The following is a 257,628-nucleotide window of genomic DNA, read 5'->3' as shown; positions in this document are numbered from 1 at the left end:
TTGGGCAGGGAGAACGAACCCGCAGAGCTCCGAGCAGCAGCGGGGCTCCCGGCCACAGCCAAAACGCTGCCCAAGCCCCTGCGGGCCGGCTCGGCGGCCGCCGCCACCCAGGGTCCCTGCCAGGGGCCCCACTCTGCCCAGGCACGGGGACATGGCCCGGGCTGGCATGGAGCCCCAGCTCTTCAGCGAGAGACGCGGAGCCAGGCAGGGATCTCGGCTTGGTCCCTGGTAGGCTCATGTCCCCTTATCAAGTGTTTTCATCGTGAAACGAGATGCCTCAGAAGATCCCAGAGGAGCAAAGGAGTGTCCCGGTCCTGGTCCTGGTGAGGCCCCTGCAGATGGGAGAGGAAATTAGGGGTGAGGTTGGCTCAGGCTGCTGCCCTGCCACATACCCCTAGTAAACGGGCTCAGAAGTTCCCTGACTGCCCCCCCAGACGCCTCCCCACCCCACAAGCTTGGCAGGGGGAGGCAGCTCGGGCAGGGGTATGTGTCCCTTCCCGACCTGGGCTGGGGCACCAAGCTGGAGCCAGCTTGGCCCAAAATCAGACGTTCCTACTCCACAATCAGCCACCCATGGCAGCGCTCCGATGGTGCCCGCAGCTCCCCGACCGTTATCAGGGTGACATTTCTGGGCTGCGAGTGCCAGCGCCAGCCCTCTGCTTTGAGGAACCGCTGCAATCAGGCAACGTAACCCATTTCTCACTTGCATTTGGCTGCCAGGAAGAGAACAGGGGACTGTGTAATCACTCTCCTCAGGATTAGATCATTAATCAAAGCCCTGCTCGGCTCCTTGCTCCAGCAAGCCCTGCCAGGAATTGTCTGTTCTGATCCTGGAGCTTGGGGCAGGATCATGGAGGGGCCGGGGCCAGGTCCAAATGCAGGCGCCCCCCGCAGATGGGGGCTGCACAGCTTGGGCTGTGAGGCACGGGGAGCCCGTCCCGGGAAGGGTCAGAGTGGAGGAGGGCTCCGCAGCGACCCAGGGCTTGTTTCATGGTTGGCTTCAGCACCCTGTGCCCGCAGGAGCTCCCAGCCTCCTCCTGCCCTAACACACAAGAGTTCAGGTCAGAGGAGATGTCACCCAAACCTCAGTCGTGGCTTTAACCCCAGACAGATAACTTTGGAGGATTTCCTTAGCCCAGAGTTCCAGATGTAACCCACCTGCAAGTTTATCCCAGCATATAAATTTATCAAACTGAAACAACTCTTGTTCCTAACTAGCCACGTTAAATAAAAACCCTCTTGGTGTTTTTCCTTCCCTGACGAGCGGGACCTGAGTGTGCACAGCCTGATAGCACCTTATCTCAGCACCAAGCCCCCAAGCTCTGCCTCGCCCCGGCCAGCGAGCCCTAATCACCGTGGCCAGATGTGGCAACGGCCTCAGAGTGGCCACGGGCCCAAGGCAGGGGGCCTGTGCCAGCCCTCCCCCCCCAAAACACCACTTTCCCCAGCGAGACCCTCCACAGGGACAGGCCTGAACGCGCCTCTGGGTGCTGGAGCCCCAACCCTGCCCATCCTGGTGCGTCTGGGAGTGCAGAGAGGTTTGGGTTTGGTTTTTAAACACTCTGATGCCAACCCCCCCGTGAGGAGGGGTCGGCCGTGGTGCAGTGCCGGGCAATACAGCGCGGGCAGAGAAGCAGCAGGCGAGGGAGCTGCCCGGCCGGGTCTCACCATGCTCCTGCACAAACACGGGCTGCCCCTGCCCTCCGCTCTGCCCCGGGAGTGCCGGGACCAGACACCACTGCTCCTGTGCACGGGAATGGCACAGTTGGTGGCTGCCGTGCTCTCTCCCCACGAGCAGTCTAATTACGTCTCCTCCAACTCTACCCAGCGCCCGAGGGCTTCCACACCAGAGCAGCCTCACAGCATCTCTGCCCTGGCTCTGGTGTCCCAATCCCACGATTACATCATCAAACGCTATGAAGGGCTGAATAAAGAGAAGGAAGCCAGTTTCAGAGGACAATTAAAAGGTTCTGGTTTACCTGCCCACAGGAGCTTTCATCATCACGAGCTACAAACTGCCACCGTCCCTCACAGAGAGAACAGCCAGGGAGCATCTGCCCCCTCCAGGGCGGCAGCACCAGCCGGCAGCGGCTCTTCCAGCCCCGTCCCGTGGCCCGGGCAATCGCCGGCAGACAGCAGCGGCCGTGAGCACCTCGCTGCTGCGGCACTGCCGTGGTGCCTGGCACAGGGAGTCAGTCCCACAAGGACCTCACAGGCACGGCTGGATGCGACCTTTTGTAACCGGCCGAGAGGGTGCGGAAAAAGAATTTTACACCATGTCCATTCTGAAGGGGGAACATACTCTTCCTCCTCCTCTCACTAAGTAAGCAACTAAATAGGAAGCTGAAAAAGAGCAGTGAATCACTGCCAGGAGCGCCTTGGAAAGAAGACTGGTTTTAGGCTTATCTAATGTCACATCAGCCATTTCCTAAGAAGGGAGAAAATTTAATTAAGAACACAGACTCACTCAAGGACAGTCAGGTTACATACAGCACATGCAGCTTGGAACACAATGCTGAGAGGTCAGCATCACGCATACAGAGAGCAAGAAATACAAACATCCCGGGCCTGGCTGCTAAAGGCTCGTTATTCGGGATCAAATGCAGATGCCATCAGGCACAGAACAGCCGGCACGGACACACAGCTCGCTGCAGGGGTATGGGAACAGCAAGAGGGGAGGACACAGCAACCGGAGAGGGAAGGAGTCGACGTGGGTGGCGTGAAGAGGGAGGAAGAGGCAGATCTCAGACACTGAAACAATCCCAGGGCAGACACTGGTAGCGGACGATGGCTACACTGAGGCTTTCCTGACTGCAAACACAGGGGGAGGATCCCCGTCCAGGCAGCGAGCCCCGGTTTGAGCAGAGCCTGCGCCAGCCACGGGACACAGGTGCTGGCTGTGCCAGGACACGCCGCGGGGCTCCCGGCACGGCACAGGCTTTGCTTCTGCAAAGGTGGCTGCAGGGAGCTGGGCTGGAGCAGTCCCATGCCCCGGAGAGACAGTGCCCGGTGGCACCAAGAGAGCTCGTTGTGTCCCCGGCACTTCCATCCCCAAGGGCTGCCGCGTCCACCCGCTGCCCCCAAACCTCCCAGCTCGGGTGGGGACTCGGCCCGGGCTGCCACGGCAGGCGCAGGGCACGCGCGGCCAGCCCAGGCCGCTGCGGAACCGGCGGGAGGGCAGCAGGCATGCTCCCCGCGGGCTGCGCCATCCTGCGCTGCGTCACCTCGGCACCCGCGGGGACGTGAGGGTCCCCAGAAAGGAGCAGAGACACTAGCCCAGCGCGAGAGCTGCCGGGGCCTTCCTCCGGCGGAGGAGTGCCGGCGCGCGGGAACTGCTCCGCAGCACTTGTCACCGGCACAGAGAGGAACCCCGGGCACCAGCCTCCGGCCGCGGCTCTGGAGCGGCGTGCCCACACCAAGCCAGCACTCCCGCCAAGTTCAGATCAACGGGCTCCTGCTACAAAAGGGAAACTTTCACATTTCACAGCCCCACAAACTCAGCCTGGACTCCAGCATCTTCTCTACGCTGAAAATCACCGACCGTCGACGACAGCTGTCAGCAGCGCTGCAGCTGAACCAGCGCTGAGCTGTTCTCCAAGGGCAGGGCAGGCAGGACAAGCTGTTCAGCACTGGCTGGGGACAGACGGCTGAAGCGCCGTCTGCTCTGCTGGATCCCAGGAACCACCACTCTGGGTCTGACCGAAGGTGGTCCCCACGCAGCACCCCACCCCCGCCGGCAACAAGCACCCAGGGCTCGGGCAAAGAACGGGAAAGGCGAGCGTGATCCTTCCCTGGCACCGCTGTCCAGCTTCCCCTGGTCATCGAGGAAGGATTTATTGGGTCACTGTACCTGCATCGTGGCTTCTGACATGCCGAGTACTTCGTTATCAGCACTGAGAATCTAAAATCTTAAGTCATGCCCTCTACCAACCACTGCTGTACAGAGCAACACCTCTGCCACCAGCCCATTAGCTTTCGGTAGATTGCACGTGGAAAATTAAAGTAAATGTTGCCCTGAAGACAGGCAGCAAGGGCCCATGCAGTCCGTGACTCTGGTGTGTGGAAAAAAGCACTTGCGCAGCCCACTTCCCACTGGGGTGGGGTGGCTCAGCAGGGCCACCCTCTCCCCAGCGCGCTGCTGTGCTCATCTGGTGCTGTAAGGAAACGGCTGAAGGGCAGGAATCCGGTACACTGCTGTTTTGTTTCTAATAGAAAAGTAGAGATAGACGAAAACACCCAGGCTGCTCTATAAATACATGTCATTTTAATTACTTCAAATTAGTTCCTTGGCATCCACCCCCCACCCCGCTGTACAGCCTGCTTTGCAGCAAGCACACATCATTCTGCCACGGAGGTCTTCTACACCACAGCAGCGACAGCGAGTTCCCTGGGCTTGCTTTCTCCCTGCTTGGCAACACGGCAGGGACTGCAGAGCCCAGGCGCACGGCTGGCAGGAGGGAAGGAGGTGCCCTTCGAGGCCAAGCTCGGCCAGCCAGCTGGAGAGAATGCCCCGTGGCCTTCACAGGAACGTGGATCAGCAACAGGAGCAGTCCCATGATTTCACTTCTGGGTGGTCCCTCTCAGAACTGCCTAGAGCAGCATTAGCCTCTTAAACACAATCAACAGGGAGAAAAGACAGACAGAGGATCTCTGAATATTTCTAAGAAGTCATGTCTTTGTAAAGCTTTGCAGATTCTCCTTGCCCCAAGAAATCCCGAGTATGCAGCTGCTTGCAGTCACGGCTTGAATCCAGGCCAGGAGAGCAAACCTTCACAGCAAGAACCGCTTCAGCAGCCAGGGAAGAGGGGAGGGGGCTCCCATCAGAAGAACTTGACGCCTCGGCCATCGTCCAGCGTGATAATTTCAGCCTTGTGCTCTTGCTGCAAGGCTTGCAGGGCACGGAGCAGCATAGTCTCATCTAGGCCATGGAACTCTAGGGAGGGAAACAAACAGGCTTACAAAACCCAGGGACTGGCGGCAGGGAAGCAGAGGGCTCTGAAGAGCACCCTTCAGACTCCAGCATCATAACACTACTGCAAATCCAGAGTCACGGCTACGCTAACAGACTCATCACTACACTGCTCCATCAGGAACAAAGCCTGAAGGTCAACAGACAGAAGGGAATGAGTCACAGCAGTCTCAAAGGCAGCGCAGAAGCTAGCTGTAAAATCGAAACACCCCGGATAAAGAGCCGGGCACTAGGGAGGCTGGCGTGGTGGCGGGAGGCTTAAAATGCAAACAGCGATAACCAAGGGAGGTGCTTGTGCAAAGTGGTCAAAAAGCCTCCAGAGCAGCATTTGCCAGGGGCGATCAGTGTGAGCTTGCATAAAGCAATTTTAAAATATTTAATCTGCAAAACTATAATCTGACAATCAACCGTTTACATGCTCAAATCAAAGTGTGCTCTGGGAACCTGCTCCAGAACAGAACACGTGACATTACCCTCATTCTCTGTATCATCTCCACTGGCTAATTCATACAGCGTGAATACAGAGTTGGTCAAGCCGTTCTTCGACACCTGGAAACATAAAAGCAATATAGCAAATCTTGCCCCTGTGATTTAATGTCCTTGGCACGATCTCTCGTACATCTCAGTGCACATGAAATGGAACGCGGACAGCACTCGATGAGCAAAAATACCCTGGAAACACTCCAGGGCACTGAAGAGTCAAGAAATGATGGCTAAGGAAAGTAAGACGGTTCCTTTCCCTGCCCCTCTGCTCTTTCTGCCCGTGTGTTTCGTAACAGGGACTCATGCCCAACGCAGGCAACGCAGCAACACTGCTCTGTCCTCGCTACAGAACAGCCAGCTGCAGTGGGAGTGGACGACCGCATCCGCTGCTCAAACTGCATCCCACAGCCAGCAAAAAGCTGTTAACATCTCTACGTTTCTCTGCAACAGAGAGAAATGGAAGAAAGGTAAAAGCAGGGAGGAAGCATGAGAAAAATATTACAGCGGTCTTTTTCGCAAATCACAGCCAATACCAGCTGTCCTCCCGGACACAGAAAGCCTGGTCTGTGGGACGAGACAGCTTCTGCCTTCTCACCCACTGATAGATGAGCTTTCCCCATTCTTCTGGTCTCTTCCACATGATCAGAAAACTGGTTTTGTTCTTATCTAACCACTCCAGGTTCCCTAAAATCAACAGGGAAAGGTGTTTCATCAGAGCACAAGCCTACAGTACCGATCCATCCTGCAGACTTCACGACGCGCTCGACCTCGTGCCCCCAGGTACCCACCTCTCCCCTCCGTGCGACCGTGCTCCCCAACTCCCGAAATCCCTCTCCATGCACAGAACCCCCCTCTCCTTGGAGCCCCCCCGTCCTCCCGCAGCTCGGCCTGCGCCGGGCCAGCAGAGCCGTGGGCAGGGACGGCCCGTGGGGTCCGGCCCGGGCCGAGCCGCAGCCCCCGGCTCCCGGCAGCAGCACGGACACCGCCCGGCGTCTCCCGCCCCCCGGTGGCTACAGCCGCGGGACGGACGGACGGACGGACGGACGGACGGCACCCACCGTTCTTGCGCAGCTCCTCCAGCACCACCTGGATGGACTCCAGCGGGAGCTTCCCTGGGCGAGGGTTAAGGAGGCTCTCGCCGAGGGGCGGGGCGGGGGCTCGGGGGCTCGGGGGCTCGGGGGCACCGGGCCCAAAGGATACGCTGCAGGCGGCGGTTGGCGAAGAGCGGGCTGTCCTGCGCCTCCCGCACCGTCATGGCGGGCAGCCGGTGCCGCTGGCTGTAGGCGAGCGCCAGCGCGCACCAGGCCGAGAGCTGCTTCTGCCGCGTCTCGCCGTTGGGCTGCAGCCTGCGGGGCTCCGCTCAGCGACGGCCCGGGGCCGGCCGGCTGCGCGGGGTCCCGGTACACCGGTACCCGCGGCCCCGCTCCCCCCCGCCCCGGCCCCGGCCCCGGCCCCGGCCCCGGCCCCGCCCCCCCGGCGCCGGTGCCGGCCCCGCCCCCGCCCCGCGCTCACGTGAAGAACGGCGGGAAGCTGTACTGCCAGGGCCACGCGAAGCTCATCGCCGCCACCGGAACCGCCGCCGACGCCTTCCGGCCCGCCCCGCCCCGCTTCCGGCCCGCCCCGCGGAGCCCCGCCCCCTGCGCTGCACCGCCCCCCTTCTTAGCCCCGCCCCGCGAGTGCCCGCCCGCTCCCGGTAGCCACGCCCCACGGCTCCCCGCCCACTCATGCTAAACCACACCCCCATTGGCTCCGCCCACACACACGATTTCCCCGCCCACACATGGGAAGCCCCGCCCCCGCGGAGCCCGGTGCCGCTCCCGCCCGGTGTCCGGTACCCGGCGCCCCGCGGCGCGAAGCTGCCGCCGACACCGTGCCAGGGTGGAGCGGACGGCGGGAGCGACCGGTGGAAGAACCAGCTCCACGCGTGGGGAAAGAAGCGTTTAATCCTGTGGGGAGGGGAGGAGGCGGGGGGAGTTGCACGGCGGGAACCGGCTGCCCCAGCACCGTGTGCCGGTGACCCCAGGAGCCCCCCCCCCGGGGCGGCCCAAGAGGCCGGTGGCCCCGCAGCCCGGGGCGGGGGGGGCGCGGGGGGCTGTGCCCGGGCGCAGGACCCGCGGGGCCGCCGCTGCCCGCTCTCCGTCGGCCGCGGGCGCCCGGGCAGCGGTGCTAGGGCTGGGCCTTGCCGTCCTTGCTGCGCCAGATGACCAGCGTGACCAGGAAGGGGATGAGGCAGATGGGGGCGATGATCATGGCCAGCAGCACGTCCTCGGGCGGGTCGAAGTAGACCTGGTGCTCCAGGGTGCAGTTGTGGAAGTAGCGGTGGTGGCTCTGGAAGATGTACTGCTCCGCCAGCGCGTTGGGGTAGCCGTACTGCAGGTGGTCAGCCCAGGTCTCCAGGCAGAACTGCAGCCAGCTGTAGGGCCTGGGGAGAGGGCCATGGGGTGCTAGGAGGGGACGGGGATGCGCAGGGGCAGGGGGTGGCTGCGGGATGCCAGAGGCACAGACCCCCCCAGGCGGCCCCAAGCCCCCCCCCAGCCCAGCAGCACCCCTCCAGACTGCCCCGGGCTCGCCCTGCGCCCCGCTGCTGGCACCAGCCAGCCCTGTGCGGGTGGGAGCTGCTGGGGGGAAGGTGGCCCTGGCACGGCCCGGGGGCTCTGTCCCCATCAAACCCTTTCTGCTGTTTCGGGAGCTGCTCCACTCCTGTGGCCCTGGGGATGGAGGGGCCACCGGCAATGCCCCCGGCAGAGTCCCCATGTGCATCTTCCCCAGCCGGGGACATCCCCGGAGGCAGTCTGAGCCCCCCTGCCCGCCCAGACCCCCACGGCGCTGCCCAGGAGGCCCCTATGGCCATCCCGCTGCTCCCTACCTGCTGATGACTTTCCACTCGCACAGTTCCGACGCTGTCATGTTCCTCATCAGGTCAACAAAGTGCTCCCAGCACTTCTGCGTGATGTTGGTGTACATCTCCTCTGCAGGGGAAAGGCGCTGAGCACGGGCAGCGCACCCCCGCCACAGCCCGACCCTGCCCAGGCTGGCGGGGAAGGCACAGGCACGGGGGGGGGGGCCAGACCCCGCAGCAGCCCCGGGGCGATGCCAGGGAGCGTGGCTGGAGGGCAGGCTGCTGTGGCTGCCCCCACTTTGGCCAGCGCCGGGGAGGGCTCCATGGCACAGCCCTGCTATTTTGGGGATGGACAGAGAGCACGCAGCCAGGGGAAGGGGGGGTCGCTCTGCGGTGCAGAGCCGCCCCCAGCCAGGGCACTGTCAGCCCCGTGGTGCTGCCTGACACCCACCGAGCCCCGGCACTCACCCACGGGCTGGGCTGTCCAGCTGAACACGGCCATGGGTGAGCTCGTCCTGGCATCCTGGCTGAAGCCCTCCACCTCAGTGTCCGCATGGCAGAGCCCAGTCCCCAGGAGTGCTGTGGAGCAGAGGGGACAGGCTCAGCGGGGACGGTCGCTGGCAGGGCTCCACGCACGGGAGCTGCCCCAGCAGAGGCTGGGTCTGCCGGAGGGAGCTGGTTTTGGGGGTCCCTCGGGGGCCGCTGGAGCCAGCGGTCGGGGTGCAGGGGCCAGGGCGCCCAGGCCCCACACGGGCAGGGGCTGTGGGGAGGGGGCCAACTGGGCTGCAGGCAGCTGCCCAAGGGCTGGGCAGGGGCTGTCTGGAGGCTGCAGGCTCTGGGCTGTGGGTCAGGGTGCAGGGGGCGAGCCGTGCCCCCCACCCATGGGGAGCCAGCCTGGGGGCTGGCCCATTGCCCCGGGCAGCTGCACTGCAGCTGGACGCGGCTGGGGCAGGAAGAGGAAGAGCTGGCCACAGCGCGGCACTGCCAGAGAGCCCCTCCGCCCACCGTCTGCCCCACACCCAGCACGGCCTGCCGTGGGGCACGTCCTGCCCACCCCACCAGAGCCCCACGGCCCGAGCAAACCGCCCCTTCCATCTCTCGGCCGAGGGCCCATGGTGTGGGGCAGCGGCGATGGGTGCAGGGTGCATTGCCCCCGTGGGTCCTGCTTGGGCTGCTTGTGGGGAGCTCTGGCACGGCCGGGCACTGGCCACGGGGAGCTCCAGGGCTGGCACAGTGGCGGCAGCAAGGGCCGCGTGCCCTGCCCCGGTCCCTGTCCCTGGCGGCCCCATCCAGCCCCTCTCTGCCTGAGCATGTGTGGTGCTGTGGCTCCCGTCCCAGCAGGGGCTCCCCCGCTACCCTCGTGAGCCATTCGCAAAAAGACGGGCGATGAGCATGGCGGGGGCCTCCCCGCAGTGCCCGCTGGCCCCTGCCCACGCAGGGGACGGCCACCCCAGCCACCCTCGGCGCTGCCAGGCTGGCCCCGTGCCGTGCCGCGGCAGGCGGTGGGCCAGGCTGAGCCGAGACCCCGGCCCCGGGCCCCACGCGCGGGAAGGCGGCCGCATGCGGGGTGCTGCGGGGCGCAGAGCTCCCGCCACCAGCAGCCACGGCCCCGGGGCCGCCCCGCACACTTACCCCAGAGCAGCAGGAGCCCTCGGGAGAGCCGGCTGGGGCCCGTCTGCGAGCGCGGTGCCATCCTGCAAAAGCCTGCCGGCTAACGACCGGGACAAGTATTTCAATGGAAATAACAGGAAGCAACTCCTTTCCTCTGACAGGGGCAGTTTGACTACAGGAGACGTGTGAAAAATGAGATAGCTCAGCGCTGCTTTAAAGCGGCTCTCCCGGCGGGACCCCGCTGCCGTGCAGCACACTGCTGGCCCCCACGGGCATCGCTCCCGCACCCCGGCACCCCGCGCCTCACCCGCCGGCCCAGAGGCTCCGCTCCCCGCTCGGCACGTCCAGTTTTACGAGGCCGCTATTTGTTTACTTGTGTATTTCTCTTTAATCCTGTCTGGGCTGGGTTGTGAAATCCCTTGTCTCCTGCGTGGAGGGCAGGCAGCCCGGCAGCCGGGGGGAGTGGACGGGGAAGCGTAATGTCCCCGGACAGGCACTGCCGCCCGGGCGCAGAGGCGGCAAGGGGACCCACGGCCCTGGCACTGTGGGTTCTGACTCACCCGGGCACCTGCCCCACGGCCAGCATCACCGGGGCAGCCCCGGCCCCCGCCGGGGAGGGGAGGGTGGTGGCATGACTGTGGGTGCGAGGCCGATGCAGGCAGAGAGGCGGGGAGAGGGCAGAGACTCGGCCAACTGTGCCAGTCCTCAGGCCCAAAACCTTCTTGCCACACTGCCCAGCCCGGCTCTGCCGCAGCACCCTGCTCCTGGCGCAGCTCCCGCCCGCGGGGCCCACGTCCCCCCAAAGAGCAGCGCTGCCGAGGGCGACCCCAGCCCCGCGGGTCTGCGGTTTTCCTGCCCGAGGACCGGGCTGAGGCCAGGTGAGCTCATTGCACCTCTGGCCCAGGGCAGGGTGGGAGCCCAGAGCTTCTCGTTTAGCCGCCCACCCGCGGGACGCACGGAGCGTGAATCAGAGCGGGACAGAGCGCGGCTCAGAGGGACCCTCCCTGCTGCGGAAAGATGATCTTGCCAGGCTTTGCGCTCCCGGCAAACATCCCAGCAGAGCCGCCCGGCCCTCCCCGTGCGGCAGCGGCTGCCGCCCCGGGGCACGGCAGGACCTTTGGCGGGCGAGCAGCCACATCTGGAAGCCATCAGGCACTGGCGCTCGGGGGGACACAGGTTGGAGCCCCCTGGTCCCACTCATTGTTGGAGCCGCCGGAGCCTCCGGCCGGCAGCGGGAGCCTCTGCCAGGGAGACACCCAATGATCTCAGCGTGGCCCTGGGGCTGGGCCGGCCACCCCCCCCGGGGCATCCAGAGGGGACTGACGGGGACAGGATGGTGGCTGCCAGCTGGGGCCAGGGGCTCCCCCCCGCCAGCCTGGCATCCCCAGTGCCCCGCTGCCAGCCCCCGCCCCGGGGTGCCAAGGGTGGGGGTTCAGCCCATGCAGGGTCAGGACCCTTCTCTCCCCCCGGGGCAGATGCAGGCATCGGGAGCCCCAGGCCCAGCCTTCTCCCCATGCCACGGGACCTTCTCCATCCCCAGGGATGCCCAGACTCCCGTCCCCACTCTGGCCTGTCTCCCTCACCCCCAGCCGACTCGTCCCACTCATTAGCTCCTGGGGCTGGGAGGGGAGGGGGCTGTCGCCGGCCCCTCACGGGCGTGGGGGCAGCCAGGGGCTGAGCAGCTGCCTGCCGGGGTTTGAGCCCCTTTTCGGGCTCTGCTGAGCGTGAGGGCGGCTGCAAGGGGCACGAGGCAGCTGAGCCCCACAGCCACAGGCATCACGGGGGGCAGCTCCCCCAGCCAGGGGGGCTCAGCCCCTGTGCAGTTGGTGAAGTATTCAGCGTGGACCTGCAGGAAGAAGGCGTCGAGGATGGTGCCGGGCCAGGGGCAGGAGAGCAGCTGGGCCAGCAGCTGGGTGCAGCTGGAGAGCTCGCTGTAGGTGCTGCAGAGGGGACAGCATGAGGCCAGCTTGCTGACACATCCGCCGCGGCAGCCCCGCAGAGACCCCGCTCCCGGCGCGCATTCGGCACGGCCAGCGCTGACGCTGACCCACCTGCTGATCTGGTCCCAGCGGCAGCGGCCGCCCTCGGGGGTGGCCATGAGGGCGGCGTGGAAGGGGGCCCAGCAGAAGAGGGAGATCCAGTCCCGGTATGTGTCCTGGCAGCGGGCTGGCCCCCCCAGCACCTCCAGTGGTCCTGCAGAGCGTCAGCCAGACCCTGGGATGCTCCCCCAGTCCCAGCTCTCCACCCCAAGCCCAGTGTTGGGGGGCTGTTTGGGTCACCCCCGGGGAGCACTCCTCGCTCTGCCCAGTGTGGGCCAGGCACCCCGTTTCTCACGTGGAGTTCAACGTGCAGCCCTGGGGGTCCCACACTGGGGCTGCCGGTGGCCGCGGGGGGCCCTGTCCTGGGCTCAGCCAAGCCAGGACCTGAGCTCTTGTGAGCCCCAGCACAGATCGCACGGGGCCCACCAAGGTCTGTGGGTGGATGGATCAGGGTCTGGGGAGGGCAGGTCTACTCACCATCCTCGTCCAGGTACAGGTAGTGACCTGGAAGGACAGGAGGTGCCGTTGGCGCTGGCAGGACCTGCGGGACTGCGCGAGGGCACGGCCCCATTCCTCAGGGGTGCAGACACTGCCTTTGCCGGCAGTAAAGCCTGCAGCCACGGCGATGGTGCCCCAGCCAGGACCAGAGCTGTGCTGGGATGATGGCATCAGGGTCTTACCTTCATCCTCCAGGTCCCCATACTCAGCATCCCCACGTCCTGCAGCAAGGAGACATGGAGTGCCAGGGCTGCACAGCCGGGGACAACCCCAGTGCCCAGCCAGCTTTGGGGCACAAGCCGGGGTGGTCTCCGCACACTGGAGACCCCTCCTCCTCCCAGGCTGAGCTGAGCACAGCAGAGGTGACCGGCTGAGGGGAGGGAAGGGGAATAGGAGGCTCCTGGTGCTGCCTTGGCCTTTGCAATGGGCAGAGCAGTTTCTGAGCAAACACCCTCCCTGCGGGCAGGGAACCCTGCCCAGAGCATCCTCCAAGGGAGGGGGCGGGGGGAGGCATGTCAGGGGAGCTGCCGCCCAGCACAGATGCATTGGGATGGAGAGGAGAAATGGGCCAGGGTCCCTGTGGGGACTCGCTGCCCGGCCAGACCCTGTGCAGACCCCCCGGCTGCCACCCCCGCGATGCACCATGCAGCAGCAGCCCCAGCGGCTGCGGGTCCAGGCTGCTTTTACCCGGCTGGAGCAGAGGAAAGAGCAGGCAGCTCAGCTGAGCAGCCACAGCCTGGGGAGCACCCTCCCACCGCCGGGACCTGTGTGCTCAGGCTGGGGCTGCGACCGTGGGATTTATCCCGGTCCCTGGCCCGGCCCAGTGCTGCCCGCCTGCTCCCGGGCTGATGCCTGGGAAGGTCGGAGGGACGCCGGGCTCCCGCTCCACCTGACTCAGCAAAGCTCCAACAGCACGGGATGTGGGCCCGGGCGGGATGCAGGATGCAGGGTGTGGGATGCAGGGGTGCGGGATGCGGGGGTGCGGGATGCGGGATGCAGGGTGTGGGATGCGGGATGCGGGGGTGCGGGATGCAGGGTGCGGGATGCGGGGGTGCGGGATGCGGGATGTGGGGGTGCGGGATGCAGGGTGTGGGATGCGGGGGTGTGGGATGCGGGATGCGGGGGTGCGGGATGCAGGGTGTGGGATGCAGGGTGCGGGATGCGGGGGTGCGGGATGCGGGGGTGCGGGATGCGGGGTGCAGGGTGCGGGGGTGCGGGATGCGGGGTGCGGGATGCGGGATGCAGGGTGCGGGGTGTGGGATGCAGGGGTGCGGGATGCGGGGTGCGGGATGCAGGGCTGCGGGATGCAGGGTGCGGGATGCGGGGTGCGGGGTGCGGGGTGCGGGGTGCGGGGTGCGGGGTGCGGGCCCGGGCGGGATAAGGGCCGGCCCTGCTTGTCCCCCGTGGCCACCCCGGCGGGGCCGACCGCCCGCCACTCCCCCACGCCGGGAAGCCGTGCCGCCGGCCCGGCAGGACGGGAAGGCCGGGGACCCCTCCGGGGCCGGGGCCTCGCAGCAGGAAGAGCCGCCGCCACCGGCCGCTTCCTGCCCGGCGCCGCTCAGGAAACCCGGGGCCCGCCCGGCCGGCGGTCCCGGCCCCGCCACCGCCCCGCGGCCCCCGGGGCGCCAGGCCCGGCTCTGCCCACCCGGCCCTCGGCGGGGAGCGCGGCCCCGCCGGCCCGAGCTGCCCCCGGGCCCGAAGGGCGGCAGAGCCGGGGCAGGGACGGGCGCTGCCCCGCCGAGCCCTTCCCGCGGGACCGGGCCGAGTAGCTCCCGCGGCGAGACGGGGCCGGGCGCGCCCCAGCGTGGGCGGACAGCGGAGCGGGGCGGGCAGCGGAGAGGGGCTGGCACCGGGCTCGGAGCCACCGGGCGAAGCCCGTTCCCGCCAGCCGGTGTGGGGGGGGTCTCTGGGCTGAAGCGCGCCCGCCCCGCGGGGCTCCGGCCGGGCCCTGCGGCTCCGGGTCCGGGCACCCCGCCGGGAGAGACCGGCACCGGCACCGGCACCGGCGGGGGGGGCGGGGCTAAAGTACGGGGCGGGGGCACCGTGCGGGGGCGGAGCTGGGATATGGGGCGGGGCTGAGAGCGGAGGCGGGGCCGCACCGCGGGGGGCGGGGTTTGAGGCGGGGCCGCGTCGCAGGGGGCGGGGTTTGGGGCGGGGGCCACAGCGCGGGGGCGGTGCCTCGGCGCAGGGGGGCGGGGTCGTCACGGGGCGGGGCTGGGTGCGGCGCAGGCGCGGTTGCGGAGGGGCGCGCGGCCTCCCCCCGGCGCGATGGCCGAGGAGTGAGTGTGGGGCGAGGGGAGCCCCGGGGGGCGGGGGGGGTCCCGGGGGGGGTCCCGGGGCGGGCTGCGGGGACGGGACACGATCCCCCGGTCCAGCGGCGCCGGCCGGCCTTGGCCCGCTCCGGTGCGTGTCCTCGGCGCAGCCGGGCTGCGGGCCGGCGCTCGGGCCCGGCCGGGGGCGGGGGGCCGGCCGGGAGCCCCGGGCCGGGCCGGGCGGGCAGTGCTTGGCGCGGGGGCCGGGCTCCCAGCACGGCTGGGGGGCCCGGGAGCCGCCGCTGCCCCCGCCCGGCCCGCGGGTCTGTGTCCGGGGGGGGCCGGGGCACCCGGCGAGCCCCCCGGCGCCTCTCGGGGGTGCAGCGGGGCGGCCGAGCCGCCGCCCGGGCAGGCGCTGTGCGCGGGGGCCCGGGGCCCACTCCCCACCCTTCCTTCCCCGCTGCGGCCCACGCCCGCGAGCCCCCCAGGCTTTTCGGGGCACTTTGTGCCGAGGTTGTTCCCTAAATAGCACTAGTGCAGATTTACGCAGTTATTTCTGCCTACTTAAAGGCTATGATGCGTTTAAAAACCACAGGTTTGGGTTTGGTTTTTTTTTTTCTAATGGCACTTGTTTACAGGATTAAGCTCTCTGTTATTTGATACTTATTCTTTCTGTACTTCTATAGAAAAATGGAAATCGCCACTCCTCCAACATCAAAGTGTATTATATACTGGAAAAGAAAAGTCAAGTCTGAATATATGCGTCTCCGGCAGCTCAAGAGGTTTCAGGCGAACATGGGAGCTAAGGTGAGGACATAGGGGTGGTAGATCAAGCTGAACGGGTGTCTCCTAAACACTTTGCTTTAGCTCATAGTGTTTAAGCCTCTATCAGGGTGCTTCATCCTGTGAATTGATAAGCTGTATTTTAGCTGCAAGCTGGGTAAGCTGAGAGAGATCCTGTTTCTCCTCATGCTCCATTATTAGCCTCGAGCTGTGCAGTGGGTTCTGTTGTATGTGGAAGTCAGTTGGCTGAGTACTTGTGTAACTGCAGCAAGAGGACTCCTTTCCACTTGTTCTTTAAAGTTTGAACACCCTCAGTGCTGGTGGGTTTTGGATGGCTTGCTCTGGTGCTCCTCTCCTTGGCAAGCAGGATTTTAGAAGAGATTGGCTGGGATCAGGACTCACCAAGAGCTACTGGCTGTTGGGTGGATTTTCATCACAGTTTTGTACTGATGCTGAGTTTAATTAGAATTCCTTCTGAGTATCATCAATTTGAAGCGCTCTGCCTTGCATACATTTTGGTACTTGAAAGAAAATCTCAGGAGGGGTTTTGGTGTTTTCAACATGATTACTTAAGTTTTGAGTGCTGCTTTCTCTCATTTCAGGCTCTGTTTGTGGCCAACTTTGCAAAAGTTCATGAAAAGACTCAAATTCTGAACGAAGACTGGAAGAAGCTTCGAGTCCAGCCGGTGCAGTTGATGAAGCCAGTCAGTGGGCATCCGTTCCTAAAACAGGTATGGAGAGGGGAAGGGGCTCAGCAGCAGCAAGTGGGGACCAGAGCCGGGGCTTGGCGGGGAGCTGAGAGGATCCGGGATCGGTTTTCCTCTGTGCTGTCCTATGTCAGAGTCGGGCCGTGCCTCGCACGCTTCTGGGATGCAGAAACGGGCAAAATCAGACTGAAGGCTCTTCCTGTGAAGGAGTCCCGAAGAGTGAACGTGGGGCTTCAGTGTGTCTGTCCCGAGGTGCAATTTCCCTCTGGCTGTGACCGCCTCCCGGGGCGGTTTCCTCACTGCCCTTCTCTGTTCTCTATTCTAGTGCACTGTCGAGAGCATTTTCCCAGGGTTCCCGAGCCAGACGCTGTACATGAGGACCCTGAACACGGTGGCACTGGTGCCCATCATGTACTCCTGGTCCCCTCTTCAGCAGAATTTCATGGTATGTAGGAAGGCTCTGGGGCACAAGGTCTTGGTGCAATTAGTGTGTAATTGTTACATGGTTATGGAGTGATTATGCTGCCTTCAACCCACTTGTTTCAAGCAATGCCTGCTCCAGAGATGAGAGGAAGTATTGTTTAAGTTGCTTTGTCGAATCCCATAAACCAGCATTGTATCCAGGTAGTCTCTCCTTTACACCTGACTTCTTGATAGGGTCACAGTTATTTCACAGGATTCAAGGAGTAAATATATTTTTGTGGGGTTTTTTTGTTTGTTTTGTTTTTTGTTTTTTTTTTGTTTTTTTTTTCCTTAAGATTTTTTCTTCTCTTTGAGATGAAGAGTTTTCTTTCTTAGGGAGGTCCTTTCCTTTGTGACTGGATTACCCTGCTGGTTTTGTTGTAAGGCTGCCGCTGAGCATTGCTTCCTCTATCGTAGCAGTGAGGGGAGTGATTTAAATGCAGATTTTGGTGTGGCGTAGTTAAGACTATTTGTTAAACAGACAGGTGGTCTGTGGCTAGCCTGGCTCTTTGCCCGGGGTGGGGATGTGTTCCTGCAGCCTGCCAACCTCTGAAGCCTCCCGTAGCAGACGGGAGTAGTGTGACACCAGCGACTGTAACGCTGTCGGTCGGCGGTGCCATGGCAATGAAGGTCCAGTGTCCTTGCTCCTGTGGTTAACGCGAGAATGCTCCTCAGCTTTGGCAGTGTTCCTCCGGGGAGTGAGTTACCTGTTTGCCTTCCGCTGTTCCAGTTCTACTCTGCCTTGAACACAATCCGTCTGACATTTTTTGATTGTTTATTATTCTTGGCAATGAGTGTGTTTCTGAGTTTCTGTAAGCCTTGGAGGCACTGCTCTTCTTTTTAAAGGCAAATTGCACGTTTGGGGGTCAGAGTTACACTGCTGGCGTGGGATAACAACGAAATGTCGGTGATGAGACATCTGAAACTGCAGCTGGGGAGGTTGAACCTTTGGTTTGCACTGTGGTGTCTGTGGGTCTGAATGGACGGGAGCAGCCCCAGACACACAGCCTGGCTGGGGGTCAGCAGGCGCTGGTTTTCTGAATTGTATCTGATCTCTTGTCAGGTGGAGGATGAAACTGTTCTGTGCAATATCCCATACATGGGTGATGAGGTGAAGGAAGAAGATGAAACTTTTATTGAAGAACTTATTAATAACTATGATGGGAAAGTTCATGGAGAAGAAGGTAACCTGGGAGCAGTTAGCACTGCCCATTCAGTTTCTTGATAATAACATCTCAAAGGAGTTAGGAAGCCAAGAGGTGGCAGCAGTAACCAGCTTTTCTGTAGGAGCTGTTGAAGCAGAAAACGAGGAATATGCCTGCTGTTCTAGTTTGCAAGGACACAGCCCTGCCTTGTGCTGTCTCACTCCCTTCTAGGCCTGGGGTGCTCTGGAGCCAATGCTTTTGCTCACAGGGGTTCACAGGCGTGCTCTGGGATGCTGAAAAGTGTGCTAGAGGTTAGGAGGAGCTCAGCAACCTCATTTCACTTGTGACCTTAGCGAAGACTTTAATCAGTCTTTCCAGAAATGAAAAGCCAGTGTGTTTCCCTACAGTGCTGCCTCCCCCATTGTAAAATGCTGCTTGGAGGGGGGAAGGCAGTGGAAAACTCTCTGGTTTGGCCTGTCCTCAGATTGCTAAAAATGATGCACCACTCTATGACTCTCTAGCATTAAAATCCCACCAATACCTACAAAATTGAGAGAAATGTTCTGGTTGCTAACAATGTCGTGTGGTTGGCTTGTGATTTACCACTGTGAGCAGCGTGAAAGATGATGGCACTCCCACAAACTGGCTGGCATTTCTGTGTTTTAGAAATGATTTCAGGGTCAGTCCTCATCAGCGATGCTGTGTTCCTGGAGCTAGTGAATGCCCTGAATCAGTACTCGGACGAGGAAGAGGAAGGACACAATGATTCTGAGGTTAAGCAGGAGGATGGGAAGGAGGAGCTGCCAGTCACAAGGAAAAGAAAGCGAATTGCAGTGGAAGGTGGGTTTGGCCACAGAAATTGGGGTTATCTTGGTCATGTTTCCATCCTGCCCTGCCTGGGTAGCCATCGCTCTTGGTTATTAATGTGTCACCAAGGGTGGTGGTGAGCTTGGCAAGTTCTGGTGCAGCAGGTGAAAGCAGAAGGGAAATTGGCTGTTCTCACTGGCCCCTGTGGACAGGGTAAGTAGTCACCAGCTTACAGTGTGGTGAAGAACAATTTAGATGAGTCAGCTGGAAAGACATTTCATGGTAAGGTTAGCAAAGCAGTGGGGTATTGTCTGAGGAGGCTGTTGGATCTCTGCTCTTGGAGGCTTTAAAGTCCTGCTCTGGCAAGCACCCCTCAGTAAGCTTGTGGGTAGATCTGATGCCGCTGTAGGCCAGGGAGGTGGGCCTTTCCAAATCCCTCCCAGACCTGTTTTCCATGTGTTTGTGTTCCTCTGTCCTCTCCTGTGCCACCTGGAGTTGTTGTTGCATAGAAGAAGCTCTGATTTATGGGATTTTCATGTGTCCTGCATGACCTTAGGAATGCTGACTGGTAGTTTTGTCTTTGTCTTTGCTTTATAGTGATACGGGTAGCACAAATACCAGGACCTTTCGTAGATGTAGAAAAGCATTGTCTGCAAATCCTGTCTTGGTAAAAATAAGCAGTAATAGTGCTTAAGAAATGGTTAGTACTTTCATCAATACATTTTGCTACTCTGAAACTGTCAGACTGTACTGTATCTGGAAATGCCTTAGCCTAGTTACAGGACAGAAGGTTTACGCATTTTATATGGGATCACATTTCTGTCTCTTAAAGTACAATCTGAACACCTACTGGAATCACTCTCTGTGAACGAAGGGAAGACATGTTCGCATCCACCTTAACTGAGGAATTGTTTCTTCTTTTTCTCAGGTAACAAGAAGTGTTCAAAGAAGCGGTTTCCAAATGACATGATATTCACTGCTATTTCTTCTATGTTTCCTGAGTATGGCTTCCCAGATGATATGAAAGAGAGGTAGAAGATCTCTACTTACATTGTCTGTTACCTTTCTTAGCAACAATTGAAATCTGTATTTCAGAAAACAGCGCTGTGCTCTGACCAGAAAGCAGAGCTTAGCTGGCTGCAGGCACCGTGAGCAGCGCGGTTTTTGAGCTTTAGGAACCTCAGTTTAGCCTCAGGGTATGGGCCAGAGTCCTGCTGGCCCAGATAGCAGTATAGTGGTATAAAATGCCCCAGATTAGGAAACCATGCACTTCTGTGGGTGTTGCTGTTTGTCGAATAGGTACCGGGAGCTCACGGAAGTGTCGGACCCGAACGCGCTGCCGCCGCAGTGCACCCCCAACATAGACGGGCCGTGCGCGAAGTCGGTCCAACGGGAGCAGTCCCTGCACTCCTTCCACACCCTCTTCTGCCGCCGCTGCTTCAAATACGACTGTTTTCTGCATCGTAAGTGCAGTCTCGGCCGGACGCTTCCCTAGAGCCCTTTTCTCCTCATTTTTCCTCGGTGCTTCATACCTCTGTGCAGCTCGCTTAGTGTCTGTGCTGCAGGCTTTAGAGGGTGGTGCCTCCCCGGCGTTTGCAGTGGAGCCTTAGGAGCTGACAGGTGCCCAGACGCCTGTTATAAAGACGGCTCCACTCATTTCCTCAAACGGATGGTAAACCGACCTGCGTGGCCGTCCCCTCTTTCTCACCATTGTTCAGCACGCTGTGTTCGAGCCTCCTGGCAGTTTGTGCCAGAAATACTGCCACGACTAGACTTTACTCTTGCTTTGCAGAAGCTCATCAGGGAAAGGCATGAATGTTTCACTTCCAAAGTCTGGACATGCCTGTGTGTTTTGTTGCCTCACTGGAACTTACAGCTTCATCTTAGTCATGTTCCTGCAGTTTGTCCTGCCAAAGTCTTTTGGATACTGGTTAGCTGTTGGACCTGCTGTTTCCCAGGTCTAAGAGCTTCTTTGGAAAGTCACAGGACTCCTTCCAGTGAATTATTAAAAGATATAATATTAAGATCATGTGGTCCTTTTGTTTCAGTCTGAAAGCAGATCTTTTTCCTATGGCCTCTCCTTCCCACGCATTCCCTCGCTGCTGCCGAGTCCCCGTCCTGGGTTGGAGCAGGGCTGGCCAGGGGTCCTGCTGCCTCGTCCCCGCTGCCCGGCGCTCTCGGGCACTCTTGCTGGACACGTCAGGCTCCCACTTACCTTCGTTGAGCTTGTGCTGCCCCTGTCCCTTGCAGTGTGTGGAGAGACTCTTGGAGGATGCTAATAGTAAAGATAACTATTATTTTTTCAGCTTTTCATGCTACTCCTAATGTGTACAAACGAAAGAATAGAGAGACCAAGATCGAGCCAGATCCTTGCGGAGCAGACTGTTTCCTCTGGCTGGTATGTTTCTGCATTGCTGCTTTTGAAACCACGAGAGAAGTGGCCTGGGCAGCCCTGCTCTTCAGAACTCTGCGGGGTCTTTTCACAGCTTCAGTGATTTTTCAGAATTAGTTCTAATCCTCACTGGATTCAGGGAGGTGAATTCAAATGCAGACTTTACCAGATACATCTTTCAGCAAATCTCCAACGAAGACTAATTTCATAGCTAGCAGATGGGAAATTGTGGTGACAAATGATTTCTCTGGCCTCAGTGCAGCGTTTAAAAAATGAAGCCCAGGTTAAAAATGCTGGGGAAGGAATCTAGTGTATGTGGGGAAGGCTCGGACTATTTTTAAAATGTTCTTTCAGAAATGCAGCCTAGCTGTGTTACTGGGGATGAGCGCTGCAGATCGGCAGAGCTGGCTGCGGGGCGCGCTCCGTGGTGCTGCAGCTGGTCTGGCTGGCTGGTTCGCGGGGTGTCCCGGGGGGCTGCAGGGCTGGAGCGGGGGGAGAGGCCAGAGCTTCGCTGCCAGGGCAAGAGGCAGGGGAGCAGACCGGAGGGCGGGGGCCGAGGCTGAGCGGGCAGCGCTGCCGGAGGGAGCAGAGGCGGGGTGTGCAGTGCAGGCGGCTGGCAGGGCCCGGGCAGTCGCTGGAGCGACCATGTGTGGCGAGTCTTCCACCCGCTCTTGGTGGCGGCGGGGCAGGGCTTGTCCCAGGGCCTCTGGGAAAGCCTGTCCGCGTTCCCGGGTCATCTGCCACCCGCCTTGTCTTCTGCTCTGCTTGCAGGAAGGAGCCAAGGAGTTTGCTGCGCTGCACAACCCCAGGTCCAAGTGCTCGGGCCGGCGCCGCCGGCGGCACCACGTGGTGGGTGCGTCCTGCTCAAACACCCCGGCGTCTGCCGTCGCCGAGACGAGGGAGGGCGACAGCGACCGAGACACGGGCAACGAGTGGGCCTCGAGCTCCTCGGGTATGATGCCGGCCCAGAGACACCCCGCAAGGACCGGCGGCACCTCGCAGCCGGGGCTCTCCCCTCACGCCCCGCACAGGGCTGTGGATTTGGAGTTGGCCGAGCCGGTGTTTCCAGTGGGGCTTAAAGGAACACGAGGGACACCAGGCCCTGCCCTTGCTGCTCTGGGGTTCACTGTCCTCCCCCAGCGGGGAGGAATGTTGCCAGGCAAAGCGAGAGCTTTGCTGGGACCTGCAAAGCCAAGAGCCCTCGGCTCAGCACCTCGCCTGGCTGTGCCCCGGCAGCACCAGTCCTGTGCTTGTCCCTCGGCGGCGCAGCTGTGGCCGGGGAGCTGTCGAGGCGGGGGCTGTCCGTGGACCTGCCAGGAGTGAGCGCTTCCTCGGTGCCGCAGACGAGCACTGAGCTGCTCCTCCCATGCCAGGGGAACGGGTGACCGGGGCAGAACGAGCTCCCGAGGGGCGAAGGGCTCCCGTATGTCTGTGTCCCATCTCGGGCGGGAGAGGAGAGAGCTCATCCTCGGGCCTCTCTGGTGCTGCTGCCCTACTCGGGGGGGCTCCGTCCTGGGCCAGCTCTGGAAGGGGAAGGTGACGTGGTGGCTCTGGTGCTGCCTTGCTGCCGGGGGCCAGTGCCACCCTCCCAGCCAGCGCCGGGCTGCCTGACGAGAGGCAGGAGCGTGCGGCAGGGCCCGCGGTGCCGGGCTGCTAGGCGGTGTGGAGCCGGGGGGGCCGCTGCCCCCGGGAGCTGTGATGGTGCGGGTGCGTTCTCCCGTGCTGTGTTTGGTCTAAGGTCTGCCTTTCCTGCCAGAGGCAAACTCCCGCTGCCAGACCCCCACCAAGCAGAAGCTGAGCCCGGCCTCCTCGCAGCTGTTTGCGGTGGAGACGCCGCAGGAGCCCGTCGAGTGGACGGGAGCTGAGGAGTCGCTCTTCCGCGTCTTCCACGGGACCTACTTCAACAACTTCTGCTCCATTGCCAGGCTGCTGGGAACAAAGACGTGCAAGCAGGTGGGTGCCTGGAGAGGCCGGTGCTGCAGCGCCTGGCCCGGCAGCAGCAGAGAGGCCTTGCCCGCCGCTTGCCTGTTTTTTCTTCGCTGCCACAAATCGCCCCGAGGAATGTGTTGCATCAACACTCTGTGGAGTTCGATGTGGTTATTTTGCAGTAGTGCTGCAGTTTGCAGAACGAGCCCCACGCATGCCCGGTGCCTCCGGAGTGCCTTGCCTGAGGCCGGGCGCGCTGGCGGGGCGGGCGCTCTCGCTCCCCAGGCAAGAGAAGTGATGGCACCCATGGTCAGCAAAATGGGGCAGAACTGCCCGCGTACTGGCCCCCGGACTGGGAGCACCCCTGTGCGTGCTTGCTTGCGCTCGCTCTGTTTATACTTCAGATAAAAACAACTTGAGTACACTGAACTTTATTCTTTTTGCTTCTATTTTTTGTAGGTCTTTCAGTTTGCAGTGAAAGAATCGCTTATAACCAAACTGCCAACAAACGAATTAATGAATCCATCCCAGAAGAAGAAAAGGAAGCACAGGCAAGCGTTGGACAAGCTTGTTTTGTTCTTAAAATGCAACCAGATCCACTGCTTTTTGTGCCAAAGCATTCCTGGTAATCCCCATCTGGCTCCCATCTGCGCACACATCCCGCTGTCGCATGGGGCTGCTGGTGCTGCTGGCTGGGTGCTGCCCCCCGGCCTGTCTCCCTGGTGCTGCTGCCCTGGCTGAGGGGCTCTGCAGCCCCGGGCTCAGCCCCAGAGGAGAGAGCAGCATGGGGCCCGGCCGCAGGGCCGCACCACCGCGGGAGGGCCCGTACGCTGATCTGACGGTGGCCTTAGCCTCAGCTCCCTGGCTTGTAACCTACTTCGTGTGCTGATCCCAGTCTGTCCGGTATTATTCTGGGTCTAGCATTTGCCATAAATAACTTCTGCTGTAGCTGCATCATTCTGATCTTTCTCTGCGTTACGGCGGGCTGGTGGTTATTAATGCATGAGGCTGCCAGGCACCCACTGCCGAGCAGCCGGGGCTGGCGCGTCCCCTCAGACCCTCTCTGCTTCCCTTCCAGGCTGTGGGCCGCGCACTGCAGGAAGATTCAGCTGAAGAAAGGTAGCGTTTGCTGCGGCGGCTGCGGCGCGCGGGGTTGGCGTGGCCGCTCGCCTGCGGGATCGCGTTCTCGCAGCGGGACGGCCGCATCCTGCTCTGCAGCGGCGTGGGGCGGGAGCGCCCCGCGGCTGGGCTCCTTGGGGTGCTGCGGGAATTGCCGCCGGGCCGGTGCTGTCTCTGGGGCTTGCTCCAGCCCGGGGGGAGGCTGGGGCTTGGTGAGCAGCCCCGCTGCCGGACGGGCTGTTCGGGGCAGAGCCGACGTGCGCGGTGGGTCTGTGGGTCTGTGGGAGCGGCGCTGGGTGCTGCTGGGATCCCTGCCCTCTGCAGGCAAACGGGGAGCTCGCACCTTCCCTGTTCCAGAGCCCTGGGCGTGCTGCTTCCAAACGTTTCTGCAATGTGCAGCTTTTAATCCGGGCATTTCTCCTCTTGGTCTAGATAATTCGCCTACCCAGGTGTACAACTACCAGCCCTGTGACCACCCCGAGCATCCCTGTGACAGCTCCTGCCCTTGCATCATGACTCAGAATTTCTGTGAGAAGTTCTGCCAGTGCAACCCTGACTGTAAGGAGGAACCCAGGACTATTGGGCAGCTCTCCTGACCCAGACCAGAGGGAGGGTGCAGGGCTGGGACTTGGAGGCCTGCTTTATTCCTGCATTCACTGCTCTGTCCCTCTGCAGCAGTTTGATTAGCAGTCTGCTAAAGTCCAAGGGAAAACTGTTCCATGCTGCCCTGTGACTCTCGGCAGCTGAGATACGTGCTCTGGTTAGAGAATGCTCATCTGCATGTCTGTATCCAGCATCAGTGACCCACGGTGATGCTCTGGGTCCCTGAGAGCAGCATGTGTGGCCAGCAGTTAGGGAGGGAGTTGGGTCACTGCTCTGCCATGGTTATTTTCCCCCCTGGGCCTCCATTCCCGTCTCTGCAATGGAGATAACCGCGCTTGCCAACGTTGGCGGGGCTTCTGAGGGTGGATTTGTTAACGGTTATGACATAGCTTGGAGCTGGAAGGACTACAGGGTGACAGGGAGCGAACTTGGGCTCTGAGGTTCTCTGTACTGGTCTCTTATGTTTATATTATCCGAGTAGTTTATATTCAAACTGCCCATAATTAGTCCCAAGAAGCAGATGAGCATCTCCAGCCACGCAGGCGGGAAGGGCCCTGTGCATGGTCCGTGCTCTGCTAGGCGTGAGCGGCGCTCAAAGCTCCCGTGCACGCCGAGTGTTGCTGGGATTTACTGCCAGCTCCTGGTGCGCAGGCTGCCTCGCCTTCCCCTTGTCACCTTGTTCTCAGTGAGCGTGGTCCTTACGACTCCGGGGGGTGGGAAGGCGGGCTGGGGGCTCCTCTCTCTGCTGCCCGGAGCAGAGGGGGTGTAGAGCTCTTTATTAGCACAAAGGCACCTTCCTTATGTTAGCAGAGTGGCCCTTGGTCACAGACAGGCTTAGTTCTGGGCCTGCCAGGGTGAGACCTGGCTCGGGAGGGGCTTCAGTGGGGCAGGGACACTGCGTGGCCCCTCTGTTCTCTGAAAAACCTCACGGTGCAAAACCACGGGCTGTGTTGCTGCAGGTCAGAACCGCTTCCCAGGCTGCCGCTGTAAAACCCAGTGCAACACCAAGCAGTGCCCGTGCTACCTGGCCGTGCGGGAGTGCGACCCGGACCTCTGCCTGACCTGCGGGGCTTCGGAGCACTGGGACTGCAAGGTGGTCTCCTGCAAGAACTGCAGCATCCAGCGAGGTCTCAAAAAGGTATCGACAGCAGCAGGGCGCTGGGCTGCTGGCCGGGGGCTGCCTCGGGGAAGAGCTGGTAAACGGGAGCTCCTGCTGCGTGGGAGGGGGCGTGCGAGCCACCCGCCGCTGCCCCAGTGAGGAGGTCTGGGGGAGAAGTTGCTCTGCCCCAGGCTTTGTAGCACTTAATCTGGAGTGTGGATTATGGATGTGAAAATCGGGAGACGGGAGTTACCTGAGGAAGGGTGAGAGCAAGGGGCTGTAAAAAGTGACTCCAGACAAGGGTTTAGTTTTGAATTCTGATAGTCAGGGCAAGGGACTCTGCATAAAAACCCCCAAAATTCAGAGGAAGATGCAAATTGGTGGGTGACACATGATGTGCAGCTCCAGCCTGGTGGTGCGGTGACATGTAAGTCTGTAGGGAGCTGTGTGTCACCTTAAACCGGGGGATGCTGGATCGACACTGGCTCCTTGGCCCTGTGATGTTGGCACTTGGAGCATGGCAGCTGGCACAACGCGGCTGCCCCCGGGCTCTGCCCTAACCCCGGCGTGTGTGACTGTGCCGGGAGGTGGAGAGCTCCTCCCTGTTGCTTTCCAGTCCGCCTGATGCACGGGGTGTGATCTGTGCCGGGAGGCGGTGGCTCTGCTGACCGTAACTGTTTCCTTTTTGCCTTGGCTCCAGCATTTGCTGCTGGCACCGTCGGATGTCGCCGGCTGGGGGACTTTCATCAAGGAATCCGTGCAGAAGAATGAGTTCATCTCCGAGTACTGTGGTGAGGTCAGTGCTGCTGCTCGTGCTGGGGCTGCTGCTCTGTGTGCTCGGGACGCTGCCTTCGGTGGCAGTGCTTCCTCTGGCCCCTGGCCCGAGGGGGGACAGCGTGCCTTCCCCAGCTCGGCCATGGCCACGGGCTCCCTCTGACCAGCTTTAGAGATTGAATCCCGTACAATTTTGGGACCTGCCTCAGTACCTGCAGGCCCTCCACCGTGGAGGAGCGTGTTGTGTACGTGCTGCTCCCTGGGAGCCCAGCTCTTGCCTCTGCTCCCTCCTGGGGAACCCTGGCGAGCTCCTGCCCGTGGGGTGGTATTTTCAGGAGGTGGGCGAGTGCCGCCCCTCACAGCGACCCTGGCTGTGCCCTCAGGCGCTGGGTCTCTCACGGTGTTCTCCTTCTCCAGCTCATCTCACAGGACGAGGCTGACCGGCGAGGGAAGGTCTATGACAAGTACATGTCCAGCTTCCTCTTCAACCTCAACAATGGTAACTCGCCCGGGGCTTTGAGGGGTGGAGGAGACTTGGGCTTCCTGGCAGAGGGGGGTGGTGGCCAGGCGGGCAGTCTCAGCCCCTCTGTCACCTGAGTGGCAGGCCTGTCTTTACACTACAGTTTTCTTTTTTTGTTTTCTTTTTTCTTTTCTAATTCTTTTTAATAGATTTTGTCGTTGATGCCACCCGCAAAGGAAACAAAATCCGCTTTGCCAATCACTCGGTGAACCCCAATTGCTATGCCAAAGGTGAGGTACCGCTGCCCAGGCAGACCTCGCTGGGGGGTGGCTCTCTGGGCTCCTTCTCAGCTCCGGGACTGCAGCACGTTCTCCGGGGTGCTGAGTCGCCCTGAGCCTGTGGGAGCAGCAGAACTTCAAAGGCCTGGGCAGAGTCTCTTCCTCCCTGCAGCAAATCACGGTCCTGCTGGCGAGGGCCCCGCTCAGCTCTGCGCCGGCCCTGGCCTCGCAAGGGGGTCGCTGCCAGAGAGCGGCCGGGAGCCCCCCGGGCAGCGCCGCCCCGTTCCTGCCTGGCGGGAGCTCGGGCGCCGCGGCCCCGGGGGCCGGCAGTGGCCAGGCGGGGCGAAAGTGCTGCGAGACCCCCTGGCCCGAGCTGCAGCTGCACCTCCCTGACGCCGTCTCTCCGGTTGCAGTTGTGATGGTGAACGGAGACCACCGGATAGGGATCTTTGCCAAGAGGGCCATCCAGGCGGGAGAGGAGCTCTTCTTCGATTACAGGTGCCTCGGGGAGCGGCCGGCTGGGGACTGGGGTGCAGGGTTGGCCCCGCTTTTCTGTGCACACGTTTGTGGGGAGCGTGGGAGGTCATTACAGCAGCCGTGACTTTCCTGTCTTGTAGGTACAGCCAGGCAGACGCCCTGAAGTACGTCGGCATAGAGAGGGAGACTGATATCATCTAGGCTGTGTGCGGGGCGGCCCCCAGCACACCTTGCTGCTGCACCTTGTAAGCAATGCCATGTTTGCTTCACGCTGACATGACTGCTGCTGTTCCCGTCGCTGTGTGTGTCACAAGTGCTACTTTCCATCCAGACGCCCAGAGAGAGACTCGGGGCAGGAGTGTGAGCGGCTGCTGCCGGGGTGGCAGCTTTGCCGGCCCTGGGCTGGGGCAGGCTCTGGAGCCTGGCTCTGCGGGCGGTCTCCGGGGCTGGAGGGAGCCCGTGGACCAAGGCAGCTGAGGCTTGAAGAAAAGCTGTGGTGCAGGAGGAGGGACAGCCGCGACTTCTCAGTCTCTTTCCATTTTCTGGTGACTGCTGAAAGAACAAGAGCGAGGGAGGTACCACCTGCGCCGAGACCCAGGGCACGGTGGGGTGGACAGAGGGGCTGGTTGCTCCCCTTCAGCCCTGTCCCTTGGGATCGCCTCTGTTCTCGGGTGCTACCTCTTGCTGCCTGTTTTGTCCTGTTGACGGGGACAGTGACGGGGTTGGAAGCCATAGGGACGTGGCCACAGCGGTCCCTGCACCCAGGCTGCTGTTGCTGGGGCTGTTTCCCTTCTGCCCCAGCTGGCTGGGGGACAGAGACTGCCTGGCCGTGGTTGGTGTGGCGCGATGCCTGGGGATGGGGAGGGCAGCACTATGCAAAAAGTCACTTTGGGTAGGGATGCCACTGAGCTGGTTAGAGACAGTGTTAGGGGGGTGCTGCTGCAAGCACAGGAGGAGTCCAGAGGCAGCAGCAACCCCTGGGCCCTTCCAGCCCGCGGCGCTTTCTTGTGGCTGTGGGGTGAGTGGTTGGCTCGTGCCCGTCCCCAGCTGCGCTGGCCCTTCTGGGGCTGGGGGGGGGATGCTTTGGGGCTGGGGGGGGGGGGTCCCACTGAGCGGCTGGGGCTGCGCCCTGGGCAGGGGACGGGCCTCAGCCCCCCTCAGCCCTTCCCGACCAGGCGCTACTGGAGCTGGTGCCTCCACCTCCTCTGTCAGGACGGTCCCTTTTGGAATGGCCCGGGCTCTGGGGGGGGTGTTGGGGCACTTCAGGAGCCAGCAGAGCGGGTCCCCTTGGGGCAAGCGCCTTTCCTTGCACAGGACTTGCTGAATGTTGCTGTGCTGAGGTTTGAACGGGGTGCAGCAGACCTGCCCCTGCCTGTGGGGACCTGGGGAAGGCTGCTCAGACACCCGACACGGGTCCTGGCCCTGGGGACGGAGGGGAAATGTTCTCTGGCAGGGTGAGGTTTGGCCTTAGCACTCCATGCAAAAAGAAAAAGAAAAAAGCACTTTAATCCTTCTCAGCCGGCAGCTGGGGGCGGAGGGACCACAGAGATCCCAGAAGGTTGTTGTCCCTCAGCAGCATCTTTGCAGGGACTTTGCTCTGGGTCTGGGATGGGGCAGTCTGGGTGGGGGGATCCTCCCTGAGCGGGGCCTGGGGAGACCTGAGGGACGGGGCTGTGCCCTAGGAGCCACAGGCGCTGCTGCCGCCTGCCCGGCCTGATGCTGGGTGCCAGAGGGTGCTGGGCCGGGCGCCCAGCACTGGGCTCCTGGGATGGCAGGAGGACCCCGGCTGAGCCCTGACATGGCACCGAGGGGCCTGGGGCCCCTCAGCCCCCCAAAGAGGGGCAGGGGTTGTCGGGGGGCACTGCACAGAGGGGAACAGCGCTGGGGCCCTTGCCCTGCTCTTTGGGGACCCGTGGGGCTCCCAAGCGCAGCCCCGTCCCAGCCCTGTGGTCTCCAAAGGCAGAATGATGCTGGGTCTGCCCCGGGAGCTGAGCCCTCCCTGGCACAGCCCTGCGCCGTGCCTTTCCCCGCCTCCCGCCGTGGCAGGGGAGGCTGTCGGTCCGTCCTTCCTGCTGTCCGTGATGCCCTCCTGAGGCACGGAGGGGTTGGGGTCTGTCTGGAGCAGCGCTTGTACCCTGGCACCTGCCTGAGCCCCGCTCCCTGCTGCCTCCACCTGCCCAGCTCACCCCGACCCTGCTCTCAGCTCAGCATTCTCTGCCCCTTTGGCCATATCTGCACTACGCCAGGCTTGTGTCTGTGGTTTGTTAATGGTGAATAATAATGCACTTTAAAAATAACGTGGCTTGTAGCCTTTGTCATAATAAAGTGGTAGCCAACACCCTCCCACAGCTTGCTGGTCTCTGTGACCCGAGGGAGCCGCTGGCAGTGGCCCGGTCCCTGCCTGGGCTCAGCCCAGTGCCCCCGGCTGCCCCAACCGGCACCGTCCTGGGGCTGGGAGGTGGGTGGTGGGGAGAGCAGGAGCTGCTTGGGTGGGTGCGAGTGCAGCAGGGGCCTGAGCTGCATCGTCCTCCCCCCTCTCTCCATCCTGCATCCCGCTCCGGGAGGGGGAATGGCCGTTGTCTGCGCCGGTGCGGAGGGGAGAGCTGCCCCCGCGCAGCCGCAGTGAGTCTGGGGAGTGTCAAACGCCGTCGTTCTGCCTTTATTTGAGTATCTTCACATCTCATTCAACGAAACAGGTTTTTTAAAAATAAAGTGCCCAGTGGAGCTAGGCCTTTGGATAGATAAATGCATTTCTGTAACATTGTCTTACCACAGTACAGCGAGTGAACAGGAGCTTTCCCTGGGCTGGAGGTAATCGGCAGGACCGGCACTTCGTACAGAGAAGTAGCAAACTACAGACCACGTACCACGACACGCGGAACGTAACACCTGACAGGAGCTTCCGTTTGGTTTTTTATACAAACCGATAGAATAAAAAAACCAGAGTGTGGTAGAATATCCAGCAACAAAAATGGTAGAAAGGATCCGTACCTGATTGTATGAAAGCAGCATCTCAGCAAAGTGCGGTGGCCTCATGCGCGGCGGCCGGTGCCGCACGGGCAGGGTATTGCTCGGCGCGCCCCGGGCCGTGCCCCGGGGCTGGCTAGTGCGTGGCTTCCTTCGTGGCTCTGGCGAAGTGAGCGAAGCAGCGGGAGGTCTACGCGTGGGCATCGCTAACGGGGCGGCACGGCCGGGCGCAGCCGGCGCGCTCCCCTGGGGCAGGGAGGGGGGGCTGCCCGGCCCGGGGGGGCCGCCCGCCGGGGCCAGGGCAGGATTTGGCAGCTGGTGGGAGGCAGCGCGGGGGGCTGCCGGCGTGCCCGGGGCTCGGTGGGTCGCGGCCGCACTCCGGGGCCGAGTCGGTGGTGGCCGCGGGGACGAGCCGGCGGTCGGTGCGGTGCGGTCGGGTCCGGAGGCGGGTGTTGGCAGTTCAGGTGTGCTCGGCCCTTTGGTCCCGCAAGGCTTGCTCATCTCCCCGCGGCTCCCAGGGCTGCGGGGGCTGCGAGCCCGTCCCACCCCCCCGGCCCCACTAGTCCCCTTTCGCCTCCTCCAGGATCTGGGGCAGGTTCTGGTCCTTGCGCGCCGACGGCGGTTTGGCGGCGCTGCCGTAGTCCTGGATGGCCTTGGGCTCGTTGGTGTGGTAGGAGCCCTTGTAGCGGTGGTAGTAGAAGTACAGCAGCACCAGCAGCCCCCCGAGCAGCAGGAGCAGGAAGGTCACGACTGGTGGGGGAGAGGTGGTGGTGAGGGGCTGGGATGGGGCTGGGGGGGCACAGGGCCAGGGCAGAGGTTTTGGGGACACCGGCCGGGCGCTTCACTTACACCCGATGATGAACCCGATCCAGCCGTCGTCGTGCACGTGGGGGAACTCTGTGGAGACAGTGGGCAGCTGAGGCCAGGCTGCATCAGGGTCTTGAGCTGGAGCATCCCCCCTGCAGCTGATGCTTGCCGGGGGGCTCCCTCCCCGCCCCTGGGGTCCCCCGACGGCACCTACCTGTGCCCATGTACCAGGGGTCCATCTCAGGAGGGATGAGGATGGTGGTGAGGGGGAGCATGGAGGCACAGCTCGACTCCACCAGCTCCCCCCGGATGCTGTAGGGCCGCACGACGCTGGTGGGGCGGAAGATGGCTTTGAGGGGGACGAGGCTGTTAAACTTCACCCCCGAGAGGCAGCCTGAGAAGCCGGGCGTGTTGTAGCGCTGGATCTCGGGGTCGATCACACCGGTCTCTGTGGGGGCACAGAAGGAGAAGGCTCATCCCCCGCGGAGGGCGAGGAGCGTGCTGGGCAGAGGAGACCCCGGAGATCCCAGCATGAGAGGGGGTGGCCGAGGGCAGGACCCAGCTCACCCATCACACGCCCCAGGTACAGGTTTTTGGGCGAGTCCAGCTTGCTGTCCACAAACAGGGAGAACTGTTGCTCCAGGACGGGGAGATAGTCCACCTGGGGGGCGGGCGCACAGTGTCAGCACCCGCTGAGCCTCCTCCGCTTCCTGCCACCCTGCCTGTGCCCCCCCGCGGCCCCCCAGGCCCCGCACCTGGGTGTAGAGCGTGCGATGCAGGCGGGTGATGTTGACGCGGTGGGGCCTCCCGTCCGTCACCGGTTTGGTGGTGAGGGCGAAGACGTAGGGGCTGGTGCCCAGCTGGTAGCGCAGCTGCAGGCTCCCTGCGGGCAGAGCAGGGCTGTCAGCGGGGTCCGGGGCTCTCGGTGGGCGAGTCCAGCCCCCTCCCCATAGGGCTGGTGACTGGCAGCGGTGGGAGAAGGGTCCCGTGTGACCCCGCAGGCTCTGGGCCAGCCCCAGCGCAGGAAGCCCTGCCCTCACCGTCATCCTTGATGAGCACGGCCATGTAGTCCTTGACGAAGGAGCTGACGTAGAGCAGCACGGCGGGCGCCGAGGTGGTGCTGAAGCTGAAGCTGACCTCCTCGCTGGTGAGGTTGTAGCCAGGCAGGGGCTGCCAGGGGCTGCTGACGATGCTGGCGAACTCGCGGGCGGCATACAGTGACACCGGCAGGATGTTGTACCGCACCCAGGTGCCCTCCTCGAAGTACCCGCCGATGTCTGTGCAGGGGGGACCCACGGGGTGACAGGGGCACCGGCTCCTCTCCCCCATCCCAGTCACCGGGAGGGCCCCCACCCTCAGCGCGGCGGGCGCAGCCCCTCACCGTGGTTGCAGAAGGGCCCGTCGAAGGCGGAGACGCTGCAGTTGCAGCTGTAGTGGCTGTAGCGCTCGACGCAGAGCCCGCTGTTCTGGCAGGGCACGGGGGGGTCCTGGCAGTGGCCGGTGCAGTTGACCCGCACGCCCTCGGTCTCGTTGGCCTTGCCCTCCAAGTTGAGCGTCACCCCGTTCATCCGCAGCGCCCGCAGGCACCCCAGGAACGGGCGCATCTTGTGCTCCGCGGCTCCTGCAGCGGGGCCGAGACTCAGCGCCCTGCGGCGCGCTGGACCCGGGGGCGCGGGGCCGCGGCCGGGGGCTCTCACCGACATAGAGGGGCCTGTCGAAGTCCAGGCGGACGAAGCTCTGCGGGGGGGCCGGCCGCACCACCCAGGGCAGCTTGTCCACCCGCAGCCGCGCCAGCTTGACGTTGAGCTCGGCCTTGACCTGGTGCCACTCGTCGTCGTTCCAGGGCACCACCGACCGCACCGTCAGGTTCTCGTCCCCGTTCCCGATGTCGTAGGCAAACACCACGTCCCTGGTGGCTGCAGGGACAGGGTGTCGGGAGAAGCCCCTGGCCCCACCGCCCCCCACGCCCCCGCATCCCCCGCCCGCCCATACTGTTGAGCTCAATGCGGATGTAGTTTCGGGAGCCAGGGTTCTCCAGGAAGACCCCAGATAAGGCGGTGGTCTTGAAGTAGAAGGAGATGTCGAGGCTGTGGTTGGCCTGGAAGGTGGGGAAGAGCAGGGCTGCGCCCCTGTTGAAGGAGACCGTGTTCCAGGTGTTGCCTGTGGGGAGCAGGAGGGGCGGTGAGGGATGGGCGCGGACCCTCCGCAGGGGCGATACCCCATGGGCAGGGGCCCCCTGCACGCAGGGGACCCTCCGCAGATCCGATCACTCACGGTCTCCGTAGCACCGCAGGGGCCCCAGCAGGAACTGGGCTTCAGAGCCGGAGCGGTTGGTGTCTCCGACCACAACCTGGGTGACGGGCAGGTGGTCCACGAAGGTCAGCAGACCCTTGTCTGTCCTCCTGCAAACGGAGGGGCCGTGAGCGTCTTCTGCCCCTTTGCCAGCCCGCGCCCCTGCTGAGCCCCCCCGCATCCGTGCCCGCAGCTGCGGCTCACCACAGCGCGTGGTCGGCGTCGCAGTTGCAGAAGTACTTGGGGTCGGCGCAGTTCTTGTCCAGCCCGCAGGCGCAGCGCTGGATGCCCGGCCGCGAGCCCCCCCAGTAGTAGTGCCGCTCGTTGTGCCGGCCCATCCAGAAGCTGAAGGGCAGCCCGGCTGCGGGCACAGGGCAGGGTAAGGACATGGTCCCACAGTACAGCCCCACGGCACGGCCCCACGGCACGGCCCCACTCCCCCCCAGCGCTCACAGGGGGTGTTGAGCAGGCGGGAGCTGTAGCAGTGGAGCTCGATGCGCTGCTCACAGTACTCGGAGGCGTTTGCCAGCGCCGAGACCTCAGCCCAGGAGGCGTTCCAGTACTCCACAGCCCCCAGGTAGGGCTGGTCCACGCTGGAGCCCGTCACCCGCGTGGCGTAGTGGCGGTTGTGCCGGATGATGGTCCAAGCTCGGTCCTCTGTGGAGGTGGGGGCGGCTGTTAGGACTGGTCCCCTGGGACAGCCCTGCTCCCTCCATCCTGCGCCGGCCCCGATACACAGACAGGTCTGGTCCCTGGGGGCACGGGGCAGAGGGACCCCCAGGCCCTCCCGCTGCCCCCACCTCGGATATCGCAATACACCGTGAAGGGCTTGAGTGGCCCGCTGCCATCCGGGTCGATGGTGTAGTTCCCCGAGGTTTTCCCGCTGACTCGGTAAGCATCGCATGATTCCTTGTAAAGGGCTGCAAGAGGGAAAGGGGGCTGGGGTCAGTGCGAGGAGCTGCAGGTGCCCATCCTGCCCCCCCATTCCACTGGGCCCCAGGCTCACATTTGTGGCAGGTCTCCCCCTTGTACCCCGTCAGGTCGCAGATGCACATGAAGTCGTCCCAGGACTGGACGCAGCGGCTGTCGTGCTCGCACAGGTTGGGGGTGCACCTGAGGGCGCAGAGGGCTCCTGTCCCGGCACCGGCAGAGCCCCCCGGCCCCCATCCACTCCCGGGCGGTGCCCCTGTCCCGAGCGATACCTGTCCGTGATGCCGCAGACATTGAAGAGCACGTTGAAGTACTGTCCCAGCCGGTGCTGCACCAGCAGCTCCACGTCCACGGGCTGCATGTCCACGTTCAGCATCTGCAGGCAGCCGTGGAAGGCCGTCTGGTTCGACCGGCAGCCGGTGACTGAGGCCGGCTTGGGGCAGCCTGCAAGGCACAGCGGGGTGAGCGACCCCCCCGGGGCACCCACCACCCCGCCCCACCCCGCCGCCGCCCACCTCCGAAGAAGTACTGGCTGCCAGTGCGGAGCTGGAAGGGGTGCGCCACCCGAAACTCGGCGCCGTCGTCATCGTCGATGGTCACCACGGCCGAGCCGTCCCGCGCCACCAGCTGCACCGAGTGCCAGAAGCCGTCGTTGAGGCGATGCCCTGCGTGGGGAGAGGAGGGTGCATGGGGGGGGGGCACCGCCGCCAGACCGGCCCCCAGCCCCACACCGGCTCCCCAGCCCACCTGCAGCAAACTCCAGCTTCTTCTTGCCGGGCTGGGCGATGGAGACGTTGACCTGCCCCTCGCTCAGCACCACCTCGAGGGAGCCCAGGCGGTCGGCAAAGCTGGTGTAGAACAGGAGCCCGGCCGTGTCCCAGGAGCGAAAGCGGAAGCTGACGGCCAGGCGGTTCCTCCGCGGGATCCCCGGCACCTGCACGTAGTTGTTGATGCCGGCGAAGGTGATGGGGGTGTTCAGCTGGTCCTGGCAGTATCGGCCCACGCTGCCCTGGGGGCGACCGCGGGAGGCGGTGAGGGAGGGGATGCTCCCGTGGCAGGGCGGCCCCCCCATCCCCGATCACCCCTGCTCAAGCCCATCGCCTGGCAGTGCCGGGCAGGGGCCCCAGGCCAGGGACGACCTTGCGCGGTCGATGCGGCGCCGCTCGGCTGAGCACAGCCACTGCCCGGCCTCGTGTCACCCCACACCGGGGGGGCACCCTCGCCCAGGGGAAGGGGTCACCCCACAGCAGGGATGAGGACCCGGCCCTCCTTGAGGAAGGGGGGTCCCCCCACGGCAGGAACGGGACCCCCCGGGAAGGGGCCACCCCCCCGGTCTCAACCTCAAAGCGGATGTTGGGTTTCCGGTGCCGGGCCAGGTCAGCAATGTTGACCCCGTTGAAGATGATGTTCTCCACGCAGCCCCGGAAGTTTTGCCGGTAGGTGAGGTGCTGCTTGTCCTGGTCGATCACCCCCCCGAAGAAGAGCTAGGAGGCAGGCGGAAGGGGTCAGCCCCTTGCCGGGGGGTGCCGCAGGTCAGCATCCCGGCAGCCCCCCGCCCGCCGCACCCACCTCGGTGTCGAGGTCGAGCTGGTCGAAGGTGCCGTGGCAGCGGAAGCGTTTGACCTCCCCGTCCAGCGTCAGGTTGACATGGTGGCCGTAGCGCTCGATGTGCACCGAGTGCCAGTGCTGGTCATCCAGGAGGCTGCCCACCACCGCTGTCGTGTGGCCCTCGCTGGCGTGCAGCGGGCTACTGCCTGGGGAGGGGCAGCCTCAGCCAGCAGCCCCCGGCCCCGCGCCCCCCCGGCCCCCCGGCCCCGGCTCACCTAAGCTGATGTGCAGGAAGAGCTGGGCCTGTTTGAGCTCCACCGTGATGTAGTCACCCTGCGAGCCCTCCCCGTGCATCAGCACCCCGTCCTGCTCCAGCGTCTTGAAGTTGAAGGAGATGTCATCCTCGAGGGTGCTGATCTTCTTGGCCCGGAAGCGGTAGGAGATGGCGTCATCCCCATCGAAGTAGAGCACGTGGGACCCTGGGGACAGCGGAGCGGCCCCGGCCGTGTCACTGCTCGCAGCAGCAGGCGCCCTGGCGCGGGGAACACTCCTTTCCACTACAGTTTATGCCAGAGATAATGACCACAGACTGCTTGAACACAATCCCCTCTGGGAAAGGGTTTTCTGGGTGTGCTGGAGCCAGGGGCTGGTCCCCTGTCACACGGGTGGCTGGGCCAGGGTCCCACCCCACACAGGGCTGCCGGAGCCCCCGGGCTGGGTACTCACGGTAGGGGCAGCCGTAGAGGCCCAGGCGCAGCCCGATCTTCCCACGCGGGTTCCAGGCCACCGGGATGATGCGGATGTAGCGTGCGAGGATGGGGTAGTGCAGGTCGTGCCGTACCACCCCGCTCTCGTTCACATTCCCAAAGAACGTCTGGGGACAAAGGGCCACCATCAGCACCTCACCCCGGGCTGGGGGGGATTGTCTCTGCTCCCCCAGGGGACCTCCTCCCCCAGGGACCCCGGGCACCCCCCTACCCAGTTGCTGCCCTGCTGGAAGAAGGGTTTCCAGCTGGTGGGGTGGTCTCCGTAGAGCACGATGTAGCGGGTCAGCCAGTCGTAGGTGTTGAAGGTTCCCTGCGTGGCCACTGCGTTGATCCGGTGCTTTTGCATCAGGTCGATCTGGAGCCAGGGCTGCTTGTCCCGGGGGTCGGGGGACCAGCCGCTGGTGCCTGCGGGGGGAGCAGCTCAGCCGGCCCCACAGCCCAGCACCCAGTGGCTCCTGGCTCAGCAGGGGCTGCTTGCTCAGCCTCACCCCAGCACCCGACTGTGGGGGGGAGCTGGAGGGCTGCGGGGCTCTGCCCCACCCCTGGGGGATGCTGAGGGCTCTGCCATGGGTACCCGAGGACCCCTCAGCCCCACTTGAGGCAAGATCTCGCTGGGGACACCCCCTGCCCGCAGTCCCCTGCCCCTTGTGCACCCCAGTCCCGCGGGGGCACTCACTGTGCAGCCGCGCAAAGCTGGCCGAGTAGAAGATGTTGTATCTGGAGGAGGCACCGATGGACGAGGAGTAGAGGGGGGCGACGAGCTCATCGTAGCAGGGTCCTGCGGGGAGAGCGGGGCTGGGGCCGGGCTCGGGGAGCTGAACCGGGCAGTGTCCCTGCAGCAGCGCCCCCCGGCTCGGCCCTGCGGACCCTGCAGGACCCTGCAGGCTCCGGGGACCCCGGGGACCCTGTGGGACCTTGCGGGACCTCGCGGGCTCTGGGGACCCTGGGGACCCTGGGGACCCTGCGGGCTCCGCGGGCCGGCGGCGCGGCGGGTCCAGCTCCCGCTCTCCCCTCCCACTGCAGCGGAGCTGACACACCTCTGCAGGCCCCGACGCCCGCACCGGCCGCCTCCGCACTGACGTGGGCACCGGGACCCCCCCGCCCCGCCCCGCCCCGTCGGGACAGGGTCCTGCGAGGGAGGCCGGGGGGGGCCCCGCGCAAACCCTCGCGGCTTCTGCAGAGGCGGCTCCCGGCGGGGCCGAGGTCCCTGCGCAGGGCCCCCCCCGGCCGGGTCAGACGGAGCCGGGGGAGCCCCAGGAGGGTTTGCTGCACCCCCAGCCCCCACTGCAGGGCCAAGGGCAGCCGCGCTGCGCCCATGGTGCATCCCCTGCTGCCTGCATCCCCCCCGCCTGCATCCCCCCCCTGCCTACATCCCCCCCCCGCCTGCATCCCCCCCCTGCCTACATCCCCCCCCTGCCTGCAACCCCCCCCTGCCTGCAACCCCCCCCGCCTGCATCCTCCCTTGCCTCCATCCCCCCTGCCTGTATCCCCCCCGCCTGCGCCGTCCCCCGCCTCCATCCCCCGCAGCCAGCGGATCTCGGGGCCACCCCGGCGCTGGGGGAAGGGGCCAAGGGCCCCGGCGCAGCGGGGCCGCAGAGAGCAGCTCGGTGAGGCCAGGGCCGTGCCGGGCCCGGGCAGCCGCCCCGCGGCCCCTCCCGCCCGGTGCAGCCCCGGTGCAGCCCCGCGGCGCTGGCCGAGGTGCTGGCGGGGCCCGGCCGGGTCCCGCGGGGCTGCCCCCGCCCGTTGGGGTGCCCGGACACGGGGCCGGGCCGGGGGGGCCGGGCCCCAAGCCCCCCTCCCCGGTACGGACACGGGGCCGCGCCGGGCGCGGGGATGCGGCGCAGCTAGGCGGGCGCCCGGGGCACCCCCGGGCATCCCCGGGCACGCCGGAACCCCCGGGCCCCCGGAGGCTCCGAGCGGGTGCGGTGCAGCCGGCGGGGGGGCTGCGGTGGGGCGTCCCCGGGCAGGGCGCGGGGCGGGGGGGGGGGGGGGACGGCGGCGCCCGGGCGCCCGTGTCCGGCGGTGACCTTGGGTACGACGCGGACCGAGGCGCCGGGGGATGCCCGGGAGAAGCGGGGGCGGCTCGGGGGGCGCGGGGCCGGGGCGGCGGGCCGCGGTCCCGCAGTGCGGAGCGGCCGCTCCCGGGGCTGCGGCCCCACTTACGTGCGAGGCAGCCGGGGCCGGGGCCGGGGCGCAGGAGGCCGGCGCAGGCGGCGAGCAGGAGCCCGAGCAGGCGGCGAGCGCCCATCCTGGAGCGCCCCGAGCGCCCTCGGCGCCGCCGCTCCCGGTGCTGCAGCCGCGCGGGGCCGGCGGCTCCGCCCACGGGGGGGGCGGCGGCGGCGGCGGCGGGGGGGTGGGGGGGCGGCCCCGGGACCGGGGAGGGGCCGCGGGGGCCGGGCTGGGCGCAGCGCAGAGCCCCAGCCCCCCCCAAGGGATGCTCCCCGGTTCCCCCGGTGCTCGTCCCCGGGCCGGAGCGGCGTGGGGTGCGGGCCGCCCCGGGCTGCAGCCGGGACACGGCTCGGTGGGCTCGGGGTGAGGGGTGCGTGGGCGGAGCGGCGCACGGGCAGCGCCGGGCGTGGGGTGGGATGCTCCCCCGGGCATCCCCGGTCCCCGCGCAGCCCCCCCGCAGCCCTGGACCCTCACAGAGCCGGCCCAGGCGCCCCTCGGCCGCGGCGTGGCGGGGGGGGGGGATTGGAGCGGTGCCCACCAGCCCTCCCGCAGCAGATGTGGTGGCAGTTTGTAATCAAGCTGCAGATTAAGGCCCACGGGTTTCGGGATCGCCTGTCTCTCCTGTGCTGCAGAAGACGGGATTTAGCCTCTGTCTGTTCCCAGACATCTCCAGACACTCACGCGGGGGACGGAGGGGGCTGGCAGCCGCGTGGCCTACATATGGTGCCTGCCCCATGGGCCCCACGATGCCCCGTGTCCCCCCAGCTCTGGGGGAGCCCCCCTCTCCCAAGAGCCCCATGCAGGACCCCAAGCCCAGCCCTGAGGGGTGGGGATGCACTGGGTGCCACTGGGTCTGAGCAGGCTCCAGGTGCTGGGCAGGAGCCCGGCCTGGCCGTGCCGGCTCACACCGTTGGCACGAGGTCGCTGCCCCCCAGGCCCAGCACCGGTCAGCGTGGCTGTCACCTGCGGGCAGCGGTGCCGGGGCCGCTTCCTGCACCGGCAGGCGAAAGAGGGAACAGAAAACCCCAGGTGTGACGGGGCTGTGGGGCAGCCAGCGGCACACCGGGTGTGCTGGTACCGACTGGGAGCTGGAGCCCTGTGCCAGGGCTGCACGCACTGGCCCTCCTGTCCCCCAGACCTTTGCAGCGCCTGCGGGTCCACCCCCAGGAGAGGCACAGCCCCACCTGGCCTTATCCTGACACCCCAGGGGTGCTGCCAGCACCAGCCACAGCCCTGCGTCCCGTCCCTGTGCTGGATTGAGTCTGTGATGGCCCCAGCGGGGGCACGCAGGGTCCCTGCTCTGCCCCCACAGCTGGTCGTAGGGACATTTGCCCCAGGACTCTCCTCCCTCCCCTTCTCCCAGGGTGCAGAATGGCACCCCCAGAACCAGCACAGGGCGGACGTCTGCAGCCAGTGTTCTTGCACTGCAGAAAGAGCAGAGGAGGGGGAGAGACCCCCCATCAAAGAGCCCTGGGGACACCCTGGGGGCTGCGCTGCCTCTGCCCAGCCGCTCTCTAGCCAGGGCACAGCACCCCCGGCCCCGCTGCACCGCGGGCACCAGCGGTGAGTTCCTGGGGCCAGCACGGACCCTGCCTGCATCCCATGCATGGCTGGAGGCAGCAGGAGGGCTGAGGACAGAGCCAGGATAAACCACAGCAAAGACGGCTGTGGCGGGGAGAAAGGGGGATTGAGGGATTACCGCAGCAAACAGCAGAAAGTCCGTTAAAGCTGGGGATCAATATGCTCCCCCCTGGGGAGAGGAAAGTGGGGCCTCTGCCCCACAGGAACTAACCTGCCCCTTAATGAGGAGTTGTGGAATTTGTTGTCAACAACCAGCAACACGCCTGCCCAGTGCTGCGAGGGTGTGGGGGCAGGGGGGCACAGAGCCATGGGGGTTCAGGGGTCCAGGGAAGGGCTGGAACCCTGGGGCAAGAGGGATGCCCTGCACCAGCGGCTGCCCCAGTTCCTAGAAATGCCATATTTCCCATCAGAATGAGCCATTCCTGGGCCAGACACGGCTCTGCTGGTCCTGCTGGACCAGTGTTGTGCCTGCGCCCAGCTCAGCGCCAGCACACAGCAGCCCACGCTCCGCTCCTTGGCCCCGCTCCCTCCAGCCTCGCCTCCGGCCCCGCAGAGGCAGCCCTGCAGGGAAGGAGCCCCAAACAGCCTTGGGGTGGGCTGGGGTCTGCAGCACGCACGGGGTGCCCTCAGACCCTGCTCCCCCAGGCTGGGCACTCCCAGGCTTGTCCCCCAGCCTTGCGTGACAGGGACTGAGCTGCTATTTCTGTCCCTGGCATGCAGATGCTAGCCACAAAGTAAAAGGTAGAGAACGAGCTCCAGAGCCGGGTCACATCTGCCTCCTCACCTTCCTCCCCAGGGCTGGGCTTGTGCTCTGCACCGCTCTCAGTATCGGGAGCAGCACGTGGTCAAACCACAGGGTGCAGAGCGCTGAGACGCCGACGGCTCCAGACCTTCTGGCCAGGGGGAAAGGTCCTGCCGCGCGATGCAGGAGCAGGTGAGGGGCTGTGGAGCAAGGGCTTCACGGGGGGCCAGGTGGGGACCCCCCTCTCTGTCTCTTCTTGTTGCTTTCAAATGCTTTTTTTGTGAGCTGTGTGGGTTTGGGCTGAAAGGCAAAGCCCCAGGGAACGCAGGGCAGCACCATGTGCTCCAGGTCCAGGTCCCCAGGTCCCAGAGCAGGGAATGGGCTGGGGGGAGCTGCTGGGGAGTCAGCCTGCCCTGACACGGGGTTCAGATCCCACCTGCGCCCTTGGAGCAGATGGGGGGGATCAGACCCGGCCACCTGGGCTTGCTGATGGGAGCCGGAGCCAAACTGCTGTTGTAAGGAGTCAGAGCTGTGCTGGATCCTGACGCCCATGGCAATGGGGTCCCGGCCGTCTGGTCCCAGGCTGCAGCTCTGTCCCTCCGCCCCAGAGCAGCACTGAGAGGCCGGGAGCTGGGAGCACTGTGCGCAGCTGCCTGCAGCCTGTGTGAGGTGGTGGGATGCCCCGGGACCTGCCTGTCTGGGAGCAGGGCCAGGCGGTGTGGGGCTGTGCTGGCACTGGGGTCCCCAAAGCCATGCATGGGCGGGTGGGATCTTTGGACAGATCCCCATGAGCACCTTTGGGTGTTGTGGGGACCTGCCCAAAGCAGTCACCCGGGAATGTCGGCATGGAGCCCCGAGGCGCTGCTGCATGGGGCGACCAGGGCCGTGGGCTGGGTGCTGAGCCCCAGGGGACATCAGGAGCAGCTCCTCCACGGCAGGCGCATGGTTAGTTCGTGGGACACGGTGCTGTGTCGGGGACACCGTGGCTGGGGTCACGTCTCCCCACCAGCTCTGCGCTGCAGGCAGCTGCTCGGGAAGCGCGTGGTTGCTCTCACAATGACTGAGCACGGCGAACCTCCTGCTGCCTCGGGGTGGGTGTGAGACAGAAACGGCTCCGAGCGTGGGGCCGAGGGCCGCGGCACGCCCGGGCTCCCAGCAGCAGGGCTGGGCGGAGGAGGGCTGCGCTGGGCGGGCTGCGCTGGGTGGGCTGCGCTGCACCTCCGAGCACCCCTCGCTCAGCCTCCCTCTGCACAGGTGACCCCCAGCCCCACCCCGATGGAACCCACCACCACCACCGACTTCTACCCCTGGGAGGACGGGTACGTGTGGGAGAACGGCATGCTGCCTGAGCTCTGCGAGAAGCAGGCGGTGCAGGGCTTTGCCCGCAGCTACCAGCCCGCTGTCTACCTGCTGCTCTCGCTGCTGGGCACGGTGGGGAACGGGCTGGTGCTGCTCACGCACACCCGCTACCGCCGGGCACGCAGCATCACCGACGTCTGCCTCCTGCACCTCGCCCTGTCCGACCTCCTGCTGCTCCTGACGCTGCCCTTCGCCGTCACTGACACGCTGCAGGGCTGGTCCCCGGGCACAGCCGCCTGCAAGGCGCTGCAGGGCCTCTACGCCCTCAACTTCTACAGCGGCTTCCTCTTCCTCACCTGCATCAGCGTGGACCGCTACGTGGCCATCGTGCGGGTGCCGGCTGCCTGCCGCCTGCGCCCGCGGGCTCGCCGCCGGGGCTGGCTGACGGCGGGGCTGGCCTGGCTGCTGGCCATGCTGCTGGCACTGCCCCAGTTCATCTACGGCCAAGCGGAGCAGCACCAGGACCTCCAGCTCTGCCGCGTCGTCTTCCCCCGGGAGGTCTCGCGGGTTGCCCGGGGGGCCACCAACCTGGTGCAGGTCGTGCTGGGCTTCGCGGTGCCCTTCCTGGTGATGGCAAGCTGTTACGCGGCCGTGGCCCGGACGCTGCTGGCGGCCCGTGGTGCCCAGCCCCACCGGGCGCTGCGGGTGCTGGTGGCCCTCGTGCTGGTGTTCGTGGCCCTGCAGCTGCCCCACAGCCTGATGGTGCTGCTGGACGCGGCCGAGCTGCTGGCCAGCTGGGAGATGAGCTGTGCTCAGAGCCGCCGCAAGGACCTGGCGCTGCTGGTCACCGGCGGGCTGGCGTACCTGCGCTGCTGCCTCAACCCCCTGCTCTACGCCTTCCTGGGCCAGCGCTTCCGCCGGGAGCTGTGGCTGCTGGCCAGTGACGCCGGCTGCGTGGGGCCCCTTGAGCCGCGCTGCCCCAGTTGCCCCAGTCCCCGCCGGCGGACATCGCTCTCCACCTGCCAGGACGTGGTGTAGGGACACGGTGCCCATGGCTGGGGCAGGGCCAGGTCCCCAGGGGCTCGGCCCCTCCGTGGCTCCCCGGGAAGAGCCCTGTTCATGCACGCACACACCCCGGGCCTGGCAGGGCCGGCACTGGGCAACACACACGGTGCCCGCACATGTGTGGGCAGCGGGAAGAACAGCCCCGCAGTGCCCACGCGTCCTGCAAGCGTCTCTGCTGCCCAGGCGGGACCCCGCAACGTCACACGAGCTCTGGGGGCTGTGCAATGTCACGCGTGCTGCCGGGAATCGTGCAATGTCATGCGTACTCTGGGGGGGACCGTGCGATGTCATGCATGCTCTGGGGGAACAGTGTGATGTCACGTGTGCTCTGGGAGGACTGTGTGATGTTATGCGTGCTGCAGAGGGCCGTGCAATGTCACGCGTGGTGCGGGGCTGTGTGGTGCCGGTGCTGCGGGGGGGGGGGGGGTTGCTGGGCTGGGCTGGGGAGCAGGGGTTTGGGGGGCAGCCCCGCTCTCACCCGTGCCCAGCGGCGCTGCCCGGGGGATGCCTGCAGGCGGCAGCAGCACCTCGTGCTTCCTGCCTGCACCCTGCCTGTCCCCTGCCCGCGCCCTGCCTGTCCCCTGCCCGCGCCCTGCCTGTCCCTGCCCGCACCCTGCCTGTCCCTGCCCGCACCCTGCCTGTCCCCTGCCCGCACCCTGCCTGTCCCTGCCCGCACCCTGCCTGTCCCCTGCCCGCACCCTGCCTGCACCCTGCCTGTCCCTGCCCGCACCCTGCCAGTCCCTGGTCTGGCAACAGCAGAGGTGCCCCAGAAAAACCTGCCCTGGGTCTGGCTGGAAACCCCCTCTCGGGGCAGGGACCAGTGCGGCCGGAGGGACTTTCCTCTCCCCTCCTCACTTCCTCCACGAGCTCCTCTGCCCCAGCAGGTCCCAGTCCAGCAGCTCCCACCTCCCACGGGGCCAGGGTGCCATGGCAGGGGCTGGTACGACCCGGACGCCCTTGCCCCCGTGGGGCTGGCACCATGGTGAGTGGCACAGGGCCACGGGCCGGCAGCCCCCCGCGCTGGGCCCGGCTGAAGGAGCGCTCCAGGGTGCCGGGAGCAGGACGGGGCCTGGCGCTGGTGCAGCCGCTTGAGGGGTCGCGGCAGCGGAGCTGGGAGTGCAGGGAAGCACCTTCTGGTCCTGCTAGGGCTGGTGGCCGCTTCCTGCTCGCCCCCAGGCTCCCACGCAGGATTAGCCCAACACTCTGACCGGGAGAAGCCTTCCCAGACCCTTCACCCACTGCTGGGCCGGAAACGTGATTACTGCTGACTCAGCAGCTGCAGAGCCGGGGTGACAGGCCGGCATCCCCCGCCGCTGGCCCTGCCGAGGGGACCGGGGGGCGGGATTCGGGCCCCTGCTCCCTGCAGCCTCGGGCGGCCCCGCTCCCTCCCACCGCCGGCCGCACGACAGCCCCGGGCTCGGCCCCGCAGCCGTGCCACCGTCTCCCCGCAGCGCCCAGCCCCACGCCGGCTCCGTCCCGTTCCGTGGCCGGCGGGCTCTGCCCCGGCGGCCCCAGAGCGCGGCGGAGCCCCCGGTGCAGCCCCCCGGTGCAGCTCCCGGTGCAGCCCGGCGCCGGCTGCGTGGGAGGAGAGCTGGCGGCCGGCGCGTCCTGCGCACCGCTGGCTCCCGGGGACGGTGTTGGCCCAGCAGCTGCAGCGGAGCCAGAGCCGCGGCGATGCGCTTAACCCCTCCCGCGGCTGCGGGAGCGGCCCCGGGCTGCCACGGACCCGCCGCTGCCGGGCCGGGCCCGGGGCTGCGCCGGGAAGGGGCCACCGGGGCCGGGCCTGCCCGAGCGCGCTGCCCAGGGTGCTGCCCGCCGGCGCACGGCTCGGCACCGGGACGGCCGATCGGTGCTGCGGCGCGGAACGTGGCGCCGGTGCCGTGGGGCAGCTCGACGCCGCGGCCCGTGAACCCCCCCCGGTGCGCGGCGGCCGTGCCCGGTGCCAGTGCCCCCGACGGGTGCAGGCGGAGCCCGGCGCACTGTGCCGGCGGGGGCTCCGGGAGCACCGGCGCTGCCGCCGCCCGGCCGTGAACCGCGCCCCCCTCCCCGCCCCGCTGGGTGCGCGCCCCCGCCCGGCTGATGACGCAAGCGGCGGCCCCGCCGCCCCGGGCGCGCTGGCTCCGCCCCGGGCCGCGCGCGGCGATTGGCGGGGGCCGGTGACGCGCCCGGCCCGCCCTGGGCGGCGGCGGGGCCGGTCCCGGCGGTGGCGGCCGGTGCGCGGCGCGGGCGGGCGGCGGGCCGGTCCCGTCCCGTCCCGTCCCGGTGCCGTCCGGTGCTGGCGCGGCGATGCCGTTCCCGGGCGGGCTGTGGTGGCTGCTGTGCTGCCGACAGGGCTTCACGCTGCTGCGGCGGGACTACGGCGAGGCGGACCGGGAGGCGGACGGCGAGGCCGAGGAGGAGGAGGCGTCCTTCGAGCTCCGCGCCCAGGGAGACCAGGTGGGGCCGGCACCGGGACGGGCGCCGGAGCCGCGACTGGGCACGGCGCGGCGGCACCGGCGGAGCGCGGCTCCTCCCGGCTCGGCACGGCCCGTCGGGCACCGGCCGCCGCGCTCGGCGGGGCTGCCCCGGCCCGGCCCTGTCCCCGCTGCCACGGCGGGCGCGGCCGCCGCCCGCCCCGCCACCTCCCCGCCGGTCCCGCCGCCCGAGCTGCCCTTGGCGCGTCCTCGCCGCCGCTCGGGAGGTCCCCGCGGGGCGCAGGGGGGGCTCGGCCTGGCGGGTGGGGGGGAGCCGCTTCCTCGGGGCAGCAGCCGGGCGGGCGCTGGGGGTCCCGGAGCCCGCGGGGGACAGAGCTGAGGGGTGCGGGGGCCGCTGCCGGCTGGATCCCCGTGCGGGGCCGCCGGTGGTGCCGCGACGGCGGGACGCGGGCACCCGTCGGGTGTTGGGGTGCAGCCGAAGGCAGAGCGCTGCCCTGCCTGTGCCTGCTCCTCGGGGCAGCGGCCGTGGGGCTGGCGGTGCCGGGTCCCGTACCGGGGCTGTACCTGCCCCGTGCCGCTGCCGAAGGCACGGAGGGGCCCCGCGAGTCGCGTGCCCCGGGACCGGGCGGAGCAGGCCGGGGCTGTTCCCGGGAGCACGTGCCGGGCGCGGGGACCGGGCCTGGATCTCCCCGCTCCGGCTGCTTCCTCTGTTTGGGGAAGCGGAGCGGCGGAAACTGGCTCTTCCTCCGGCCGGGCTGCGTGGGGACTGGCTGATAGCGCGGGGTGGCCGGGGAACCCCGGCTCCCAGAGCCACGGGGCCGTGTCCCTGCCCGGAGGGGACATGGCCGGTGGTGACAGCCCTGTCCCACTTGCGGCGGCCCCTCTCCCCCCGCCCGCCGCGGGGCCTGCAGCACGGCCCTGCTGCTGCTGGGCTGCCCCGAGCACCCCGTGCCAGCCATCCCCTGGCAGCGGGCCCCCCTTCCCCGGCAGCGCCAGCCCCACGGGACAGCGGGGACAGTGGGAGGGCTGGAGCTCCACTGGCAGTGCCAAGGGCACGGCAATCGCAGGAGCTGTCTTCGGGCTTCCCGCACCCCCAGGGCTGCGCTGGCTCCGGAGGCCTGGGCTGGCGTGGGCGGCTGTGACGCCAGCTCCCCGGGGAGCCCTTGGCTGTGGCCAGGGGGTCCTCGGGAACCCGCAGCTCCGGCCGCCCCTTCCTGGGAGCGTGGGAGCAGCTACCCCGGCCTCGCTGCGGTGGCTCCTCTCCTGTTTATTTATATCCCTGAGAAGGAGCTGGCCGCCACCGCCGTCTCCTCCTCCCGTGGGTGAGGAGCTGGGCACTGTCTCTGTGCAGGGGTGCGCGGGGCCCTGCCGCGGCCCGGCAGTGGGGTGGTCGCTGGGGGATCTGGCCCTGTGCACAGTGCTGGCGCTGCACAACAGGTGCCCTTAATGCCACGGGTCAGCAGCGCCCGGCCCTGCCTCGTGGCGCAGCCGTACCTGCAGCGGCTCCCCACTCCCCAACACTATTTTTAGCGGCTGTCTCTTTTTCTTGGCGCTCTGTGGCCCGCTCTGGCCTGTCGTGCCTCGGGCTGTCCCGCCGGGCTGCAGCTGGCAGAGGTGCCGGTGCCTTTCCTGGGGCAGCATCCGCCAGCGCTGCTGCATCCCCGCAGCCCGCTCTGCCGGGGCGCCCTGCCCGACCCGGTGCCTGCCCGTGCCTGGGCTCTGCCTCATGTCCCAGCACGTGTGCCGGGGTCAGCACGTGAGCGGCACCGTCCATGTCAAGTTGTGCCGCGCGAGGAGGAACCAGCCCCTGTCCTGCTGCAGGGCCAGGGACTTCCCTGCGCCGTGTCCCACCACCACGGGCAGGAAGTCAGCGGCCCCATTACAATGGGACTTTGTGCCGTAAGCGTATTACTCAGCACTGACCTTGTGCAATTCTGCACGGTATTCAGCCTGCCGGGTCAGCCGAGGACACGCAGCCAGCGTGCCCGCAGGCTGCCCCCGCGCCCCTGGGGTGCCCCAGCTGCACCCCTGACTCTTGCCACGGCCCCGGGGGCACCGGGGCTCCCTGACCTGTGGTAGCAGGACGTGAGCACGTCCCTCTGGGCCTGGAGCTGGGCTGGCGAGGAGTCACTGGGGGGACGCTCGGGTGTACCAGGCAGGGACCGTGGGGCTGAGATGTCTCCTTCCTCCCCAGGGGTCCCTGGAGGTGAGCCTGAGCCAGCCCACTCGCAGCAGCAGCGGCTCGGAGCGGTGAGTGACCCCCTGCCTCCGGACTGCTGGGCATCCCGTCGTGTCCCTTGTGCGGTGCTGCAGGAGCTGGGGGCCTGGCACGCCATGGGACGGTGCACTGGTGCCAGTGTGTGCCGTACCATCCTGCCCATGGGGCCAGCACCGTGCTGTGCTGGTCCATCGGCTGGAGCAGAGGACGGCAGAGCCAGGACTGCTGCACTCCGTCCCCATCCTTGGTGCATCCTCGGGCATGTCTCCATCCCTCTGCCGTGCCGGATGGCTTGGCTGCCACAGGCTTGGCCGACGGGACCTGTGCGTGGCTCCTCCTTGTGCCAGGAGGCTCAGCCGGGCCGTGTCCACTGGTGGAGGCCGTGCCCTGGGACAGTATGTGCCCGGGGAGTTGGGGTGCTGGGCACAGGGGCCTGCTCGCTCCCCGTCCTCCCAGTACCGACGCCACTGCCAACATTCCTTCCTGGTTGTTCATTTTCCGAATTCCTTGGCAGGGCTGCGACTGCAAACAGCTTATTTTTAGCCAGGGTCATCTGCACCCGATGGCTCTCCTGCGTTCCCACCGCGGGCTTGCGGGGTGCCCAGAGCCCCTCAAGACCCCGGCTCACCCCAGCCCCTGGGCTGGCTCCCTGCACGGGGGCTGTGGGAGGCACTCGTGGGCACCTGGGCTCAGCCCCGTGTTGTCCCCAGGTCCCTGCTCGTCGCTGAGGAGATGCGCAGCCTCATTGTGCAGAAGGGCCCCAGGCCGGTGGAGGATGACCCTGATGCTCTTGTGAAAGGTGGGCACAGCCAGGCTGGGGCATGGGGGCTCTGGAGTAGCTGGGGCTGGCAGGATCGTGCCCCGACCGTGGCTGGATCCTGTCCCGGGGGGGCAGGGGGCTCCGGCTGGGCTGGTGCCAGGCAGACCCTGCCCTGTGCTGGAGAGCTGGTGGGGTGGATGGTGCTGGCAGCGGGGGCTGAGCCTTCCCCTTCCCAGGCTGGCTGCAGCGGGAGGTGCGGGGCGGTGTGAGGACCCCCTGGATCCGGCCGCGGAAGTACTGGTTCGTGCTGACGCCCGACTCCCTGGACTACTACAGCAGCAACGAGAAGGGGGCCCGGCGGCTGGGCTCCCTCGTGCTCACCAGCCTCTGCTCCGTGCTCTGGCCAGACAGGCAGATCTACAAGGAGACGGGTAAGGGGCCCGCGCCCCTCGGCCGGGCTCTGCCTTCGTGGCCCCTCGTGCCCTGTGTCACCCTCCCAGCCCTGGGGGGCCTCCATCACCCAGAGGAGGGGCTACGCCGAGCCCGGGGGTGTGGAGCCAGCCTGGCTGGGGCGGGGGTCCTTGGGGCGAGGGTGCTGGTGGGCAGCGGGTGAGCTGTTTGTCCCTCGCAGGCTACTGGAGCGTGACGGTGTTTGGCAGGAAGCATTGCTACCGCCTGTACACGGAGCACCTGAACGAGGCTGTGCACTGGGTGTGCGCCGTGCAGAAGGTCATCGACAGCAAAGCCCCCGTCCAGACGCCCACCCAGCTGCTCATGCGCGACGTCGAAGTGAGCCCGCGGCACGGGGCTGCAGCCCTCGGCGGGGCTGGGACGGGTGGCCGGGGGCTCGCGTGCCCTGGGGTGCCGGTGGGTGCCGGTGCCGGGCGCTCGGCCCCGCGGCCCCTCTGCAGCTGCGGCCACCGCTTCGCCCTCGCAGGAGCACTGCGGCAGCCCCGAGGTCCTGGAGCAGATCTACCGCTGCAACCCCATCCTGCGCTACACCAGCAGCCCCCTCTACGCTCCCCTGCTGCCCTTCCCCTACGGCAGCCTGGACCAAAGGGGTGAGGGGGTACGGCACAGAGCCTGGTCCCGTGCCCCGGGCTGGCGGGAGCGATGGCCAGGCTGGGTGCTGCATCGGGGCGGGGGGGGGCAGGCGCTGGGCTGGGCCCCGTTTGGCCCCGGGTGCGGGTGCGGCGCCTGGCTGCTGGCGGGGAGGGGCTGGGGAAGCCCACGGGGCTCTGAACCCCCATCCCATCCCACAGCCCCCGGCCCCCGCAGCTACACCACGCTGCGCGACGAGGCCGTGAAGCTCTTCAACTCGCTGCAGCAGCTGGAGTCTGAGCGGGACCCGGTGCCGCTGATGCAGGGCGTCCTGCAGACCTGCCTGGACCTGCCGCCGCTGGTGGACGAGATCTACTGCCAGCTGGTGAAGCAGACCACGGAGCCGCCGGCGCCGGGCGGGCAGCCCGACCTGCACTACTGGCAGCTGCTCACCTGCATGAGCTGCACCTTCCTGCCCTCCCCGCCCGTCCTGCGCTTCCTGCGCTTCCACCTGGACAGGCGAGTGCTGGCTGCGGGCAGGGCGCTCGCCGGGAGCCGGGGCCAGCCGCGGGTCTGCGCCGCCGTGACCCTCCTGGCATCTTTGGCAGGACGGAGAGCCGGTTCCCCGCCTCGGAGATGGCCAAGTACGCCTGCTTCATCCGGGAGGCGCTGGGGAAGACGAAGGGGCGGGAGTGCGTGCCCTCCCTGGAGGAGATCCTGGTGCTGATGCGGCGGCAGGAGATGATCTGCACCGTGCACTGCCCGGGGGCACCTGCCTGCAGCGTGGCCATCAGCTCCCACACCACGGCCGAGGAGGTGAGGGGCCGCGTCTGCGCCGGGCAGGGGACCCGGGACGTTTTGGCACGTGGGGCTGGGTGGGCGACGTGCCGTGGGATGCGAGGGGCTCCTGCGGGTCTCTCCCAGCTGAGCCACGGTGGAGAGAGGGGGCAGAGACCGCCTGTCTTTGCCTGCCCTGACCCATCTGTGTCCCTTTGCAGCCCTGAGCGCCGCGGCCAGGGACGTGCGGTCACCGTCGGTTGCCTTTGTCTCGCCCCAGGTGGCCCAGGAGCTGGTGTCGCGCCTGGGGCTGTCCCAGAGCCCCAACCTCTTTGCCCTCTACGAGCAGTCCCGGCGGCGGGAGCAGCCCGTGGGCAGTGCCACGCTGCTGGCCGACGTCCTCACCAGGTTTGAAAAGTAAATGTCCCGCTCTGCTGCCTCCAGGGGTGGGGGGATGGTGTGGGGGTGCCTGCCCCCGCGCTGACGGGGCTGCTCCCTTCTGCCGCAGCCTGGCCGGGGAGGAGCGGGAGCAGGACCCGCCGTGCCGGCTCTGCTTCAAGCACTACGGCTTCCTGGACACGGACAACGTCCCGCGCGACAGCCTGGAGTTCGCCCTCCTCTTCGAGCAGGTGAGCGCTGGGCCGGGGTGGCCGTGCCACTGGTCGTACTGGGGCTGTGCCATGCCGTGGTGGCCGTACCGGGGTGGCTGTGGTGGCCAGACTGGGGTAGCTGTGCCATGCCGTGCTGTGGTGGCCGTGCTGCGGTGGCCATACCGGGGTGGCCGTGCTGTGCTGTGCCATGGTGGCTGAGCTGTGGTGGCCATACCGGGGTGGCCGTGCTGTGCCGGGGTGGCCGTGTTGTGCTGTGCCGGGGTGGCCATGCTGCGGTGGCCATACCGGGGTGGCCGTGCTGTGCTCTGCCAGGGTGGCCATGCTGCAGTGGCCATACCGGGGTGGCCGTGCTGCAGTGGCCATACCGGGGTGGCCGTGCTGTGCTGTGCCATGGTGGCCAAGCTGCGGTGGCCATACCGGGGTGTCTGTGTCGTGCTGTGCCATGGTGGCCATGCTGCGGTGGCCATACCGGGGTGGCCGTGCTGTGCTGTGCCGGGGTGGCCGTGCTGCAGTGGCCATACAGGGGTGGCCGTGCTGCGGTGGCCATACCGGGGTGTCTGTGTCGTGCTGTGCCGGGGTGGCCGTGCTGTGGTGGCCATACCGGGGTGGCCGTGCTGTGCTGTGCCGGGGTGGCCGTGCTGCGGTGGCCATACCGGGGTGGCCGTGCTGCGGTGGCCATACCGGGGTGTCTGTGTCGTGCTGTGCTGGCTCACCGCCCCGCTCCTCCCGCAGGCGCACGAGATGGTGCTGCGGGGCTACGTGCCCACGTCGGAGGAGACGCTGCAGACGCTGGCAGCGCTGCGCCTGCAGAGCCTCAACAGCGACTTCTCCACCCACGCCCCCTTCCCGCGCCTGGAGGAGCTCTTCCCGCCCCACGTGCTGCACGCCCGCCTGCCCGCCCCTCGACGCCGGCCCCCCGCCAAGTGTCGGGGGGCCCGGCTGCGCGCGGGGCTGCTGGCCGGGGGGCTCTGGGGGCAGGCGCTGGCCAAGCAGCGTGCGGAGCGGGACCAGCGCCTGCGGGGCCGCCTGCGGGAGGAGGGGGCCAGCACCATGGCTGCCATCGTGGAGAAGTGGAAGCTGCTGCAGGGCATGGGCCGGCCCGAGGCCATGGCCGCCTACGTGGCGCTGGTGCGGGAGTGGCCCGGCTTCGGCTCCACGCTCTTCGACGTCGACCTGCGCGCGGTGAGGCCCCGGCGGGGCGGGGGGCGGCCGCGGCGGGGGGCAGCCCTGACACCCCTCTCCCCGCAGAGCCCCGTGGGGGCCGGGCCCCAGCGCCTGTGGCTGGGCATCGGGGCCAAGGCCGTCTCGCTCTACAAGCCGGGGGAGCCCGAGCCCTTGGACACCTTCTGCTACGGCCGCATCTCCTCCTTCGGCGCCTCCGACAGCGGCACCTTCCGCCTCTCCGTCGAGGACCGGGACCTGCTCTTCGAGACCTCCCAGGTACGGGGCAGCCAGCCCCCCATCCCTCCTCGCCCCGGGGCTGCGGGGGACCCCAGGCTGACCCAGCGTGTCCTCTCAGGTGGACGAGATCGCCCAGCTCCTCAACACGTACCTCGCCTCCACGGGCGCCCGGCAGCCACCCCGGCCCCAGGAGCCGGCCACCAGCCCCCCCGCCTCCGATGCCACTGCGCTGCCCCAGGGGCTCTGCCCCACGGCCGGGCCCTGGCAGCACTGGCCGCCCATGGGCTCCTTCCACAGCTAGCCCCGTGGCTGGCCCGGCCGTGCAGGGTGGTCCCGAGGGCTGGCACGGGGAGGGCGGCCGGCCCGGCAGCCAGCGGCAGGTCTGCGCCGGCCCCCAGCCGCTCCCCGGAGCAGGGGGACAGGGGCTCGTGCTCCCCACACCGCTGTTGCCTTTCTGGTTATTTTCCTTAATTTATTTCGAGACGCCCATGCCCCCCACGTCTCCCAGCACTTTCCCTGGAGGGCAGCGGGGCCGCCGTGCTGCGGACCCCCTGCGCTGTCCCCAGGCCTGTCCCCGTCCCTTGTATCCCGGTGCCTTGTGCTGCCTGGCAGCTCTGCCCGCACCCCGGCTCCTGCACCCCGGGGGGCTTTGCCTGGGCCAGGGGCTGCTGGGCAGTGGCGCAGTGCCATCGTCCGTCTGTCCATCCGCTGAGCCCACCCGTCCTGGAAAGCTGCAGGCGGCTTTTGGCCGAGCTGCCGTGGGGACCAGCGGGCTCGGGCCCCGCTGCGTGGCGGTGGCCCCGTGGGCACAGGGGTGGCGGCTGGTACGGCTGGGGCTCGGCCCCTCCACGTTGCCTTTGTAAAGTGTGTCGGTTCTGTCTTTGAGGGGGGTGGGGGGGTGGTTTGTTTTTCTAAATAAACGCGCAAAGGAACGGCTGGACCTCCTGTCCTGGGGCTCGGAGGGAGGCCGGGATGGTCTGATCCGTGGGACAGGCAGCGGCACAGCGTGTCCTTGGGGGCAGGGACCGCCGTCCCTCCGGCCAGCGCCGGCAGCCGGGCTGCTCGCTGCGCCCTTTGGCATTTCATCAACAGCGCGGGCAGCGCTCCGGCTCGGCTCCCCGCTCCCCGGCACCCCCTGGCACTGGCCGCCCCGCGGGGGGGGGAACTGCCCCAGCAGCGGGTGCCGCTGCCAAAGAGGGCGTGGGAGCCCGGCGCTGCCATGGCGGGCCGGTATTTTTAGCCTCCTGCTCTGCGCCGCAGGGTCAGAGGAAAAGGCTAATTCTCACCTTGGGCTGCCGGGCCTGGGCCGGTGCCAGCGCTGCCCCGTGCCCGTGTCCCGTCTGTCTGACTGGCGCAGGGCAGGACCAGAGCCACCGCGTCCGCCCGTCCCCCCTCTGCCACCGACGCCGGCTGGCCCTGGGCCCACGTCTGCCGCGGCAGTGCCACCCCCCGCCCCAGCTCCGGAGCGGCCGGGGCCTCCCTCCTGCCCGGGGCCTTGCCCCTGCCAAACCCGAACGCGGGCAGGGCGGTGCCGGCTCCTGGCCCTGGTCAGCAGCGCCGGCAGGTCCTGCCAGTATTTCTGGCTCTGCCGCTGCGGCGGCCCCGTGCCGGCTGGGGCAGGGCCGGCCCCGCACACCCCGGGGCGCGCAGGTGAGCGGCAGCCCCGGCCCCGCGCTCCCGCCGAGCCCGGCGGCCACCGGGCTGCGACTGCGCAGCGGGGCCGGCCGGCTGGGCAAGGCGAGCGCTGGCCCTGGCACCGGCTGCAGCTGCTCGCTCCAGGAGCCGTGCGGGCTGCGTCAGTGCAGGAACAGCCTTTATTAAAGCAAAATAACCTACAAAAATATAGATACAGCCTCTGTGCCCCAGGCCTGATCTGGCAAAGGAGGAGCGAGGCTCCTGCCCAGGGCGAGGACTGGCTCAGCCACACAGGACCCTTGGCTGCAGGGGCCGCACGCACCCAGCTCTTGGGGCCAGGCCTGTTCCAAGCCCCGGGGTTCGCTCTCATCCTCCCCCGAGCAAGCATTGCTCCCACGGGCAGAGGTTCCCTCCCAGCACCGCGCGCAGCTGCCCCAGTCCCGTCCTGGGCCAGGGCCCGTGGTGGAGCGGGGGCCGTCCCCCGCCAAGGCTCTTCAGGGGCAGAGCTGCTTCCGCTGAGCGTGTGCGTGCAGCCGGCGTGAGGACTCTGCCGCGGCCGGGCAGCGCGGAGGGGTGCTAAACGTGGGCACGGCAGAGACAAGCCCTGCCGGCGTGCGTGGAGGTGGCCGTGGGACCCTCCCGTCCCCTGGCAGGGCACTCACTGCTCCTGCGTGCCCCAGGAGATGTAGTCGGGGCGCGTGGCCGCGTGGTACTCGTCGATCAGCTGCTGCACGATCTCCCGGGAGTTGTCCAGCTCGTCGAAGTTGTCCTTGAAGATGTCCTCCTTGCGGAACTGCTCCAGGAAGGCCTCCCGCTTGCGCAGCTTGTCGTACTGCCGGCACGTCCGCTCAAACAGCTGGAGAGCAGCGCAGCGGTCAGACGGGCCAGCGCTCCCCGGGGACCCCGCGGGGCCCACCCTGCTCAGGCTGCTGCCTTGGGGGGGGCAGGCAGGCAGCCCCGTAGCTGCTGCCCCACACCCAGCCAGCACTTGGGGTCGGCTCGTGCTTCCGAGGCTGCCGTTGGCCGGGGAGGGGGAGGCCTGCTGCAGCCGGCTCCGGGGGGACGGCCCAGGGGCGCAGCAGGACTGACGGGACCCCGCGGACCTGTGCCCCAGCTGGGAGCGGGCCCCCCTCCCCGCATCTGCAGGGAGGTGGCTTTGCCAAAGCCCCAGAGAAGACGTGTTTGCGACCGAAAGGACGCCAGCGGCGTAGAGGGAGGGCACTCACCGAGGAGATGTTGGTGTGGTTTGCCATCATGAGGCCGCTGACGCGGTGTGCGGACGGCAGGTAGGGAGACTTGCGGGACAAAGCCACCTGGATGCTGGCAGGACCCCAGGGGATGAAGTTGGCCAGCTTCCTCTCCCGGATCCGCTGCAGACTCTTGTGAACCTGGTGGGATGAGAGCAGCAAGGGGCAGCAGGGTGGTGGTCCCAGCAGAGCCAGGAGCTGCTCCTTGCAGGACGTACGGCCTCAGGAAGGTGGATTTCAGCCAACGGCAGGCAGGGAGGCTCACTGCAGCAAGGGACCAGTGGCCTTTCCATGAGGCCAGGGCCCACACAGGAGCAACTGGGAGGCACCGCTCAGTCTGGCCCCGGGATCACAGCATAGGAAGACGGTGACCATGCCCTTCCCTGGCAGGCCACGCCATTGCCACCAGCATCTGCAGAGGCCACGGGCACTCACCTGCGTAGGATCCACCTCCCCCTGGATGATGTTGAGGATGGCAATGTAGCAGTGGTTGGTCTGCCTGTCTCGCCCTGTGGACACCATCACGTTTTTAGGCTGCAGCAACCTTCTCATCACGTCCAAGACTGTGGTCTTCCTCACGCTGGCCACCTGCAAACACCAGCCTGGGGTCACAGGGAGCCGGCGTGCTGCTCGCTTGCCCTCCCGCTGCCCCGCACACACACACAGGGGCGGAGGGCAGCTGGGCAGAGAAACCCACGCCCGGGGGATGGAGCCACATGCAAAGCCACATGCAGGACGGGGGAATCCCAGAGTCACACAACAGGCACAGCCAGGCTGAGGACTGGAGCGTTGGCAGAGGCTCCGACACAAGGGCGCCGAGCCGCTCCCCCAGCAGCACAGCAGGGGCTGGGGGCGAAGTTCAGCTGAGGGACAGGTTTCATGTTGTTGTTGCTGTCAAACTTCTGTCCTGTTCCACTGCCGAGGCAAGGAGCCAGGCTGGGGGACAGGAGGAGTGGTTCCACACTGCACCCCCTCCCCACCTCGCCCTGCACGGAGCCCCTGGGCACACCGGCCACCGCCGACCCCGAGGGCTGGCAGGGGCTTTGCCCGGCTGCTGCCTGCCCAAGGGGGCTGCAGCCAGGGCCGGCACCCGCAGGAGCGCCCGCAGCAAGGGCAGCTTGGCGACGTGGCAGCCCCGCTCCAGGCACCGGCTGAGCCCTCCCCACACTCCTCCCGGGGAGGACAGATCACACACTCGATACCCTTTTCAGAGCCAGCAGTTTTTCAGATTTGCTTCTCTGAGTAACATCCTGAGGAAATGCACACGAGAGGAGAACAGCAGCTGTTAGCTCCCAGCAGAACTGAGACACGGCCAACGCAGGTGAGCGCCTCAAAACAGAACTGTCCCGGTCTCACTGGGGGGGCTGAGGGGGCACTGGCTGGGGACAAGCTAAACGCAGTCGGAAGTGTTTGATGCAGCTGAGGGGTGGCAATCCCCTCCCAGAACACAGATCAAGCCGCGGGAAGGGGCTGATGCCCGGAGCCCACAGTCAGTCTTGGCATAATGACCAACAGTGTTGTGACCCACACAGCTGGGCCAGTGGCCCAGCGGGGTGGCAGGACGGGCAGGGCCGCTTCGCTGGGCTCGCTCCGACCGTTCCTACGGGTGGCCTTGTCAGATCAGACACTGTCGGCTCTCCCATAGCTGCTGGGCCGTCCTGGTGTGTGCAGCAGGTAGCCCAGCGCAAGCACAGTTGCCTGCTCACGTCTGATTCACATCACACGCGGCTGTCACGTGGCGCGGGCACGCGGGCCACGGATTTGGAACAGGCAATTACAGCTCACACCAAGACCATGGGGCTGGCGGATGTTACCAGGTGAGGGTGGCAGCGCCTCCTGCCCCGGGGAAGGGGAGGAGTGCCTGGCAGGCTGCCTTACCGACTGGTCGGTGGTGAGCGGCGTGTAGCCCGTCATGAGGAAGTGCAGCCGGGGGGTGGGGATCAGCGAGGCAATCAGCCCAATGAGGTCGTTGTTCATGTACCCGGGATACCTGAGCGTGGTGGTGCTGGCAGACATGATGGTGGAGACCTGGGGGAGAGGACGGGGTCAGCGTCTGCGTCACCGCACGGTTGGAGGGCGCGTTCAAAACCTGCTCCACGCAGCCGTGCTGCGGGAAGCTGGAGTGCCTGTGGAAGCCGCCCCTGGGGAGGGCAGAGGACCCTCGCCCACGGCTCCAGGCTGCCCACCACCGCGTCCAGCCCACGGAGCAGGTTCAGACCAAATGGAACACAGTGGGGAAGCCCCATGGCAGCTTCTCCAGAGGGAAGAGCCCTTCTCACCAGCTGGTTGATCTGAGAGAATGACGGGTTCTGAATGTGCAGCCGGTCGGTCGCAATCCGATTCAGGGCTGTGTTGTCCAGAACCACCTGCAAGAGAAAAATGGGCTCTGTGAGGAGCCTCGGAGGCAGCCTGAGGAAGGGCAGCCCCGGCCACGTGTCTGAGGGCACCGCCTGGCCCAGCACAGGCCCCGCGTGCCGGCGGAGCCCTCCGCGGCAGGTGGCAGACACTTGAAACCACAAGCTGACTCATCTGTGGAGCGTAACCAACACTGTCAATGGAAGCTCTTCCCTCCCATCTTGGCTGTGCTCCCCAGCGCTCTCCCAAAGAGCACTGCCTCTGGGCCAGCACCTCGCAGCAACCTTCAGCCCCAGCGGCCCTGGTGCAGCCGCTCCTGCCCTGCCGCACGCAGAGGTAAGCTGGGAGGGACCAGCAGTGTCCTGGTCAGGACCTGGCCGAAGGCCCTGGTGCGGGCTGAAGACGCTGCCTGGCTGGGGCTTGTGGGTGCTGAAAGCAATGCTGGAGTTCACGCAGAAAACTGCGGTGCAACTAGGCAGAGGAAGCACAGCCAGTCCTCGCTGCCATGGGAAGATTCTGCTGGATCCCAGGGGCAGAAATGCCAGGCCGGACAGCTCAGCAGGGGTTAGCACAGAGCCCTGGTCCCTGGAGCTGCCGCATCTGCTCAGCCCTTCTGGACAGGGCGGTGCTCGTTGCTGTGCCTGGGACTTCGCAAGCGCATCGCAGGCTGCTGCAGCACTCGCCCCAGCAAAGGTGCGGCTTTGAGCGGCTGGGGACAGGGCTTCCACGCAGGAGCTGGCTGCACTGCTGGCCTGACACGCGGCGGGACTCTTACCACGCAGTCAGCATTCTGCGTCAGCCTCTTCAGCGTCAGCAGAGAGTTGTACGGCTGGACTACAACATCGCTCATCTCATCCTGGTTTGGGAAAACCGAGTAGGTCTCCACCAACTTCTTGGGATACCTGGTGAGAAAGCCCAGCCGGCTTGAGGGTTAACACCACCAAGCCAGCACTCTCTCCTCCCCCAAGCTCCTTTTTGCAGTCTCCAGGGCTCAGGACAGCAGTGAGTCACCAGCACTGCATGCCAGAGTCAGGCTCCCAGGGAGGGAGAATTTGTCCCAGCAGTGCCTACCCCAGCAGTACGGGAGCAGGCTGCCAGACAGAGCTACAGGCGAGGCTGAGCCATCCGCAGGCTGATTAAGCAGCTGCTTACAAGCCTTTTCAAGAGGCTGCAAGCTGAAACAGGCAGGGAACGGCAGTTCAGAGCCCACAGCTAGAGCCTCCCACCCTGCCCTGCACAGTCAGGGTGTCGGAAGGCAGCTGCCTGATAAGAATGGCTGAGGGAAGGCAGAGTTTGGACAGCACAAGTCCAGTTTCAGAGCCTCTGAAGTCCCCAGGCGTATCAGGAGCCATCCCTTCCCCGGGCAGCGTGCCAGGGATTGCACAAGACAGTGTTTGAGTGGGGGCGGTGGCTCTGAGTCAGCGCTCTCCAGCTCCCCGCTTTGGCAGGGTGCCTGGGCTGGGCCAGACGCTGCGGTGAGGGAAGGGGACAAGGCTGAACACTCACCTGTCATTCAGCCTCTCCAGGAGGTAGGAGCCCAGCCCGGAGCCCGTCCCACCAGCGATGGAGTGGCAGAGCACAAACCCCTGGAAGAAAGCAGAACGCGGGCAGCTCAAGGTCCAGCTCAGCCGCAGGAGCGGGCGCGCTGTGCCACCGCCACCACCTCCAGCAGAGACTCGCCAGCCGGGGCGAGAACCCCCCTGTGACAACTGACAGCACAGAGCCAACGCCTGCGGACGGAGAGGAGTTTAGCCCTGGCTCCCCCAGACCGCAGTGACAGCCACACGCTCATCAGCCCGCTCCCGCCAGCGTGGGTGGAATCCACGTCTCTGCACACACCACAGAGTGCAACTGCTGCTCAGGAGCCTCCTGGATTCCTCCTGCCCCAGACTTCAGAATAGCTCCAACGTCACCTTCAGGGTCCAGTCGGCCATACAAAGTGGAGGTACATGTTCTCAGCCCTTTCCCCGGGCCCTCCATGCCATTCCCCTCCTTCTAGAGTGCCCAAGGCCAGCCTCCCTCTGCCCAACTTCGGGGCAGTTCCCACCTGCTGCAAGTCCCACAACGGGCTGTTGGATCTTCTGCCAGTTTATTTTACGATGACATTTTCCCTTCCCCCATTGCCATGTGACAGCCTGACACAATCACCAGGTTTACAGGGACAGTGGCCAAGCTCCTGCCAGAGGCACACGGCAAAGCAGCCGAAGAGCTTTGGTACCCCTGGTGCCCCTTTCACCTGGCTGGAGAGAAAATGAAGCTGCAGCTGCCTGCGCTCACTCTGGGGATTTCAAAGCACTCAGCAGCTCCGGGCCTAAACACCCTTGTGCAGGCAGAGGGGCAGCAGGTGCCTTGTTCCAGCAGAGCCCTCCCAACCTGCCAGGGCCTTCACTGGAGCACAGGCAGGCTGTGTCCTCCTTCAGCCGACATGGGGGAGGGCCACGGGAGGGAGGTGCCACAGGGAACGGAAAAAGCACCACAGTGCCTGCAACTCTTCCTGTGCACTGTATCCTGATTTACTTACTTCCAAACTGTCGCTCCCATCAGCCTCTCTGTCTATTATGTCAAAAATGTCTTCATGGATTTTCTCTCCCTGCAAGAGAGACCAGACCAGAATTTGTTCCTTTCCCACAGAAAATGGAGAAAAGCTCCTCAAGTCTGGTGTGAAGCCAAGTCAGACTGGCAATGTAACCCTGTGCCCAGCGTGCCACAGAGACTGAGGTGTAAGTCCCTGCCAAATGACGCGGTATGCTTCAGAAACCGCGTACTGAGCCTGACATGATAAAGCCTCAAGCCTAACGAGCTGACCTGTGTTTGCACTAAGAGCACCAGAGATGTTACCTGTGAGAAGCCACTGGCCCAGTTGTTCCCAGCTCCCCCTCCATGCTCAGACAGGTAGATGTTCTCTGGGTTGTAGAGGTTGGCGTAAGGGGAATTCAGGATAGAGTGGATAACTCGGGGCTCCAGGTCCAGCAGCACAGCTCGCGGGATGTAGTGCTCATCATCTGCCTTTAACAAGGAGCAGTAAGATCATGATGCAGTCGCAGCTCAGTGCTGCTTCTTACTGCAAGTGTGTGTGCCACCCCCTGGCCGCGGGAGAGCACGGCACAGCTGGCGAGGGACAGGGAGGAGCAGGAAGGGAAACTTGGTATGTACAGCCTGTCTGTAATGCAGCATCGTTACGCGCCTCAGAGCATATCCTGAACGCGGGGCAGGTGGATGGGGGCGGCTCTGCCCTAACGAGCTCGCGCTCATGGCGGTTACGTAAGGAGGTATCTATGGCAGCCTCAGCCTCGCGATTCTGCCTCCACAACATAGCCATCTCCAGAAACTGGGGCGCAGGCAGGAGCACTGGGCTGAGGCTGCCACTCAAACCATCCCGGGAGCAGCGTCAGCCCCCCAGTCCCTGACCAGGGGGGGCTGCTGGAGGGAGCTGAAGCGGCCACAGACGGCCCTGCCGCCTTCCCCCGGGCACCCAGCAAGGCGGTGACGAGGGCAGGCGCCTCCCGCAGCGCAGCTTGCCCAGGCGGGGGCTGCGGCAATACCTGGTAGAAGAAGACGTCCTTGCGGTCGGTGCCCTCGGTGGCGAACTCCTCCACGATGCCCTCGGGGCTGATGCCGTGCTCGGCGCAGAGCTGCTTCCAGAACTCGAACCCGACTGGGGGGGCCGCGGTCAGACGGGCCGGTCCCGGTGCCCCGGGGCAGAGCCGGGAGCGGCCCCGGGCCCCGCCCCCGCGACGGGCCCCGCCCCCGCGACGGGCCCCGCCCCCGCGACGGGCCCCGCCCCCGCGACGGGCCCCGCCCCCGCGACGGGCCCCGCCCCCGCCCGCGACGGGCCCCGCCCCCGCCCCCCACAGCATCCCGGCCCCGCCCGGGCCGCGCTCCCCCGGCCCGGCCCGGCCCGGCCCCGCCGCCGGCCCCGCCCCCCACTCACTCTGGTTGCCGCACTGCCCCAGCTGCAGGGTGATGATCTCCCGCGGCATGGCGGCCGAGGCTCCGCGCCGCTCCGCCGCTCCGCCGCTCCGCCCGGCTCCCCGCCGCCCCGCCGCGCCTCCCGCCCGGCGCCCCCCGCGCAGCGCGTGCGCGCAGCGCACTTCCGGGAGAGAGCCCGCTCGGCCCCGCCCCGCGCGGCGCCCGGGCAGAGGGCGGCGGCCGCGCCTGCGCCAAGATGGCGGCGCCCACCCGGGCCCCGTTTCCGGCGGCCGGGGGCCGCCATGTCCGGGCTGGCGGGCCGGCGGTGCCGTGAGGGAGCTATGGCGGCGGCGCGGCCCGGCGGGCCCGGCGAGCGGCAGCGGCGGGTGCAGGCGGTGAGCGCGGCGCTGCGGGGCCGCTTGGGGCCCTACGAGCCGCTGCTGAGCGCCGCGCAGGCCGCGCTAGTGTGGGAGCGGCCGGGCCGCAGCGCGCTGTGCTGGCTGGCGGCGCACGGCCTCTTCTGGTGAGCGGGCAGCGGGGCCCGGGGCCGGCGGGACGCGGGGCCCGGGAGCGGGCGGCTCCCCCGCGGCCGCGCCCGGTTCCGCGGGAGCCGCCGGGACGCGCGGGGCTGCCCCCGCCGTGGCGGGGGGGGGTGGGTCTCGGGTGGGCGCCGGCGGCCGGGAACGGCCCCTCGGCTCCGCGCAGGGCAGCCGGGTCCCCCGGCGCCGGCCGGGAGCGGGGGGGCGGCCGGAGGCGGGACCCGAGCGGCTTCAGCCCGGGGGCCGTTTGGGCGGACGGGCGGGGGCCTGGGAGCGCGGCTCTGCTGCAGCTCCGTCCCTCTCTGCCTGCGTTGCCCTGGTCTCAAAGCACGACTTGCCAGCAAGCCCCAAGCTGTTCCGCGGAGGGGGAGGAAGGGCAGCAGGTTCTGCTCGCCTCTGGCAGGTGAGCTGTGATCCAGGGCTGTCGCGATAGACACGACACGAGCAGATAAGGGTTTCTAAAGCAGCCTGATCCGCTCCCCACCGGGCAGCCTGCCTGCTGACTGATTAGCGCTGGCTCACTTTGGCCATAACTGTAACGGGGAAACTGGTTAGCTTTGAGTTAGTTTGCGTTTGGTTTTTTTTTTTGTGTGTGTGTGTGTGTTTGTGACGCAGATCTGGTCAGTACCGATTTGTTCCTTTCTTTCCCATAGGTTTTTTGCTCTGACTTCTCTTCGCTTGCTGTTCCTGGTTGCATTTACCCTTATAGTAGTAGTTTGTCTAGATCAGTGGAAGAACAAAATATGGCCTGAAATTGGAGGTAAGTTGCAATATTTGAGTTGATACCAGCAAGTCAAGCATGGGTTTTAGCCCTAGAGGCGTATTGACTGCTTCATTTAGAGATAAATAGTTAAAATCCTGGGTCTTTTGCTTTGTGAATCTAGAAGCAGGCAAGAACACTTGTAGGCGCTTTCTTCCTGGAGCTGGAAAATCCTAACCTACATAAGCATAAGAAGTCCTTTTCGTGCCTGTGATACTGGTATTTGTCTCCTAATCTTGAAACATCTGGTGTACGTGAACTAGTGCAGGTTTTGAAGCAGTGATTCACCTTTCAAGCATGCAGTACAAGAACAAGAAATTGAATTATATGTGGAATACGTCTGGATTTTTCCTCAGAATTTGTAATAAATTAGCTTCATGTTTTAGGACAAAGAGGAGTCCCAGCCTTGCTGTTGAGTAGAGATTCATTTGAAAGGAGAGGCACCTTAGTGGCTGTTAATGAAGTTAGTCTTAAGCTTTCATTAAGCAAAGCAGGTCTATCTATCGTTTGTGATATTAATATACTAATGAATACTACCATTCTTAGCAGCTCAGGATTTCATTGGCTTTGCACGGACAGGCTGGTTTTGAAGCCGTGTGGATGGTTTGCATGCTCCCAGAGGTGTTCCCTGACTAACTAGCCGAGTACAACTCCCAGCTTTCTGCATCAACTCGTGTTCTCTGTAGTTCTTGGGAAGACATTAAAGCTTTCCTCAGTGTCTAGCAGCTTGGCTCAGGTTCTATAGCTGAAGTGTTCCTACTTACGAGGAGGTGTCTGTCCAGCTCCCTCATAACCTTGATTTTGGTTTTTCAGGGTGACTGGTATGTCCCTGGGTCACTTTTCAAATCCCAGCCTGGGTGAGGAAGTAACAAAAGACTTAAATCTCTGATGCCTCTCAGCAAGCAAGCTGTTCTTCCTTCACCATCTGGTGTGTGCAGGGGAAGGGAGGTGAAAGTGGTACTTTTTGCTATTACCTGTCAGTGTAACCAGAGCAGCCTTCCAGACAGTGTCCAGCAAGCGTTGAGGAGCCACAAGGAGACTCTCTTGTAGTCTTGTACTGTAACACATACGTGTTCCAAATGTGTTATGGGGTGATGCATCTCTGGTTCTTAATTACAATTAATGTCTTCTTCAGGTGTTCCCCAGCTCATTAAAGCTTTACTTAAATCCCAAGAGCTAAGCATTCTCATGGCAAATTCCTTGCGACTAATGTAGTGTCTGTTCTTAATATTTTAGTGGCGAGACCTGACGAATTAGACAATGAGAGGTAGGAAACTAATGGAATCCTCTGCTGGTTGGTACTTTGCTGTGATAGCGTGTAATTATTACCTGCATGTGCTTGTAATGTTGGCTCCTCTGAGCGAGAAAGGAGGGGGAGAAGGGAGCTGCTTAGCAGAGGGAGGATGGAGCCCTGGACTCTGTCAAGCTATTGTCACAACTTTTTGACTGGCCCGAACCAATACGTTGTACTTAATCTTTGCCTTCATGCTGGCCTTCAGTAGTGCTTGCTTCAGTGTTGTAAAACTTCCCCTGGACCCTTAAGGTAGAGGCGCTGCCTTAAAAGCAATTCCTTTTGCACAGGCCTCCAGTAGCAGGAAAACAGCATTTCTTCTGGAAATAATGAAGTCTTCTGAGACTCGACAGGGAACGTTTAACAGGCTTGTTCCAGAAGTTGTTACTGCATAGTTATGATCTGACTGCAGCATTAATAATGGGTTGAGAAATGTTGGGGTGTTGTCTTGATAATAACACCTTCCTCTCTCTGGGCACACCTTTCTGCTCGCCTGTGCTGCTGAGCCCCACTGGGTGCTCCGCTCCTGATTAAATCACTTGAGCTGTTGCCAAATGTCAATTTAAATTTTTTTTTTTTTTTTTTTTTTTGCAAGAGGCCCAAGTACAAAAGGAATTGCTCTTCTTAACCTTCAAGTACTTGTGACTAGCAGTTAAGAAGCACTAATAGAACTTGACAAAGACAATGCCTCTGAAGTAACTGAATATACTAAGTGAGGTACAAGGCTGCCTGTAGACCTTGTGCTGAATTCTTGGGGGTCGCAGTTGACCAAATAAATGCAGAAAAAGCAAATGGATTTGCTTGATTTGCTTCTGCACTGCCCTTTCCCTCCAGTAGCATGGAAACCAGTCTAAGCCAAAAGACTGAATGGCTGAAATTACTGCTCCTTAGCTGCTGTGGGAGAACTGGGACACTTGTAGAATGGTACGTAGCAGTGCTGCTTTTGGCAAGGTGGTGTTCTGAAGGCAGGCTGACCCTTATCTCTGGAGCTCAGTGGCTGGGGGAGAAGAGAAGGTAGTATTGAGACGAGTGTTTGTAACAAGCGACTCCTGCACTGATGTCAACGCAGTAATATCTGTTCCCAAATTCTTCCCTTCACTGCAGCTGGGGATACGTTCACCCTCGGCTGCTCGGAGTGCCAGAACTCTGTCACCATTTGGCTGAAGGATGGGTGGCTGGGACCAACTTCTTAAGTAATCTCTTCATTTTCAAGAGGGAAAACCCTGGAAAGGTAAGAATGTACAGAGCTCAGCAAAAAACATATTTAGTGTGGAGCCTCTGCTGACCACTAGTATCCTCTTGTGGTTGCATCCAGCGTTGGCTGAATGCATTCAGACACAGGAGGTTACCACGGGAGGTCTCCCACAACAACGTGCCTGTTAAGTGCTGGAGAGGAATAGAAAGCACAGGCAGAATAATCAGGTTGTGGAGGAGGGAGAAGGAAATGCATGTCGGCATGTTGATTGCACTAGTGAAGTGAAAACGTAGCTGTTCCTTCCGTAGGTTTCTGGCTTTTTAAGTGTCTGTCAAACTCATCTACCTCTTTGGACTTCCACAGTTTGAGAAAGTGTGTCAAGTTTATTTTCCTTTTTCTTCTTTTTTTGAGGCTTATGCAGAGAGGAACCTGTAACATGGTGGTACTGTCCTTGTCCTTCTTACCTTGAAGAGTTCTGTCGTCTCTTGCCTCTTCCTTGCTTTTAGCATACCTGCTTTGGGAAGCTCCTCATATGCTGAGGCAGAGGATGCTGCCTGTCGCTCTGAAGCCAGATACCTCCTGTGTCTGCACTAGTCCTAGAACGGGGTAGTTGGACATTAGCAAGGCTTTGCTATTGTTAGAACTGTGTCTTGACCTAGAATCTGCAGAGAACAAGACAGTCAGGAAATGAGTGAATCCACTGCTTAACCCTGGAAACTCACTGTCTCCCATGTCTTCAGTTTTGCCTTCTAGTGTGTGGAGTCTTTACTTTCCTGGCTGTCCTGGGCCGGTATATCCCTGGACTTTTGCTCTCATACTTGCTGTGTAAGTAGATCTCTGTGCCAAGTACAGACTTACAGGAGAAGAGGGGTTAGAGATGAATGGGATCTGAATGTCCAAGGGATGGGGCTCTTCTGCTCAGAACAGAAGCTTGTGTGAATGGCTTTAAAATATAAAATAATACATTCTGCCTGGAATGTGGTGGTTCTTGTCCAGGACTCTAAGGTCTCTGGTCCATAGAGAACATGTTGGAGTGCTTAGTGACCATAGATCTGAGCACTAATAGGTTGACCTCTCAATTTTGTTAAATTGGCAGAGGTGACTGCACCAGTTCTAACAGCCTCCCATAGCGTTGCCTTCAGTACTCAGATCTCGCATACCGTGTGCGTGTTATACTGCGTCACAAAATGGGCAAGATGTTTGCCAAGTAGCATCCTGAACAAACTTCTAATCAGAGTTCCCACTTACCCCAGTGCTCTTCATCCTGCTGTGGCCCCTTGCTGTGTACCACAGACTGGGGCAGCGCATGTACATGAAGCTGGAGCCAGCTCTGCAGCGGCTGGATTTCAGTGTTCGAGGCTACATGATAGCAAAGCAGCGGGAGAAGCAATGTAAGTTTCTGTACTTTGTTTCTGACCCTTGGTACCTGAAACTGCCTGCGACTCAAGCCCCTGGTCCTGCAGTGGGATGGGGCTGCGTGTCTGGCACAGCAGTCACTCCAGCACCCTTGGCAAATACTTGCCACTGCTTTGGGAAGGAAGCAAGGCAGCTCTGCCTCCGCAGTCATCTCCCAGTGAGCAGTTGGTGTAAGCTCTTCACAGTGCTGAGCTGCTCCGTTTCTCAGCTGCCAGAACTGTGTGTTCCATACTGCACTTGCACTGAAAAAAAGAGGAAGGACTCAGTGCAAGGTATCTGCTAAACATGTTCATCTCAGCAAAAGATCTGCAGCAGCCCAAGTCAGGAATGATCACGTTGCTCTGCTGTGGAACAAAGCATGCTGTGTTGTGTCACGTCCAAGCTTGCCAGCTCAGGGTCTTTCTGCTCTGCTGAGGCTGGTCCTGTACAGACCCCTGTCCTAGCACCAATAATAAGCTTTCACTCTGGTTTCTGGCAGTGCGTCACCGATCCCTTAATCAGGAGGCTGTGGATGATGGGAGTGACAGTGAAGAGGAGCTTGCTGCATTCTGTCCCAAGGTAACAAAAAGTCTTGGAAGTAGAAAAGCTCAGCTGAATAGAACAAACTCACTGCATTGCGTGGACGTGCAGTCCATGGCCCTGTATCCAGCATGTTCTAGCCGAGTTGTGATGGAAGATCAGATGAGGATATTCTCCTTTTAGAGAGGTCTTTCCTATTCTGTCTCGGTCAGGTATGTCTAGAGCTGCTTGTACCGACTACAGTCTCCTAGGCTGGGAAGTAAAGTGTGAAATGAGCCTCAGATGCCAGCTTCCCGTGAGGACTGGGTTTAACTGGTGGCCACTGGATCACGTGTTTTGCCTTGGGGCACAGGAATGAGCTTTCCAGTATTTGATGTTTTCAATTTTATGTCCAATTTCAAAGCTGGATGACTCTGTGGTCGCCAAGGAACTAACCATCTCTGACTCGGAGCATTCGGATGCTGAGGTTTCCTACACTGAAAACGGGATGTTTAACCTGTCGAGAGGCCAGACTCCCCTGACAGAGGGATCCGAAGGTGAGAGGGGATGGGCAGCTTCTGGAAGGTGTGGAGTGCTGAGCAGGCACCGGTGTGACGGGTTGGAGGGAGGGAGCATTGCCTTCTGTCCTTGAGGTCTAGCTGTTTGATGTGTCTTGCTGACTAAGATGAGATGCAACTACCTGTTTTTTCAGAATTTGAGCTTCCTCCTTCATTCCTGTGGTGCTTTAGTAGAGCAACGACAGCTGCTCTTCAAAGGCAGATCCAGCTCGGCCAGTCTCTGGCTGTGGGGATACAGGTTGCAGCGCAAAGTCTGGGAGGGGGCACTTCCCTCTGGCAGAAGGGAAGGTGTCTGGTTGAGCACCTGCATTCCTTGTGGGTGAACTGGGAGGTCAGCAGGCATCCCAAAGAGCTGTATGGGGGGAAGATTAAAGAGCGTTTGGTCTGTGAGATGACAAGAGACGGTCTGTCTTGGGGAGGTAATGGCCCAGCTTTTGTGTGCTGTGCTGCCCTCGCCTGCGGGGTCTTTGGCGTGTACTATGTATTCAAAGCACTTTCTCCTCTTCTAGACCTGGACGGTCACAGTGACCCAGAAGAATCTTTTGCTAGAGATCTCCCTGACTTCCCTTCCATAAACCCAGAAGCAACTGGCATAGATGACGAAGATGACACCAGCATTGGGATCCCAAGTCTGGCTTACCGCCCACAAGTGACAGAAGATTTGCATCTCCCTTATGACCAGGAAGAGTCTGGTGCACTGCCATCTGTACAGAATCTTACTAACAACATAGCTGGATTTGTCACCAGAGGGATGATACAGCTTGCGCTGTCAGGAGCCCCTCAGCCAGGCTCCTCACGTGGCGACAATCCCCAGAGAGGTGCAAAGACTTACCTCAGAACGGCCAGCTCAGACTTGGACACTGATGCGGAAGGGGATGACTTTGAACTGCTGGATCAGTCCGAGCTGAACCAGCTGGATCCTGCTGGCTCGCGGGGCCAGTAAGCAATTCCACCACTTCCCTCTGGTTTTCTGTTGCGCATCGTGGAGGGAATCCTGGAAGGAAAAGCCTTGCACAGTTGTCTCGATTGTCTCCCGTGTGAGTATGAGTGACGTGATAGCCAGTCCTGGCTGGGAACACCACTGTGACTTGTGACTCTGTAGTCTCGCTTGGATTTTAAAATAAACTACACCGGTAATTCATAGGGAAAAGGCGTTGATGTGATAGCTCCACAATCACCCATGCGTTGCCCTGCCCTGTCTGCCAGGATGCTGCTTGCTCCGAACTTCTTCACATAAGACAATAAATCTGGTGTCTGCAGCTCTAGAGGCCACCGGTCAGACCAACGTAGCATGGCCAAGGACAATCTTGAAGCCGACCTTCCGGGGCTGATGCGTAACCAGGTGAACAGGATTGGTTTCCCCTCAGATTTAGTGTCTGGGACTTAATGCTATTCTGTCTTTAAGACAACTGTTCCCCGCTCCTAAAATGTGCACAGAATCCAAGTCTTCTATCCCAGCAATATCCAGTTCTGGGTAGAAACACACCCCTCGCTCCTGTTGTGGACACGACGGTGTGCAGCCACAATGTTTGTACTTGCAATGGCCACTCATCTCCAGTTCCAGCTTCCTAGTGATGCTATTTTGTAAGAGACGTACTGGCAATAAGACATCTACTGTGATGACTAGAGTCCTGCAAAGAACATCTATATGTGGCAGCTGTTCTGTGTCGCTTTCCTAAAATAGCGGACGAGCACTTTGCTAAGAGCCCCCGTGGACAGTGGCAGCGCTGCACGTCCCCCCGCGCTGCCCTCGGGGGGCTGCTGGGGCCGGGAGGCGGTGGAGCTGCTCTGCCCGGCTGGTTTTGTTCTGGCCTCGGGGACAGCCCGCTGCCTCCTGCCCTGTGTCGATGCCAGCCCGAGCCACCCGTGACTGGAGAGCTCGTGCGTGTCGCGGTCACGGAGACAAACCAGCGACCTCCGTGGGAGAGACGCTCTGCCAGCCGGGGGTCCCGGCCCCCCGCCCCTACCGCCGCTTTTTCTAAGCCATAGAACCGGGTTCCGATCGCGTTTGTGCAGCAAAGAACGTGCCTCTTCAGGGAAACCCCTTTCTCTGCCTCTTTCCGCCGGAGGGCGCTGGCCGTCGGGTGCCCGCGGGGCCGTTAGGCGGGGGGGGCGGCGGGACCGCGGGCGGGCGGCGGGACCGCGGGGCGGCCGGGCTAGCCCCGCCTTCGGGGCGGGGCTTCGCATCACCCACCAATGGGAGCCCTCCGCTCGTCCCTTTCCCCGGTGGGCGGGCGGCGCGCAGGAAGTGCGTCACGCCGCCGGACGGGAGCGGAGCGGGGCGGAGGATGAGCAAAAGCCGGGAGGGGCCCGCGGCGGGCGGTGAGGGGGAGAACGGGCGGGGGAGTAAATAAATAACGGGGGGGGGGGGCGGGGAGTAACGGGCTGGGAGTGAAGAGCGGGCGGGCGGAGAGTAGCGGGCAGGCGCCCCGCTCCCGGTGACCGGCGGGCTGTCCCGCAGGGGGCGCCGCCGCTGTCCTGCTGCGGTACCTGCGGGAGCAGAACCGGCCGTACAGCGCCCAGGACGCCTTCGGGAACCTGCAGCGGGAGCACGGGCTGGGCAAGGCGGTGAGCGGGGCCGGGGTCGGTACCGGGGGGCCGGGACAGGGGCCCGGGGCCGGCTGACGCGCTGGTCCCGCAGGCCGTGGTGAAGGCGCTGGAGCAGCTGGCGCAGCAGGGCCGCGTCCGTGAGAAAACCTACGGGAAGCAGAAGATCTACTTCGCCGCCCAGGTGAGACCCGGCCCCGGGGGGCACCCCCGCTGGCGCCCGCCCCGCCGACCCCCCGACGGTCTCGCCGCAGGAGCAGCTCCCGGCCGCCGGCGACGCGGAGCTCCGCGGCCTGGACGGGCAGATTGCCGCGCTCTCGGCCAAGGTGCAGGCGCTGCAGCAGAGCTGCCGGCACGCGGAGGCGGGTGAGTGGGTCCTGCCTGCCCGGGCAGCGGCCGTGGCTGCGCTGGCACGGGTGGCTCTGCCCCGATCGCTGCCTCCCTTCCAGAGCTGAAGGACCTGAACAGCTCCATGACGACCCCTGAGATGGCCAGAGAGGTCGAGGAGCTGAGGAGGGACTGTGCGAGTTACGCAGAGAAACTGGAGAGGATCAAGTCTGCCAGCAACCACGTGACTCCAGAAGAGAAAGAGAAGGTGAAGAACTGGCAGGGGCTGGGCTGGTTGTACCAAACCCTCCACCAGTCACCCAGTGCCCAGCCCGACTGACACTGGGAGGACAGAGGCACAGGGACGTGTGGGCCCCGGGCTGCTCTGCAGAGCCCGTGAGGAGCCTCAGCCCTGAGCACGATGGTGACACCGCTCGGGGTTTTAGGAAACGGCCTGAGCTGCCTTTTCCTTACAAACTTTTTCTTCGTGCAGTCACCCACCGGTTGGTGAACTCAGTTCTCCTTGGCTCGGGTGATCTGTTTTACAGAGAGGTTCATGTCCCTGCAGGGGCTTCACGGGCCACTTGTGCTGTTAAATAACCCTCTGGTGGTAGCTGGAACATCTGGGGGGTCCTTGGCACCAGGCACTTCCCGGCCACGGGCTCACAGCAGCTCCCTGGTCTGTTCCCACTGTGTCTTGCTGTCTGCAGGTCTGTGGCGAGCAGAGGCTGTACTGCCAGGAGTGGCGGCGGCGGAAGCGCATGGTAACGGCGGTGCCACCGGGCAGGGTGGGTGGGCAGCGCCGGGTGGGCGGTGGTGACGGCCCTGCGGGGACGCTGGGTGCCATCGGCGCGGGGCTGGGGGATCAGCTGGGCAGCGCGGGGAGCTGAGCACCCTGGCGCCGTGCGGTGCTGAGCGAGGAGAGCTCGGGCGACCGCTGGAGCTGCGGAGCAGGGAGCAGGTTTGGGGCAGGCTGGCGGGTACCGACGCTCCCTCGGGGAAGTGCCCGCGCTGCGCGGGCCGGGCCCTGAGCGCTGCCCCACGGCCCTCCCTGCACCCCTGTCTTGCCAGGCGACCGAGCTGCTGGAGGCCATCCTGGAGGGGTACCCCAAAAGCAAGAAGCAATTCTTCGTAAGTACCGAGGCCGGCTGGGCTGTGGCGGTGGCTCTGCCGTGGTGCTGAGCCGCTCCGTGCTGGCGCAGGAGGAGGTTGGGATCGAGACGGACGAGGACCACAACGTCACGCTGCCGGCAGCTGTGTGAGCCCCAGGGACCAGAAGCTGATGCAGCAACTCAGCTGTTGGGTTGATTTTTTTTTTCCCCCTTTTGCGGGGCTTGGGCTTGTCCTGCTTATTTGTTTGTTTTAAAATGCTTTGCAGCTGGAAGGGGGGGGTGGAGGGACTCAGCCTTGGGCCCTCTCAGCATCTTGCCGGCGGAGGGAACGTTATTTCTCCCTGCCCTTCAGGGTGGCCCCGGGGGGCTGCGTAGGGGAGGGTGCAAGTACACGGCTCTGCGGCCCCTGGGGTTGCCCTAAGAACAGAAGTGAGTGCCTCAGCAAGGCCAGTGAACTTGGGACTGTTATGGCTGCAGAGCTCTACCACTGTTTCACCTGCTTCCCACAGTCTGACCGAGCGGTACTCGAGAAGCTGACACATTAAACTCCAGGATTTTGGTTGAGCTGTGCTTTGCTGTGGTGTTTCTCTATTCAGAGAGTGTCGGGGCAGGGCTGGGGAGGGTGAGAGCCAGGAACAGGTAACCTGAGCCGCGAGGGCTGGCCTGGGCTTCCAGAAACGAGTCCATCTCTGACCAACTCTAGGGGTAGGCGCTAGGAACTCAGCAACAGCAACAAAAGCAGAAAAATCATTAAAACATTCAGCAAAATTTATGTAATTACTTTTCACAATAGAAAAATACATTGCTTTCACGTGTGAGGTCTGTAAAACTCCACATCTTCCCAAGGCAGGAGGCAGCTTCCAGCAGTGCAGCTCCAGGGGTTCAGCATGTGCCCCTCGTTCAGCCACGGAGCCCTGACCCCCCCCCCGCTCACCTGGGAGAGGGATTTGTGTCACCACGAAGCAGCAGCGTCCCGCTGAGGCACAGCCGCCCCTGCGTCACTGCAGGGTTTGGCTCCGGGGCCTCCGCTGCAGTGCAGCAGAAAGGGCACCCCAGTGTGGGGATTGAAGACTAATTTTGTATAAAAATCAACCATCTGAGCAAGTTCTCTGCTACTAACTGTGGGTAGAAGCACTAGCTTAAACATTCTCCTGCTGCAGCGCTCAAACTACGTAACCTGGAGCCAAGTGCTACCTCCTCAACAGTGGAAAAACTGTAAAATCAATATCGACTGCCCTGGTGTGGGAGCACAGCTGTGATTACAAAGAACAAATCCCGCTGCTGGTGTCACCGCGCCGGAGGGGCCCCGGTACAATCACTTGGGCAGCGGCTGCCCCACACGGCGATGACAGCAGCGGCCTGTGACAGGTTAACAAGTGTCCCAGAGAGCACGTCTGCGAAGCTGACACTGGTAATACCTCAGTATGATTTCAGTGATTCACAAAAACAAAAATCAAATCCAATCAAGGCTGCTTATGTCTATGTGTGCGTCTAAGTTCTAAGGAGGAGCCGCGAGAGCTTGTGGCAGCGCTGTCACAGCTGCTGAACCGCTGCCCTGTTCAGCACAGCCACGTCAGAACCTGATGACGGGTGAAGCCAGACACGTCGGGGCGCTCACCAGCGTGAGCGGGTGAAAGCTCCCTCCTGTCTCCCTGCCAGGGCAGCAGCAGAGGTCACGGCGCCGCCGGCTCCGCACCAGGGAGGTCGCGGCTGCCCGAGCATCTCCCTGGCAGCGACGGGCTCGTCCTTCAGGCAGCTCTGCCAACGCACCTACACAACCCGAACCCCTGCCCCCCCCAGACCACCCACGGTTACAGGAGCTGCCTATTCCGAGTCTGTTTTAACAGAAACCAACAGCTTTTAGCAGCCGTTCGTGTTTCATCCCCCTCCCCCGGGATCAGAAGGGCTCGTGTCAGCGCCCTGAGGTTACAGAGCGGCTCCGCTCCACAGCGCAGAGTCGGGAGCGCAGGCGACCCCCACCACGCCTGCCCGGGCTAACGACTCTCTGGCACCCTAAAAGACCTCTCCTCAACACACACCTTTTTCCCCTCCTTTGCCAAGTGCCTACAAATATTTGGTAGTATCAACTGTGACAGTACCTGTGGAGCAGAGGTGTCTGCACAGCCTCGTTTTGGTTTTGTAGTTAATACAATAAATAATTAATTCAGAGAAGCTTTAAAAACAGCCACGAGGGAGACGGCCCAGCCCTTCCTGGCGCCCGTCACCCAGGCCCCTGGGCAGGGGGTGCCCCAGAGCTGCCGGCGCTGCAGGGGAAGGCTCAGTACAGCTGACTCTTCAGTTGCTGCAGGACCCCGATCACAATGTCCCGCAGCGTCTGGGGCAGGAGGAGACACGGTCAGTCGTTCGCTGGTGGGCGACTCCCGCTAGAGCCTGGGGCCCATGCCACAGGCACCCCCCTGCACCCCCGGGCTGCCCAGCCCCCCACACCCGTAAGGGCAATGCTCCCACCCCGGCCCTGGGCCCCAGCGTCTCGGGCAGCTGCAGCAGCGCAGGGACCCGGCCCTGTGCCCTCCCTGCCCCGCCCAGGGTGTGAAGGGGACCAGGCAGGACCCTCCTGAGCTCTGTCCCACCCTGGCCAGCTTTCAGCACCAAACCAGTCCGGCAGCTGGGAGCGGCTGGGGCTCAGGCACCATCTCTGTCCCCCCCGTGCCCCCGCGCTGCCCCAGCCCAGCACCAGTCACAGCCAAACGCTGCCCTTTCGGAAGCCCCGGGAGAGGGGACGGGGATGCCCGGTCCTGCGCAGTGCGCTCTGCCCCGCTCCCTCTGCCATCGCCACAGCCCGCCCGCTGCTCCCGCGCTCACCTGGGGCTTGCAGTGCTCCTCAATCCAGCTGAAGACACACGCTGAGAGCTCCTGGAAACTGGTTACGGAGATGGAGGCATTGAAGGACTGGAACAGGGAATCCATAATGCCTTGGAAAACATTGAACTTCACCTCATCGGAGACCTGGTCCTTCCCCTCATTCGGGTTGTCCTGATGAGCTTTCACAATCTGCTCGTAGTTCCTGAAACAAACCGAGCGCCCCGTGTTCAGCAGCAGAGTGAGGCCTCCCGTGCCCGGCTCCTGCTCAGCTGTGGGGACAGAGCTCTCTGCCTGGCACTGACCATGGAGAACTGCTGCAGGATGGGGAGAACCAAGAGTTTGCAGAAAATCCTGCAAGTAAATAAACACAGGGAAGCTGCAGCTGCTCCTGACGCTGGGAGCAGGTTCATCTTCTGACTCAGATCCACCTTCATACTAAACTCCACCAACTGACCCGAGACAGACCCACACTAACGAGCCGCTGGAGGAGAAGCGAAGGCAGCGGGCAGGGACAGGTTTGGTACTGCAGGAGCCGGGCTGCCTGCGAAGCACCGAGTGCATCCGCAGAGCCTGGCAAGGACAGCGGGGAAAACAGCCGGAAGAGGAAGGCAGGACCCCGACAGCTCTTCCCTTACACTTTCATGATCTTCAACGCCATCACGTCTTTCCTGAGGGTAGAAACTTCCTCCTCTTGCTTCTTCTTTTCCTTGTGCAGAACTGGATGTAGTCAATGGCTGAGCATGAAAACACAGAGTGAGGATTTGAGAGCACACACAAGCGCCCGAGATCCCCGCAGGGGGTGCCCGAGCCCAGGCAGCATCAGCTCCCGGCTGCACCGATTCTCCCTGGGGAGGTGGGGGGGTGGAGGTGGCCAGTGCCTGGGCTTCCCCAGAGCTTCGTCACACCGGAAGGTCCAAAAGTGCTGAACTTCCATGCTTTGAGGGTTGATAGCACCCCCCTTCCCTCTCCCCACCCTCAAGACTCACTCTTCTGGAGGACGATGGCCTTGCTCAGCTTCTGGGAGCCTATGGAGAAATCCTGCTGCTCGCAGGTAGGAACGATGGCCTGCAAGTCATCGTAGCCTTTCTGCGGGGAAGCAGAGCCACAGCACGTGTATTTGGAGGTCAGCAGTGAGAGAGTGGTTGTTTCAAAAGGTGCCAGATCCCAGCTCCCACCAGGCAGGCAGCCAGAGCCAAGGTGGCTCCCAGCACGCTGCTGTCGGGGTGGATCCAGCAGCAGAAGGGAGGGGAAGGTGCTGTGAACAGCGGGGTGCTGGGCGCCCGCAGCCTCTCGGGTTACCTTGATGGCGTCTCGCCTCTTCTGCTCCGCCTGCGTGTGCGCCCGCCTGCGCCAGTCCTTGTACGACTCCTTGTAGGACTCCTGGTGATAATCGCTGTCCTCGTCGTCTGCGTGGAGGGGACTCGCCTGAGCGTGCAGCAGCCCGGCTGCCGAGCTCCCGGGGCGCAGGGGGGGCTCCGCGGGCCCCGGCCACCCCCGCACGGCCCAGGGGCTCAGCGCCGGCGGCTCGGGACAAGGCCAAGCGCTGCGAGGGGCCCCGCCAGCCCGCTCGCTGCGCAGCTGGGCAGGGGGAAGGTGCCGGCAGCTCCCTTGGGGAGGCGTCAAAACCCGACCGACTCCCAACGCCAGACACTGCTGGAAACCACAACGCCCCGGCACTGTCCCCCACCACCTTCCTGCCCAGGGTTGAATCCTGCCCAGGCAGCGAGGGGGGGCAGCCGCGCTCGGCTCAGCTCGGGGAGCAGAGCTGGAAGCCCCGCAACGTGCTGGGCACCTGCAGTGGGCAGAAAGACCCGTGGTGACAGCAGCCAAACCCCACAGACCCACCTGTGTTGGGGACAGAAGAGGCGCTGGTGGAGCCAATGCTGTTGGCTCGTGACACTATGCTCCCTTTCCTGGCGTTTTCCATGAAGAGCGCTGGAAGAAGAGGGTTCCCGCAGTGAGCGAGGGGGTGTGGAGGGATGGGGGGGTCGGCGGGACCCCGCTGCCAGCCGGGCACAGAGAGGGTGCGGGGCAGCCCGGGCACCTACCGGCGTCCAGGCCATTGTCGCCGTAGGCAGCGTCCACCTTGCGCGGTGCCGCGGCGGCGGGAGGGGAGATGTCAGCTGGGCTGGGGCAGCGAACCGCGGCCCCCCCAGAGCCCCCCAGCTCCCCCTGGCCCCCGGCCCGGCTCCCCCCGAGCCACTCCCTGGCCCATCAGCCCCAGAACCCTCCGGAACCCCCAGCCCTGCTCCCCAGCCCCGTCCCGTCCCCCTCGGCCCCATCTGGAGCCCCCCGACCCCCAGCCCGTCACCCCCCAGCTCCCGGTCCAGCTCCCCTCGGAGCCTCCCGGCCCGTTAATCCCAGAAGCCTCTGGAGACCTCCGGCTCCCCCCGTCCGCCCCGGCCCGTCCCCCCTGGGCCGCCCAAGCTGCACCCCCCGCCCGCCCAGTGACCTTCGGCCCGCGCCCCTCCCGCTCTCCCCGGCCCCGGGCCCGGTGAACGGACCCACCTTCGCCCACGAGTCCTCGGCCGCGGCGCCGGGCGGCTCCTCCATCTTCCGGCCGCCCTCGGTCATGTGACCGCCGCGGGGGCCGACGGGAAGCGCAGCCGCCCCCGCCCCCCCCCCGCGCCGCCAGGGGGCGCCCGCAGCTGGGCCGGCCCGTGCCGCCCCGACGTCACGGTGACGCACGGCGCTGGGGGGCGGGGCAGCGGGCGCGGGGCGTGTCCCCGGGGGGCAGAAAGCGGGGCGGGAAAAATGACTTGTCTCGAGCGGGATAAACGGCCACAAAGAGGGCGGGGCCCCGAGCAGGGATGACGTCAGAGTCCAGCCGGGCCCCGCCGAGGGCACCGCGGCCGTGGGGGGCTCAGCCCGGGACCCGCCGGGGCGGGAGCGGCCGCACCGGCTGCACCGGTGGGGAACGGGGGGGATGCGGAGACACAGGGAGGCGGCACGAGCACCGGCCGCGGCTCGGCCCTGCCCGCCGGCACCGGGGCGGGACCGGCTGCTCCTCCCGTCCACGGGACGGACCCGGCGGCACCGAGTGTCCCGGCGGCGGTCGGGGAGGGGGACGGGACCCAGCCCGGCCCCCCCGGAGCCGGGAGCGGGGGTGCAGGGACAGAACCAGCCCAGGGACACGCAGAGCGGGAGAAGCCTCTTTACTGTCACCGAGGGAGGCCCAGGCACCGGCGCAGGCTCAGCCCTCGGGGCCGGGGGGCCGCAGCGTGTCCCCCCTCTGCACCAGGGCGCGGCTGGATGCCCCCGGCCCCTCCGTGGGGCTGGATGGTGGGGGGGGGGGTTCTGCCTCCGCGCTGCGCTCCTCCCGGCGCGTGATGCCAGGACACGGACCCTCGCCTCCCGCCGCGCCGGCGTGGGACCCCCTCAGGGGCTGCACGTCTGGCTGAGGCGCTGCTGCAGCAGGGCCCAGGCCTTCTCCACCTGCCAGAGAACCCGCACGGGAGGCACCTCAGAGCCCGCGGCTGTGCCGGGGACGCGGCCCACGAACGAAGCCCCCGCGCTTCCCCTCCCCTCCCTGCTGCGTTTACATCCCCGAGCCCGTACAGCCCCGATGGCGAGCAGCGTGCCCGGGCACGACGCACGCAGCCCCAGGCGCAGCACTGAGCCCTCCGGTCCCTGCCGCAGCCGCCCGCCTCCCCCTTTGCCAGCCAGGACAGACCCCAGCGCCGCGGCCGGCACCTGCTTGCGGGTGACGTCCGGCTCCCAGAGCGTGCTCAGCACCACCTGCGACCGCTCCACCCTTTGGCTGTTGGTCATCTGGCTCCGCAGCCGGCCGCGAGCAGCCTCCTCACTCAGCCCGTCCCTGGCCACGACGCGTTTCACAGCCTGGCAGGACGAGGGGGGATGCTCAGGCTCGGCGGGGAAGCCGAGGACCAGCCCCAGGCAGCGAGCGATGGGCTGAGGGGCATCGCCCACCTCCTCCTCCGGGATGATGGCCGTCCACACCTCATGGACCATGTCTTGCCAGCCAGCCTCCAGCAGCACGGCAGCGTCCAGCACGCAGACGGCCTTTCCTACGGAACAAGGCCATTCCTCACCACCTGGCAATCGCCAGACAACGCGACTGCTCCTCGGGGTCCAACCCAGCCAGCCCACTTGCAGCCGTAGAGTTACGCCTTCCTGCAAACTGGCAGCACAGACACTTTACTGCTGAGCCAAAGAACCTCACGTGGTAAAACAGAGCAGCAGGCAGAGGCTGTGTTTGCTTTAAGGGCATGCCTGGGATGGCAGGTCTCTCAGGCATGGCAAGCCAATGCCTGCAGCCAAACGCCTATCGAGCTACCAACAGCATCTCCCAAGAGCTGGAAAAATTTTGCCCCCAGAAGAAATACACACCAGGCTCACTGCTGGAGCGCTACACCAAAAATGAAGTCACATGCGAAAGAGAAAGCAACGTCCACCCTCCTTCAAAGCAGGAAGCTCGAGGGAAGCCTGTCCCAGCGGAGCGAAGGAGTTTGCTGAGAGATGTGCTAGTGAAAACGCCCAGCAGAGAAAAGCGGGGTCTGATCATGGAAAATACTCACAGTGCTGCCAAAAGCAGCAGGTTCCCAGGGGCGCTGGGTCGTGGTGTGCTGCACAAGACCATGCACCCAACTCCCACCTTAGTGCTGCGACGGGAGCCACCCCAGATACCTTGAGCGTCCGCCTCCCCAATCTGCTCCTTGACCATCCGGGCCATCTCAGGCCACACAATGTCCGTGAGACTCTTCAGCCGCTCCTAGAAAGGACCACGACAGCATTCGGTTACTTGCCCTCAGAAGCCACGGGCAGCCAACAAGGGGACCACCGGTGGCCACAGCAGTCACGGAGGGCACCCAGCACGGGGGATGGACCCACCCCGTTGCCTGCTCCCTAAGCTCAAGGAAGGGAAACTTCCACGCTGGCCAGAGGCTCCCATGCCTGCTGACGGGGTCAAGGCTCTTTTCCCTAGTATTTTCCTTGCCCTGCCAGGCACGGCAGAACCTCGGGCTCTGCTGCGAGAGGCGCTTTGCAAGGACCGACCCCGCAGCAGAGCGAGCTCCCCACGCAGCAGCACCCACGCGAGACCTGTCCATCTCAGGGGAACCCCTCGAGCTGCCTTCGTGCTTGGGTGGGGCAGCCCGCAGGACCTCAGGGAAAGGCTGAGCGATGGCCTGGCCAGCAAAGCCGGGCACAGAGCCGTTCTGTCACCGAGCCCCACTGGGTACAAGCCCAAACCATGCACGGGGCAGAGCACCGGCTCCACGTACGTCAGGGCTGTTGCTCCACGCTGGGTGAAGGACAAGCGTGGGACAGAGGGGACGGGGTTGGGGAGGCAGCAGCAGCTGCTGGGACGAGAAGAGCGTGTCCAGCACGGCTGCTGACTCGGCTACAGAGGCAGGATCTGTGTGTCCTGCCCTGTCTGTACGTCACTGCCAGAAAGTACAGTCAGGAAGGCACCATCAGCTCAAAGGGCTGAAAAATAAAAAGCCTCAGCACAGATGGAGAGCTTCCCACTCACGAGATTAAATATTGACAGTGTCTGTGCTGCTCTCACCTGGTTTCCAAACACTTTGGCTCCAAGGACTTTCCTGTTAATTGTCCCGTCTTTATTCAAGATCTCTGCAAGACAGAAGCAGAACAGGCTTGGGAGGAACAAATCCAACTCACTTCCCTGCAGCAAGCCTAGCTCACCATGAAAGGATTTCAGCACGGGGCTCTCAAAGGGACTCAGAAAGGAGCTGTAGGACCTGATCTGGCAGTTCTTCACCTTACTCCAGAGATGGACAGGGAAAAGCTTTTCCTAGGCAAGCAGCAGCCCAGTTTAGCCTTCCACACCAGCCGGTTTACAGTAGCTCTGACACAGGACACGTGAGACTTTGGGGAAAGGGCTGGTTTGCCACGCTCAGGCCCAACCACCACCAAATCAGCTACAGATCTCCAGCTGGGTGTGGAGCCCAAAACCCACGGGGAGGGAGGGGAGTTTGGGCCAGGACGGCTCCCTGGGATGCCAGGACGATGGCACACCTCTCCCTCCTCTTCCTCCTCCCAGTCTCCCCCGCAGCCCCCGGTGGCTCTACCTGCCCCAAAAGCCGCCAGCACCCGCTCGTAGGCAGGGCCACCAGGGGCGTAGACGGCGTGGCCCAGCTTGTCGGCGTCGATGATGAACGCTCCCAGCTGCCCCAGGAGTTTGGCGATGGAGGTTTTCCCACTCCCAGTTCCTCCAGTCAGGCCGATCACGTATGGGCGCGAAGGCAAGGCAGGGTCTTGCTAAGGGAAGAAGGAAAGCCATGGCCAGCAGACAGAGGACACGGGCTCTGCCGGAGAAGGATCCCGACCACCCGGCCTGGAGACAGGCATGGAAGGTCCTGGCCCTGCCGAGCAGGGGCCTGCTCCCGCCAGGGGCCGGGACAGGCAGCAGGCAGGCAGTCCTCCGAAACTTGTCCCCCTGCACCCCTCGTCCCGGGCACACCGTTCCCATCGCAGCCCGCAGCTCTCCGAGCACCCCCTCACCCGCGGGGGCCGCAGCAGCGTCCCCAGCAGCCTCTGCCGGAGGCTGGAGGAGCTGATCTTCTCCTCCTCGCTCTGACTGTGGTCGGGGTCCTTCATCAACAGGATCTCATAGAGAGCCAGCTCGGGGAGCCCCTGCGAGAGAAGAGCCCCGAGGGCCGTCAGCCGCGGGAAAGGGGGGCTCAGCGGGAGGTCAAGGCCTGAATGAAGAAGCGCAAACGAGGCCACGGCCGCCGCCAGTGTCCCCATGGGGCAGCTCCGTCCCCACGAGGGGCACGTTCTCAGCTGCCGAGAGGGGAACGGAGCCCACGGAGCTGCCCGTCTGACCCCAACCCTCTGCTGCACCATCCCTGGGGCGCACGCAGCTGGGGGCAGCTCGGCACAAAGCACCCATCTGTGGGCGCTGGCAGACGGGCGCGGGGGCATCCCGCCCTCGAGGCTGGGCTACGGCACCGAACAGCCGCGGGGCCCCGATTTGCCCCCAGCCAGCGGTGGGCAGGGGAGAGGGGGCGGGAGGGGGCTCCCGTGCAGACATTACGTTTTCAAGTCTCTTCTTGTTGACGGCCTCCCCTCCCCTGCGGGTCTCCTCGCTGACCACCAAGCACTGCAGGCTGGGGTCCGTGACTGAGGGGCCGTAGGGGTCAGCCAAAGGCACGATGTCGTAACGCAGCGAGGGCTTCACGTCCTCCAGGAACTCGCGCAGCTTTGCCGCTCGCAGCTCGTACGGCTCGATCAGCTCCGCCAGGACTTTGTCTGCCAGGCACCAGGAGGGTGGAGAAGCAAGAGAGCGTCTGTTTAACGACGCGCAGCTCCCAGAGCAGCGGCAAGACCAGGAGACGCAGACAAAACCCTTCCAGGGCCTGGGGGGGGCTGCCTCCTCCAGCTCCCCTCGCCTCCACTGCGCCCTCGCTCCGCGCGCCCCGCTCGCTGGTACGGACGGGTCCCTGCCACCACCCCGCCCGGGCGCTTCGGGTGCAGGGCTGCCAGGACCCCGCACACCGCGGGGCCCACCGACCGCAGCACCGGGGCCGGCCGCCCCCGGCTCCCCCCCCCGCGCCCCCGCACGGTGCCGGCCGCCCCGGGGACTCACGGCGGAGCAGGTCGCCGTCGGCCACCCCGGCCAGGAGCCGCTGCCGGGCCAGGAGGCAGCAGGCGCTGAGCAGGAGGCGGTGGGCGCCGTGGAGGCGGTCGAAGGTGCCGCCGACCGCCACGTCGGAGAAGCCGGGCAGCGGCGCGGCGGGGTCCCCCCCGGGGTCCCCCTCGGGGTCCCCCTCGGGGTCCCCCCCGGGGTCCCCCCCGGGGTCCCCCCCGGGGTCCCCCAGCAGCAGCGCGGGCAGGCGCGGCGGGCAGCCGTAGGCGGCGGCGGCCAGGCGCTGCAGGCCGAGCCGCACCGGCCCCGGCGGCCCCGGCGCCTCGGCGGCGGCGGCGAGCAGGACGCGGGGCGGCCGGGCCAGGCGGCCGGGCCCGAGCAGGACGCGCAGGTCCAGGCCCCGCTGCGCCGCCGCCGCCCCGTAGAGCGCGGCCAGGGCGCGGAGCAGCGCGGGGCAGGCGGGCGGAGCGGCGGGGCGGGGCGCGGGGGCGGCCAGGGCCAGCCCCGGCTGCAGGTGCACGTAGAGCGGCCCCGCCACCACCCCCGCCGCCGCCGCCAGCGCCGCCGCCGCCCGCCGCGGCAACGAGCCCAGCGGGGCCGTCAGCACCAGCAGCCCCGAGCCGAAGGGCGGCATGGCCGGGCCGGGGACCGCCCCGGAACCGCTCGGGAACCGAGACCGCCCCGGAACCGGGGCCCGGGGGCGGGCGGAGCGTCGGGGCCGGGCTCCGCCCGCGGAGGGAGGAGACGGACGGAGCCGGCCTCCCGCCCGCCGCACCGGGCGCGGGGTGCCCGCGGGCACGCCGCGGCCCCCGCCAGCTCCGCGGAGCACGGCCGGATCCCGGGGACACCCCCCCACACACCCACGCGGGACCCCGGAGCGCAGACACGGGGAGCCCGCGGGGACCGGGCTGGGCTGCTCGGCGGGGGCCGCGGCGACAGGGACGGAGCCGGGGCAGTGCGGATGCAGAAAGGGCTTTATTGGCGACACGCTGGGACCGACACCCCCCCCCCCCCCCCCGCACACACACACAGACCCCGCGGCCGGGACGGGCGTTGCAGGGCTGGGGGGCTGCAGGGCACGGCCCCCCGGGGCTCACGGCAGCTCTGCTCAGGGCTGGTCCCCACCGGCCTCGCCGCAGCCGAACACGAAGTCGTGCATGGCCTGGACGTACGCGGAGCCGTCGGGGCTGGCCAGCCTCAGGCGTGAGAGCGGGGCCAAGAGCCGGGTGGTGAGGCAGCGCAGGGGCGGGCAGGGGGTGCCGATGGCCTCCAGGAACACCTGGTACCGCAGAGGGTCAGACCCGGCCCCGAAATGGCCTCGCGGCCACCCCTGGGCACGGACCCCTCCCCGAGCCCCCATCCCGCAGGGACTGACCTGCAGGACCTCCTCCACCTCCTGGGCCTCCTCGCGGAAGACGCTCTGGCAGTGCCGCAGGTACCGGCGGTAGAGGCTCCGCGTCTCGGCGTCCAGGCCCCGCAGCTCGCTGCCCTCGGGGTCCGGGCGCTGCAGGTTGGCCAGGAAGCTGGTGTTGACGGGTCCGCACTCCACCAGCGTCAGGCTGCGGGAGGGAGCGGGGCGGCAGCGCCGAGCCGAGCGCGTGAGGGATGCCGCCGTACCCCCCCGTCCCCGCGTCCCCCCGTCCCGGTGCCTGGGGGGCAGGAGGGCAGCCCCCGCGGCGCTGCCGGCACTCACTGGATGTTGAAGGGCCGCAGGACGATGGCCAGGCTCTCGCACAGCCCCTCCACCGCAAACTTGCTGGCGCAGTACACGGAGTTGAAGGGCAGCCCTGGGGCAGAGCCGCACTCTGAGCACCGGGTCCCTTCCCCATGGCTCCCCGTGCCACAGGGTGCCGGGGGTCCCGCCGCAGCAGGGCCAGGTCCTACCTTGCAGCCCCCCGATGCTGCTGGAGACGATGATCCGCCCGGCCCTGCGGCGCTTCATGGCGGGCAGGAACGCCTGGATGGTGCGGACGGCCCCAAAGAAATTCACGTCGAAGAGGGTCCTCATGGCCTGGTCGGAGCAGGTCTCCAGGGGGCCCATCAGTCCCACCCCCGCGTTGCAGACTGCTGGGCACAGCCCCGGTGAGCCAGACACCGCAGCCCCCCCCTCGCACTCCCTGGCACCGTAGTGCCCGAAGGCAGGAACGTGGGGGCCCTTCCCTTCCCTGTTGCTGGGCCAGTGACCCTCGGCACCCCCAAACCTAGCTCCCGCACCCCTGCCCTGCCGAACACATCCCATCCCAACCCCAGGATCTGGCATCTGCTCCCAGTGCCCTGGGGAGGGCCAGTGACCCCGCAGAGGTTCCCCCCGCCGCCAGCCACCCCGGGGACAGTGGGGAAGAGCCGTACCCAGCACGTCCAGCCGCTGCCCCTGCACCCGCTGCGCGGCAGCTGCCAGCGAGCGCGGGTCGGTGACGTCGAGCTGCAGGACCTCCAGCGTGTCGGGGCAGCGGCCCCCGAGGCGCTCCCGCAGCCGCTCACCCTTGGCCAGGTCACGCATGGTGGCGTACACTGGGGGGGAGAGACGTGGCCGCGGGGCACCGGTGCCGGCAAGCTGCTCGCCCAGCGCCGGCCCCAGCCCACCCCCTGCCCCGCACCACCTCGGAGAGGCACTGCCTGGCCCAGCCCAGGAGACCCCCCGGGGGTGCTGAGCCCCCGGCACAGCATCACCCCTTTTTTTTTTACCTTTGAACCTGCCGGCGGCATCGGCTGCCAGGCGCGCGGCCAGCCCCAGCCCGATGCCCGAGGAGCAGCCCGTGATCAGCACCGTGGTTTTCTCCATGGGCAGGCAGTGCCGGCTGAGGGGGCCACGCTGTTTAAGAGGGCTGGGCGGGGGGTTGCCCCCACCCCACGCCACAGGTGTTGTGTCTGACGCCTTATCTCAAGGCCCCTCCACCCGCCTCCGGGCTCCCCGCGCCTTTGATGCTGGCGCAGCTGCCCTGATAAAGACCCCTCTGAGCCAGGAACCCCCCGCGGGAGGAGGCTCTGGGGCGCAAGGAGAGTGCTGGGGGTCAGCACCACCCGGGGCCAGCACCAGCCGTGCTGTGCCGTGCCGTGCCGTGCCAGGCGCCCCGGCACGCATCTGGCAGCGCGTTTTTCCCGCTGTGCAGGCTCGGGGCCCAGCGCCGCTGCTCTGCCCCCCCCATTTTGCCCAAGTCCCGCGCTGGGGACAGAGGGGATGGACACACACGGGAGAAGAGTGCTCAGCAGGCAGGCCTTTAGTCGCTCCGCAGGCTGGCAGCACCGCAGCCGGGCTCTGCCTGAGCCCCAGCTGCTGGGGCAAGGCCCAGAAAGCCCAGCCTGGGGGAGCGCAGCCCCAGCAACACCACCAAAAACTCCACAAAGTCTCTTTTGATGAAAAAGGCACCAAATGTGGCCGGGGCTGTGGAACAGTGGGTGCCCACAGGCACCAGGGTCCAGGGGCACGGGAGTCTGGGACCACACCAGGGACGAGGCCGGTTCCCCACCTCCCCTGGGGCAGGGGCTGCTCTGACCCCCCCCCCGCCCCACCTCCCTGGCTGCTTCTCCACCACCACTGCCCCCGCCAGCCAGCCAGGGCCCCGCGGCAGGGACAGGGGTGCCAGGTCCCCCTGCACAGTCCCAGCTCCAGCCAAGCTGCCAGCTGGGAGCACTGGGGCAACAGAGCCCTCGCCGCCGGACCCACGCCTGGGGCTGCCCGGCTTTCCCGGGGACAGGCTCAGGGCAGCCCGGCGGGGCTGAGCACAGCGCAGGATGGGTCCCTGGGGCAGAACGTGCCCCCCGTCCAGCTGCCAGCCCCCCCTCGGGGCACATCCTGCACAAATTGGGGAAATGGTGGGTCCAGGCTGGGTGGGGGCTGCCGGGGTCTGCGCCTTCATTCCAGCACGGCCGGGAGCTGCGGGAGGGCGCGGGGTCTCTGCCCTCCCCCCCCGGGGAGGCTCCGGCGGCACAGCCCGAGGTCACGCCGGCCCAGCGCGGCTGCGCCGCAGGGTGCTGGGGTAGTATTTGAGGAACAGCTTTCTAGAGATCTCCAGCGTGTCCCCAGCCGGCACGGCCGGGTAGCGCTTCTTGTTGTAGACAAAACCCCTCTCCACCTGGAAGACGGCCTGGTTGAACTGGTCCTGGTGGAAGGGGCTGCCCGAGTTGAGGCTCTCCACCAAGGCGGAGACGAAGAGGCTCCAGCGCACGCTGTAGTAGTCCAGCACCAGCCCCCCCAGCTGCTTGTTGGCGTAGTCCAGGATGTTCCCGCTGGGTCCCCACAGCGTCACCTGGTTCCGGGCGTTCAGCTCGTACTGCTCGGCCTCCCGGTCGCTGGTGGCCATGGCACGGGCGCTCTCCAGCCAGCGGCCCAGCAGGAAGAGGCCGTGGCTGGAGAGGAGCCGGTCCAGCTCCGGCAGCAGGTCGTAGACCAGCACGCCGCCGGCCGTCAGCAGCTCCGGCAGCGCGTGGCTCTGGAAGGCCCGGCGGATGCTCTGGTAGTAGCCGCTCACCAGCTGCTGAGCCGCCTGCCGCGTAACGTCCACCAGGTCGTAGCGGAAGGTGGGGCTGGCGCCCAGCTCGGCGCTGGCGCTCAGCAGCAGGCGCCAGGCCTCGTACACGTCGCTGGCGTTGTACCACAGCTCGGTGTCCATGTGCAGGGAGGGCCGGCGCACCAGCGGGCTGCGGTTGTGGTTGACGCAGGCGCCGGTGCAGTTGTACACGCTGCGGAGGAGCAGCCGCCAGGCGCCGGCTGCGGCGGCATTTCGGGCACCGTAGCGGCGCTCGGCGTAGCGGGTCACCCAGCTGGGCAGGTCGAGGGGCTCCTGGCGCCAGCCCAGCTCGTTCATCAGCTCGTAGACCATGTCGTTCTGCTCGATGCCCTCGGGCGCCAACCCGGTGCCCACCATGGTGGAGTTGGGGAAGCGGCGAGCCGCAAAGGGGCCCTGGTTGATGGCCTCCACGGTGCCGAAGAGGCCGTGGTTGCCCCCAAAGTTGTGCAGCATGCACCAGATGAAGGGCTGCCCGTAGAAAGACTCTGTCCACTGGTAGACGGGCTTGGACTCAGCGAAGAGGTCGAGAACGATCATCCTGCCGAGGGGCACGCCACGCAGCAGGGCCCGCACCTGCGCCGGCTGCCAGAAGTCGGGCTGATGCTGGAAGAGCCAGCCCTGCATCAGCCACAGCGCCTCGGGGTCGGCTGGGGACAGAGGTGCGGGGGGTGAGGACCCCTCCGGGCAGCCCCCGCGGGCGACCCGTGAGGCCCCAGGCCCACCAACCGCCCCGCTCAGAGGGGGCTTGGAGGCTCTGGCACCCACGAGGTTGCCGAGCACGGGCAGCTCAGCGCTTGCGTGGGGGCCACAGCCACCTCCCCCTCCCCGGCCCTCAGCTATCCCCACCTAGAGCCCCGCGACCGGGCCGGCACCCCACGCCGGCACCCCACACTGACCCACCTCCCGCCATCGACCTGAAGACAGCGTTGCTGACCCTCGAGAGATAGGCAGGGTCAGAGGAGAGGGGGGTCATCTCGTTGAAGGTGTCAGCGCTGTAGACGTGGTCTGTGCCAAACTCCTTGATCAGCTCCTTCAGGAAGAGGGTCCCGATCACCTGGAACATGGGGTCCTCCGGGTCCAGCAGGTAGGTACAGGAGTAGGTGCAGTCGAAGTGGCTCCAGCCCCCAAGGCGAGTGGCATTCACGTGCGGGAAGACCCTGCGCCAGAAGGCAGAGGTGGGGATGGGGAGCAGGGCAGGAGCACCCGTGCCGGCGGGCCCAGGGCTGCGGCCAGGGCTGATCAGCCCTGGGGGGGTCTGTGAGCACGGGGTGGGGTGGGGGGGCTGCACCTACCGAAGAATCCCCTGGGGCACGTGGCCTGCGAAGGCCGGCAGCACCGTGACCATCCCCAGCGAGCGCATCCTCTCCACGATCCGGTACTGGGAGAGAGAGAAGGAGGGGGGGAGCGGGGGGAGAAGAGCCCCCACCTCCCTGCGAGGAGCCCCTGGGAGCTGCTGGAGCTCGGGGAAGGGAGCGGCGGCCCCCCAGCCTCTCTGAGCGTGGTCTGGGCCTGGAGGACCAGGGCAGGGGGTGGCATGCGGCAGCCCCGGTGCCCCCGGTACCTGCAGGTAAAGCTGCCCGAGGTGCCAGGCGGGTGGCAGCGGCCCTGCCCAGCCGTGGAGGTTCCCCATCCGGTTCCAGGCCAGGAACGCTGGTCCCGTGAAATAGGCGTCGATCTCGGACTGGTTCAGCCCCAGGGACCGGTACACCTGCGCGGGGCGGCGGGGGCTCAGCCGGCCCCGCGGCCACCCCCCGGCCCCGCCCGGTCGCCCCCATACTCAACCCGCTGCCAGGCCGCCTCCTGCCCCACGAAGGCCAGCGCCAGGTTGATGCCGCTGAGCGCCATCCAGTCGATCTCCCGCTCCCAGCGCTCCCAGTCCCACCAGGCGTAGGAGTAGCTCTGGGCGCAGGCGTTCTGGTAGTAGCGGTACCTGCGGGGGGAGCGGGCGGCGGGCTGCGGGCTGCGCCCCCTCCCCGTTCCCGCTCCCTCGTCCCGGGGCGACCGGGCGGGAGCGGCGCCCCGAGCCCCGGGGCGGCGCCGTTACCTGCCGGGGGCCGAGGCGCGGATCTCGGCCGGCAGCCGCGGCAGCGGGTCGGGCAGGCGGAGCTGCGCGCCGGACCACGAGAGGTGGCAGCCGCAGAAGTCGCGCAGGTAGCGGTACAGGCCGGCGGCCGCCGCCACGCCGCTGGAGCCCGTCACGGCCACGGCCACGGCGGCGCCGGGCGGCGACCGCAGCCGGTAGGTGTCGGGGCCGCCCGGGGCCGCCGCCGCCGCCCGCACCGACAGCGACACAGCGGCGGCGCGCGGGCCCAGCAGGCGCCGCGCCAGCGCGCGCACCGCCGCCTCCTGCCGCGCGTCCGCCGCGCCCGCCCGCACCGGCGGCAGCAGCAGCAGCAGCGCCAGCGCCCCCCAGCACAGCCCCACCGGCCCCCGGCACAGCCCCACCGGGCCCCGGCACCGCCCCACCGGCCCCCGGCACCGCCCCGCCGGGCCCCGGCACAGCCCCGCCGGCCCCCGGCACCGCCCCGCCGGGCCCCGGCACAGCCCCACCGGCCCCCGGCACAGCCCCACCGGCCCCCGGCACAGCCCCACCGGCCCCCGGCACCGCCCCACCGCCCCCCGGCACAGCCCCACCGGGCCCCGCCGCGCCGCCATCCCCGCTCCCCGCTCCCGCCGCGGCGCCGCCGGCCCCGGGAGACGGCGGGGGGCGGGGCGCGAGGCGGGACCGGCAGCGGCGCCGCTTCCGCGGGCGGGTCCCGGAGGCCCCGGGGCGCAGCAGGCGGGGGCACTGCGTTCCCTTCCCCGCCCGCTCCGGGGGCCCGGGCAGGGGCAGCGCCGGGCCGTTTTCCTATCGCGTTTTCCCACCCGCCACCGCTCCGCACCCGCGGGGCGAACCGGGCCGCGACGGTCCCGGAGCACCCGCCAGCGCGGGGGGGGGCGGCGCTGCCCGGCTCCGGGCTCCCGGGACCGACCGAGACGCGCGCGGGGGCCGCTCGGGCCTGAAGGGGGCGCTGCGAGACCGGGGAGGGGCACGGCCCTTCCCCCCCCGCCCCGCAGCCGCCCGGGACCGGCCCCCCCTGAGCCCCCCGAGCCTCCCCCGCACCCCCCGAGCCTCCCCCGTACCCCCCGCACCCCCCGAGCCCCGGCGCAGGCAGGCGGGTGCTCCGCGCCGCGGCGGGCGCAGCCCCCCGGGGCTGTGGGGGGGGGGGAACCCCGAGGGGCCGCCGCCCCCCGCCGCAGGTTCGCACCCTCGGGCCCAGCCGGGGAAACGGCGAACGGCGGCAGCGGGGAGAGGTCCCGCAGCGCGGCCGGGGGGCACGAAGGTGACACCCCCCCCCTCGGGCAGCGGGGGGCAGGGGCTCGCCCCAGGGTCTCCCTCGGCTCCGGGGGGGCTCCGTGGGCACGTCCCGGGACAGAGCCTGGGTGCAGGGGCAGCCACCCCACCTCTTCGGGTGCAGAAGGGAAGGACGAGCTGAGGGGTGCACTGCAGCGGGGCCGAGACCCCCCAGCCCAGCCCGCAGAGGGGGCCGGGGGCTCCTGCCCAGCCTGCCAGCAGCGGGGGCTGCCCCTGGGCCCCGGGGCGGTGACATGGGCCGAGCAGAGCCAGGGCAACGGGCAGAAATGCTGCGATTGCACCGGGGAGTGCTGCAAGAGAGCAGGGCGAGGGGCGAAAGGGGAGAGCAGCCCCTGGCCACAGCTGGCACCTGCAGCAGCGGGGGGGGGGGCCGACCCCTCAGCTGCGGGGTGCAGGGGGACAAGGGCTGGGTGCCCTCCAGCTCCCCCTCCTCCCCCAGGCAGCAGGAGGGGGAAACACACCGGGCTGCAGCAACCTCAAAAACACAATCGCCAACCAAGCGCCCAGAGAAACCTCCCTTCCGCACATGTGGAAACCCCCCCGGGCAGCTCCAGGCCCCGCAGGAAAGGCCTGAGTAAACACGGCCCTGCGGGGTGGGGAGGGGGGTCCCCACGGGGGGGGGGGGGGCCTGTTTGCTCCAGTCCCTGTCAAAGGGCACCCCCGCCACCCAGGGTTAGTCAAGCCTTCGTTTTTCCTCCCGCGTAACTGCTGGTTTCACGCGGGTGGTGGGTTTCTCGGGGCAGGCAGGAGGCTCCAGGCCAAACCAGCCCCTGCGCGGCCCCGGCCGGCAGCTGGGGCTTGATAAGCACAGAGACATTTCAGCCCCGGCTCGGCCACGCTGGTCTCGTTTTACAGAGCAGCTCTGCCCACCCCGTCCGTCGTGCCGGCCCTCAAGGTGACAGGATCCCAGGGCTGGAAGGCTGAAGGTCCCTGCTCCCCCCAGCCAGCTTTCGGGGCTCTGCCCCGTGTCGGACAGGGAAGGGGGGGCTGCCCTGGAGCGCCCTGCAGGGACCACAGGGAAACCAGACAAAAGACCACACCGCTCGTCGTGCAGTTAGTTTAATTTATACAGCGACTGTCAGCAATGCATTTCACCCGGGCAGCAGGACTGGTGTCACTGCTCCACCCGCAGACACGGTTTGATTTCATCTCTCCCTCTGCAAACACCATTGTAAACATCCAGCCACGTCCCCCTGCAAACAGCCATTGCCCAGAAGCTGCCACGTGCAGCACGAGCAGCCCCGCGCCGCTGCAGCGTGCAGTGCACACACACCTTTCTCACATGATTTTAAACAGCCCTGCACCCTGTGGCATTTCCTCCTCGGTTCCAGGCTACAATGATTCTCATTATTGTTCTAATCTGCTTATACACAAATACTTCAGATCCACTGCAGGAGTTAAAAGACGAGTTACACACAGCACTAACACATGCACACACCCCACTGCTCCCACAGCTACATCGAGTTGAGGGCAAGGAATTGCTCACATCTTACACAAGGGAAAAAGCAACAGCTACCACAAGGAAATACCACCAAGACTCCACTGCCGTGAGACTACTTTGGCAAGATTCAGCCTCTGTTCTCCCTTAAAGGGCTCCTTAGACTCCAAACATATGTGACAACATCCGTCACTAGGACCTGCACCTTTGCAAAAGCTGCCTCTGCTGATGCCAAGTCTACACAGGCATATCTGGATGTGCCTCTAGGGCTTTGCAGCCTCAGGGCTTCATTTTTAAACAAGAAATCCAGCAAGTTCCCCTGCCAGTGGTCAGTACCTGAGAGGACAGTTCACGCCACAGCTCATCCCTCGTGATCTCGCCCCAGGCCGCAGCGAGGCAGCCAGGCCCCCTGCTCCCACCACCGCCCAGGTGGAGCCGGCGTTCCCTGCTGCAGAGCTCTGCCTGGGATGGGAGTGTGCAAGTGTCCAGTTAAAGGAGTAGCTCTTCTCCAGGGAGGAAAGGAACAGCCCTTCTTGCATGCCCTGGACTGTCAACTGCCCACTGCTTAGAATTTGCTTCATTAGAGGCAGAGACACATGGGAACCACATGTAAAACTTTCTTTAAAAAAAAAAAAAAATTCTCTTCCTGAGCAGCAAGCTTTGTGCAAGCTGAAGGTGTTATGCCTTTTCTCCATGTGCTTGTGTGCCCACTCAGCCATAGCTGCGTTTCTCTCATACTGCCCTGATAAGCCTGCCAGGGAATTCACAACACGACAAGTACACTATTACACACCAAACTCAAGACACTTCATGCACTTAATATCTTCAGTGGTAAACTTAAGGAATAAAAAGTTTCTTTGATCCAGTGTCACTCATTACCCGAGAATGTCAAAGCTCTTGGCTTTGGTAAGACTCGAGGGTGCTGCAATAAGTTATTTCCACTATGGGAGGATTACATGCAACTCAGACACATGGGAGAGGACTAGCCACAAACACAGGACGTTTAACACTGCTTGAGCAGAGGGACCTTCAGTCGTCGAACCGCCCCTCACGGATGGTATCAAAGGAGAAAGGGAGAAACTTGAATCCAGTGCCAGTGTAGAACTTGTTCTGGAACTCAATCCTGCAGGAGAGGGAAGAGTGATTGTTCATTAAAAAGGCAACTCTCGGATGAGTTAGCAATTAGCAAGAACTCCCTTAAAAGAACGATTGTTGACTATAAAAAACCCCCCAACTTTAAAAAGTGGTATTATACTGTAGCGTACCTTTTGGCACAAACCCCACCTCTTGTTTGATACTTCTCTAGCAGGGCAGAGAACTGTCCAGGTACTTCGACCAGGCAATAGAAGGGCAACAAAAACAGGACAAACTCCCTAACTGCGGCAACACTTAGAAGCACCTAGGAGCACAGAGCATTTCCTATGAGATCTTATTACTAAAGTTCAAATTTTATTTAGAACAAACCTCAAATCGCATGATACTGTGCTCAGACTTCCTCCATCAGCTATTTTTGTTTATTTACTTAAACATACTTGGTTTATCCCCACATGACTACTGCTGAGCTAGAGATGTGCCTGTTGTCTCCAGCTGAACATTAACTTAGCCTTGTTTGCCTGCTTCCCCTAATAAATTCAGTTAAAAAAAAAGAATTATTCTAGAGTACTGTCCAGTGGTCAGCAACAGCCAAATAGGGAAGGAAAAAAATAATCCCATGATTCACAGTAAAAACAAGCACAGTGTTTCATGAGCCTCATGAGAAACACTTTCCATTGCGTGATCCACTAAAAAAACCCCAAAGTCTCTGAAGGAATCAAGTGACAGCAAGTTGTAGAGCAATTTAACACAATTCAAGTATTTTTATGAAGCACAAAAAGGTAGACTCGAATTATTTCTTTCCCAATCAGGAATCACAGCAAACTCCAGGGATGCTGGTATTTCAGCTGGCAAAAAGCTGATTTCCCAACAGAGCTCGGGAGGGAAGAGGTCAGAAAAACAGCTTTCTGCTCCTATCTTCTGCTGCCTGTTCACGCAGATACGCAGACTTCCCTGCAGAGGAATCCCTAGGATGAGCAGGATTTTCCGTGTGGGAGGAAGGGCTCCTTGCCAACATGCTCCAGTTTTTCAGGAACCCTGATAATCTCCGTAAGTATCCTGTGACTAAGTAACTATTCTGTAAGCAAAGGGAAATAAGAGGCAGAGGGTTGGGTATCTGAGTCACACAGAACCCACTGTAAATGAAATTTTAACCCCGATGATTAACTGTCCCAGCTGGCCCTGACATCTGAAAGCTCCTTTTGGACACACTCAGTTACAACTGGCCACAACTGGATGCCTGAAGCTCAAGGAGAGGCTGTTGTAAGGTTAGGGAACTAGTGAAGAAGCCTGTTTAACCAAATGATCAGGGCTTAAAAGTTCTGTGTGTTTTTTCTGCAACTGCCTACAGGAACACCCAGAATCCAAGGTCCTTTTTTAGCCTGAGGCACTGCTGTTTCTAGGATCACGGGCTGTCATGTGTACCAGCCCTACTGCTAAACTTTGCACTGTGTTTCTCCCACCAGCGATCAAGTTCTGCAGAAAAATTTACTAGACAGTTAGCACTGCACTCTAAATAAACGGACCAGAAAGCTTTCTGGTGGTCAGCGTTAAAGAAAATCCACTCTTCAGCTTTTTTGTACTGATGATTAGCTTCAGTGTTTGTTGGACTGTAGCTGTGCGGATCTGCCAACCCAGCAGAGACGCAGAGGACCCAGGCTGTCTGGAAAACGAGGCAGCTCGCGGTCCCGTGGGAACCAACCGCAGGGGCAGTTGCTGCACCGGAGCCCTGACCTTCACTTCACGCAAGTGCAGATTCCCACTTGGTCTCTGTGCTCTCGCCAGTGCGTGCCCGTGCCGGGGGTGGGCTGCCACGCCGGGCGCGCCTCGAGGCGGGCAGCCCACCGCGCTCCTCAGGGCCAGGGCGGGGGGGTGTTTGTGCAGAGGTGGTGGCAGCTACTCCTTCCCAAAAAGGGCAGCAGGTTGGCGTGTGGTGCCCGGGGGTCGTTCCGCCCTGCGCCTGCAGCAGCCTGCCTTCCTTTTAGAGCAGCAGCCTGCCTTTTAGAGCAGCAGCCTGCCTTTTAGAGCAGCAGCCTGCCTTTTAGAGCAGCAGCGCGCGCTTACGGTCGCACTAGAGACCAGCTCTGGCTCGTGACCTTTACAAAGAAAAATAAGGTTCTGGCAAGCGGGGGGGGAGCCGGGCTCCAGGGCTGCCGCTGCTGCTCGCTGGCTGGCGAGCGGGGTGCGAGGCCCGCGGGCCCACGCCTCTGGCAGAGCAGCACTCCCCCTCGGGCGGCCGCGGCGGGGCCGCCCGCCCCATCTCAGCTTGCAGCCCAGAGCAGCCGCCCGGCGCCGCGTAACCGCTGCTTTTTATTTATCCCGCACGGTTGCTTAAGTCGGCCAACACTTGTGTTTGCAATCTGCTCCGGCGTCCCTGTGCAGGCCCCCAGCACGCTCCAGCGTCGCCGTTCGGAACACAACGGACCCCGGCTGAGCTCCCCGCTGCCCGGCCGAGCGCGCTGCCTCGCGTCTGCTTCAGCGCCTCCAAGGGGCTGGGCTCACACCGGCGATGTTCACCGACCAGTGGCAAACCACTTAGGCAACCCACGATACAGAAAAATCACATTTACGTCTGTCTCAAGTATGGCCACGATGAAAGGGGCTGCTGCTGCTACACCTGAGGGAGAGAGCAGACAAACACAGCTCTCTGCCAAACCTGCAGTCCTGGATGGCCAGGACCCGTGCCCCCCACACCGATGGACACGGAGCAAGGGTGGGCGGCTGGCTGAGGGACACTTGGGTAACCAAAGCCAAGTCTGGACCACACGGTTTGGCTTCTCGAGCTGGGACTGAACCCCCTACGTCACGATGCTCATTTAGCACCAACCTCTCGCATACAGAGCAATACAAACCCCATTCCTCACTGCTCGGAATTAACCTGATCCGCTTTGTATTACACCTACTGCTATCCATGCTTTCTAGCTGTGGCCTGCTCTGGGGACATGTTCCAGGGAGAACAGCTTCCAGTTCCAAATCAGGCCCGAAACTGAGCCTAAAATACTGCCTTACACAGGAAAACAGCTCCACTGAAACCACACTCCTGCATCAACCCATGATGCTGGGACCTTACTTTGAATCCAGTCACAAACCTCTCCTTTTGGGCAAAGTCTATGTTTGCTCACATTAGAAGAGCTGACTAGCTTAAAAAAAGGTAAGCTACTTTATTCTAAACATTCATGTCAAATTGCACTACTGAAAAGCAAATAGAAAGGTTGAATATCTCCGAACAGCGATGTCACAGTAAAAGGAGTCAACAGCACAACGTGGGGTGCAGCTCAGACAGGGGCCGAGCCCCAGCAGAGCGCCGGTACACAGGCCGGCAATCTCGGCAGCACTCCTCCACCCCAGAAAAGCCTAGCCTGCTGAAAGAATGCATACTTTCTGGAAAAGCACGAAATAAATCTTCCTCATTTGGGACTGATAGGCACAGCACATGGAACAATCCGTGCTTTTTTCCCCACCAGAAAGACACATGCTGAATTCCTCCTCCTTTCCAGGAAGGCTGAACCACCCACACCTTCAGAATTCCTGGTAGGTGACTCTTCTCCCACAGCCAGAAAATCCAGACTGCTCCTGCCAGGACAGCTATATTTGACCCTCCCTCCCTTCTTCTAAAATGGGAACACCTACCATTGGAAACATCCTGATTTTGCGTTCAGAAGCAAAAAGGAATGTTAACAGTATGTTCTTCTGAACAACTGCAGGTGCCTTCCTCCCTACTGTGATAATGAAAATCTAACAAATGCAAAATAATTTCAGCAGATTACTTGCAGTCTGAAACAACTGCCTTAAACTTGCTTTTCAGGCTCTAAGTTTGCACAGATTTTCTCTTGGAGAATGTATTTTGAAGTTTTACAAGTTTGAAACATGTTTGGGGAGAATATTACTTCATTAAGTTGCTTCAGTTCCACAGCTCCCCCCCAAGTGCCCCGCACTGGTCTGCACGGCAGCAGGGATCCATGTGCTTACTGCTATCGCCCAGCTGGGTTTCTCTGCTTGCCATTTCAGTGACATGCGTCTTCCCCCGACACATTTCCAGACAGTTTTTTAATCACCCTTTAGAAGTAGCCTGGCAATGTGAAAAGCCACCTCTTGGCTGAACTGCAACCTTCAGCTCACGCTTGTTCCAGGTGCTGAGTGGTATCTGGAAGTGCAGTTTGTGGTTATTAATACCAGACAGGTATCTCCAGAAAAACATATGCTTTCTTATCTTAGCCCATCCCCTCGGGTAAAAAAGGAAACACAGAGCCTGCCAAGAAGAAAAGCTGTTCAGAACTGTTCATCTGCTATTGTTCAGAAATGGGCCAGGCAGTACTGCCGTCCAGAGAAGCAAGACTTTGAAAACGCACTAATTCACAAGCAACTGCAGATCAAACCCAGCACGTATAGAGTCAGAGCACTGGTCACTCTCTGCTCTCCTCGGACTGCTAGCAGTAACACCAGGCAGGGTTTGCAGAGCTCCTTCTTTCACACTGATGCAACGGCGTGGTACAGTGACAGCAGGATGAGGAAACACCAGCCAGTCAGCAAGAAGTTCTCAAGTGACTGGTATGAAGATTTCTAGGCTGGATGCCAGGAAAAACAGAAGCACCATCCAGCAGCCATTTCCAGCAGCAACCCCCCAGCTCCCTCGGCACAAGATGGCCACACTGAACGCCGCTGAAGTGAGTCGCCTGGGCTGCGGAGGCCCAGGCACGCCAGGACACGGCGGCCTGCGCCCCGCCGGCTGCCGACGGGAGGGCAAAAGGACAAAGCTCTTCTTCACAGGAGCAGGGGAAAAGTGCAAAAAGGCTCGTTTTCTTCCCCCCCACCCCCTTTTATTTTTAAAATGCCCTGGCTTCCTTTTGCACTTCCGGAACTACTTTTTAAAAGTGCTCACAACCTTTTCTTCCCATTTAAGGCAGAATATTCCTTGTGAACTTCCTGGGACTTCACTTTGCTCTCTTGACCTACCAGGAAAGAAGCTGCCTTAAGAGATGGCAGCGACCTGAACTCTGCAGAGGCACAGACATACTCTCCTACACTTCAGGCTGAAGAGAACCCTAGGTGAGCAAAACCCATTCCCACATTGCTCCTGTGATCCCACCAGTGCACTAACCTGAGAATCTGAAGTGGAACAATGAGCACTCTAAAATACAGATTAGAGAAAGCTCTTGAATACTTTCCATGCTTGGGAGCAGAGAAAGCGACGAGCACTCCAGCGAGTAATTCCTTGTTATCTGGCTGTCTGCATATGCAGGAGCTGAATAATCACGGGAAAGGGGCTACAAAAGCATCTGCCAATGAGCAAGACCAGCAAGAAACAGCTACCACTGGGCAGCACCCACAGGGCAGACGGGCAGAGCTGCCCCTGCTCAATGCAAGGTCTTACAAAAATGAACGAGACCACGTGAAGGAAACTGCAATGAGCAGCTATTGCACACTAAGGAAAACAAACATTAGAACCAGGCAAAAGACCAAAAGACAGAACCAGCAAGTCCTACTGAAAGCCACAAGCACACTCATCCATCTAGCACAACCCTCCCACACCACTCTTCATAAAGCTTTAGTCTATCTCATTTTTAAGCAGAGATCAGTTACTCTCCACAACTCTAAGCAACGTTTGCGCATACGATCAGGAGAGAGTGGTGTATCACTAGAAACAAGACTGAAGGCTCTGACCCTTTTAAAGACTTTCTGCTGTCAGAGCACATCTACTGCAGGACATTTAGATGTTTAGGTAGATTTATGGTACTCTGGTGCTTCTGAACATTGCTGATCTTGGCTCAATATTATTCACTACCCCAATTTTACAGCTTTAGCTTTCCTGTGTAAGGGTCAATACAATTTTCTAGAAGATGGCATTTCTGCGCAGCCCAGGGGACATCAATTTTTTTGCTATCAAGAGCTTTGAAGTTTCTGCACGTTCCAGTAACTCACCAGTGCAAGCGAAGAGCATGGAGAAAAGCAGACAGCCCCTCCATGACCAGGAGAATTGCTACTGTCAGGGTAGCAAAAGCAGCAAATATGAAGAAGAGGCCAAAGCCTCCCCCCAGACTCCTCACGCTGAGGCCAATGTGGATCACCATGGTCCAGAGCACCTCCGAGAGCTCTGCCGGGAGAAAGGGGAGAGGAGGGCTCATTCCAGAGCGTTCGGCAAGAATGGAGGGTTGTTACAGCTCACTTGTAAAGTAAAAACTGAAGTCGAGCAAACTCCCACCACAACGAGGTCAGAAACTTAAGAGGGACAACAGCTTTTGCAGCCAAGTATGTCAGGACATTGCCTAACTGCTGCACACGGTGCAGGGCAGAGGCCTTGCTCAGCAGCTCTTTGCTTTATTCTGTGCTGTCAGCTCCATCCCCCCCTTTTAGCACAGCGCAATACAAGTAGACACCAGCATTGAGACTGAATTACTCCCAGCTAACGCACATGCAGCCCTGTCCTCTTCCAGCAGGGCTTGGCAGCTGGGCTCCGAGAGGCTAACTGCACTCCTGCCTTTCGCCCAGCGCCCGCCCAGGGCGATCAGACACGCGGATCCAGAGCTCAGTTCCATCAGCAATACTCACGTGCGTGGGCTAAGCTGAGCGCCCAGAGCCTCAAGTAGGATGCAGTGTTTGAAATGCACCCCAGGCAGTACTCGATGGTGTGGATAGCCTGGTACACCACAGTATCGCCAAAGTCAAACTGCAAAGAGAACACAGAAAATGAGGAGAGGCGCGAGCCTTGCAAGCAGCAAGGGCTGGCTGGCCGGGGAAAGAGCACGCTACCTGGTGCTATTACCAAGGACATTGTGTTTGAAGTCAGACACTGATACCGTCTTCTCCTGGTTTAGCATGTCAGTTTTATAAATGAAAAATGAATTCTCTTGACTTGCTAGGTTTTGTAGAATGATAGTTCATTGCTGAGGCTTGAATATGATTGTGTTCACATTCTAGCATATGGAAGTAAGACATTTCAAATTCAGCCATGGACTTTGCCAGGAAAAGACTGTTCAGCAACAAGATGGTATTCGTATGAATTCACTGGTAAATTTTATGTACTGCTACAAAAAGTGAGACAGTATTCCAAACTGATACTGTGTATGTACCTTTGCTACAGGATCAACAAGAGCATTCTGCAAGGTACCAACTTGCCCTTTTTGAAAGCAAAAATAATGCATAAAGCAATCTTAAAAAAGTCACATCTGTGCACCATTCATTGGCAAAGTCTCTGTGTCTTGGTAATTTTCTGAAATAATAAAAGAAGAACTTATAAGGAAGTCTGCCATGTAGGACAGTTTCTTATTTTGCAGCTTGGGAAAGCATTCCCTACATTTTGGATTTAATCCATCCTTCAGAAACTGCTCATATTTAAGTTATGTGAACATGATGTTTTAAATACATCAAGTGACTAATGCTCTAAGCACGCAGGGAAAGCTATTTATATTCGTATTTCTCCCCTTGTATATCCAGGGCAGTAAATATTTCAAACAATTAAAATTAAATTAACTGTCAAAAGCCTAATTCTTTCTCCACAGAACATGAACTGCAAAGTTCTTTAATAAAGCCTGCCCCAGTGACCAGTGCCACCTCCCAGCACACACGGCAAGTCAGTCTGCAGTAAATGGAATGGGATAAATATTTAAACAATGACAATTTACAGCTATGTGCCACTACCGGAGAGAGTTACCACTCTGCTAGGGAGTGGGAGAATCAGAAGGATTTCTACAGCAGAGTACTCATAGTTTTACAAGTTTTTCCCATGTTTAGTGACATATAGAATTAACAGGTACACCAGCACATTGTTTCCATGCCCCCCTCAATTCTAGATGGCCCTATGCAGAGCAGATCTCTGGGCAAAACCACCTTCAGCACAATTTATAACAGCATCACTGTTGTGAAGCTACTCTAATTTCATGGCATTTATATTTTTTGCAATAAAATTGGTTACCTGATAGTGCTGAAACCTACAATCAATCCTGCATGAGTATTCCTAAAAAACCATTTCTTTAATACTCATACTTGTTACAAGTGTTTATGAATGAGCAGTTTCTCAGAACAGAGCTTCTCTTTTACAGAAAGATACTGGTTAGTTAAGGTGTTGAACTGTATGAAACTGGTCTGGTTTTGCAGTATTGGCTGACTGCCAACAACCAGTATCATCCTTAGAATTGCAGATAGTTTGGGAAAAAAAATATCTTTAGATACTTTGTTACAATGCAGAATTACCAAAGACACAACATAACACAAACAGAACTATTTCCTCAGAAGCTCAAAAGCAAAACTTGTCTGTTTCAGACTCCCAGCTTAACAGCTTTCCAGGTAAACTAAGAAAGATCTGCAGAGAGGGGATAAGACAAACAAGCTGTATAGATGAAGTAATTAAAGATCTGTTAATGGGCACGTATGTATGAAGAATTAAAAATGGCCTGTAACAGGTAAATAGCTAGATCTTTTGGAAAACAAGGTGTCGTGACATAACATGTTTCATTCAGCATGTGTTTTACACCAATGGGAAATGGTCCAGATACACATGAACGCAAAGCTGGCTGTAGTCTTACCACCTCATCCTCTGTAGGCTTGAAAACATAAGTTTACATTTAGTGCAGTGTCTGGATCACAACATTAATCATGAACACATTCAGTAATTCCCTCCTAAGCATGACACAGTACAGCAGTAACATGTCGCATGCACTACAGGGGCGAGACACCACTGCAGAATTGTTAAGAGGCGTCAGAATACTCCCAAACTACAGAGACCAACTCCTTTTTCTTCCCTACCGGAGGCAAGGCAAAGCAGTTAATATCACCCCCGACAGCCAAAACGACTACCTAAGCGCGGCAGCCGGCCCCTGGGCCGCGGCAGACTCGGGCAGCAGGCAGCCCAGGCGCACTGCGCCGCGCCGGGCAGCACCGTGCCACTCACTGGGCAGCCCTTACGGTGACGGGGCTTTTAATGGGGACCGACGGCCCCATTTCCCTTTATATGCCAATTATACTGCTTTTTGTGGAGTCCTGGGAATGACCAAGAGCTAGTCTGTGTGAAAACACTTCACTGAAAATGTTGCTGTTTAAATAGCTTAGAAATCAGTGAACACAGCCGAAACGCTAGCGTGTTCTGCGACCAAGCACGTTGCCCTGAGAGCAAGGATGGTCAGGCGCTTGCTTACCTCTTCCCCCTCCTCGGAGTGGGTGGATAACTGGTCGTGTTGAATGATCTCAGCATCCTCCTCAGTTGGTCCGTTGCCCACCCGGATCCCACCAAAGTTGTGTGTTCCCTAACATGCAGAAAAAGAAAGAGCGAAGTGTTGTTTGTGTTTTACTGCAAAAGCACATGTTTCTGACTCCACATGCAGCAGCAGCTCACAGAAGAAAACAAAACGTTAAGTATTAAGGCCCAGGTTAAGCCAGCTGTACAATTCTATTTCCCAGCTTGGATGGGAAAGATGCTGATTCCTGCTAGGGCTGGGAAAAAAAAGTCTGTCTGAATGAATAATTGACACATTTCTACAAAGTCATTGCAAGCCTAAGTAAAATAAAAGGCACATCTCTCAAGAGGACATTTGCTGGCACCGACGTGCAACAGACCAACGTTCCGCCCAGCAGCTGCTGGCCAAGCACTGAGACCCCACTGCTGGTGTAAACGAAACAGAGTGGGAACTCAAAGCAGGATGGACTGACACAAACACACACACACGCACTTGCTCCCCACCAGCATCAGCCATACTAACACATGGGAAATCAGACTTTCCCTTACTTGGAAATTCTAGGTTGTGCAAGCAGTTCCTTTTATAGACATTTGTTGTGACATTCAACATCTGACCCTCAGCCGTAACTCCACGGCAGTTCAAACAGAACATAATCGACAAACTGAGCTGAAACTTTGAAAGAGTCAGGAGCTCCTCTCACTTGACAGCTGGAATCATTGCAGTTAACATCTGATTTATGGCAGGCTTCCTTCCACTGTCCTACCACCCACACCTCCCTACGTCCTACCACCAAGAAAGGACGCACAGATCTGCTGATCACCTGACAGTGCCCTCAAGCAGAGCTTCTGTGCATCGTAAATGCACGAAGGTGTAACGTGCACATCACTGCCTTTGCATTTCTGTCCAGCAGGCAGCTCTGTGCACTGTACAGCGGGACTTCTATCTCCCTCCAGATGCTCCAAAGACACAAAATGGTCACACCTGATCTGAGGGACTGCAGAATAAGACCCGTGAGTCTGACCCACCTAGAGAGGCAAACTGAAACACCACCACTGGAGAGAAAAGCCCTGCATTCAGCCCTAGCACCGTACTGGGGCCACCGCTGACACGGAACGTGGACACGGCACCTCGACACGTGAGGACTCCAGAAGGTGACTGATGACTGTGCAAACCAAGGAGGCTTAGGATCCCGGGACCTGCCCACTGCCACAGCGCATCGCCCCAGCATGCCAGTGGAATGGCTGCTTTTAACTGGCCTTTTAACTCATTTGTTCTTAGAAGCCTACTTTTATTTTAGCCTGAACTATAAATTTGCCCAAAGTGCCAGATGTGAATTAAAAATTTCATCAGGTTTTTAAAAAATTAGGTAGATGTTTATGCTGTAAAAATAGAAATAAAATGGAAAAAAAAAATGAAGGCAAGGCTTTCATTAGGATTTTCAGCATCCTTGAAACTTTACAAGTTACTGATGATGAGTATTCCATTTATGTATTTCTAGCCTGTGTCAATTTGCACTTTTGCAGCTCTTCCCTCTCACTCAACTTGTATCCGTTCTCTGTAAACTATCCAACCTAAACACAGCTCCAAAAGCTCTAATTGTTTACTTTATACTTCTAACCACACCTTATACAAAGACCTTCCCTCACAGCTTCTTGTACTGAGATGCACTTAGCATGCTGGATGGATTATGCACAAGAGCTCCATTTTCGTTTCCGACATTTCTATGAGGCTATTTAAAATGCCACGATAGCAACACTGGCCAACAGCTAAGAAGTGCCTCAAAGTACCTTTGGCATGTGGAGTGCACAGTGTGCTTCCTGCAGTTTGAGAGATTTACGCTTTCTAGTCAGACAGGCAGCATTCACAACTAAACCCAAGCTGACATACGCACTACTGGGGAAGGGATCGAGTTCTGGGAGCTGCTGCAATCGCCACTCCGCCCAAAAGCTTTGGCAGTACAGAGCTGTCTGTAGGTTTAGACACAAATAAATAGAAACAACTGCTACTGAGAGGCTTTTTTGTGCACAACTATTTTATAATAGTTTCAAGTCAAAGTGTCTACAAGGGTACAGGTGTCAAAAACCCAGTAATTACTGATATGAAGTTGTTGGAAGACCATCACATAAACATGATGTTTGGGAACACATAATGCAAACAGAAATGTTTCACTGAAGAATCCTAATCTATCTTAAACAAATATGCAAGAAAAGGAAAAAAGGGGAACTTAACCTGGGGGATGTGGTAGCAAGGTATTCTTGTGCTGCTCTGCAGGTTTTGATTTCAGCAACACTCCTGCAAAGAAGTGTCTGCACTCTCTGCACACATAACTATTATCCTTCAGCCTGGTAGCTCTTCCAGAATGTATCAATTTTGCTGAACTTTGCTCTTTCCAAGAGAAAGTGTTTTTCACCCTAAAGGTGCAGTTGTCATTCACTTATCAAATTCAGATACATTCCATGCTCTCTTGATAGTTAGATAGAAAGCCAACTCCCATCTTTAAATCCATCAGGTGATTTTTAAATCCACTCACTGTTGCAGCCGCTGCTGCCTCTAGTGCCTGCTCGTTCGGGACTGTGCTGACTTGGGCCTCCACGGGCTGCCCTTCCTGATAGTGAATGGAAGAAAAGAAAGGGAGGAGGAAGAAAACAAAAAGAGAAAGGGAGACGAATGGAGGGGACATGGGAGGATGAAAGATGGTCAGAGAAGGGAGAGGGAGTGTCTTTAACTGAACTGATCTTTAGACTCACTTAACATCCTAAAAGCTGTCTGCCATACATGCAGGGAGAATTTTCAAGCATCCCCAGTGCACGTGTGCCAGGTTCCTGCATTTTACATAAAGATACTTTACAGTACAGTTGGGAACCTAGAGAGTACCCCAGAAGACAACCTCTCACATCATGTCTGTGTAAGTCTACTTTTTCTCCTTTTAATTGCTACTTTTTACTGTCCAAGCTGCTTTAACAAAGATAGCTGATAAGTCTGCCAGCCAATTAAGCTTCCATCTCTTTTACTTTGTCAGCCTAGTGAAGGCACAGAAGCGCATCCAGCAACCAGTAAGACTCTGTTCCTAAACCAGCTGACAAAGCCTAGGACAGAGATGTTGTTTTTATCACCACCAACATGCTGGATCCAGATCTGAGAATCAGGCAGGCAATACTTTGTCCCCAGTAAAACACACCTGCCTTTATGCCTAGGAATACGTAAAAAATGTTTTACAGGTCACAGTGTGGCGTGAACCTACGTATCAAGATGGAGAACATTGCTTTTCAACCATAATGTTTTCATATTGAAAATAAGAGGTAGTCACCCACCAAGTGCTTTCTCCTTAAATACTGATGCCGAAGGACCAGGGGTTTAGCTACCAGCATCCATGGCACGCACAGTAACGCCACCACCACAAGGAAACACTGGAGCCCTTGCTGTAAAAGAAACAAGTCTCAGATGATTTAGTAGCAGTCCACGCTCAAGCAAGCGCACAAAACCTAGCAAGAGGTCTTGTGCAACACTGAACGACTGAATTCCCGGAGCACACGGACACTTCGCCATCCCCCTCTCTTCTGGGAGCAGCAAGATGTGCTGTACTTACTGCCTGCTTGCAGCTGCCCCATCTGACTGTACACAGCATCTAATGCTGATACTGGTTTAGATTAGGGAAAAATGCAAAAGATCCTGCAGGGAACTAGAATTTGGTAGAAGTCTGACAGTGCTGGGAGGAAATGGCATTAGTGTCTTAGCTAAGCTTAGAGGCACCACATTGCAGATGCACAACAATATTCCTAATCACTTTTCACTATTAATCTGGATCCAAATGTTCTGGAGCCACAGCTGACTTATGTTCAGACTGATATAAACTCCTGGTATAGGAGTTATTCCTTCCTTCTTCAACATTACACAGTGTCAGGCTTTGGAAATGATGCCACATTTCCTCTACAACAGAGAGAAAAAAAATACGCTTCATCTCACAATCATTATTAAGATCAATGAAAGACTAATATCATGAAGCATTTCTGATCTTATTCTAGCAAGAGCACGCACCTGCCCTTTATAAAGCATCTTATTACTGGTATCACTGTAGGAGAACAGAAACATGTTGATAAAATGTATTAAAAGGCTTGGTGCATCCTTGGAAGTGTAAGCATCATAGGCTGTCCATTTGTAGAAAATGAGAATAACAAGGTATCCAAACAGTGATGACATGAAAATAATTTCTGGAATGAACCCAAGGTATATGTTCAGTGGCTTCTTAAAATAGCTACAGGAAAAAAGAAGAGAGTTTAATATTACATTTGGTTAGCATTAGGCATATGTAGGTCAAAAGGTTTTAATGAGAACATGAAGAGAGTCTTTGGAACAAAACTGCAGGGGCTCAGCATTTCAACAGCTGGGACCTAAACACAGCAACCCCTGGATGGGCACAGCTCTCCCTACGCAGACAGAAGCCGCTGTCTCGCACCCTTCAATCAGAAGGTTAAAGTCTGACAGTGTCCTGCATTTTAAACTAACACACCCCAAAGAAGCTCCCCCTCCACCATGAGAAAAACAGAGCAAAGCACTTACATATGGTTAAGAAGACTCAATGTGACACCAAAGAGCATGTGGATAATGCCAAGAATCACAGACATTTTCATTTTAAATGAATTGAGGAAGGCTAGCTTATTGCTGGCAATATTCCAAATCTGTGAAAAACAAGACTAAGTCAGCCAAACACCGAGTAAAAGAAAAACAAAGGAGAATGAAAATGTTCATTTTAAGCTAAACAGTGTTAACCGTCCAGGAAGTATTGGGCTGTTAGAGCAGGTTTTTTTAAAGATGTGTTTGTTACATGGATATCTTTTGGGGAAATGAGCAGACAACCCTTTCTGCCAGGAGCACTGTCTTATGGCAGCTGATCCCACCATAAGAGCAAGAATCAAACCTTGTTTGTTTTTATGGCAGGCTAAAGTTGCAGCAAAAAAGGGGTTGTATCCGTGACAGAAAAAAAAAAAAATTCCCATTTAAATTAACAATTACACATAGTTCTGTTTTTCTGCACTTCCTCCTTACTGTGGCACACACACAAGTTTTGTCTAAAATACTCTAGGCAGTGTGAGAAGCAGTGTTCTTGATGCAGGCAGATACAAAATGACATGATTATGTGGAAACTTACATTTCCAAGACTGACTGAAAAACAGAGATAACTAACTTTCCCCAAGGTAAAAAATAATTTCATAAAGTGATTAGCAAGTCTAACCAGATTTGATTAAAATGCTGCAGGTTAGAAACGGTGAGAAAGAAACCTTTAATGGACCTGAAAACAAGTTTCTCTATCCTGAATCTAGCGTCTCAATAGGAGCTGAACGAATTTTATCGTTCAAGAGTATTTCCACCATTGATAAAGAGTTTGCTAGGGAAATAGCTGGGCTGTGGAAATCTTTCCCAGTGAACTGGACAGACACTTTTCGTTCTGTTGACACAGGATGTTCTTAAAGGACAGCAAAGGAAGGAAGAGCTCTTACCGGGTCAATGCCAAAGGGGTAGGGTCCACCAAACACCCCCGGAATAGCAGGGTTCAGCTGAAGCAGGGGAGTACTCTCTAGCAAGGCATCTCTGAGCATAAGTAGATCACACAAACATTAACACAAGCAACGCTGTCCTCTTTCTGTAAAAACTAACAACATTCTTCCCTTGCGAACACAAGGGATATCTCAAATCGAGGGAACTTTAAGGTTCCTGTGTGGTCCTAAAGATTATCTTGAAAGAGTAACAAACCTGTTTCCTGATCAGTGTTACAAGGCAGAAAGCTGCAGGGGACAGGAATCCTGCTATGTCTATGAGGAGAAAGGTGCTAAACTGCATCTTTACAAGTCTTCTGGAAAAACCAAAAAGCTGCTTTGAAACTTGATAGATAGATATCACATTTACACCCCCCTTCCAATTCTACTTGAGACTGAGTTCAGAAGTTTTGGTTTTCCTTCGTTGGGAGGACAATGGGGAAAAACAAGTCACGTGCTTATCACTATCCCTCTTTATCTAGTTACCAACTATTTACTCACGACCAATTGCCTTTTGAGAACATCGGCCGGACACTCCATGATGAACCAAACATATTAAGAGACTTGGAGAAGCAGTCATTGTAAATAAGGCCTGTGTAAGTGGAGAACAGTCCCATCAGCAGAATGATGTATCGACCGCTAAAAACCATGTTGAACATCTAGGATAAAACAAACCAAAAGGAATAATTTCCTATAAACATCCGAAAGGAAAACCAAAGGAACTCACTACTATCATGAAATTATGCTACTCAGCCTGTGGTCTACAGGCTTCCCAGTCTGCCTGTGTGCTTCACAAATTTCAAGTGTAGGGAGTAACGGGCATTGTCAACTCAAGGGGGGAAGGATGCAAGTAAACCAAGCTGCAGCTCTTCGTTTTAAATGCAAAGCTCAGCATGACCTGCCACTTTACCTCATTGTCACTCTTCTGTGACAGAATACGACTTTCCCTAAGCACCATCCAGACAGCAATCAGAGTCATCAGGATTCCGTGGCCAAAGTCTCCAAACATCACAGCAAACAGAAACGGGAAGGTAATGATTGTATACGGTGCTGTAAGAGAAAGAGATGACACTCCTAGCGCACTGCACTCGGGTAAGCCCACATTTACTACAGTACGATTTATGAAATTTAGCAATGTAATTGCCAAGCTTTCCCTCTGCTTCGGAAAGGTGTTAAGTACTCTAACAGAAATTTTCACACAGGACAGACAATACAGAAAACCACCATGACTAAAAAATTGAGATAGATATCTTAGACTTTCGTAAATATAAATTTACCTGGATTTATTTCCCGATATGTCCCAATTCCATAAGCATCAACAATGTTTTGAAAGCCAGAAGTAAACTTGTTAGTTTTGTTGTATGTTGGTGGGGTCTGATTGGTTTGCATCCTGTTTAAAATAGATGGGACAGTAGATCCACTGTGCTCCTGTTTTTTGTTTCGTTTTTGGTTTTTGTTTTTTTTTTTTTTAAAAAAAAAAAAAAAAAAAGAAAGAAAGATTAGAAAACCCATCCTCAGAGCACTGGGTGACAGAGTAAAACTTTCTCATCAGCCTCTGGAAAACTATAAGCTTGCATTTTTGTAGTGTGTTTGCACAATGAGCAATATACTTGAGCAGCTGAGGAAGGTTGCCAAGTTTCTGCTGCTCTCCGCTTTGTATAGCGGGAGAAGCACTTGCAGTAAGGATGAACGTTGTCTGATCAGGGCAGACAAGAAAACTCATGCAAGAGTGAGTTTGTCTTTTTTTAAAACATCAAACACCAACTCTATTATCTGCCTATTTGAGCAGAGAGCAAGCTTACTAATGTCCTGGATGGCTCCTTTCAGTATATATATCCCAACAACAGGACTACAAAGCACAGCCAGGTTAACTAAATGTACCAAACAATTCAGCACAGGAAAATGCCCTACCCTTACAGCATTTTCCTAAATTTAAAGCTTTACACAATGTATTTGTTAAAAAGTTTATCTATAAGCCATGATTCCTGCACATTAAACAAACTGTCCTCTGTGAGGACCGATTCAAACAGCCCAAAGGGACGATTTTCAGAGACTCACAATTTGGAAAAATCAATTAATCCACGCTGTGCCTGCCAACAGCTGATAGTCTGCTTGAACAGCAGCAGACAGGAGCAGCACAGAGTTACTCACAGTGCCTCTCCTGAGAGCAAACTGGATAGAATCGAGGTCAGCAACGGGACACCAGACTTCAGCAATCAAGCATTTCTGTGTCACATCGATATTGCACAGATTCAGGGTATGGTAGATGGCCTTCATCTTGCGCACTTTGATGAACCAGACACGGATATTTTTAGCAGCTGCCTGCAAAACCCTTTGGCGATGATCCTCTGTTTGGTTCAGCACCTTTCACAGAGAAGGAGGATAAAGATGAGACAAGATCACTGACCAAAACTCTAGGCATACAGAAGTGCACAGTGAAGTCAGGCTGACCAATGAGACAAGCCTCTCCCACTAGAGGATGGAGGGAGGGATGGATGAGCCCTCTCCCCCATCCCATGCACAGGACTGCCACACGCCTGCAGTATATGCTTTAGTCTCCACATTAATTAGTTCTGCTACAAGGTTTTAAGAGTTCTTTCCAGGGGTACTTTTTGACTACTTTCCTCCTCCAACTCCAAGGTCAGCAGGTATTTCAAACAGTGAACTGTTCAGAGATCACAGAGAGAATTTTTTTTCCTCCACCCAGGTTAAAAGAGCAGAGAAGAGTTCTACAAGTGGGGTGTGCACTGCCTTAGGAAAACACACAAAGATTACAATGAAAGACTTTTCTACTGAAGGGAAAAGGAGAAAGTGTTTTCTACTGAGGGTGTTTTCCAACTGGAACATAACTAACACATGCCAAGTCACATTTCCAGACTGGAAAGTCTTAGACTCAAGGGAAAGTGAGGACACAGGGCACATGCAGCTGTGAACACTACTAGTTAAATCGCTTTTGAGTTCTTGTCTACTTTAAAATTGCTAAACAGCTGCACTACACAGCTCCCAGCTGTATCAAATAATCAGCCCAAATTCAACTGTACTGCCCTTTAGTTTCTGAACCTCTTCTTACTTTTTGACTCAAATTCCTTAAATTTTTCTGCATTATAACATACTGCCTTTCTTCCTTGAAGCAAGCATCAAGTATTTCAGAGCTGGCATCCAGTAGATTTGTGTGCTGATTACTTTTTACCAACACTCAGGCTGCTACACAAGAGATTAGTTGTAAAGCAGAAGCTCTTCAGGACAGCACAACGTGAAAATATGAAGACAGGCAGAAAAAAGAACAGCTAAGTTAAGGTTAGCATTGTTATCTCAACTTGGAAATAAGGTTAAATGGTTTCAAAGTTCTTGCAGATGAAACAGGCAATTAGACAAGCATGCTTTGAAAACATGGTATCCCCTTACACATGCATATTCCTCTCTGCTCCCTGCTATGCAGTTCTCTCTCAATGCTGTATTAGGTACATATAATTAACTGCTCAGCCCTCCAGAAAGCTCACACCACCCCACCATCCTAAACCCTGACAAAGAAAACAACTGAGCAGAATGTCTCCAAACATCTTTCTTGCACTGCTCAGCTGCTGGTCTCAAGCCACCTGGAGCTGAAAATATGGTCATCTAATAGGGCCAAAAATTCTCACATTTTAAAAGGATCCAAAGAAGTTTTCAACTATATTATTAAAAAAAAAAAAAAAAAAGGGCATTGACCCCTGTTATTTTACCATCTGAAGATCATCAATTCTGGTATTGACACCAGAAGCCATTTCCTTCCGCTCCTGAGGTGTTTCTGGGCATGGGTAGAGGGAGGCACGAAATCTGAAAGACATGCAAGCCACCTTAGTAACGAAGATGAAAAGAGGATAAATCAGTCAGTGAAACAGATGGCTGAGCCTGAACACAGAAATAAAGCAAGAAGCACCTTAAGAGAAGTTTCTGATCAGCAAAGACTGCCAGGCAGAGTTTCAGCCTCTAAATCAAGTGGGTACAAGTTTGCTTTAGGCCAAAACAGAAGCTGAATACTTAAGAAAATGGAAGTGGGAGAAAATCCTCTGTTCCTTGTACTGACAGTGTCTCAAAGGCAGTGTCACAAAGTTGATTAGCCATCCCAGTTCAGGGTGCTGCTACCATGCCAATGCAGCTGCTGCTAGAAGTAGACACTGCTGGTCTCCTCTGTGAGAGCACTGCCTGCTGACATCCCACTAGGTCTGTCAAAGTTCAACACTTGACCTCCCTTGGTTTTAGGCATTCTCTAACAAAGCAGTCATCTACTTTGAGCATTACAGACTTGGCCAGTGGCTAGTTTGACTGTAAAACATGTTTTAGCTACTTAAGGTATGTTTTATTTGCTGTCAAAATATGTACTCCTACCATTACTGGGAAATAAGACGTTGAAAAATACTGACAATAAGTCACGTCAATGTGTTTCAAACATTTGAGAGAGCTGCCCAGCTGTAAGACTTTCGTACCCTTCACATATCTTCTTGACCCTGTTCTTCAGCTGGTCGCCTTGGAAAAAGATGATAAACACAGACTTGTGCACATAATCCCCCTAGAATAAAAGAAACAGTGCACTGTAATAGCTCAGCTGTTTATAGAAATTAGCATTATAGCAAATTACAACAGAGTTCTACAGTTCCTTCCTCTGAATCTGTACATACAGAGGTCATATCTGCACGATGAGTCAAGAAGGTACCTTAACAACACTGAAACGGTCAGAAGGAAAGCAATTTTCTTATCCTCAGCATAGAATACCCCTACTGTACTTGTGCTTAGTGAGGCAAAATGTTCTAGATTATCTATTCTATGTCACACAATAAACAGAAAAACCTGGGAAGATCTCCAAAAGACCAAAGATGCAATGAAATATTTACCAGCAGTCTGCTCACCTACAGAATCAAGCAAAAAGCTAAAGAGTGAATGAAAATAAAATGAAGCAGACTTTGACAACTTCGATTCTCCAGGGAGGCCAACAACACATTCTTTGTACAGCTGTTTTCATGTTGGTAGCCAGGTCCCCTTTCCTGCATTTGTTGACAAGTTATTGTTCTACCTTACTTAGGAAATTTTAACATAATGTTTCAAGAATAATTACATTAGGTGTAACCTCAATTTAAGGAAGTGTTGCACAATAAGAACAAAGTCTCTCCTAGTAGACAGATAATTCAACAGGTCAACTACCAGCAGTTGGTGGGACAAGAGAACACGTCAGCCTTACATGAGAAACAGAGGCAGTTACTGAGTTTCAACTCTTTGGTCTTTGTTCTAGTGGAGCCTGCACACAGCTGCTTTTTTTACTGGTTAAGAGCAAGAGTTCCTGAAGTCTGGGCACTGTCCATTGATTTGAGCAAAGAGGACACTGAATGTAAAACCAGGCCCAATCACAACATTTACTATTTATCTCTGTAATAAATCCAGCAGTTCTCAGGTGGGTTTTTAAATTGTTGATTAGCAAGTGAAGAAAAAACAGAAGGTCCAGGTTCAGAGTAAATGAGCTACAGATGCTACACGCTGCTAATGTCCAAAAGAACCTCTTTCAAGGAGGATTACTGCTTATTCAGAACTGCACACAGGAGTTGCACTTGTAGTTTGTGCCAGAGAAATAAATATGCCCTGCTGTACTCCAAATTTTTAATTCTTTTTCCCCCTTTCCAGAGCATTCATCATCCATCTTGCTATGTCTGTTTTACTAAAACAGGAAAACATTTATCACTCAAGCCTCAGAGGCTGCAGCCAGGTACTGTGACAGGACGCAACCCAAATGTTTGCCTGCACGGAGCCCACTGAGGGATAGAGGCTTAGATCTATAGATCTTAGATCCATTTACACAGCTGAGACTTTCGCTGCCATAAACAATAGTTCCTTTTACCGTTACAGGATCCTCCAGGGGGTTTTCAATTTCTGCTTGACGCAGGAATACATTCCCTCGGCACACTCGCCACAGCATGCGCTCGAACATGGGGATTCGCTCGCGGTTGATCACACCAGCCACAAACCTGTAAAGGGGACAGCATACATGGAAGTTCTGCACCTAAAAGAATGCATAGCCTGACATCCAAAACACTGATGGCAACTGGAGTTTAGTATCAGATTGAAGGCTACAAAACTCTTAAAAATTAGTTCTTCCGGCAAAACGGAAGGTCCTCTAAATACAGAGAGAGAAAAACACAACAAAACCAACTGCACTATAGCACAAGCTATGCCTTTTAACAGAATGAAATCATCTATAAAAAAATCAATCACTGGTTAAAGGAGAAACAAATGTGTTTAGACACACAGTCTCTATGCTAGCTAGTCATCATTTCAGTAGGTTCCTGGCACATTACAGGGCAAGGATTACAGCAGTCACGGTGACCACTATGTTCTAGGCATGTGCTCCAAAAGATCTCAGAGGTTTGCACCCCTATGTCCAGATGAAGAATTACATACATACAAAGACAGCCTGGAAGTATCTAATAAAGAGATGCTTTACACAGTTTTTTCAGAGTACTATGGGCTCCCAGTAGTTACTAGTTTCAACAAAGCTATGAGAGCTCAGAACGCCTGAAAAAGCAACCAGAACAGGTTTACAAGGAGCAAACTAGCACAGTTTTTTTTTCTGCAGAGATACATGTGTGAAGCACAATTACAAACTGGGAATTTAATGTACATAGGGCAGGAACAGAGACCAACAGCTAGTTTTAGATCAGCCTTCATCTGCTTGATGCGCCAGCCTGGGAAATTCCACAACTGCGCTCAAATCGCTGCAGATTCCACAGGCTGAACATGAGCCAGCAACCCTAAAGCCAGATAAAAGAAAGCACAAACTGCCATTACCCAAGTCGTAGCGGGGCACCTCTTCCCATCTCGCTTGGTTCCAGGAGTGAAGAGGATTCCTCCAACAGGTCTGGATCCGCCATCTGCTGATGATGCAATTCAGCCTGAATTCACAAATCAATTAATATCTAATGAAACTAGTTAGTGGCATGCAGGGAACGAGGAACCAGGAGATAGTTTGGGGAGACAAAAAAAAGAAAAAAAAAAAAAAAAAGAAAAAGAAAGAACAAACATAAGACAGAAGAAAAGGGAACTAGATGATAGAAAAGACAGCAAGAATCACAAGAAAGGAGAAAAACAAGAGGAAACGTGGAATGGCTCAGCAAAGCTTCCATACAAGAAAGGTCTGAGGATTGCTGCAACAGAACAAAGGGGCTGTGGGATATATAAGTCTGAAGAAAGGCAGAATTCAGAAAAATTTATCAAGCTTTAAATACAAGTGATGTTCCCAAGAACCACTTTTTAACGGCACAAAACAGTGACACACTTTACTCTCACCTTCCCCTAGATCTTAAATGGAGAAAAACCTGCGGGTAGATGCCGATTCCCTCTTCCACTGCTTGTGCATTTCAGCATATTAATAAAGATGCAAAGGAGGTTACCAAGAGGTGCCTGGGAAATTATACTTGCATAAGTATACGTGCTTATGTCTTACTCTGCTAACAGGAAGAAGGATGCTCAGGAAAGCCTTCCAGAGGCAGGTGAGCTGGCCTTCGGGCAGCCTGCAGCTCCAGGGGGCAGGAGCCCTACAGCCAGCCGGGCAGCCCTGTGCACCCCGTGCCTGCCGGGCTCCTGCCATGCTCCAACGCCACGGCAACACCTCAGTCATTTCAGAATTATGTGACGATAGTTTGAGTCCACGGCACTCGCCACATCAGCACCGATACAGGGTCAGAATCAGTAACAAAACCTGGAAGTACTGAATGGCAGTTTTCTTTACTGGCTTTACAAAGTTTTCCCTCTAGGAAAAATATACACAATACTTCCAGCTTAAAAACATGCTTACTGATTAAATCTTTTAATTCTTCAAGATATCTATCCTTATTCACTATATGTATTATTGCCAGAAACATGAGATGCATTGCTTAGGGCAGCCTGACAATGTTGCTCATTTTTTGACTAGCCAGGCATTAAAATAGGACACTTTTTATACTCTCCTTCCCTGCAACTAATTTGCAGACTAAAATTCTTGGGAATATAGCTTGTAAGTGTCAGCAATTCAAGTCAGGAAGGATGCTCAAATCACATCCTCTTGCACATCATCTTCAAACTTCATTCAACCCCATGTCATAATTTTTTCTACCTCCGCAGCTTATATAATGAAATGACAAAAATTACAGTTCCTTAGAACAAACACAGGGCCGAATTCTACCCTCTGCAGCATGCAGCAGGTCTTCCCCACAGAGGTGTCAGGGGAACTTGCTAAAATACACCTGAAGGTAGAGTTTGGCCCTAGAACACGTATAATAGCATGCACACATACAGCGCAGCCTTGCAAAAGTATATAGCAAGTTTAATGACTCATCCGTAGTTTCTTTGTGCAACAGCTGCATCATAATTTTAGCAAGAAACTCCACAACATTTTACTTGCATGTTAAACAGAAGTATTTACTATATACAGGAAAAATTTTTGCAAGGTTGCCATCAAATGCAGCTCAGTTGCTTGTACGCACACTTGCTTTAGCTTACAGATGTTACAAAAGTAAGGGAGCCCTTAATTTAGTTTGGAAAGCCAACGAGAATTTCTGATCCTTCCAACTTTAAGGCAACTTGTTGCAACATCAAAAACTGAATGAAAATTTTGCTTCATAGAGAACACAACCAAAAAAAGAAGGTTTGGTACCTCAAAACGAAACATACAGACCAAACATACCAGTGACTGTTTGATATCTAGATTTCAGGGTGTTGAAAAACACTAAGTTACAATTGTAAGAGGCTTGTATTGTATTTATCAGTAATCAAGATGCTCTCTGTGATAACCTTTGTGAGGTACACCACATTTCAGCATATGAAACAAAAACAAGGATAGCACATGTGAAAGCTTTGGACCCGCCTCCCTCGAGAAAGTAATTCTTATAAGAGTTTATTATTACCTCTGACCCTTTTGGGCTATGTGTCCCTTATTCAGGACACTGCATAAAACAAAGGCATGTCCTGCTTAGAGGGGTTGAAATTACCAAACAAAGCAGCTTAGAATAAATTTGTATTAGACCAGGTTTACTGAACAAGAACTTTCTTACACAAGGATTATTTGCATAACAAACCCCTATGTCCTTTAAATTCACCTCTCTGATTTGATGATCACACCCTTCCTAGAAAGGAAACAGCATAGCAACACCAGCTCTGGTTCTGGAAGGATAACTGAAGGAGCATCGTAAGATTTAACAGAAATAAAAAAATGGAGAGACTATGTGGAAATGAAAGAGCTATCCAGCTACAATGCAGAAAAACAAGGAAATTTACCTTGAAGAAGAGTTTTCACCAGCACCAAGTGAAATATCACAGCTACTGTGAAGTACTTTTTTACTATATCAGGTCATTCAGGATTGGAAAAACCCAAGCATTTACATGCCAGTAATCAGAATGCAGACCCTTCATTATTAAACATTTTAAAATTGCTTATTGTTCACCCAGATCAGCACCTTTAATCCCAAGGCCTGAAAAAAAGGTTCATTTTCCCCTGCTCTTGATTATAGCTCTGCTCTGTAACAGCTCTGGATCACTTCACGCGATGCCATACAATTCAAGCCCCTTCCAGTTCACAAACAGAACAAAAATCAATTTTCACAAGAACTAAAAGGGATTCATTTCACCATCTAACTTATTAACCCAGAGCCCAGGCAGAAATGACAGATGCAAAACAAACAGAAGAAAGCAGATGGTGAGAAGAGTTAGAGGAAAGAGAGACAGGGGACTGCATGCCATTAACCATTACTTTTCCAGTCTTCTTTTACGCTCACACTCTAGGCAAAACTTTCAGAGAAATCTCTCCAGCTCATACTGTTCTTCATAAGCAAAGACAAGAAGACTGAGAAAAGGAGCATAATCATCAACATGGTATGTTGAAACAAGAGATGGCTACTTTGACTAGAATGGTCACATGAAAAACAGCTGAAAAATTGTTGCCATCCTCCCTCCCCCAGTGCCCAAACTCTGGACAGCAGAGCAAATGCCATGTATAAAGGAATTTGGATAGTAAGCCATTTCTTGTGCAACTTATTACTATGGATAACACAATCTTAATTACAAGTTATTGAAGTCTTCAAGTGTTGAAGGTACTGCGCAAATGACAGCATGAGGAAATGAAGCATTCGCTACTCCAGGATAATCAGTGGACTGCACAAGGCTCAAAAGTCCTGGACTAGTCAGGATCTCTCCTGCACAGCTGTTTGTTGTTTACTGGGTGAACTGAAAGAGTTTTAAATTTTCAACACCTATGTTTTACTGAACTTCACATATGAGCTGCTGTTCAGTTTGCTTATACATATAGCAGCACATTTTATTTGTTGTATTCAATTTTATTATTACAGAAAACAGTTATCAAACAGGAGCAGGAACATATCTAAACTTTCTGTGGCCAGTTCTTTTAAGTCTGACATGAGTTCCCTGTTGTGGGTGACCTGATGCAGACTGTTTAGGAAACCAATTTTGATCTTTAAATTAAGTATGATCATACTGTACTTGAAGAAAAGCAGTAGGCAGCTCTCACCAGAAAGGACAGTAATTAATAAAAAAAGCACACAGCACTAGCTGTACTTGGTTTTACTCAATACTCAGAACAGGCAGGTAGTGGCACCTTAATGCAGCTACGTAACAGATTATCAGGTTAATGATGTTTGTCCAAAAAGACACTTGTAAGTGGACATTCAACACTCAAAGACAAGGTTTTTTTGTACTGAAACCAACCCCATGACCCATCAACTGATCATACGAGCAGCAGTATCTATGTCAGCAATGATTAAGACTTGTGTTGGCACAGGAACAACCCTAAATGCCTGAACAGGCAGCATCCTGTGCCAAAAAAACAGAAACCAAACTGTTAGATAAATGGTCTGAAGTTTGCAGGAGCCCAGCTCTACTTTATCACAGCCTTTGTAAATACCAGAAGCCATATCCGTTAAGAACTCTTTGATCAAATCCTTGGATTAGAGGAAACAGGACATGTACTCAGCAAAAACATAATTTCCTTACTGTTCTAAAAACCATACAGGAGCTCTTTGAGAAAACTCCCTAGACCCTGAGATACTTCAGCTTTGCAATGAAGGATTACGACCTCTCCCGTGCAGGCTTTCTGTCTGTATCATGAATGACATCGGAGAAGCTCTCCTCAGGTCCAGTGAAAGAGCTGCCAGTTTCCAGCCTAGCTGGTATTTGACAAAATGTTGAAGATTCTAAACGGCAGCTTTGCTCCAGAACTTACCTCTGAAAACTTCAGGGTTTGATCAAAGGCTCAATTAAATAAATAAATAAATGATCTGTTACTTCAGTGGACTTTGCATTATGACCCTAATGAGTAATTTCCATATGACATTTCAAAGGCTGAAGAGAAGTCAAGCTTGATTGTAATTCCTCTGTGTAAGCAAGGCATGACTGTTTATCTGCATATGTACCAAAGAAAAAGTCTTACCCACTGAAGAAAGCGCTCACTGTAGTACCAAAGTTTTGGTCTGTTAACATGCTTTAGAAACTACTAGCATCTGAACTATTTTACCTCATTTTTAGACAAACCATTGCTTAACTAAGACCCAAAACAACATCATAAGAGGTAAATCACGGGTAGCTAGGCGTACTGCATGAAAAATGGAAAATAATTTAAGAAGCTTTCATAAACAAAGCACAAAAATGACCCTGCTGTCCAAAACAGCAACTCAAAACACATTTGAGAATAAAAATGGTAATCTGTGGGAGAAGAACCAGCTCCCCAAGTGTTAACCCGCCCCCGGTATTCTGACCTCATCAAAAAATTGCTGAGTTTTACGCAGTATAAATTTTAATTCCGTCAGCTCCAAGAAGTTTCTCTTCAAAGCTTCCTGGTTTGTGTTGATTTCTTTAAGCTCATTTTCAATTTTCTCAAAGTTTGCCTGCAAGATGTAAAGAGGAAAAGGCAAAAGGGCTTAAAGCAATTCCATAAATAACTGCTGTTAATTCTATTAAAACAAGAAAGTAGGCAAGATGCTTTACATCCTCATGCAATTTGCGGGCAATTACAGATGCGCCTCCAGTTTGCTATGGCACACAGATCCAGATTTGTGACATTCTTTTCAGGCAGCTTGAAACTTTTCATACTCAGCCAGTCTTTTATAGACTGGATTTCTACAGTGTTCTTCGAATCAATAAAAATCCTTATAAAGTTTAAGACTGACCCACCATAAACCATGCAGCTCCAACAGTTTTTGACTCATTTAAGTGGGTGAAATTCTTTTTCTATCATTTCTAACTATATTTAGATAAATGCACAAGCAAAACCATGCTTGTGATCAAAATCAAACTAATGTGAGCTAGTAGAGGTAGCACTTCAAGTGACACCTGGGGACTACAGTTAATGCATCTTTGCCACTAAACTCAACAGGTATCTACCCAGAGAGCGAATCCCCCTTGTTTCTACTAGAGTCAAATAGTACCGGAGTCTTAACACACATCGTTACCTCCAAGTCAATCATGTCACGTGGAAAAGGCACCTCCGGGTTTTCACCAGTGTCCATGATAGGAATATTTGCTTTTTTAATCTCCTTCTCAACAAACCCTGGAGAGAGAGCATTGTTGATGTTAACTAAAAAGACACTTCAATGTCAGACTGCCACCGTAACCTCCACCTAGCCCGATGAGCTGCTGTGAATTCTTTCACCTCCTGTCCCAGCATCCTCCGATTTGGTTAAGTTATCTCTCAAGCAAGAAGCGAGTCCCTGGAGGCAGTGCGACTGGCCAAGGCAGGGAAGGAAGGCAGCCTTCACTTCTCTGATCAGCACTTTATTTTCTAACACTGCCTCGCAGGTTTAGCCTACGTTGAGGCTTGGCTTGTTTGTTTTTTTTTTTTTTTTTTTTCCCCGCTGTAAAAGCTACAGAGTGAGAGCCGTATCAAACCCCAGACAGGGACGTACGTAGCTTTCGGTCCATCTCTTCACACCTCCTGACTTCATTAACGAATTTGCGCTGGAAGACGTTCACGTCCGGGTTCAGCTGGGGGAAGAGACGCGTTCCCTCAGCGGGGCGCGGAGCGGGGGGGCGCGGACCGGGGGGGCGCGGGGTTCCCGCGGGGGGCGGCGGGCGGGGAGGGGCGGGGGGGCTCCCCGGGGGCGCGGGGGGGCTCCCGGGGGGGCTCCCGGGGGGGCTCCCGGGGGGGTCGGCGGGCACTCACGTCGCGGAACTGGACCTTGCCCAGCTCGCCCAGCTCGCTGACACAGCAGTACGCGGCCTCGGACTGGAGGAAGAGCTGGGCCAGGGTCATCTCCTCGCTGCGGAACAGCTCCCCCATGGCGGCGCCGGACCCGCGGCGGGCTCTGCGGGGAAGGGCCGTGAGGGCGAGGGCGGTGCCGGTGCCGGTGCCCGGTGCCCGGTGCCCGGTGCCCGCTCCCCGTTCCCCGCCCCCACCCCCGCCGCCTCACCTGCCGCAGCGCCCGCGCAGCTGATCCGCGGCGGCTCCCGTCCCCTGACGTCACCGCGCACGCGGGGCGGTGTCGCGCGGGCACGTCTCCTAGCGACGGCGCGCCGCGGCCGGGCCCGCACCGGAAGTGACGGCGGCGGGGCGGGGCTGGTGACGTCACCTGTCCGCCCCTGACGCCATCGGTGGTACGGCCGTGACGTCACGGGCGGGGGGGGTGCAGGTGCAGGTGTGCGGCCCGGGGGAGCCCCGTGCCCCGCCCCCGGCACCCCTGGGCGCCGCAGCCCCGCTTTCCTCTCCCTCCCGCCGGCCAGAGGGGAGGGTGCCCTCGCTGCAGTCAGTAGCAATAGGGGAAATGAAAGAGCAAAAAATACGGGAAATGAGAGCAAAAAAGGGCTCTTCGGAGTTAAATCCATGTGTGGGGCGAGCGGACAATTCCCTCCAGCAGCCCACGGGCTAACCCAAGGGGGTAGCTCTTCACAAAAATCCAGTTAAATACAGAAACCCCCCTGCCGTCAGGGGTCTTCTGCCCCAGGCTGTTAACAGAAACGGCTTATTGGGAAGGAAGCCAAAAACCACAGGTCCTGAAGTTAAAACACGCTAAACTTCCAAGTGCTTCTGCTGACTGGCCCTGTCTTTGAGTAGATGCTTGGTTTGGGGGCGATTGGAGCCTTTGCAGCGGCAAAATGACGATCTCACCGCAGATCCCCGTCCCTGCGCCTCTCGTTGTTTGAAGGCCGCTCGCGGCGCGCAGCAGAGCGGAGCCGTGATGCCCTGCGGGGTTCGGGCAGGCGTCCGCTGCCTTTGGAGCGTCCTCGTTACTACCTTGGGCTTGTTTGTAATGCTCCAGCAGAGGGGTGCTGGTGGGGGTCGGGGTGCTGCCCAAGCTCTGAAGAACAAATCCCAAATGCTCCTGAGAGCGCCTACGAGACAAAAAAAGCCACCCGCAGATTTGTAAGGCAATAGTGACGCCGTGCGGGTCAGTGTGGCGGGCTGCGGTCGTGGCGGACGACACGCGGGCCGCGTTAGCGAGGCTGGTGGTGGTGCGTGTAGGAATGGCGGTGGCAGGGCTGCTGGCACTCTTGGGGTTCGCTTTTATTCTGATATTTGACATCCCTCAGTTATGAGAAAGTGGGCAGGTTGGAAGGTTAAATAATGTGTAACTTCATTTGTAATGAAAGTGAAACGCATTGCACTGGCAGCGGCCAATAAAGCTGAATTATTCTCGTGTGTGGGATGCATCTAACAGTACAGAAAGCTGCACATTTCCTCCCCCCGTACTTATCCCCAGGCCCTTGGAAAATAGAGGATCATTTTCTTTCTTTTTCTCTGTCCAGGCCATGTACTCTGTACTTAAGCTACAGGTGAAGGGACAAATTGTATCAACCACACTTGGAGAAATTTAAGAGAGTCTGTCCACTGCAAGCCAGGGCCACTTCTTATTTCTGACAGGCCCTAAGCAGCTGTATCTCGCTATTTAAGACCTTAGTGAGCTCAGCTGTTTTCTATAGTCACGGGAACTTTCATGGCCTGATGTGGAAGCAGATGCTGCACATTGTCATCCTGAATATGTCTGACAGTTTTTCTTTGAAGCTGAAATATGCTAGCTTTTGTTTGGGCTGTTCCATGCCCATATAGTGAATTCAGTAGTGTTGCTGTAAAATCTCTGGGATATTGGGATGGTCAGTAATATCTAAGGCATAGTGCAAGTCTGGAAGCACCAAAGATCAACCTATATCTCCTGTGCAAGAAGAGCAGCAAGAAATTGTCTGCTCTGGAAGAGATTGAGACAGATTTCGCTGTCCTGTGTTTGTCAGCATGAAGGCTCCAAAGGGGAGGCTGCAGTTTGCCACCTATTGGCTTTTCCTGGTATGTCTCCACAGCAGAAAATGGCTGAAATGGAGTTACTCCTAACATAGAAAATTACTCATCACATTTTAGCTTGGGGTGTGATCGCTGCGTGCACAGCAAGCACTGAGTGTGGTGTTACATCTCTTCTACTGAGTATCAAGAACAAATACAAATTCCTGTTCTGTCGTTGCATCTGATTCTGTCTAGATTGACCTACTCAACCTGAATTTTTTGATTATTCCCAAATGGGGAAACAAAAGCACAGAGAGTGCACTGAAGTCATGCATGGAATGGATGGCAGACCTAGAAAGAGAGCAGTGCTCTGCTTGCATCCTGTCCTGTACATGGAACTTCACAGCAGATATCTGTGGAAATATACTCTGAAGCAGATATCCCCAGTGAGAAACAACTGCAGAGCCTCAACGCTATCTGGCTGGAGTGAGGATTTTTTTTTCATGGAACTGACTCATCATCAGCAAACACTGGAAATAAACCCTCAGGAAAAAGGACCCTCCAGGAAAAAACAGGGTATAGAAAAGCAACCTATTTTTAATACATGACATAATACCTATTGTGGAAGCTGCACGGCACAATTTACTGATGCACAGTGAAACCAAATCCAGATCAATGGCGCAGTGTGGGTACAAGAGCAGTAAAAAGCGAGCTGTCACGTGGGGCACAGAAAGTGCTGACTGTCATGAGCATTCATCATTAAACAATGCTCCTGTACATCTGTTGGTGCGTCGCGGGTTTCCCAGCTTGTATGCTTGGAATTAAGCATTTTTTCCAGAACTGTCTTGAGGTAGGCTGTGAGCCTGGAGAAAGTGAGCGTGGCAGAGTGTTCGTTTTGTTTGCCAGCTTGTGGCATGCTGCAAAGGCGGGCTCGACCCTGGAAGGAGGCAGGATGTGCTGAGTATGAATTGCTTGTTGTCAAGGCTACAGGACAAGAGGGAAACTGCAGGCTTCCCAGTCTGCCCACAGCCCCTCAGCTGAGCTGGGAAGGGCTCTCAGCTGCCCCAGCCAGCACAGGCTTCACAGCAGCCCTGACCGTGGCAGCTTGATTTCCTTTGGCTGAGCCCACCCCAGTGGTAGTGGAGAAGGTCTCACCCCGGATCACTCTCAAGATCTGAATTTTCCTTCTTCACGCTTCTGTGCTTTGTCCTGCTGGCTTGTTGTAGACAGTCTTTGCCAGCACCTCCCGAGTGTCTTCTAAGGCAGTAAGCTGGTGATGGCTCCACGAGGCATAAACTTCTGCCAACACTGTACAAGGATCTATGAATTGCTTTGTGTCAATACTGAAGTTGAGAGTTAGCAAAATAAGGATTATTTCTCCCCCGTGTTTTCCAAGGCAATATGTAGTCTATTTGTCGATGGATTGAGGATTGCAGAGCTGAGATAGCTGCTTTTAGGTGGGAGTGGCTGGCTGCTTCACTTCAGGAGTGAATTACACTACTTCTTTCCGTGTCAAATCTGCGTAGAGACGTGGTACACACTTTGTATATCATGTGTACGCCCGTTGTGTACGTTCACACACATGGGAGCATGCATTTTTATAATCCAGAAGTTATGTGCCATAACCACTGAATACAAATTATAGCATTTCTTTAAAGTATTGAAAACCAGGCTCTCACAGTCCTGGAGAAAACCCCTAAATTTTGGCAAAAGATCTGAATTTTCCAGCTGAACTTTAACGTGTGCGGTTGTTTAAACCAGGCTTCCTTTAATGTATACAGTTGTGCCCAGATGGGCTTGCTTTCTTTCCAGCAGCTTCCCGAGCCATTTATTCAAGGTTTTTGTTTTTTCCTCTCATTACTTATAGTGCCTTTGGACTTATGGTAAAGAAGAGGTGGTTGTGGTTTCAGAGCTTTACATTCCTCACTGATCCGTGCCTGTGTTTGCATGCAAAGCCATCGCCTCCCCTCCAACTATTTTAATCATTTCAGAAAGGGTGGGTCATCAGGCATTTGGCAGCGGGCTGCTTTTATATAGCTGAGGTGGAGTCAGCCAATGACCTGCAAGCCTGGAAAATTTTGCAGGGCAGTTTCACTGGACGGCTTTGCAGAGCTGTGCCATTTGATTTTCAGCACAGACATCCACACACTGTGCTCTCCATTTCTGGCGTGTCTCCCAGCGCAGAGTTTAGCTGAGGCTCGGGTTTAGTTTTCCCTCCTCTCTCTCCCTGCAGTGACAGCGTCTCCCGGCTCTGCTAGCCAGGACTCCCAAGCAGTCATGGAGGATACTACTCTGCAAATTATCGAACCACCAACTGCTTCTGAGGCCTCAGAGGAGCAAGTGCCTGAAGAACCCATCAAATCAGACCAGATCAATGGTGTGATGGTGCTGACCCTTCTGGACAAGATCATTGGAGCAGTGGATCAGATCCAGCTGACCCAAACACAGCTGGAGGAGAGACAGCAAGAGATGGACAGCGCAGTGACCAGCATCCAAGGCGAATTAACCAAGCTGACAAAGGCACATACCACCACCAGCAACACCGTGAACAAGATGCTGGAAAAAGTGCGCAAGGTGAGCGTCAATGTGAAAACCGTTCGGCAGAACCTGGAAAAGCAAGCTGGGCAGATAAAGAAGCTAGAGGCCAACGAAGCGGAGCTCCTGAAACGCAGAAACTTCAAAGTCATGATCTACCAGGTAAGGAGCTATTTCTCGACTTCTTTATATGCTACTAGAGGGTGTTTTCTTCGCTAAGGGTTCTGTCATGCTGCATGGCTGGCCTGTTAATCTCCCAAACTGCCCTGACTGCCTGGCAGTCCAAACTGAGGCGGGTCCAAAGCAGGTCTCTCATTCATGATTTAACATTGTCTGCGTGTTCTGAGGCAAGGTTTGACTGAGCTGCTACATTTAACAGGATTTTTAATGAAGATAGTGAGAAGGGCCCTCAGCACTGGTTGCAATGGACCAGAAGTATCAAAATAGCCTTATTTTACTACTTAGCTAAAAAAAGAACAAGAATGCACTGAGTTCTGGAAGGGGGTATTGTAAATCCATCTCCCAATGTCCTTTCTACTGAGAGGCAACATGTGTATTGCTACGTGAGGAGCGATAATATTTCAGATTTGTGACATGCATCTGATAACAAGAGACAGCAACCCCGGCATTGGGGTTAATCTCACTGACTGGGACAGATAGTGACATTAGAGAGAATACAGAACAGCTCCTTGAGCTCATCAGTACTCGGGGCTGCCTTTGCCGTTGTGCGTGTACAGATTTCCATGTTCTTTTTTTCTGCAACCTGCAAGTCCTGAATCTTCTAGTTGTCTGGTTTCAGAAACGGCTTTGGTTTGCTTGATGTTCAATCCCTGCTCTAAGCGTTGGATTTTTCCTCTAATATTAAACAAGAAGAAAGAGAGGGACATGTTTCTGCCAGTTTTCCTGTCTGGAGTTATTCTTCCTTATCAGAGCAAACTCTTATATTGGGCCAAGGAAGAAAAGCCAGTGAAATAGTTAATGATTCAGTTATAAGCCTCTGGGTTAATAATAGACAGCATCGGGGACAAACAGAGAAGCATCTAGTGCAGATCACAGGAAGAGAGAGAAGAAAAATGGAAAAAAAGGGAAAACACTTCTTACTACAGGGTTTGAAGGGAGAGCTGATCATAATAGGCTCAGGAATCTAACAAGTACGGGGGCCTGTGTAACTCCCTGATTCAGAGCTTAAGCATTTGTAGTTTTATGCCTGAAAGGCTGAAATACTCGAGCCAATTTAGATCATGTGGGCAACCTAACCAGTTTTATATATATATATATATATATATATATATATTTGTTACAAGCTCTTTGTATCAGGCTTTTGGGGGAGGATAGATCTATCCATGGAAAAATAAAATATAACTCTAAATGTACTGCAGAAGGAATAAACATTGCAAAGTGAGAAGAGTGAAGGGAATTGTTTAAACATAACACTGCTTGTGGGTTACGGAAATAGGTAGGAAGTTGGCAAGCTTCTAGGTCCTTTGGAAGCATCCTAAACATTGGCAGATTGTCATTTTGTGAGCTGTTTGTTTTGGTTTGGTGTTGCTTATGAATATTGAGTAGAGTTTCCTTTTGAATATGAAGAAGCAATCCTGCTTCTGAAGGAAGTCAGAAGCAATATTCTTGCTGATGTAATGAGGACAGAACAGCCTCTGAGAGAATCAGTTGACAAGGGACTATGGCAGGGATTTTGTGGATCATGAAGATATTAGGGGGAAAAAAAAAAAAAATATTTGCAATTCAGCACAATTTCCCAGCATGGAATTTAGTGCGATTCGACTGGGAGGTCACAGAGCACAAGTGAGGAATTCTCCAGGTTTGCTTCATGTGAAATGGCGCCTTTTGCGCCCGCGTGGAGATCCTCACACTTCTGCAGGAAGGCCGAGCAGACCGTGGCACGGCGGGGAGGCTCCAGTCCGGGGAGACCGACCGTGCGGCAGCAGGCGTGCAGGCTTGTGACGGGCGCTGCTGCCGCAAATGGAGGTCTCTCATGGGGGAGAAACTCTTGATTATCTCTTAATTTGGTGCTTACACTGAAAAACAAAATCCATGATGGGCTTTTGATGTTTGAATACGGGAAGGAAATAGGCTATAATAATATTAACGTGACTGAATAACGAATGCTTTTATCGACAGTAGTATTGTGCTGCATTACTGTGGCAAAGACAGACCCATACAGTGAGAATTCGATGGCCAGACATGGACCACAGGGAATCCCAGGGAAGAATGGGATATATTTCTGCAGTCCTCTGCAATGCCACTCTTTCCTGCATACGATGGAAACACAGACAGTTGGTCAACAGAGAATGTTTCTAAATTATATCAATCTACAGTCTGTCTCAGAACTACATTAATTATTATTTCTCATATAGAATATAGAGTTGCTTAGTAGTTGCATTATTCTGTAGATTGCACTCCATAAAAATATCATCATGTAAAGAAACCTGAATTGTATGGCTTGGTGTAAGGAAAACCAATCCGTCGTATATAGCAATCTCATTTGCGGAGACCTTTTATTCTGAAGAAGTTAAACATTTTGGGGGACCTCAGAGGTTTTGCTTTTGGCTTTGAGGGTTTTTATTTTGCTTTGTTTTTTCCTGGGAGGGGCAGGATCTTTAGAGTTTGTGTCTTGCAATTATGGAGATGTCATTCTTCAGAAATTCCCCACCTGGTCTGGCTGTGGGAATTACACAGCAGATTTGCAAAAACATCATGTTACAATTTTGTGTCCTGATTTATTCATATGAATATTTTATCACAGCCAGTAATTCTAGGCACATCGATGACAAGAGTGGTACTGTGTCTGGGATTATGCAAAACAGATAATGCTAACACATTTAAATAATAAAACTCTATACAGAAAGAAGTGATATTTTTGTGTGTACATTGTAAATATATTTCTCAAATTGAGGATGATGTTCAGCTGCTTTACTGACACTGACAAATGCTATTTTATTTGTTGCAAGAAGCCTTGTTGATTCCCACTGGATTACCAGTTTGCTAATATCTTTCTGTGTTTCAGTATTAATAATCATTAAATTTAAAAAATGGTATCAAGAATCTATAAACCTCCACCCTGGAAGTTTAAATAAGGAAAATTCACTGTGTTTTCCTAATGGTGTCTATCATTAAAAAAATAAATAAATTACAAAATAACTCTTTTCTAATTCAGTGTTTAACTTCTGAAGACCCACCACCTATCAAAGTTTATGTCTGATACTTTCTTGATAATGTAATTAATTCCATGATGGTGACCAACATTCTTACTACTTTCTAACTCAGATAAAGCTGCCTTTGGCAAGCTGTGATTAACTTTCCTGTGCAATTGCATTTTCAGTGGCTGTGGCTAAAAATGCAAAGATTTATTATTCATTTATTTTGGAGAACAAGATATAACTCATCTTAAGGGACATAAAATATTACATAAAACCAGCAGTGGCTATTTTCAGGCAAGATAGCTGAGCAGTCATACTCCGTAGAGATTTAATATTGCGTGATTCTGCTGTATGAAGAAAGAAAAGGAGGAGGCTAAGATAAATGAGCTCTCTACAGGTTATAGGTGTTTGTTTATTCCCTCGGCACTGAATACCGCGTCTCTAGCAGTTACGGACGGACTATTTCAGGCGTGCAAATAAGAGCTCTTGCCACCTTGGGAGAAGAGGTCAAACCACATGCAAGAGTTGTATTTTGCTAGCTGTGAGATTAGGAAGAAATGAAAATCAAATTTTATTCAGGGACGTCTTGACCTGTCGAGATGAGCCCAGAGCACATCTGCCTGTGTAGTTTCAAACCTCGGGGGAGAAAGTGCAGAGCTGAAAATCACCTCCCCTGGGGCTGGCCGAGGGCGAGGCACTAAGCCGAACGTCTATGGGCCCTTGCTCGCAGTCACATATATATGTGCACATGCTTTCTCACTTGCTCGCTCTCTCAAATGTGCTTTTACCTGATTTTACCAGGAGCCGGTCTGATTTCTACCAACATAAAGGATTTTGTATTGACTTAGTGTAAGGAATTAGATCGATTTACGAGAATCAAATTTGAAAAAAACAAACCCCCTCAAAATTACGACATCTTTTTGTTTTGAAAACTTGCCTACCGAAAGCAAAGGTGACAGGCTTTTGACAAGCTGCTGTGTAAACAGAAATTCAGTGCTCTTACCGTAAACAGGACCTGCCTTCCTGAAAATTCTGCTGTCAAATGACTACGTGCACTATTAGCAGCCCATGGGAACAGAGCTCCTCAGTGCTTCCTTTGTGCCGTCCGCCCTGGGCTCCTGTCCTTCAGAGAAATTAGGACACCAACAAATTTGGTTAGAGTGGTTGCTAATAAAAACAAACTAAAGTGACTTCATCCTGAATCTCCTGGTTTTAGGACACAAGAATCAGGCTGGTTACTGCAGTTCATGATTAAATAACAGATGTCCCATACAAAAAGCTACTGCTCTAAAACCAGACAGCGTGCCACATTCATCTGAAGAATGACACGTGTCAGCACTTATGCAAGCATGGCATTCTTCCTCCAAACATTTTTTGACAATTAAACTTACTCCTGTGAATGTCAAAGGCCTGATTTTTGTTACAGTCAGACAAATGCCTGCAGCACTCAGCACACATATTGAGTATTGAATTTCTGAAGTGTGCCGGTCCTTTATTTTGAGGCTCCTGTGGGCGCCGAGCTCGAGGGAAGTCTGGCTCGCGATGCGCGGGGTTGGTGGGTGGCGAGAGCAGCCTTTGCCGGCGGTGTGCGGGCGGGCTGCTCCCCACCCTGTCAGGTTTGGGGGCTCCCGTGGGGTCCTCTGCTCTTCAGGTGACCCCAGTGGCTGCTCAGAGCCTCCTGAGACCCGGAGTTGCTCAGGGAGGGGCTGAGCGGTTACAGGAGCAGGGTAGAACATGAATCTCAGCTGCACAATGTGCAGGGTAGGTAGGGCTGGATGAGGAAGTATAAATAGCACGACTTGGCTTTTGAGCCTTGAGTGGGCCTTATATGGATGAGAGCAACAAGATTGTCGATCGTGGGGAGAAGGGATGAATTTCAAACCCGCATGTTAGCGCAACAGATTTGGAGGCCAGACCTGAACTGCCTCGTTTTTGGGTCTGTGCTCCTCAGAAGAGAGTGTGGAAAAGAACACGGGCGCAGGGGTCTGCTGAGCAGCACGGGGCAGGGAGCAGGGAGTGCACAGACCCCTGTGCCGCAGCCGCCGCCCCCACCGCCCCCGGGCTGCGGCCTTTCTCCACCTCCGAAACAGTATGTCAGCTGCCCAGAGCTGTGTTTTGCTTCAAATTAATCATTCTGATACAAAAACCTCCTGAGTCTAATGACAGCAGAGTGTGCACGACAGCCAGCGTGATCTGCAGTCCCAAAGACTCTGTGGTTACAGGCCTTGGATTCAGCGGAGCTTGCCCAACTACAAGCGTTAAAGAATAAAGAGAAATTTCAAATAAAATCTGAATGACAGTACTGGGGACAGGCATGGGCACTAGGCCCCCCTGTTACGTTTTTCCTGCAAGACCAGTTGGCTCCATGTGCTTAGGAGCGCCCAGTGCTTGAACCTGAGTCCCCCTCCGGGTCCGCAGCAGCACTGTATGTAGCGACAGTTTTTCCCAGTGGTTCCCTGCAGAGATTTGTGTTGCAGCAGCCAATGAGTTTTGTATTTATTTTCTGATAATGCTTTAAAATAAAAGGCTGGTTTTGTTTTGCTGTGAATCCACTTAAAAGCAGCTCCCTTTGTAGCCACAACTGTTCTTCTCCCAGGTTCAACAGAGAATTAGTGAGCTTCTTGCAGGTGGGTTTGTGTATCAGCAACCTGCCAGATCCCAAGAAATGCCTCATCCAGTGCAGTTCTAGTGTGGTCAATGGGCATAGGATATTCCTCTGATGCTGGATTTTCTTTCGCTTTATTTTACTCTGTTCTTAAACAAAATATGAAAGAATCAAAAAGAAACAAAATATTAATCACGAAGTCTTTGTTAAAAACCACAGGAAATCTGAATCATACAAACTGATAGTCATTAATTAACAGTTAATATTGTTTGTCTCGGATTCTTTGTCTTTGTTGCTAGAATGCAGGGGTTTTAGCCCAGAAACCTATTGTACCTTCCCTTCTGTTCTCTTGCTTTTGGTCACAGAAGTAGCAAAATTAGAGGTGAAAAAATACCATCCCAGGGGAAGGAGAGAAATACCGTTCAACTCAATTCCTTTGGGCTGCAGCGCTGAATTCAGCTGCACGGTCTCCATCCGTTGTAAGGGCACCATGTTAACATCCTGATGTGCAAAGAATCCTTCGTATTCCATGCACGTTACTGAATTGTAAGAGTCTCAAGATAATAATTCACAGGAGACTGAGCATTAGAAAAATTTCAGTATGTTAATAGCTCTCACTTTCAGCGTTTTTTTTAGTGCAGATTATCAGTCTTTCTACTGAAAGACAGCTCTGGAGCATGGATTTCTCTACTGCAGCCTGGAATCAACTGCATTAATATTTCATTGCTCAGGCATTATTTATAAGCAGTTAGTGCCAGGAGTGTTTGCTTTGCTGAAATCCTTTCGGCATTATAGTTCCATACTGAGCTGTGCAGCAATAAATTGTCTCAGAGCAAAGGGCCAGAGGCTCCTTGGCCAGTTGGGATAGGGTTAGATCAGACGATTAATGGCTCATGAAAATAAACCCAAAGGTAATATTCCTTGTGATCACATATTCCTCTCCCAGGCCCCTCTCATGCCTGTCAGCAGTGGATCTGAGCATCGTGATGGCTGCGTGATGCCAGCGGGGCCACTGCACGCGGGAGTGTAACGAAGTGCAGAGTTTGCCGGCCGTGCTCACCGGGCTGGCTGGCTGGAGTGCTCTAGCTGCCAGTGAGATTGTGGTTCATCTTCCCGTTCTTAAGCTAGATACGAGCCCTCAGTGAAAATAAATTAACCCATTGTGGACACGCGTCAGGAAAAACTCTCCAAGGCCCCATGTAACCAAGTTTGCAGGTCTGGGATTAGAAGCCAAAGAATTCAGGCAGGCAGGCAGTGCCCAGACCGCGCCTGTCTCTGGAAGGACGCAGTCCCATTACTCTCCAGTGTACCCCGGGTGGGAATTTGACTCGTAGATGGTAAAAGCTGCTGAGTGTTTGGGCGCTGCAGAACACTGGAATGGTGTGAGCATCACGGGAAAAGTGGTATTCCTGCATATTATCCCCACTTCCCCCATTTTACGTAAATGCAAACGCTCTGCAGTCGGCACACGTCCCGCTGCAACCTTCAGCGCTGCTCACAAGGCAGGAACGGAGCCCGCTGTGGGTGTCACCGTGCACTGTCACCCCGTGCCAGGCGCTCAGCCCGCCGTGGGTGTCACCGTGCACTGTCACCCCGTGCCAGGCGCTCAGCCCGCCGTGGGTGTCACCGTGCACTGTCACCCCGTGCCAGGCGCTCAGCCCGCCGTGGGTGACACCGTGCACTGTCACCCCGTGCCAGGCGCTCAGCCCGCCGTGGGTGACACCGTGCACTGTCACCCCGTGCCAGGCGCTCAGCCCGCCGTGGGTGTCACCGTGCGCTGTCACCCCGTGCCAGGCGCTCAGCCCGCCGTGGGTGTCACCGTGCGCTGTCACCCCCTGCCAGGCGCTCAGCCCGCCGTGGGTGTCACCGTGCGCTGTCACCCCCTGCCAGGCGCTCAGCCCGCCGTGGGTGTCACCGTGCGCTGTCACCCCCTGCCAGGCGCTCAGCCCGCCGTGGGTGACACCGTGCGCTGTCACCCCGTGCCAGGCGCTCAGCCCGCCGTGGGTGTCACCGTGCGCTGTCACCCCGTGCCAGGCGCTCAGCCCGCCGTGGGTGTCACCGTGCGCTGTCACCCCGTGCCAGGCGCTCAGCCCGCCGTGGGTGTCACCGTGCGCTGTCACCCCGTGCCAGGCGCTCAGCCCGCCGTGGGTGTCACCGTGCGCTGTCACCCCCTGCCAGGCGCTCAGCCCGCCGTGGGTGTCACCGTGCGCTGTCACCCCCTGCCAGGCGCTCAGCCCGCCGTGGGTGACACCGTGCGCTGTCACCCCCTGCCAGGCGCTCAGCCCGCCGTGGGTGACACCGTGCGCTGTCACCCCGTGCCAGGCGCTCAGCCCGCCGTGGGTGTCACCGTGCGCTGTCACCCCGTGCCAGGCGCTCAGCCCGCCGTGGGTGTCACCGTGCGCTGTCACCCCGTGCCAGGCGCTCAGCCCGCCGTGGGTGTCACCGTGCGCTGTCACCCCGTGCCAGGCGCTCAGCCCGCCGTGGGTGACACCGTGCGCTGTCACCCCGTGCCAGGCGCTCAGCCCGCCGTGGGTGTCACCGTGCGCTGTCACCCCGTGCCAGGCGCTCAGCCCGCCGTGGGTGACACCGTGCGCTGTCACCCCGTGCCAGGCGCTCAGCCCGCCGTGGGTGTCACCGTGCGCTGTCACCCCGTGCCAGGCGCTCAGCCCGCCGTGGGTGACACCGTGCGCTGTCACCCCGTGCCAGGCGCTCAGCCCGCTGTGGGTGACACCGTGCACTGTCACCCCGTGCCAGGCGCTCAGCCCGCCGTGGGTGTCACCGTGCGCTGTCACCCCCTGCCAGGCGCTCAGCCCGCCGTGGGTGTCACCGTGCGCTGTCACCCCGTGCCAGGCGCTCAGCCCGCCGTGGGTGACACCGTGCGCTGTCACCCCGTGCCAGCTCCAGGCTGGGCACGCAGTTTCTGCCGGGCTGGGGAGAGGGAGCAGTGAGCAACCACGCTCAGGCTGTTTTTCCAAAGAACATACTGCTTGACCTGGGCACAGACTTGGTGAAACCGAGGGCTCTTCCTGCATCTTTGCTGAAGCTGCTTCTTGCTCCCTGCCCAGAAGTGTGACGTGCTGTCCTTATCTAATGAGATCCCTGCAGGCTCCACTCCGATGCCCTGTGATGCATCTGTGGCCCACCTGAAGCATGGCAATGACTCATGAGCTTTTCGGCAACATACTTAGCCCTCTTTTATCCTGTTTGGGATAATGTTGTCCTCTTGATTCTGCAAGTTCTTCTACAACTTACAAAGTACCTGAAGAATTGTGGGTCCGTTGTCCAGCTGCAAGATAAGAGAAAGACCAGAAACAAAGATGCTCAGTGTCAGTGAGGGAAAATCAAATATTTAGAATAAAATGTCTCAGGATGTTTAGGCTATAGTTTTATGTGAGGATGCAAATGTCAGTACCAACACAGATCTATCTGTAATGCAAACTCTGTATTTACTGGTTTGCTGTTCAGAAATAGCTCTGGAGTTATTAATCAGTTGAGGCAGGTTTATCCGGGAGGAGCAGTCCTGAGAGTAAAGCCAGTTGTACAAACACACTGATAATAGGATCAAAACTTTTTTCTGCTGTCAGAGGGGAAAAAAAAAAATAACAAAACTCTTTCACTCAGCAATCTATTTACTTCTCTGTTTCCTACAGCCCTGCCTTTCTTCTGACTCACTGTTGGGCAAAAGCACTTTTCCAAACACAGCCTCCTTCTCTCCCAGTGCCGTTCCTCCCTTGCTTTTCACCATCAGGTTTAAACTAGCTCTAAACAGTGCCTGTTCCCCACTGCTCATTCTCACCAGCTAATGAGGAAGATACAGCCTTTTAGGACATAGCTGCCAGGACATAGAGTAACTAGACGCGCCTGATGATAGAAAAAAGTTATTTTGCCAAGAAGATTGCACAATACACAAAATTACAGAGGGTAGAAGGACTTCTGCTAGTCAGGGAGATACTACTTGAGAACAAACTAGCTTATCCCTTTAACATTTACCTAATCCCAACCTATTTTGCTTTCCCTCCCTCATATTTTAGATCTTTTCTTTTGTTTCAGCAGTAGTCTTTGGTGACTTTTTACTGCAGGAGTCAGCAGTCTTCTATCTAAGGACTCAAGGCTTCTTTTTATGGGCTTCTTGGCAATATTGGAGATAAAATCTGTCCAACCTTTGGAATGAAAGAGTCGAGGCCATCCCTGATTTTGCAGTGAGCGTGTTTGCTGTGTCACTGAGGACAGAGGTCTGTGAGCTGCTGGGTATTGTCCCGAGCTGCTTTAGGGTATGGCTGGTTTGCTGACAAAACCAGCGGATGGAGTTCTGGTATCGCACCCGGCTGTTTCGATCTCTCCAGCTCGTGTTTTTGAATTAATAAACACAGGGGTTTTGAGTCACTATCTTTTCATAATCTTACACACACAAGCAAACTCTGCTTTCAGCTACACCACAGCAATTGGACACATCTCCAGAAAGCTGACATCAAATCACTCGGTGAACAGCAGCATGAAAAGAGAGCAGAATCTGGCCCTATGGCACTGTTCAGTATAAACGTGCCTGAAACCATAGAAGGGATTCTGCGTCTCCTAGGACCTGCCCTAAATTAGGGAAGGACACTCTTCCTTCTAATAAATCTTTGCTGAATGTCTTTTCTATCAAATTTTGCTACCTGGCTTCTCCCTTTACTAAAACACATCCCTGTGCCTTTTCTCTCTGCCTGTTCTCATGCTAATCCGGATTACTTTGTTGGTGATGTTCCTGACCAGATTCCCTGTGGGGACAGGTAAGTTTTTCCATTGTGCTTCCTTTCCGCTGGCCATTGAAACGCAATTTTCCTCATCTTAGCCCGAGAAGATCCAGAGTGTGCGCTTTGAGTCTTCGCCAGGGACTGCCCTCTGAGCCGTCTCCAGGAACGGTTCCCTCTGCCCGCGCTGCGGAAAGTGCCATGGCCCAAGTCAGCAGAAGACGCGCGAGGAGGCAGCAGTTTAGGGCCTCAGCAGGAGTACCCCCCGAAGATCACTTTGAACCTCTCCTGAAACTCTGAAAGCTGCTGATTCCAGAGCCTTTGCCTCTCCGCTTGCTTGGGGCTGCTGCAAGCCTTCGGACCTGCGGGGCTGCTCTTGCAGTTGGCAGAAATGCCTCCGCTTGTTGACTAATCCGCTTGCTGCTTGCTGCGTGCTGCTGCCCTCGGTATAATGGATGGTGAGGAGCTGCGGTTGTCTCTCAGGCATTACAGGACTTGTCCTGCATTACCTCTGCAATCTGGGAGGGAGGAATTGCTGTCTGGCTTGCATAAAGGGCTAGCAGCTGGGAGCAGTTGGCTCTGCTGGCATCTGCTGTGGCTGGGCAGATCCTACCCGTTTTCTGAGCCTCAGTTTCTCCCTCTGAAATACAGATCTGGTGGTACCTACCTCCTCAGGCTTCTCGTAAGGCTTCTTTTATAAGTGTTTGTGAAATGGTTTGAAGTTGTTGATTTAAATAGATAAAAGACAGGCAGAGAGCACAAACTGTGTGATGTAAAACTACAGTTGTCTCAGGCAGGCACTGCAGCATCCATTTCTGTCCAGCAGCAGTCCCCCAGCGCAGCTCACTAGAAGCTGGGCTTCTGCACACAGCCTGAGCCGGTGGTGGCCTTAGGGGCTGTTGATCTCACACTTATCTCGTGCCACACGGGCCGCTGGTAACAGCACAGTGCCCTGTGAGCCTTCCTCTTATTGTGCGGCTACTGGGGAGCTCACGCTGCGCGGCAGTTGCCTGCCCTTCGGGCGGTCAGCCAGCGGCGCTGGGCGCTGGGTGCTGGGTGCTGGGCGCTGGGCGCTGGGTGCTGGGTGCTGGGTGCTGGGTGCTGGGTGCTGGGTGCTGGGCGCTGGGTGCTGGGTGCTGGGTGCTGGGCGCTGGGTGCTGGGTGCTGGGTGCTGGGTGCTGGGTGCTGGGCGCTGGGTGCTGGGTGCTGGGCGCTGGGTGCTGGGTGCTGGGTGCTGGGTGCTGGGTGCTGGGCGCTGGGTGCTGGGTGCTGGGTGCTGGGCGCTGGGTGCTGGGTGCTGGGTGCTGGGTGCTGGGTGCTGGGCGCTGGGTGCTGGGTGCTGGGCGCTGGGTGCTGGGTGCTGGGTGCTGGGTGCTGGGTGCTGGGCGCTGGGTGCTGGGTGCTGGGCGCTGGGTGCTGGGTGCTGGGTGCTGGGTGCTGGGTGCTGGGTGCTGGGTGCTGGGTGCTGGGCGCTGGGTGCTGGGTGCTGGGTGCTGGGTGCTGGGTGCTGGGCGCTGGGTGCTGGGTGCTGGGTGCTGGGTGCTGGGCGCTGGGTGCTGGGTGCTGGGTGCTGGGTGCTGGGCGCTGGGCAGCTCTGCCCCGGGGCCGGCCGGCCGGGAACGCAGCCTGGGAATCGGGGTCTCTGGGGGAGGCTGCCCGGGAAAACTCCTTTTCAAGGGGAGTGACAAGATTTTTAAAAAAGGCAGGTTTTTGTGACACAGCGAGAGACTCTGACAGCAATTACAACCTCCACAGAAAAAATCCGTTCCAATAAGGCACTGGAGAAGGAAGCACAGCCCTCCTCTCCTCTGCGCAGGGCATCTTCACATCCCTGAGCTCTGCTAAGCCGTGGGTGCTTATCAGGTGTGTTGCTGTTACTCAGGAAAAACTGAAGCCTCCTTCCCATGACACTGATGGAAGGTCAGCCCAGAAAAGCATCTGCCGAGGACTGGCAGAGCAAAACAGTTCTCATGGCAACGGGAGAGCAGAACTTTTTCTTCTCTGGCAAGGCTCGATCTGACCTGGAAGGATGTCTTCTGCCCAGATGTTTTTAACCCTCCCTCAGCCACCCCCGGGGCAGAGCTTGGCTGACCTGCTGGGGGGGGCAGAGGAAGGGCTGGCGTGGCGCGGGAGCTGCAGCAAGATCCAGCTCCCGCAGCAGCAGCCGGGATCAGCCCTTTTGTTGTCATAGCAGAGCCTGGGGATGTGAGCTGGTCATGTTCTGCATGCTATGGCTGCATGTCAACCCAGCTCAACTGTTTCTGCTGTTGCAACTGTGTAAAAATAACTGAACGAAATGGATTGCAGATGTGATTAGCATGCGCGTGTGAAAAATCTTCCATTAAACCTTCAAACTGGAGGTTGGAGTGGCTGGGAGTGCTGGGACTCTGTTTTTTGCACACTGGCAGTAAGACCCTCTTCAAGAGCAATGCAGGAGCCCTCCTCGTATTTTGGGAGTATCCCCCAGGTTCGGGGGTGATTCTGCAGTGCTTGAAGAGCTCTGCTAGGCTGGGAATGCAGCTCAGCTTTGTGTCTCACTGGCCTTTTATAAGACAGGGGAAGTGTTTACATGTGTTGTAGCAACCCGGCGGTGTGTGCGTGGCCCTGTGGGGCTGCCTGGGTGACTCACTGCAAGGGAACTCGGGCTTGGAAACAATGTCAGATAAAGAGCCCACTTAGTGGAGCAAGGCAGAGGTCTAACAGCTCTGGTTTGAGGTAGGAGGAATACAAAGCAGCCCCGCACCCTCGGCGCTGGGCACGGGCCCGGGGCCCCTCCGGGCACCCGCGGGGTCTGCAGGCTGCCGGGCTGCCAGCCCCAGCGGCTCGGCCCGAAGCAAACCGCTTCCCCGGGGGGCTCTGTGCCCGGGGGGCAGCGCAGCTGCACGCTCCGGCTGTGAAACGGCCGGGGGGTGGCACATCGCAAATGGGCGAAAGGAAAATGGAACTTGAATCAGAGCTGAGCCTTTGTGTGGAGCCCATCGGAGGGCAGCGGGCACGGTCCCAGCACACACGCAGCCGCCGCCTGTCCTGCTGCCGGGTGTCGCTCCGCGTGGTGCACAGAGCAGAAAGATTGTTCTGCTGGTAGAAAAAGGTTCTGAGAAATCTTGTTTACCTGCTGTCTTAGTGCCAGCTGGATTCAAGCTGTCTTGGAGAACAGAACGGGTTTGCGTCTGCTGCCTGGGAGCCAGAGTTTGAACACCCCAACAGGCAGGGATGCCAAGACCCAGGAGTTTGAACTCACCCACTTCAAGGGTCAGTGTTTTCCCAGTAAAAATAGAGTAGCTGGAATGCCTGGTGTTAAAAATGTGGCTCATCTGGGTGAGTCATGAGTGAAATAAAATGCACAGACCATAGTGCCTTGCCCAGAGCGGGGATTTGTGTAGCAGCCACCCGTAGACCCAGGATGGTTCTTGATTGTTCCAGCGAGGCCCCATTGTCCTCCAGCACAGGCAGACAGGGCTGTGGCTGCAGGCACGCTCTGCCTGCCCCGGGGCAGCTCCCCTTCTCCACAGGAGAAACATCTCCAAGCAGGGAGGAGGAGACCCGTGGCAGCCTTTGGGCAGTGCCTGGGTGCAGGTGGGGAGCTACACACAAGGGATGAGCAGCAGCAACGTACTCGTCCCCATTAAGACATGCCAGAGCTGTCGGTTTTTCTCGCACCAGCTGTGCTGGGCACAAGCCAGAGCCTGCTAAACCAGCAGGAACGTTCCCTAGATGCAGGTGGGCTTCCAGTCAGGAGAGCGACCCACGGCACACGGTGCTGAAAATCCAGCAGCTGCCCTCCAGCTGGTTATCCCCGGCTCGGAGAAGCAATCAGATTGAAGAAGAGTCAGGGGAAAAAAATGCAGAAATTATACCAGGCATAGGAAAGAGAGACGCACTAATCTGGGGGCCCTCGGTGGGCCCGACAGCCCTGCAGCAGGCACATCACCCCCCATCACCCCGGCCCTGCTGGAAGGGGGCCGGGTGAGGGTTGCAGAGGATTTCCCAAGCACAGCTGGAGAAAAGCTCTTGGAAAGTCTCGAGGGCGAGGTTGGGATTGGAGACATCCTTACTTATGGGAATAGCTGTGGTCCCTCCTTGCCTCTGTGTTTGAGCAATGAGGGTGCCTCCTGGGAGAGGTGTGAGCAGACTCTGGAGTCCATGAGCGCTGCTGGGCTGGGGCCGGGGAGCAGCCTGTGGGACGGTGCGGGGGACAGCAGAAGTGTGGGTCTGTACTGGGAGAGTTAGGGTCAAACAGCCGGGCAGGAGCTGTTCTCGGGGTGAAGAGGCCGGGCTCGCAGAGAGCCCCACTGTCACCATGACAGGCGTTGGTTGCTCCAGCTCTCCCACGTACCGGGAGCTGCTGCTGGCCACGTCTTCGTGACTGGGAGGAAGAAGTTGCAGGATGCTGCCGAGGTTAGATGGGTGTGTTGCTGCTGCAGCCCATTCAGCCACATCAGAAAATTCGGTCAGAAGATAGATTTGCTGGTGTAACATGAGGAAAGGCAGTTACTTATGTGACATACGTGGAGTTTTTGATGTGGTGTTTCCTTCTGCAGATGCATGTTCTGGAGCTAGCAAGGGGCTGATAAGTATCTGAGTTTGCAGGATATGGCCTGTTTCCAGTGACAGCCGTGCCAGGCCAGAGGGGGATGCCTTTGTTCTGGCTCATTGTGTTGACTCAGAGGGAAGGAAGTAGCTGGAGTTCCTGATGTTCTTGCCTGGCAGGGCAGGGTCCCCGGGAGTCTCTGGGATTGCTCCAGCAGGTGTTGTTGTGGAGAACAGGATCCCTGCCTTCCCCGTGACGTGGATTTGTTCTGGACCGACCCGACCCTCTGGAGAGCATGTGTATTGTTTTCTCCTGAAATGGCTAATCAAATGAAGAAAACATATGTTGGTCACTTCACCTTAATCTCCAGAAAGTATTTAGGACCTGAGCTGTGATCTGGAGGGTGAAGAGCTTTCCCCAGCACAGCTCTCTGCTCTGAATAAAACCCAGAACGAAGCCCCTGCTCCAGCAGACTCTGCGTTTTGACCACAGACATTGCAGCCTGTGTCCCCTTCACTTAGCCCAGTGCTCCACAGAGCTGACTTTTTACTGTTCAAACAGTTCTCCCCAGATGCCCTCATGTTTCCAGAACTCCAGCTTGCCCAGGGAACAGCACTGTCCTGTGCTTGGGGAGGGACGAGAAAACAGCTAAAAGCATCTGGATTTCACCCAGGTGAAGCTGTGCTGGAGTCACGTATTCAATAAGCTCATGTCAGCTCTCGAGTGGTGTAAGGGGAGGAAGAGCCGGGGACGGCGGAGCTGGCCGAGCCGCGCAGCCCCTTGTCTGCAGGGGGACCGTCCTGCCCTGCCCCTGGCCAGGGGCTCGGGCTGGGGCGGCAGCGTGGCAGCGACCTCGGTCAGCCGGGGCAGCGGCACGTCGCTGCCGTGGTGGGAGAGCTCAGGGCGCGGGCGTGCAAACACGCCGTCCCTTCCGGGGCTGCGCGAGGGATCGGGGCGTCCTCTGCCGCGGCAGCACCGGGAAGACCCGCGCAGACGCAGGGCTGGGGAGGCACGGCTCCTCGGGGCCGGGCCTCGGCGGCTGTTTCGGCCTGGCCGTCACGGGCGTCCCGGCTCTGGACGCCTGCGAAGCTCGTTAGCTCGCGGCTGCGCGGGTGCAGTGGGTGCTGCCGTGCAGGCGCGACACGTGGAGCGTGCAGCCTTGCGCAGGAGATGCCGCGGTGCGTGCAGCCTCCCGGGGCACGGGGCAGCCCTGCGCCGGCACCCCAAGCCAGGGGAAGGCGAGTCGCTGCCAGCGTTTGCCATGCACTTCAAGCCCGTGGGGGGCCCCCCGGGGTCTGCCCCCTGATTTCACCGGGCCCAGTTCCTGCCAGTGTCGGCCTGGGATCCCCTGTCCTTGGGAATGGCGCCCGGCCATCCTGCTGCCCAGGCTCTTCTCCAAACCTCAGCCCAGCCGCTCGGCGCTCTGCGTGCCCATTCCGCACGCTGCCTTTTGGCTGCTGCTGATTTTCTGACAGCACTTGTCTCGGCAGCTCCATGCCTCTCCCGCCCAGCACTGTAGATTAAAACAACTTGGGCAATAAATTTCTGAACCGTGGGCTGCAGCCCCACAGCTGTGACGCTTCATACAGTGATGGGCTATTTCCAGCCTTTCCTGGGAACAGAGAGGTGATTCATTGCAGCAGGGACGCACACTATGTGCTGCTCAGATGAAAACCAATCCCACTCCGGACCTGTGCCCCTCTTCTGGGCACATGCTTGTCCTGTGCCACTGGGATCAGAAACTTGGCTGGCCCGGGAGAGTGGAGAAGCTGAATGAACTCACCCCCTGTCCCGAGTAGAGACAGCGTAACCTTGCCCACCTGGCTGCGTGAGTCAGGGCCGCCGACGCTGCCGTCTTCAGATACCCCTCTCTTATTCCCCAGTGGAGCAATGGGAAAACCAGGGCTGCATCCCACGAGACGTCCCAGCCCCACGTCTGGCTCCCGCAGGCCTTGGGAAAGCCGGGCGTCCGGCATGTGCGTGCCGGGGGGGCACGGCCGGGCGCCCGGCTCCGGACTGTGCTGCCATCTGCAGCCCAGCGCCGCGCTGGCCCCGCGGCCACCGTGGGCCGGACCCTGGGCCTGGGGGCAGCCAGTGGTCTTACCAAGAGAAGACCACCTGCGGGAAGGAAGCTGAAACGCCGTGGGCTGGGGGGACGGGAGGGGCTGTGGGCAGGCACTGGGGAGCAGGACGGGGGCTTCCCTGGGGCTGGGAGCCAGGGCCGTGCGATGGCCAGGTCCTGGGATGGAGGGGTGAGACTGTGGCAGGGGCACAGAAGGAAGGGAAAAGTCTCCAGTTTCAGTGCTGGCCTGCCTCTTCCTGCACTGCTGGAGTCGCAGATGGGTTTGGAACCAGCCCGGAGAGAGCAGAGCTGGTATACCTGAGCTTAAATACAGCAGAGCCCTAAGCTGCGGCGGTTAGAGCGGATCCCCGTTGCAGTAGTTTATCGGGGGCACTAAGGGAGGATGAGCCCAGGCCTGACGTCGCCTGGGACTGTTGGGCCGTGAGCCGTGGCTGCGGTTCTGCTCTGCGGCACTGACGGGCGGGGGGGCAGCTCCTGCGCCAGAGAGGCTGGGAGTGTGTGTCTCACTGGCTCCGCTCTGTGTCTTGCAGGATGAAGTGAAGCTCCCGTCGAAACTGAGCATCAGCAAGTCTCTAAAGGAGGGCGAAAAGCTGGAGAAGGAAGGCGAGGGCGAGGAGGTGCCTGTGGGTGAGGACCATGCAGAGGAGGACCACGTCCAGCTCTCCTCGGATGAAGAGGTGGAGATTGAAGAGATTATCGAAGAGTCACGGGCAGAGCGCATCAAGAGGAGTGGCATGAAAAGAGTGGATGACTTTAAGAAGGCATTTTCAAAGGAGAAGATGGAGAAGACTAAGCTAAAAACCAAGGAAAACCTGGAGAAGACCCGCCATAACTTGGAGAAGACCCGTCACAACCTGGAGAAGAGGATGAACAAACTGGGCACCAAGATTGTGACTAACGAAAGGAGGGAGAAGATGAAGACCTCTCGGGACAAGCTGAGGAAGTCTTTCACCCCTGACCACACCATCTATGCCAGGTCCAAGACGGCCGTCTACAAAGTGCCGCCCTTCACTTTCCACGTCAAGAAAATAAGAGAGGGTGAGGTGGAAGTGAAGGCCACAGAGCTGGTGGAGACTGGTGGAGAGGAGGGAGAAAACTCTGACCTGCTGCGTGGGGAGAGCCCCGAGATGCACACGCTGCTGGAGATCACCGAGGAGTCCGATGCGGTACTGGTGGACAAGAGTGACAGCGAGTAGGACAGGCTGCGGCGTGGAAGGGTTGTGGACGACGGCTGAACACATAATCATTCACATTTCAAGATCTCTCTCTGCCCTGGCGCCCCAGGGAAAGTGTACACACAATGCATCTTTACTACCCTGCAGAGCCGACGCCGATCCCCTGCCTGCTTGGACAAGGTGTATTTTATATTTTAGTTTTAGCACACAGAAACGTTAGGAACACGGGACTGTTTTTCTTACACTGTTAAATCCCCCTTGGAGACCATTCCTGCCGCAGGCTGCGTGAGACCCTTCTAGCACCAGACCTGAAGATGGGCTTTGAGTGACGGGGACCCGGCCCAGCCGCAGAGTGCTAAAACCAAGATAACGGCTGTACACCTGGAAAGCTCAAGCGTCCTCCATAAGCAAAGACCTGGTGTCAAGAAAGCTTCCCGCCGCGCAGCCCGCCGGCCCGGCTCCCTGTGCCGGGCTGCGCGCCCATCCCCGCGGGCTGCCGGACTCCCAGCACCCAGCACCCAGCCCGGCCGCCCCGTCGGGGGAGCGGAGGGACCGCGGCTCACCCGGCGCGCGGGAGGGAAGAGCTGGGCGAGCCCCGCCGACGGGCAGCGAGCGGGCGAAGCCGAGCCAGGCGCGCGGCACGCGGCGGGGCCCGCTCCCCGCTGCCCTCCCGAGCACCCGGTTACGCGGCGGCGCCTCGGCCGGCTCCGCCGCCGGTGCCGGCACACGCAGCACGCGGCCGGGGCCGTCGCCTCCCCAGACCCGGGACCGGCAGCCACACACTGCCCTGCCCCGGTTACGGGCCTGGCTCCCGCGGGCCCAGTGGCCACGGGCAAGTCCTTGCCGGGGCAGGGAGCGCCGCGGAGGTGGGTGCTGGACCCCGTCCCTCCGCACCCGCAGGGGCGGTGGCAGCGAGGGACGGGGGACGTGCAGGCAGCGGGGCCAGAGCAGCCGCCACCGGCTGCAGCTCGTTCCCAGAGATGGGGTGCGCTGGTGCCGCCTGGGGCTCCCAACACCGGTCCAGCACCAGACCTTGAGCATTTCTGAGCATCTGCTTCCCCGCGGGGGTCTCGGCGCGGCCCAGGCTCGTGCCCACGTCCTGCGCTTTCCTCCCCGCTTTCCCCCGCTTCGCCCCGTCCCCTGCAGCGAGGCAGCGCAGGTTGAGGGCTCGGCCCCGGCCCCCCCGGAGCCCCGGGGGCTTCTCCCGAGCCAGGGCCCGCGGGGCTCGGCCCTTCCCCGGGAGCTCAGCCGCCCTCCCGTGCAGCCCCCGGCAGCAGGGACGGCCGCTCTCGCTGACATAACCGAGTATATAAACTTGCTTTTCCTCTCTGAATTATTTCCCTTCTTACTGTCTAGCGCATCCCGCCTGGCCCCGGCCCCACGGTCCCATCCCGGGGTCTGCACCGGTGCCCGGGAGGAGCATCCCCGGGGCCGCGCCGCCGCCGACCCCGGAGACGGTCCCGGCGCCGGTGCCGGTGCCCAGTGCCCGGTGCCGGTGCCCGCCCGCGGCGGGCTGGGGGGCGGCAGCGGCGGCGGTTCCCAGAGCAACGTGGGCCCCGGGCCCGGGGGTCGCCCGCCCCTGCAGAGCCTCCCGCGGGCCCACGGGCGGATTCCACGGAGCCGCGCGGCGGGAGCCCGGACGAGCCCCCGGCCGCGTCCCGGCGAGCAGCGCAACTAATAAAGTCTCTTTTCTAAACCACCAGCGTGCGGCCTGTTCGTAGCGCCGGGAGCGGCGCGGGATGCCCGAGCCGTCGGGGGGAGCCCCGGGCGCGCGGCGCGCGGGCCGGCCCCGTGGTGCTGCCCCTTTAAGAGGCGGTGGCGGCCGCGGGCCGCGCGGTGACGTCAGGGCGCTTCCCGGAACTCAGCTGGGTTTCCCGCACGGCCGTTCCCGGCAGCCGCCGCCCCCCCCCCCGCCACACCGCCCCGCGCCGCCCCCTCCCCAGCGCCGCCCTGCGGCGGGAGGCGGCGCCGTCCGGGAACAGCCGCCGCGGGGCGCTGCCCGCGCCGCCGCCAGCCGTGACGAGCCGCGGGGCGGCCGCCGCTGATTGGCCGTCAGGGCCCGTCCCTCGCGGGGCGGCGGTAGCGCCGCGCCGCCATTGGCCGCGCCGGGCGTGACGCGAGCGGGCGGGGCGGGGCGGGGCCGGGCGGGCAGCAGGTTTCTCGTCACTCGGGCAGGGTCCGGACGCGATCGCCGCCGGCGCCGGGAGCCGCCGCCCCGCCCGGGACCGCCGGTGAGGGGGGGGGCTGGGGGGTGTCGGGGCGGCGGGCCGGTTCCCCCCCCGGTGCCTGCGGGGCCGGGGTCTTTCCCGGGACCCTCCCCCGTCGCGTCGGGGCCCGGCGCTGCCGCCGGTTTCGCTTTTGGTGGGAGGCGGCAGCTCGTCCTGCTGCGGCCTGTCCCGGGGAGCCGGTGCCCAGCAGCGGGCGAGGGCAGCACCCCCTGCTCCCGGGGAGGCGTAATGAGAGAGGTGCTAATTAACCTAATCCTCTGGTTTTACAGCAAACGGGATTTCTCTCCTTCCCACGGCTCCCGGCCGTCCCGGGTGAGCCCTGGCGGGGCCGGGGCAGCAGCCGGAGCTGGCGAGGCCGAGCTCTTCGTCTGCCCGCCGGGCCCCGGCGCGGAGCTGGCTCTGTCGGCGAGGCGCGTGTGCACCGGCAAGGGCTGGGAGGCCTCGGGGGGCTGCTCGGGGAGGGAAGAGCCGGAGGGTCCTGCCCCCGGGCGGGGCGAGGCTTGGGAGACCTGACCCACGTCCCGAGTGGAGGTGTGAGCTCAGGGCTGCAGCTTTGCCCCCCCGGGTAGGACGGCCGGGGGCTCCGGCCCGTGCCAGGCTCCGCTTCGGCCAGAGCGGCCGAGGAGCGGGTGCAGAGCAGAGCTATCGCGCTGCGCGTCTCGCGTGGGTCTGTGAGCCCCGTGGCCGAGCCGCCCGAGTGCTCTGCGGGGGCTGGCACTGCTCCTGCTTGCTGCCAGCCTGCGCTCTGCCCCCCTGCACCGCGCTGGCCCAGGGCGTGTGGGACCCCCGCTCCCTGGGCTGCCAGGGCACAGCCCTGTGTTCCTGCTGGGGGGCACGGCCGTGTGGGGCCGGGGGGGTGGGCTGCCCGGGTCCCCCCTGCATCTGCAGGGGGCTGGCCTGGCCTGTGTCTGCACCTCGGGACGGTTGACCCCGTTCCCACCCTCACGGTGGTCGCCGTTGCTGCCGCTCCCCAGCGCAGCCTCTTCTGCCCTTTGCTGTGGATCCGCCGGAGCTGCTGGAGCGGCGGCGGCAGAGGATGGGGGGGGGGGGGTGGCTGGGCATCCTCTGCCCTGGGGGGGATGGTGACAGCATCACGCACGGCTCCTGCAGCGGGAGTTCCGTGTTGGGATGGACCCTGGAGAGCTGCTGAGCTGCGATGAGGAACAGCTGGCTGCGGCGTGAGGGTTGATCAGGGAACTCGGTGCTGTGGCTGCGAGGTCACCGCGAGCTTCCCTCTGCCCTGTGCTGTCCCCCTCTTCTCCCTCTCCCAGTCTCTGCATCGCTGCTCCCTTTTGCCACCTCCAGGACTGGCTTTGAAAGCTCTCCAGAGGAGTCCGGCCAAGTTCTCCTAAGAGCCTTTTCAAAACTTGCTCTTGTGTTTGTCCGGAGCAATTAGCTGTTTTGTTGTGGAAGCACAGTTTTTCATCAGCCTGTTGATGGGTGTGTGGGAGCGGGAGCAGCGAGGCGGCTGGTGTCAGCGCAGCGGCTGCTGGAAAGCGGGGGCTGCCGTGAAGTGTTGCTGGCGTCTGTCGCGAGGCTGCGAAGCTCCTGCGGTGACAGCTCTGTTGATGTGACCTGTGCAGCGCTGTCGGTATCTGGGCTTCACCCTGCTCGCGGCGCTGCGGGGGACCAGGACAGCCACAGTCTCCTTCCAGGCCCCTCTCTGATGACTCTCCCATAGGTGTTGCCCCGGGGGTCGTTGCTTGTTGTGGGGGTGCAGGCGAGGGGTGTTCCCAGGCGTGTCCCAGAAAGGAGAAGGCGGATGGAAGGCAGCTGTGGGATTGCTTCCAGGGTGTGCAGAGCTGTCCCGAGCTGCCAGTGACGCTGCACAGCTCGGGCCCAGCTCTCGTGCTCTGCCCTTGCAGAGGAGCTAAAGAAAGATGAACTTTAGCTCTCGAGCTACTTTTAGCAGCTTTACTCTGAGCTCTGGACAACGTGTTTACCCCTGGGCTTGCATCATGCTGCGCCTGGCCCTGGCCGGGTTGGTTGCTCCCTGGCTCCGTTCCAGAGACGGGAAGAGAGGCTAACCGCAGAGACGGGCAAGCCCAGCGCAGTCGGAAAGGTTCAGCCCTCAGATCTTTCAACCCAGTCAAGGGGAGGCTTCCCGGCGGTGGGGCTGGCTGGGGAGAGGCTCCTGCACGGCGGTTTGGGGCTGGCGGGGTCAGAGCTTCCCTATCGCTGGTGACTGTAAGGAGCGTCTCGGGGACCCTTTCCCTCTGTGATGGCCGCTGCTCCAGGCTGCCGGGCTGCTTTCTGTTGGTGCTGAAGGAGGCGATGTCTCCTCTCAGCAGCTTCCTGACTGCTTCCTGCTCCCGGCCCGTCCTGCCATCCCCCATCCTCCCTGCCTCTGGTCGGCTGCGTGACCTCTGTCACGGGGCCCCCTCCCCGGGCTGCGTGCCCCCCCCGTCAGCCACTGCTCCAGAGCTGTCTCTCCTGGCTTGAGCCCGTGTCACAGCAAAGCTCAAAGCTCTTCCCAGCCCGCTGCTCTTGTGGCAGCACATGGAGGGTTTGCCACGTCAGGCTCCGGTCGAGCTGGGGGCTGTAAAAACTCAGCTGCGATCTGCTGCTTCTGCTGAGAGATCCCCTGAGGCGGGGGCTGGATGCAGCGGAGCGGCTGGGGATGGTGAGCGGAGGCCGTGCCCTACCCTGGGCTGCTGCAGGCACAGCTAGCAGGCAGCGGCCGTCCCTGCGTGCTGCCGCCCCGCTCCCACGCGAGGCGAGCCTGCCGTGGTTCCTCTGCACCCGTGCCTGTGGTCTGCAGTGACTTCCTTTGCTCCCTCGGCCGCTCGCCGTGCGAGGAGGTGCCTGTGGTGGGAAGAGGCAGAGCAGCTCGTGTTTCGCTGCGCGCTAGTTCTGTTTTTCAGGGATCGGCAGGACGGTGTGCGGTGCTGGGGCCCGGGCAGGGTGCCGGCTTCCTGCGGCCGCGGAGCATGCGCTGCGGCAGGGAGGATCTGGCGCCTGAGCGGGAGCCCCGGCTGCCCCGGCGGCTCGTCCTGCGGCTGTTGGTGGCGGTGAGAAGTGGCCGATTCCTGTCCGAATGCTGCTGCCGCGCGGCGGCCCGGGGGCTTTGCAGACTGGGGCTCTGGTACTGCCCTGAAATGCCCAGGTTGTGGCTTTCCTGTGGAATAGCTGCTGGGATCGAGGGTGCAGTGAAGTGGCATCTGGTTCAGCTGCTGCAGCCTGACGGGGCGACTCTCCATGAGCGGCGGCTGCCGTGGCAGGCAGGGGACTCTGGGGGCTTGTAGGTTTTCAGCTCCTGCCTGGCCCCTGTACTTGTTGGGGTTTTTCCCCCCAGACGCAGCACTGTGTGGCTCACGCTGTAGTAGGAGCCTCCAGCACCAAGGTAAAAGGGCGGTGGGTGGAGGGAGTGCTCCACGTGCTGCTGCAGCTGGACAGATGGCCAGCAAAGAGCTGAATCCACTGCAAAATGGGGGCTTTGATGTGATGCCCAGTACGCAGCCATGAGCCGTGGCTAATGGCCCAGACTTTCTTGGACTGCAGTCACAGAAAGCAAAAGTTCTGGGGCCGCAATGGCCCTGTCACATCAAGCCAGGCCTTACTCGAGGCTGAAGCAGCATCTGTTGTTTGCGTGGGCCAGAGTCTCTCTCCTCATCCCTTTCGCTATTGCCCCATTGAAAACAGGCTCGGTTCACAAGGTCTTCTCTGAGGATTGCACCAGAGGGTTGTCGTTCAAGGTTAATGTCCTGTGGATGTTGCCTCTGTCTTTGGGGCTATTTGATGCTGTGAAGTTCTAAAAACCTCTTTAACTCCATGTCAAGCACCAGTGTCTCTGCTCCCCATGTGTCAGTCCACAACAGGTTGTTTCCCCCTTTCTCTCCTCTTACAAGAAGCATCCAGAAAAATGAGGAAGTGTCGCATGCGGCAGAGATCAGAAGAGCACGACATACAGCCATGCTGAAAGTGTCAGGTGTCAGCAGGCTCATACGTGGGCCCGTCTTGGAGAAGCTGCTTGTGAAACTCATCTCTCGGTGCTGTGCAGCCCCCCGGCAGGAGCGGGGACGTGGGACACGGGACCGGGGGGTGGGCAGCCACAGGCAGTGGCACGGTGCCCCTGGACCCTTCTCGTGCTGCTCCAGATCTGCACAAGCACCCAGCTCTGTGCTCCCAGCAAGGCTCAAAACTCCTGTCGGATGCTGCTGTGTGCCCAGGGGAGTCTTACTTGCCCTTATGGCTTCTTAAATACCTGTCCTGGCTAGTGAAAGCCAGCCTGGCTCCTTCCTGCGTGGAGCAGCTGCTCTCGCTGGGGGCCTGGGTTCGGTCCTTGTGTCTCTGCCCGCTTCCAGCCCGTCCCGGGGCCCAGGGCAGGGCAGCCTGGTTCGCTGGAGGGGAATAAATCCCATCTGGAGGTGTGGCACAGCCTTCCTCCCCTCTGCCTCCTCGGAGAGGAGCCTCCCAGCGCCGCTGCCGGCACCTTCCCAGACCTTCGCAGCTCCTGGCACGTTTGCTGGGGTTTCCTTCACGCCGGCTGCTCGGGGTTGCTCCCGCCGACGCCGCGGTGCGCTCCCGTGCTGGTGCTGCCGCGGGATGGAGCGCGGTGCCCTGAGTCACGCCGAGCCCGGGGCCAGCCGGGGGCTCGTGGCCAGTGCTGGCCCCCTTGCCCGTGCCCTGCTCCTGCCAGCCTGGCCGCTGGCACGCCGGCGGCACGGCCGTCCCCAAACCTGAGCTGGCGTGTCGCTCGGTGCAGTGACCTTTGGGAAGAGCAAACAGCTTTCTGCAGGGAAGTGACTCTGCTGGTGTGGAGCAGAGCTCCGGGCCTTGGCTCCCCGGGCGCAGCTTGCCATCCCCTCGTTAGCTTTGGTTTGATTTCCATCGATACGCAAGTTGCTAACTCGAAAATTGCTCCTTCCTTGTTTCTGTTGTTTCCTGGCAGTCTCCGCCTTCTGCACTTACTGGCATGCCTCTGGCTGGAGGGTGCCTGGGAGGCAGTGGCACCAGATAAAAGCCTTGTACCTGTCGTGGCTGATCTACATGCCCACGACCCCTCCATCCCCCTGTGGCAAGAAGGTAGGAGAGCTTTGGGAAATGGTGCCTCTCTCTAGGAGAAAGCTTTGCCGAAGGCAGGCACGTAGGGAGTGTGCTCTTGTGCGGGGAAGCTCAGTGCTCACCAGGCTGAAGCCAGACAGATGGAAGCTGAACTGAAGCTGAGCCCAAAGCTGCATTCCCTGTGCTCGGGGAGCTCCTGCGCAGCTCTGCGTGGGTCTGAGGGGTTCGATGGTGGTACGAGCTGCCTACGACGTAACTTGTAACCCTGGTCTGACCCTGCGGTGAGGAGCAGCGTGAAGCGAGGCTTCCTACCTGGCTGGGTTTGTAAGAGTGCCTGCGTCTGAACCGACGTGCCTGGGGCTTTGCCCAGCCCCGTGGGTTGGTGCCTCCCCGAGCCCTGGGGGTCTGAGGGCTGAGAGATCCTCGGCAGGGCTGGGAGCGCAGGAGGGCTCGGCTCGACAGCCGGGGGCTGCCTGCTGCGCTCACGAATTGCAGTGCAGATGGCCACCGGCTGCCAGTGCCAGCACAAGCTCAGCTCTTCTGATCTCAGATGTTTCAGATTAATTTCATGACGTGATGAAAAGAGAATGAGTCAGAATCTGGGCTTTATTCAGCTTTGCAGGAGGGGCAGCTGGAGCGAAACCTTTCTGCCACTGCTCTTCTCAGGAAGCGCGCCCGGGCTGGGCTGGGGCTGAAGCCGCCTTCCCCACTTGCCTTCGGTTGGATTTCGAGTTGGCCTTTGCTTTTCGGTGCTCTGGCTGCTTTGCCACTCGCCCTGTGGGCAGGAGAGGCTGCGTGGCTGCGGCCGGCGGCTCCGGGGCCGAGTGCGGAGGCGCAGATGTCGGCTGGTGTGAAAAGGGCTTTTCCCCTCGCAGCCAGGCTGGTTCCTTCCCCGGGCGTGTGTGCCGTTATTCCTGCACGAATGATGCAGTTTCGGTCTGTGGTTTTGCCTTCCCTTGTGCCAGGCCCACCCACGGGTGATGGCAGCGGCCCTGGCCCTGCTAGCCGGAGCCGGCCTGGAGGCACAAACCGGTGCTGGTCCCGGGGCTGCCAGCTCGGGGTGGGTTTTGCTGAAGAGGACCCCGCTCCTGGTCGTGGGGTCGGCTCCGCAGGGACGCCGGGCCTGGGCTCCTGCCTCGGGGCGTGCAGGAGCTCTGCGGTGTCGTGGGCCCAGAGCTGCTCGTGCAGGCGCTGCCCCGGCCCCGTGCTGCCCTCGGGCTGACGGGCACCGCCTGGCCCTTGCCCGCTCCAGCCCTCCCGGAGCCGTGTGCCCGGGGCTCGCCGTGCCCCGGCTGGCTCCGGTTCTGGCCCCGTCAGCCCACCCGGAGGGCAGCAGCGGTCGTGGCTGGGTCCTGCTGGACGCTGGCAGGAGGGAGCTCGGAGGCTGCCGGGTGCCAGCTCCGAGCAGCACGTGTGCCCGTCCCGGCAGGGCTCCGGAGCTGGCCAGGATGGCGCAGTGGAACCAGCTGCAGCAGCTCGACACGCGGTACCTGGAGCAGCTCCACCAGCTCTACAGCGACAGCTTTCCCATGGAGCTCCGGCAGTTCCTCGCCCCGTGGATTGAGAGCCAGGACTGGTAAGGCCTTGCGAAACACCGACGTGGGGACTTTGCTCGGGACACCCACCCTCGGGTGGCAGCAGGCGCTGAGGCGGCCTGGAGGAGCTCCCCCACCTTCCCGGGGCTCCTGATGCGGCCGGACGGGTCCTTCTCCCTGGGGGGGAGCGAGACTCGGTGTGCGCGGTGCCGGACCCCAGACCAGGAGGGAGGGGCAGCTCCCAAGCGGAGGGGTCCCTGTCCAGGGCTGACTTACACTGGCCTCTGTTGTAAACGGGGTTGACGCAGAGCACCTATTCCCGGGTGCCGTGCGGAGGGCCCGCGGGACCGGTGAGGTGCTCGTGTGTGCAGCCTGCCTGGCTTAAGGCCAGACTTTAAGCCCGGGTCCAAAACCTCTGTCACCCTGCCCTTGCAGGCCCAGCCCAAAGGCTCCGTTTATCGGTGTGAAGCAAGTCAGGCCTGCTCCAGCCCTTGCTCTGGCGCAGGTTAGGAGGGTGGCTGGCGTGTTAAGTAGCCCGGAGGACGGCGGGGGTGGGCAGAGCGGCGCTGCCGTGCCCCTTCCCCTGCGCCGGGCGCCCAGAACCTGCCCTCTCCCGTGCAGGGCGTACGCCGCCAGCAAGGAGTCGCACGCCACGCTGGTGTTCCACAACCTGCTGGGGGAGATCGACCAGCAGTACAGCCGCTTCCTGCAGGAGTCCAACGTCTTGTACCAGCACAACCTGCGGCGCATCAAGCAGTTCCTGCAGGTGGGACGGGGAGCGCCGCTTTGGCGGGGGGAGCCGGTGGAAGGCCAGCGGCTTCCTGGGCACGGCTCACGACCCGCGGCCCTGGAGGGGGCGGGGGTCCCCGGGGTTACGGTGTGCCTGCTAACCTTGGGGCTCTGAACCTTCTACAGAGCAGGTACCTGGAGAAGCCGATGGAGATAGCCCGCATCGTGGCCCGCTGCCTGTGGGAAGAGTCCCGGCTCCTCCAGACAGCTGCCACCGCGGCCCAGGTCAGTGGCTGGGGGGGCCCGGGGCCTCGGGCCCGCCCTGCGGCGCTGTGCGGGTCCGCGGTGCCGTGGGGCAGCTGCAGCCCCAAGCCCCCCGCTTGCTTCCTGCGGTAACGGCGGCCGCTCTGCGCGGAGGGACGGCCCAGCTGCGGGGGCTGATAACTTCTGCTTTCCGGGCAGCAGCTGCTTCCCGCCAGGATGCAGCCCGGGTGCTCTCTGCCAGGGGTGGCTTTGTGCATCCGTCTCCCTCTCGCCCCTTGTGTGGGCTGTCCCTGCGCCCTGCACCTTGCTGGGCAGCCCTGGAGCTAACGCTGCACTGGCTTTTGTTAGGGAGGGGGCTGAAGGCCCTTCCTGCAAAACCTCAGGCTGGGAGGGGAGCACCCCTGGGTCACGGCCCCGTTCTAATGCCCCCCTTGTCCCCTCTGCAGCAAGGGGGACAGGCAACACACCCGACAGCAGCTGTAGTGACAGAGAAGCAGCAGATGCTGGAGCAGCATCTGCAGGATGTGAGGAAGAGAGTGCAGGTAGGTGTGCTGCCTTGGCACCTTCTCTCCCCACCTCCCTGACTTAGCACTTTGAATAAATCCACGTCTTCTGCCTCACAGGATCTGGAGCAGAAGATGAAAGTGGTGGAGAATCTCCAGGATGACTTTGATTTTAACTACAAGACTTTGAAAAGCCAAGGAGGTAATGGGAGGTCATTAGCATCTGGCAAACCAAAGAGTGTTCCTCCAAGGAAGCTTGCCGGAGGGCGTGTTCCAGCCCTCTCCAGCGAGGAGGGTGGCTCGGGATCAGGGTGTTTGCATGGCAATTGGGGAAACTGTGTCTTCTGTTCCTGCCGCTGACGCTGCCTCTGGGGGAGTTGAACCAGAGCTCAGTCTGTGAATAAAGAAATGGCGTGTGAGGGTGGTGGCCTGCTGTGCATGCAGGAAAGCCAGCAAGGTGCTTCGAGGCTGTTCGAGATCGAGATTGCTGCTTTGAGGGCTTTTGGGGATGCCCGCTCCTTTGTGGTGGAAGTCGTTTGTTTGTGTGGTGCCTGGGAGGGCGGGAGGGGTCCATGTGCATGGCTGAAGCTTTCTCACCTCTGCACAGACATGCAGGACCTGAATGGAAACAATCAGTCGGTGACCCGGCAGAAAATGCAGCAGCTGGAACAGATGCTCACAGCCCTGGACCAAATGCGAAGGGTATGGCGTGCAGCTGGCCCCCCCCACCCCCCTGGGGTGCCGGGGTGCCCTTTTTCTGGGGTATGAGTTCAGTGTTCCTGCATGGCCAGAACCACGAGCAGTGCAAACGCAGCCCTGGGCGACTTCTTTCTTGTTTGTGAATATGAAACTTGCAGGTCTCGGAGGGAGTCAGAGGGTGTTGAAGGTTCTGCTTTCCTTTTTGACAGGGTATTGTGAGCGAGCTGGCTGGACTGTTGTCAGCCATGGAGTATGTGCAGAAGATGCTGGCGGATGAGGAACTGGCGGACTGGAAGAGACGGCAGCAGATCGCCTGCATTGGCGGCCCACCAAATATCTGCTTAGACCGGCTGGAGAACTGGTAGGAGCTGGCGGGGGGTGGATCAGTCCCTGCAGAGGTGCATTCCAACACCTGCAGCGCGCAGGAGCGCTCTGTCTCTGGAAACATCTTTGCAAAATGGCTTCTGATGCCTGCGAGCGTAAACGTGATCCACTAGCCGGGCTGATCCTCGATGGTGGGCACCAGTGCTGGGATGGTTAGCCCCAGGCCTGTGGGATTCTGAGGCTGCTCTGAGAAGTTCCTGTTCCTGGTGTGTCTCTGTAGAGCTCGGGTGTGTGCAGGTTTCTTTTGTAATGCATGGCCTAGAAAAATGCCCTGCTCTGAGAGCTGTAGACACGTTCTGTTCTCCACTGGCTTGGGATGGAGAGCGTCCCCACTCACACAAGCCGGGGAAGAGGAGGGCTCTGCAGGCTGGCACCGTGCCGGGCTCGGCAGCCAGAGCTAACCCGGGTTCTTCCTGCTCCCCTAGGATAACCTCTCTTGCCGAATCACAGCTACAGACCCGGCAGCAGATCAAGAAGTTGGAAGAGTTGCAACAGAAAGTGTCCTACAAGGGCGACCCGATCGTCCAACACCGGCCCATGCTGGAGGAGCGGATTGTGGAGCTGTTCAGGAACCTGATGAAAAGGTGCCGAGGGCTGGGGGGGAGCGTCGGGCAGTCCCCTGGTCACAGGCAGTGGGTGGAGGGGTGGGCAGTCGGCGCGCTGGGCCCGGCCTGAGGTTTGACTCTGGTTCTTGTGCCTTTGCCCTGCAGCGCTTTCGTCGTGGAGAGGCAGCCCTGCATGCCCATGCACCCTGACCGGCCCCTCGTCATCAAAACCGGCGTGCAGTTCACCACCAAAGTCAGGTGGGTCGCTGGCCCCTGCGATCCCGCCGCGCTGCAGACTCCCTCCGGGGGAGGTGGTGGTGTGGGTCCGGCTGCCAGTTTGCCTGGGGGGTGCTGGTGCTGGGGGGGAACGAATCCCAGCAGGCTGGCCTGGCTGGAGTGCTGCCCGTGTGACTCGGGGGGGGGGATGGCGGCTGCTGGCTGCGGCTCTGCCGTGTTCCTGGAGGCCGCCGGGGTTCTGGTAAGTCCCGCTGCGGGGGCGGGCGGCAGGAAGCGTCGGCGCGGCCCTGGCCGGCTGCCTCTCACTGTCCCCTGTTCCCCGGCACCGGGCTCTGCCTGGAGCTTCTCCACCACGTCCCCGCTGCGGCCCCGCTGTCCCCGTGGCCTGCGGCAGCGGCTGCCCGCAGAGCCGCGTGGAGGGCGTTTGTTCGAGGCCGGTGCGGGCAGCCAGCAGCCAAACCGAGCCCTCCTTGGGGTGCTCGGGGAGCATCGGCGCCGCCCCGGGCCTGGGGCTGGCACACGGGCCCCGGGGTGCCGGAGGGGCTGGGTGAGGCCACGTCCCCGTGAACTCGGCGGAGCGAGCCGGGGTGCTGCCTGCTGGGGGACGGGCGCGGCGCCGCTGCCCATCCGGCTGTTCGGCAGCCTGCGGCAGGGGCTGCGGCACGCTCACGCTCTGCGTCTGCTGGCTCTTTGCAGGTTGTTGGTCAAGTTTCCAGAGCTGAACTACCAGCTGAAAATTAAAGTCTGCATTGACAAGTGAGTCCTGTGCTCTGATCCCGGCGGCGTTGGGTTCCTGGGGCGGGACTTGTTCCTGCTGCTGTTGGGTCAGGCTCCATCCCTGCAGCGAGGGCCAGCGTGACCCCCGGTAGAAGGGGAGGGTGCAGGGTGGTGCTGGGCCCCAAGGGCTCATTCCCGTGTCGGGGGACAGCCGTGGGGGGGTTGTGGGACCTGATGTTGTGACGCAGCCAGCCCCACACACCAGCTTGTCTGCATCAGTCAGAAGGCCAGGGCCATGACTGCGCGTGTGTCTCCCCTTTCCTAGGGACTCCGGGGATGTTGCAGCACTTCGGGGGTAAGTGCAATGTTTGGTTGTTCTTGGTTTGTTTTTTGTTTTTTTTTTTTTTTTCCCTTGCTGCTGCTTTTAATCCTGGCAAACATCCTACCACACAGTTGATCTGAGAGGGTCCTGTCAACCACGCTCTGTCTTTCCTCTTTCAAGGTCCCGGAAGTTTAACATCCTGGGGACAAACACCAAGGTCATGAACATGGAGGAGTCGAACAACGGCAGCCTCTCGGCTGAGTTCAAGCACCTGGTAGGTACCACCAGCCCTGGGCTGCTCCTGCTGAGGCTGTGTGCTGTCGCAGTGTTGCTTCAGCCTGTTCCTTCTCTCGGCAGACCCTGCGGGAGCAACGGTGCGGTAACGGCGGCAGAGCCAACTGCGATGTAAGTGCTGGGGGTGGGAGGGCCCTTTGCCGGCAGCCCTGCTCCCCATCTCGCTCCCAGTCGAGCAGCTGAGCCCCGCGGGGAGGCAGGAGCCCTGCCCCGAGATGGGGGGTCTGCAGGGACCCTCTGGCGCGTTGGCAGCTGCCAGACCAGCCCTCCCCACCCAGGCCCAGGCTCTGGGCAGCAGCGTTGGGCCGGGTGGCCATGTGTCGGCCAAGGGCAGGGGTCTCCAGCGTGCTCAGGGTCCTCCTCCGCCCTAGGCCTCGCTGATAGTCACCGAGGAGCTGCACCTCATCACCTTCGAGACAGAGGTGTATCACCAGGGGCTGAAGATCGACCTGGAGGTGAGCTGTGGGTTGCTGCCTGTCGCTGCCGTGGGCCTGGGTGCAGAGGAGCCCTCGCAGCCCGTGCTCACATCCTGTCTTTGCAGACGCACTCGCTGCCTGTGGTGGTCATCTCCAACATCTGCCAGATGCCCAATGCCTGGGCCTCCATCCTGTGGTACAACATGCTGACCAACAACCCCAAGGTAGGGCCCGGCGCTGCGGGGGGGCTGCCAGAGCAGCAGTGCAGGCTTGGGGGCCCGAGCGTCTCAGCAGGCAGGCTGCAGGCAGCGAGAGGGAAGCTGGGGGCTGGGAGCAGGGCTGGGGTGGCACCTGGCCCTGCTTCTGTTCCCCCGTCCCACTCAGGGCTGTGTCTTCCCTCGTGCAGAACGTGAACTTCTTCACCAAGCCCCCCATCGGGACCTGGGACCAGGTGGCAGAGGTGCTGAGCTGGCAGTTCTCCTCCACCACGAAGCGCGGCCTCAGCATCGAGCAGCTGACAACGCTGGCAGAAAAACTTCTAGGTAACCTGGTGCGGGTGTCCCGCTCGTCCCTGCCCTCCCTCGGGGTGGCTTCCCGCCTGTCAAGGCAATACAGGAGCAAAGTCGTGTTGTTTGGGAGGGGAGTTATAATTTTCAGTTGCTCGGTCTTCTCCCAAACACCGCAAGCCTCGGATTGCTCCCCAGGAATGGTGGTGTTACTGGAAGAATGGCTCTATCTAAATGCTGATGCTCTTGTTCTCTGCCAGGGCCCGGTGTGAATTACTCCGGCTGTCAGATCACCTGGGCCAAGTTCTGCAAGGTATAGCTCCCTCTCTTCCCCAGCGTGCCTTCCCTTGGCTGTTCCCTTCCTCCAAGCCTTGCTCACAGCCCCTCTGTGCTCTTCCTTAGGAGAACATGGCTGGCAAAGGCTTCTCTTTCTGGGTCTGGCTGGACAACATCATTGACCTGGTGAAGAAGTATATCCTGGCGCTGTGGAACGAAGGGTGAGCCTCAGCCAGCGTTGGTCCAGAGACCCTTGGTTGGGCTGGGCCTTGGGAGGGGTCCCGTGAGCCCTGTCCTGATGGAGCGGGAGCCTGGTCGGGTGCAGGTGGGCTCTCCTGGGCTGCTTTTTCTGTCCAGGCCCTGTTGGCTGGGTCAGAGTGAAAACCCACCTGGGATCTTTAAAGTGTCAGTGGCTCTGCCGGTGGCCGGGCCGGGTCCCGCTGCTGCCTGATGCTGTGCAGAGAGCTGGCAGGTTGATGTCTCGGCGTAGCTGCCCCGGTACCCTGACCCCCCCCCCTCGCTCCTGCTGCCCAGGTACATCATGGGGTTCATCAGCAAGGAGCGGGAGCGAGCCATCCTGAGCACCAAGCCCCCGGGAACCTTCCTGCTGCGGTTCAGCGAGAGCAGCAAGGAGGGTGGCATCACCTTCACGTGGGTGGAGAAGGACATCAGCGGTACGTTGCTCTCCCCTCGCCGCCCTGGGTGCGGTGCCTCGCGCAGCCAGCGTTCCTGGCTCCGCAGGGGCCTTGGATCCCCCTGATAAGACGCTTGTTCCTTGTCCTGACAAGCCCTCTGCCTCGGTTAGCTCTCGGAGCCTGGGTGCCCTTTGCTGGTCTCTGCCTCCTGGGTGTCCCTGCCCACCTGGTGCCCTTTTCTGCAGCACTGAAACCACCGGGCAGGTCCCCGTCCTGCCCCGGGTCTGCTGGGTGCCCCGTGAGGCCGCGCACGGCCCCAGGCCGATCTTGTCCCTGCTGCTCCCCCCGGGGTGTTTGAGGAACGCGGGTGTCTCGCCCTGTGTCAAAAGTCCCTTTGTACAGGGAAGACCCAGATCCAGTCTGTGGAGCCTTACACCAAGCAGCAGCTGAACAACATGTCATTTGCGGAGATCATCATGGGCTACAAAATCATGGATGCCACCAACATCCTGGTGTCCCCACTGGTGTACCTGTACCCAGACATCCCCAAGGAGGAGGCGTTTGGGAAGTACTGCCGCTCCGAGAGCCAGGAGCACTCCGAAGCCACCGACTCAGGTAGTCGTTGACTTTCTGTGCTCCGGCACGACTGCCGTGGCGTGGGGAGGCTGCAGGGACAGCGCTGGTGGAAGAGCTGTCGCCAGCCAGGATCCTGCGCCGGTCCCTGGAGGGTGCAGCCACGGTGTGGGACGAGCGGCGGGGTCCCCGTGGGGTGTGGGTGGCGAGGGCTGGGCGCGTGGGTGCTGTGCACGGGGCGGGGGGAGCAGAGCTGGGGGGGGGCTCCTCTGGCGGCGGCTGGTGACGAGGCTGCTCGCTCCTCTGCAGGTGCTGCTCCGTATCTGAAGACCAAGTTCATCTGTGTCACCCCGTGAGTGTTCCTGGGGGGTGTCTGAGTGCGCGGGGCGGGGCGGGGAGTGTCATTTGTATGCTCAGCCTCGCTTGAGGGGGGGGTTCCCTTCCCACCACTGCCTGGACTCTACCGGGGTGTCGCGAGGTTCCCAGCACGGGGGGGGCCCGGGGGGCCGAGCCGGGCTCCGGCTCGCTGCCCTGACCGCAGGCTTGTTCTTCCCCGCCTGGGGCCCCCTTCCTCCGGAGAGCTCCCGGCTCCCGCTGCGCCGTGCCTGGGGCCCGTCGGTGGGGAGGGGGGGTGGGAGAGCTGTGGCCAGGCCCTGACGCCGGAGGTGTCTGTGCTTTTCCCTTCCTCCCTCGCACAGCACCTCCTTCAGCAACACCATCGACCTGCCCATGTCCCCGCGCACCCTGGACTCGCTCATGCAGTTTGGCAACAGCAGTGAGGGAGCAGAGGCCAATGCAGGAGGGCAGTTCGGTGAGTCTGGTGCGACGCGGCCCCCCGAGGGGGTCCTGGCTGCCGCCACGCCGGGGCCCCGTAACCGCCGGCGGTGTCTCCCCGCAGAGTCGCTGACCTTCGACATGGAGGTGACGCCGGAGTGTGCTTCTTCACCAATGTGAGGTGCTCCGCCGGCGCTCGGGGGGGCCCTCCCAGGACTGGGGTTCCCGCCTCCAAAGAGCTGCCCCCCTCCCGCCCTGCTCGGTCGCGGCTGCTCTGGGCCTTTTCTCGGGAGGAGCCGGGGGCCGGGGCCCTTGCCACCGACTCCTTGTTTGACCCAAACGAACGCCCCCCCTCTCCAGGGCGGTGCCGTTCGTCTCTTAGGGGGGAGGGGGGATGAACCTTTTTCTATTTCCTTCCATAACAGTTTTTTATTATTATTTCGCTCATTCAAGTGCCTATTAGCCTCCGATTACAGCCTCAGTTTTTACAAACGCTTCTGCAGCCCGGGTCGTGCTGCCTGCTGCTGGAAGCTGCTTTCCCAACTGCCAGGGGCCAAAAGCCCCTGAAGATCGTGTGAGCCCGGGCGAGCCCCCGCAGCCCCCCGGCTGGCCCAGGGCTCCCCTCTGCCCCCCGCCCCGGGGCTGCGCGGCGGAGGGGCTCGGCCTGGGCTTCGCTGGGAGTTTCGGTGGCTGCCGCCAGCTTCCTGCTGCGGGCGCGGAGATCCGGCCGGCTCCAGCAGCCCCAGGGCTCCTGCTGGGGCGACTGGTTTCTCTAGGGTGCAAAGGCTGCCCTGGGGCAGGGCAGGGATGTGTCCCAACACCGGCCGTGCTTGTGAGCCTGCAGCATTTGCACCTTGGGTCTGGTTTGGGACCTGGGCGTAACCCCCGAGGCCGCCCCAAGCGTGGCTGGCCCCGTGGCCGGGCTGGTGCCCAGGGCAGGGCTGCGCGTCCCTGGCTGGGCAGAATTAGACCTGTTAGGAGGGGGGGGGGGCTGCGGGATCCAACGTGACCTGCAGTGGGTGGCCTGGCCCAGCCCTTTTCCCTCAGTTAGGGCTTGTGATGTCCCAGGCAGTGGGTTTGCAGCTTCTTGGGGGCTTTGCGTGGCATTTTTGTTGGAGGTTGGCTGTCGCTGTTGAGGTAGGAGGTGGCAAGAGCTGAAGGGAGCAGGGTGAAGGGAGGGAGAGGAGCCTGCTGTTGGCCAGCGCTCGGCAGGGCTGTGGGCGTTGCAAAGGGCAGGTTTGCTTGCTCGGGGGGGGTCGAGGAAAGGTGGAAGCGATGGTTGTGGTTCTGTATTTACCAAAGTAGGGGGAGCCCCCCTGCCCTTTTCAGGCCATGGGTGTGCAGGCGCTGCGGAGCGAGGAGGGGCACTGGTGTTAACGGGGCGGCGGCGGGGCGGCACGAGGGAGCTGTCGGCTCTGAGGCCGCGGGTGACACCAGCAGAGAAACGTCTTACTGGGCACCAGCCCCCGAGCTTCACCCTCTCAGATGTGTCCTGATTTGGCCCTGCGGGGAGAGGAACCCTCAATCCTCTGTACCTGTTGGGCAGGGGGCACCCGGGGTGTGGCTCTGGCTTTTCTGCCCAGTAAAGACCGTGGGGTGTCCCCCCAGTATCCCAGCCTGCGGGCAGGGAGGCAGAGGGCAGGGGCCAGGGTCCCCAGGGGAAGGGAGAGGGGGGCTGTGGGGTCCGGGCCAGCCCCCTTAGCTGTGTGTGGGCAGGAGTGGGGGGGGCCCTGGGGAAGGACTGGCCTTTGAAGGTGGGAGGTGCTCAGAGGGGACGAGGGCCGTGTGCCCCCATGCTCATGTGTAGCTGCCTCCAGTTGCAGTCACTGTAGCCCTGGGCAGCCTTCAATACTGTAAAAAAATTTATTTTTTTGTATATTTTATTGCTGTATCTACAGGCTTTAACTTTCTCCAAAATAAAGGCTCTGAAGCGCCGTGCTCTGGGGGTGTGAGTTCAGCTGTCTGCGTGCAGCGCCTGCCTCGCCCCGCTCCGGGAACTGGGGCCTCCGTCAGCGAAACGCCGGCCCTGACGCCAGAGCTGCGGTTTGCTCGGTGCGAACCCCCCCCCCGCCCCCCCGCTGCCCGGCACGCGTGGGCCGCCCGCGGCATCGCGGCACGGCCCAGCCCTGGGCGGGGGCGCGGGGCGGCGCTGGCGCTGGCGCTGGGGGGGAGCACCGCAGCCCGGGACGGTTTCTGCGCAGCGCCTGGGTCTCCTCTGCTTGCGTAAAGGAAACTCCAGGGCCGGCGTGGGAGGACGGGGCTGCGCCGGGGCCCTGGGACGCTGCTCCCTGCACCCCCACCCCGCTGCCCGTCCCCCCGCGGGGTCGGGGGGCTCGGGGTGGAGGTGACTTTGGGGAGGGGGGTGTGTGTGTGTGTGTGTCTGTCCTGCCCTCCCCTGGGGATGTGCTGGTGTCTCCTCGCTGTGGGCAGCGGGTCCCAGGCTCAGGGGGACAAGGGGGGACAGGGACGTGCTGCCCGTGGAGCGGCAGCCGCTCCCCCAGGGCTGCGGGATCGGCGCTGCCGTGGAGCAGCAGGATCCTGGCAGGGTTTGGGCTCTGATGAGGCCGAGAGGGAGAGATTATTGCCCTCGCTGAGCAGGATTAGCAGGGGGATTTTCATGCAGGTCACGCTCAATAAATCCGCCCCCAGCCCCTGGGGAACCGGCTGTGCTGGGCTGGCTCGAGGCGCTGGAGATGGGCTCCTGGGCTCTCCCCCACCCGGGAGCCTCCTGCTCGCGTTCGGGCTAAAGGCGGAGGCCGTGGGGTGTCCCTGCTCTGGGAGCCAGCCCCACCACGACCCCCTGCGTCCCCTCAAACCCCAGCAGGGCTCTGCAGGGACCTGTTTGCCCATTGCCCTGTGGCAAGGCCGGGGATCGTGCGCCCGCTCCCGGCAGCGGGGCCTGTGGGGGGGTGGCTCACACGGGAACAGGGCTCAGCCCCAGGGACCCCCCCTCTCCTTCCCTGGCCTCTCCCAGCTCCAGGATGGGGTGGAAAACCCCGGAACAAGGAATTTTCCTACTGATACGCAAACCCTGGGGTTGCCACAGCCGTTTGCTGTCAGGAACGCAGCATCTCGTCCCGCGCTCCTGCAGATAAGTGGTTTCTTATCTCCCTGCACCCACAAGCCCTCCTGCATCGCTGTCGGAACCTGCCCTGCTCCGCGGGTTTAGCCCAGGGCCCTGGCCCTTGAATAATTGGGTTAATTGGCTGCTGATCTGATCTCAGGGGTTGCTGCTGCGAAGGCTCTGGTTGGCAGCACAGCTGGCAAGCGCCGTGGCCTGATTTGCAGCAGGAGAAAGCGGCTGGGGAAGGTCCCTGGGCTGGCTGGACCCCTGCAGCACAGAGGGGACACTTCCCACCCCCCTGCTCCCCTGGCCAGCCCCGGGGGGCTGCTGGGCTCCCCGCTTCCTCCCCGTGCCGGGTGCTGCAGCGGGACCCGGGTGCTGAGGCAATGGGGTTGTTTGTGGCTCTGAAAGGAGGTCACGGGGGTGGCTTCGCTCCTTCCCCAGGGCCGTGGCCGCCCCCTCCAGCAGCACAGCGGGGACGGTGCCTCAGCCAAACGTGCCAACGGATTCGGGGTTTCCAAATGCAGACAAGCTGCTTGGGACGCAGCCGCGTGCGTGACGGGCACAGGGCGGCCCCGTGCGCAGGGACCCCAGGGCAGGTGGCTGTTGGCACGGGGGAGCTGGCAGCTCTCGGGGGGGCCCAGCTGTACCCAGCCAAGCCCTGGGGTCCCACTGGCTCCAGGCAAGTCCAGCCTGTGCAGTATTGACAGTTCTTTGGGAATAAACCTGCAGATGGGGATTAGAGAGGCGGCAGCACCGATTACAGCCCCAGGGCCGAGCAACAACTAGCAGTGCTGTGAGAGAGGGGGTGGGGGGTGGGAGGCAGAGACCCCCGGGGCTTGGCCACCTTCTGCCCGAGGACCTGCCCGAGGCTCTCCTTCTCCATCCGCCCGGGCGCTGCGCAGGATCTTCCCGCAGGGACTCGGCTCTGAAGGCCCCGTGGCACCGAGCCGGTGCCGGCCGCGCAGCCCAGGCTGTGCCCCGGCGGTGGGGCCGCGGCAATGCCGAGGGCTGCCCGGCTCGGCGGGGAAAGCGCAGGGCTACGCGGGGCCGCAGCCGGCGCTGGGTGCCTGCGCTGAGCACCCCGCTCCCTGACTGCTGTTGCAATGACCCCGGCGGCTCCAATGAGGCAGGGAAAGCACAAGCCTCCCCCTCGCCCGGCCCAGCCGCCCCGGCAGGCTCCGTCGCGGCCGGCGTTCCCCTCTCCCGAGCGCGGTGGGTTGGGATCGCAGGGGCAGAGGCGCGTCCCTGGGGCCGCAGCCGGAGCAGCCCCCCCCCGGCACGCCGGCTGCACCCAGGGCAGCGAGTTCCAGGGTGCCGAGGGCAGGCTGGAGCGTTGGCCCACGGCTCTGCCGGGTGCTGGTGCTGGTGCTGAGGAGCGCACGGGTGGCACGAAGGCCCCGGGCAGCGCAGGGGTTGGGTGCTGTGCCCTGGCCATCCCCCTGCGCCAGCCCCTGCCCGGCCCCATGCCTGCACCCCCCCAGAGCTCGGGCAGGGCCGGCCGCAGCGAGGAGATGCTGCTCTGGACCTGCTGGTTTGTGCGCTGCCGCCTCCTCCTCCATCCTTCGTCGGTCCGGCCTCGTGCTGCTGTCGTGGTGGAAGGGGGAGCGGGCGATGGGATGCTCCGCTCCAAATGCCCGTCTAAGCCTCCTCCTCGTCACACCCTTGTCGCAGGTGGCTGGGAACTGAGCCGCAGAGCACAAGCCGTCGCTGCCCAAGCCAGATGCCATCCCTGCCTCCCAACGCCCATAAACCAACAGTCAAATATTGCATCACTCTCAAACTTTAATACGCAGCAGAGCTGAGCCAAGCAAGGTCTTGGTGGCGGCGTGCGCTGCCAGGTGTGGCAGGGGTCAGACCTGGAGCTCCAGCACAGCGCGGTCCCCAAGTGCCGCCGTCTGCCAGCCCCGCCGGTGGCTGCCATGCCGGAGGGACACGACCTGCCTGTTTTCCTGCATCCATCCCATCCTGGCTCAGAGCGTGGCATTTGGCTGTGCCGGCACCAACCCCAAGGGCTCAGCTCGCCCCAGCGCAGGGCAAAGGGCCCTGGGCTGGACCCGCCGCGGCCCCTGGCCCTCCCCTCGCACCGATGCTGCTTCCAGGCTCAGCTGCTTGGGAGGATGGTGGGGTTCAACCGAAATTGGTTTCTGAGCCCTGCATGCTCCGAGCTGCCAGCCCGCTGAGGGGGGGCTCCTCGGGTGAGGTTTTTCCCCTATTTTCCCTCCAGAGGTGCAGTTTCCTCGGTGTCAGTCAGCACAAGGCCTGGCAATTAGCACCACACCACCATTAGTGGGGGCAGGGGCCCTCTGCATCCCTCTGCCTTCATCCCGGCACATCAGCTCCGCGGGAACCCTGCCAGCACGGGGAGTGCGAACCGTCCCCCCCACCGCCCCCAGAGCCAGGCGCCCACTCGGACCCCGGCTGCTGCACCCCATAGGCAGTGCCCCACAACGGCCCCCCGGCCCCCACCTCACCCCACTACCAGCTCCTTTCCCCTGGGCGCTGCCCCCTCCCCATCTCCTCCAGCTCCAGCTGCCGTGGGGGCAGCGCCCAGCCCTGGGGGGGTGGGTTCGGGGCTGCTCTCACTTTTGGGTTCCTGCTCTCACTCCCCTCATGCTTCCTCCTTGGCCCGGACTGCCGGTTCCCATTCCTGCTGCCTCAGACCCCGGCCCATGCCCCGTGCCCACCCCCGTGCCGGGGGGCAGGGACCCCGGCTCTGTCTGCAGAATTGCCGTGGGGCCTCGGTCTCGCTGGGGCGGCTGCGGCGCCACCCGGTCCCGGTGTCGGTGCCGGTGCAGCCGCTGCTGAACCGAGCTGAGCCGCGGCAGCGTGTTTATGGCAGGAGCCGGCTGGGACCGAGCGGTTACTGTGGCAACCCGGACTCTGCCGAGGGGAGCTCCGGCGAGTGCGGGGATGTGCGGGTGGCAAGTGCTGCCCCGGTGCCCCCGCTCCCGACGCCCCCCAGCCAGCCCCAGCCCTGGGGTGGGCACGAGATGCCCCTGCCCTCGGTCCCGGCTGGGCCCCCCTGGGATGCAGCGGCACTCACTGGGCTGATGGGGGGCTCCGGTTCCCATCGCAGACCCAGACGGGCTGTTATTGCCCCATGTTCTTCCGTGGGCAGAAACCTGGGTGTTTATTCTGAGCTGGATGAATGATGAGAGGGAACAAAGAGCCTTTGCCCAGGCAATAATGCCCGTTGGCTGCCGAGACCAAGCGAGTGCTGTGGTTGTTCCCAGCTATATCCGAGTGGCTGGAAGCAGAGGTTTCCTGTGGAAATTCCCCCTCGGACAAAACACCATTTCCCAGGTTTTTGCTGGAGCAGGTCCTCCCCTCCCACTGGCTCAAGGAGTTGTGGGGCTGAGCCTGCGCTGGTGCTGAGCTTCCGACGGTGACGAGCTTCCCGGACAGCCCCGGTTCTCCCCTGCCCGTCGGCTCTGAGTCACGGGCCAGGCAGGGTTCGTGCTGCCCGCTCCATCCCTTGGCCAGCCGCCGGCCCTGCTCTCCGCAAGCAGCCCCCTCCCTCCCGGGGGGGCCAGTGCCTCACGGGGCCCATCCGGGCTGGCTCTCCGGTGGGACGTCCCTTCGCATCCCTCAGCCGCAGCAGAAATAGCCCAGCCGGCTCCAGGCCAACCCCTCTGCGTCACGCCGGGGTCCCGAGGGACGGCAGAGCCACCGTGGCACGGGCGGGCCGTTCCCTCTGCCCCGGCTTGGGCAGCACTGGGTGCATCCCTCTCTCCTTGGAGGAGGATTTATGGTCCGTGTCAGGGAAATCGGGATGTGCCGTGCCTGGGCACCAGGACAGCACCTTCCTCCGGGGTGGCCGGGCTGGGGCAGACCCACAGCTGCCCTGGGAAGCGGGACCGCAAGGCAACGGCCTCTGCTCTTTGCTGCTGCCCGAGGTGCTGCTGCCCACTCTGCTCTGCAGAGAATGCGGGGAGCAAATGCTGCCGGGGGCGAGGGGCTGGGGAAAGTGCTGGCTGGAGACCCAGGAGTGGCTCCAGTGCTGTGAAACCCGCTGCGGGGAGGGATGGCTGCAGCTGGCTGAGCTCGCCTGGCCGAGCCCGTGACGCAGTCCCTGCCCGTGGGCACCCGCACCCGGAGCAGGGGGGCTCGGGGCTGCCGGGGCGCACAGGAGGGTGCTGTGCCGGGGCTGTGCCAGCACAGCCCTGCCGAAGGGTCCCCCTCGCTGCATTTGAAACCGAGGGGGAAAACATGAAGCTGTGGCTAATTTGGGGATTCATCTGGTTTTGATTATCTGGGCTGGATTATCACAATGGGGTTTTCTGGCCTCAGGGCAGATCTGGGACCGAGGAGGGGGGGGGACACACGACCCAAAGCAGGGACAGGTCGAGGCTGGGATCCTCAGCAAGACTTCCCGCCTCCCTGATAAGCTCGAGGAGATGGAGCAGAGGCTGCACCCTGCCCACAGGTGACGTGGTTGGCACGTTTATGCTTTGGCCAAGCACCGAGCCCTGTGCCCTGCACGTCCCAGGCGTGGTGGAGAGGGATGTGGAGGTGCCTCTTGTACGGGATGTGCTGGGAGGGCTTTGGGGAGGGGAGGACAACAGCCAGCAGCTTTGGGACCTCTCCAGAGACTGCCTAAATAAATGCTTCCACTCCTGAGAAATAATTAAGACCCTCGAGATGCCACTTAGAGAAGAAGGCTGTTCTGCCTGTGCTCCTCACTCTCCTGCTCCAAACACAGAGGCAATTTTCTAGGAAATCAATTATGAAGCCCCATGCTCCCTCTCTCCCCTGAATGCGCAGCGTCACCTGGCATCCTGTTGAGCTCATCTGAGATGACAATGTGTTTGGCCACAGCTCAGCCTGGACACTGTTTACCTTCCCAGAGGCTTTTTGAGACTTTCTGAGGAGCAATGCAAGAGAGGTCCCAATGAGAGCAGGGACCCAGCAGCACCAGGAGCTTGCTGGGGTTGTGAGCTGGCTCAGGTGCTTTTCTGTGCTCGGTCATCTGGAAAATCCACCTTTCCTGCCCTTCCCGGAGGTGCCGGTGTTGCCCGTTAGATCCCTTGGGTGCCGATGCACCACCCCAGAGCCGGCTCTGCACCAAAGCAGGGCCAGGAGAGACAGGGAGGGGGGAACACTGGCCGTGCCCAGGAACCTCCTCTGGTGGTTGCAGGGTCTGAGCAGCCAGGAGAGATCCTGCCTGTCGCTGGGAGGGTTTGATGTGTTCCCCTGGTTCCCGAGAGCCACCACCAGTGCCAGGGCAGCACTGGGACAGTGCCAGGACATCGCTGGGGCATTGCTGGGGCAGAGCTGGGGCAGAACTGGGGCAGAATTGGGGCAGAGCTGGGGCATTACTGGGGCAGAGCTGGGGAAGAACTGGGGCAGAGTTGGGGCATTACTGGGGCAGAACTGGGGCAGAGTTGGGGCATTACTGGGGCAGAACTGGGGCATTGATGGGGCAGAGCCAGAGCAGAACTGGGGCAGAGCTGGGGCAGCCTCTCCATCGGTTACTGCTGCAGCCACTGTTCCTGTTCCATTCCTCCCTCCAGAAAGGAAGAATTTCTCTTGGGTAACATCTCCAGCAGCCAGCTCGGAGTTTTCCTTGGGATCTGTCTGAAATGAAACTCATTTTGATTTGATTCCATTTGCCCCCTCAGCGTGGAACACTCTCCGCTTTCTCTCCTATCACTAATTTCTTCCTCCCTCTTTTTTTTTTTTTTTTTTTTTTTCCCTTTCCTACCAAAAAGGGGAGGGAGAAGAGAAGGAAGGGGAGAGGGAACAGAGGATGTTTTGTGTATGTCTCTCAGCCCTCCCGAGCATGTGTGGCCATACAGGGCTCTGGCACGGGGGAGCGCCGCATCCCTGGGACCCCCCGGACCTGCCGTGCCCGGCCAGGGACCTGGCAGCCACAGACTCTGCCTGTGACCTTGATTTTCTCAGCCGGAGCAGCCAGTGCCTGGATGGCTCCGCCGATGGGTTATGTGGGCTGGGGATTGTGAAAGCCGTTTGTCAGCGTGATGCAACTTGCTGGAGCATGAGTGTCCCCAGCCAAGGCAGGGAGGGCAGGGAGTGCAGTCCTTTTGCTGATTTCCCCATTCCTTTCCTTTGTCTTAGTGGAAAAAGCTGGCGTGGGAGAAGCGGGCCCCACGTTGGGCACCCGTCCCTGGCCCACTGGGGTCCCAGCTCACCTCCCTGTGAGGTCTGGAGCGCTGTGGGAGCACTGGGAAAGGCAGCCAGGACTCTCCTGGCAGCAGCTCGGCAGTGATGTGTCAGCCCCGTGTGACCGAGATGCCGCCCGAGCGTACGAGCGCAGGCGACAAAGGGTTTAGTGGGAGCTGGGAGCTGCTGGGGCTGGGGCCACTCACCCCCTGGGCCATCCCGTTCGTCCTGGGCTGCTCTGGGCACGTAGCGAGCGCTGGCGGGGAGGAGGTGAGCCAAAAAGCAGCATTTTGTGGCTGGCATTTGCATGGGAGCAGGTGCTGGGGTGGTGCCTGCCCAGCTCACAGATATTTATCTCTTGGGCACGTGGGGCCGGGCTAAGCGATGAGGAGCTGGAGCCGCAGAAGGGCTGTTTGGGGGTGTCAGTTGGGGCAGCAGAGCCCCGAAGGCCGTGGCACCCCGGGCAGACTGAGGCTTTGCCAGCCAGGCGAGGATCCCTGGGTATCCTGCTGTGTTCCTGCCGTGGCCTTGGCTTTTGGGGCGCCCAGTGCTGTCTCCTGGGCTTGCTTCTCCTCCAGCCAGTTCCCGCGGCTGCATGCTCCCGAAGGAGAGAGGAGGACTTCAGTGCAAAAGCAACAGATAAAAACTGGAGATGTGAGTACTGGGGGCCGTGCTCTTACATAATTGTCGAGCGATTCGCAATCGCTGGCACATTAACTGTCCCGAGAGCGATCCTGGCCCAGCGCCGGTGCTCAGGCGAGGAGAGCGGAGCCCATCTCTCCCGGCTTCCCGGGGCTGGTGCTGGGTGCTCGCCACCCTGGGCCGGGGTCACCCACGCTTCTCCCAGGCCGCAGCAGGATGGCACCCTGCGCCGCCTGAATTTCCCTCCAGAGTTTTCTCAGGCCGCAGAAGATTAACGGGTAACGAAAGTGAAAGCCCAGGAGATCCCATGCGGCTGGTGAGAGCGCTCAAGCAGAAACGAGCACACCCAGTATTGCTTCCTGCCTGGCCACCTCTCCCTGCCGCTGTGCAGCAGCCACCCGCTGCCCAGGGTGCCCCGACACCCGGGCTGCCCCATCGCCCTGGGGTGCCCCACTGCCCCGGGGTGCCCATGCTGCCTGGGAGGTGTTTGGTACGGGTGGGCAGCTGTGCCAGAGCCCCTCAGGCTGTTTTTCTCACAGCCGCTGTGGCCTTTCCCTTCTTGGGACCCCCGAGGAGCAGGTAGCACCTCGGGTCTCCTTACAGCTTGCGGGGGACGTGGCAGCTTGGGAGAGGGATGCACTGATGCCGTTCCCCCGCCGTCGCTCCCAGCACCCTCCCTGCGCCGGTGCACGAGGATGCGGCAGCGCTGGGGACCGCGGCCGTGCACGCGGCCTCACGGCATCGGCCCCGGGCCTGCAGCGGGACAGGGCGTCCGGATCCAAACAGGGAGCCGAGCGCGTTCCGCATGGGGGGGCCCGGCGCCGTCACCGGCCAGTCGGCACCAGGCAGCCCCGCAGCCGCGAGTGCGGCCGCCCCGGTACCGCAGCGGCGAGGGAACAGGACACCGGGGGCTGGGGAACCCCAGTGGGGTGTGTGGGGGGACTCCAGGTCTGGCACAGCAGCCGATCAACCCCGCGGACCCCGCGACGCCGGGGCCCCGGCTGCAGCTCTGCCCAAACCTGGCTGCTCCGGCCGGGGCCGGCGGCCCGGCGCTGCACCTGGGTGTGGGTGTGCCTGCTCGAGCCGCTGCTGCGCCGGGAGGGCCCGTGCCGGGATTAAGGAAGCCTGACGGGACTCCGTCGTCCGGAGGTGGCTCACGGCTGCGACGCTCCCACCTTTAGGCTCCTGTCTCTGGAGGTTCCTCGCCCCAGGAGCCCCCCGGGCTGGCTGGCACTGCCGGCCCCACGGCGTGGGTACCTTTCCCCGAGCTGCCGGAGCAGCCCTGGCACTGTGCCCCTTGTGCTGGGCGCCTCCCATGTACCGGGTGCCCCCCATGTGCTGAGTGCCCCCCGGGTGCCCCCGATGGCCCCCGCATGCCGCTGGTTGAGTTACCAGAAGGGAGGAAGCCTGTGGAGCCGGGGGGAGCTGGGGTGATGGTGTTACTCATCCTGCACTTGACGGGATGTGATTTCCTTTCTCTCCTCGTCCTCACATGCAAACTCCAGCAGGATGCACACGGCCCCCACGGGAAACCCGCTCTCCTGGGGCGTGGGGGCCCACGCAGCCCCTGCCCCGAGAGCTGCAGGGTGAGCGGAGGCAGCCGAGGCCTGCAGGCAGCGCAGCACAAACAAACCATTAAGAAACATTAATAAGTGCAACGGGCAGGGTGGGCAGCTCCGGCCGTGGGGGATGCGCCGCGGCGGGGACACCCGGCACGCAGCAGCGTGGGGGGCGGCCGCGGGGCTGCGGGGGAAGAGCCCGGCAGCGGTGAGGGGGAGGTGGCCGGAGACCCGGAGGGGGATGTGGGAGAAGGGAGAGGTGCAGACAGGGGTCCCGGGGCCCGTGGGGGCCCCCGGGGCCCGTGGGGGCTCCCGGCAGTGCGCTGGTGCCGGTGCGGGCTCCTGCCGCTGCAATTCCCGGCACCGGTTTGGGCACCCCCGTGCCCCGCACCAACGCCCGGTGCCGCCTCGGGCTTCCCCGGTGCCAAACTCCGGGGCCGCTTTGTGCCCCGCCGCCGGTGCTGAAGCCTGCAAGCGCATTGGGCTCTGCCCGTGCCCGGTGCCCGGTGCCCGGTGCCGTTAGCCGGTGCCGGGGGCGGGCGGGGGGCGGTGCTGCGGGGGGGGGGGGGGGCGGTGCCGGGCCGGGTCGGGCGCGGGGGGGGGGGGGGGGGAGCGGCGCAGGCGGCGGCGGCGGCCGGAGGGGGCAGAGCGGCGGCGGAACCGAGCGCCGGGAGCCGCCGGAGCAGCGGAGCCGCAGCCGCCGCCGCGGCCGCAGGTAGGGACGGGCCGGGGCCGCCATCGGGGCCGGGGCCGGGGCCGCTTTCGCTTCCCGCAGCCCGGGGATGGGGGGGGGGGGGGGGGACGGGGACACGGCGGGCCCGGGGGCACCTGCGGCGGGGGCGCGGGGCTCGGGGCGCGCCTCCGCTCCGCTCCCGCCCCGCCGTCAATATTTTGGGTGTTTCGTAACTCCCGGCCGGGCGCGGGGCGCTGCGGGGGCACCGGCCGGGCCCGCGGCCTCGCTGGGGCCGCGCAGGGGCGCGGAGGGGGGGGTGGGGGGGTGGGTTGCGCGGACTTTGCGCGGTCGCTGCGCGGGCCGGGGCGGGCGGGGGGTCCGTCCCGGGGCCGCGGCGCATCCCGGGGCGGGGAGGAGGGGGCGCTCGTCGCCCAGCGGAGCGGGGCCGGTTCCCGCCGCCCCGGGGCCGGGCCCTGCCTGAGCGGGGGGAGCGCTGGCACCGGGGCGGGCGGGGGGGGCCCGAGCCCCGGCCGCGGGCAGGCGGGGTTGGAGGGGGGGGGGGGGGTGTCCCTCCGCGGGCGGCGCGGCGGGAGCGGGGGTCCCGCTCGGCGGTGGCGGGACGCGCGGCTCCGCGCTACCGGGCGGTCGAAGGCGAATGGAAAATGTTCCCCCGTGCGAGGCGGGAGCGGCGGCAGCCGGGGGGACGGCAGCGCCCGGTGGCCTTTCACCCAGCTCCCGCGCTGGCCGCGGCACGGCCGGGTGGCTTGGAGCCCGGGCAAGCGGCGGCCACCTGCCCGGCGGGCTACCGGGAGTGCCAGGGCTCTGCGGCCGCCACCGGGCTCGCACCGGGCCGGGCTCCCGGCAGCTCCTCGCCACGACGCCGAGCGGCTCCGGGGCTCCAGCGCCCAGCTCGTGTCTGCAGTGGGATGCGGGCGCCGGCGCTGCCAGGGGCTCCCCGGCTCTGCCTCTGCCCGGGCTGCTGACGGCGGTAACGCCTGCGATGCCGGCGAGGCGTGGAGCTGCTGGCTCGCGTGAACTCGGGGTGAGGCTTGGCAGGAGCGCCGCACCCCACCACGCTCGGGGAGCCCCGTGGCAGAGGGGCAGGGGACAGGCCCGACAGCCGGTTTGCTCCCGGCTGTCGGGGTGCGTTGCCGAGGGGTGCGGGGCTCGGCACTGCCGTGGCAGGACCGCGGCGCGGTGCAGGGCCGCGTGGCCGGCCCGTGGCACACGAGGTCCCCGCAGTGTGGGTCACCTCGTTGCGGCGAGGACGTTCCCGGCCGTGGGCTGGCTCACCCCGCCGGCTGCCTGTGGCCAGCCCCCCGTCCCCGGCGGCACTTGCGGCTGCAGCCGGATCCATGCGGGCCCCAGCCGCCGGCGTTGGCGGGAGCAGTCGGTGCGTGTGCCGCTCGGCAGAGCCTGGGCACCGCGGAACCGTCCCTGAGCTGCGGGGGCTTCGCCCCTCTGCCCCCTGCGCCCCGTCCTCGGGAGGAAGGCTCTGTGCCTGTCGCGGGGTGCATGGCCCTGCGCCGGTGCAGGAGGGCTGGCTGCCACTGCGGAGCTCTCTCCGTGGCGATTTTGAGCTGCGGTTTGCCATCGTGCTTCGATGTGTTCGCACCAGCGCAGCGATCCCGTGCTGGAGGGAGTCTTGCTTGGGGCCCGGCGCTGAGCCTGGCTCTGCTCTGTCCCTGCGGCTCCGGTGAGGGGGGGAGGCTTTGGGGGTGTCGGGGTCACCTGCCTCTGGATGGCTGCAGCAAGGCCTGGTGTTCCCAAAGCCGTCAGGATCGCAGCCTGACCTGCAGTGGTTTCTGGGTCCCTGAGGTGCTGCACGTGGGGATGGAAACCATCTCCGTGGGTTTTAGAACCGTCCCTGGAGAGCGGGGCTTGTCCTCGGGACTGGGGGGGCCGTGCCAGCCGCGTGTGCAACCACGTGGAGGAGGAGCTCCAGTGCAGGTTGAGAGGTGCCAACAGCCTGTGCTGGGGAACACCAGAGAGCTGGGCTGGGAACGGGGCGTGACGGGTGGCTGTCACCCACTCTGCATCTGGTGGCACTTTGACAGTGTCCTCCCTCGGGGGGTGTGTGTGTGTGTGTGTGTGTGTGTTGTGTTTTCCCCCCAGCAGTTGTCACTAGAGCCACCTCGCTGGTTTTGGTGTGCCCACCTCGTCCCGAGGCCGATGCATCGCGGCAGGATGGAGGATGCTGGCACCGGCGCTGAGGACGGGGAGCTGCAGCCGGGGATGCTCGGCGCAGGGTTGCACGGAGCCCCTGGAGGGACCTTCCCCTCTTGCTGCAGGGGAAGTGCTGACTCCAAAGCGGCTGTGAGGTCTTCGCCGTGGGGTTTCCCAGCTCTCTCTCGAGTGATAGCAAAACCCAAATACTCTGCTTGCGAAAAATCCCTGCTCCTTGTACTCCTCCACGGTGTGGGCGGTGGGGCAGCGAGCGGTGACTGTGCTGTGCTGAGTACAGTAAAGCGGCCCCGGCAGCTGGGAAATGACTTTCTGGTTTGCAAGGAATTACTGTAAGCTGGGCTGCGCTCGACGGGCTTCACTGCAGCCCTGGGGAGCCCGGGCACAGCAGGGCGGCGTGTGGGTTGAGCTGGACCTCCCTCCCACCAGCAGCCCGCGGGGGCTGCCCTCGCAGCAGCTGGATGCACCGCGGTGGTCCTGGCCGTGGGGGAGCCGGCGCGGGGCTGTGTGTGCTGGGGGACGGAGACGGGGGCTCGCGGGTCCCCACCTCGCCGGGACGGGTCAGGACTGGGCTCGGCGGCCTGGGAGGCTGTGCTGGCTGCTGGCTCCTGGGGCTCCGGCATGCTCCGGGAGAAGTAGCCTCGACAGCTGTAATGTTTCTGTGGCATGCCTTTCCTTTCATGGGGTGTCTATTTTGCAACCCCCAAGTGTTTTGATCCCGGGAGGAAGGGGGTGGGGGTGTTTACCCTGGCACCGCGTGGCCAGTGCGGGGATCCAAGCGGCGCTGGGCATGCCTGAATTTTACATGCAGCAACAGTTCTAGCAACATCTGCTGGCTGATAAAAGGTAGGCTGCCGTGAACCGCTTCTCCCGCCGCGTTGGGAAATGTCGAGGGGGAGGCACACATGCGAACACGGCTTCCTGGCCGATAGGGCTGAGCTGACTTGCTGATAAAGCAGAATCCACCCATCTGGCTGCACCAGAGGGGCCGGGAGCGCTGGCTGCTCGCAGGCGGGCACGCTCCGTGCCCTGCGTTTCCCCCGGTGCCAGCTCTGCTTTCGGGCAGGCCGGGCAGCGATGTGCTGCGGGGCGGCTGCTCGCGGGGCCGGGGCGGCCGCAGCGGCGTAGCTGGACCGTAACACGGTCACAGCTCAGACCCTGTTCAAACAGTCACTGGTGAGTTTTGCAATCTCCATTTTCGCCACAACTTCGTGTCTTCCTGTTGTTATGAGATGTAAACACTGGTTTATAGCGCAGCTCTGCCAGGAAGGGAATTGGGGAAAAGGCTGGTGCTGGGGCAGAGCTCAAAGAGCTGGCGCGGCATTGGCACAGCCCTGGCTGCCGAGTGGCTGGGTGCTGGGGGCACGCTCCGTCTGGCTTTTTGTCCCTCTCGCTTGATGACTGGCTGCAAAGCTTTTAGCAGGGCAAGAGGCAGCTCTCGCTGGCGGCGTATCTGAGCCCCTTGCGCCGGCTAAAACAGCTGTAAAATGATCTCTGTCCTATTTGGTGGTGTTAACATGCGGCCCTGGCACTTTCGGGCTGCGGCTCTGGGTGGCACAGCTGCCTGGACCTGGCACGCTCTGTTTATAACCCCATTAGTCACCTTTTGGAAATGCTTTGGTGGGCACCTGCGGTGCAGCCCGGAGGCCGGGGCTCTGCTGCTGCTCCCGGGGCTGCAGAGCGCTTCCCAGGGCGAGGAAAGCTGGGACGCAGCTCTCCCACCTGGACACAGTCTCTGTGCACGGGGGATGAGCGCTGTGTTTAACCCCTGCCCGGGTTTGACTGTGAGGTTTACCCACTCTGAGTAAGAATTCTGTTGCAGAAACTACTGGTGTTTGGTTTTTTTATTCCCATTCTGACTGGTCCCCCCTCCTGCCAGCATCCCTGGGTGTCTGCGTGCCCGCTCTGCCAAAGGCAAAGCTTTACCCTCCCCACCTTCTGCTCTGCTGACTTGGTGTGAGAGCATCTCCCTGCGTGGAGCTGCTGCGGCATGAACCCCCAGATCAGCGGCTGCGAGTGGCCCGGGGGGGCCGAACGTGGTGGGGGGTGCCAGAGGCTGCTCGGGGGGGACCTGCCTGTCCCACACCTCGACTCCTCTCGGTGCCGGAGAGCGCGGGGCTGGGCGCTGTCTGCCTGCTGCGGCGGGAAGCTGTGATGCCCGGGAGCAGTTTTCTTGTTGACAGGACACGTCTCCCCTTGCCCGAGCATCCTCGTGCCCAGCCGGGCGCTCGCAGCGCGCGATGGGTGTTTGCTCCCCAAGACGAGGGTGTGAGGGTCTGCACACGGGTCCTGCACGGGCCCTGCGCAGCCTGGTCGGTGCCTCTTCCCTGGGGAGGGCAGCGGGTGCCCCCGGGGTGCTGCCGTCCTGCCCAAGTGCCGGTGCCACGGGGTGCAGGCTGGGCTGGTCCCATGGGACGGCCGTGCCGGCGGTGGGGAAGCTCCTGCACCGTGTCCCCTGCCCCACGGAGAGCACGAGCGCGTCATCGGCCGGGGGGGAGGGATGCGGCTGGTGCCTGCGCTGCCACGTCTCCCCGGCCCACCCGGGTCCCGCTCTGCAAATCCAGCCTGGCTGGCGGCTGGATTAAGTGCGATTGTGTGCGCTCACTGGAGCGTGGCAGATAAAATGAAATTGTGTCTCCAGACCCCAATCGGGACTAATTCGACACTGGAATGAGCTTAATCCTCAAGTCCTTCTGACCAGCCCGTCCCTCCTGGGCTGGTGCTGGTCTGAGCTGGGATTAGCAGCGATCCTGGGGCTGTGCTGGAGGTGGCCTCGGTGCTGGGGGCTGGCAGTGGGACCCCGGGGTGCTGGGGAGTCTGCGGGCTCCCCAGGACGTGGTGGTTCTGCTTGGGTGGTTTGTTGGAAGGGGCAGAACAAGCACGACCCAGGTGCCGGGGATGCAGGGGCTTCTCCCTTGTGCCAGATCCTGCCTGGCCCGTTCCTACGCCTGAAGCTGCCGCCCCGTCCCTGGGGAGTCCCTGGGATCCTGTCACCTCCCTGCCCTTCTCCGGGGCCGAGTCTGGGGTGATGCCTCTTCCCTTCTGGGATGGAAGACGTGGACTGGAGTCGGACCCCCCCCCCCCCCGCTGGGCTGGAGCGGGTGCGAGGGTGATGTGCGAGTCCCTGGGGGCTGCACCTCCCACGGGTGGGTGCTTCACCCTCAGCACGGCGTTACGGGGGGTTGGGGTGAGTTGTTGTTATTATGGAGGAAGAATACCTTCATCGAGTGCCCTGGCACGTGGTGGCTGTGCATCCCATCCAGGAGAGGACCAGTGCCTGCCTGGAGCCGGGATGCTCCGTGCCCTCCCCGGGATCCCCCACCGAGCCTGGGGGAAGCCCCGGGACCCCAAGAGCTCCCTGTCACCCTGCAGCAGATATCCCACAGCATCCACACAGAATTTGTGCCTGGGTGGGCGCTTGGCTCTGCCGGTGTGGCTGCGCAGTGTGTCGTGTGTCCTGCCCACCAGTGCCTGGCTCCTGCTGCCAGGCACCGCGCTGCCCTGCTCTGCTCGGCCCCCGGGGGGGTGGCAGCGTGGCCAGTGGCCCCCCCTGCTCTGCCGCGGGGACCCCGGCTACGGGCTCGGCATTTGAGGGAATCCCACCGGTGCCAGGGCAGCGCCTGACTCTGGCCGTGGCTGCCCCGGGGTGGGTCTCGCTGCACCAGGCTGGTTTTCTATTGAGGTCCCAGACTCTGGATTTGAGGGATTTTGCTGGGATTTCATTGGGTATTTTGGAGGTTTTGGTTTGACGCAGGTTTCTGGGCCTCTGTGGTTGGAAGGGAAAATCTGAAGAGAGGAGAAAAACCTTTCCTAAGGGCGGCAAATGCCAGCAGGCGGGTAGAGCCCCAGGCCTGTGGCGTGAGCCGAGCTGCAGGCAGCCCCCAGCCCTGAGCCCCCCCCAGCACTTGGGCGGCAGCGCTGATCCCGGGCTGGGGCATCTCCACCTGCGTGGGGGGCTGCTTTCTCCCCAGGCAGCATCAGGCCACGCGTGGGGTTTCCTTGTTCCTGTAACGGTGCGAGTTCTCCATTTTTTGGCTCCCAGAGTTGCTGGGATGCGCTGCCAGTCCCGGCACTGCCAGTCCCGGCTCTGCTTGCTGGCTGTGGGGCCCGTCGCCTCTGCCTTTGGGAGGGCACGTTGTGTTTCCAGAGCCGGCCATGCCTCTTCCGTGAGCCCCACGGTTTCTGACCCCGCTCACCCGGCCCCGGTGGTTTCCAGTGCGGGCTGGGGTGGTTGGCTGCCTCCTCCCCGATGCCACCGGGGCGAAGCCGTCGGCTGCTGCCGCTCTTCTGCGGGAGACAAACAAAACCCATCAAAGCACCGAGCTTCTAGAAGGAGCTCGCCTCCCGCGCCGGGCGGGCGCTGCCGCCTCCCAGCAGAAAGCTGGAAACCACAGGCAGGCGCAGAATGGGCGAGCTGCCCCATTCCCAGCTCCGCGGCCCCCCGTGCCGGCTCCAACTGCTGGCTGGCAATTCCGAGCGGGGCTGGGGGGCCCGGGGGCTGCTCGCCAGCACCCCAGTGTTCCTGGGGCAGGCTCTGCCCCGGTGCCCTGGGCCAGGGGGGTGTGAGCGGAGCTGGGGGTGCAGGTGAGCCCGTCCTGTCTTCCCCCGCGCTGAGCTCCTGTATCAGTCCCTGGGGTCCCACCCCTGGATGCTTGGGGGGCTCAGCGCCCCGGCCCGCTGGGCGCACGGTCTGTGGGCGGCTCTGGCACTGGGGAGGAGTGCGGAGGGGGTGCCAGCCCCGCTCCCTCGGCGGGCACCGTGCACGCAGCAGCGGCAGAGGAAGCTGCCGGCAGCCCCGGGCTGGCTGCCCTGCGCAGGCAGCTGACATTTTGGAAGGAAATAGCTGCTCTCCGCTCCTTCCTGTAGCGTACAGCCTGCGAAACGGCCGCCCCGGGAGCCCGGCTGTGCCGGCAGCGCCCGTCTGGAGCCGCGGCCGGGCTGCGCTGGGGCCGGGGTGTCGGAGCGGTGCGTGGGGCACAGCGGGGCCCGACCCTGGGTGAGTGCGGCCGCAGGACGGGGCTCCCCGCACCGAGCTGGGGCTGCGGCTCCTGCACCCAGGGGGAGCTGGGAGCGGTGCTGAGCCCTGGGGCTCTGCCAGCCCCCGCCAAGCCCGTGGCGGGGGGACCGCCTGGCTGGGAAGGCCCTGGGGCTGTGGGGTCCATGGGGTGGGTGTGGGGTCCTCTGTGCCCCCCCAGCTGTGGGGCAGGACGTGGGGAGCAGCATCATTTGCCGCCTGGGGCAGGGCAGACCCACGTGCGAGGGGGGCTGAGCTGGGGGAGCCCTCGGCGGGGGTCCAGCTGAGCGGGGCTGTCGGGCTGCCCGGGGGCTCCAGCGGGACCCCCCGGGGTGAGCTGGGGCGGGCAGGGGGGTGGGTGTCTGTGTGGGGGGAACCGGAGCCCTGCTGTGCGCCGAGCGGCTGCCAGCACCGCCGTTCCCAGGGCCCGGCTGGGGGCCAGATCCTGCCCCAGAGGGAGCCTGCTTGGGGCTGCCCTTCTTGGGGGGCTCAGGAGACCCTCCTGCTGGGGCTGCCGGGGGGCAGGAGCAGCGCTGGCTGGGGCAGCCCCCGAGCCCCCCGGCAGCCCCCGCCGTGGGGTGTGCGGGGTCCAGCCCTGCGGCCGCGAGCGAGGCCGGCTCTGACCTGGAAGCGATCGCGGGCTCCCGGAGGTGCCGAGAAACCACGTGTCTGTGTGTTTACTGCGGAGGCAGCCGCAGCGGGCGCAGGGCTGCTGTCTGCCGGAGCCCAGCACCGGCGCGAAGCACCGAGCCCCCTGCCCAGGGGAGGACACCGCTCCGGAGACCCCCGGGCCGGGCGAGCAGCGGGCAGTGCAGGAGCCGCGGCGGCGGAGGGGCTGTGCGGGGCAGGTGTGCGGGAGCTGGGGGGTTACGGCCAGAACCCTTTGCCGTGGCCCCCCCAGGGCTTTGCCTGGCTCTCGGCCCCTGCCCGGCCCTGCAGGGCACGGCACTGAGCAAGGGGCTGCAGGCCGGGGCCGTGCCAGCGCCAGGGCAGGGGTGTCCTGCCCGTGGGGAGGTCCCCAGGGTGGCTGTGCGCCACGAGCATCCCGCGGCGATGCGTGTGCTGGCCCCGGGGCGGGTGCTGCCCACATTTGGGCTCTGCCGTGCCTGCAGCACGCAGGAAGGTGCCACCACCGGCCTCGCCCCGTGAGGCATTTCCCTCCTTTTGTCTGCCCGCGGACGCGCTCTGGCTCACTCCGGCTTTCCTGTGGCTCGTGATCCGGTGCTGGTGCTGCCAGAGCTGGGAGGTGCCACCGCTCCTGTCCCCAGGGCTGTGGCTGTGGCCCTTCCCTGGTGTGGTCACATCCAGTCCCCTGCCCGATCTCTGCCCTGCCGCTGCCTCTGGCCCTCTGAGAGCCCCTTTTGGGTGGGTTTCTCCCATTTTCCAGCTGGTTTGGCGGTGCCTCCCCATGGGGAGCGGGGCTGTTGGATGCAGAGGTGATGACCGCCAGCATCTCCCATCCCTCCGCGCCTCCCCTGCCCGTGCTGTCCCTGGGGGGCCGGGGTGCTTGTCCTACCTCCGGGAAGCTGCCGCCTGCGCCGCTCTGCAGGCGATAAGTCACCGGTGAGCGCGTTGCTGTGGCTTGTTGGGATGCTGCTGGTTAACCGAGCTGCAGTAAGGGGTGGGTTATAGCTCGCTGCCAGAGAGTGAATGCAAAGTAGCTTAAACCGCTGCAATTATCTGTCTCTCGCAGTTGTTCGAGTGCGTGTGGCTGGCGGCTGCGGCGCCGCTGACCCGTGGCAACGCGCGACTCTGCCGCGCTGCCCGGCCCTGCCAGGGCGCGGGAGCCGCAGCGAGTGACGTGGCCGCCGGGGTGGGCAAATGCCAGCAGGCTGCAGCGGCTGCCCGACCCGGGGGGGGGGACTTTCTGAGTGTGTGGGGGGGAGTGTGAGGAGGGAGCTGGTCCCTGAGTGTGGGGGCAAAATCATCCGAAGGCTCCGAGGAGGTCCCCGAGCGCTCGCCCGGGGCAGCCAGCGGTGCTGCTGAGGAGCATGGTGCTGGGCACGGGCTGTGCGGGGCTGCCTGGCAGGGCTGGCGGGACCACGGTGCTGCCCCTCCTGCCGAAGCTGAGCCGTTCCTCCAGCCTCGCTGGGCCTCGCGGCCTCGTTTGCTCGCGGTGGGCAGCGCTGGTGGCTCGTGCTGGGGTGCTCGCGGTGCCCTGCGGCCCGCGGGGAGGTTTGGTTTGTCAGTCCGCGGGTGAGACACGAGAGACCAAACTGGGGAGCTTGGAGAAACGCTCGCTGCTGCGTTGGTGATGCCTGGGGAGGTTGTGTCCATGCCTGGCACGAGTGGTTTTTTTGGGGTGTGCTTATCCACTGGGGTGGCGTGGCCCTGGGGACGGCCCTGCCTTCGGTCGGGGCGGGTGCCGGGGAGCCCGTGCCGACGGGGGCCGCTGCACAGTCCCCTGGTAAAAGCTGGCGTGATGCTGGCTCGCCTTCCGCCCCGGCAGCGATGCTTGTGCTCCTGCTCCCGGGCTGGCACCGGTGGAGCACGGCGTCTGCCGGCTCACCGCAGCAGCAGCCTGAGACTCGTTGCTTAACAACACACTGGAGTGGAGTAGGAAGTGTTTTGTCACCACCGTGAGATGGGAAGAGATCACCATTTTCTCGATAGGCAGGGCAGCGTTTGTTTGCCGTGTCCGTGCGGGCGTCCCCGCTGCCCCAGGGCCTTTGGCTGTTTGTGGGGCAGTGGCACTGGCACGGCCGTGGCTGCTCTCCTCGGCTCTGCCGTGGCAGCGGTTCTCACCGATGCCCCTTACCAAGCGCCCGCGATTTCGAACTGCCAGCACGCATCCTGCTGCTGGCCATCCCGCCTTCCCTTCCCTTCCCTTTCCCTCCTCGCCTGCGTTTTTATGCCTCCTCAGGCCCCTCCTTGCCAGCAGGATTTCCAACTCGGTGATTTCTGTGAATGTGGAAATGTTCCTCCCTTTTCATAGGGGAAAAATTCATTTTTAGCCAACTCTCAGTTATTGTTCCTCTTCCTGTGCAGGGGGCGGGTGCAGAGGGCTCGGGGGCTCTGGCCGTGGCTGCCCCGCTTGGACCCGCTGCCGCTGTCCCCCACCGTGCAGCCCTGCCCGTGGGACGGCACCAGCTGCTTTTGGAGCCCCTCGGGCCGTTGGGTGTTTCTGAGGCCGACCAAGGCGCTTCGGGGCGGGAGGGAGGCGCAGCCCCCGCCGGCACGGTCCCCAGCTCCCTCTGATTGTCACCGGCCAGTGCAGTAACCGGATCCTGTCCTGGTCACCCAGCCTTGGGACGCAGCCCGAGGCCTCACGCCCCTGCCCGGCACCTCTGCACGATACCAATTCCCGGGAGGTTTGGGTGTGACTGTGTGCAAATGCTATTTATTGCTGCATCCTCAGCTCGGACGCGCTGCGAGCCCCCCGGGCCCTCCCTCACCTCTCACCGTCGCATCACCCTCAGACTCGACTGCCAAGTCGTTTTTCCAGGCTCCACCGAGCCTCCGACAGACCTGCGGTGGGGGACGCTCTGGCTTTTTATAGGTGCCGTCCCCGGCTGCCCTTTCTCCCTGCCTGCTGCAGCTGCCCCGTGTGAGCCGGGGTGCTGGAGCCGCGTGGGATCTGGCAGCGCTCCTGCCCGGAGCCAGAGCTGCCCCAAAACTTGCTTTGGGAAGCTCCACGCTCCGGTCAGCGTCTCCCCCGTGGCGTGGGGGGGGGGGGCCGGGGACCCGCCGGGAGCTGCGGTGCCACGTGGGCACTCGGGGCCGGGGCTGCTCCTGCCCGTCCCCCTGCCAGTGCTGCCAGGGTGTGGGCAGGAGCGGGGGCGAGCGCAGGGGGGGCCTCAGCTCTGCGTCACCCTGGACTTCTCGCCAGCCCTCCCCCTGGCCCCGTTTCCTCATTTGCGTGGCCGGCGATGGCTGCGATCCCATGGCGCAGCAAGGGGAAATGATTACCATGTGGAGAGGCAGCGCGGAGGCACGCTCATGGCCCCGGTCCCCCCCAGGGCTCTTCCTAGAAAAGAGGGGGTGACTCAGAGCTGGGCTCCTCTGCCCCTTCCTGGCCTTTCCTTTGGCAGCCGGAGGTGGCTCCGGCAGCACCGGAGAACCGGGAAGCTCCTGCAAAGGGCTTTGGGAACCAGGAGGCTCCCGCCAAGGGCTGGCGGGGGTGGCTGGGGCTGGACCCCGCCGTGGCACAGCACCCTGAGGAGCCCGTCTCCCTGCAGGTGGTGAGCCATGGCGGTGTGGATCCAGGCGCAGCAGCTCCAGGGCGAAGCCCTGCGGCAGATGCAGGCGCTCTACGGGCAGCACTTTCCCATCGAGGTGCGGCACTACCTGTCGCAGTGGATCGAGAGCCAGGCCTGGTAGGTCAGCAGGGGTCCCTGTCCCCGGGGGGGGGCTGCTGGGCTTGGCAGCACCCATCCCTGGGGTGCTGGGGGGGTGTCCCCCTCTGCCAGGGCTGCCCTGAGACCACCGCTCTGCTCCGCACCCGCAGGGACTCCATCGACCTCGACAACCCCCAGGAGAATGTGAAGGCGACGCAGCTGCTGGAGGGGCTGATCCAGGAGCTGCAGAAGAAGGCAGACCATCAAGTGGGCGAAGATGGCTTTCTGCTGAAGATCAAGCTGGGGCACTACGCCACGCAGCTGCAGGCAAGCGGGGGGCCGCGGGAGGGGGGGCTGTGCGGGGCTGGGGGGTGTCCCTGCCCCGCGCACGGCTCAGGCCGCGCTCTCCCTGCAGAACACGTACGACCGGTGCCCCATGGAGCTGGTGCGCTGCATCCGGCACATCCTCTACCACGAGCAGCGCCTGGTGCGGGAGGCCAACAACGTGAGTGGGGGTGAGGGAGCGGGCCCCGCAGCGCGGCCGGGGGGGTGCTGGGGGTCTCCAGCGTGGGGGGTCGTGAGAGCAGCCCTGAGGCAGAGGGAACTGTGGGTCCCCACCGCCCCCGCACCCAGGGGGGTGGGGAGGGTCCCCGGCCGCGCTGAGCGCTCCCCGTGCCCCGTGCAGAGCCCCTCGCCGGCCGGCTCCCTCGTGGACGCCATGTCCCAGAAGCACCTGCAGATCAACCAGACCTTCGAGGAGCTGCGGCTCATCACGCAGGACTCGGAGAACGAGCTCAAGAAGCTGCAGCAGACGCAGGAGTACTTCATCATCCAGTACCAGGAGAACATGCGCCTCCAAGGTGGGCGGGGGAGGCGGGGAGGCGTGGGGGCCGGGGTGCCGGCGGGGCTGGCCGTAACGCTGCGCCCCGTTCCCCAGCCCAGTTCTCCCAGCTCTCCCAGCTGGGCCCCCAGGAGCGCCTGTCGCGGGAGACGACGCTGCAGCAGAAGAAGGCGTCGCTGGAAGCCTGGCTGCACCGGGAGGCCCAGACACTACAGCAGTACCGCGTGGTGAGTGCTGCCGCCCCGTCCCCGCGCCCCGTGCCGCCGTCCCCGCGCCCCGTGACACTGTCCCGCCTCGCAGGACCTGGCTGAGAAGCACCAGAAGACGCTGCAGCTGCTGCACAAGCAGCAAACGACCATCCTGGATGATGAGCTGATCCAGTGGAAGCGTCGGCAGCAGCTAGCGGGGAACGGGGGTCCCCCCGAGGGCACCCTGGACGTGCTGCAGACCTGGTGGGTGCCGGCACCGGCCGTGCTCGGCGGGGCGGGACGGGATGCTGAGCCCCGGCGCGGTGCTGAGCCCCGCTCCCCCCCAGGTGCGAGAAGCTGGCGGAGATCATCTGGCAGAACCGGCAGCAGATCCGCCGGGCCGAGCACTTGTGCCAGCAGCTGCCGATCCCCGGCCCGGTGGAGGAGATGCTCTCGGAGCTGAACGGCACCATCACCGACATCATCTCCGCCCTGGTGACCAGGTAGCGGCAGGGGCCCGGCTCGGCGGCGGGGGGGGCCGGGCTGGGGCTGCTCTGCCTGCCTGCCCCTGATCCCCGTGCCCCCCCAGCACCTTCATCATCGAGAAGCAGCCCCCCCAGGTGCTGAAGACACAGACCAAGTTCGCAGCCACCGTGCGGCTCCTGGTGGGGGGGAAGCTGAACGTGCACATGAACCCCCCCCAGGTGAAGGCCACCATCATCAGCGAGCAGCAAGCCAAGGCCCTGCTGAAGAACGAGAGCACCCGCAAGTAATGCCCGGGGGGGCTGGGGGTGCGCTGTGGCGGGGGACGGGGCTGCTGAGGCGGTGGGGAGCAGGACCTGGAGCTGGGGGCACGGCGGGGGCGGGGGGCTGCACCTCGCCTGGGCTCCCATCCCTGGTGGCCCCCCGACCCTGTGTGTCCCTGCGGCAGCGAGAGCAGCGGGGAGATCCTCAACAACTGCTGCGTGATGGAGTATCACCAGGCCACCGGGACGCTCAGCGCCCACTTCCGCAACATGGTGAGCGCGGCCGGCTTCCCCCTCCCCACCCTCCCGCCCCGCTGTGCTCACCCCTCGTGCCCCCATCCGTGTTGCATCCCCGCTGTGTTCACCTCGGTGCCCCCCCCATGTCCTCATCTGTCCCCCCCCCCTCCCCTGCTCACCCCTCGTGTCCCCGCAGTCCCTGAAGCGGATCAAGCGCTCGGACCGCCGCGGGGCCGAGTCGGTGACGGAGGAGAAGTTCACCATCCTCTTCGAGTCGCAGTTCAGCGTTGGTGGCAACGAGCTGGTCTTCCAGGTGAAGGTAAAGCCACCAGCCACGTCCCCTCTGCAGGGCCTGTGCGAGCCACGGGGACTGTGCCCAGGGGTGCGGGGCCGTGGGGCGGCCGTGCAGGCTGGGGTGGCCCGGGGGTGCCCATGAGCGATGCTCCCGCGGTGCCCCACAGCCCATCCTGGTCGTCTTCCTCCCGGCAGACGCTGTCCCTGCCAGTGGTGGTGATCGTGCACGGCAGCCAAGATAACAATGCCACGGCCACCGTGCTCTGGGACAACGCCTTCGCCGAGCCCGTGAGTGCCAGCTGTGGTGGGGCAGGACAGGCCCCGGGGGGGCTGCGGGAGCTGGGCTGGGTGGCCCGGCCGTGGCGTGCGTGGAGGCGGCGGGCAGGGCTCGGTGCTGACCCAGAGCTGTGCCCCCCCAGGGCCGCGTGCCCTTCGCCGTGCCCGACAAGGTGCAGTGGCCGCAGCTCTGCGAGGCGCTCAACATGAAGTTCAAGGCGGAGGTGCAGAGCAGCCGCGGGCTGACCAAGGAGAACTTGGTGTTTCTGGCGCAGAAGCTCTTCAACAGCACCAGCTCCCACCTGGAGGACTACAGCAGCACCACGGTGTCCTGGTCCCAGTTCAACCGGGTGAGCGGGCTGGGCTCTGTGCTGGGAGAGCCGCGGAGCCCCGGCGTCCCGCTGCGCGCTGGGACAGGGGCTTTGCTGCGCCCGCGGTGCCAGTGCTCGTGCCGGGGGGCCTGGATGGGGCACATCCCCCCCCCAAGGAGCCGTTCCTTGCTGGAGTGATGCAAATGCGAGTCGGCCGTCGGCTGCAGTGGGGCGGGAAGTGTCACCCTGCTCGCTCGGAGGGACTCGGGGTGCTGTAGGGCCCGCAGACGGGGTCTGTGTCCGCCGGTTTGGCAGCGCTGGCGGGCGTCCCGCAGCCCGGGTCCCCGAGTCTCCACGACTGCACCAGTCGCTTGTGCTATTTAACAGCAGCTGTGAGGCTGGAGGTAGGAGTGCTCATTTTCTGGGGATTCCAACAGGAAAACCTGCCCGGGAGGAATTACACCTTCTGGCAGTGGTTTGATGGGGTCATGGAGGTGCTGAAGAAGCATCTGAAGCCGCACTGGAACGACGGGTAAGAGCCGCCCTGCCCCGCGCTGCCCGGCCCCCAGCCTCCCGGCCCTGACACCCCCGCTGTGCCTAGGGCCATCCTGGGCTTCGTCAACAAGCAGCAGGCGCACGACCTGCTCATCAACAAGCCCGACGGGACCTTCCTCCTGCGGTTCAGCGACTCGGAGATCGGCGGCATCACCATCGCGTGGAAGTTCGACTCCTGTGAGTGTGTGCCAGGAGCCGGCACCCCCCGGCCCCACTGTCCCCGGCCTCGGCGGCGGGGGGCTCGGCCGTCTCGTGCCCACGGGGCTGGTGCTGCTGCTCCTGCACCTCCTGTCCCGGCCGGGCATGCGGGAGCCTTCCTCGGGGAAGGGGCGAGCGCGGGAGCCTGCGGGAATGCCTCGGCTGCCCTGCGGGGAGCGGCGCTGCCGGCGCTCGCTGCAGCCACGGCCGGGTCCGTGGGACCGGGCTAAACCGTCCCGCCCAACCGTGGGGCCGTACGAAACGCGGTGACTCCGTGGTGCTTCCCACTCCACGGGGTTTGCACGGGTTGCCCGACCCCCCGCAGCAAGTCTGCTCGTCGCCGCTCTTCCTGAGCGTCCTTCGGAGGGTCGCGCGGCCGAGGAGCCCCGCAGAGCCCCCGCGGCCCGGGGGGACCTGCCCCCCCTGTGTCCGGATGGGGCCAGACCTGCCTCGCGTTCGCTGTGCCTCCTGCCTGATCCTGTTTTCCGGCGACCTGCCTTTTGTCCCTAAATGTTGCCAGGGGAAGGATGCAGCACGGGAAACGGTGTCTGACGTGCGAGGTGATCTCGCAGCCCGCGTCCGCAGCGGGGCCGGGGGCCGGCGGTGGCTCTGGGCGTCACCGCAGTCCTTGCTCCTGTCTTCCAGCTGAGAGGATGTTCTGGAACCTGATGCCTTTCACCACCCGGGACTTCTCCATCCGCTCCCTGGCCGACCGCCTCGGGGACCTCAGTTACCTCATCTACGTGTTCCCTGACCGGCCCAAGGACGAGGTCTTCTCCAAGTACTACACACCGGTTCTCTGTGAGTCCACGCCAGGTAGCGCTGCCCCTTCACCCCACGCGTGTCCCTCTCCTTCATGCATCCGAGCGGGGTGAGCCAGGGTGCTCAGCACCCCTCCGCCGTGGGCCGCAGCCAGCCCCGCGGGGGCTCTGCAGCTGGCCGCGCGTGTGAGCCCCCCAAGCCCCACCGCAGGCTTGCGGCACGTGCCCGCGGCTCGGGGCCTTAGCGCTGCCTTCCTTCCTCCAGCTAAAGCCGTGGATGGATACGTGAAGCCACAGATCAAGCAAGTGGTGCCAGAGTAAGCCTGATCCTGAACGCAGCCCCTGGGGGCAGTCCCGTGGGATCGTCCCCGACGAGCTGGCCAGGGCGGCCGCCAGCCCCGGGCACCTCTGCTCTCGGGCTCTGGCACTGCCACTGGCCACGCCGGTGCTGAGCCGGTGCCGGGGGCTGAGGAGCGTGGGCCCGTGGCCAAGGCAGGGCCGGGTGTTCCCCGGGAAGGTGGATGCCCCCCTCGCCGTGCTGCCACCCGGGGGGACCCCGCAGATTGTCCCTGTTTGTGGCTGTGGGGTTTGGGTCCCCTGCGGGCACCCCGCCAGCCTCGGGAGATGCCGGTGGGAGGGGGTGGGAATTCCCGGAGCGCAGTGTCACCCCAGGGGAGCCCATCCTGTCCCATGCCAGCGCTCATCAGCCCCCTCCCCCCCCGTCCCCCCAGGTTTGTCAGCGCATCAGGTGATTCTGCCCCCGGAGGGGCCACCTACATGGACCAGGCTCCCTCGCCCGCCGTCTGCTCCCAGCCCCATTACAACGTCTACACCCAGAAGTAGGTATCCCGGCCCCCGGCCCCGTGCTGCCGCGGCCGCTCCCCCCCTCACCCATGCCTCCCGCAGCCCCGAGGCCGTGCTGGACCCCGAGGGTGACTTCGACCTGGACGACACCATGGACGTGGCAAGGCACGTGGAGGAGCTGCTGCGGCGTCCCATGGACAGTCAGTGGATCCCCCACGCCCAGTCGTGACGGGCGAGCGCCCGGCCCCCCGCCCCCAGCGCTGCGGGGACTGTGCTGTGTTCGTGTCTCTGTGCCGGGGGGGCGCCGGGTGGGCCCTGCCCCGGAGATTTGCTCTGTGCTGCCCCGAAACGCAGGCTGGGGTCCGGCTCTTTGGTGTTTATGCCCTTGTATAAACAGCAGCGGATTTGTCGCATGGTTTTCCTGTATGTTCCTTTTAAGAGGCCCAGCTTCGGCTTTCCGCTTCTGCAAGCACCGGCCCCGCAGCCCCCCCTGCTCCCCGCCGCGGAGCTGCTCGGGGCGGGGGCCCGGGCTCCGACCTCGGGTTTGTGGGGCTCGCTTTTCGCAGTCGTCACTAAGGATGTACGTGTCGCTGCCGTGTTCTACCCCGTGGCTCCGTTCCCAGGGTGTGTGTGGGCACAGCGGGCTCTGGCACGGGGCAGAGGGGGGGGAACCCGGGGCTCCCCCCGGCCCATGCTGGTGCTCTGCTCTATAGCTGCGGGGTCCCCTCCTGGACCTCGTCTCCTCCTCTGGCCCCCTGAGGATGGGGGAGCCCCTTCGGCTCCCGGCCCCCGTGTCCCCCCCACCCCGGAGCGGGAGGGAGGCAGGGCGTGAGGGCACCCAGCGAGGGCAGCCTGGCAGTGTGGGCGGTTTGGGGGGAGCGGAGCCCTCAGCCCCCGCACCCCCCCGACTCTCCTGTCACCCTGGCTGAGAAGCTCTGGGGTCTTGGCCATGTTATTTTTCTACCACAGAGTAAATAAAGCACGGAATATTTTTGTAACACAAAAGCTCTGGGTTTCACGTGTGTCTTGGGGAGGAGGCAGGCCCTTGCCCTGGTAAGTGTTGGGAGGTGTGGGGGGGGGCCCGGGCTTGTGGGGGACACGGGTGGCCCCCCGCTCCCCGATCGCTGCATGAGGCCGAGCAGGCGCCCGGTGCCCCGGGCCAGCGCGGGGTTGGAGTCCACAGCCCGCCCCCCCCCCACGCTGGGGGGGCGAGCAGGGGCCGGGCCCCCACCGGCAGCCCCCGGCACAGGCAGAGCCGGGCCCGGGGGGGGCACTGCTGCTGCGGGGCGGTGCTGGGGACGTTCTCCCGGGGAAAAGGAAAGCAAACCAGACACATTGTACAACTTTTTTTTTTTTTTTTTTAATGAGCCTTCTCTTGCCGAGGCGTGGAAAACGGGGGGCGTTGCTCTTGGGTTTTAATTGCGATTTAATTCTCCGCTGGGCGGGAGGGGGCCGGGGCCGCGTCCGCGTCGGGTTTTTGGTAGACAGGAGAAAACGAAAATAAAAATAAAGGCGGAGCTGGCGGCGGGGGCGGTGCCGGTCGCGGTCATTCTCCGTCATTTCTGCCGGAGGCGGAATAGCCGGGGGGGGGGGGGGTCGGCGCCGGTGCCCGGGGCGGGGCCGTGCCGGAGGTCGAGGGGGGGCGCCCGGTGCGGCGGACCCGGCCCGGGATGCTGCCGGCCGTGGCCGTGGTGGCCGTGGCCGTGGCGGCCGTGGCCGTGGCCGTGGCCGTGGCGCTGCCCGCCGCCCCCGCGCTGCGGCACCGCCTGGCCCGTTGCGCGCTGCTCCGCGCCGCGGGCTGGTCCCGGCGGCGGCTGGCGGGGGGGGGCGGCGAGGTGCGGCCGAGCCAGGAGCGGCGCCTGCGGCGGCTGCTGCCCCCCGGCACGGCCCGCGGTGAGGGGCGGGCGGCGGGGCGGGGGGGCGCCCGGCGCCGCGACCCCCCCGCTCACCCCGCGCCTCTCTCGGCAGGCTCCGAGGCTTTCCGGGAGCGGCACCCCCTGGGGCGGAGCTGCCCCGACGGCGCGCCGGGGGGACGGGTCCCCCCGCTGCGCCCCTGGGCTCTGCTCCGCGGCTGCTGGGCCACCGACCCCCCTCTGCAGGTACGGGGCGGGGGGGGCAGGGAGGGGGGCAGGGGCGCCCCGCGCGGGGCGGGGGGGGCGACGCTGACCCCCGCCTCTCCCCGCGCAGGGGTCCCTGCTCTACCTGGCCGCCCTCCGCGACGCCTTCCCGCAGGCGCTGGCCCCCCGGGCCACGGCCCTGCTCTCCTGGGCGCCCGACCACCCCCGCGCCCCGGCGGGCTGGCCCCTGCCCACCCTGTACTGCACCCCGGCCGAGGCGGGCACCCTGCCCTCGCGGGCCGCCGCTCTGCGGGCGCAGCTCCTCTTCGCCCTGCGGGCTCGCGCCCTGCGCGTGCTGGAGGCCGGGCTGGCCACCGAGCTGCACGACGCGCTGGCCGCCCTGCGTGCCGGCTGGCCCGGGCTGGCTCAGGACCTGGCGCTGGGCAGGCTGAGCCCCCAGCCCGGGCTGCCCGAGGATGCGCGGGGCCGGCTGCAGGCGCTGCTGGCCCCCGACGCTGCCCGGGCAGCCGAGCTGCGGGCCGAGTGTGCCCGTGGCTTCGAGGGCATCGTGCAGCGCCTGTGGCCGCAGCTGGAGGTGGTGGTGGTGGGGACGGCGCACGGCGCGGAGCGGCTCTACTGCGACGGCCTCCGCCAGGCCGACTGCAAGGGGCTGCCACTCTTCTGCCCCTTCTACCGGGCGGCGGGAGGTGAGTGTCGCCTGCGCGGGGCTGCCCCAGCAGCACGGGGGGAACCGCTGTTGTACCGCCGCACAAACTCCCCCCTGCCCGTGCAGACCCAGGCACAGCTCTGTGCCGCATCCCTCCCTGCTCTCTGAAAACAGCTCTGTCCTGGCACCGGCTGACAAGTGCCCCCTTGGAGGGGGGGAGAGGCTGTGTGGGCAGGGACAGGGGGGTCTGGGGGGCTCACACTGACGTGTGCTACCCTCTGCCCAGCCCTGCTCGGTGTGAACCTGTGGCCGGAGGAGCCAGCACCCCGGTTCCTGCTGTGCCCTGACTGGGCTTTCTTCGAGTTCCTGCCCTGCCCGGCCGAGGAGGAGCCGCGGACGGTGCTGCTGGGGGAGCTCTGGGAGGGACGCGAGTACGGGCTGGTCCTGACGGCCCAGCCCGGAGAATACAGGTGCCTCCTCCCTGCTGTGATGGTCTGGGGGGGCTGCCAGCCCCATGCCCCCAGCACCGGCTCCCCTCACACCCCCCTGCCCACGCAGGTGCCGCACAGGGGAGGTGCTGAGGGTGGCCGGCTTCCACAAGCAGTGTCCCGTGGTGGAGCCCGTGCGCAGGTGAGGGCACCCCAGTCCCTGCCCCTCACTGCGGGGGGCTGCGTGGGGGTCCCCGTGTTGGGATGGGACGATGCTGGTGGCACTCCCGGTATGGGGCACCCACCCGGGCCCCCCGCACCGCAGGGAGAGCCAGGCGCTGAGCGTGCGGGGCGAGAGCATCCCCGAGGAGCGGTTCTGCCAGAGCCTGTGCCGCGCCGTGGGCATGTGGCCAGGTGCTCGCCTGGTTGACTACGTCTGCGTGGAGAGTGGCCTCCTGGGTGAGTGTCCCCTGCGCTGCCCGAGACCCCCCCGAAAGCGCAGCTGGCGCTGCCCAGGGCTCTGCCGGCCCCCCCCGCGCCCTGCTCGGCTGGTACGGCTGGGGGGCTGCAGGCAGCTCTAACAGCCTCACGATGCTGCCCAGGTGCCACGTCGGGGGTCTGCGCCCCCCACTACGAGGTGTTCGTGGAGCTGCGGGGCCTGCGGGACCTGTCGGAGGGGCAGCGCTACAGGGTAAGGGGGCCGGGGCAGGGGGGTGGGTGAGGGGGCCAGCGGGGGGGCTGCAGCCATGCGGTGGCCTCTGTGACACGGGGATGCTTTGCTGTGGGAGGGGGCTGGGGGGGCACGGGCACAGCCCAGCCCTGCCCGGGGTTTGCAGCCACCGGCGGGGCCCTGGGGACGGTGGGGGGGTGGCAGCTGCTCGGCTGGGACAGTCGGTGCGGGACCAGCACGGGCAGCCCGCCCTCTCTCTGCAGCTGGACCAGTGTCTCCAGGAGGATTTCCCCGTCTATAAATCCTTCCGCTTCAAGGGCAGCATCGGGCCCCTGCGCCTGCACCTGGTGGGGGCCGGGGCCTTCGCCCGGCTGCGGGAAGCACTGGGCCCCCCCCGCCCCATGCCCAGGGTCCTGCGGGAGGAGCGGCTGCTGCGGCTCATCCAGAGCACGGTCATCTCCTAGGGCAGCCCGGGGGGCCGCAGCCCGCCCGCCTCGGGGTTTGTGGGGTGCGCAGCTGCTGGCGAGGGAGCGGGGGCCGAGCCCCTGCGGGGGACGGGGGTGCCCAGCCCCGGGGGGGTTGGCTGAGTGGAGCGGATGGAGACCCTGCAGGGTGGGCACCCTGCTCGGTGCTGCCCGTGGGGATGGAGCAGGACACGGAGCACATCCCAGCCCTGGGCGCTCACCAGCAGCCCTGGCCCTTCGCCGGGCTGTTCTGGGCATGGGGGGGGGGGACTGTGGGTGCTTGTGAGCATCACGAGGCAGCCGGGTCCTGCCGCCAGCAGCTCGCCCCACTCAGTGCCTGGGCAGCGCCCGCAGGCAGCCGCAGCGGGGCCGGTGCCCCTGCCTGTCCCCAGGGACACCTTAGCCATCACAGCCTGCGGCCAGTGCGAGGGGGACAGCAGAAACCTCGCCGGGAATGGGAGGACCAGCAGAGCCTCGGGCCCACGCAGGAGCTCGGCTCTTCCCCACACTGAGCTCAGGGGCCCTGTGGTATTTTGTCCCCTGGCAGGGCCACCGCGGGCAGGGCCACCGCGGGCAGGGTGGCTGGTGGTGGCGGGTGCCGGCTGCCACGGAGCAGCCCCTCCGCCTGGCTCCAGCGCACATCCGCTGCTTTAGGAAAGGATAAGCTCCAGTGAGGGCTGCTTTTAATGTTTAAAAAAACAGAAGCAAAATAAAGGAGGATTATCTCTCTCTCTCAAAAAAAAAAAAAAGGGCAGTGCTCTGGGATTGATTTTTTTTATATACTATTATTTTTAATCCTCATTAAAGAGATTGCTTGATGACAGCCCTGAGTCTGGTGGTTGCGAAGTTGCTGTTGTTTCCTCGGGGGTCCTGGAGAAGGAGCAGCCATGAATATTTAACCAGTTGAGGGGCTGGCTGGGGCACTGGGAGCATCTGGCTGTCTGTTTGTGCCTTTGAGGCACAAATGTACCAGACGGGAGGGACTGGCCCTTTCCCCTCCTGCTTGTTAAGGTTTATTTTAAGGGCTGGTGAGCTGCGGTGCTCGGGGAACCTGCTGTGCGGGCAGCTACTGCCGGGGTGGGGGCAAGCCAGGCCGCTGGCAGGAGACAATGTCTTGAACAAGGTCCACACAAAGCATCCCCCCCCCAGCACAGCCGAAACCTCCGCCAGGGATGGAAACCGGGCCCCTTCCCCCCATCGCTGCTGGAAAAAAAGCCTGGAGCAAAATTCCTGCTGCAAGTAGGGGAGAAGCTGGTGGGGGGGGCGGTACCTGGGGCTGGCTGGGGGGGGGGGGATGCTGTGAGCCTGGATTGCTGCCAGTGGGGCAGGGACACTGGTGCTGGGCCAGCGGGCATGGGGTGTGCCTGGCACTGGCAGGGTACGGGCTGGGCTTTAGTGGGGAGCAGGCCGGGGGGTGACTGGCTAAAGGCCAGGGTGGTGAAGCTGGGCTCTGGGGGGGCCCGTGGGGGGGCTCTGGGGCAGCCCTGTGGTGGCAGAGACCTGCGCAACTGGATCCAGCCCAGAGAGCCCAGGGGGGCTGCTGGTCCCGGTGTCTGTGCCACGCACAGCCCTCCCTGCAGTGACCCCAGCAAAAGCCTCGGGCCCCCTGCCCCGGGGAGCTGCGCTGGCCCAGGGCTTCACCCCGCGGCTGCTGCTCTGCTCAGCCTGGCAGCGCCCGCCCTACGTGCCCCCAGGTCCTGCCCGGGCCCTGGCCCCGCTGGGGGCTGCAGGTATTGGGGGGGTCAGGCTGCAGGCTCGGTTAGTGTGCCAGGCTGCAGGGTGCAGGTGCAGGCTCAGTTTGGGTGCCAGGCTGCAGGGTGCAGGCTTGGTTTGGGTGCCAGGCTGCAGGGTGCAGGTACAGGCTCGGTTTGGGTGCCAGGCTGCAGGGTGCAGGTGCAGGCTCAGTTTGGGTGCCAGGCTGCCGGGTGCAGGTGCAGGCTCAGTTTGGGTGCCAGGGTGCAGGGTGCAGGTGCAGGCTCAGTTTGGGTGCCAGGGTGCAGGTACAGGCTCGGTTTGGGTGCCAGGCTGCAGGGTGCAGGTGCAGGCTCAGTTTGGGTGCCAGGGTGCAGGGTGCAGGCTCGGTTTGAGTGCCAGGCTGCAGGGTGCAGGCTCGGTTTGGGTGTCAGGCTGCAGGGTGCAGGCTCAGTTTGGGTGCCAGGCTGCAGGGTGCAGGTGCAGGCTCAGTTTGGGTGCCAGGCTGCAGGGTGCAGGCCCGTTTCGGGTGCCAGGCTGCAGGGCGTGGGCGGGGTGGGGGTGCCCGGCTTGGCCGGGGTCCCACCGGGACGGGGCGGCTGCCGGGCCCGGGCGCTGCGGCGCTGGGCGGAGGCCGGGGCGGGGGCGGGGGTTGGCCCCGGCGGCGGGAGGTGCCGCTGCCCGGTGCCCGGTGCCCGGTGCCCGGTTCCCGGTGCCCTTCCCCGCTCCCCGCCGCTGCAGCCCGGGGCGGGGGGGCCGCGCCGTCCCCGCCCCCGCCCCCGGCCCGTCCCCTCCTCCCGGCCGCGCCGCCTCCCGCCCGCTCCGCCACTGAGCCCGCAGCGGCGGCGGCGGCGGGCGCAGGCTCCGGGGGCGCCCGGGGCCCCGCGGCGGCCGCTGCCCTGAGGCCGCGGGGGATGGCGGAGGGGCCCCGGGGCGCCCCCCCGCCGGGCTCGCCCCGCCCCGCCCCGCCGCTGCCCAACGGGCCCCGGGGCGGCGGCGGGAGCCCCGGCTCGGGCTCGGGCAGCAGCAGCCGTGAGGACTCGGCGGAGCGGAGCCCCGCGCCCGCCGCGCCCCGGGCCAGCATCATGAAGGTGAGAGCTCCGCACCGGCCCCCCCCCCCCCCGCCCCGGAGCGGCCCCCCGGGACCGGCGCCGCCCGGCACCTGCGCAGGGCTCGGGGGGGGGGGGCCGAGCCGCGTGTGTGTCCGTCCGTCCGTCCGTCCCCCACCCCGCACCGGGAGCTGCTCGGCCCCCGGCCCCGGAGGGCACCGGCCCCGCCAGCCCGCGCTGCCCGCCGCCCCCCCGGGGCTCGCCGCCCCCCCGGGCGGGCTGGTGGGGCCGCGGGGCAGCTGCAGCCCCGGATCGGGGCCCGGGGGTCGCCTGCCCGGCCGGGCACGGCGTTTGCCCCCCACCCAACGCAGCGGGCTGGCCGGGGCTGCTGTGGCCGGGGCTGGCGCGGCGGCCCCTCGGGTCCCCCCAAGGGCAAAGCCGGGCTCGGGCTCCGTGCGCTGCGGGGCCCGGCCTCTCCGCTCTGCGTGGCCGTGGGTTGCCCCGTCCGGCCGCTGCTGCTCCCGTGGGGCCCCTGCACGGCCACGCTGCTCCCGCACCGCAGCATCGCCCTGTGCTGCCCGGGGCACCCACGGGAGCCGGTGAGAAGATGCCTCATCCTTGCTCCCGAGCACCTTCCGCTTTCCCGTGCTCCCTCCTGCAAAGGTGCTGAGCCTTGGGCCTGGCCTGGCAGGCTCCCGACCCGCTCCTGACACCTCCCCGGAGCCGTGCCACGGCCGGGGAGGGGCACTGGTGGGGCTGTGGGCTAGGGAGGGTCTCTGGGGGTCTCCCACGTGGGTGGGCAGTGGGTGACACGCATGCTTTTCTAACTGAGCCCCCTTAATTGTGCTTATGCCGGCGGTGCTGGCTGACACAATAGGTCACGTCCGCCCGGGACCCGCCTCCCCACTCTTGGCAGCCTATTTTAAGCCGGGATTGCACCGCTGCTATTAATACCCTGCGTGGGGGCTGTTCCCGTGGTGCGGGCCCAGCCCCGCTCTTCTGCCCCCGGGACCTGGCTCTCCGGGCAGAGGGGGCAGCCCCTCTCCAGGGCGGCTGGGGGGACCCTCTGCCCTGCCTGGGCCCCTGATGCAAACTTGCCAGAGCGGCCGGGCTGTGCCCCACGCAGTGATGGCGAGGAGACCTCCCGACACTCCTGTGCAGCCAGAGGCCGGTGCCGGTTAACCTGCCATGCCCGGTTTCCTTGGGGACCCCTGGGGACCTCGCCGGGGTCTCCTGCTGCTCCCCAGCCGGACAGCACGCCTCCCCGCCGCTCTCTGCCCTGGGCACCATGGGCTGGAGGTGAACCTCCCGTTTGCCCCCGGGCTGGGGGCATTCCCCCCCCCCCCCCGTCACCGCTGTGCGTCACCGTGGGATTTGGCCTCACGTGAAGATCGGGTGGCCCAGGGCCAGCGCTGGTGGGGGAGGGCCCTGGCACTGGAGCAGGTCAGACCTGGCCGGCGTCCCCAGCCTGTGCTGGTCTGTCGCGCATCTCCAAGTCTGTACGGGGCCCGATCCTGCCCGGGTGCTGGAGGGCTGCAGGTCCCAAGTCCCGCAGCCATGAGTTCCCCAGGCTGAGCCTGTCTGTGCCCCGGGACCCCCACCATGCGGAGCCCGTCCGTGGGCTGCGGCTGGCAGTCAAGGGACGGTGGGCAGACGTGCTGCCCGTGGGGCTGTGTGGGCACCAGCTGCCCATGCTGTGCCCCTCCTGCCCTTGCCTGTTTGGGGGGGGCCGTCCTGCTGCTTCCCCAGCGCTGCTTTCCTGTCCCTGAGTGGGGACAGGGGACAAAGCGTGTCCTCTGCCTCCACTGCCACTGGCTGAGACCCCTCTGTGCCCGGGCTCTCCCTGGCTCGGGGGTCAGCTCACACCAGCTCTATGCAGTGGCTGGGGAGAGGGTCCGTGGGGACCCCCGGCAGGTCTGGGCCCCGACCACAACAGGACCTGGGGAGTCGCTGCCCAACCCTGGATCCCTGGGGGCTGCTGAGGCTGCTCCTGTGCTGTGGGGTCTGCGGCAACTTTGCTGCCTGCCCTGCGTGGTCGTGGGTGGGAATGGGGGGCTGTGCCCGCCGCTCGGCCGTGGTGCTGGTACAGGGTGCTGGTATGGGTGCTGCGGGGCAGGGAGGGGGCCCGCTGCCATCAGCCCGGCTACAGCGCGGAGCGAGGGCACAGTCAGGCAGCGGGGCAGGGGCTGGGCAGGGGCTGGCTGCTGACGAAGTGGGGGCTCACGTGGGAAAAGCTGCCAGCTCTGTTATTTTTTGGGATTTCCAGAAAAGCCTGGAGGAGTGAATCTGAAAGTGAGAACCACAGGCTGTGCTGGGGCAGGGGGAGCCCGGGGCCGGCCGTGCCAGGCAGCAGCAGAGCTGGCCCCGTGCAGCATCCCCGTGCCCCGGCTGGAGGACCTGCTCCCTGCTTTCTTCCCAGGCTGGAAGCGGAAGGGGCCGGAGGTCCGGCGGGCTGGGAGGATGCTGGAGAGGGACTGGGAGGCCACTGGGTCTGTTTCTGCTGGAGGAGGTGACCTTTGCCTAGTGCCCCTCTGTCCTGTCCCCTGCACCCCCTCCCCATCCCGTGCCAGCTCTGTGGTGCTTCTGGGCTGGGCTCCGGCTCCGCGGTCCCTCGCTGGGTAGTGGCAGCTGGTGCCGCGGGGAGTGGATGTGTCACTCGCTATCTTCTTGGCAGGGAACAAATGACGGTAGAAAAGCCCTGGCTGTGCCTGGCCTCCCACTGCCTCCGTTCCGCTGCCGCCGGCTGCTGCTGCCTGCCTGCACCCCTGCTCGCGCTGCCCGGACCGGGATGGGGGCAGCGGGGAGAGCCGGGACCTGGGGAAACTGGCTGCGGATGAGTCACGTCACGGCCAGGCTGGGGAGCAGCCCTGTCCCCTGGGTGAAATGTGTCCCCACCACACAGCCCGTGGCCGGGAGAGGGGTCCTGCTGCCGGGGCGGCGGCAGTCCTGCTCTCCTGGCTGGGCAGCAGAGCCACGGTCGGGCCGAGGTGCCTCAGCCCCGAGGCTTTCGGTTCCTCTGTCTCCTGCTGTCACGAGCTGCTGTGCAGTGGGGACCCCCCCCCGGTCAGGCCTCAGGGGACAGCAGGAAGGGAGGGGCAGCCAGTGGGCCCTTCCCCATTCCCACACTGGGTTGCTTGGCCGAGTAAGGACGGTGGTCACGTGGCGGCTGAGATTAGGGCCACTGTGCTTGCCAGGGCACTAATTGCGGGAGGTAATTGGCTGAAGAGGTGCTTAGCACATGCTGCAGAGCTGGGCAGGGCGCGGGCAGCTGGGTTCGGACGTGCCCTCCGTGCCCGGCCGGCTTCCCGCGCTTGCCATCGGCATCGTGGTCGGTGCGTCTTCCCTCCGCAGAGCCGGGCTGTGTGGGTGCCATGTCTGTGGCAGCGCTGGCGGGAGCACCGGCACGGCGTGGGGGACGCCCTGCTCCTGCCAGAGCCCGGCCCCGTGACCGGGGATGCTCCGTGCTCCCGTGGCCACGGGCGCCGCGTCCTCCCGCCTCCGCTGCTGGCCTGCTCGCACCTTGGCTTGCTCTGCGGCCGGGGGGGGCTGGTGCCGGAGGAGGGGTGGGTCCGGCCGCCTGCGGTGGGCGCAGCTGGAGGCAGGTCCCCCAGCGCTGGGTGCACACAGGCCCCCCGCCCGTGTTTCCTTTCCGGATGGATTTCCTGTTTTCGGCTGTGGGGCCCGGTGCGGAGACGCCCGGGGTGGGGTGTGCTGGGGCGGGGAGCGGGGCCACAGAGGTGTGGGGGTCCTGCCCGGGGCAGGAGGGGGCTGCTCTCCGTGCCGGCCGTCACCCCTGGCGGGGCAAGGGCTGGGGCTGCCTGTCAGTGGGGCACTCAGATCGCTGCTCGCAGGGAGCGTCCCGGCGGCTCTGCCGGCAGCCAGTGCTTCCCCTGGGGCTGGCCGATGGCCCCCGCAAGCCGGGTCCCCTGCTCAGCCCTGGGGAGGGTTGTCCCAGGGGGCTGGTGGGGCTCCGGGGGGTGCTGGGCAGCACCATCCTGCTGCCTGTGGAGGGGAGGGGGCAGCTGCTGCTGGCCGGGGGGCCCGGGAGCCGCCTGAGCAGGGGCCATTCCCCCTCCCAGGAGCTGGCTGGCATGGAGGCAGGTCCTGGTGCTTGGCCGGCGCCCCGGAGCAATCTGGCAGTGAGAGGATGCAAACAGCTCCTGCATCTGAGCTGGGGAAAATAGCCTCTGTGCGAGGATGAGCGGGGTCAGCCTTCGGTGGTGGCAGCGAGGCTGCGGGTGCTGCTGCCCACCAACTGCCCCCAGCTCGGGAGGGCGTCTGCTACCGGGACACCAGGACCCGGCCGGCTCTAACGGGGGGCCGAGGGCTGGGGCTGGTCCCCCTTGTCCCCGTTGCCTTGGGCCGGGGCTGCCTGGCCCCACGGGGGCAGATCCGGACCCTTTGGGGTCGCGCACGGGGATGTGCTTGCCCAGGCAGCCGGCCGGCTCTGCAGCAGCCCCGCGTGGGAGGTGTGGAAGCTCTCGGGGTGCCAGAGGGGGACACCCCTCACCCCCAACCTGGGCAGATGGTCAGGACCTGCCTCTGCTGGAGACACCACCAGATTAGAGGTGACTCACCATAATCTTGAAGAAGTGGATTAAATCTCCTCCTGCTGCACTACTTAATGAAATCCATCCCGTAATATGCTCGGGGCCCTGCTGTTTCCGAGGGGCCGGGCTGGCGCAGGGCTGTGGGCAGAGCGTGGGGTGCAGGCGGCACACAGCCCGTTCCCCGGGTGGCCCCATCTGGGCAGCCGCAGCCACAGGCTCTGTGGGATGGGGCCGTGTCCACGCTCGTCCCCAGCGTGCGGCACTTGCAGGTGGCTGTCCTGCACCACGCCTCGGCAGACGGAGTGGGGGGGTCTGGCTGGGGCCCCCCGGGAGCAGCTCTGCCCGTGCATCACCTCAGGGCCCCCTGGGCATCCTCGCATCCCGCTGCCGCAAGCCCGGGGTCGGTGCCCAGGGCGCAGGGGGAGGCGTGAGGGGCCGTGGCATGGGTCCCTCCGTGGGGAGGGGGCTGCTGGGGGCACAGACTGGTCCTGCCAGGCGCCTGTTTTCCCCTGGTGTCCCCAGGCTGGGGAGACGGGGACCGTGCCGGGCTGCCCGTGCGTGGCCGTGCCTCCGAGGGTGAGCGAGTGGCGGGGAAGGAGCCGGCTCAGGGCCGGGAGCAGGAAGGAAGGAAGGAAAGCGGAGTTAAAATAAGCCAGGCAGCGAGTCGTGGGGGAGGCCAGGGCTGCAGCCAGCTCCCAGCCTCTGGGGACAGGGTCGGACTGGGGCAGACTGGGCTCTGCATGGTGCTGGGGCGCACTGGGGCACTGGGGCTGGGCTGGGGAGAGCGTGTGGCCCCGTCCCTGACGGCTCTGCCCCTTCTCCCGCCCTGGCAGGATGGGTCCCGGCAGCGGCTGCCGCACAAGAAGAAGACGGTGTCCTTCAGCACCATGCCCAACGACCGCAAGATCAACAGCACGGCCGCCTGCATCTCCTTCATGCTGGAGGGCTGCGAGCTGAAGAAGGTGCGCTCCAACTCCCGCATGTACAGCCGCTTCTTCGTGCTGGACGCCGACATGCGCTCCGTGCGCTGGGAGCCCTCCAAGAAGGACTCGGAGAAGGCCAAGATCGAGATCAAGTCGGTCAAAGAGGTGCGCGTGGGCAAGAAGACGCCCGTCCTGCGCAGCAATGGCCTCTCCGACCAGTTCCCGGACGAGTGCGCCTTCTCCATCATCTATGGAGACAACTACGAGTCCCTGGACCTGGTGGCCAGCTCGGCCGACGTGGTGAGCGCCTGGGTGATGGGGCTGCGGTACCTGGTGTCCTACGGGAAGCACACCCCCGAGGCGCCCGGGACCGGCCATCCCAGCCTCCGGACCTCCTGGGTCTCCTCCGTCTTTGACCTCGCCGACCTGGAGAAGTCTGGCCGCATCCCCGTGTCCCGGGCCGTGCAGCTGATCAAGGCGCTCAACCCAGGCATGAAGACCTCCACCATCGAGCTGAAGTTCAAGGAGCTGCAGAAGGCCAGCGAGCGTCCCGGGGCGGAGGTGGCCTGCGACCTTTTTGTGGAGGCGTACTGCGAGCTCTGCACCCGCCCCGAGATCTTCTTCCTGCTGGTGCAGTTCTCCAGCAACAAGGAGTACCTGGGCCTGAAGGACCTGCTGATGTTCCTGGAGGTGGAGCAGGGCATGGAGGGGGTGACGGAGGAGAAGTGCTTGGAGATCGTCGGCAAGTACGAGCCCTCCAAGGAGGGCCGGGAGAAGGGCTACCTGGCCATCGACGGCTTCACGCGCTACCTGCTCTCCTCCGACTGCTCCATCTTCGACCCGCAGCACCGCAAGGTGTGCCAGGACATGGCGCAGCCCCTCTCCCACTACTACATCAGCTCTGCCCACAGCGCCTGCCTGCTGGAGGACAACTTCTGGGGCCGCTCCGACATCAGCGGCTACATCAGCGCCCTGGGCCTGGGCTGCCGCAGCATCGAGCTGGTGCTGTGGGACGGCCCCGAGGGCGAGCCCGTGGTCTACACCAGCCCCTCGGCTGCCTCCTGCGTGCCCTTCCGCGCCGTGGTGGGGCTGATCGACCAGCACGCCTTCGCCGCCTCCGCCTACCCCCTCATCCTCTGCCTGGTGGTGCGCTGCTCGGCCCCCCAGCAGCGCCTCGCTGCCCAGTGCCTGCGCAAGACGCTGGGGGAGAAGCTCTACCTGGAGCCCCCCAACCCCGCCGCGTCCTACCTGCCCTCCCCGGAGCAGCTCAAGGGCCGCATCCTCATCAAGGGCAAGAAGCTGCCGCCCGGCTGCGAGGACAGCGAGGGGGAGGTGTCGGACGAGGAGGAAGGCTGGGAGCTGGCGCGGCGGCTGGGCCAGGAGGACCGGGAGGTGCCGGAGGGAGGTGGCCCGCGGCGGGTGCGCCTCAGCCGGGAGCTCTCGGAGCTGGTGAGCCTCTGCCAGGCCGTCCCCTTCCAGGACTTCGAGAGCTCGCGGCGCGGGCAGCGCTACTGGGAGATGTGCTCCTTCAGCGAGGTGGAGGCGGGACGCTTCGCCAACGAGTGCCCGGCCGAGCTGGTGAGCTACAACAAGCGGTTCCTCTCCCGCGTCTACCCCAGCCCCATGCGCATCGACGCCAGCAACATGAACCCCCAGGACTTCTGGAAGTGCGGCTGCCAGATGGTGGCCATGAACTACCAGACGCCGGGGCTCATGATGGACCTGAACACAGGCTGGTTCCAGCAGAACGGGGCCTGCGGCTACGTCCTCCGCCCTGCCATCATGCGGGAGGAGGTCTCCTACTTCAGTGCCAACGCCAAGGACTCCTTGCCCGGGGTGCCCGCCCAGCTCCTGCACCTCAAGGTCATCAGCGGGCAGAACCTGCCCAAGCCCAAGGGCTCGGGGGCCAAGGGGGAGGTGGTGGAGCCCTACGTCTGCGCCGAGATCCACGGCATCCCAGCCGACTGCGCCGAGCACCGCACGAAGACGGCCCTGCAGAGCGGGGACAACCCCGTCTTCGACGAGAGCCTGGAGTTCCAGATCAACCTGCCGGAGCTGGCCGTGCTGCGCTTCGTCGTGCTCGATGATGACTACATCGGGGACGAGTTCATCGCCCAGTACACCATCCCCTTCGAGTGCCTGCAGCCCGGCTACCGCCACGTCCCCCTCCAGTCGCTGGCTGGGGAGCCCCTGCCCCACGCCACCCTCTTCGTGCACGTGGCCATCAGCGACCGCCGCGGCGGGGGCAAGGGGCACCGCCGGGGGCTGGCGGGGCGCCGGGGCCGCCGGGTGCGGGAGTACACCTCCACCAAGGCCACCGGCATCAAGGCCATCGACGAGGTCTTTCGGACGGCCACCCAGCCGCTGCGGGAGGCCACCGACCTGCGGGAAAACGTGCAGGTACGGACCCCGCGGGGGCACCGGGGTGCAGGGGGGGACGGGGCCGAGCAGCGGGGAGCCCAGACGTCCCCCCCCGCCTCTTCCCGGGGGATGCGGGTGAGGAGCCTCGTCCGGAGCAGAGAGCTGGGGCAAACGGGGATGTCCCCAGCGCGGGGGCTCTTGGGGGCCCTCCCAGGCTGAGCCCCCGCCGCCGGTCTCTGCCCGCAGAACGCGCTGGTCTCCTTCAAGGAGCTGTGTGGGCTGACGCCCGCCGCCAACATGAAGCAGTGCATCCTGACCGTGGCCGCGTGGCTGCTGCACAGCGACAGCGCGCCCAGCGTCACCCTCAACCTGGCAGAGCAGTACCCGCCCATGGAGGCCCAGGGCCCCATCCCGGACCTGCTGCGCAAGGTCCTCACCGCCTACGAGACGGTAAGCGCCGTCCCGCCGCGGCTCGGCTCCTCGCGGGGACGCTCCCCGGGGCCGGCGGCACCGGGACCACGGCGGGGGGGGGGGACCCCGAACTCGCTGCACCCACCCTGGTGCAGGGGGAGGCTGCTGGGGGGCTGCCCAGGGAGGAACCTTGCCTCGGTGGGAGCCCTGGGACCCCGCAGCCCCTGCCCCCCTGCCCGTGCTGCCTGCACCCTGCGCCGGGGCTGGCTGGCGGGGCATCCTGCGGTCCTGCCTGGTGGGAGAATTCCCATTAATAGCCGCAGCCGGAGCCGCTTCCTTCCTTTGTGTTGGAGGGGGACCTGGCCGCCGGCCAGGCGCTGGTGATACCACACCTGGCTGCCGCCCGAGCCCCTTCTCCCCATCCGCTCTGCTGGGGGGTGCGTGGGGGCCGGGGGCTGCCCAGCTCCTCATGCCGCCCCTCTCCCCCCCCCCCCAGATGATCCAGACCAGCCGGACGCTGATCGAGTCCGCCGACGCGGTGTATGGCAAACTCATCCAGGCACAGCAGGCAGGTGGGTGCCGGGAGGGCAGGCCCAGCCCTGGCGCCGCTCCGTGCCGCAGACTGGGGTACAGCCCTGGGGGGGCCGGGGGGGCCATGCCTCTGCGCTGGGCTAGGGGGCACGCGTCCCCGCAGGACTCGGTTCAGGGGGGTCTGGCACCAGGCTCCGGAGCTGGGCACAGGCACAGCCAAGCGTGCCGGCGGTTTTGGCCGTGCCCTTGCACACCCGTGGTGCGATGAGGGGTGCGTGTCTGCACCCCGGCCGGGTGCGCGCCGGGGCTGCAGTTCAGCGGCAGAGCAGCCAGGGCTGTCTGGCCGGGGGAGAGCGATTTCTGGCTGGGGTGGCCCCGAGCCCGGCTCTGCGGTTTTCCCGTGTCCCAGCAGCGTGGGGTGGGCGCGGGAGGCTGCCTGGGGCTGGGTGCTGCCGGGGTGCTGGGGCTGGGTGCTGCCGGGGCAGGGTGCTGGGTGGGTGGGCTGCGGGGGACGGAGGGGAGGGAGGGAGGGGAGCGGAGGAGGCTGATGAGGAAGCAAGGAAGAGTCATTAGCTGCTGAACGCCAGAATATAATTAGCACCAGAAATAACAGGCTGGGGCTGACGGTAGAAGTGGCAACTGAGTGTTACGACTTCCAAGACACATGGCTGAACCCACACAGGCAGGTGCTGCCTGCCCCGGCCCTCCCTCTCCATCCTGCCCCTCCCCAGCTGCCCGGGACCCCCGGCCCTGCTCCCGGCACCGACGGCAGCGCGGCCCCTCTGAGGGCTGGGACCCCACAGGGCTACCCCTGGGCGCACGGGGGGCTGCTGGCCCGGGGGCTCCCGTGGGGTCCCCGCGGGGCTGGGGGAGCTGCCAGGAGGCGGAGGGGCCGGGGCGGAAGGAGCGGGCCCCGCTCTGCCACCCCCAGCCGGTACCAGCCTCGCTGCCAGCAGCCCTGTTTGTTCCCTGCCTGCGCGGCAGCCCGGAAATCTCCCCGAGCTCTTGGCTTTGGGCTCCGCTGCCGCTGCCAGCGCCGGGGGGAGCGGTGGCGGCGGGGGGGAAGGGGCTGCAGGACTGGGGTGCGGGGCTCGGGGTGGGCTCCGCGCCCTCCTGTGATGCTTTGGCTGTGGGAGCCCCGCTGCTGTGCTGTTGGGGGGGGGGGGGGGTCGTGGGGCAGAGGGGCTCTGGGGTGTGCAACCGCTGCTGCTGCCCCTGCCTGACCCCTCGAGGCTCTGGCAGGCAGCGGTTTGGGGGGCTGCAGCCCCCACCCCCGTTCCCGGGGTGCTGCCTGTCCCTGCTTTCGCCCCGGCTGCGCTGCCAAGCCCCTGCAGTGCCGGCCCGGCCCGTGCCCGGCTGGCGGGTGCTGCGGGGTCCAGGGGGGTGCGGGCTGCGGACGGGGGTGTGGGGCTGGGGGCGTGCTGATTGACAGCGCGTGGGCGAGCAGGCTTGCGTGGGAGCCCTCGCGTGGGCCCGGAGCCGGTGCTGCGTCAGGAGGGGTAAATATAGCACCCGCTCACGAGGACGTCAGGCAGTGCACGGCGCGGGGGCCCGCGCTCCGGCGGGGGGGGGGCCTGGTGGCCCCTCTCTGAGCGCCCCGGGTGAGCCAGGGCGTGCACGAGCCATGCCTCTGCCTGGGGTCATCGCTGCCCGTTCAGCCCCAACGGCCTCCGGGGCCCAAAGCTGCCAAGGGCTGGGGCCGAGCGCGGTGCCGGGGGCTCCCTTAGCCCGTCGTTCCTGGCGCGGGGTGGGGGGGGGCTCGGGGCTGCTGGGGCCGTGGGGAGCCCACCCAGCCTGCACCCCGTCCCTCTGGCTCGGCCCCTGTCCCCGCACCCGCTGAGCGCTGCTCCCGCCTGCCAGGCATGGATTTCCACAAGGAGCTGCACCGCATCGAGGCCAAGGAAGGGCTGCGGGGCCGCAAGTTGCAGAAGGCTCTGGAGAGCTTCGCCTGGAACATCACCGTGCTGAAGGTGAGGGGCGAGGGCTGCTGGAGCCCTCCCCGCACCCGGGGGATGCTCCGTGGGCGCGGGGGGTGACCCGGGCCGGGGTGGGGGGGGCGGAGCAGTGCCTGCGCCCCACGACGCTCCGTGCGGGGTGTCCGGGCAGCCCGAGTGCCGCGGCCCCGGGGCCGGTCCCTGACGCCCTCATCCCCGCGCAGGGCCAGGCCGACTTGCTCAAGCACGCCAAGGCGGAGGCGCTGGACAACCTGTGGCAGATCCACAACGCGGGACAGTCCTGCGGCATCGGCAGGAACGGCTCGGCCTCGCCGGAGCCCTCCCGGCTGCGCGCCACGCTGGAGCCCATCCCTGAGACGGAAGGAGGGGGTGACACGGCGTCCTGCTGACCCCGGCCTGGGGCTCGGGGGACCGGACTGAGCACCCCCCGGCCGCAGGGACCAGGACCAGGGAGCCCCAGCCTGCCCACAGATGGGCAGCTGCCTGGGGGGATGCGTGCGGGGCTGGGTGCCTGTGCTCCGCCGTGACAAGGGGCTGTGGCAGGGCCTGGCGCGGAGGTTGGGGAGGGGTGTCCCTGCTCCTGCTTGCCAGTCCCCCCCTCCGTGAGCTCCCAGGGCCTCATCCATCCCCCCCATCTGCTTCTGGAGCCAGCGCCCTGCCGCGGGGCTGGTGTGGGTGCTGGCACCCTGGTGCCTGTGTGCATGTACCCCCGGCCTGCGGTGCCAGACTCCTCTTGTAAAAGCAGCCCCAGGCCTGGTCTCCTGCCCCCATCCAGGGCCATGGGTTTTGCCTTCGCCAGCCCCGGGGAAAACCTGGCAGGAAGGGTCCTGGCCAGTCCCTGTCCCGTCTCCACAGGGCAGTGGGTTCCTTCCCCTTCCTGGCCTCCACTGTGCAGAGGGGCTGGGAGACTTTGGGGTGCAGCAGGTGAGGGGGGGGGCTGCTGCAGACCAGCCTGGGCAGCAGATGTGGCTTCTGGCATCAGGGAAACATCGGGGCTCATCCCCCAGGGTGAGGGGGTCCCGGCGCAAGCAATGGTCGAGGGGCGGTCTGGGGTCGGACCGTGGCTGCGGAGCATTATAAAGAGTGCGAGACCCAACCTGGTGCCCTGGTGCTCCCTCCGCACGCCTGGCGTGGGGCAAAGGCCGGATGGGGTCACCAAAGGGGAGCGAGGGTGGCACTGGGGATGGGGACCCTGACGGCACCATCCCCCTCCTGGCACCAGCCGAGCGCAGGGCGATGGCTCCCCACGTCAAGGAGCCATGCGGCTACCCGGCACCCCTTTGTTCGGGGAGGTAATTAGCCTAATGGGGCCACGGGGAGCCGACCCGCACGCTGTCGGGAGCCGGCCAGCGCCGACCTTCAGCCCTTTTGTGCCGGCCGGGCCGCGGGGCACGCGGGCAATTACGGCCTCATTAGTGCCACTCGCCCCATCCACCGCGCCCGGCCGGTGAGCACCCACACAATGAGGAGCTGCAAATGAGGGGAAAGGCCTGGCCGGTCTCCGAGCTACCGGCCACAGCGCGCCCGCGTCTCCCAGAGACCGGCTGCTCCCGCCTGGCCCCGACGGTATTTTTGGCAGCACTATTGTGCCGGGCACTATAAAGCGGTGGCTGCAGTGCTGGGCGCTGCGCTCTTGGCTGCCCGGCGGGACATGCCCCAGCGCCGCTCGGCTGCCTGAGGACCCCGGGAAGGATGGAGGTGCCCAACGCCAAGGTGGGGCTGGGGCACCACAGGCCGTGGGGCCGGGAGGGCAGCGATAGGGGAGAGGACAGGATGTGGGGCCGGGGGTCTGGGGGTGCGGGAGGGCCTGGCTGGTTCCCCGTGAAGCCCCAAGCGTGCGGCTCCTCCCCAGGGCTCCCCAGCTGTGGCCAGCAGTCAATCGGGGGGGGCTCAGCCCCGCGTGGGCTCCTCGGGGGGGGAGCTGGGTGCGTGGCGCCTGCGGTGTCGAGCGTGGGTGCTCCCGCTGGTGGTCCTGTGGCGCTCGGCAGCCAGGGGAGGGTGTTTTCCACGGCTGCCTTGTGCCAGCGCAGGGCAGGCGTGCTGGGGAGGGCACCCGAATCTGGCTGCGGGTCAGAGAGTGGGTGGGGGGCCTGTGGTCACTGGGGCCAGGGGGAGCACTCCCAGCTCCCCTGGGGGTGCGGTGCTGGGTGCGCCCCAGGGCGCTGAAGGGGGATGCTCTGGGTGCACCCCGGGTGTGGGGCTGGACCCCCGCAGCGGCAGGGACGAGCAGGCAGCGCTGCAGCAACCAGGGCAGACGGGAGCTGAGCCTGCAGCCGGCACGGTGGGAGCGGGGGGCAGCCCCCCCCCCCCTCCCCAGCACTGCCTAACGCTGCCCGCTGCTCCGGCAGCTCCAGCGAGCTGCCTGCCTCCTGCTGCTGCTCCTGCTCTGCTCCCTGGCTGCTGCTCGGCAGAGTCTGCCCGAGTGCTGCCGGCAGAAGACCTGCTCCTGCCGCATTTACGACCTCCTGCACGGCATGGGCAACCACGCCGCCGGCATCCTCACGCTGGGCAAGAGGAAGAGCGTCCCGCCGGCCTTCCAGAGCCGGCTCTACCGCCTGCTGCACGGCTCCGGCAACCACGCCGCCGGCATCCTCACCATGGGCAAGCGCGGGGAGCGGCACCCTGGCACCGCCTGCCACGACGCCTCGGGCTGCCCCGCGGGCACGGACGCCCAGCCGACGCCGGGGCTGCGGGGTGCTGACACCAGCCCTGCCAGCCCCGGCGAGTGCCAGGGACACGCGGGGAAGGAGCTGAGCAAGAGCCAGGCCCAGGGAGCTGCCAAGGGCTTTTACTGAGCGAGGGGGGGGGGGCAGTGGGAGCAGAGAGGTGACCCCTGGGGGGACGGAGCCCGGGGACACGCAGCGCGGTGTAAATAGCGCTTTTACATACCTCCTCCTGGCCCCGGCCGAGCCTGCTCAGGGCACCGCAGGCACCGCTGGCCTTTTACAATAAATGGTAGCCTGATGTTACCTGCCTCTGCCTTCTCTCTGGGGAGGGGCTGGGGGGGCACAGCTCTGCCCCGGGGCAGCCGGTGAGGTTGGTACCTTCCTCCGTGGGGCCTGGGCGTGGGCTCATCCGTCCTGCCCGTGCTGGGGGGGGGGCACAGGCCCAGCTGTGTGGGTGCAGGACGGGAACTGGGGTGAACCGAGCTGCCCGGGAGCAGGGTGTGTTTGTGAAGCCCCCGAAAAAGGGCTCAGAGCATCCCCCAGCACAGCACCACGGAGCCTCTGGTGACCTTCTCGTGGTCACGGGTGCCTGATCTCCACCCCCCCCCCCACTCCCACCCCCTGCCCCTGCGCAGGGTGCTGGGGGGGGCTCCGCCTGGGCCCTGGCACCCTGGGTGCCCCTCCGGGGGTCCCGCGGGGCACGGCCTTGCCTTGCAGCCCCCGGGGCTGAGCCCCAAGCACCGGGGCCGGTGTCCCACCGCATCAGGCCCCCCCTCCCCGGGCACGCCGGGTCCGGCCCCTCCCGGTGCCCAGCAGGTCCCGACGCCACCAGCCCGGTGCCCCCCGGGACACAGCGACCTGCCCCCCGGGCCGGGGCCGGGGCCGGTGCCGGTGCCGAGGCCCCTCCCGGTGCCGGCGGCGCGCAGGGCCCGGGGCGGGGCGGGGGCGGGATCAGCCCGCGGCTCCGGGGCCGAACCTGCAGAGGGGCCCCGGGGCGGCGGCGGAGCCCCCCCGGCGGCGGCAGCCCGGCGGGACCATGCCGGTGATGAAGGGGCTGCTGGCGCCGCAGAACACCTTCCTCGACACCATCGCCACCCGCTTCGATGGCACACGTAGGGCCGGGGGGCGGGGGGGCCACGCTGGGCGCGGGGTGGCCCCAGCGGGGGGAGGCGCTGCCCCCCGGGAAACGGCGGGGGGGGCCCGGGGCTCGGCCCCCGCGGCTGGGCGGGACGCGACCGGCCGCGCTCTGCGTTGTCCCGGGGACGCCCACCCCCGGGTCCGTGTCCGTGTCCGGGATCGGTGCTCCGGGCCCCGTCCCCCCCCCCACGCCGTGTGCCGGGCGGCCCCCGCCGTGCCCGACCCCCCCCCCCCACGCTCGGTGCCGGCGCGGCCGCGCTCAGCACCAGGGACAGAGCCCGGGCGCGGCGGGAGGGGCCGGGGGGGCCCGGGAGATGGGGGGGCCCTGGGGGGATCGGGGCGCGGGGGGTGGCCGGGGATGGGGCCCCGGGAGATGGGGGGGCCCGGGAAGGGGTCCCGGGCGTGGCTGCCCTGGACCCCCCGGTCTCGGCTTTGCCCCATCCCGTGCCCGAGCGGTGGCCGGTCCCGGGACACACGCACACACACACGCACGTGTGGGTTGTGCCTGACCCCACGGGGCGTGGGGGTCGGGGTGCTGCCCTGAGGAGACCCCGGAGCCGGGGGGCGGCCGTGGGGCGCAGCCGGTGCCTGTCCCCTCTGCGGCACGCAGCACAGCCGCGACTGGCACGGCGGGGCCCTTGGGGAGGCCGGGGGCTGCCCCCCCAACCCCCCGTTAGCAAAGTGCCCGCTCGCTGGGGTCCCGTCCCTGGAAGGGTGGGGACCGGTAGCGCAGCGTTTTGGCGGGGGTGGGGAGCGGGGCCTGTGCTGTCCCAGCACCGTCCGTTTTGGGGTCCCTTCCCACGGCTGGAGGTGCTGCTGGCGTGTCCCCCGGCGCTGGGCTGCCCTCCGTGTCCACGTCCATGTGCTGGGGCCAGGACGCTTAAAGCCCTGGCACATTGTGGGGGGGGATCGTGCTGGGATGCCACGTTCCAGCTCGCAGCACTGCTGGCACTATGCGTGTTCGGGGGTGACCCCAGGCCTCCCCCAAAATCACCCGGAGCAGGGGCCTCCCAGGCCAGCTGCCTGCGGGGCTGGGCACCTCTCACCTTGCTGGGAGGGACCAGCATGAAGATGGCACTGGGGGCCTGCAGCCACCTCCCACCGCACCATCGGGGCACCAGGAGCACCCCCGGGGCACGTGTCGGCTGCGATGCCGGGCTGGCTCCTGGCCTGGTGCGATGCGCAGCGCCCCAGGTGACACCGGGTGTTGGCTGCCCACAGGAGCTCTCGTTTGGGGTGCTGCCTTCGAGGCTGCGACGCGTAAGGAGGCAGCCAGCCCCCTGAGCCTTCCCCAGCTCAGCCCGAGCTACGCCCAGAGGTGCCCGGGCAGAGCCGCATGTGCCTCGCGCTGGTGATGCTATGGCTGTTCCTCCGCAGGGGCAGAGGATCCCCAGGGCCGGATCTGCCCCTCTGAGGAGAAGGGACCCCAGGGGAGCTGCCTGCAACACCCTGACTCAAAGCCCTGAGTATTTGCCCCGGGGAGACAGGATTTGTCCTGCAGCAGCCTGGCAGCATCCTGCCTTCAGCTGCACCAACCCGCCTTCTGGGCACGTTTAAAGGGTGTTTGGCTTTTCGGGTTTGATTGTCTCTTATCAGCTTTATCTGCCATGGAGAGGGGCTTTAGCCACAGCGACACACCGTGCGAGTTAACCCTGCCTCTCCCAGGCAGCTGCTGCCTGCTGGGCCCGAGGGTGCCCACCCAGGCAAGCTGGCCACTGTGGCAGGGGGCTGCTGAGCCCCCCGGGGCCGCATCCCCCTGCTCAGCAGAGCTGCTCCCAAATGCAAGCCCTTTTTTCTCTTTTCTAATAACACATCCTGGACAATGCCGGAATCCTGGCTCCCCAGAGCCAAAATCTGTCCTTAGTCACAGCTTCAAGCTATTTTTGCTTCTCCAAGCTAATCCTGGGCTGCGCTGTGCTGCGGTGGCCCCGCTGCACCCCCATCGCACCGGCGCTGCTGTCCCCTCCTTCCCGCAACCTCCTCTGCCCTTCCCTGCCCCAGCGCAGCTCTGCTCTTGGTGCGTGGGTGCCGTGACCTGCTGTGGGGTCCCCTCCTTCGCTGTGCGAGGGGGCAGGACCACGTCTGTCTGCTCCTGGTGCCTGGGCCGTGGGGGCACAGGGGTGCTGGGCTGGGGACCCACAGGCTGGTGACCGTGTCGGGACTGGGGACAGCCTGGTCTGCCCTCGCCCGTGCTGGCCGCACATCCCGCTTCCTTCGGACCCTTTTAGCACGAGGCCATCTGTCCTGCTGGCAAGGAGCTGCTGCAGCCCCCGGGCACAGAGCCCCTGCCCAGCCCATGGCTGGGGGGCCGGGGAGGTGAAAGCGGCTGCTCTGCAGCTGGGCAGGGCAAGGGCTTTCCGCTGCCCTGGTGCCACCTCCCCGCCGGGGCAAGGCTGACACTGGGGAGGCTCCAGGGTGCTGCGGCAGACCAAGGACTCTGCATTTCCCCTTCACGGGGCCCTCGACTCACGGCTTTTCTCCCACCCTCCTGGTGGGTGCCCCCGCGGTGCCACACTGGGGGCTGGAGGTCCCAGCACCGCAGCCCAGCACCTCTGGGCCGGCAGCACCCAGCCGGGTTTGACGCTGCTCCCGCTGAGCTGCCTGAGCCCCGGCGGGCGGTGGGAGCAGCAGATGGTGAGGGGGAGGCGTGAATTGCCTCGCTCGGGATCGCCCCTCGGCCGACGGGAGCTGGATCTGGGCTCTTTCCCTGTCCAGTGCACGGGGCTGGGGTCCTGCCCAGGCCAGAGCCCCGGGGGTGGCAGGGCAGGGGATGGGTGAGCTCGGGGAGCAGCTGGGGGCTGCGCTCCCCTCCGTGCCCCCCCAGGGCAGCCCTGAGCCCTCAGGGGCGGCTGCGTCTCCTTTCAGACAGCAACTTCATCCTGGCCAACGCACAGGTCCGCCGCGGCTTCCCCATCGTCTACTGCTCCGACGGCTTCTGCGACCTCACCGGCTTCGCCCGCACCGAGGTCATGCAGAAGAACTCCTGCTGCCGGTTCCTCTACGGGGCCGAGACCAGCGAGCCCGTCCTGCAGTGCATCGAGAAGGTGCTGGACGGCAGGCAGGAGTACCAGACCGAGGTCTGCTTCTACAAGAAGGGTGGTGAGTGGTGCAGGGGGCCGGGTCGCTGCCCACGGCTCCGGCTGGGGCTCGGCCTCGTGCCAGCCGTGGGGTGAAGCCGCCGAGCGGCGTGGGGGCTGTCCTGCCTTCACCATCCCTCTCCACGCAGGAGCTGCCTTCTGGTGCCTGCTGGACATCATGCCCATCAAGAACGAGAAGGGGGAGGTGGTGCTCTTCCTCTTCTCCTTCAAGGACATCACAGAGAGCCGGGGCAGGAGCCACCTGGGTGAGAAGGAGGGTGAGCTGTGGCTGTGGGATGGGGACAGCATTCGGGGAGTGGTGTGCACGGTGGGCAAATGGCAAAGGGGGTCCCAGTTCCCTGCTGGGTCCTGCCCACCTTTGTGCGCTCGTGCAAGGAAGGGTCCCCGAATTGGCCCCTGCTCTGTGGCGTCAGCAGCGGCACAGTGCTCCCACTAACCCAGCGTGTCTTGTCCGCTGCAGAGAAGCAGAGAAGTAGGAAGCCCGGGAGCTCACACCTGCAGGCAGCGCGGAGGCAGGGCCGGACGGTGCTGCGCCGGCTCAGCAGTCAGTTTGCCCGGAGGGACCGCAGCGAGATGAAAGTCAACGGCGTAAGGACCTGGGGGAACCCTCAGCTTCACCCAGCCCCTCCCCGGGCTGGGGCTGCGGGCAGGCTGGCAGGGCTGCAGCTCTCCCGGGACCAGCCCTGCAGCAGAGCCCCGTCTCACCAGGATGCTGTTCCTGTGCACGCACCTCAGCAGCCTCCCCAGGCACTGAAATGCCCTCCAGCCCCGGCAGCCGCACCGTGGTCCAGGCTGCAAATGCAGTTTGTTGGCAGCAGGAGAGAGACCAGTGGGTGCCCAGTGCTTGCTGAGGGGAGAACAGATCCTCCGGCAGCTCTGGCAGGGTGTGCCTCTCCTCACACGTTGGCTGCCAGGAGAACCCAGCCACTCGCTCGCAGCAGAGCCGTGCCGGCCCTGGGGAGCACCGTTACCAGGCTGCGAGCAGCGTGGCTTCCAGCAGCAGCAGGGACCGGCGCCGTCCCTGTGCCAGCCCCTTGGGGTGGTCGCGGTGCCCCGGCGCAGGGTCCCGGCCACAGCTGCTGCCACGGGCACTGCCTGCAGACGTGGGGCCAGGGCGGGCGTCTGTCACCGGCCCACACTGGGGGGCTCAGAGCTGGCAAGCAGGCAAAGTGTGCCAGTCTTGCATTTCGGGGACTTGGGTGGGAAGGACCCGGCTGTCCCCTCGCCCAGACCGGAGTCTCGCTGCCCCCGGCAGCTCCGTGTCCCTGCGGAGGGTGGGGGTGGCTCTGCCCCAGCACGCGAATTGGCACCTGAGATGGTTCTGGGCCGCAGCTGGCAGTGCCAGTGGATTACTGTTAATAGCATTAGCACAGCGTTAATTTATGTGCCGTAATCAGGCATTCTGGGCCCATCGCTGAGGGTGACCTTAGCGCAGCCCATGGAAAAGTGCATCCATCACCGTGGCATCACAGGGGTGCCAGCCGGGCTGGCAGGAGTTGGGGAGGGGGGGCTGCAGTGACCCCTTGTGCGGGTGTCCCCCGCACCATCCATGTGCCACCCTGCAACTTGCTCCCCCCAGACCGTGTTTGAGAACAAGCCGTCTGTCCCCGAGTACAAAGTGGCCTCGGTGCAGAAGTCCCGCTTCATCCTGCTCCACTACAGCACCTCCAAGGCCCTCTGGGACTGGCTGATCCTGCTGGCCACCTTCTACGTGGCTGTCACCGTCCCCTACAACGTCTGCTTCACGGGCACGGAGGACAACCTCTCGGCTGCCCGCAGCACCATCGTCAGCGACATCGCTGTGGAGATGCTCTTCATCCTGGGTAGGTCCGTGCCCGGGGCGAGCACCCAGCGGGGATGGGGGTCGTGGCTGGTGGGGCAGGGCTGCGGCCAGAGGAGCGGGGAACTGGCATCGCTTCGCCCCTGCTGCTGGTGCCGAGCTCCCCACGGGTGGGACCCAGGTCGGCTGCGGCCCCTGGCCCAGCTCCCCCGGCCACGGCGGGCGCGGCGAGGGCTGGCCCTGCTCTCCCCCGGGCAGACATCATCCTGAATTTCCGGACGACGTACGTGAGCCAGTCGGGCCAGGTGGTGTACGACCCCCGCTCCATCTGCATCCATTACGTGGCCACCTGGTTCTTCGTGGATCTGATCGCCGCTCTGCCCTTCGATCTGCTCTACGTCTTCAACGTGACCGTGGTGAGCGGCCGCTCGCGCCGCGGGCGGGGGGCGGTGTTAGGGGGTCGGCGGCCCCTTTCACAGGGATCCGCTCCTCGCACGCCCGTCTGGGAGCGGCGCGGGCAGCGAGGGGAAGTGGCGATGGCAGCTATAGCGGGAAGCCTCCCACGCACCTTAATTTAACCAGAGGCTGCCACAAACGACAGTAACTGCCAAGGCACCGCTCCAGGAGCTGCAGGCAGGTGCCTGCCCTGCACCCAGCACCCAGCACCCAGCACGCCTGTGCTCTGCTCAGGGCACAGAGCTGCTCTGAGCGGCTCCACGTCCGCTTGCAAATACTGTGAGCACACACAGCCCACCTCGCAGCAAGGGGCACTTGCAGGCTGCCCGCCCTGGCAGGGGGTGACCACGCGTGCAGGCACACAGGACACATGTTGGTGACGAGGGCAGGTCCCAGATGAGCCTCCCCAGGCTCTCAGGGGGCCCCGCAGCACAGCGGGTGTGATGGCACCAGCCCCTTCCCATCCTCCGCTAATTGGGGCAGGGAGGAAGGAGGCTGTAATTACGCTTATTGGAGACAGAGCAACGTGCAGGGAGGACGAGGGCACTTGGGGCTGGAACTTCCCCCCCGAGCCAAACCCGGCTCCGTTTGTACCCTGGCAGGAAAATGACTGTGGCTGAGGTGGGGGCACATAGGGCAGCCCTGGCAGGGACCCTCTGCCAGGTGGGACCAGGGAGCGTCTGCTCGAGCACAGCCCCTGCCCTGTGCCCCTGCCCGGCCCGTGGCTCCTGCGAGGTGCCCGGTGTGGCGCAGGCAGGGGGCAGGAGGATGAACCAGGAGCTCTGTGGGAGGCCCTGGGGCACCCGGCAATGCTGCGCGTCCAAACCCACCCGCCTGAGCCAGTCTGGCTCTCTGTCCAGGAGCGCTGCAGGCGAGGCACAGCATCTTGCTGAGACTTCCCCTCACACATAGATTAGCCCAGCTTTCTGCCAGCACAGCTTCACCAAACGCAGGCTCTGAGAGCAAAGCCACTGCTGCCTGCTCCCCCTCCCGCTGGTCACCTCCCCGCCCCTCTCCGGCACCCCAAATCTCCCAGGGTGATTCGGTGCCCTGACACGCTGTGACCCCGGCTGCCTGCTGGGCACGGTGGTGGAAGGCTGCTGGGGGACAAGCTCTTCCCTCTCAGTCCCGTAGCCCACGACCTTCCTGGCAGCCGCGGGGTGTAGCGAGGGGTCCTTGCCCTGGGGGGAGGCAGGGGGACCCTTCCCACCCCTGCCCGCCACTCTGCCGGCTTCACCCGCCTGCCCCGCTCCCCAGACCTCGCTGGTTCACCTGCTGAAGACGGTGCGGCTGCTGCGGCTGCTGCGGCTGCTGCAGAAGCTGGACCGCTACTCGCAGTACGGTGCCATGGTGCTCACCCTGCTCATGTCCGTGTTCGCGCTGCTGGCCCACTGGATGGCATGCATCTGGTACGTCATCGGCCGCAAGGAGATGGAGAGCAACGACCCCCAGACCTGGGACATCGGTGAGCGGGGCTGCCCACGTGCGGGGGCTGCGCGGGGCGGGGAGCACACGCTCGGGACGCCCGGCCCCCCCTGTGCTGCCGGCGGGAGCGGGCAGAGGGCAGTCCTGTGGGGCTGGCGGTCGCGGGGGCTACAGCCCTTTTGGCTGGCTCCTGCCTGCGAAGCGAGGCCAGGGCAGGGATGGGAGCTGTGCTGGGCACCGGGCCCCTCGGCGGGCGCTAACCCTTGGCTGTGCTTGGCAGGCTGGCTGCACGAGCTGGGCAAGAGGCTGGAGGCTCCCTACATCAACAACTCAGTGGGGGGCCCCTCCATCCGCAGCGCCTACATCGCCTCCCTCTACTTCACCCTCAGCAGCCTGACCAGCGTGGGCTTCGGCAACGTCTGCGCCAACACCGACGCCGAGAAGATCTTCTCCATCTGCACCATGCTCATCGGGGGTGAGGCGGGGAGTGGGGCAGGGCCTGGGGGGCTTCACCTCCGGCTGCCGGCGCAGCGGGTGCGGCAGGTACCCCGGCGGGGCAGGGTGCTGGGGGGAGGCAATGAACACGTGCGCCCTGTGGGACAGCCCTGGGGCTGGGGTTAGGGGAGAAGCCCCCTGTGCCGCACCCCTCAGCCCCACACTGCGGGCGGGGGCAGCACCCAGACCCTGCCCGGGCCCCCGCGCGCCGCAGCCCGCAGCCAGCCAGCCCCTCGGCAGGCCTGACGCTGCCCCCCCCCCGGCCCCCAGCGCTGATGCACGCCGTCGTCTTCGGCAACGTCACGGCCATCATCCAGCGCATGTACTCGCGCCGCTCGCTCTACCACACCCGCATGAAGGACCTCAAGGACTTCATCCGCGTGCACCGCCTGCCCCAGCAGCTCAAGCAGCGGATGCTGGAGTACTTCCAGACCACCTGGTCGGTGAACAACGGCATCGATGCGAACGAGGTAGGACGTGTTGGCCGGGCGGGGCCAGGCCCCCTCCGGCCCCCCATCCTGCACCCAGCGTGGGGGTGATGGGGCTGGCAGGGCAGGCAGTGTGTGTGTGCACGCGTGTGCAAGCGCGTGCATGTGCGGATGTGCACGTGTCCATGCTCTGTGGCTGGAGGGACCAGAGCTGCGTGCCAGGGGAGTGCCACGGGGAGTGGGACAGGCATGTGGAGCAGAGGCAGCCCACCACCCTGGCCAGAGCTGCCCTGCGTTTCCCAGCCGGGACTGCCGGGCTTTGCTGAGGCAGCCAGGGCAGCTGAGCGGCGAGGTGCTCCGCTTCGGAGCAGGATCTGTCCCCTGGGGCTGCCAGGCTGCGGGGAGGGCTGCTCCTGGCCACCCGCACCCCGGCACCCCGGCCCCGCTCTCCCCAGCTGCTGCACGACTTCCCCGACGAGCTGCGCGCCGACGTGGCCATGCACCTCAACAAGGACATCCTGCAGCTGCCTGTCTTCGAGACGGCCAGCCGCGGCTGCCTCCGCTCCCTCTCGCTCCACATCAAGACCTCGTTCTGCGCCCCGGGGGAGTACCTGCTGCGCCAGGGCGATGCACTGCAGGCCAACTACTTCGTCTGCTCCGGCTCCCTCGAGGTGCTGAAGGACGACGTGGTCCTGGCCATCCTGGGTGAGGGCAGGCGGCGTGGGCTCTCCCCCAGCCCCTTCTGCTGCCCGGCCGGGTGAGGGGCCCGGGGCTGGCGCCGCTAGCCCACCCCGGTCCCTCCTGCAGGCAAAGGGGATTTGATCGGAGCCGACCTGTGCAGCACGGACCAGGTGATCAAGACCAACGCCGACGTGAAGGCGCTGACCTACTGCGACCTGCAGTACATCGGGCTGCGGGGGCTCTGCGAGGTGCTGCAGCTCTACCCCGAGTACGCCAGCAAGTTCACGGCAGACATCCACCAGGACCTGACCTTCAACCTGCGGGAGGGCAGCGAGACGGAGGTGGGTGCGTGTCCTCCCTCACGGGCCCCTTCGCGTCCTCGCAGCCCCGGAGGCCGGAGCAGGGCTGGGGCTCCACACAGCCACGGAAGGGGGGGTTGTCCGCTCCCTGCTCACGGTCCCCAGGCCCCGAGGATGTGGCTGTGCCGTCCTGGGTACAGCCTGGCCCCTCTCAGCTCCGCACGACCCTGGGAATTGGGAACAAGACCATTTGCAATGCAGGAGGCTTGAGGCAGATGGAAGGCTTGGAAATGGGGATGGCGGGGGGCACTGTGGGACAGGCAGCTGGGGCATGGTCCCCCCTCCCCAGTGCACAGGAGGCAGCGCCGGGGGCTGCTGGGTTTAGTCACGCTGCCAACTCCAGCAGCCGGGGGGATGTTCTGCTGCAGAAATAGCTCTGCAGCACTTTTCCTCCCCCATCTCTGCTGCTGGTTCTGTGCTGGCACCGAGCAGCCAGGGGCTCCCCCAGATAATCTCCCCCCAGCACCCACCGCCCCCCGGCCCTGTACAGGCGGGGCAGGACATTGCTCTAGACCCCAAGAAGCTCCACCAAAACCCAGTGTGTCCATTGCCCAAGAGAGGTGTAAATGACCCAAGGGTGGAGGGTGCAAACAGGGCTTGCCCGGTCCTGCAGAAGCCCCGCGCACCCTCCCCTGGCCGGCAGCATGCTCCCCGGGGAGCTGATGCTCCGATGGCTGAGCTGGGGCTGGGATTTGGGGTGCAGCCTCAGCTCCAGCTTGGGACACGCAGGCCAAGGTCAGGCAGCTCATCAGTGTCATGAGAACAGCAGAGGACAGAGGGCAGGCGAGGGGCTGCAGAGGCCGGTGCTGGGGTTGGTGAGGATGGGGCTGATTCACGGGGCTGGGGGAGATTTGATCATCTGGGGGGGGCACCGAGAGGCCGGGAGGGCTGGGTGCCAAGGTGGGGAGCGGGTGGGTGCGTGCCCGGCACTGTGCCTGCCTGCAGCCGGTCGCCGCGGAGCTGTGCGGGGGTCCCGGGTGCTGCTGAGCCGTCGCCGTCTGCCCTCCCCACAGGGGCTCTGCCGCTCCTCCCGGTCCCCACGGCTGTCGCAGGCACCGCAGGTTTGTGCTGCGCCGGGGGGGAGGATGGGGCCGGGGTGGCACCTGCGCGGGGACCAGCCCTGACCTCCTCCCTGCGCCCGCCCGCAGACCCATCCAGAGAGCGGTGCCGCCCTGGAGAAGCCCCTTTCCTCCATCCTGGAGGACGAGAAGGAGCTTGACGAAATCTTCCAGCGCTCGCCGGCCACCATGACCCGGCGCAAGCTGCTGCCACGCCAGCTGAGCAGCCCGGCGCGCCGCGGCTCCCTCGGCTGCCTCCTGGGTGATGAGCTGTGTCAGATCTCAGCCCTGCGGCGCAACTGCCTCTCCCCAGCCCGCTGCAGCCGGGGCCGCAGCCCCTCTCCGCACTGCCGGGGGGATGCCCGGCTCCTGGCGCAGGAGGGCGGTGGGGGCGGGAGGCCGGCCAAGCTCCTCATCCCCTCGCTGCACGCCTGCGGCCCCCCAGACCTCAGCCCCAGGTACGCGGGACATGCCAGTGGCTCACCCCGTTCCTGCGGGTTTGTGCCGGCCGCGCTGCGTGGGGAGGCCCCTGGGAATGGCGGCAGAGGGGCGAGGGGGTGAGCTTGGCCGGCCCTCACCCTCTCCCTGCCCTAGAGTTGTGGACGGGATTGAAGACAACGGGGGGACATCGGAGCCGCAAACCTTCTGCTTCAACACGGACCCCCTGCTGCAGAGCACAGCGAGGGGCTCCCCCACCTCAGGTACCTCCGGCAGCTGCCGGGCATGGCCAAGGGCGCCGGCCGTGGGGCTGGGGGGCTCGGGGAGCCCTCTGCCACCAGCCATGCCTTCCCCGGCAGGGACCGGCGCTGGCGGCACAGCCCTGGCGATGGAGACAGAGGAGATAAAGCAGAACATCAGGAGGCTCAACCAGGAGGTGCGGTGGGGGCCGGGGGGGCTTGGCGGGGGGCATCACTGTGGGGCTCACCGCTCTCCCTCCCCTTCCAGATCAACCAGCTCAACCAGGAGGTTTCCCAGCTCAGCCGGGAGCTGCAGCGCATGATGGAGCTGCTCCAGGGCCCCCCCGGTGCCCCGCAGCCCCCCGCCTACCCCTGCCGCCTGCCCGCGGCTGCCTCGCCGCCCCCCCGGCCCCCTGTCCCGGTGCCCCCCTGCTCCGGCAGCTCCCCCTCCACCAGCCCCCGGGCCAAATGCTGCCCGGTCCGCAGCCGCTCGGCCCGCGCCGCTGCCAGCCCCGCCATGCACCCCTGGGTGGGCACCGGGGGGCCGTGCTCGCTGCGGGGGGACACCCCCAGCCCTGATCCCCGCCCGGCCTCGGACTCGCAGCCCCTCTCGCTGCCGCCGCGCTCTGCCCGCACCTTCCCCGGCTGCTCGGCCGGCGGCCAGCCTTGTGCCCCCCCACAGCCCCGCACCCCCACCCAGCCCCGCACCCCCCTGCAGCCCCGCACCCCCCCGCAGCCCTGCACCCCCACCCAGCCCCGCACCCCCACCCAGCCGCATGCCCCTCCGCAGCCCTGCGCTCCCCCACAGCCCCGCACCCCCCCGCAGCCCCGCACCCCCATCCAGCCGCACGCCCCCCCGCAGCCCCACTCCAGCTCCACCGGCCCCCACTGACCCTGCGGGCACCGGAGCAGCGCTGGGGGACCCTCGCCCTGGGGACCCTCGCCCTGGGGACCCTCATCCTGGGGGACCCTCACCCCCGGAGACCCTCGCCCCGGGGCCCCCCGCCCGCCGCCCCCCGCCCGGGCCACACCAGTTCTGGTCCCGCCGCTGTCCCCGGCGCCGCCCCCGCCAGCCCGACCCCCCCCCCGGAAGGGCATCCCCCGCCTCCCCTCCGAGCACCCCGGGGCGCACCGCTCGCCCCGGCCCCCCACACCAGCAGGGATTTTGATACCTTTTTGTACTTTTTGCCCACGGGGTCTTTTTTTACAACCGGGCCTGGAGGCCCGTCGGCCCCCCCGGGACACCCCCCCCCCCGTGCCCGGGGCCGTGGGTGGGCAGCGCTGCCTTCGGGCCGGGGGGGGGGCCGGGCGGGGCTGGTTTCGTGCGTGGGGCCGGTTCGGAGGCTCGGGGGGGGTGAGGGGGGGAATGTCTCCGTGGGGTGGTCTCGGGGGGGGTGTCTCCGGGGGGGTCCCTGGGAGGCGGTCCCGGCTGCTCCTGCCCGGACTGTCGTTTATGTCGTCACGCCCCGCCCCAGCGGGAAATAAAGGCTCTATTTTTCCATCCGCGGCTCCGGGTGAGACTCTGCCCGCCGCCCCGCCCCGCCCCGCCGGGGCTCCCCGCGCCCTCGGACCACAACTCCCATCGCCCCCCGCGTCCTGACGTCACGCCGCACTGCCGGCGTGGGGGGCGGAGCACGTCTGATTGGCAGGTTTAGCTGCCTGTGGCCGGAGGGCTGGGGAGCGGAAGGGGTGGGCGGATCCGGAAGCGGAACGGGTAAAGGCGGAAGTGAGGGCCGGGGCCTGCAAGACTCACCTGCGGTGGGGGGAGCGGCGCTCCGGGCGGTGAGCGGGGCCGGGGGGGCGGCGGGTCATGGGGCCCTCCGGGCGGGGGGGCCGAGCTCTGTCCCGGCGGCCCGGGTCCACCGGGCCCGTGCGCCGCAGCCCCGGGAGGAGCCCGGCGGTGGGGGCTCGGGGGGTTGCGTGAGCTGTGGGTCTGGAGCTGGCGGGGGGCTCGGGCCTGCCTGAAATACCCCATACCCCCCCCCCCCGGGCGGGCCCGTCCCGCTCGGCATCCGGGAGGGCTGGGCGGCCCCGGTGCCGGCCGGGTCTGGTACCGAGCTGTGGCCGGGGGGGGGGGCTGCGCTGCGGGGGGAGCTCAGCGCGCCGGAGCTGACGGTTCCCCCCCCGTCACGGAGCGTGTCGCGCCCGCGCTGCGGGGACCCGGGCCTAGCGCCGTTCCCGCCGTGGGTTGGGAAGGCCGGCTCGGCAGCCGGTGCCGGCTCCCGGGGCTGCCTGACTGCGATTTCCCAGCTCCTTTGTCTCTTGGAGAGATGACTGTTTGGAAGTTAAATGGAATTTGGGGAAGGTGTGGCACCTGTAAGGATAGAAGCGGTGTAGTTTGTTGTAGCTAGTCAGCTGCTGACGTGGGAATAGAAACTCTAGAAGTGTGAAAGCTCGGCCAGGTTCCTGAGAAGAGAACTGCCTAAATGAGGGATGTGACTTTATCTGCTGAAAATAGGTTCTAGAGGAATGGAGACTATTCGGGATTGCTGCTGGTGACAAACACAGACCCTGTGCCCCCCTGGCAGCGTTTGTGAAGCAAAGTATGTGGTGCTGCAGGCTCTTGAAGAACTGCAAGGAAGTTTTGTAGCTTGTCTGGGAGGAAGCTCAGACACGAGGCCGTCCTCAGATCTTCAGCACGGTGGGAGACACCCCTGCCCGTAAGCTGGGCGCGCAGTCGGTGTGCGATCCCGCAGAGGCTGAGCGTGCAGATGTGGGTGTGAGCAACAGGTCTGAAATGCATAATCCTGTGAAAGCTGCTCCCACCTTATTCCTGGTAATGCTCAAGGTGCTGATAAAACTCCCCGGGGCTCGGTGGGAGCTGTGAGGAGTCATAACAGTCGTGGTTGCTCTCTGCTATCTAACTGTGCCTCTCACTGTAAGCTGGTCTGCCAGAAAGCCCACGTACAGTGTTGACCCGATCTCAGCTGACCTTTAGCTTGTTGCTTTTGTACGTGGCTGTCGGAATTCTGACCTTGACTGTTTCCAAGCATGTAAGGAAATCGGAGGGAAGAGGGCATGCTGAGGTACTATTTTAAGTCTTATATGGAACAACTTGCATCTACTATTCTTAGCTTTTTGTGTGGTGGGTCAACACATATTTGAGCTGCCCTGCTTATAGCATGACATCAATTCTACTTTGCACTAAGTTAGCACTCCTGAGCCTACTCTGAAGCTTTGTTGAGACCAAAAAAAGAAAGATACTTCTGATTCATATTGGCTTGACGTGCCGTGCTGTCTGAGAGAACTTTATTGGAATATCCCATTAATGTTCACTACTGCCTTGACTCAAAGCCTTTTACATTTTTTTCAGCTTAAGTGGATAATAAGGTGAAAGAACTGTCTGAAAAGGGTGAAGAATTCAGAATAGTGTGTATAGGCAGCTGCAAGACAATGTTGGTTTTAATACATTCTTGGAGTGGGGAGAGCAGGTAAAGCACAAGTCTACATAGACCTGTAAGGTTAAGAAAAGCAATGCTTGGCTTCAATAACTGGGTCTCGGTGCTGAGATCATCTTGGACTCCTCCTGAGTCTCAACAATATGCCTGAACAGTCAACTACCTTCACAGCAAAAAATCTACCTTTAGAGGCAGTCTTTCCCTCCCAGACACTACAGGTTGGTTTGGGTACATTGATTTTGAGATAGTGCCAGGCAGTGTAGATCTTAAGGCTGTTAAATGAGGTGCTGATACCCCTTCAGGTGAGGGAGCAACACAGGCAAGATGAAATGGGACTCCTGGAGAAGGGGTTAAGTTACTAGAGAGCAATACAGGGAAGGCTGGCTTGATGTGTGGATATGAATATAGTAAAATAAACCATTTGTCTAATTTTACCATGAAAAGAGTTGGGTTTAGGTCTATTTGCTTTACTAGTGAAACCAGTAATGGATTGGGTGGTGTCTGAAACAGAAGTGGAAACAGAAGTGTCTCGTATTGTATTCATACTTTGTGTGCTTACCCAAATTAATTCCACTTCTCATCACAACAGTTATCTCCATCACAGCAGAGCTCTTCTGCATCTGAAGAGGGAACAGCTCTAGAATTGCTCTAGGTCCTGCTAGTCATAAACTGTTTATCCTGACTTCTTAAACTGCCACTTGTTTAGCAGATAGGTGGTCATGGCATCCCCCTGAAAAGAGAGGGGGAAAGAATGCCAAGTACTTTCAGGCACAGGAAATAAAATGGGAACGCTTCTAACGAAGTGGGTGTAGCCCAGAGTATTTTGGTCAGCATACTTAGAAGAGGGTAGAATGTAGAAACGGTGGAGTCAGCTGTTTTCTTCCCTTGGGGTATGAAGTTTGAAGTCCTCTTATGCAAGTTCTGTTAAATCATCAGAGTAACACTGTGAAATCACTCCAAATGCTGGCCAGAAACAATGAATCTTCCTGGAAGTGACAGTATTGGGGAAGAATAAAGCTTCATCTAAATCCTAGAAGGATCCCTTTCTTCCCCTGGAGCACGGGAATGAACTGCTGGAGTAGTTCAACATAGACAGATAAGAAAACACTGGTTTTCATGTTTGCTTTTATTTGGTAGAGCTCCAAATAAGGAGCTGCTAGAGGCAAGAGATCTTTGTGCAGTCTGGAAAAGATATTATGAAGGTCACTGATTCTTTTGCAGTGAAGATGGCGGTTTTCTGCTTTGCGTTGTTTATGATCTTGCATTCTTGTTCACAGAATAGTAGGTGCTATCTAAAGGTACATGTTGCTGGACTTCTGGTCAAGATTAGGCTGTGTCTGAGGGTGTGCTGAGCAGTGAACAATATCAAGAACAAGAGTTAAAAGAACCTTGCCTGCAGAATTAAAAACTTGATGCTTTTGTTCAATTTGTAGTGGGTCCAGACTACACTCATGAGTTACTCCTTCAGCCTAGCTGTGCCTCATCTTCTGTGAAATATGACAAAGTTCTTCCAGTATCAAATATAAGTAAAAGTAGGTAAAGCCTCCAAAAGGGAGTTAATGTGGGGACGGGAAACACGGAGGCTTTATTCCCTACAGCTAGTGAGAAGCTTATGTGAAAAGGCAATGCAAAGCTCTTCCACAGAAGTATTTTGCTGCAATTCATGCCCTAATAACACTCGGTAGAAAGCTGCCACTTCTCATTCTGCTCTTTTTAAAGCAATCTTTGCAAGCGTATTGTCTCCATAGCTCAGCTAAGTAGAGCTTGACCAAAGCAGTACTGAAGGCTTGCATTCATGGGTCTTCCATCAGTCGGATCTGGTGTGAGTTTACCTGTGATAGTGTCAACACAACTTGGGGTTTGGTGACCCTGGTCAGAATGTGAGTTCTGGTGTTATCCTGGTACACGAGGACCAGGTGGAAGCACTACCTCTTGGCCTGGCTTTACTGCCTGTTTCTCTGTTCAGCTACAGTGATCTAATAGGACACCAACTGCAGTTTTAAAAGCAGTTAGTCATGCTGTTCTGCAGAATTAAAACCGCTACTGGATTAGGGATGGAACTTCCTTGTGTTGCCAGTGTGACCAACATGCTAATAACTCTTGTTGCTGATACCTACTCAGCACTCTGGAGTATAAAAAAAAACATAGCTCCCAGGTAGCATCAGTAAGTGTAATGTCTTTTTACCTCGTGAGGCGTTTTCAAGAATTCCTGGTAAAGGATAACCACTTTAACTTAGGAAACCCTTCTGAGGGTGTTGTATTTGGGGTTAAACTGGCTAGAAGGCTTGAAGGAGCTTGATAAACCTCCCTTTGACTGACAGACTGCACTTAGCTCACTCGCACAGGCTGTGATCTTTGCCTCATCTTCCAGAGAGTCAGATCAGCTTTGCAGGATGCATGGGTGTTCCTGGCTTCGTAGTTTAAATCTTCGGGCTGACTTGCCTAGTTCAAGCAGATGACACTAGCAAATGAGACTGTCTCAGACTGAGCAGTAGCTTTCTGTATATAACTGTTCTGAGTTGATCTGAACATCAGATGATCTTGTCCAAGTGCAGCACTGCCTGTTCAGATCACATCTTCAGTGGCCACTCGTGCTCAGCTCTGAGCAGCAGCTTGTCATGCATGAGGCCATGAGAAGTAGCAGAAACTTGGCCTTCATCAGGATTTCCTCTCTCGAGCCTGTCCTGCCTAAAAAAGCTGTAGAGATGACTGAAGGAAGACGGCCCCATCTCACTGTGCTTGGCAGCTGTCCTTCACAAGCCCAGTCTTCGGCTCGCATCGTGGAGCGATGGAAAGGCCTCTTCTGCTGCTTGGCCCTGGGTGGCCCAGCTGAGGGGTGGCTGTGTTTTGTACTGTCCTGCTGGCTCAGCTGCAGGTGGCATCTGGGCTGGATTGAATGGTGGCTGTGGGGTGGTGGCCTTGAAATCTCTGATAGAATTGTTTTCGAAAACTGCTTTGAAAAACAGCCGGCTGCTGGGGCTGGTTTGGGGACCATGGCTCTGCAGATGTCAGAAAACAGATGCATGTATTAAAAGCATGGAAAGGAGCTGGTGTTACCGATTCTACTACACTTGTTCAGGACTAGCTATCAACAAGAAGTAATTTAACTTTTTGCCAGTGTAAATCCTATTAACCTCTAAAATGTGTGCCCAAGTCTGTGGGAGGCTTGGACGTGAGACTCTACAGAGAGGTTGTGACTAACTTACAGTGTAACAACTGTAGGAGTACTTCTGAAACTGCTCTCTGGTCTGACTTAAGTCTGTGAAGCTACATTTTAAGGCTGTAGTGCAGCTCCTGACAAGTGCAGTGACCAGTTCCCCAATTTGGAGCTGTTTCTGAAGCTCCAGACTACAGCCTTACTGACCAAGAGGCTGTGTTCTTTGTGGAGGGTAGTGCATGTTGTTTGTAGAAAGATGAGGTATTAAAACTGATTGGACTTCATGGGGCTGAGGGACTGAGATTGGTGTTTTACATCTGTTTTCTGGTTCATCTCATCACCAAGAGCTGGATCTGTTACTCCTTCCTCTGCACTGTCAACCCTGCTGCAGTAAGGCTTTTGAAGTTTGTTTTTAATCATATTAATGTGTTGGAAATTCAGGCTGACACTCCATGCTATGCTAATCTGGGCTAGTGGAGTCTGTGTGTTGTTCTGGTGGGTCCCCCACTTGGTCCTGGTCCTGCTGGTGGATGCTGCTTGTGAATCTGGGTCCTAAAGCTGACTTGCCAGTTCTGGGTGGGAACAAGGTAGCACAGGTTTCCTGCTAGCCATGGCTAGCTGCCCATTCAGAGTTAGGTGAAGTAAAACCACCCAATAACTTCAGGGCTTTCTTTGCCAAGGAATTCATGTAACACTGTCAGCTATTTAACAAGATAAATACTTCACTGGGGCTTTTGTCTTGAGTATTTTGATTCTAAGCCAACAAATCCCCAGTGAAATGGCTTCTTGCATAGATGAGAGCAGAAGCAGTAGTCTTGGGTAATTAGATTCTTCAGGACTGGGTTTCTAAATATTGCCAGTTTTCAGAGTAGTCCTTGCTACTGGGTGAACACAGGGCAAAAATACCAGATTCTATAACTTCTGACACCTTAAATTAGTACTTTTCCTCTGGTAGTGAGTCTTGTGAAGCAATTGTCTCATGCAGGGGTTAACATGGGGATCTGATGGTAATTGCCCTGTGGAGATTGGGGTTCTTGTACTGGGCTGGCTTGTTTGAAACAAGCTCTTGTGTTATTCTTGAGCATCCTAACAGTTCTGGAGAACTGTGTGCTCTTAAGTAGACTGGGAATGCAGCAGCACTGTCATGCGCTTTCCCATTTAGAGCACTCGGGTTCTCAAATTCAGTATTCATGGTAGTGTACAAGCCCCTACGACAAATCCTGGTAAAGAAGTGAGGTGTTGAGAGGGGCACAAACTGCAGAAAGGGTAGACCTGGACTTGGTTGCTGGACAGCATCAGGCATTGAAACTTGTCTTTGATCTCAAAGCAAACAAGAGACTGTTCCAAGAGCTTACAATAAAAAAATTGGTACTTTTGCCTGTGTGCTATATGTGCTTCAGTAAGCAGGAGGCAGGTAGGGCAAGCAAATAAACCAGCATGTACCTTTTTATGGATCTCGTGACATCACAAGCTGCTGAGTTTCACTGGTTACAAGAAGCTAGTAGGAAAATTAATACTTGTTAATCTTGATTATAGGAATACCCTATCATACCCTTCCTTCTCATGGTCTTGACTTGTTGAATTAGTATGGGAAGCTTCAGCTGCTTTCAGTTGTCTGGACAGTACTGCTGTAGTTATTTTGGTCTGACCGACCCATGGCTCGAGTGTCAGTGCTCTCATGAGGATCCACTCTGCTGGAAGAGAGGAGATGAACAGCCTCCCTGAGCATCAGAAATGGCTTCTTACAGCATGAAGCACTCCCTGTTTCTCAAACCAATATTCACTAATCAGTGTGGGCTGATCTAGCGCAGATCCAGGCAGCTAAACTACACAGCCTGTTACTTCTGCATTCGGCAGAGTGGAGTTCTGTTTCTGACAGGGATCCTCAAATGCATTAGCATTAGTGAAAAGTGCCAAAGTAATCACCCTGCAATGGAGAGTTTTCCCTGTGTACAGCTTTGGTAGTCACTCACTTCAGTTATTTGGTTTTCCTGTGAATGTCAGCAGAAATGCTAAGCTGGTCATCCTGATCTCATATGTTCTTATCCAGAGACCCTTAGTGACCAGTTAGGGTCATCTGAACTGCATAAATTCCACCCAAACATCCTAAAGGTCTGGCAGCTTCTCAAGTGGACATGAAGTCATATAATCCTGCAGCCAAACTTCAAACCATCTTTAGATGATGATCAGGTTCTCTATAATTAAGTGGTCAAAGGCTTTAGCTGCTTGACTACTTGCTCTGATCAGTAGCTCTCCATGAGGAGTTGGACACAGACATGCTTGTCTAATTCTGTTTGCGTTCCTGCAGCACAACCCGATAGCAAAATGGACTGAGATCTGTGAAATATAGGTCATGCTAAGACTTGAGGATGTCAACAGGCTCATTTCCTTGTTTTGCTCTGGGAATCACCCCTATCATATTTCAGGAGATCATAACTCAGGCACGATTCACGTGGCGTTCAGTGTGCAGTGTGTTAGTCTGAAATGGCAACAGAGCTTGTGTGTTGCTGATAGACTGCGCTGGTAAATGAATACAAGGTTAAACAAGCAAAAGCTGTTCCTTGCTAGCTCTGGCTAGAGGAGAAACTAAAAGGTGGAAACTTTTTCAGGCTGGTAGAGATGCAGAGTTGCTGATGTGCCTCTTGAGCCCAGTGGTTACCAAGCTGCTCCTGGCCAGAGCTGCAAAATGCCGCTTCCTCGCTGTCCGGCAAAACAAGTTGCTAATTTGCTGCTTATCGGCTTTCTCATCCTGTCAAAACAGTGTTTGTCCTTCCTTGGAAGAGGAGGTAGGGGTCCTGACAGTGTTACTGACCTTTGCAAGGACCTAGATATCACTTGCAATTTTTTCACTGACTTAACCCGAGACTGGGCAGGCCCCTCAGAGCACTGGCTTCTTACAGCTCAGGCTCCTGACACATCTCGCTGCACTGAAGTTACTCCTCATGGTTTCTTCCCTACCTGCCTCCTCCTGTCAACGGTGCTGCCTTAACAGTAGGTTTCTGACTTGCCTCCTGGTCAAAACAATTTGAGGTTGAATATCTCTGTAGGTCGGAGTATGCTCAAGTGCTTTCTTGTTTTGAATGCTGAAGAGGTTCTGCTGATGATGCTAATGGACTGTCCCTCTGAATGAGCGCTCAAACTGAAATGACTGTAGGTTTCCTATCAAACTATGGAACTGTTTAAACTCGAGACATAGTTCAAGTAGCCTCACAGCAGTCACAACTAGACAGGCTTTGCTCTGGAAAGCAGATATTTGAAACTCTTCCTTGGTAAGCCTCTGTGGTGAGGCAGGCCTGAGCCTTTTTCACAGGACATACTGTTCCCATTTGGACCCATTTCAACTTGCTTTAATATGCTTATTCATGGGAATCTGGTGTTTGCTGGGTAAGTGCTGGATGCACTCAGAGCATACCCAGAGTTTCTTTGGGGGTACTCCCAGAGCAAGGAGGAATGGGATATCTTTGCAGATGTCTGTCAACAAGAAGCTTGGGTTATGAGAGTTGAAGGGAAAGTGGTGGTAGAGAGCAGATGCAATCAGTTGTAGCATTTATCACTGACAGGAAGTGGGAGCTGTGATGAGTACAGGAAATATGCCTAAATCTGTATAACTGTGTGCTTTGAAAGTACTCCTGTTCTCTGCTTGCAGTTGAGCTAAATGGTTCGGAAGGCACTGAGACTTCTCTTGTGGTTAGCTTTGGATGGAAACCAGCTTGCCCTGCTGCTCTTGCAGTGGTTTTGTGCTTCTGTACCATTCTAGAGCTTTGGTGCTGGGAAGATGGGATGGCAGTTCTGACTGTGGGTGACGTTCCCAGTTGGTGCTGTTCAGCATAGCTGGATTTGAACAGTCTCATGAAGAACGTGACTGGTAGCCTGGTGACCTGGAATGATGTGGGACAAGGGCACTGAGGCTGCTGGACAGGGTGTGGGAAGTGGCCAGTGTTAGGTGTTGCCTCTGCACTTGGATCGAGCTGCTGAGCCGCTTGTTTGGTGGCGAGTACCCGTTTGCAGCAGTGATGGGGAGCAGCTGCTTTCAGCCTCTGAATGCGCAGCCTGTGCGCAGAGGGTGGGTGCTAGCAAACAGCTTCCCTCCCTGTGGCAGGCTGCTTGCAGAGCGGCTTGAAGGCCTTCCTCAGGACTGCTCTGAGGTGCAGTATTTAATGGCTTGGCGTGAGCGCCTCTAAACGGTCAGACTGACTGTAGAAACTCCCTTGGTCTGAATGCCTCGTGGTCTGAAGGACTGACCTACAGAACTGCTTCCCGTGATGGCACTTGAACATCTGTGTTGTATTGATAGTCTGAGGTTGCTGCCTTGTGAGCTTGGGTGAGGAGGAAGGAGCTGAAGGTCAACCACTGTTACCTCCACGAACTGAGTAATTGTTGTTTTAATAGACGAAGCTCTAATAACAGCAATTGATGTGCTGGCTGTTCTTTACTTGCCTCACCCTGGCAAGGTGTAACATCCACACATAGTGGAAGCACTGGAGGGCCCACGGGTGGGGAGGAAAGCTCGTGTTACTGATACCCCTTCTCTGGGGAGGCTCAGAAGACTTGAGATCCTGCCGAAGGAGCTGCTGACTGGCAGAAAGGGCCCAGCAGTGCTGTGGTGCGGCGGTTGGTAACTCCACCGTGGGAAGGAGCCTCCCCCTGCCTGCGCTGCTGGTGGTTGCAGATCAAACCCACCCTTGAACTGGTACGGCTGGTCCGTGAGTGTGTCACTAACTCTGACCTCCTCTTCCAGTTGCAACCTGCCTCCAGGTGGATCCCACTGCAGAACCCGCAGCATCCTTAAGTCTTGGCACTCCTGCACTTAGGCCACAATGGCAGGTCGAGGTGGAGCTGCTCGACCGAATGGGCCAGCTGCTGGAAACAAAATCTGCCAGTTTAAACTTGTTCTCTTGGGAGAGTCGGCAGTGGGGAAGTCCAGCCTCGTTCTGCGCTTCGTGAAGGGGCAGTTCCATGAGTACCAGGAGAGCACGATTGGAGGTGAGTGCCAACTCCAGATGCCTACAGCTGGAAGATGCTGGCCTCACTGCTGCAGTCGAGGGGTAGCAGGAGTGTTCATGACTCTTTCAATCTGGTCCGGGGTTTTTGCTATAAATAGTCAAGCAGCTAATGCTTTAACTCTTGGTTTACAACTTGGTTGTTGGTGTGAAGATCAGCGCAGCAGAGAATAATGCTATGGCAACCGTGCGCACTGCCTCTAAGGCATCTTCACTTCCAGTGCTTGAATTCCTGCTTCTAATTAGAACTGAGGCCTTTGGCTTGGTTTATAGCCCTTAATTATCTTTTCAGACCATGACCTAGGATTTTGGGGTGGTTTCTAGCCTGATACTGTTAACTACTTCCACAGCTCTTTCCGGTCTAGTAGTTCCTTAGCTTGGAATCATTAGCATGGTGTCGCCAATGAAAGGTCAGTCAGCCCCTGGGTCTCTGGGCAGTAATGTTAGGAGGTGTGTATTGAAGAGGCTTGGTTTGTCCCTACAGTAACCCGTGCAGGGAGTAAGTACAGCTGTAAGCATAGCTTATGGGCAAGCAGGGCTTAGTGCTCTGCTGCAGAGGGCCACGTGGGCACTCGGCTGTTCTGCTTCCATCTGTATCCAAGACTGGCTGCCTTTCTCCTAGGTGTAGCACCTGGTATAATACTTGCTGAAACAAGAAAATAACCAGTTACTGAGTTGAGGAGTGCAGTGTAACAGGCTGACTTCGGTGCCTGGGCACTGTGGTGCTCTCCAAAGCTATTCCCAGCGATGCCGAGCTGCTCCGGGCTCCTGCTGCAGGGGCTCTCTGGCAGGATAAGGCAAACGTGGGCCTTCTCTTTCAGCTGCCTTCCTAACGCAGACAGTCTGTCTGGATGACACAACGGTGAAGTTCGAAATATGGGATACGGCAGGCCAAGAGCGGTATCACAGCCTGGCACCCATGTACTACCGGGGTGCCCAGGCAGCCATTGTCGTCTACGACATCACGAACACAGTGAGTGCAGCGGGGGGCTGGGGGTCTTTGGGGGGAGGAGGGCTGTGCGCTTGCAGCTGATGCTGTCGGTTCCCTGGGCGGGCGGCTGGGTTCAGAGTCCCTGCCTGCGGGGACGGAGCTCCTTGAAAACTGGCAATGGCCTCTTCCTCGGCTCTGACCAAGGCCGTCTAAGCTGATAAAGGATCCTGCTACGCTTCTTACAGGAAAGACTTGTTCTAATCATATCTTCAATGTGGATTAATAAGAGGCTGCCCTTCCTGACTACTGCCTCCTGTTTGCTTCCAGGATACGTTTGTACGAGCCAAGAACTGGGTGAAAGAGTTGCAGAGGCAGGCTAGCCCCAACATTGTAATTGCACTAGCAGGAAACAAGGCAGACCTTGCTACCAAGAGAGCTGTGGACTTCCAGGTGAGTGGGAATCCAGATCGGTTGTTACCTGAGCAAGTCAGGAAAGCAGCTTTTTGCTTAGGTGGGGGAGGCGGTGTCTCTGTGCACAGTGATTTGATGGAGAGTGGAAGTCAAGATTTGTGCTGCTGAGGACCCCAGGGTGCCACTCAAAGTGAATTGTAACCTGCCTTTCCCAGGCACTCCTTCCACAGCACTTGTAGCCTCTTGTTGGTAACAGTGGTGATGAATGTGGAGAGCAAGGCCCACAAAGCACAAGCTTCAGTCTTCAGCCTCTTTTGGTGCCATGCTCAGCTGGGGCTGTCTTCAGCAGCTTATGAAATGGCATCTGTTAGATACAAGACGTGTGAAGAATCATTCCCAGCTTGTTCTCTACTCTTCACAGCTCTTACCTTGCCTAAGGCAGTCTTTCAAGGAGAAGCTCTTATCTCAGACCTCTGCACGGGATTGCTTGTGGTGCACTTACAGGGTGTATTGCCCTCCCAGCTAACCAAAGTACAAGGTGGTGTGCTGCTCGGGACATGCTGTGTCTACATTTGGCTCGCAAACAGTCTGTGCTGCCGTACCCAGCTCGGCTGCTCGGACGCCAGCCGTGCAGCATTCAGTGGTGCATGTCTCCCAGCTGTCCTGGCCAGGCAGGGTCAGGGGACTGGGGTGGGAGTGTCTGGCCTGGGGTGGGACGGGGCCTTTCTTCAGCGTTCAGTTTGCCAACAAGTGAAGCATGCGAAGCCTGCTTGGGCCTCCTCTTGGCAGGATGCCTTTACCACTCTGATGTGATTGTTTGTAGGATGCACAAACATATGCAGATGACAACAGCTTGCTGTTCATGGAGACGTCGGCAAAGACAGCGATGAATGTGAATGAAATCTTCATGGCAATAGGTAACAGCTTGTGTGCAGAGGATGGCTGGAGTAGCCACGGGCACCAGCAGTGCAGCCCACGGGGAAACCGTGGGAGCTCCTGGGGCGGGCAGGCTCCGGAGGCTCTTCCTGGGGTAGAGGACCAGTTTGCTGTGCTGCGAGCGGTCACTCCCCGAGCGCTGGGAGCCTTCGCCTCGCAAAGCCTCTTCCCTCTCTCCCTTTACCTGGGGCGGGGAGTAAGGGGGGGGGGGCAGGGTGAGTGAGAGCCAGGACCGGGAGTGGGTCGGTTGGCTGTACTCGTGCTGCAGCAGCCTCCGATCCCAAACTCCTCAAGAGGTGCAGGCTTGGGCCGGGGCGGCGCTGAGCCAGCCCGGGGGCCGCAGCGGGCAGCAGCTTGGCCGCGGTGGAGGAGCCCACTAACGTCTGGTCTCTTTCTAGCCAAGAAACTGCCAAAAACCGAACCCCAGAACGCTCCTGGTGGGCCGGGTAGGAATCGGGTGGTTGACCTCCAGGAGAGCAGTCAGCCTAGCAGGAGCCAGTGCTGCAGCAACTGAGCAGCCGACCCCGCCTGACGGAGCCCTCGGATGACGTGACTGGAATCCACGCTAACAATCGCACTTACCGTAGAGCGGCTGCCGCCGGTGGCTGCTGTGATTTCTCCATCCCTTTCTGATCATAGGCTGGAGGGAGTTCTTCCACCTGCACCTTTCTGTACAAATACTAATTCAATTCTGAGTCTTAAGTCACTTTTTTAATATATGAACTTCTGCTCTTCCCTCTTCCTGGTGGTGGTGGATGCATGACCTGGTGTCTGCCCAGCCAGCTCATCCCTTCCCGCGGGTGAGGGCCAGCAGCACCCAGGTCCCACAGTACTGTAGTTCACTGTTGGAAACAAAGGGATATTGAGACTAGACGACTTTGTTTAAAATTACCCATATGTAAAAGCTAAGGCTAATACCAGTACGAGATGCCTAGAACAACCACTAAACTGTAGCATTATAGTGACAAACTCTGGCTTTTCGGCCACTTATTGACCAAATCAATTATGAGTATTCTGGGGTGGGGCAGAGGGAAGCAAAACTGGTTTCTTCTGTATTTTGTATTGTATGTTTCTTCATGTAACCAATCAGTATCTTGTCAATATAGTACATACAACTAGCTGCCTGTTGTCTTTATTTGTGTTGGACTCTAGCATGCCAACTTTTTTTTTTTTCTATCTCTGGTTCTGTCGTAATGCACTAATCCTGTTGCAACTTTTGCAAAAATCTTGTATAGAAAATTGTCCTTTTTTTGATGGTTGTGATGCCACTAATGTTGTTAACCCTACTCTAGTGTGAATACACATGGTTTACTGATGTACAGAGGTGGGGTGGGGGAAACCTCGGATAACTTGTCAGTGGAAACAATATGTATTGCAAAAGCCTGTAATTCCACAAAGTATGAAGGGAGGTATTAAAATGGCTTCTGTTGCCAGACTCTAACTGATGTTGGCTGCTGCCTAGTGCCTAATGCAATGTCTTATGCATACTGGTATTTAAGAGGAACTGTCAACTTAGTCTTCATCACAAACTTCAGTTTTGTGTGATTAAAAAAAAAAATTTTTATAAACCTACCATAATCAACAATGTTCATGTTTCTTAATCAGCTCAAACGAGGAGAGCGGACCAGAATGTAACGGTCGTGCTGGAGGCCGAGGTGTGCTCGGCTGCTTGGGGTGCGTTCAGCACCCGGCTCTTCTGTAGGGCTGGATGTGTGCCCGTCCCTCCCGGGGTGAGGAGGAGCAGGGGCCGCTGGCCCAGCTCCCGCCGAGGCCGGGCACCTCGCAGCCACCCTGCAGGGGCTGGGCAGGCGAAGGGTGGGAATTATTCCTTGCCTAATTGTTCTAGGGAAGCTTCTCTACGGTGCAAGTGGGGGAGAGGTGGGGGGAGCAGTGTGCAGAGGAGCTCGGCTTGGCAACTGGACGGGCTTGGGAATCCTGTGGGCAAGCAGTAAGGAAGGGAAGGGCTCTGTCTCTGGAGGACGATGGCCTCTCCTGTCACTGCTGCGTGGACTGAGACCCGGAGTCGGGGCGGAGATGGGCCTTCCCGTGCAGCTCCGCGCGGCTGGGCCGGCACCCTGCATGCCTGGGAGAGTTGAAGATTGGGCCGTGCTGGTGCCTGAGCCGCTGCCCCCTCGGCTGCGCGGCGGCTGCCGGAGCTCACGCACGCGGCTCCGCTCGACGGGGGGACCAGCCCTGCGCGCGCCTCGCAGCGCCGGGGCTCGGAAAGCCCTGCTGGGCACCTGCGAATAAAGTGTCCTGTGTGAACAGCCTTGGCTCATGGGGGCTTCATCCTCTAACCAGGGTCTTGGTGCCTCTTGCCCCTGTTGGATTTCCTTAAAATCCTGGAAGCAGGGAGGGTCTGGACCACGTTGGTGAGCGAGTTCCTGACACCTGCCTGGAGCAGAGGCTGCCTGGGGGCTCCAGCCGCCTCCAAGGGGCTTCGCTCGCCTTGTGCTGGGGCGCTGCTTGTTTCCATCCCCTGCGAGGGAACCCGGGACAGCGGAGGTCTCTGTGCTTTGGACTGGTGCTGCTGGTTTCCCCAGGCAGGAAGAGATGGACCTGCTGGAGAAGGGCTTCCCCAGTCCCAACTCTGAACAATCTTGTGAACACCGTGTGAGGTGCTGTTGCCATCTGCTGGCTTCTTTTACTTGGTTCCTGGTTGACGGGGCTTCCCGAGTCCTGCAAGGAGCCAGAAATGATCTCACGGCTGGGAAGGAGCCTGTGCTGCCCTCAGGGGTGTCTTGCTGCTGCCTCAGCTGTAAGGGACTCGCTGTCAGGGCTGGCTGCGGAGCTGTGCAGCAGCGCTGAGCAGAGCCTCCTCGCTGCCACAGGGAAGGGCTGCCCGAGCTCGGAACAGCTTTAGCACAAACAGGCGTGCCTGCCCACATACCTGCTGCCTGCCCGGGCCTGAGCAGAGCTGTTTATGGTGGTTATGTGCAGTCCCTGGGGCTGGGGTTCACCCTCCTGGCTGTTGGGATCTTGGGGGGCTCCAGCAGCCCCTTTCCAAGCTGGGGAGGGGGGAAAGTTTGGCTACAATGGAGGCAACCTCCACCCAGCCAGACTGTCCAGCATGGTTGTCTTCCTGTTCAGTGGCATCACCCAGGCAGCAAGGGGCTGTGGAGCTGGGGCAGATGCTGACAGTAGCATGAGGAGGGGGTGAAGGCAGCCTGCTTGCTCCCTGGGAGAGCTGCCTCTGCTCAGGTACAGGTGAGGGGGGCTGCCCCTCCCTGCCCGGGAGCTTCCTGCTTCCCCCCACCCTGAGCAGCACCCTGGGGACCTTCCCTCCCTCTGGGTCCACTGTCAGCCCCATTTTGTGCTGCCCTGAGGCACCAAGAGAGGTTCTTCCCTCTCTGTGCATCCAGCTCGTCTGCCGTCAAGAGCTGAGACCAGGGCACAGCCTCCCCATCAGTCAACACCAAGAGAGCACAAGCAGGTTCTATGCAAAAGTATTTTATTGGATACAAAAACATTCCAGTATAGTGAAAAAAATTATATCATTGATGATGGAGCTTGTCAGGGCTAAAACCCGAGACTTGCTGCTGTCTGCTCCGGTCCTGCCGCAGGCCATTGGTTCCCCTCCCATTACACCTGGGCTTTGTTGGTGGCTCCGTCCTCGGAGGCTGGTCCGGGCTGTGGGGCTGCAGGGCTGACCTGGATGGGCACGTTCCTCTCGGGGGCGGCCGGCAGGGCCAGCCGGGGGGCCTCGATGCGGAGCTGCCCCTCCTTGGACAGGGAGCACGTCAGCGCCTCGGCGTCCACCTCCTCGGGCACGTCCCACTCCCGCTTCAGCACCTCGTACTTGTAGGAGAAGGAGCCCTTCTCATCGACGTTCTGCGTCTCCTTCTGCCCCACCAGCACCACCTTCCTGCCCACCACCTTCACCGACAGCTGCTCGGGAGCAAAGTTCTTGACGTCCTGGCAGACGGAGAAGCCCTCGCCGGAGCCCTGGGTCAGGGCTGGGCTGGTGCTGGTGCTCGGGGCTCTCTCCATGGCGGTGGCTCCTTGGCTGCTCAGGAGCTGCTCGAAGCTGCTCATGAACTCCCGAGCTTTCTCCATCTCCTGCTGCAGCTCGGTGAAGATGGTCTCTGCGTGGGGCCAGAGGGTCCTCACCGTGCCCAGCCGGCTGGCCAGGGAGCTGGAGGCGAATGGTGCGAGGTGCATTCGGCAAAGCATCGCTGCTGCTGGTGCTGCTGGTGCTGCTGGTGCTGCTGGTGCTGCTGGTAGCTGGTGGCTCTCAGGCTGGGAGCGCTCTGTCCCGCTACTGCCACCCGCGGCTTTTATTCCCCTTCCCAGGAGGAGTGGCCTCATCCTGTGCATCACGTCATCCTTGGGAGAAAAGTTTAGCTCTTTCCAGCCTGTTCTAGCTCATTCTTGTTACTCATCCATGAGGAGAGGCACCTCTTACGTCGTGCCCAGCATACCTTCGCCCTTAGTCTTGCGGCTCTGCTCTCCTGGCTTATAATTAGCAGCATCACCTCAGCCTCTGAGCGGGATGCCTGAGCCACTCCTGCCAAAAATCTGTGGCCTTTCTACCTCCCAGGCAGGGAGTGGGGCTGGGCTCTTCTCCTCCCTGCCTTCCACCCCCTCTCCTGTGCCCCGTTCCCCTCCCCATCTGCAGGCAGGAGAGCTCCTCTGTCCCCCACCCAGTTTGCAGGACTCACCTGGGGACCCCCAGGTGGGACCAGAAACCAGCCTGTGGGCCCCTCCCCAGGCGGGGTGCACAGGCGGGGTGCTGGGGGGCTGGCACAGGACGGGTGGGCAGCCCCCGGGGTGGGAGGGGGGCCTAGAAAGTGCGAGAGGCGTCTGGCAGTGGGTGACGTCGGAACACGTTGCTTTAGGGGTGGGTCTGTCCCTGTGCTGGCCAAAGTGAGACGCTCCTGGCACAGCGTAACCTGCGCTCCGCCGAGCCCCGCAGCGCGGGGGCCATGGGAAGGGCTGTGCTGGCCCCCTGGCTGGTGGTCCCGCGGGCCTCGCTGCATCACGGTGCCTCTGCAGAAACCCGAGCTGCCAGCAGTGACTGCAGCTCCCTATTTGTGGCGTGTGACTCGTCCCCAGAAGCAGGCGCTGCTATTTCGGCTGGCAGATAATCAGCCGCTCAAAAATAGGTGATGGCTCTGGGAGGGTGCGTGGGGAGAGAGCGTTCTGGAAGGGGCACGCCCCCAGGCAGGGAAGGATAAAATCCGCCGCTCCCCGGCCCCAGCCCAGCACTCTCCAGCCCCTGCACAGAGCTGAGCCGCAGCACACACCAGGAGCAGAGATGCTTTGCCGCCTGCACTTCATGCCGCCCATGTCCAGCTCGCTGTTCCCGTGGCTGGGACCCGTCCGCACCATCTGGCCACATCCAGGCACCCTCTTCGCCGAGCTGGAGCGAGAGCTGCGCCTGGAGATGGAGAGGGCTCGGGAGTTCATGAGCAGCTTCGAGCAGCTCCTGAGCAGCGGGAGCAGCCCCAGCCGGCTCGGCATCACCGCGGAGCGAGCCCCGAGCACCAGCACCAGCCCAGCCCTGACCCAGGGCTCCGGCGAGGGCTTCTCCGTCTGCCAGGACGTCAAGGACTTTGCTCCCGAGCAGCTGTCGGTGAAGGTGGTGGGCAGGAAGGTGGTGCTGGTGGGGCAGAAGGAGACGCAGAGCACGGACGAGAAGGGCTCCTTCTCCTACAAGTACGAGGTGCTGAAGCGGGAGTGGGACGTGCCCGAGGAGGTGGACGCCGAGGCGCTGACGTGCTCCCTGTCCAAGGAGGGGCAGCTCCGCATCGAGGCCCCCCGGCTGGCCCTGCCGGCCGCCCCCGAGAGGAACGTGCCCATCCAGATGGGCCCGGCGGTGGCACAGCCGGCAGCCAGCACCGACGAGGCAGCCGAGCGGGCCAAGGCGTGACGGGGAGCAGCACCGCGCCGGGCTGAGCCCGGCTGCCAGGGCAGCTGCTGGCCACAGGGCAGGACCCCGCCGGGGACCGCACGGCGGCCTGGTGGCGGGCGCCTCTGCCCAAAACATGTAGCTTTTTTGATATGTAATAAATGTTCCTGACTTTTATTTGTGCAGTTTCTGTGTTTGCTGGTCTCGCCCGGCCCCTGTGCTTTGCGGCACTCCTGGCTGTGCCCACGCAGTGGGCTGGCAGCCCGGGGAGCTGGGCACGTCCCTGGCACCTCTCCCCAGCCCCGCCTTGGCAGAGGAGGTCGTTCGAGGGGCTCCAGCACATGCCCGGCGCTGAGCATCCCTGGGGGGCCCTGAGCATCCCCCCCGGGCAGCCTTTGGGCACCCGACGCCCCATCGGGATGGTGCTGGGACTCTCTCATGCCGTACCCGCCCAGCCACAAGCCGTTCCGAGCGGTGCCAGTACCCCCAGCTCCGAGCTGTGCCAGCATGCCCCGTTCCGAGCCGTTCCAGTGGCCCCCGTTCCAACCCCCCCCCCCCCCCCCCGCCATTGCTGGCACCTTCCAGGCGCTGCTCGCTCCTTCGCCACCCGGCGCGCCGCCAAGCCACGCCCCTCCGCGGCTAAATGGGCGGGGGCATCCATAAATGGGCAGGCAGGGGGCGGTCCCACTCCGTCTGTACCGCAGGAGGCGGGCGCATGCCGGGGATGGGGCGTGGCCACACTCCATATTGGGTGGAGGAGGCGGGGCGAGGCTGCGTGACCACACCCCCCGCGTTCCCCGGGAGGAGGTGGGGAAGGGGAGGGCGGGGCATCGCCCCCATATTTGGCGGGGAAGGCGGGGCCGCGCTCCATATTTGGAGGGGGCCGCGGGACGCTCCGTGCAGCGCCGAGGACCGCCGGGCCGGGCCGGGCCGGGCCGGGCCGGGCGCGGTGCCGGTCACCGATTACCGGGGCGGGGGCTCCTCCGGGCGGCGATGGCCTCTCGCCGCCGGTGGGACCCCGGGAGGGGCTCTCGGGGCGGCTGGCCCCCATCGGGCCCGGATCTCTCCATCCTCCGCGGCCGCCCGGCGCCGCCCGCAGCCCCGGGCGGGAGCTCCGCTCCCGTGAACCGCGCCCGTGAGCCGGCCCCGGCAGGACCGGCCCCCCCGCCGCCCCCCGCCGCAGCGGACTACCGATCCCGGCGTGCCCGGCGCGCAGGCGCAGTGAGCGCGGAGCGCACGCCGGGCCCGGCATGGCGGAGCCGGAGGCCGCGCAGCCCGGGCGGCCCCCGCCGGGCCCGGGGGCGGCGGCGGCGGGGAGCGGCGGGGCCGGGAGCGGGGCGGCGGCGGGAGGAGCGGGGTCCAGCGACCCGGCGCGGCCCGGGCTGAGCCAGCAACAGCGGGCGAGCCAGCGCAAGGCGCAGGTGCGGGGCTTCCCCCGCGGCAAGAAGCTGGAGAAGCTGGGGGTCTTCTCGGCCTGCAAGGTGGGCTGCATCGGCACCGGGCTGCACCGGCCGGGGGTGCGGAGGGGTGCGGGAGGGGGTGCTGGGCCGTGCACGGGCAGGGGGTGCAGGAGGGGGTGCTGGGCCGTGCAGGGGGTGCGGGAGGGGGGTGCTGGGCCGTGCAGGGGGTGCAGGAGGGGTGTGCTGGGCCGTGCACGGGCAGGGGGTGCTGGGCCGTGCAGGGGGTGCAGGAGGGGGTGCTGGGCCGTGCAGGGGGTGCAGGAGGGGGGTGCTGGGCCGTGCACGGGCAGGGGGTGCAGGAGGGGGGTGCTGGGCCGTGCACGGGCAGGGGGTGCAGGAGGGGGGTGCTGGGCCGTGCACGGGCAGGGGGTGCAGGAGGGGGTGCTGGGCCGTGCAGGGGGTGCAGGAGGGGGGTGCTGGGCCGTGCACGGGCAGGGGGTGCAGAAGGGGGGTGCTGGGCCGTGCAGGGGGTGCAGGGGGGGGGGTGCTGGGCCGTGCAGGGGGTGCAGGAGGGGGTGCTGGGCCGTGCACGGGCAGGGGGTGCAGGAGGGGGGTGCTGGGCCGTGCAGGGGGTGCAGGAGGGGGGTGCTGGGCCGTGCAGGGGGTGCAGGAGGGGGGTGCTGGGCCGTGCATGGGCAGGGGGTGCAGGGGGGGGGTGCTGGGCCGTGCAGGGGGTGCAGGGGGGGGGTGCTGGGCCGTGCAGGGGGTGCAGGAGGGGGTGCTGGGCCGTGCACGGGCAGGGGGTGCAGGAGGGGGTGCTGGGCCGTGCAGGGGGTGCAGGGGGGGGGTGCTGGGCCGTGCACGGGCAGGGGGTGCAGAAGGGGGGTGCTGGGCCGTGCAGGGGGTGCAGGGGGGGGGTGCTGGGCCGTGCAGGGGGTGCAGGAGGGGGTGCTGGGCCGTGCACGGGCAGGGGGTGCAGGAGGGGGGTGCTGGGCCGTGCAGGGGGTGCAGGAGGGGGGTGCTGGGCCGTGCAGGGGGTGCAGGAGGGGGGTGCTGGGCCGTGCATGGGCAGGGGGTGCAGAAGAGGGTGCTGGGCCGTGCAGGGGGTGCAGGGGGGGGGTGCTGGGCCGTGCAGGGGGTGCAGGAGGGGGTGCTGGGCCGTGCACGGGCAGGGGGTGCAGGAGGGGGTGCTGGGCCGTGCAGGGGGTGCAGGAGGGGGGTGCTGGGCCGTGCAGGAGGGGGGTGCTGGGCCGTGCATGAGCAGGGGGCGCAGGAGGGGGGTGTAAGGTCATGTGTGGTTGAGGGGTGCAGGATGGGGTGCTGGGCTGTGCATGGTGTTCAGGAGCGGGCGCTGGGCAGGGCTGCGGGAGGTGCTGAGGTGTGTGAGGGAGATGCGAGGACGTCCCTGGGCAGGGGCTGCACACAGGAGAGACGTGAGAGAGCATTAGGGTGCTGGGCCACGCAGGGTGGGTGCTGAGGAAAGCTGGGGTGCAGAAATAGGGGTGGGTGGGACAGGTAAAGGAGTCATTGCGGGTGGGGGGTTACTTGGCCCGAGAAGGCGGCAGCCCTGGCGCGAGGCGGAGCGTGGGCCGCTGCCCGACGGCCTCTGCGCCCCCTCGCCCCAGGCCAACGACGCCTGCAAGTGCAACGGCTGGAAGAACCCCAACCCCCCCACCGCCCCCCGCATGGACCTGCAGCAGCCGGTGACCAACCTGAGCGAGCCCTGCCGGAGCTGCGGCCACGCGCTGGGTAACCCCCCGCGGGGTGCCGGGGACCCCCCCGGGGAGGGGGAGCCGTGCTGACCCCCCCGGTCTCACCGTGGCTTTCCCTCCGCCGCAGCGGACCACGTGTCCCACCTGGAGAACGTCTCGGAGGAGGAGATCAACCGGCTGCTGGGCATGGTGGTGGACGTGGAGAACCTCTTCATGTCGGTGCACAAGGAGGAGGACACGGACACCAAGCAGGTGTATTTCTACCTGTTCAAGGTGCGTCTGGGGCTGGGCACGTCTCACTGCCCCCTGCACGGTGGGGCTTGCGCGGGGGTCCCTCAGCTTTGCCAGGGGGCTGGGGCTGCTGGCCCGCCAGCCCAGCCGGAGACCTGAAACACCCACCCTGTCCCGGGAGAGAAAGCTCTCCCGGCCTTGAGCTCCCCTGGGAGGGAGGTTTCTGGGGGAGAAACGTCCGTGCTCTGAGGTGGACCCTGGCACCTTCCTGGCTGTGTGAATGGGTGCAGCCCCGCGGCAGCGTTCTGCCACGTCCCCCGCTCGCGGTGTGCCTGGTTCTTGGGACTTCAGTAACCGTGCCCGGCGGGCTCTTCGCAGCTCCTGCGGAAGTGCATCCTGCAGATGAGCCAGCCTGTGGTCGAGGGGTCCCTGGGGAGCCCTCCCTTCGAGAAACCAAACATTGAGCAGGTGAGGCTGCTGTCAGGCTCACACATTGCGTTGGTGGCTTGTCCTGTGTTTTGCTGCTCTTGCACAGTCCCCTCCCTCTTCAGGGGCAGCGCCCAGTGCCCCTCCACCGCCCCTTCCTCTCCCCAGGGAGTCCTGAACTTTGTCCAGTACAAGTTCAGCCACCTGCCACCCAAGGAGCGGCAGACCATGTACGAGCTCTCCAAGATGTTCCTGCTCTGCCTCAACTACTGGAAGCTGGAGACGCCGTCCCAGTTCCGGCAGCGCTCCCAGAATGATGATGTGGCCACCTACAAGGTCAACTACACCAGGTGAGGGCGGGAGGGGGGGTCTGAGCCAGCCAGCCTGGGGGTCTGCCCGCTCCTCCCACCCCTGCGCGGGGTGGCCCCCGGGCTCTCAGCCTCTTCCTGGCTCATGGGTTGCTGGTCTGTTGGTCGAGCGGGCATCCAGAGGGGAGCCTGCTTCCAAATGACATCACCCACGGCCCCCCCGGGCGCCTGCTCTGCCCGTCCCTGCTCCCAGCAGTGCTGTCCCAGGAGGGTCACCGGTCCCAGCCCCGTCACTGGAGCCCGTTCTTGTCTCCTAGGTGGCTGTGCTACTGCCACGTGCCACAGAGCTGCGACAGCCTTCCCCGCTACGAGACCACCCACGTCTTCGGGCGCAGCCTCCTGAAGTCCATCTTCACCGTCACCCGCCGGCAGCTGCTGGAGAAATTCCGGGTGGAGAAGGACAAGCTGGTGCCAGAGAAGCGGACGCTGATCCTCACCCACTTCCCCAAGTAGGTGCCCGCCGCGGGGCTGGCCGCTGCGGAAGCTCTCCTCCCGCGGGGCACTCGCACACCGAGCGTGGCTGACGTGCCGCTCCCTGCCAGGTTCCTGTCCATGCTGGAGGAGGAGATCTACGGCGAGAACTCCCCGATCTGGGAGGCCGATTTCACGGTGCCAGCCGCGGAGGGTGCCCAGCTGGTGTCTCGCCCAGGTATCTCAGGGGGCTGGAGGATGAAGGACCGAGGCGTGGGGGAGCCGTGGTGGTGGCTGGGCTGCCGCGGCGTGACGAGCCGCTTCGCGGTAGCCGTGGGCATCGTCGGTCTCTTCCAGCCGCGGTCAGCACCGTCACCGTGCCCACCACTCCGCTCTTCAGCAAGAAGCTCAGCAGCAGCAGCTCTGCCGTGAGCATGGACACCAGCACCCCGGAGCCCCTGCCAGGTAGGGCCGGCCTGGCCCCGGCCCCGCGGGTGCTGGGACCGTCCTTGGTCCCTCCCGGTGCTGGATGTGCTGCTCTGCTCTGCTCCGCTCCCAGGGGAGAAGCGGAAGCTGCCCGAGAGCCTGACGCTGGAAGATGCCAAGCGGATCCGTGTCATGGGAGACATCCCCATGGAGCTGGTGAACGAGGTGATGCTGACCATCACCGACCCCGCTGCCATGCTGGGCCCCGAGGTACGGGCTGCGGGGTCTGAGGCGCTGCCGCTCTCCAGCACCCGCGGAGCCGCTTTCCCGATGTGTCGGGGCCTGGTTGGGCTCCCCCGTGGAGGGTGTGCTGGGGCCAGTGACACCCCCCGCACCCCCCCAGACCAGCCTGCTGTCGGCCAACGCGGCGCGGGACGAGACGGCTCGGCTGGAGGAGCGCCGCGGCATCATCGAGTTCCACGTCATCGGCAACTCGCTCTCGCAGAAGTCCAACAAGAAGATCCTGATGTGGCTGGTGGGCTTGCAGAACGTCTTCTCGCACCAGCTGCCCCGCATGCCCAAGGAGTACATCACCCGCCTCGTCTTCGACCCGTGCGTGACTCGGGGGGGTGAGGGGGAGCGGGTGTGGGGGGCTCCCGTCTCACCCTTGACCTCCCTGCCCGCAGGAAGCACAAGACCCTGGCACTGATCAAGGACGGCCGAGTGATCGGGGGGATCTGCTTCCGCATGTTCCCCACCCAGGGCTTCACAGAGATTGTCTTCTGCGCCGTCACGTCCAACGAGCAAGTGAAGGTGGGAGCGAGGAGGCGGGCGGTGGGCACGGCGTGGGGGTCCGCGGTGGCTCTGCAGGGTGGGGAGAAGCAGGGTGGTGGTGGGGGGGCCATGGGGGTGGTCTCACTGTAGCTGGTAGAGCCCGGGGCTGGCCCAACCTCTTGGGGAGCCAGACCCGCTCGGCGCTGGCCGGCCCCGAGCAGCAGCAGTCGCTCTGGGACATCTTCCAGCTGCCCGTGTCCCTGGGTGGGAGGGGGCTGTGTGTCCTGTCCGACTCAGGCTGCCTGGGGGGCACGGGGGGGGGTGGTCCCTGTCTCACGGTGGCTCCCCCAGGGCTACGGGACGCACCTGATGAACCACCTGAAGGAGTACCACATCAAGCACAACATCCTCTACTTCCTCACCTACGCGGACGAGTACGCCATCGGCTACTTCAAGAAGCAGGTGAGCTCCTTCCCCCGGGGCAGCTCCCCTCAGCCCTCCTGCCCACCACCCCCCTCCCACCCGCCCCCTCCCTCCTAGGGCTTTTCCAAGGACATCAAGGTCCCCAAGAGCCGCTACCTGGGCTACATCAAGGACTACGAGGGGGCGACCCTGATGGAGTGCGAGCTGAACCCCCGCATCCCCTACACCGAGCTCTCCCACATCATCAAGAAGCAGAAGGAGGTACGTCCCGGGGTGGGCGCTGCCCGGGAGGGGGGTCGGCAGCGGGTGCAGCCGGTGCTCTGGGCCGGGGGGGGTCCCAGGGCACGGAGCATCCTGCAGTCCCTGCTCGCCTCCCCCCTTCTCACCCCCCCCCTTCCTGATGCAGATCATCAAGAAGCTGATTGAGAGGAAGCAGGCGCAGATCCGCAAGGTCTACCCTGGCCTGACCTGCTTCAAGGAGGGCGTGCGGCAGATCCCCATCGAGAGCGTCCCCGGAATCCGTGAGTCCTGCTGGCTTCTGGCGGGGAAGGGGCTGCCTGGCAGGAGGGCTCCCTCCTCCCTCGCCCACGGGGCAGACGTGGTGACGTTGGTGCTTGTCTTCCAGGAGAAACGGGCTGGAAACCACTGGGGAAGGAGAAGGGGTGAGCGCTGCAGCGGGGGGTGGGCTGTGGGGGCTCGGATCGGGCTGCTGCTTGTTCGTGGGGCTGGGTGGGGAAGCTGGGAGCACCGGGACGGAGGGCGGCTGCCCGCTGACGGGCACTGGTTTTGTCCTACAGAAAAGAGCTGAAGGATCCAGACCAGCTCTACAACACCCTGAAGAACCTCCTGGCCCAGATCAAGGTGGGGGCAGGAGGGGACCTTCTGCTCTGGGTGCCCCTGTCTCCCCCCCCCCAGCCCTCGGAGCTGCCTCCCCTGGGACGGGCTGTCCTGGGCCCTGCCCTCGGGGGGCAGGGGGGGTGACAGACCCCCGTGTGCTGGGCTGGGCAGGGGGCTGCATGTAATCTGCCCCCCCCCGGCCTCTCCCCAGACCCACCCCAGTGCGTGGCCCTTCATGGAGCCGGTGAAGAAGTCGGAGGCCCCAGACTACTATGAAATCATCCGCTTCCCCATCGGTAGGTGGTTGTGCCCGCACCCTGGGGGGCTGGGGGGGGCTTCAGCCCTGTCCTGGGGTCTCTGCTGGGGGGTCAGGGTTGGGCTGGTGGGGTGCTGGGAGCCCCAGGACAGGCCAGGAGAGAGAGGGATGGGTTGGGTCCAGCTCTGGGTGCAGAGGCCTGGGGGACCTAACCCTTCCCCACCCCCAGACCTGAAGACCATGACCGAGCGCCTGAAGAACCGCTACTACGTCACCAAGAAGCTCTTCATCGCCGACCTGCAGCGCATCATCACCAACTGCCGCGAGTACAACCCGCCCGACAGCGACTACTGCAAGTGTGCCAACACCCTGGAGAAGTTCTTCTACTTCAAGCTCAAGGAGGGGGGGCTCATCGACAAGTAGGGGAGCTGGCCTGGGCCCGCCTTGGCCAGTGGCAGCCCCCCCCGGGGACAGGGCTGTCTGGGGGACCCAGCCCCCCTCCCTGACAGGGGCTGCTGGAGGGTTTGTTGCTGCTGGGCAGCCTGGGGGAGCTGGGCCTTCCCTTGGGGGGGCTGTTAGGAGGGAGGGGGTGCTTTTATCCCCGAGCTGCTGCCTGCCTCTCCCGGGGGGGGGTGAGGAGAGGGGCTGGAGCTGCATCATCAGGATCCGCCCGGGTCAGGGGCAGTGCTGAGCTCCTGCCTCTCCCTGCGGGCCAGGAGCCCCCCCAGGGTGGTGCCTTCTGCCCTGGCTCTCCGCGGTAGGGCAGGGGCACACAAGTGCTTTGTTTTTTCTGCTTCCGTCCACGCACAGACACCCACCCCCCCTTCTTCTTGAATGTAGGGCAGGGCTCAGCCCTGCCCACCCGGAGCTGTGGGCAGAGATCCTGCGTGTGGGCCAGGGTCCTGCTGCTGGGGGGGGGTGGGAGTGCTCTGCCCCTGTGCCCCCCAGCTCCTGCTGCCTCTATCAGCTTTTCCCTCCCCCCGGAGGCTCCTGGGCTGCCCCTCGTTTGGCTGGGAGCGGTGGGGGCTGCCCTGGCCCCTGCTCTGCCCCAGCTGGGTGCCAGCCTTGGCCCCTGGGCGGGGGGTCAGCCCCTGCTCGCCTCCCCCCCCCCCTCCCCCCAGCTTTGCTGCCCCCTCCTCACACCTCGGGGGCCGTGTTGCCCCCTGTGCCTCCTTGGGTGCTGGGCTGGCGCGTGCCTGACCCCAGCACTGACTTGGCCCCCAGCCTCGCTTGCTCCCCTCCTGCCTTGCCCCCCCACGCCCCCCCCCGTGCTGTTATTGCTGTGTGGGTGCTGGTGCTGCTCTGCAGCTCACGGACCTGGCCGGGATGGGACCACCCCCCTTCCCCCCCCTTCCCTCTCACCATTCCACTTGACTGTTGGTTTGTTCGTTTGTTGGGTTTATTTTTTGGTTTGGCTTTTTTTTTGTTGTTGTTGTTGTTTTTTTGTTTTTTTAATAAACGTCCTTGTGCAGACCTAGCTGCACCCTTGAGTCTGGAGTCTGGCCCCGCAGCACGATCTGGGGGGGGTGGGGGGGTGTCGGGAGGCTGCAGAGAGCCCCTGGGCCTGGCTGGGGTGCACTGGGCGGAACTGGGGTGTGCGGTGCTGCCCGGGGGGGGCCCGGCCGGGGAGCGGGGGCCGCTTGGGGGGCGGGGCGGGGCAGCACCGGCGCTGCTGCGGGAGCTCCGCCGGGTTTCGGTTTCAGTTCGGGGGGCGCCGGGAACGGAGCGGGGGGGGGGGGGGGGGGGGGCGGCGGGGGCGTAGGCAGCCCCGCTCGGCTCGGCTCAGCCCGGTGCCGGCAGCGCGGCCGCCGGGGCCCCCCCTGGCCGGGCCCCCCCCCCCCCCCCGCCGGGGCTCCGCCAGGACGCGCCGCCTCCAGTTTCGTTTCCCGGCCGCGGCCCCGGGCGCGATGGAGCTGCGGGGGTACCAGCGGGAGGCCGTGGCCCCGGCCCTGCGCGGCCTTAACAGCATCATCTGGCTGCCCACGGGCGCGGGGAAGACCCGCGCTGCCGTCCACGTCTGCCGGAGGCACCTGGAGACCCGCCGGGGGGGCAAGGTGGCCGTGCTGGTCAACAAGGTGCTCCCCGACCCCCCTTCCCCGGCCCCGGGGGTAACGGCGGCCCCGGGCCGGCGCTGAGCGGGGTCTCCTGGGCGCAGGTGCACTTGGTGGACCAGCACGCCAAGAAGGAGCTCCACGTGCTGCAGGACAGCTTCAGGGTGACGGCCATCAGCGGGGACAGCAGCCACAAGTCCTTCTTCGCCAGCGTGGTGAAGCAGAGCGACGTCGTCATCTGCACGGCCCAGATCCTGCAGAACGCGCTGCTCAGCGGGGACGAGGACACGCGCGTGGAGCTGACGGGTGGGCGCGGGACCCGGCTCTCCCCGCGGCCAGGCTGGGGTGGGTCTGCCCCGGCCGAGCCTCTGCCGCTGCCTGGAGCTCCCGCAGGGCTCATCCCGCTCCTCTCCCTCGCCCGGCGCAGATTTCTCGCTGCTGGTGATAGACGAGTGCCACCACACGCACAAGGAAGCCGTCTACAACAAAATCATGCTGAATTACCTCCAGCGCAAGCTCAGCGGGCAGCAGGACCTGCCGCAGGTCCTGGGCCTGACGGCATCCCCGGGCACCGGGGGGGCAACCTCCTTCGAGGGGGCCGTGGAGCACATCCTGCAGGTGGGTCCCACACCCCCTGTCCTGCGCCAAGACAGGGTGCAGCGGCCCTGGGCACAGCTTCCCCTGGGGTGCAGCGGGGTGTCCCTTGGGGAGAGCACTGATAAGGCGGTGTGCGAGCGCTGGGCAGCTCCGGGGGGAGTTCTCCCCGAGCTCTCCGCATCGCCCTGGGCTGCTGGGCTGAGGGCTGGAAGCGGGGTCTCACCCTCCCAGATCTGTGCCAACCTGGACACCGAGAAAATCACGTCGGCGCAGGAGGAGGTGCAGCAGCTGCAGAGCCACGTCCCCCAGCCCAGGAAGCAGTACGACCTGTGCCAGGAGAGAGCGCAGGTGAGGGCGGCTGGCCGGAGCCGCAGGGCCACTCGCCAGGTGGAAGGTTGGGTTAGGGTTAGGGTTGGTTAGGGTTAGGGTTGGTTAGGGTTAGGGTTAGAGTTGGTTAGGATTAGGGTTAGGGTTAGGGTTAGGGTTGGTTAGGGTTAGGGTTAGGGTTGGTTAGGGTTAGGGTTAGAGTTACGGTTGGTTAGGGTTAGGGTTAGGGTTAGCTTTAGGGTTAGGGTTAACCCCTGAGCCCTGCTGAGCCGGGGGGCTGTGTCCCTCCGTCCGCTCGGCTCAGGCCAGCACAGGGAACCGGCTGACCCGGCGCGTTGGGGCAGGGGGATCCCGCAGCCGGCTGGGTCCCGCCGTGCAAACAGCCCTTTGCTGGTCAACGACACGCTGCGGATGATGGACACCTTCCAGCGCCTCCAGCAGTTCTACGCTGCTGAGAGGGACGCGAAGGACCCCAACCAAGCCCCCGGCGAGGCCCGCTGGGCTGCGCCTCTGAGGCTGTCCGGAGCAACGTCCCCGATTCCTCGGGTCCTGAGCCCCTCTCTGCTCCCAGGACCCCTTTGGCACGCGGCTGAAGAGGATGATGGAGCAGATCCAGCAGCACATGGAGACGCCCGGCCTGCCGCAGGACTTCGGCACGCAGATTTACGAGCAGCGCATCGTGGAGCTGGAGAAGAGAGGTGAGGGGGGCGGCGGGGCGGGGGCGGCGGGGCAGAGCCGGCAGGCGCGGGGCCGGGCTGTGACGGCGGCGTGCCCCGGCCCTTGCCAGCGGCAGAGACGTTTTGTCGCAAGACGCGGGTGTGCGCCCTGCACTTGCGCAAGTACAACGACGCTTTGCTGATCAACGACACGGTGCGGATGATCGACGCCTTCCAGTGCCTGCAGCAGTTCTACGCCGCTGGGCGGGACGCGAAGGACCCCACCGAGCGCTTCCTCGCCGCCACGTTTGAGGGTAACGGCGGGGCTTGGAGGCGGGGGTTGGTGCTGGGTGCTCTTGGGGGGGCGGGGACCCCCGCTGATGCTCCGCTCGCCTGCGCAGAGAACAGGCCGAGCCTGCAGGCGCTGGCTGGGGACCGGCGCTATGAGAATCCCAGGCTGGGCAAGCTGGAGGAGATCCTGCGGGAGCACTTCCAGCCCCTGGGCACCTCTCGCGGCATCGTCTTCACCAAGACGCGGCAGAGCGCCCACAGCCTGCTCGGCTGGCTGCAGGACACGGCCGCGCTCGGCGGGCAGCACGTCAGGGCCGCCGTCCTCACCGGCGCCGGCTACAGCAACCAGGGCCGGCACATGACGCAGGTGAGCGGAGCCCCGGCGCGCTCCGTGGGTGCTGCGGGTGCTGCCGGGGGCTCCCAGCCCCACGCAGCCGTGTCACCCCCTCTCCCCCCAGAACGAGCAGCAGGACGTGATCAAGCTGTTCCGCGAGGGAGCCCTCAACCTGCTCTTCTCCACCAGTGTGGCCGAGGAGGGCCTGGATATCCCCGAGTGCAACATCGTGGTCCGCTATGGGCTGATGACCAACGAGATTGCCATGATGCAGGTAGCTGCCGGGGCTCCCCCCAGCCACTCTGCCCGGCCCCGTGGGGGGGGGCAGCCTGCCGGGACACCCCAAAGCCACGGGGGTGGGACACGGGGTCTCTCACACCCCACACCCGCTCGCAGCTCCCTGAGGATGAGCCCAGCCCCTGGCAGAGCATCTCCTTGGCGAGGTGCAGCGGGGTGGGGGGGTGGATCCATCCTCACAGGGTGGCACGGGGAGGCGGGGGGGGGTGGGGGGTGTCAGCCACGACCCTCCTCTGCTGAGCGCAGCGTTTGGCCCTTCCTCTGCAGGCCCGGGGCCGTGCCCGTGCCAAAAACAGCGTCTACTCCGTCCTCGCCAAAGCCAACAGCAGGGAGGTCTCTCGCGAGCTGCTCAACGAGGACCTGGTGGAGCTGATGGAGAGGGCGATCGGAGCGGTGCAGGCCATGCCCGAGCAGGAGTATCGTCTCAAGGTGAGCGCCAGGAGGGACAGGCAGCTCCTGCCCGCCTCCGCGGCGTGGGCACAGCCCCCTGCACCCCGGATTTGGCCGCCTGCTCTCCCCCTGGGGCAGCGTCAGGTGCACGGGGCACCTGCCGTGCAGCTCGCGCTCTCTGGGGTGGTGCACCTCTCTGCGGCCGTGTGTCTTGCCATGTCTGCTGTCTGTCTGTGTGCTGACCCCCATCCTCCCCCTGCCCTCCGCAGATCAGGGAGCTGCAGCAAGCTGCGGTTGCCAGCTGGCTCATGAAGGAGGTCAGGATCAGCAAGAGGCGGCGGCTGCACGACCCGGAGGCTGTTTACCTCTACTGCGTCAACTGCAACTTGGCGGTGTGCCGCGGCACCGACATCCGCACCGTGGAGGGCATGCACCACGTTAACATCAACCCCAGCTTCAGGTAGGAGCTGGGTGCTGGCAGGGGCGAGTGGGCAGGGGTCCCAGCACGGGCTGCCGCACTCCCCACCCAGGACGAGCCGGGGGGGGCAGCAGCCTGCTGCCAGATCTTTCTTGGGGACCCCGGGCCAGGGAGGTCGTGGGGGCTTTGTAGGACAGCGTGGCTGCGGTGGCATGCCCCCGGCTATGTCCCCTGGACCGTTGTCCTTAGAGCATCTTTTGGCCCCTTGCAGGTTGTATTACAGGGTTTCCTCTGGGAAAATAGAGTTCCAGCGGACTTTCAAGGACTGGGAGCCGGGGTGCCGCATCGCATGCAGCGAGTGCAGGCAGGTGAGAGCGGCAATGCCCCCAGGGCTGCAGCCTGGTCAGAGCTGGGGGGGCAGGAGGGGCCGTGCCTTGGGCCCCAGCTCCTGTCTGAGGAATGGAGCTGTGTCTGCCCTCAGCACACGTCCCAGTGACGTGCATGACACACGCGGGACACGGGCACGGGCAGCTGTCTCCGAAGGGGATCGTACCCCAGGAGCCAGGAGCTGCCTCCATCCACGCGTGCGTGGCCCCGCAGCCCGAGGATGCTGCACCACGGGCTGTGTGACTGTCTCCTCCCTGCCCACACAGGACTGGGGAATGGAGATGATCTACCGGCAGGTGAAGCTGCCCATCCTCTGCATCAAAAACTTTGTGGTGGAGACGCCAGCTGAGAAGAGGAGGTACAAGAAGTGGAGCTCCGTGACATTCCCCATCGAGGAGTTTGACTATCTGGACTACTGCTCCAGCACCCACGGCTAGTCCTTCTAGTGTGGGCTCTGCTCAGAAGAGCCTATTCCCAGGCCACCTCCTGGGGCAGTGGGACCCTCCCCATCACCCTTGGCATGGGACCCTCCCTCCAGGCCCCTGCAGACAGAGAGCCACGGCTCACTGCTCTTTCCCTCGCTGGACCAGGCTGCCACAGCACATCCCTTGCTACAGCCCCTGACAGCAGGAGGAGGCTTTGCTGCGCCCACGCAAAAAGGATGAGAAATGGGTGTGGGAAAACGTCCGAACCCTTCCCTGCTTGCTGGCAGCTGCACCTTACCCCCCCGCATCCCCCCAGGGCTGCTGGGCCCCGGGGAGGATCCCCACGGCCGGTTTGCAGCCCTGCCAGGGGAATCAGCCCGTTCACATGGGCCCAGGCCGTGGCCCAGCGCTTCTGTGGCAGCTTCTGATTTACCTTGCCTAGTCGATCGTCCCCCATTAAAAACGTGTGTGTGCATGCTGGGAACGAGGGAGGCGTTGGTGGTTTCATTCCTCGCAGGATCTCGCTGCGCGCAGGCGGGTTCGATGTGGGACACCCCTCGCTCCGGAGCTGCAGCACCCCATCACCCGTGGGGGAGCCAGACACACACCCCACACCCCCCAGGGGTCCCCGGGGAGGCACATGGGAGTGCCTGGAGTGGCATGTGTGGGGCTGCCCCAGTCCTACCCCTCCCTGCAGACACCGGCCTGAGCGACCCACCCCACCCACCCACCCGAGACCAAACCTTCCTGTGGGCCAGAGGGAGCCCCAGCCCTGCAGCGACGCCGCGGGAGGGTTTGACCTGGCAGAGAGGAAAGGGCTGCTGCGGCTGAGCCGGGGCGTCCAGCACGGCTGGAGCCTTCTGTCGGGGCGGGGAAGGGGCTGCGTGGCTGCCCGCCCGCTCCGGGGGTCCCCGCGAGGCTCTGCCGGGGCCCCCCCGGGGCAGCCGGCCTCGCCGGGCCCCTTCCTTCCGAGCCGGGGAGGCCGAGGGAGCCGCGGGGCTTGCGGCGGGACCCCGGGCCGGGCTCGGGGGGGCTGGAATTCGGTGCCAGGGGCTCGGGGTCCCCGCGGCGGGGCCGGGATGCTGCAGCCCCGGAGCCCGCGCCCCCCCCCCCCCCCCCCCCGGTGCTCTCCCGCCGACGGTCGCTAGAGGGAAGCGCCGGCCCGGCCCGGCCGGGGGATGAGGGCGATGCCCGGGGTGCGGGGGGACACCGGGGGCAACGGACCCGGCCCGGCCGGGGAGTGCGGCCCGCGGGCGGGGGGATGCTCAGCCGGTGCCCGGCGGGTGCCGGGGAGGCTGCGACGCTCGCACCCGCCGCTCCGTGCGTGCCCCTGCCCCGCGGGATCCAGCCACGCGTGGACCGGGGACCTCCCGCTCAGGTAAGCAGCGCGGTCGCTCGGCGGGTTACGGGTCTCTCCAGGCACCCCGGGGGTGCGGGGGGCCGCGGTCTGTCCGTGCTCCCAGCCCGGTCCCGCCGGGCACAGGGAGCTCCCGGGAAGGGCGAGGGGTGGCTTTTCCACCGGGCACGGCCGGCCGCAGGGGCACCGGGGGTGCCCGGGCACGATCACCATCCAAATCTCCGTACCCCGGGATCACAGCACCCCGGGCTCACAATACCGTGCGATCACAGCACCCCGGTACTGTGGCCCTTGGGGCCCCTCGCCGTGGGCAGCTGCCGGAGGTTTCCTCCAGCGAGGACGCCTGCTCAGAGCAAGTGTGAGGCTCCTGCCTGACTTTGGAGTCATCGGCTTCTGCCATCATGAGGCATAGCCCAGTTTCAGGTGGAGTTAGCCCCAGGGGAAACATGAAGCCATTCTGTTCATCAGAAACTGGGTAATGAGGCCGTTTGAGTTATTTGTAGCTCTCTGTGGGCTGGGATGGCCTCTCCTACCTCTCCCCAGGCAGAATCCCTCCTGCAGGGACCCCAGATCGTTTTGCTAAGCTCAAATTGCCCTGATTTGTGCTCAGAGAATCCAGGCTGCGAGTTAACCTGATGGGTGCCTGCAGCACCAGGTGGTATGACCCCTCACCAGCTTAGATGGATCTGGTTGTCCGCTTTGGTGCCCCAAACCAGAATTTCTGCAACATCGAGCCAAACTTACCCCTTTTTGAGGGGTGCACCTGACCCCATGGGATATGGGGCCAGGGCAGCGTTGCTCTGTAGGACTCTGTGGGTTTTGCAAGTGGGTCTGCATCCAGCCCCTGCTTGTTCCTTCCTGTGCATCTCTGCTTTAACGCCAGCCCCATCTGGCTTCTCCTTCCCAGGGGCTCGGTCACCTTGGGCCTGGCGGCAGGGAGCAGCTGAGCTGCAGCGATCGGTGCTGCGACCTTGGCCGGCGTCCTTCAGAGCCAGCATCCTTCAGAGCTGGTTTCGCGTGACTGAGTCCCCAGGCTGTCTGTGGCCGGGCCAGCCTGTGTGAGGGTGTGGGGACACGCATCCCTGCGGCCCCCCCCCGTTAATCCGCTGTGGCTGCCGTGGGCAGCTTCCCTCGAGTGCGCCCTTGCTGCAGCCCTCAGCCTGGAGCAGGGGCAGTGGCTGTTCCCCTCCCATCAGCCATTCAGGTCACTCCGGCATCGATCGGGTCTGGGGTGCGCTGATAAACCGGTTTTGGAGCCGCAGGCACTCGGGGAGGCTGAGCCCGTGTCTGAGCATCTGAGCAGGTCTGCGCATCGTGGGGCTGCCCGAGTGTGGCCCCAGCCCCAGCCCCTCCGGGCGGGCTCTCCCTGGGCACTGGCACGGTGTCTTTGCTTTGCATCGCTCATCCTCCCGCTGTGGGTCAGACCCCAGCCGGGGGGGCCTCTGCTCCCCCCTGCTCCTCACACAGCCCAGAGTCCCCAGGGGGCTGCACCCTGCCCTGTGCCACCCTGCTCCCTCCTCCCTGCAGCACAGCGTGGCCGTGCCCCCACAGAGAGTGACTGTTGTACCCAGCCCGTGGGGCAGCTCTGGGCAGGTTTGTCCTGTGATTAAACCCGCCTGAAGCCCCAGTTCACCACTCCAAGTGCCCTGTCAATAGCTGGGTGTTAGAGAGGGCTGCTGGACCAGTTCTTGTGCACTGACAC

General features: G+C 62.3%; 27 protein-coding genes and 1 long non-coding RNA gene across 49 annotated transcripts in view; 17 read left to right on the top strand and 11 right to left on the bottom strand.

Moving 5' to 3' along the window:
- The window catches only part of LOC122152862, a 997-nt gene extending 434 nt beyond the window's left edge, over positions 1 to 563 (bottom strand). The window contains exons 1-2 of the long non-coding RNA XR_006164834.1: positions 503 to 563; positions 1 to 332 (exon numbers count right to left, since the gene is read on the bottom strand). The exon at positions 1 to 332 is cut by the window's left edge and continues 434 nt beyond it. This is a non-coding gene — a long non-coding RNA (uncharacterized LOC122152862). The remainder of the gene's footprint in view (positions 333 to 502) is intronic.
- A 3,679-nt stretch (positions 564 to 4,242) lies between these two features.
- Positions 4,243 to 7,056, bottom strand: LOC104360168 (vacuolar protein-sorting-associated protein 25). The gene is made up of 6 exons (XM_042787498.1): positions 6,965 to 7,056; positions 6,653 to 6,798; positions 6,511 to 6,564; positions 6,048 to 6,136; positions 5,443 to 5,518; positions 4,243 to 4,933 (listed from the first exon to the last, which is right to left on the bottom strand). Exons 1-6 carry the CDS (start codon positions 7,009 to 7,011, stop codon positions 4,821 to 4,823), a joined length of 525 nt encoding a protein of 174 aa, XP_042643432.1. The 5' UTR covers positions 7,012 to 7,056; the 3' UTR covers positions 4,243 to 4,820.
- A 321-nt stretch (positions 7,057 to 7,377) lies between these two features.
- On the bottom strand, positions 7,378 to 10,375 carry LOC122152861 (receptor activity-modifying protein 2-like). 3 transcript variants are annotated; one of them, XM_042787495.1, is made up of 5 exons: positions 10,210 to 10,375; positions 9,924 to 10,074; positions 8,760 to 8,870; positions 8,319 to 8,421; positions 7,378 to 7,874 (listed from the first exon to the last, which is right to left on the bottom strand). In XM_042787495.1, exons 2-5 carry the CDS (start codon positions 9,982 to 9,984, stop codon positions 7,619 to 7,621), a joined length of 531 nt encoding a protein of 176 aa, XP_042643429.1. In that variant the 5' UTR covers positions 9,985 to 10,074; positions 10,210 to 10,375; the 3' UTR covers positions 7,378 to 7,618. The 3 variants fall into 3 exon arrangements, with proteins under 3 accessions (XP_042643429.1, XP_042643430.1, XP_042643431.1); XM_042787496.1 differs by having other exon boundaries at positions 9,924 to 10,002; XM_042787497.1 differs by lacking the exon at positions 10,210 to 10,375 and having other exon boundaries at positions 9,924 to 10,184.
- A 4,279-nt stretch (positions 10,376 to 14,654) lies between these two features.
- On the top strand, positions 14,655 to 30,071 carry LOC104365743 (histone-lysine N-methyltransferase EZH1). 2 transcript variants are annotated; one of them, XM_042787318.1, is made up of 20 exons: positions 14,655 to 14,718; positions 15,378 to 15,498; positions 16,077 to 16,205; positions 16,507 to 16,626; positions 17,707 to 17,827; positions 18,455 to 18,628; positions 19,524 to 19,626; positions 19,895 to 20,058; positions 20,902 to 20,993; positions 21,759 to 21,939; positions 22,744 to 22,940; positions 23,373 to 23,464; positions 23,992 to 24,032; positions 24,465 to 24,590; positions 25,595 to 25,773; positions 26,435 to 26,530; positions 26,926 to 27,007; positions 27,178 to 27,258; positions 27,660 to 27,744; positions 27,864 to 30,071. In XM_042787318.1, exons 1-20 carry the CDS (start codon positions 14,708 to 14,710, stop codon positions 27,922 to 27,924), a joined length of 2,256 nt encoding a protein of 751 aa, XP_042643252.1. In that variant the 5' UTR covers positions 14,655 to 14,707; the 3' UTR covers positions 27,925 to 30,071. The 2 variants fall into 2 exon arrangements, with proteins under 2 accessions (XP_042643252.1, XP_042643253.1); XM_042787319.1 differs by lacking the exon at positions 14,655 to 14,718 and adding an exon at positions 14,825 to 14,842.
- Positions 30,072 to 30,356: 285 nt separating this feature from the next.
- CNTNAP1 (contactin associated protein 1) lies at positions 30,357 to 39,349 on the bottom strand. Its single transcript, XM_042787317.1, has 24 exons — positions 39,198 to 39,349; positions 37,711 to 37,812; positions 37,246 to 37,439; positions 36,994 to 37,141; positions 36,543 to 36,746; positions 36,289 to 36,473; positions 36,060 to 36,203; positions 35,467 to 35,728; positions 35,235 to 35,384; positions 34,992 to 35,163; positions 34,796 to 34,902; positions 34,590 to 34,709; positions 34,243 to 34,446; positions 33,994 to 34,150; positions 33,772 to 33,899; positions 33,490 to 33,657; positions 33,195 to 33,413; positions 32,879 to 33,118; positions 32,538 to 32,774; positions 32,253 to 32,380; positions 32,065 to 32,158; positions 31,712 to 31,945; positions 31,540 to 31,587; positions 30,357 to 31,440 (listed from the first exon to the last, which is right to left on the bottom strand). Exons 1-24 carry the CDS (start codon positions 39,280 to 39,282, stop codon positions 31,250 to 31,252), a joined length of 3,921 nt encoding a protein of 1,306 aa, XP_042643251.1. The 5' UTR covers positions 39,283 to 39,349; the 3' UTR covers positions 30,357 to 31,249.
- Positions 39,350 to 42,801: 3,452 nt separating this feature from the next.
- Positions 42,802 to 43,863, top strand: CCR10 (C-C motif chemokine receptor 10). Its single transcript, XM_042787114.1, has one exon. It carries the CDS (start codon positions 42,802 to 42,804, stop codon positions 43,861 to 43,863), a length of 1,062 nt encoding a protein of 353 aa, XP_042643048.1.
- A 2,257-nt stretch (positions 43,864 to 46,120) lies between these two features.
- PLEKHH3 (pleckstrin homology, MyTH4 and FERM domain containing H3) lies at positions 46,121 to 54,044 on the top strand. Of its 3 annotated transcripts, XM_042787542.1 has the most exons (13): positions 46,121 to 46,326; positions 48,499 to 48,554; positions 49,233 to 49,321; positions 49,519 to 49,713; positions 49,914 to 50,071; positions 50,220 to 50,343; positions 50,545 to 50,842; positions 50,932 to 51,139; positions 51,381 to 51,517; positions 51,609 to 51,729; positions 52,444 to 52,893; positions 52,960 to 53,151; positions 53,231 to 54,044. In XM_042787542.1, the coding sequence occupies exons 1-13, from the start codon at positions 46,177 to 46,179 to the stop codon at positions 53,411 to 53,413; spliced, it is 2,361 nt and encodes a 786-aa protein (XP_042643476.1). In that variant the 5' UTR covers positions 46,121 to 46,176; the 3' UTR covers positions 53,414 to 54,044. The 3 variants fall into 3 exon arrangements, with proteins under 3 accessions (XP_042643476.1, XP_042643475.1, XP_042643474.1); XM_042787541.1 differs by having other exon boundaries at positions 51,381 to 51,508; positions 52,444 to 53,151; XM_042787540.1 differs by having other exon boundaries at positions 52,444 to 53,151.
- Positions 54,045 to 54,908: 864 nt separating this feature from the next.
- LOC122152776 (tubulin gamma-1 chain) lies at positions 54,909 to 62,400 on the bottom strand. Its single transcript, XM_042787085.1, has 11 exons — positions 62,281 to 62,400; positions 61,892 to 62,004; positions 61,188 to 61,355; positions 60,871 to 60,939; positions 59,856 to 59,935; positions 59,125 to 59,251; positions 58,274 to 58,360; positions 57,873 to 58,022; positions 56,430 to 56,582; positions 55,974 to 56,135; positions 54,909 to 55,603 (listed from the first exon to the last, which is right to left on the bottom strand). The coding sequence occupies exons 1-11, from the start codon at positions 62,327 to 62,329 to the stop codon at positions 55,406 to 55,408; spliced, it is 1,356 nt and encodes a 451-aa protein (XP_042643019.1). The 5' UTR covers positions 62,330 to 62,400; the 3' UTR covers positions 54,909 to 55,405.
- An 89-nt stretch (positions 62,401 to 62,489) lies between these two features.
- RETREG3 (reticulophagy regulator family member 3) lies at positions 62,490 to 70,576 on the top strand. The gene is made up of 9 exons (XM_032985918.2): positions 62,490 to 62,781; positions 63,451 to 63,557; positions 64,794 to 64,824; positions 65,953 to 66,079; positions 66,784 to 66,868; positions 67,297 to 67,434; positions 67,938 to 68,017; positions 68,382 to 68,514; positions 69,045 to 70,576. Exons 1-9 carry the CDS (start codon positions 62,561 to 62,563, stop codon positions 69,476 to 69,478), a joined length of 1,356 nt encoding a protein of 451 aa, XP_032841809.2. The 5' UTR covers positions 62,490 to 62,560; the 3' UTR covers positions 69,479 to 70,576.
- A 170-nt stretch (positions 70,577 to 70,746) lies between these two features.
- On the top strand, positions 70,747 to 73,085 carry LOC116959948 (PSMC3 interacting protein). Its single transcript, XM_042787084.1, has 8 exons — positions 70,747 to 70,857; positions 70,997 to 71,103; positions 71,177 to 71,266; positions 71,337 to 71,448; positions 71,532 to 71,677; positions 72,120 to 72,173; positions 72,481 to 72,540; positions 72,612 to 73,085. Exons 1-8 carry the CDS (start codon positions 70,824 to 70,826, stop codon positions 72,669 to 72,671), a joined length of 663 nt encoding a protein of 220 aa, XP_042643018.1. The 5' UTR covers positions 70,747 to 70,823; the 3' UTR covers positions 72,672 to 73,085.
- Positions 73,086 to 73,271: 186 nt separating this feature from the next.
- On the bottom strand, positions 73,272 to 77,974 carry MLX (MAX dimerization protein MLX). Its single transcript, XM_042787083.1, is given in 9 exon segments — positions 73,272 to 74,856; positions 75,345 to 75,546; positions 75,980 to 76,058; positions 76,061 to 76,078; positions 76,331 to 76,430; positions 76,644 to 76,750; positions 77,190 to 77,279; positions 77,393 to 77,429; positions 77,853 to 77,974. Coding segments are annotated over 9 exon segments (756 nt in total). The 5' UTR covers positions 77,919 to 77,974; the 3' UTR covers positions 73,272 to 74,799.
- A 510-nt stretch (positions 77,975 to 78,484) lies between these two features.
- Positions 78,485 to 83,585, bottom strand: COASY (Coenzyme A synthase). 2 transcript variants are annotated; one of them, XM_042787081.1, is made up of 9 exons: positions 82,918 to 83,585; positions 82,366 to 82,580; positions 81,831 to 81,962; positions 81,398 to 81,587; positions 80,875 to 80,939; positions 79,992 to 80,076; positions 79,275 to 79,372; positions 79,038 to 79,184; positions 78,485 to 78,779 (listed from the first exon to the last, which is right to left on the bottom strand). In XM_042787081.1, the coding sequence occupies exons 1-9, from the start codon at positions 83,549 to 83,551 to the stop codon at positions 78,723 to 78,725; spliced, it is 1,623 nt and encodes a 540-aa protein (XP_042643015.1). In that variant the 5' UTR covers positions 83,552 to 83,585; the 3' UTR covers positions 78,485 to 78,722. The 2 variants fall into 2 exon arrangements, with proteins under 2 accessions (XP_042643015.1, XP_042643016.1); XM_042787082.1 differs by lacking the exons at positions 78,485 to 78,779; positions 79,038 to 79,184; positions 79,275 to 79,372 and adding an exon at positions 79,379 to 79,828.
- A 346-nt stretch (positions 83,586 to 83,931) lies between these two features.
- HSD17B1 (hydroxysteroid 17-beta dehydrogenase 1) lies at positions 83,932 to 86,001 on the bottom strand. Of its 4 annotated transcripts, XM_042787503.1 has the most exons (6): positions 85,603 to 86,001; positions 85,267 to 85,428; positions 84,802 to 84,981; positions 84,611 to 84,704; positions 84,293 to 84,476; positions 83,932 to 84,196 (listed from the first exon to the last, which is right to left on the bottom strand). In XM_042787503.1, exons 1-6 carry the CDS (start codon positions 85,697 to 85,699, stop codon positions 84,026 to 84,028), a joined length of 888 nt encoding a protein of 295 aa, XP_042643437.1. In that variant the 5' UTR covers positions 85,700 to 86,001; the 3' UTR covers positions 83,932 to 84,025. The 4 variants fall into 4 exon arrangements, with proteins under 4 accessions (XP_042643437.1, XP_042643436.1, XP_042643435.1 ...); XM_042787502.1 differs by having other exon boundaries at positions 85,267 to 86,001; XM_042787501.1 differs by having other exon boundaries at positions 84,802 to 85,428.
- Positions 86,002 to 86,120: 119 nt separating this feature from the next.
- NAGLU (N-acetyl-alpha-glucosaminidase) lies at positions 86,121 to 89,804 on the bottom strand (the record flags this gene model as incomplete). Its single annotated transcript, XM_042787500.1, has 6 exons — positions 86,121 to 88,072; positions 88,326 to 88,582; positions 88,718 to 88,803; positions 88,987 to 89,133; positions 89,208 to 89,355; positions 89,470 to 89,804. Coding segments are annotated over 6 exons (2,190 nt in total), but the record flags the coding sequence as incomplete, so codon positions are not given.
- A 2,019-nt stretch (positions 89,805 to 91,823) lies between these two features.
- Positions 91,824 to 121,541, bottom strand: ATP6V0A1 (ATPase H+ transporting V0 subunit a1). Of its 7 annotated transcripts, XM_042787074.1 has the most exons (23): positions 121,424 to 121,541; positions 121,177 to 121,318; positions 120,920 to 120,998; positions 120,467 to 120,564; positions 119,774 to 119,902; positions 114,822 to 114,925; positions 113,875 to 114,001; positions 112,475 to 112,557; positions 111,731 to 111,824; positions 110,160 to 110,372; positions 109,286 to 109,436; positions 108,919 to 109,058; positions 108,510 to 108,667; positions 107,973 to 108,063; positions 107,035 to 107,153; positions 106,513 to 106,729; positions 105,789 to 105,896; positions 105,008 to 105,082; positions 102,439 to 102,546; positions 101,830 to 101,847; positions 99,857 to 99,974; positions 99,230 to 99,401; positions 91,824 to 93,341 (listed from the first exon to the last, which is right to left on the bottom strand). In XM_042787074.1, exons 2-23 carry the CDS (start codon positions 121,291 to 121,293, stop codon positions 93,248 to 93,250), a joined length of 2,613 nt encoding a protein of 870 aa, XP_042643008.1. In that variant the 5' UTR covers positions 121,294 to 121,318; positions 121,424 to 121,541; the 3' UTR covers positions 91,824 to 93,247. The 7 variants fall into 7 exon arrangements, with proteins under 7 accessions (XP_042643008.1, XP_042643010.1, XP_042643009.1 ...); XM_042787076.1 differs by lacking the exon at positions 121,424 to 121,541 and having other exon boundaries at positions 114,822 to 114,904; positions 121,177 to 121,397; XM_042787075.1 differs by lacking the exons at positions 101,830 to 101,847; positions 121,424 to 121,541 and having other exon boundaries at positions 121,177 to 121,398.
- A 3,762-nt stretch (positions 121,542 to 125,303) lies between these two features.
- CAVIN1 (caveolae associated protein 1) lies at positions 125,304 to 145,735 on the top strand. Its single transcript, XM_032985910.2, has 2 exons — positions 125,304 to 125,919; positions 143,395 to 145,735. Exons 1-2 carry the CDS (start codon positions 125,500 to 125,502, stop codon positions 144,058 to 144,060), a joined length of 1,086 nt encoding a protein of 361 aa, XP_032841801.1. The 5' UTR covers positions 125,304 to 125,499; the 3' UTR covers positions 144,061 to 145,735.
- Positions 145,736 to 146,163: 428 nt separating this feature from the next.
- STAT3 (signal transducer and activator of transcription 3) lies at positions 146,164 to 162,625 on the top strand. 2 transcript variants are annotated; one of them, XM_042787329.1, is made up of 24 exons: positions 146,164 to 146,270; positions 152,701 to 152,847; positions 153,428 to 153,572; positions 153,722 to 153,820; positions 154,246 to 154,341; positions 154,423 to 154,504; positions 154,910 to 155,004; positions 155,211 to 155,362; positions 155,811 to 155,969; positions 156,096 to 156,188; positions 156,864 to 156,923; positions 157,210 to 157,239; positions 157,387 to 157,480; positions 157,564 to 157,611; positions 157,872 to 157,955; positions 158,042 to 158,140; positions 158,323 to 158,458; positions 158,683 to 158,735; positions 158,825 to 158,919; positions 159,233 to 159,372; positions 159,736 to 159,951; positions 160,216 to 160,258; positions 160,605 to 160,717; positions 160,805 to 162,625. In XM_042787329.1, the coding sequence occupies exons 2-24, from the start codon at positions 152,720 to 152,722 to the stop codon at positions 160,858 to 160,860; spliced, it is 2,316 nt and encodes a 771-aa protein (XP_042643263.1). In that variant the 5' UTR covers positions 146,164 to 146,270; positions 152,701 to 152,719; the 3' UTR covers positions 160,861 to 162,625. The 2 variants fall into 2 exon arrangements, with proteins under 2 accessions (XP_042643263.1, XP_042643264.1); XM_042787330.1 differs by having other exon boundaries at positions 146,169 to 146,270; positions 159,736 to 159,948.
- Positions 162,626 to 170,070: 7,445 nt separating this feature from the next.
- LOC116960729 (signal transducer and activator of transcription 5B) lies at positions 170,071 to 190,435 on the top strand. Of its 4 annotated transcripts, none has more exons than XM_042787449.1 (19): positions 170,071 to 170,140; positions 184,121 to 184,258; positions 184,390 to 184,546; positions 184,635 to 184,724; positions 184,905 to 185,079; positions 185,157 to 185,287; positions 185,361 to 185,512; positions 185,596 to 185,751; positions 185,838 to 186,017; positions 186,180 to 186,267; positions 186,428 to 186,550; positions 186,721 to 186,813; positions 186,945 to 187,151; positions 187,550 to 187,644; positions 187,714 to 187,844; positions 188,511 to 188,681; positions 188,892 to 188,943; positions 189,358 to 189,465; positions 189,533 to 190,435. In XM_042787449.1, the coding sequence occupies exons 2-19, from the start codon at positions 184,131 to 184,133 to the stop codon at positions 189,657 to 189,659; spliced, it is 2,364 nt and encodes a 787-aa protein (XP_042643383.1). In that variant the 5' UTR covers positions 170,071 to 170,140; positions 184,121 to 184,130; the 3' UTR covers positions 189,660 to 190,435. The 4 variants fall into 4 exon arrangements, with proteins under 4 accessions (XP_042643383.1, XP_042643382.1, XP_042643381.1 ...); XM_042787448.1 differs by lacking the exon at positions 170,071 to 170,140 and adding an exon at positions 172,709 to 172,786; XM_042787447.1 differs by lacking the exon at positions 170,071 to 170,140 and adding an exon at positions 179,579 to 179,924.
- Positions 190,436 to 191,100: 665 nt separating this feature from the next.
- Positions 191,101 to 194,539, top strand: GHDC (GH3 domain containing). Its single transcript, XM_042787255.1, has 8 exons — positions 191,101 to 191,323; positions 191,399 to 191,529; positions 191,618 to 192,194; positions 192,441 to 192,624; positions 192,713 to 192,784; positions 192,908 to 193,041; positions 193,185 to 193,273; positions 193,516 to 194,539. The coding sequence occupies exons 1-8, from the start codon at positions 191,101 to 191,103 to the stop codon at positions 193,714 to 193,716; spliced, it is 1,611 nt and encodes a 536-aa protein (XP_042643189.1). The 3' UTR covers positions 193,717 to 194,539.
- A 1,757-nt stretch (positions 194,540 to 196,296) lies between these two features.
- On the top strand, positions 196,297 to 208,284 carry LOC116964170 (inactive phospholipase C-like protein 2). Of its 3 annotated transcripts, none has more exons than XM_042787224.1 (6): positions 196,297 to 196,499; positions 201,841 to 204,330; positions 204,538 to 204,741; positions 205,199 to 205,274; positions 207,094 to 207,203; positions 207,392 to 208,284. In XM_042787224.1, exons 1-6 carry the CDS (start codon positions 196,323 to 196,325, stop codon positions 207,575 to 207,577), a joined length of 3,243 nt encoding a protein of 1,080 aa, XP_042643158.1. In that variant the 5' UTR covers positions 196,297 to 196,322; the 3' UTR covers positions 207,578 to 208,284. The 3 variants fall into 3 exon arrangements, with proteins under 3 accessions (XP_042643158.1, XP_042643159.1, XP_042643160.1); XM_042787225.1 differs by lacking the exon at positions 196,297 to 196,499 and adding an exon at positions 200,539 to 201,276; XM_042787226.1 differs by lacking the exon at positions 196,297 to 196,499 and adding an exon at positions 201,289 to 201,407.
- Positions 208,285 to 208,396: 112 nt separating this feature from the next.
- Positions 208,397 to 210,157, top strand: HCRT (hypocretin neuropeptide precursor). Its single transcript, XM_042787299.1, has 2 exons — positions 208,397 to 208,901; positions 209,537 to 210,157. The coding sequence occupies exons 1-2, from the start codon at positions 208,881 to 208,883 to the stop codon at positions 209,981 to 209,983; spliced, it is 468 nt and encodes a 155-aa protein (XP_042643233.1). The 5' UTR covers positions 208,397 to 208,880; the 3' UTR covers positions 209,984 to 210,157.
- A 667-nt stretch (positions 210,158 to 210,824) lies between these two features.
- KCNH4 (potassium voltage-gated channel subfamily H member 4) lies at positions 210,825 to 221,407 on the top strand. Its single transcript, XM_042787230.1, has 13 exons — positions 210,825 to 210,966; positions 213,857 to 214,090; positions 214,218 to 214,346; positions 214,550 to 214,677; positions 215,669 to 215,912; positions 216,128 to 216,285; positions 217,583 to 217,790; positions 218,031 to 218,225; positions 218,516 to 218,715; positions 219,129 to 219,378; positions 219,481 to 219,695; positions 220,727 to 220,774; positions 220,862 to 221,407. The coding sequence occupies exons 1-13, from the start codon at positions 210,891 to 210,893 to the stop codon at positions 221,330 to 221,332; spliced, it is 2,556 nt and encodes an 851-aa protein (XP_042643164.1). The 5' UTR covers positions 210,825 to 210,890; the 3' UTR covers positions 221,333 to 221,407.
- Positions 221,366 to 222,139, top strand: LOC116964171 (potassium voltage-gated channel subfamily H member 4; the record flags this gene model as incomplete). The annotated part of the gene is made up of 2 exons (XM_042787112.1): positions 221,366 to 221,645; positions 221,717 to 222,139. Coding segments are annotated over exons 1-2 (516 nt in total), but the record flags the coding sequence as incomplete, so codon positions are not given.
- A 948-nt stretch (positions 222,140 to 223,087) lies between these two features.
- On the top strand, positions 223,088 to 236,853 carry RAB5C (RAB5C, member RAS oncogene family). Its single transcript, XM_042787295.1, has 6 exons — positions 223,088 to 223,230; positions 232,742 to 232,986; positions 233,825 to 233,976; positions 234,262 to 234,384; positions 235,169 to 235,262; positions 235,680 to 236,853. Exons 2-6 carry the CDS (start codon positions 232,821 to 232,823, stop codon positions 235,793 to 235,795), a joined length of 651 nt encoding a protein of 216 aa, XP_042643229.1. The 5' UTR covers positions 223,088 to 223,230; positions 232,742 to 232,820; the 3' UTR covers positions 235,796 to 236,853.
- A 1,866-nt stretch (positions 236,854 to 238,719) lies between these two features.
- LOC116964173 (heat shock protein beta-11-like) lies at positions 238,720 to 239,561 on the bottom strand. The gene has a single exon (XM_033002960.2). The coding sequence runs from the start codon at positions 239,452 to 239,454 to the stop codon at positions 238,864 to 238,866; it is 591 nt and encodes a 196-aa protein (XP_032858851.1). The 5' UTR covers positions 239,455 to 239,561; the 3' UTR covers positions 238,720 to 238,863.
- A 636-nt stretch (positions 239,562 to 240,197) lies between these two features.
- On the top strand, positions 240,198 to 241,309 carry LOC116964174 (heat shock protein 30C-like). The gene has a single exon (XM_033002961.2). The coding sequence runs from the start codon at positions 240,539 to 240,541 to the stop codon at positions 241,151 to 241,153; it is 615 nt and encodes a 204-aa protein (XP_032858852.2). The 5' UTR covers positions 240,198 to 240,538; the 3' UTR covers positions 241,154 to 241,309.
- A 709-nt stretch (positions 241,310 to 242,018) lies between these two features.
- KAT2A (lysine acetyltransferase 2A) lies at positions 242,019 to 249,886 on the top strand. Its single transcript, XM_042787232.1, has 18 exons — positions 242,019 to 242,613; positions 244,158 to 244,281; positions 244,372 to 244,517; positions 244,854 to 244,943; positions 245,070 to 245,251; positions 245,527 to 245,718; positions 245,812 to 245,918; positions 246,038 to 246,145; positions 246,240 to 246,376; positions 246,510 to 246,718; positions 246,793 to 246,919; positions 247,232 to 247,342; positions 247,421 to 247,564; positions 247,710 to 247,824; positions 247,929 to 247,965; positions 248,101 to 248,164; positions 248,352 to 248,436; positions 248,626 to 249,886. Exons 1-18 carry the CDS (start codon positions 242,383 to 242,385, stop codon positions 248,817 to 248,819), a joined length of 2,403 nt encoding a protein of 800 aa, XP_042643166.1. The 5' UTR covers positions 242,019 to 242,382; the 3' UTR covers positions 248,820 to 249,886.
- A 410-nt stretch (positions 249,887 to 250,296) lies between these two features.
- Positions 250,297 to 255,053, top strand: DHX58 (DExH-box helicase 58). The gene is made up of 12 exons (XM_042787242.1): positions 250,297 to 250,471; positions 250,552 to 250,753; positions 250,875 to 251,065; positions 251,276 to 251,392; positions 251,943 to 252,069; positions 252,159 to 252,341; positions 252,429 to 252,685; positions 252,777 to 252,926; positions 253,217 to 253,378; positions 253,609 to 253,799; positions 254,029 to 254,125; positions 254,411 to 255,053. Exons 1-12 carry the CDS (start codon positions 250,304 to 250,306, stop codon positions 254,579 to 254,581), a joined length of 2,016 nt encoding a protein of 671 aa, XP_042643176.1. The 5' UTR covers positions 250,297 to 250,303; the 3' UTR covers positions 254,582 to 255,053.
- The last annotated feature ends 2,575 nt before the right edge of the window (positions 255,054 to 257,628 follow it).

The sequence above is a fragment of the Tyto alba genome, unplaced genomic scaffold (assembly GCF_018691265.1).
Source record: "Tyto alba isolate M040663 unplaced genomic scaffold, T.alba_DEE_v4.0 Super-Scaffold_12, whole genome shotgun sequence".
In the NCBI taxonomy this organism is placed as follows: domain Eukaryota; kingdom Metazoa; phylum Chordata; class Aves; order Strigiformes; family Tytonidae; genus Tyto; species Tyto alba.
This window is presented reverse-complemented; position numbering and strand designations above follow the sequence as displayed.

Excerpts from the sequence above, each read along its gene's own strand:
- HCRT (XM_042787299.1), top strand. The coding sequence starts at position 208,881 with ATGGAGGTGCCCAACGCCAAG. Across the intron at positions 208,902-209,536 it reads TGGAGGTGCCCAACGCCAAG|CTCCAGCGAGCTGCCTGCCT; the intron begins GTGGGGCTGGGG and ends CTGCTCCGGCAG.
- GHDC (XM_042787255.1), top strand. The coding sequence starts at position 191,101 with ATGCTGCCGGCCGTGGCCGTGGTGGCCGTGGCCGTGGCGGCCGTGGCC. Across the intron at positions 192,625-192,712 it reads GCCCAGCCCGGAGAATACAG|GTGCCGCACAGGGGAGGTGC; the intron begins GTGCCTCCTCCC and ends CTGCCCACGCAG. Across the intron at positions 193,042-193,184 it reads CGTGGAGAGTGGCCTCCTGG|GTGCCACGTCGGGGGTCTGC; the intron begins GTGAGTGTCCCC and ends GATGCTGCCCAG.
- RETREG3 (XM_032985918.2), top strand. The coding sequence starts at position 62,561 with ATGTCCGGGCTGGCGGGCCGGCGGTGCCGTGAGGGAGCTATGGCGGCG. Across the intron at positions 64,825-65,952 it reads GACGAATTAGACAATGAGAG|CTGGGGATACGTTCACCCTC; the intron begins GTAGGAAACTAA and ends CCTTCACTGCAG. Across the intron at positions 66,869-67,296 it reads TTTGCTCTCATACTTGCTGT|TGCTCTTCATCCTGCTGTGG; the intron begins GTAAGTAGATCT and ends CACTTACCCCAG.
- LOC122152776 (XM_042787085.1), bottom strand. The coding sequence starts at position 62,329 with ATGCCGCGGGAGATCATCACCCTGCAGCTGGGGCAGTGCGGCAACCAG. Across the intron at positions 61,356-61,891 it reads AGGACGTCTTCTTCTACCAG|GCAGATGATGAGCACTACAT; the intron begins GTATTGCCGCAG and ends TCCTTGTTAAAG. Across the intron at positions 60,940-61,187 it reads GGGCCAGTGGCTTCTCACAG|GGAGAGAAAATCCATGAAGA; the intron begins GTAACATCTCTG and ends TCTCTCTTGCAG.
- KCNH4 (XM_042787230.1), top strand. The coding sequence starts at position 210,891 with ATGCCGGTGATGAAGGGGCTGCTGGCGCCGCAGAACACCTTCCTCGAC. Across the intron at positions 219,379-219,480 it reads CGTGGTCCTGGCCATCCTGG|GCAAAGGGGATTTGATCGGA; the intron begins GTGAGGGCAGGC and ends TCCCTCCTGCAG. Across the intron at positions 220,775-220,861 it reads GGCTGTCGCAGGCACCGCAG|ACCCATCCAGAGAGCGGTGC; the intron begins GTTTGTGCTGCG and ends GCCCGCCCGCAG.
- STAT3 (XM_042787329.1), top strand. The coding sequence starts at position 152,720 with ATGGCGCAGTGGAACCAGCTGCAGCAGCTCGACACGCGGTACCTGGAG. Across the intron at positions 156,924-157,209 it reads ATTAAAGTCTGCATTGACAA|GGACTCCGGGGATGTTGCAG; the intron begins GTGAGTCCTGTG and ends CCCCTTTCCTAG. Across the intron at positions 157,481-157,563 it reads CGGCTGAGTTCAAGCACCTG|ACCCTGCGGGAGCAACGGTG; the intron begins GTAGGTACCACC and ends TTCTCTCGGCAG.
- COASY (XM_042787081.1), bottom strand. The coding sequence starts at position 83,551 with ATGCCGCCCTTCGGCTCGGGGCTGCTGGTGCTGACGGCCCCGCTGGGC. Across the intron at positions 81,588-81,830 it reads CGCTGCTGCGGCCCCCGCGG|CAAGACCCTGCCTTGCCTTC; the intron begins GTGAGGGGGTGC and ends TTCTTCCCTTAG. Across the intron at positions 78,780-79,037 it reads CGGACGTCACCCGCAAGCAG|GTGGAGAAGGCCTGGGCCCT; the intron begins GTGCCGGCCGCG and ends GTTCTCTGGCAG.
- HSD17B1 (XM_033004384.2), bottom strand. The coding sequence starts at position 85,699 with ATGGAGAAAACCACGGTGCTGATCACGGGCTGCTCCTCGGGCATCGGG. Across the intron at positions 84,477-84,610 it reads CTGCGGCCCTTCAACATCCA|CCTGACGCTGGTGGAGTGCG; the intron begins GTGAGTGCCGGC and ends TCCCTCCCGCAG. Across the intron at positions 84,197-84,292 it reads AGGTGGAGGAGGTCCTGCAG|GTGTTCCTGGAGGCCATCGG; the intron begins GTCAGTCCCTGC and ends CTGCGGTACCAG.
- LOC122152861 (XM_042787495.1), bottom strand. The coding sequence starts at position 9,984 with ATGGCACCGCGCTCGCAGACGGGCCCCAGCCGGCTCTCCCGAGGGCTC. Across the intron at positions 8,422-8,759 it reads CTGGACAGCCCAGCCCGTGG|AGGAGATGTACACCAACATC; the intron begins GTGAGTGCCGGG and ends TTTCCCCTGCAG. Across the intron at positions 7,875-8,318 it reads GAGTGGAAAGTCATCAGCAG|GCCCTACAGCTGGCTGCAGT; the intron begins GTAGGGAGCAGC and ends CCCTCTCCCCAG.
- LOC116964173 (XM_033002960.2), bottom strand. The coding sequence starts at position 239,454 with ATGCTTTGCCGAATGCACCTCGCACCATTCGCCTCCAGCTCCCTGGCC.
- ATP6V0A1 (XM_042787074.1), bottom strand. The coding sequence starts at position 121,293 with ATGGGGGAGCTGTTCCGCAGCGAGGAGATGACCCTGGCCCAGCTCTTC. Across the intron at positions 109,437-110,159 it reads TTGCTCTCAGGAGAGGCACT|GAGCACAGTGGATCTACTGT; the intron begins GTGAGTAACTCT and ends AACAAAAAACAG. Across the intron at positions 102,547-105,007 it reads AGGCAGCAGCGGCTGCAACA|GGAACACACAACTTTGGTGG; the intron begins GTGAGTGGATTT and ends TCTGCATGTTAG.
- LOC104360168 (XM_042787498.1), bottom strand. The coding sequence starts at position 7,011 with ATGAGCTTCGCGTGGCCCTGGCAGTACAGCTTCCCGCCGTTCTTCAC. Across the intron at positions 6,799-6,964 it reads AGCTTCCCGCCGTTCTTCAC|GCTGCAGCCCAACGGCGAGA; the intron begins GTGAGCGCGGGG and ends GGAGCCCCGCAG. Across the intron at positions 6,137-6,510 it reads GGAGGAGCTGCGCAAGAACG|GGAACCTGGAGTGGTTAGAT; the intron begins GTGGGTGCCGTC and ends TGTTGATTTTAG.
- CAVIN1 (XM_032985910.2), top strand. The coding sequence starts at position 125,500 with ATGGAGGATACTACTCTGCAAATTATCGAACCACCAACTGCTTCTGAG. Across the intron at positions 125,920-143,394 it reads TCAAAGTCATGATCTACCAG|GATGAAGTGAAGCTCCCGTC; the intron begins GTAAGGAGCTAT and ends TGTGTCTTGCAG.
- RAB5C (XM_042787295.1), top strand. The coding sequence starts at position 232,821 with ATGGCAGGTCGAGGTGGAGCTGCTCGACCGAATGGGCCAGCTGCTGGA. Across the intron at positions 233,977-234,261 it reads TCTACGACATCACGAACACA|GATACGTTTGTACGAGCCAA; the intron begins GTGAGTGCAGCG and ends GTTTGCTTCCAG. Across the intron at positions 235,263-235,679 it reads TGAAATCTTCATGGCAATAG|CCAAGAAACTGCCAAAAACC; the intron begins GTAACAGCTTGT and ends GTCTCTTTCTAG.
- KAT2A (XM_042787232.1), top strand. The coding sequence starts at position 242,383 with ATGGCGGAGCCGGAGGCCGCGCAGCCCGGGCGGCCCCCGCCGGGCCCG. Across the intron at positions 244,518-244,853 it reads TGTATTTCTACCTGTTCAAG|CTCCTGCGGAAGTGCATCCT; the intron begins GTGCGTCTGGGG and ends GGCTCTTCGCAG. Across the intron at positions 245,252-245,526 it reads TACAAGGTCAACTACACCAG|GTGGCTGTGCTACTGCCACG; the intron begins GTGAGGGCGGGA and ends CTTGTCTCCTAG.
- LOC104365743 (XM_042787318.1), top strand. Across the intron at positions 24,033-24,464 it reads GAAGATTCAGCTGAAGAAAG|ATAATTCGCCTACCCAGGTG; the intron begins GTAGCGTTTGCT and ends CTCTTGGTCTAG. Across the intron at positions 26,531-26,925 it reads TCTCCGAGTACTGTGGTGAG|CTCATCTCACAGGACGAGGC; the intron begins GTCAGTGCTGCT and ends CTCCTTCTCCAG.
- PLEKHH3 (XM_042787540.1), top strand. The coding sequence starts at position 46,177 with ATGCCGTTCCCGGGCGGGCTGTGGTGGCTGCTGTGCTGCCGACAGGGC. Across the intron at positions 49,714-49,913 it reads GCAGATCTACAAGGAGACGG|GCTACTGGAGCGTGACGGTG; the intron begins GTAAGGGGCCCG and ends TGTCCCTCGCAG. Across the intron at positions 51,730-52,443 it reads TCGCCCTCCTCTTCGAGCAG|GCGCACGAGATGGTGCTGCG; the intron begins GTGAGCGCTGGG and ends CTCCTCCCGCAG.
- LOC116959948 (XM_042787084.1), top strand. The coding sequence starts at position 70,824 with ATGAGCAAAAGCCGGGAGGGGCCCGCGGCGGGCG. Across the intron at positions 71,267-71,336 it reads AGATCTACTTCGCCGCCCAG|GAGCAGCTCCCGGCCGCCGG; the intron begins GTGAGACCCGGC and ends GTCTCGCCGCAG. Across the intron at positions 72,174-72,480 it reads GGCGGCGGCGGAAGCGCATG|GCGACCGAGCTGCTGGAGGC; the intron begins GTAACGGCGGTG and ends CTGTCTTGCCAG.
- DHX58 (XM_042787242.1), top strand. The coding sequence starts at position 250,304 with ATGGAGCTGCGGGGGTACCAGCGGGAGGCCGTGGCCCCGGCCCTGCGC. Across the intron at positions 252,342-252,428 it reads CCTCGCCGCCACGTTTGAGG|AGAACAGGCCGAGCCTGCAG; the intron begins GTAACGGCGGGG and ends TCGCCTGCGCAG. Across the intron at positions 254,126-254,410 it reads CATGCAGCGAGTGCAGGCAG|GACTGGGGAATGGAGATGAT; the intron begins GTGAGAGCGGCA and ends CTGCCCACACAG.
- LOC116964170 (XM_042787224.1), top strand. The coding sequence starts at position 196,323 with ATGGCGGAGGGGCCCCGGGGCGCCCCCCCGCCGGGCTCGCCCCGCCCC. Across the intron at positions 205,275-207,093 it reads CATCCAGGCACAGCAGGCAG|GCATGGATTTCCACAAGGAG; the intron begins GTGGGTGCCGGG and ends CCCGCCTGCCAG. Across the intron at positions 207,204-207,391 it reads GGAACATCACCGTGCTGAAG|GGCCAGGCCGACTTGCTCAA; the intron begins GTGAGGGGCGAG and ends ATCCCCGCGCAG.
- CNTNAP1 (XM_042787317.1), bottom strand. The coding sequence starts at position 39,282 with ATGGGCGCTCGCCGCCTGCTCGGGCTCCTGCTCGCCGCCTGCGCCGGC. Across the intron at positions 35,164-35,234 it reads CAGCCAGTACTTCTTCGGAG|GCTGCCCCAAGCCGGCCTCA; the intron begins GTGGGCGGCGGC and ends TGTGCCTTGCAG. Across the intron at positions 32,381-32,537 it reads CGTGCTCATCAAGGATGACG|GGAGCCTGCAGCTGCGCTAC; the intron begins GTGAGGGCAGGG and ends CTCTGCCCGCAG.
- LOC116960729 (XM_042787449.1), top strand. The coding sequence starts at position 184,131 with ATGGCGGTGTGGATCCAGGCGCAGCAGCTCCAGGGCGAAGCCCTGCGG. Across the intron at positions 184,547-184,634 it reads ACTACGCCACGCAGCTGCAG|AACACGTACGACCGGTGCCC; the intron begins GCAAGCGGGGGG and ends CTCTCCCTGCAG. Across the intron at positions 186,018-186,179 it reads AAGAACGAGAGCACCCGCAA|CGAGAGCAGCGGGGAGATCC; the intron begins GTAATGCCCGGG and ends TCCCTGCGGCAG.
- LOC116964174 (XM_033002961.2), top strand. The coding sequence starts at position 240,539 with ATGCTTTGCCGCCTGCACTTCATGCCGCCCATGTCCAGCTCGCTGTTC.
- CCR10 (XM_042787114.1), top strand. The coding sequence starts at position 42,802 with ATGGAACCCACCACCACCACCGACTTCTACCCCTGGGAGGACGGGTAC.